General features: G+C 40.6%; 8 protein-coding genes across 12 annotated transcripts; 4 read left to right on the top strand and 4 right to left on the bottom strand.

Moving 5' to 3' along the window:
• Window positions 1-29,798: 29,798 nt before the first annotated feature.
• Window positions 29,799-62,953, top strand: racgap1.2.L (Rac GTPase activating protein 1 L homeolog; the record flags this gene model as incomplete). Its single annotated transcript, NM_001092956.1, is given in 17 exon segments — window positions 29,799-29,820; window positions 30,622-30,707; window positions 34,752-34,954; window positions 36,170-36,300; window positions 36,965-37,043; window positions 37,917-37,970; window positions 38,186-38,266; window positions 46,036-46,165; window positions 52,379-52,491; window positions 57,164-57,334; window positions 57,406-57,501; window positions 57,799-57,997; window positions 58,735-58,840; window positions 59,150-59,282; window positions 60,130-60,223; window positions 61,618-61,693; window positions 62,508-62,953. Coding segments are annotated over 16 exon segments (1,821 nt in total). The 3' UTR covers window positions 62,578-62,953.
• A 1,254-nt stretch (window positions 62,954-64,207) lies between these two features.
• Window positions 64,208-72,916, bottom strand: gmppa.L (GDP-mannose pyrophosphorylase A L homeolog). Of its 2 annotated transcripts, NM_001094127.1 has the most exon segments (14): window positions 64,208-64,648; window positions 65,007-65,175; window positions 65,289-65,381; window positions 65,625-65,671; window positions 65,759-65,856; window positions 65,945-66,076; window positions 67,797-67,811; window positions 67,985-68,115; window positions 68,966-69,025; window positions 69,929-70,121; window positions 70,506-70,609; window positions 70,990-71,087; window positions 72,057-72,109; window positions 72,761-72,849. In NM_001094127.1, coding segments are annotated over 13 exon segments (1,281 nt in total). In that variant the 5' UTR covers window positions 72,097-72,109; window positions 72,761-72,849; the 3' UTR covers window positions 64,208-64,547.
• A 6,187-nt stretch (window positions 72,917-79,103) lies between these two features.
• Window positions 79,104-81,615, top strand: tuba1cl.3.L (tubulin alpha 1c like, gene 3 L homeolog). Its single transcript, XM_041575973.1, has 4 exons — window positions 79,104-79,260; window positions 79,915-80,137; window positions 80,299-80,447; window positions 80,558-81,615. The coding sequence occupies exons 1-4, from the start codon at window positions 79,258-79,260 to the stop codon at window positions 81,539-81,541; spliced, it is 1,359 nt and encodes a 452-aa protein (XP_041431907.1). The 5' UTR covers window positions 79,104-79,257; the 3' UTR covers window positions 81,542-81,615.
• A 4,915-nt stretch (window positions 81,616-86,530) lies between these two features.
• Window positions 86,531-91,873, bottom strand: tuba1al.L (tubulin alpha 1a like L homeolog). The gene is made up of 4 exons (XM_018235706.2): window positions 91,245-91,873; window positions 89,766-89,988; window positions 88,858-89,006; window positions 86,531-88,698 (listed from the first exon to the last, which is right to left on the bottom strand). Exons 1-4 carry the CDS (start codon window positions 91,353-91,355, stop codon window positions 87,730-87,732), a joined length of 1,452 nt encoding a protein of 483 aa, XP_018091195.1. The 5' UTR covers window positions 91,356-91,873; the 3' UTR covers window positions 86,531-87,729.
• Window positions 91,874-94,177: 2,304 nt separating this feature from the next.
• On the bottom strand, window positions 94,178-228,821 carry LOC108701290 (striated muscle preferentially expressed protein kinase-like). 4 transcript variants are annotated; one of them, XM_041575971.1, is made up of 43 exons: window positions 190,784-191,056; window positions 172,792-172,834; window positions 168,298-168,327; window positions 167,787-167,876; window positions 164,748-164,883; window positions 161,080-162,503; window positions 160,401-160,544; window positions 159,306-159,488; window positions 154,510-154,679; window positions 153,132-153,220; window positions 152,422-152,597; window positions 138,983-139,243; window positions 137,750-137,908; window positions 134,877-135,066; window positions 132,438-132,667; window positions 131,454-131,573; window positions 131,032-131,136; window positions 130,471-130,677; window positions 129,741-129,864; window positions 129,273-129,445; window positions 128,870-128,982; window positions 128,207-128,375; window positions 125,610-125,703; window positions 124,560-124,760; window positions 123,596-123,656; window positions 123,230-123,307; window positions 122,862-123,034; window positions 121,470-121,496; window positions 120,248-120,400; window positions 119,593-119,635; window positions 119,390-119,458; window positions 115,702-118,564; window positions 115,351-115,491; window positions 106,809-106,925; window positions 105,574-105,741; window positions 104,184-104,306; window positions 103,531-103,692; window positions 101,925-103,125; window positions 100,912-101,151; window positions 100,388-100,611; window positions 98,984-99,059; window positions 97,209-97,358; window positions 94,178-96,697 (listed from the first exon to the last, which is right to left on the bottom strand). In XM_041575971.1, exons 1-43 carry the CDS (start codon window positions 190,814-190,816, stop codon window positions 96,484-96,486), a joined length of 10,947 nt encoding a protein of 3,648 aa, XP_041431905.1. In that variant the 5' UTR covers window positions 190,817-191,056; the 3' UTR covers window positions 94,178-96,483. The 4 variants fall into 4 exon arrangements, with proteins under 4 accessions (XP_041431905.1, XP_041431902.1, XP_041431903.1 ...); XM_041575968.1 differs by lacking the exons at window positions 168,298-168,327; window positions 172,792-172,834; window positions 190,784-191,056 and adding an exon at window positions 227,927-228,821 and having other exon boundaries at window positions 164,571-164,883; XM_041575969.1 differs by lacking the exons at window positions 168,298-168,327; window positions 172,792-172,834; window positions 190,784-191,056 and adding an exon at window positions 227,927-228,821.
• LOC121397893 (tubulin alpha-1D chain-like) lies at window positions 108,886-113,647 on the top strand. Its single transcript, XM_041575974.1, has 4 exons — window positions 108,886-109,041; window positions 109,894-110,116; window positions 112,200-112,348; window positions 112,559-113,647. Exons 1-4 carry the CDS (start codon window positions 109,039-109,041, stop codon window positions 113,540-113,542), a joined length of 1,359 nt encoding a protein of 452 aa, XP_041431908.1. The 5' UTR covers window positions 108,886-109,038; the 3' UTR covers window positions 113,543-113,647.
• An 8,399-nt stretch (window positions 228,822-237,220) lies between the features above and the next one.
• On the bottom strand, window positions 237,221-246,118 carry des.1.L (desmin, gene 1 L homeolog). The gene is given in 9 exon segments (NM_001093564.1): window positions 237,221-238,264; window positions 239,458-239,540; window positions 239,630-239,673; window positions 240,061-240,281; window positions 240,415-240,540; window positions 240,671-240,832; window positions 240,998-241,093; window positions 241,220-241,280; window positions 245,537-246,118. Coding segments are annotated over 9 exon segments (1,377 nt in total). The 5' UTR covers window positions 246,079-246,118; the 3' UTR covers window positions 237,221-238,222.
• Window positions 246,119-265,737: 19,619 nt separating this feature from the next.
• Window positions 265,738-282,623, top strand: dnpep.L (aspartyl aminopeptidase L homeolog; the record flags this gene model as incomplete). Its single annotated transcript, NM_001092056.1, is given in 15 exon segments — window positions 265,738-265,762; window positions 266,775-266,865; window positions 268,637-268,725; window positions 269,247-269,360; window positions 269,487-269,612; window positions 269,992-270,116; window positions 270,253-270,349; window positions 271,166-271,273; window positions 272,796-272,873; window positions 275,458-275,541; window positions 276,614-276,774; window positions 276,874-276,913; window positions 279,622-279,723; window positions 280,407-280,574; window positions 282,437-282,623. Coding segments are annotated over 15 exon segments (1,440 nt in total). The 3' UTR covers window positions 282,488-282,623.
• Between the last annotated feature and the right edge of the window lie 5,735 nt (window positions 282,624-288,358).

Genomic DNA, 288,358 nt, shown 5'->3' with positions numbered 1-288,358 from the left:
GCCAAAACAACTGTGGTTGCTTGTGCTTCAAGAATATTGCATGGGCCACTGGAAGAGACATAGAAGGACAAGCTCCTGTCAAAGGTTGGGGACAAAGTGCAATGCCTCACTGATGGAAGGTCAAGCTGTCTGCCCCTAAGTTGCTTTTGCTAAAAAGGGCTTTTTGATTAAAGGGGGTTGCCCTTCTAAGCTACCCAGGCATCTACTTCAGGCCAGTGGTTCCTCATCTAGCACCGTACCTACACCTTGCCCATACTTTGCCCATACCTTGCCCATATCATGCCCATAGCTTGCCTTTGCATCAACTTCTGTCTTTTTTCCCAATAGAGAACCCTTTTTGGGGTTTGCCTAGCATCAGCCTGCAGTTGACCTTTGCAAATTGATTAATGAGGACAATGTTCTGTACCAAGCTTTTAAAAAAAGGATTTGAGAATCTGATTAGCGAAGGCTGATTACTTGTTAATGTAGCCTGAGGAAAATGCAGCTTTGGCGCTTTACCAAACCCTACACATCTGTGACCATGCTCCAAAGAGCAGACAGGTCATCTTGGGGCATGGGGGGAGCGATTCTGCCAAATCGAAAGTAGTGGTCACTCTTGAATACAGCATGCAGAACATGGCACTGATGAACCAGCAAGGTAGGGGTGAAGCTAGCCTGCCTGTGATGGAAGGAGGGGCCTTGCTGAAAAACAACATGGCGGTTGGAAGCTTCCTTTGTAAATCATTAAAGGAAGACAGGGTTCTGTAGATATCTTGGAAAAAAGCATTTGAGAAGCTGATTAGCGAAGGCAGCTTTGGCGCTTTACTAAACTGTAAATATTGGTTACTCATTAAAGTGGACCTGTCATCCAGACACAAAAATCTGTATAATAAAAGTCCTTTTCAAATTAAACATGAAATCCAATTTCTAATTTTTATTAAAGCATTCATAGCTACTGTAAGCTCATTTAAAAATCTCAGCTGTCAATCAAATATTGTCTGCCCCTCCTCTATGCCATGGGCATAGAGGCGGGGCAGACAATTACTTTCACTTTCCATTCAGCACTTCCTAGATGTCACTGCTCTCTCTTCATTCCCCCGTTCTCTTTACCATTTAATTGTGTAACCAGGGCATGGGGATGGACATCGGGTCCCCCATTCTGGTGCACAAACAAGATTCTGAGATGATACAAGGCTTTCCTTAAAAACAGTGTCCACAAAATGGCTGCTACCTGCTTGCTATCATTTTGCATTCCCAGACTGAAGGAAACAATATTCAAATAATTTATATAGTGTAATTAAAGTTAATTTTGCTTGATCATTTTGCTTGACCATGTGATAAAATAGGATTTTGAATAATTTTTTTGGGTGACGGGTCCCCTTTAATGTAGCCAGTAGAAAAGACAACTTTCGCCAAAGTGTACCCCCTGGGGCTCGAGCACCGGGCTCTTTGGGGGAACAAAACAAGCAGTTTGCTGCATGCACCATAAAACAGCCACGTTAGGATGCTGGTTTTGCCGACTCCAAAGTAGCAGTCGCTCTTGAATGCAGCCTGAAGAAAATGCCACCAACGAGCCTGGATAGAAGAGATGGTTCTGTACAGGCATAAAGAACCCGGATAGATCTGGGAAATCACCCAACTCAGGACTCCATGGGCAGACAAGAGACGTTAAGCCACTGTGCCACAGTGCCTAATCCTGCAGGGAGCAGCTCCAGATGACCGTAATAACCGGTTGTCCCCTTGTGTCTCTGCATTGACTGGCAATGCTGGATGTCCAACTTCTGCCTAATAGAGTCAATCTGAACCCAACGAGACGTGTTTTGATGCTGGTTTTGCCGACTCCAAAAATTTTACTTTATCTTAATACATCAAAATAGGGAAACAACAGCAAGGGGGGGCTCACTCAGATATAGTTTGCGGTATCAGTATTCACCCTCAATTCAACCTTTATAGGCCATTTCAATGGGGTATTAACTGTACATATTCTACAGGGGATTACACTATTTAGCTAGTCAAGCCTACAGTATCTTGTGCCACAACAATACACGCGAAACGTGGGCAACATTAGGGGTTCCTGCCCCAAATTCTGGTTGGACATCCCCTCTTCCCTAGCATGAATCCAAGAAACTAAAACATATATGTGATTTAAATCACATTGGAATAACTAAAACATTGCCAATCTGTCTTTACCCCAGGCTAGGGTTACCATCTTGCCCCTTTAAAGTAGGACGTTTATTAAATATACATGCTGCAAGTTGGATGCATGGATCAATGATTTGTTTGCAGTCATGCATCCAACTTGCAGTTTGAGTGTCCTACTTTAAAGGAGTGATATGGTAACCCTATCCCAGGCAGAGTTGGACTGAACAGTCAGAGTACCCAGTGAGCCCCAGCCAAGGACAATTCCTAATAAATGAATAAATGTAACCTATAAACATACAATAACTCTAAGATATAGCAACTTCAACATCTGCGTCTTCAATGTCAGGTTTTTTGATGCGTCTAAGGAGGCCCAGTCTAACCCCTGGCATCCAAGTGACTGTAAACCAGTGTGGTCTAAAATCACATGGGACTAGTCAGAACATTTTCATTCTCTCAGCCATCGGCACATACTTATCCAGTAGAACCCTTCTTCTATGCTTTAATACTGGAGTACATGCTCTTCTGGGATGATTACTCCACTACATAATTACGTTCATATTGGCTAGCCTAAATCTATAAGTGAAAGCATAAGCACATGTAACCATAAAAAGGCGCAATATTGAACTGTGTTTTATTCCCTGCGTTATCTCGTTTCTCTTTAACTATACTGACATACAATTAGTTCAACCTCATTAAAGTCATGCATTCCAATTAAGCAGTTATTAGAACTCAGCACAACAGCTGGTAAAAAATGACTGCTGCTTTGCTGATCTCTTTCAGGTGAAGCTAGTTGTGCATTAAATTCGTTTTACGGTAAGTACTCACTGCAAACCGTATACAGTCCTACAGGGCAGTTTCATCAATGTCTGCAAATCTGGCACGTAACCGGTGTATAAATGGAATGGAATGCTGGGAATCTAAAAGAAAATAAACAACAATTACATTTTTATTGATGAATTTTGTTGTAGTTTTACTTCTCCTGTTTGACAATGGCGAGCAAGCATGATAAATGGCCCTTTTAGTCACTGTCTGTGATACTGCTCTTTAAATTATTACCATCTAATAGCAAATTAAAGCAAAACCAGTTACCTGGGCTTATACATAGATAATATTTTCTAACGTTCATTTATTGTTATTAGTCTGCAAGACTGAACAGAGCAGAGAGCTGAATACCTCTCTCTACAATACTATTTGGCTGCTCTAGTACTAAGCTATGGCTTGATTCTATTAGCTGTGACAAGAAAGGTACTACATTATACCACAATAAATATTATTGCAGGAGGGAAGACTGAATGGAAAGAGCTAATTGAGCAAAGCCAAAAGCTGTTAAAGCTAATCTGCCGTAAAGACATCCTTCTCCCTCCTGGAAGGAATGACATTTTACTGGAATACCAACGGGAGACTCGTATTAGGCATCAAAAGAGGGGCCCTTACACAGTCGCATCTTATCTCTATAGTATGCAGATTACACGAGTGAAAGAAAATGGGACTATATTTATTCCCAAACTTTATCCTTAAACTGCATGAAGGATTGGGGATTACATTTTATGTAGATAAACATCCACATTGTCCCTGATTTGGGTGCCTTGATTAGAAGCCTTATTGGTCGTTTGCTGTTTCAAGCAGAGATTGATGGCATTTTTATTAGAAGTGAGGTGAAGGCCATGAAAAAAAAAAAAACGTCAGACATATTTTTTGTATCTTCTGGGGTGACTTAAGGCACTGGTGCACCCATCCTATCCCACTCACTGTAAAATAATTTTACCAGTACCCTAGATAAGTTATACTAAAGCCGCAGAGCAATTTGGCAACAGTTTACATAAAGTGGGACATTTGTTATTAGGCATACTTAAGGGCCAACCAGATTATATTATATTATATGAAGATATTGTACAAAAATGTCTCTGGAGCCCTTGCACAGACCGGGAGCCCCAAATCTCTTGGAAGACCACCTCTGCCAGCAGGAGACAGTCCTGCTGTAGTTTTGTGTGTAAGGCATATCCAGAAAAGTTTGTTGGTATAAACAGCACATCTAAGTTAGTTCTAGACTTTTTTAGTTCATGGTTCCCTTGAAGGTCTAACCTTTAGTTAGTGACCCCATAGCCTATAACAAGTTAAAGATATAGGATACTATTGGTATATCAGCCATATTTTCAAGGTAGCAAATACATATTATCCCCAAACTTAAACCAAACTAGCGTTCAAGTTGAGTAATTCTTGCTACTGCGGTCACCTCTACTTGATGAATACATCTCCTGTTTCTTGCTGCTGGTCACTTTCTAATAATATTAAAAGAAAGCTCTGTACCCATCATTCTCTCCCAAATAGGAATTACTGCTCTTGAACCCATCAGCACTTAGTACTACACCTTGCAAAATAGTACTATCCTTTGGGTGATAAATGCATGGGAACAAAAGGGACAAAAGTTTAGCATCATCTAGCTTTCTTGTGCTTGTGCCCTTAATTAACTCTAATAATTTTCATTTGATCCACAACTAGCTCAGTTACCTAAGGAAATAATAATTAATGAGATATTTAGTCAGACTTTCAGTGCACAGGTTCCTGATGGAGTGATTGATGGAGTGGTTGGGAAGGGGTACCCATGGGGTGGACAGTGTTTTAAATGTGGTGGTAAAGGGCAGTGCTTTAACTGCATCTAGGATGCCTTGAGATTTGGAACAAAATTAAAAAATATGACCAGAACATGCATTGATTAATCATTTTTCTGTGTGCAACAATTGTGGCCATATTAGTTGTAGTTCTATAATAATTTAATTAGCCTTGGTCTTCTCTTACCCTTGTATTTTAACAGAGCTATTCTACAGGAAGGCAATCCAAACTTCCATGTAGTTTTAGCATGTGCTGTCCTGGCCCTTTAAAGTGGATCTTATGCCTTGAATAATATGTGTTGCTTTATTAAAAGCCACAGCTGGGGAGGATCTGCCTGTAGTGGTCAAGGGACACTTGTGCCAAAACAAACAGGGAGGTGCCAGCCTTTATTGTGCATACATTGACTTATCCTTTTTCTAAAAGTATATATGTGCCTACAAACCTGTTTTTGAAACTGTCTGTTGGGAATGTGCTCTGATCAGTCTTCTTTCTGTGTGCAGGTGTGTTTGTATAATGTTTGTACATGTAGATTTGGAATGAAACACTCTGACATCCCCTAGGTATCACTGAATTAAATTCCCAGAATCCTCATCCATGCTCTCCATAATTATTTGTATTCTTCATGCACTTGTGTCACAGCTGCTTATTGTGAGCTCAATTCAAGTAATTATAAATTACATTTCTCCCCACATATTAAATGTTAATACCGTTGAAGTGTGTGTTATGGTTGTGTGAATCCAGCTGTACAGCACCTGTGCTCCTATACTTTAGTACAGAAGGGCATCATTATAGTCTTCTATGAGGTCTCTCATCTAGTAAAGAAAGGTTTGGCATCTTGTTGCCCCCCAGATTCACCCAGCATCTCCTGACAGCCTTCAGCTTGTTTCTAAACCTTACAATACATAGTAAAAACTGCTCACCTTTAACCTTGTTATCAAACACATTCTTACAAATGTAATGGTCTGTCTCTGGTTCAGGGGCACAGATATGTGCTTAGATTTGATTTTGTGTCATTGATGAGAATGGCAGAGGTTGCCATCAAGTGTTCAGAAAATGAAATGCTCAATAATGAGAACATAACTGGCTGCATTTTAAAAGGATTAAGTCCTGTGTAATTCTTATCCTTTGCAGCTTCCCTGGTTCATCCGATAAGACTTTTGTTGGGCATATTTTTATTATTATCAGTTTGTACACTAAACACATCAAACAGAACTGAGAAGAGATATGTCTGGAGAAGCTCCCTACATCTGTAAATTAAGCTTTAGTCATTCTGTCCGGTAGTCATGTACAGGTCAGGAAAAACTCAACCCTCAACCGACCCTAATCCGCACCTGAACCTCACTCGCAAAATGCTGCCATTGTAGGACCTGCATCCCACCCATACTTGCAACATCTCGCTTTGTACGCTACTTCTGTGTGCACCTCTGGTAGGGAATCTTATATCTTAAATCTTATATCATCTAAATTCAAGAAAAACATTCATGTAAAGTGCCCAGAAGAGCAAACAAAGAATAATTTACTAATGCAACAGAAAGTAGTACAGTCATGCTAAAATAGATGCAAATATTGAGCAGAATGGCCTTTCAGGATACCAGAGAACCTCTTGGTGGGCCCTGGCAGATCTCACTGTATGACAAATCCCATCAGCTGTCTTACCATTACCTGAATGATGCCATCATTGCTTTATTGGTAAAGGAAGGTGTGGTGTTTATACAAATGGCCTGTAGATGTCACTGTGCCCAGACTTATACTGTGCATACTCTACTCATCCTTGGCTACCCAAAACATAACAAATTGCAGCCTGCACCTTTTCTTCCAAACCCTGGTTGGTGAGCCTACCATACCTTTTTACTGCTTGGATCCGTATGTTTGAAAATTACATTATTGCTGCTGACCAAGGGGAGATTTCTGCTGCTTGAAAGCGTGCTTTACTTATTCACTGCCTGGGAGCAGAGGGACAGCGTATATTATATACTTTACCATTAAATGATGATACTTATGAAACTGCTCTTACTGCTATAAAGAACTTTTTTGTGCCAAGAGTAACTGTGGTTGCTGAAAGATATAAAATCTGCCAACGTGGACAGCGTAATGGCGAATCCACAGAACAATTTGTAGCAGCTTTGAGAGAGCTGGTGACTTTGGGAATCTAACAGATGAAATGCTAAGAGACCAATTAGTGGAAAAAACAAACTCACCTCGCATTAGAGAGAGACTGCTCCTAAAGCAGGATTTAACCCTTGCAAAGGCTATTACAGTTGCTAGCCAAATTGAAACAGCAATGCCGCAAATGCACAAAACTTTGCTAAGATCTGCCGTAGTTCTGCTAAAGATGTTCATGAAGTCACTAAAAAAAGCTGGTACATTTATTCCAGACAAGTTTATATGCACTGTCAGTGTCAGTACTGCTTCTGCTGACAAAGGACACCCCATTAACCTGATGCTTGATACAGGTTCAGTTGTTTCTATACTACCAAAGGATATTTTCTTGAAATACTTTGCAAAAGATCCGCTTGTTGCACCTGCCTGAAACTGGTCAGTTACTTAAAGGATCCAATCCCTGTGCTTGGTTGCTTGCCAGCGACTGTACAATTTGAATCAAATACTGCAAAATGTGACTTTTACATTAGGGTACTGCTATACTTGGAAGGGATTAAACCCACAATTAGTTGACAGACAGTCTCATTACTACAGCATTAGTGCCTGCCACACAGTCAGTGTCTAAAATTTCAACACAAAGCAACACTCACTGGGCTGTGCAAAAAACTTTGTACACAAAGTTAAGTTGAGACCAGATGTAAAACCAGTACCATTTCCTATAGACTGCAGATTTGCTATAACCTTGATAGACTATTATAGTAAATGGCCTGAAATTGCATTTGTTTCTCATATAACATCAGCTACAGTAATAACATTTCTACAGTCTTCAGCAAAGGTTATCCAAAGGAGTTAATATAATGGACCACGGTTTGTCTCATCTGAGTTTGAATCCTTTCTGGGAGGGAGGAATATTGTGCATAGGAAATCTTCAGTGTATTACCCACAAGCAAATGGAGAAATCGAGTGATTCTAAAGAAGTCGGAAAGAAGCACTACAGACAGCAAATCTTACAGGGAAATCTTGGAAAGTATTTACAACAGAGTTCCTACACAACAGAGCAACGTGCCATGCAACAACCCAATCATCTCCAGCTGAATTATTACATGCCAGACAGATGAGCACTAAGTTACATATTGCAGATATCAAACTTCCCCAAAATACTGTGCCTACAAAATCACCTACTGCTGACATTGTGAAACGTCAACAAGCCAAAGGCAAGGCTAATACTTTCAGCCTGGATCTTTAAACAGAATTAAGAAACCAGGAATACTGAAACAAGGACAATCTAAATTTACTACACCACTTGAAGTGATACGCCAGCGAGGACCGTACACATATGAACTGTCTGATGGACGCATATGGAATGCAAGTCGTCTTGCTCCTGTTAGATATGACTTTGGAGAAGCTCCATTTGATGAAGGACATTTTCCTACTCCTGATGTCAACTGCAATAGGCCTGAAGAAAGTTAACCTATGAGGCGTACTGAGAGAATCAGAAAACTACCTGCATGGACCAAGGACTTTGTGATGTGAAGAATGTATAATATTGTTTTAAAATGCATACTGTTTAATTGTAGCTGTTTATTATAGTTGTCCAAATGCTTTCCTACTATAGGGGGAATATGTAGTGTTTATACAAATGGCCTGTAGATGTCACTGTGCCCAGACATATACTGTGCATACTTCCTGACAGCTTAAAAGTGAAAGTGAAAGTTACTGTTGTGTAATGCCTGTGTGAGCCTGCTAATAAAGCACTGTTATACTCTCCTCATCCTCGGCTACCCAAAACATAACAGAAGGCACAAAGGCCAATGGTTATTTGCAGACAACTGTACACAGTGTGCAAAGTGCAAATAAAGGGGCAATATAGGCTTTTTCTGCACTTTTCACACAGCGTTTGGATTTGCAAATGAGTCCTATAGAGTAATAGAGAGGTCCGTACAAAAAGTTGAAAGGAAGGACAGTTTATTAGCTCAACCCTTTCTTGTCAGCCATCAGGCCCAAACTGGCAATCTATGGGTTGGCTGCTGTAAGATGCCATAGACAGTCACTATTTAGTGGGCCTATGGGGGACTGTTTGGGCCTTTATGTACTTGAAATGCCAAAGCCTATTTTGATTCTCAGTTGAAACCTGTCAGTCAATGTACATGCCATTAGTGAAATGCAATACATTATGACAGTTAACAAAGTGCAGTTAAAATATGCATAGAAATATAGATATTTTTGGAAGCACCTTGCACCTAAAGAGCTCAAGGGATAACTAGGTACCAGAAGTTCTGTCCTCCAGCTTCCCTCTAATACCTTCCTCTCTGCATTTTGAAAGCAATTAAAATAGATGTCTCCTGTCCCCTTTCACAAAGTGAATATGTTACTGTATCACGTCTTTGCCATTACATATAATTACTTGCAATAAAATGGGCAGGTTCAGTTTTATTAATACATCTATATATAATCTACCCTGTGCACAGAAACACTGCTGAATTGATGGCAAGGATGGCATTTTTTACTGTTATATTACCACAGGATCCTGCAGACCAATACATTATGTTATATTCTCTTCTTGTGATATAAAGAGTTAATGCATAAATTCTCTAAGCAAGATAGAAGGGTACAGAGCACTCATTACATTGAAAGAAGGGCATAATGGGGTCAACATGCTGGTAAAGCAGATCCAGATACCCAGCTGGCAACCAGAGGGCAATAATATTCTTTTATGATGTGATTTTAAAATACCTTAATTCAGCCATTTGTAAAGTGACCTTTATAAAGTGTTAAGAACAGGGCACAATACTCAGATCATGCTGTATGTTTTCCCACGGATTGGCATAATGTCAGTGAAAATCATGTAAATGTAAAATAAACAGAGCCTCTGCTAATAAAATAATGTTCAGTATACAGTATAGCAAATATGTAAAAAATAATAGGGAAATGCTATTGCGGGAGAAGACTTCCAGGCATACAGATCCCACCAGCCGATCTGGTGCGGCACCTGGAGGCTCATAATTCAAGGGGCTTCCCCCCCCCTTAAAGTGTGAGCCCCCAGGTAACAGGAGAAATGTAAAATTGATGGAGCTGACATGGATGTACAGTTTATGATCCATGGTATTTAAAGGGTTAAAAATAGCACTACATAATATAAATTCTGAGAGTGGCTGTCTCTGGCCACATGCTAATGACTCTTTAATGCACTGGGCAGCAGCTCTGTGTCTCACTGATTCATGGAGATGTCTTAAAGGAACTGTAACATTCCTCCCTAGAATTTGTTTGGACCATGCCCCCCCCCAAGTTGACCGAGTTTGCTTGGGCAGAGCAATCTTGATTCATACAGTGAGAGTAGCTCCCAAATGGGCCCATAACAATTTTGGAAGATAGCTCCCCAAATAAGTCAATTCTGGGAAATAAACAGGGGGTCTGCTGAGGCCCAGTAGTGTGAGACGCTGGCAATGCAATTGGGGCCTTAATGCAGGCTGAGTGAGACTTCTCAGAGAGCCCAACAGATATTAATCACACTAGAGTAGCAGAGGCACATGTAATGTTAATTTTGTATACATTCAAAAAGCCTCACAAAGCAAGCGCTACAGAGCAACACGGTGGTAAAATAGGGGGGATATGATATATGGTATGTTTGCCATGCTGCTAAGGCATGAGTAATAATTCTGGAGACTTAACCACACAGACAATGGCACGCTTCTTAAATGGTTGAGATTCCCCAGATACCCAATGAAGTTGCTCAACTCCTAGAACAAGATATTACTATGGATTTAGTGATGTCAGCTATTGCTGCTCAGTCACTGGGAAAATCACCTGGCCTGGAAGGCATCCCCTCCAACTGGTACAAACAATATGTGACAATGTGTTAGTACCTGCTTCCTTTTATGAAGTGCATATTGTTTAAATTCCCAAAGAGGGCAAGCCCCAATATAGAGGTGAATGCTCAGCTGTGACATGAAATTCTTTTATACAATTTTAGCCACTAGACTGCTATGGGGCACCTAATTAATGCAGCTAAACTCGACAGGAGATTTTGACCAGATTTTGTAGGTCAGATTTTATCTGATCTTTCTACGCAACATCACAAGATTTATAGAATCCTTTGAGATCTGATCCCCCTTTAACTAGAATGTAAAGTTGGATGAGATCAAATCAGCTGGTGTCATTTGCCAATGCATTTACATTCGACAGTCAATGTATTTCAATGGAAAAGAAGTCAGTCAGGCACCATCAGATTTTATCCCATCAGATAAAGAAGTAGCATGCCAATTTTGCATCAGTCATTTCGCAACATCAGCCTCATTATGTTTTGACCCATGGAATTACATCCAACTTGTAGGATGTGACCTGTTGATATGAAACCATCCTACAAAATATTCCGTGTAGCTTAGCCCTAAGGGTGCAGCAACTCAGGCCACCTGGTGAAAGTCACCTTTGGGAAATTCTGAGTAAATATGGCGTTGACCCAGTTATTGATTCTTGATGCAACTTCAATATGTGTCCCCGGAAGACAGAATCCAAGTAGGAGGATCGGCATCATCTACCTTTTCACAGAGGCACTAGGCAGGGATGTCCTCCTGAGAACCTTGATTGAACGAGCAACAGCCACCTCCCAGTTTCCCCCTTCTCCATACTGTATTTTCTCTCTCTCCTACCCTTTATTATATAAAGCTCAATTATGACCACAAGTGCAGTCATTGTGTGAAAATTTCCATTAATTAAGGGTACTTGTGCCTAGAGGTGCTCCTTACACTTCTGCATTGCTGGTTTCTTCATCCTAAAAATCTACTCAAGTGTCTGCACCTAAAGAATTGTGCTTAAAGGGGTTGATGCTTAAAGGGGTTGTTCACCTTCCAAACACTTTTTTCAGGTCAGTTGTTTTCAGATTGTTCGCCAGAAATAAAGAGATCTTTCAATTACTTTCCATCTTTTATTTCTTAATGTTTTTCCATAATTGAAGTTTAAAGTTTAATGTTTAAAAAAAAGTTAAATGTTTTTGTTGTTTTAGTTTGGCAGCTCAGTAATCCAGGTGCAGATTCTGAACTGTACCAATTTGTTATATTAATTGATACATTTCTCAGCAGCATCTGTGGGATTTTAGCAACTATTGAATCGATTCTAAGAGCTGCCTTTGATGAAACTCAGGGATTGTGGCCAGCAGAGTAGTGATGTGCAGGTCGAACCTAACCAGCCGCTCTGCACCCGCATGTGACCCTATCTCCGCCGGAAGTGGAAGCGGCACAAATTCACTGTGTGTGTGTGTCGGCCCGCACATCACTACAGCAGAGCCAAATATAAGAAATGTATCAACTAATGTATCAATTTAGAACAGTGTACAGAGTTGTTGACCCCCCAAGCTGCTTCAGAAAGACATAAAAAGGTGAAAAATCGAATTTAATACTTCAATATCAGCAAAAAAATCACAAATAAAAAATAGAAGGTAATTCAGAAAAGTTTTTATTTCTGGCGAACTATCTGAAACCAACTGAACTGAAAAAAATGTTGGAAGCTGAACAACCCCTTAAATTGCAGAACTGACGCCAACCCTCCCCACTATAAAAATATTAGTTGCAACTGCACCTGAGTCACGGCATTTAGTTAATTTTGATGCTCTGGACTCAATTGCATTGCCACCTCGCAGTGGAATTAAGTTGGGGAAACTCTGGATTCTGGGTAAAAAACATGGCACTTCCCACATTGCCCTTGTCGTCACAATGAACCCTTATCTGTTTTCTCTGAGAGGGACACACCCCGATATATCTTCACTAAAAGTGGATCTCAGATTTCTGAAGGCATGGCACCTCTGTACTAGAAAGTAGGGGTGAAACCCGTGACCCTAGAGCTACCACAGTTTTACTGAACCAACAACTGGCTGAGACTGCTGGGTGTTAAAGTAAAATTCCAGCTATTTTTTCACTTTAATGTTTCAGTCTGTAAACTCTGCAGATTACATTCATTTTTTTATGAAGCATTTAGACTTGGCAATGACGCATGCGATCCTTAGGGGTAATTCAGAAACATGCCAGTGGCTCTCTGATAAAATTAGGTTACCCGCCGCTGATTTGTATAAACTGTGCTTGCATGCCATTATAGAGGCAGTCAGAGTAAGCCACGAGACAGCAGAAGTAGCATACAAGCCCTGGGGAGTGCTGTGCTTACAGCAGCCTGTGTATGCCAAGGGGAAAATGATGGCAGGTTGGTGGGCACTTAGCTGTAGTAAAGGAAAGGACAGATCCCTGAAATGGCCAAATCATATTTCCTTAATTATTTCTCTGCCACGGGATATTTGCAGACTCTGTGCTTTTCTCATATTATGGGAAGACTACAGTGCCTAGATAAGGAGAGATTTTTGTACCCATTGTTGGCAGTGTGTATCTTGTAAATATGCCAGTGCTGGAGTTCTCACTCCTCATTGCCAGCAAAAGGGTGCAGGTTTAGTGGGGCATGCCATTGGCCAAAAGTAGATTTGGTCTGTGGTTTTGCCTCTATTCCTTGATATTAAGAAGGGAAATGTGATATAAAAAAGGGGGGCCCAAAGAGGCCCTAGAAACCAGTTTTGAAGTAGTTAAGTCCTGCAAAATATTGTTAATGTTAAATTTATCTCCTTATTTTGTAAGAAAGTGCTGGATGCCAATGAAGTAGTCAACCTGCAGCCCTCGATACTGTTAAATTAATTTAAGTTAAAGTACAATTAAGGGAAGCAAAGTCCCTCAGAAGTCCGGGAATGGTCAGCCCAGACTAGGATACCTGGGCCTGCCTGCCACAGGACTGGTGGCAGTTAGTTAGTGGGAAGGGCAGGAGAAGGGCCTGTTGGGATTTTTCTCAGTACTCCGGTGGGCCAGCTGTAACTACAACTCTTATCATCCCCCTGACAGTGTTTGTCAACAATTGCTGGAAGCTGCAGCTTAGACATCGCTGACATTGTATTGAAGTATATCTAGCATAGTATAATATGTCTTTTTTTTTGTATCTTCTACAGTTTGACTCCGGATTGTTTTTTCTTTGCATTTTATAGATTATAAACTCTTCAGAGCTGGGACCTCATCCCAACTGCGTCTTAAACTCTTAGCACTTTACTTTTACTATTACACCATGGTGCTGATTTTTCAACTTGAATGTAGTCAATGGGAGTTGTCCTAGGGAAATGTGATTTTTTTTTTCAGTTTGAGTTTTTCAAGTTTTTTAATTTTTAAATTTTTTCAAGAGTTGATAGACTGAAATTAATAAGTAGTATGCACTCACTGAATTCTGTTTTTTTTCAGGTTTCTATTCAATCAAGTTACTTATTTTTTTTCATGAATAAGTATACGTTCAAATTTGGTAGGTTTTCAACTTTATTTCAATTTAATAAATAACTTTAAAATTCACAAATTCACAATAATTTTGATATAAATGGCTTGTAATTCACTGTGTATATATACTATACAAAACATTGTGTTCAGTACACAATTCTCTCCCTACCAAATCGAATGTGAAATCTGCGCAATTCTTGCATTTAAGCACAAGCCTCAAATAGAGGAATATGACTTTAACTTTAAAAAAACACAGATTTTCTTTGGTTGAAAAAAATGCAGTATAATTGTGCATTTAATCATGCCTAGAACGGTATTTACACCTACGTTTCCATTTTCTTTCATCTCTTTGTGTCTTATCTGATAATTATTGTTCTGTCACAGGATCATTTTAAACTAATTATGCCGCTATTGTGAGGCAAACAAAACAACCAAAGGAAACCACTATAACTAGAAGTGATTTACAATCATATAGTGCAGCCGAAAAACAATCACAAAGGAGATTAAGATTTAAAGTCATTTTGAAATATTTGTGTGCCGTTTTGTAAAGATATTAACAACACAAAAAAAGAAAGTAAAATATTAACATATTCCTGACAGTAATAGGTGAGTGACCTGCTGTGTATTTAAAGAGTCCTGTTATGGTAGATATGCTTGGACCAACACAGGGACTATGCAATTAACTGGCTCATAGGCAGTACACTTGGATATTGTCCAGTAAGGCTTGTTATGGGTACTGTCACACATCAGCAATCTGTTTATTTAGCCTGGGGTTGGAATAACATAAACTGAATATGGGTGACACTTCAAAGTCATCAGATCAAAACAGGTTTCCATTTTCTCACTGGTGACATCACCCCTGTTTTCCAAGCCCTCCATTGATGTATGTCCTGCCCTGTCCTGGTCCCCTAGTGATTGCTGTGACCCAACTATCCATAATGGTTGTGGCTGGGTTAGCAGTGGGAGGGCTAGGAATGCCAGGAGTCCACAAATTGTTCTCATCAGTGCTGTCCAACTTCTGTAGTACCTAGGGCTGGAATTTTTCTGCCCTGCATGGAGGGCTGATAATGGAAGTCAGTGTTGACCGCTCCTTGTTTTTAAACCACACCCACTTTACCACAAGAACATTTAAGTCCATGTCCACATTAGTGGTGGTAGCACAGCAAAAAAACAAATGGTTGGTGCTCACTGCAGGGATATCACTCATACGTGAAACATTTAAGTCATATTAAAACATACCGTTTAATCCATATGCCTCATCCTCTGCTGTGAATAACACAGCCCCCAACCCCAGCACATGATTTAACACCCTAGGGGCCCCTAAAAACAATTTCCAAATGCTAACAAACCCCAGAACAAACTCTACCAGGCTCATGTCCCACAGGTAGCATAGGGCAGGTAGAGTATGGTACACAAAGAAAGCATAGGGCAGGCAGAGTACGGCACACACAGGCAGAGTAGGGAAGGCAGAGTACAGCACATACAGGGAGCATAGGGCAGGTAGAAAATATATAATAAAGTGTCCAGGAACTCTGTAGTCCACTCCCTCAGCAGGTTGTAGTTGTTCGCTCTTCTTCAGATGCAACAGCGAATGTATTTTGTATATGAACCAGTGCTAAAAAGCTTGGGGATAGACAGAGGAATAAAGTAATAGTATATCGTGTAGTCATTTTTTTTCTATAATACACCCTTCTGTGGGATCATGCTTATTAAAAGCAGTGCTCTTTTCCTTCACCTGCAGGGTCAATTTGCCCTTTAACCAATTGTTTAAAACATAGTGACAACTCCTGGTTTTGGTTTGAGATTGGATACTCACAAACGTTCAAAAATCTGTAAAAGCTGATAATCTTGCTCCACAATTGCAGACACCACTAGTTCTGGAATAATAAATAAGCTTCTGGGCCACTGAGTGGTCATAAAAAAAAACCTCAGCTACACAGCACAGGCGCTTGCCATGCACAAGCAGGAAGAAGCACCATAGGGAAGGCAGAGTATTGCACACACAGGGAGCATAGGGCAGGCAGAGTATGGTACATACAGGGAGCATAGGGCAGGCAGAGTATGGTACATACAGGGAGTATTAGGAAGGCAGAATAGAGCAGGAGACAGGAACACCTATTGAGACCACTCTAAGATGAATAGTTTATACTGTGCTACAAACAGTAACACAATGCTGGTGCCCCTCCAGCAGTTTGTATGAGGTGTGAACAGGTGAACAATGTGGGCACTTTAAATCTGGGTCTGAGATGTGAACAGTACAGGGCTTTAGGGGTATGAACAATAAAGATATTACAGGTGTGAACAATGCAGTAGGGTGTGAACCATGCAGGAGTTTGCAGTCTGAATTTGAGGCAGAAATAATGCAGGGACCAGCTAATCTCAGTTCTGATACCTTTTAAGGGTAGGGCTACTAGGATGTTTTTGGCACGATTCGACGTGCTGCAACAAATGCCGGCGTCAAATCGCATGCAACGGAAATAAGGTAAGTGAATGCATTGTTGGATGAAGTTGCGTTTGAATCCAACAGTCATCTCGCCTCAGATCAATGCTGTGACTTCATTCGACATTTCTATCTCTAACCTTATTTCCATCGCAGCGTTTTGTCGCAAGTGCGTCAGATCGCGCCGAAAACGTCCATGTAGTCCTACCCTAAAGCTTACACAAAGGAAGGAGCCACAGCAGGCAGACTTTCATGTGGGGGCAACACAAGGGAGGTTGCAGGCCAGATGTGGCCAGCATATGATACACAAAACAAAGGTTTTGTATGATTCTATCAGTAAATGGAAACATGATACAATGTTTTTTTTTCTTACCCAGTTCCTAAATGCTTTCCTTGAATTACAGATAATCCTGCTGTGCTCTGCTGGTGAGAGGCATTTTATCTTCTTTCCACAAACATCACCATAACCTCATTTTATTGTACAAAAATGTCCTTGATCGTAACCGTATAAAATAGCAGCTTCATGTGCTGTTTTAGTGGCCAATGAAATTAGTTTTTGCAGGATGAAGCATCCCACTTACAGCTGCTTTTTCTTCAATCTGCTAAACATTGTCTGAAGCAAGAACCACAGCTACTGATGTCGAATATGTATCCTAAAGAACATACACTATATAGTGGAAAGTAAAATGTAATCTCTTCAAAATAATGGCATCATTTGAAAATGATTTTGTAACGTTACATAGTGGCCCATTTTATTCCACGTACTTAAAAATCTTTTGACCCTTGTCTCCTCTTGTATCACTTACCAGTTTTATTTCTTTATGTTTAATGTAGATGCTTATCTATTGTACAGAGCTGTGGAATATGTTTGGCGCTTTATAAATAATTGTAATTATTATTATCAATAATAATAAATAAAATCCCTGTTTATTATTGTAGCTTAGACTAGACAAAACTCAAGATGGCTGTATGCTAACAAATGCACTCATTTGGAAAGGTTATTTTTTACCACTCATGTGTTGGGCCATATTGGGATGATCCAATTATTTGGCCCCTAGCCAACAAATGGATAATAATACAGGCCTATGCAAACCTGTCAGCAGAGGACTGCTTCAATATAACAATGTTTGGAAGTTATATAAAGGAATCCTGGGAAAGAAAACTAGGGGCATATTTCTAAATGTTCCTTCTGGGAATCCTGCAGGATTAAAGGAGAAGGAAAGGTTAACACTAAGTAAGCCTTATCAGAAAGGTCCACCTAAATATACCAGTAAACCCTCAAAATAGTGCTGCTCTGAATCCTCTTTCAAAAGAAACACAGTATTTCTTTCCTTCTATTGTGTACACATGGGCTTCTGTATCAGACTTCCTGACTTCAGTTTAACCCTCTTTGCCCCAGGCGTGAGCATGCTCAGTTTGCTCCTCTTCCCCTCCCCCTCCCTTCTCTGCTGTAATCTGAGCCCAGAGCTATAAGTGAGCAGGGAGAGACTCAGGCAGGAAGTGATGTCACACCAAGTTAATACTGCAGCTTCTATTCTAAACAAACAGAGAGAGCTTCTAGAGCTGTTTACTCAGGTATGGTAAAATATTCTACAGAATAAATATAGCATTCTAGCTTGCACTATTGCAGCTAATCTATTGGCAATAAAATGCCTCCGTATCTTTCCTACTCCTTTATATATACAAAGATTTATTAAAGTTTGGTCTGTGAATCTTACACTGCTTCCAGACATTCAGGGGGTGATTTACTAAAACGTTTCCAATATTTTACCAGAAACAAACTCGACCTTACTCCCATCCACAAATTTGGCTTATTTACAAGTAATTAAACATTAAAAAAAATCAGATAAAAAAAAACTCGAAAAAGACACGTTTTTATGAATACCTCAATTTTGTTGAGTTAATAGGCTTAAAAACTTATAATTTATAGAGTTTTCAAACAAAGCCAGTGTCAAACACCCTAAAACACCTGAAAATCATTTCAAATTGTTAAAGGGATCTCAGCCATTGACTTTTACATGAATTTGACAGGTTTTGGCTGGAGTATTTTTGGATTTGGCATAATAAATCTCAAAAAAATTGAGTTTTTTATCTCTAAGAATTATTTTTTTTGTGAAAAAAGCTTGAATTTTTAGAGAAAACAAAAACTCGACCTTTAATAAATAGACCTATTCAAAGTTTGATTAAACTGATCCAGGTGGCCAATGAAATTGTATGACATAGGCATGCATGTTCCAGACAATAAATGTTTACCAATTGGTTCTTAAATCATAATTTATGTGAAGCTGTGTAACCCTTCCTCCAACCTACATTTAGGTCCCATTTGAGTGATAAGACTGCTGTGTATCAGTGTTATACTGAAACCATATCTAATCTAATATTACTAGATTTATTGATAGGCATTAGGAACACCAAAAGTTTCAGATCAACCAACATATGGAACAGTTCTGCGGATTTCAACAAAGCAGCCCAACACTTTCCCAATTGTAGGCCAAAATATTTGACTCACTGTAGAGTCCTGTAACAGATTTAGCTAAAGCTGGCCATAGACGCAAAGATCTGATCGTACGAATCGAGGATTCGTACGATTTTCGGAACGTGTGTTGAGAGTCCCGACATTTTTCGTCCGGCGGAGATCGGTCATTTGGTCGATCGGACAGGTTAGAAAATTTCTGTCTGCTGCCGATAATATCTCTGCGTCTATTGCCGATCGTACGATTTTCAGTGGGAGACTGTCACTAGCTTTGGTTGGACATAGATATCGTATGATTGCTGTCAGGGGCAGAACATTGCTGATCTGTTCTTTAACTAATCTGACTGGTAAGACTTTGATCTGAATGGTTAGTGGCGGGTCGGGAGATGGGAAAGTCCGATCGTACGATGATTCGTACGATCGGATCTTTGCATCTATGGCCAGCTTTACAGCTCAAGTTGAGTTGCTGGTAGATCTGTGGACCACCCTGGATCCATATGGTAAAGTGTTTTGCTCTAACACCAGTACCTCTTCCTCTATTCCGCATTAGGGGTAAATTTATCAAAGAGTGAAGTTCCGCCACTAGAGTGAAATTCCCCAGCTCTCAATTCATTTCTATGGGATTTTGAAAGGTGTATTTATCAATGGGTGAAAGTGAAAGTTCACCCTTTGATAAATACGCCTATAAAAATCCCATAGAAATGAATGGAGAGTGGCGGAATTTCACTCTAGTGGCGGAACTTCACTCTAGTGGCGGAACTTCACTATTAACTTCACTCTTTGATAAATATACCTCTTAGCCTGTTTCCTGTTAAAAACATATAAATGGGTTGTAAGATGGGCACAAACAGGCAAACTGTCAATAATTTATTTGTGGGTTTAGGCACAGCTAGAGAGCAACAGGTGAGAGACAGGTGCACGGCTTTGAATCAGGTCTCCATGATTTAAGGGACTTTTCATTTCTGTGAACAAGCATTAATTAATGTCTTATTTTTGTTAAAACTTTTATACATGGACATTTTATCAGCAACAAGAAGAAAATGACAAACACGGACTGTTCCTAGAGTGACATGGAAATACTCAGCCTTATAATCCAGCGACATAAAACATATTGATTCTGCAGCTTATTTTAAAATAATGTAGAGTAGGCATCTTTGTAAGTAAAGCAGCACTATTCCTATAGATAAGATCCACAGGATGATTATTATGGATATATGCACAAGAAAGGAAAGGGGTCAAATATTGGAAATGCAAGGATCAAAGACAACCCTCAAGGTGAGGCCAAAGGGAGGTAGTGGGAATGAATACAAAAACACCTTGACATGAGAAAGAAAGTTTTTTTTTTACGACTTATTCCCACAAATCAAACCTCCTCCTCCTCTCTCTCTAGTGCTGCCATGCTGACCCTGCATGAGTCATGTATGTTACCTGTAATTCCCAGTGGTATATATACAGCATATACAACTCATCTTAGTTCCTGCTAAACACCATGGGGGTCCTGATTAAGTTGGAAACACATTCTGGACATGGTAATAAATCAGAAATTGTAAATGAGGAGACAAGTGCAATATTTACTCAGAGCATGTTCTCTCACCTTTCCTGTCAAACACTCGTCACCTTCCTGTCATGTCTCCTGCAGGAACTCACACTGTTGCCATTTTCTGAAACCTGCATACCCATAGCATGTAAAACCAATGTATAATTCAGCTGCAGCATGCCAGCATATTTAGGGCTTGCCACCATCTCAGTGTCTTGGAATGAAGTTGTCATTTAAAAGGTCAAAATTAAAAGTTTTTATATTCCTTGTTTTCTACAAGTTACAACTCATTTTAGAGCGATTCACCTGGTGTTTGCCCCCTGCCAGTCACATTTGCCCATGTTTCCATCTATTTCGCTTGAATTAATTTTAACCACACGATTGAAAAGGACTACAAATCTAAGCTCAGAAACCTTACCTAAAAAAATCATCTTAGAAACAGGCCGAGCATGATGCCTTCAGCCTTGTACAGGTATGGGATCCATTACCCAGAAACCTATTATCAAGAAAGCTCAGAATTACAGAAAGGCCATTTCCCATAGACTCCATTTTATCAAAAATCCGAAATTTTAAAAATGCTTTCCCTTTTCTTAGAAATAATAAAGCAGTCCCTTGTACTTAGATATAATCAGCCCTTATTGGAGGCAAAGCCATCATATTGGCTTTATTTAATGTTTACATGATTTTCTAGTAGACTACAGGTATGAAAATCCAATTACGGAAAAATCTGTTATCCAGGAAAACCCCAGGTCCCAAGCATTCTGGAAAACAGGTCCCATACCTGAACTTTAATATGGTTATCGAACTCTTGGTGACTAATAAGTGGGTACTTTATTTATGAAAATACACAAATTTTAGTATACTATAGAAGATCCTTTTCTTAGCAACTTTGCAATTGGTCTTCATTATTTATTTTTTATAGTATTTTTTAATTATTTTCCTTTCTCGTCTGCCTCTTTCCAAATGACGGTCATTGATCCACACAGTCAAAACAGTATTAATCTGTGAGGCTACAATACCATTATTTCTTTGTATTCTTCCTATTTAGACATTCTCCTATTCATAATTGGAGTCTCAAACCACTGCTTGGTTTCTAGGGAAAATAAGACCCTAAGCAACCAGATAGCTGCTGAAATACCACACTGGAGAGCTGCTGAACAAAAATCTAAACTGAAAAAATACAAAAAATAAAGAATTAAGACCAATGCAATTGCAAGTACCAGTGTCTACCTTATACTTTTATACAGGCCAGGAATGGATTCTGGCAAATACCAGAAGGGCTGCTTCTATATATCGTTAGATTTTACAGGGTCCAATTTATTCACTATATATTGCAATATACCAATACATTTCCAGTGGCCAAGGAATTAAACTAGGTTGAAGTGTAATCTACTACTAGTTAAGTTCTCCAACTCATCAAAACTTTCACTCTTCCTTACATTGCCAGTTGCCAACTCCTCTACTCTATAGTTTACCATTTAAATGCACGTATTCAAACTAAATTGTCTGTGCCTCGCGTATGCTTTACTAAGCTGTCTTAAGCCATTAGCAACAACAAAAAACTAAAAATGGTCGCACCCTGAATGAGATTGTGATTTGTAAGTGTGAAAGACTACAGGCCAAAGCCCACCTGTAACTCGCCTGGAAATTACACTGATTGGAACAGGCGCTGCGCTCACTGATAGGACCCCACAATCACGTGGCCAGTTCACTTGTCGGCAGGTTGTTATTCAATCCAAGTCATTAGCAGGTCATGTAATTTTGGGGTTTTGGGCTTCCTCCGTGGAGCATTGTGGGAGAGTTGCGGTGATGATTAGGTGAGAGGAAAAGTGAGAGAAGGGGAGTATTCATCCATCGGTTTGTACCAAAAAGAGAGGAACTGCTAAGAAGAGTTAACAAGGTTGTACAGTCTGTATTATAATGATTGTGAAATAGATTGTATATATAGTTGGAAAATGGTGAAAGAGAAAATTCACGACTTATTTGATTGTGATTAATACATGATCACTTCAATCCATAAATAAATTCATTATGTGAAAACCAAAACTCAGAGTCATAATTGTGTCCCATGGGAGTCAATTGATAATTATAAATTATTAAAGTGCAAGGGTGCATAAAGTGCTAACTGTACATAAAGCAGTTCACATTCCACTAGTATGTCAAAATAAATTACCCATTAAAACATAACATTTAGGGGCACATTTACAAAGCTCGAGTGAAGGATTCGAATGAAAAAAACGTAGAATTTCGAAGTTTTTTTGGCTACTTCAACCATCGAATTGGCTACTTCGACCTTCGACTTCGAATCAAACGATTCAAACTAAAAATCGTTCGACTATTCGACCATTCGATAGTCAAAGTACTGTCTCTTTAAAAAAACTTTGACTACCTACTTCGCCACCTAAAACCTACCGAGCACCAATGTTAGGCTATGGGGAAGGTCCCTATAAGCTTTCTAAGCTTTTTTTGATTGAAGGAAAATCCTTCGATCGAACCATTTGCGGTAAATCCTTCGCCTTCGATATTCGAAGTCGAAGGATTTTACATCGAGGGTTGAATATTGAGGGTTAATTAACCCTCGATATTTGACAAATGGTAAATGGGCCTCCCCATTTCTCTTTTAAAAACAAGAGGGAATTGATAAATTTAAAAACAATTAAAAAATGGGATGTATCACGATCTGGTGTCACGATTATAGGGATTGCAGTATATAAAAAATTGTAGTACTGGTCCCACCTAGATCTCACATTGTATGCCTTCTAGTACTTAGGGGCAGATCATCGAAATTAAATCATTCGACTTCGAATATCGAAGTCGAAGGATTTAGTGCAAATAGTTCGATCGAACGAAAAATCGTTCGATCGAACGATTAAATCCTTTGAATCGTTTGATTCGAAGGATTTTAATCCATCGATCGACCGATTTTAGCCTATGGGGACCTTCCCCATAGGCTAACATTGACTTCGGTAGCTTTTAGGAGGCGAACTAGGGGGTCGAAGTTTTTTGTTAAAGAGACAGTACTTCGACTATCGAATGGTCGAATAGTCGAACGATTTTTAGTTCGAAGGTCGAAGTCGATGGTTGAAGTAGCCAAAAAAAACATTTGAAATTCTAAGTTTTTTTCCTCTATTCCTTCACTCGAGCTAATTAAATGGGCCCCTTAGTGTGAAGTGTGGTGGGGGTCAGGAGGGTATATATGGCAAAGTGGGTTTGGGTAATTACTGCTATAAGTGGGAAAGGAGGACAGACCAACACTTGGTAAACTGGACCTAAGTGCGTCACTACAGACATGAAATCCAATATGGTGTGTATAAAAGAAGTTAACTGACACTTTGTCCTCTCAGAGGCACCTGAAGTAGATTGGCCTATTCCCTGTCACTATAAATGCAACACCAATAATTGGAGACAAACGGTTACCCACAAAGTAAGTCTATATTGGCGTGATCACATTACCTAGGGTCTGTCCGGCGTTACCTCTATTAGATAGAAAAAGTTTTTGCCACTATTCCGCCACCCTCTGAAGTACTATCACCCCCACCAATTCAATAAAAAATAACTTGCAGTAGAGCAAACGACTGACACGTGTTTCGCCTGTGAAGGCTTTCTCAAAGCTCTTCTTAACTCTTCTTAGCAGTTCCTCTCTTTTTGGTACAAACCGATTGTTTATCTTAAGAGTTGTCAGCAAGTCTATAGTTAATGAGTGGACTTCCTAATAGTGGCGGCAGGTGGTTAGAAGGTGCGGAAAAACAAACGAATCATAATGAGAATTCATCCATATTGTGGCCCATGTGAGGTGATAGATATGTGTGGGGCACGCACGCGAAATACTACACGCTGCTGAAGTACCAATACCCCTTTGTCTGAGGGCATGGGGCAGCAATACACTTTCAATTGGGCCCAATATTGAATTGGGACTCTGTCCCTTCCAAACGTTCTTTGTCTCATTACTGGTTCTGTAATATATATATATATAATGTGGTGGACAAATGAAGGTTAAACTATTTATTTATTGGTCACATTTTACATTCTAAATTAATAATTCAATTACTATCCATGGAATTTTCCTCTAGGAACTTGTCTAGTTTCATCCTGTCTGTAATGTATTTGCCTTAACTGCAGTTTTCCTCCAGTTTCTCCTGGGGTGATGAGAGCTGAGCTGCTGCTGTACCAGTTCTGTAGCTGATGTGGGTCCTGTCGGCATATAGTGTTTGTGCCACAAGACTGCCGCCATATCACTATGCTAAGTACTGCCCCTAAAGCTTTTCTTGTCCAGAGGGGCATACTGAATAAAGTGCATTCTTCAGACACTAAACCCCTTCAGTTCAGGGAAAATTATGTACAGTACTTCCATTAGTATTCACATGTGGAGCTTATTACACTATACATTCAGTAATATTTGAAAGGACTGATCCAAAAGTAAAACGTTTTCTCATGCAAAACGGGAGTCACATTCTAACGTGTTTGTACGGCCTGTAATTACTAGGGATGTAGCGAACAGTTCGCCTGCGAACTTGTTCGCGCGAACTTCGACCATTCGCGTCCGCCTAATGTTCGCGAACGCTTGGGAACGTTCGCAATTTGAGTTCGCGACCATTCGACCGCTAAAATCGAACGATTTCCATTCGTTCGAACGATTTCCATTCGTTCGAACGATTAAAATCCCTCGACCGTTCGATTCGAATGAAAATCCTTCGATCGAACGATGAAAATCCTTCAAACGTTCGAATCGAACGAAAAATCCTTCGAACGTTCGAATCGAACGATTTTGCGGGTGTTCGAAGCTCGCGAACGGTTCGCGAACCGTTCGCATTTTTTGCCGGTGTTCGCGAACGGCGTTCGCGAACACCAAAACGGCGGTTCGCTACATCCCTAGTAATTACACAATCAAGAAACAATGAAAAAAAATAAAAACACAGTTTACATTTATAATTATTTATTTTAGTTGTTAGGGAAAGAGTTAAAAGTTTCAACCTTGCTAAAAGAAAAACCTCTATGTAGTTGTGCTCATTGCCAGCTCTCAGTAGTTTGATCCCTTGACAATCCAGAGAAACCATATTTTTATGCAAATGGATCCAAGGTTTAACATGCACCTCAGTGTATTTTTCAAATGTTGTTGTAATAATCATTCAGCTTTTAAATGGTAGCTACACCATAAACTCTTTAAGCAAGATGTAAACTATTAATAAATATGTATATCTATAAAATATAAAACATGTATTTAAAAGCCACAGGACTCCATTGCCAATTTGCTAGTATTTATTTAAGTCCCCAAAACGGTGAGGTGTGGGAAGTTATTTGGCTGTTTCCTCATTAACACTCACACAGTTTAACCCCTACACCAGAAATGATTATGTGTTTTCTGATATAATGTACATGTTCTAAACTGTAGTTCTCTGACCTATATAAAAATGCTTGGCCTGCAGCTTTGTGCCTTTATATGGTCACAGAACACTAAAATGACATATGTCACCTCAGAGTTCACTACCTTGTAAAAAATCAAAAACAAATACATAACACCCAGCCTGCATCCTTCTCTGATGCAGTCTGGTCAAATAACTCCTCAGTGATTTTTAATATCCTTATAATTTACAGTAGAAGTTACATTATCTCTCTGAGTGCTACTCCGAGTTCCCTGTGTAAGATCATGCAGCCTTGTGCCTTTATATGGTCACAGAACTCCTCCGTAACTGCTAATATCCTTATAATTTACAGTAGGGGGTACATTATCCCTTATAATACACGAGTGATACTCAGAGTTCTCTGTATTACTTAGCCTACATCTCGTGCCTTTAAATGGTCACAGAACCCCTCAGTGACTTCTAATATCCTTATAATTTACTGTGGGGGTGTGCATTTTCCTTCTATATATGTGTGCATATACGTATGTATGCACAATGGTTTTTAAATGTGTTTGCCACTTTACAGCCAGTAAAAGCCAAAGCAATCAACAGTTTCTGTCCCGTAGTGTTTTCCATAGTGTTTGACTACTCCAATTTAGTCTTCAACCTCCGTGCCGAAATTGCATATTGGCTCCCACAGTGGAATGTGCAATCTGTTCAGCTTTTATGAGTGAATGAGATGTAAGTGAGAGGCCAGCGCTGCAGAGAGCTCAACCGTGCTGTGATGGGAACTGAGTTATGGGGCACTTCCTGGAAAATTTACAATGGTGGTTATTTTTAATAGGTCTTGAAAATGGGAAAACTGTAGGCACGGTAAAAGAAAAGTAGGGGCAATAGAGAAAACCTGTCACTATTAAAAATATATATTATAAGCATACATATATTTGTTTATTTTTAGCCATAAATTCAACCTTGGACTTTCACAAGCTTTGCTAATCCCTGTGAATTGTTGCCTTTACTTCCAGTATTTTGGGATGATCTGAACAAGGCAGTAAATTATTGGCTGCAACTGATAAAAGGGAGCCGAGAGTTATTGTTCCCTATAACTTATACGTAGGCAGTGTAGCAAAGTTTAAACCTGTAAAACTGCAGGAGTGTTTTATCCCTCCAGGTACATTTTATAGGGCACAATAGTGTCAAAGAGCTACAATGCTTTTACACCATCGAATTAAAATACTTCGAATATCGAATTCGAACTTTTTTTCATCGAATTTGGCTATTCTGCGGTCAAAGTAAAATCGAACTATCGAACGATTAAATCCTTCAAATCTATTTCATCGTACGATTGAACGATTTTTACTTCGACTTCAAAAACTTCGAAAAATGCTGCAGACAGTACTTCGATTATCGAATGGTTGAATATTCGAACTATTTTTACTTTGAATCAAAGTCGAAGTAAATTCGAAGTCGTAGTATCCTATTCGATGGTCGAAGTATCCAAAAATTACTTCGAATTTCGAATTTTTTTCCCTCTAATTCACTTCGACCCTTGATAAATCTGTCCCCTATTGTTTCATTCTTGACATGGGGACTCCTCAATTGACCCTTCGCCTTCAGCCTTCCCATTGAACCCCCCCACTGAACCCCATTGTTGCATACTGTAATATAACAACAGGAGCCAGAAATGGTGCAAAATGGCCACAGCATTTATTAACATTTAATCAAATAAATAGGACCTTGCCAGCCTCACCCCAAGGCAAAATTCAAAGCCAGAATCCCATCAGGGGTCGCTACTATTCTCTGCCGCTCCTCACTTGAGATCAGCACTATGTCATTATATCCACCACTGAGTATTAGGCTGCCTCTACCTACAGAGAGGATGGCCCCAAACTCTGCTACGAGCAGGAGCTGCATCTTCCACCATGAGAGAAGTTCAGCAGCCCTGCTGTCACCTAGCAAAAGCAGTAGGAGCGTCTGTATCAATCAACCCACTGTGCAGTCACAGGAGAGAAGCTCCTTTTTCCCTCTTCTAAATTTACCTGTGCAGTGCTCTGGCAAGGTCCTACAGCTGCTGTGACACATAAAAACTTAAATTGTATTATTATATATCCACTGTTTTGATCCAGAAGAAGGCAAAAAACCCAGCCTGTAACCAGTGCCAATTATGCCTCAATAGGGAAAAAAATCCTTCCTGACCCCACTGGCGATCGGAAGCATTCCCTGGATCAAGGGTTTGACAATTATTTAACACGAATAATAACATGCAAACTCTCTCATGTTTATACTGTATAACAGTACCGAAACCACAATATAACAGTACATGCAGGAATACATCCACGTTTGCTTATGAATATATAATATAAGAACATAAAGGACATAAACACCTGACATGTCACAAAATATGAAAAAACCCCAGTCTGGCTTTTCCCTGCCTTAACTCATTACTTCTCATCCAATCACAGCTACATCTGATTCTGCCAATCTTTAAATATAAACCAGTGTAATCTGCTGGTCATTCAGATCCCTTGTCATTTAGCCCCTGCGTTTATAGCTCCAGGGCTTTCCTGTCTGACCATGGTCAACTAGGGCTGCCACCTGGCTGGTATTTTACCGGCCTGGCCGGTAAAAACCATGGTTGATCCTAATGTTATTAATAAGGAAAAAAGATAAATATATAGGAAGGGGGTATTTTTTTCCAGAAAAGTTGGCAACCCTAGGTGTGACCAGATTATTAATTTGGATGAAGGGGAAACAATACAATATGCCTGCAGAGAGATTTATCTGCAGAGAGATTTACCTTCACAGAGAGCAATTCAGCAGGAGCAGCCCTCTTAGTTTGTTTATACATTGTATAGAAAGAGACCATACAACTGTGACAGCATATATATTCCCCTGTACTAAGCACAATTCAGCAGGAGCAGCCCCATGAGTTTGCTAGTAGCCTGTAGAGATATGTATGTACCCTTTAGGGTTAACACAAGTACAGACTAGTTATTCCATCCTTAAAAATGCTTAGTTTGCTGGATCTAAGGTTTCATTATCTTTTTCTTGGCATCGGTGAAAGCTGCTCCACTGCCCTGTGCAGCAGCAACCTCCTGCCAATTTACATTAACCCCCTCCTGGTGTTCTAAGAATAGACCATGTAGTCTACAGGGTGCCAGTTCCTACTGCCTGGTTTAATCATCACTGCAGTTACATTTCCCAGCCTGGCTTTGTACTTAGATGAGGGGGAATATGCAGCCCTCCGCTCTTTGATGTATGTATTTCCATACCAATAAAAGCTCATTCATTGGCAAGGAGGGTGTGTGGCGCCAAGGAGAAAAGAATATACTTCCTACCAGTCAGGTTCACCTGTGCTTTCTCCATTCACTAGTTGGCAGCAATGGAGTGGTTGTAGGTATGTTTGGCCAACAGCTAATCAGTAGTGGTCTACATATCTCTACAGACTACTGTAACCTATGGATAAATCCTTATCTTTTTTAATGTATACTGCCTTCCTATAACAAAGCTGTAATAGGAATCTGTCACCTTACTGATACTCAGATGGTTGGGAAGGTATGGCCTAAATTGTCAAAGCTCCCTGTATATATCTGGGCACATGTAAGTTCAGTAGCCAGGCAGATTTTCAGTGCAAACTTTTGTGCTTTTTTTTAAGCAAATGCAGAAATCAATGTATGTGCAAAGAAGTAGTATACCCTTTCACCAGCAGAACAGCAGTAACCCTGCAAGCACACACCAGAGCTCCAACACAACCTCTCTCAAAGGTTAAACACAGACTCACAATGATTTCAGTCTGCAGCCTTTTATAGCTTCCAGACTGATCTATGCTGACACCATGTGATCAGCATATACCCTATAAATATTCATTAAGAGAGGCCGCCCACCCCTTTAGTATGTGGCTTCTCTAAGAGCTCTAGGTAAGTGCTTCATGAAACTTTGTACAATCAATTGCACTATTATATATAAAAGTAAAGCTTTCCATGCACACTCTTGTTTATTAACATGTAGCAAACACAGCTTTCAATATACAATTGTTTTAGCACCATTAACATATACTGTGAGCACAGCTAAGCCACATGCTTCAAACAAAGTAGGCCTCAGTTTGTTAGCCAAAACTAGTTTACACCTAAACAAGGTATTTACATAAATTATACACATAGTTATTTACATAGTTTACTGGGCAGCAAAGTTAATTTTTAATTACTGTCCGTTTAAGACCCTCTGCCTGATAATGGAATGAAAGGAGAAAGAGATGCCAGAAAACTATTAAATATGCAACTAGAAACAAGCAGCATAGGACAGCGATGATGGGGCAGGAAGCTGAAGGGGAGGCCACGGTCCAAACTGAGCTGTAGTGCCAACAGAGAGAGAGAGAGAGCCTGATAAACGGAATGAGAACAGCCCTGGGGCAGACAGTGCAGATCTCAGAGCTTCATGTATGGGTAAACCCTGAGAGTAACTTTTACTCAGGGTGGGTTGTTTTTGTTGGGATTAATAGAAATAGGGTCAGGTTTAGACCCAAATAAGGTCCCATGCACTGCAGAAGGCACAAAAAATATTCAGTTTGCAAACTTGGGCCCTCTTGTTACATTAAAACTCCTAGTGTCCCATAGTGTTTCTTTCTGGAGGAAATTGATTCAATTTAGCCTAGTTGGACAGAGCTCGAGAGCTGAGGAATTGTCCACTTATGGGGTATTTTGTGTAATTCTCCATTACAGAATGGGTGACACACGGAAGAAAGTTTTGCAGTCCTACCTGGACCGAATCTTAAAGTTTATAGAGTTTAATGTCTCTGCGGAAGATGGTATGTATGCCTCATTTATTTTTAACTAGAATAATCATTTCTCTTGCAGGTGTCTGTGGGACACATTGAAAATGAAGTATAGCTTCTACCACCAGCAGGCAGGACAATTAAGGAAGAAAAATACTCCTTTCTACTGCTATACCCCTCACTACATTTTTTTTTGTCCTCAAGTAGACCAGATAGAGTTACTCAGTTACTTCAGCCAGCATATATCTGACAACAGGGGCTGACCCAGAGAACTCCCTATAGGAGCATCTCTATGGTGGCTTTCCCATTTAGTGGGATTGCTAGTGCTGGGACTGTTAAATCTCAAAGGAGGAAGCCAGTCAGAAGCTGCACAACACTATTGCTGATATGGAAGGTACACCTAATTATTTTTTCATTTAAGGTACTTTCCTCCACCAACCTAGGCTGCCTCCCTGGCACAAGGTTCCTCCAAATACCCACTTAGTATGCACATTGTGTCTTATCTAACTGCTGGATGAATGTCCTCTTCTTGGCAAACTGACTTGCGCTGTGGCTTGGGCGGATCCCCCGATCTACCGATTTGCATACATCATCTTGTCACCAGCAGTAATTTGAATTTGGTGTCTGAACTAGGATGAACAAAAATTAGTCCCTTTTTCTCATGCACAACTGCAATTCACTACATGCCATCCACTTTCTATAGGCTTCCCTAAGCTAGCAGTATGCTTAGACAAGTTAAGTAGACTGGACCAAAGGATTTCTGACCCTCGGACCACTTGGAAGCTCCTTGTACCGCTGTCTTCTGTGGATAGCCATGATTTTGCATGCCCTCAGACATCCATGCTCTGGGAAGATCAATCTCTTAGTGAGGGATACATTTCTTCCAACCCTGCTGAAGAATGAGAGGACTTACCAAATTCTTTCTCTGAAGCAGTGGACACATTGATGTCTAAGCATTTAAGAACTGGGCAATTAAGGCCTAGAATCGACTCCTGAGTCATAACAATTAATGTTCAGGTGTCTGAAAAAGTCACAACCCATCCTTCCATCTCATGCCCAGGAAGATAACCTTATTCAGTACCACAACAGCGGCAGCGCTGGAAAACCTTCACGAAAGGGTCATTGCACCAGGGTATTTACTCCAACCAGTGCATTGTCCCATGTTGGACCTCAAGCAGCTCAATATCATCTTCTATTCAATTTAAATTTTTCAATTGTTCTATCATCACAGCCATGAATTCGGATGAGTTCCTGTTGGCATTGTATGTCCTTCATTTTCCTTGTCTTTCCTCCCCAGCAAAGATTCTTGTGATTGCCTACAAAGGTGTCTCGATCAATCCTTATCTGGACAACCTTCTCAAGGCAACCCACCCTTCCTTCAGCCAAGATTCAGCTCCCCGTGATCATGGCCACCCTGTCCAGTCTAGGATGGACAATTTACGATGAAAATTCTCAACTTATGTCCCTAGCATTATATGCCATTGCTTGGTATACCATCAGAGTTCAGCAGGTGTTTCTCCCTTCAACTCCCTCAAACATGTCATCCTGTAGTCCAGTTCACCATACTGGTTCTAGGCTTTGTGGTGGTTCCATCTACCCATTTCCATCTCTGTGATCTTCAGTGGAACATTTTAGATGAGTAGAACTATTCGTCTTATCTCTAGTCCACCACCTAAGGATCAAATCGACCTTGTTGTGGTGGCTCAGTTTCATACATCGAACCAGGGGCAGGTCCCTAATGGAGCCACAATGTACTTGCTGACCACTGATGCTAGTCTTCAGGGCTGGGGGCAGTCCTTGGCAACAGCGACAATGTAGCACAAGGAAGGTTTCCCCCAGAGGACAATATTCATCTGATCATATACTGTAAATATAAGCGGTATGTCTAGAGCAATCAAGTCGACAATGCCACCACAGTGGCACACCTCAGCCATCAAGGGGGAGCCCAAAGTCTGCAAGTCCTTAGGGATGTCAGTCAAATCCCAACCTGAGCAGAATCAATTAATGTCCAACTGTCCATCTGTATTCCCAGCCTTGAAAACTGTCAGGCGATTATCTCAGCTGCCAACAACTCAATAAGAGGGAATGGTCTCTAAAGCCAGAGGTTTGCAAGGGAATCCCAAATGTGGGGTCTACCAGACGTAGACCTCACTCCTCCCGATAAAACCAACAAAGTGTCACAGTTCATCTGCCACATTTATTCTGTTGCTTCTGATACCCAGGGAAATCAAGCTGATTGAAACCTAACATTGCTCTGTGATTCTGGAAGTTGCGCAGTGGTCTTGGAAAGGTCGGTTCACCAATCTGGTGACCCTCAGCAAAGCATGTCCCTTGCCCCTTCCAAAGGTCCCAGACCATCTTTCCCTGGAACCAATTTGGCACCAAATATCCTGTCTTCAATTTTACGGAATAGCTGTCAAGGCACAAGTTCTCCATCATAAAGGATTTTCTTTAAAGGCGATCAGTGATGTCCACTAAAAAGCCAGTATTTTCCAGGACTTCTCATTGGGGTCTGGAAGGTGTATTCTTGGTGTACCCTTTGTACCCTTTCCTACTCAGGAAGTAGTGAGGTGTATATATAGCAGCAGGAAGGAGGAGATTACTTTTTGTTCCTTCAGTGACTTGCCTCCTGTTGTGGATGCTATTCCCCATCGTCCCTGTGTCCCAAAGTCATCTTAAAGGGCAAGTCAACCCCAAAATAAGAATTTTCCTGATAAAAGAGAACATAGTTGTAAGCAACTTTCCTCTATACATTTATTTTAAAAAAAATCAAAGCTTTTAAAGTAATTTGTAAAAACAATTGCTATTGAAACTAGCATTTGGTTAACTCCTGGTTGTTATTTTTTAAACAATTTTGCAAAAGTCTTAGTTCCCCACAGACAGGGCTGTTAATCAGATGGCTTGTCTTATAGTGTTAAAACAGACTGAATTTATTGCACCAGCTTAAAGTTTCAGCTACTCAATAACAGCAATGATTCAGAACATCAAACTTGTCACAGGGGGTCACCATCTTGGAAACTGTCTGCGACACTCACAAGCTCAGTGGGCTTGTCGCAAATTATCAAGCAGAAAATGAGGTTGGCCTGTAATATAAGATGATTCTACAGGGCTGTTTATTAAATTCTGATACTAGTTGCACTGGTGTCTGTGCTGTAGAGTAGTAATTTTTTGTATTAATTATTAGTCTTATATTGTGACATTTATATTCTGTGCATACTGTATATTTTGAGTTGGTCCCTAAGCTTAATAACTGATAGCAGCACAGAGCATGTGCAGTGAATCCACAGCAAAGAAGATGGGGAGCTACTAGGGCATCTTTGGAGGCACAGATCTTCCTTGCTAAAGGGCTGTGGTTGCCTTGGGCTGGTACAGAAGCCCAAAATGTAATGCACAGCATTTCTAGCTACTTCTTTAGTTAAGCTTTAGTTCTCCTTTAAGGTGAGTAACACAAATTCTCCTTTTTCATGGCTGTACACCTCCCAATATTGGCAAACATTTTAGGTTATGACCTCCATCTGCTCTAGCCACATCCAGACACACATTTGGTCCACCTTAAACCCACTCACTTTCTAGTAAGTCCTGCCTTATTTGTGGTTTGCAGCTCAAATTTAGTGTATAGGAAGAGAAGGGGGATAGCAAATATAGGAAGGCGAGATTGCAGTAGATTATTACCCAAGATACAGGCCTGTCCAGTACAGTGGTGATGAGAGTTTCATACTACCATAATTCAGACAGTCCTACTCTTGCCTAAGGCCTAGCGATGGGTGAATTTGGGCCGTTTCGCTTTGCCGAAAAATTCTTGAATGTCCTGCAAAATTCGCGAAACGGTGAAAAATTCACCGAATGGCGACATTGTCTCGTTTTTGACAACGGCATCCGTTGGTTTGGACGCCAGTGCACATTCGCTGGCAAAAATGCGCCTGCGTCCAAAGAAACTGCAATTTCGCGAATCGCGTGAATTCACAGCGAATTCGCGACTGGCAAATAAATTCGCCCATCACTACTAAGGCCCTCTAAATACTAAAGATGGTCCTGAGTTTGAGAAGGTTTTCTTTGGGCCCATACTTTCTACTTCAGAATTTATCCAGGTGGCCAGAAGTTTTGAGACTTCAAGGAAGAGATGGCAGCATGTGGAGCAAGAGCTACGGGATAAACGCGAGACTTTAGTGAAATGTGAGATTGAGCGTTCAGCTCTCCAAGTTAAACTCAAACATGCCCGTAACCAGGTCGACGTGGAGATGAAAAAACGCCAGAAAGCTGAAACCAAACTGGAGAAAGCGGTAACTTCCTTACATGAGCTGTTAATTTTATTTTATATACTAAGCATCAGCCTGAGCTTCAGTACTAATAGGATTTTACTTTTTTTTAGCATAGTATTTGCCAAAAATAGTTGTAGGAGCTGTACAACATATATATCTATATCTATATCTCTATATCTATATCTATATCTATATCTATATCTATATATATATTACACAAATATATATATATAGGCTTGAGCACACACTTAGAAAAACTTATACCTGGGTGCAAAACAGGAAGATTTATATAGTAATAGAATGCTGATGCACTCCAGGATTTTTGCTTACTTTATTTTATCAAATAAAGTAAGCAAATTTTAAAGAAAAATCCTGGTGTGCATCAGCATTCTATTACTATATATATATATATATATATATATATATATATATATATATATATATATATATATATATATATATATATATATATATATATATATATATATATATTACACACACAGATATATATCAAATCCACAGTTGTAAGCAGCGCACACCGGAGTTTAAAAATTTGTTTATTTATCAAAAGATTAAAACCATAGGCGCAAGGATTGACATTTCGGTCAGGATCTAAGACCGTTATCAAGATCCAGAATCACATCCAGGATCTTGATAACGGTCTTAGATCCTGACCGAAACGTTGATCCTTGCGCCTATGGTTTTAATCTTTTGATAAATAAAGAAACAAATTTTTTAAACTCCGGTGTGCGCTGCTTACAACTGTGGATTTGATGTATGAGAAGCGCTGCTGCAGCACCCGGTCGCACTCACAGGTCTTAGAAGTGTTTAAATGTCGCGATTGTCCACTGAATAAAGACATTTAAACACTTCTAAGACCTGTGAGTGCGATCTCCATTTCCAGCTTTATATTCAAACTTCAACAAGGACTGCACCCAGGCATAATTGATGACATTTTCGTGAGTGTCGGTTTTTGCTCTTCACTGTACTATATATATATATATATATATATATATATATATATATATATATATATATATATATATATATATATATATATATATGTATACACACACGCGAGCAAAGAAATATATGCGTGTGTATATAAGTAAGTAAATGATATATTGTGTTTCAAAAGCTCAGGTAAATGACAGCAGCCCAGAATATAAACTGTGAATAGCAGACAAGATGGCAAACGGAGGCCATAATCAACTAGAACTTTTCTTTCTCTTGTAGGAACGGCAGATACAGCTGATTGGGGACTTGTTAAAAACTGATGGGCAGACGGCTGTGCCTCTCAGTGACTCAGTGCTGGCTTACTTTGGTGGAAGCCGAGTCAGTACTGTACCACAAGCAGCCGGGAAGAGGTTTGAACTGATCTTTTTACTAGAGGAAACAGCAGCTCAGCCTTCCTTTCCCCTTTTGTTTTTTTGTTATAATTCCACTAAAATGATATAAGAAAAGTTGAAAAAAACAAAAGCTAGAGTTTACCTATCCCAATATTTTTTCACCCACGGGAGTTGCCCTGGTTATGGATAGAGGGGCAATACTGCCTCTGGCAGCAGCGTGTTCAGGCACAGTTTTGCCTAGGGCTGTTGCCAGCTGTGGTGTTTTGAGGTGTACAGCCATATTGGGACACACATGTCTTTCATCATATACATGGCCATACATCTGGCCAGCTTGCTGAATGTGTCAACTTTCTTTACCATTTTTGCCACCTCATCTCTGGGAGATTCCAGAGGGCATCAACTATATTTATTGACACTATTCACTTGACAGATTTAACGCAACCTGATTTATACCTGATAGACGTGTTGAGTAAAATTGGCTTTGGTTGTTATTTACCCGTGTAAGACAGCTCACAGGAAGCATACCCCAGCATTATGACTAATCTTAATCTCTATGTTGAGTTTAATCACCCTCTGTTAATTTCCATATTTTTTCCTGCTGCCCTTATTTCTGCACTATGCTAAGTGTCTCATCAGCTTGGTGCTGATTTAAAGGTTATTCATTGTTTGTTTCTTTTATAAGTAGCAGGTTGTCTGTGGTGGATGAATCGTGCACATCCTTCTTGTCTGACATCAGTTACGACCACACAGAGGATGATCTGGTGAGGTGTCCTTATAGCTAGCCAGGCTGTAACACCATGGCTGCCCCTATGCTAAGTGTCTGTGTGTGAGGGGGATCCCAAGTGTATCTTTATTCTATAAACCCTATGTGTGTGTGTGTGTTAATCAGCATTTTGCTTTTAAGTCCACACTTCATTTTTCTTTGAACTCAGCCCTCAGGCAACATGCGGCTTTTCCACAACTTCACTCCCTCTCTCTCCAACCCTCCTCTGCCCTCTCACATAGACCGGGAGCTCCTGGGTCCTTGTAAAACTGTTTTTCCCTCTTACCAGCACTGTGCCCTTGCTCCCTTCACTCTTCTGACAACTGGTTTATATTTATTAATAAAATAAAACCACAAAATCTCATTCCATCCAATTTAAATGCTAATTTCTGTCCCTTTCGGTGTAACCGGGAGCCTTTCGCTGAGCGTTCAGCCGAGAAAGGTCCCTGTGGGGAGTCTTCTCCCCCCTCCACCCTCTTTAGCTCTCCCTCCCTGCTCACATACAGTGCTCCTGAGAATACATCCTGTTTGTAATTTGCTTTCCTTAATGCTTTTGAACCATCCAAAGCAGCCTGTGGTGTCTCCGAGAGGCAGCATTAATATTTAGCCAGTGAGATGTCTCTGCAGCCAGGCACACATTATTTTAAAGGTTGGGTCACATGCTTGGGTCATCTTCATTTTCTAATGTTTCATCCAGAGAGAGTGTCCTCTGTACCCCGAAAAGCTCACAGCCCACAATGGTGCCTTGCCAAGCTACCCAGCTGCCTTTGTACTTGACATGCAGTGTTTAAGCTTCTAATGTTTATTTCTCTGTTATGATTGAATCAGCCAACATTTAGGTGCTACTGAACTGTGTAATATTTTGTCTTAGGATCTGGATGAGTTGGGAGGAAAGCCAGTCAAGTTAAAAGCCCGGGAGAGAAGGGTAAGTGTGGGCAAAGAGGGAATATTAATCGGCATAGATGCATTTAAAGAGATAATATATTCTCTTCCCATGTTCATAACTGTACACAATATACCTTGCGTTGTAAAGGGGAACGATATGGCAGCTCTAATGCTTATGTGTAAATGCAGACGTTTTACCTTACACGAATGTGAAATGAATCATTTGCCTCACAAGTATCTTAATCTCCCACTTAGCGCTCATCTCTGGCGCCACTGATTGCACCTCTATTGAAAAGGCCACGTCCAAGTGAAGCCGCTGCCATAGTCGCCGAGAATGTGAGTCTGTACATTTGTTCCATTTGTTGGAGTACATGATATGGTCACATTTATATAGTAGACATATAAAGATATTGGAGGTTACGGAGGAAGTATGTGATCATATAAAGGCACAAGGCTACAGGCTGAGTTATACAGGGAACTCTGAGTATCACTCATGTACCCCCTACTGTAAATGATAAGGATATTAGGAGTCACTGAGGGTCTCTGTGGCCATATAAAGGTATGAGGCTTACAGGCTGAGTTATACAGGGGACTCAAGGGGTTAATTGATTCCCGAAAAGCGTCAGGTGTACAATACCAGCAGCTTGCTGCAATAAACCTGCTTTTAATCTGGAGTGCCGTCCATTTCATGATTTGAACTGAGTATTACTCATGTAATGAGGGATACTGTACCCCTACTGTAAATTCTAAGGATATTAGCAGCCACTGAGGGGTTCTTTGGCCATATAAAGGCACAAGGCTGCAGGTTGAGTTATACAGGGAACTCGGAGGATCACTTATTTATTATAAAAATAATGTACCCGTACTGTAATTTATAAGGATATTAGAAGTCACTAAAGTGTTTTTTGACCATATAAAGGCACAAGGCTGCTGGCTAAATGCCCTCATACCAGGCAGATCAGGCATAACTGATTTCTTAGATCACTATAAATTCTAGAACGGGAATGTTAACCTTTTTTAATGTTAAGGCTTTACCCATATATGATGGCAGAAATTAAGTTGACTGGAACCTCAGAAATCAGTTGGGGAAATGACATTGCAGAAGTAGCAGAAGATTAACATTTCGAATAGTCCTGCTATAAATTATCAAAAGTTTCATTAGTATAAATGTCTTCTTGTGTATTATAGAGGAAATGTTATGCTCTGTGTAGGTACATTATTTTTCTTCCCTGCGATTATCCGCTACTACTAATAGAAAATGCCTAATAAGTTATTTGAAATACTGTAATATACTGATGTATATTCAGTTAACCAGCTGGTTAGTTATGAACAACTGACGCTCATATAAACCTTGGTCCACCCAAGCTGCAGATATATTATCCAGACCATGATATTTGGCATAGTTTAAATCATTGCCATTTTTATTAGAGGTAGTTCACCTTTCAAATGGGTATATGTTACATAATGTAACCTTTCAATTTATCTGAATTTAAGGTTTTTTTAAAATAATTTTTTGCTCCTTTTCGGTCCCCTTCCAGCTTTTAAATGCTGCCACTGTCTCTGCCAGCCAAAAACTATTGCTCTGTGAGACTACAATTTTTTTCTTCTTGCTACTTTTTTTTCTATTAAGACTGTCTCCTATTCATATTTACGTCTCTCATTCAAATGACTGCCTGATTGGTCAGGCAAATTGGACCCTAGCAACCAGAGAAGTGCTGAGCAAAGAGCTAAATAATTTAAAAAAAAACACACACAAAAAATTAGAACTGAAAATTGTCCAAGTCATTCTAAAGTTCATTCTAAAGTTCATACAGAGGCGAACGACCTGTATACATGTTTGGTCAACATAACTTGAGTGATTGGACTAGAGAAATGTAGAAGATTTATAACATTTTCACAGGTAAATGGTGAAGGGAAGAGATTTTTAAAAGGTCAGTGTTGGTACATCTAAGGTTCACCTTTGGTGAAATGTCTGGGCCAAGCGGTAGGAACTGCATTCTGGGATAGTCTTTGAATGCTCCAAAGCTGCTTTCTAATATAAACTGTCTGCCCGTGATAAAATCTATATTCTACTACAAGCTGAGCCACAACAGATGCTGAACTGTCAGAATAATATTCACTACTGTGTGACTAGTAACACCGAGCTGTAGCTGCATGTGCATAAACAGCTGCCTGTCTTGTAGGACTCAGGACTACAGTAGGTGTATGTGTTCCAGAACAGTATTCATCAAGCACATCTCACTCTAACAGCAGCAAAGCCATATGACCATTGTTTTTATCCAGGCTATAATATGATGGTGAGAGCATGGGTGAGTAATGTTTCCCCCATGTCTCCCCAGGACCTTTGGCATACCTCTCAACATTTTGGAAATGTTTTGACCACGCCCATTTTTGTGGGCACACCACCTAATTACCGTGTTCATTTTATGAAAGTTTGAACACTGTGGTTTTTGTGTTCTTAGTTTTGCTAAGGAAGGTGAATTGCCCTTTAAGTTGTGAGTCTCCCAAGTTCTCCCAAGAGACCTGCTTATCTTAAATTATTACAGTTGCTTCTTTGCTTATCTTAAATTGTTACAAAAGTATCGAAGTTCACCTGCTGAGTGTTTTGGGCTCGCTGCTGAAAGTTAAATAGGTTTTAGAAACGTTGTATCTTTTTCTGGCTCTTCAGTGCAGGAGATCAAAGAGAAAGTCTGGACGTTTTCAGTAACAATCTGAGAGATGCAAAATTTGCAAGTGTTATATAACTAAAGAGTAAAGGATTAAAGTGATACTGACACTAAAAATTTACTTTTCAAAATATTAATCTACATTAAAAGCTACCTATAGGTCATGTTGATCATTTTTTGTTCTGCTTTTGTAAGTAATTATTACTTTAAAGTTCATAAACCTGACTGTTTTGCCAACCTGACTGTCTCATCTCAGTCTGTCAGTTAGTCAGGGCCAGAATTAGGGGAAGGCAGAGTAGGCACGTGCCTAGGGCGCAAAGCTGGGGGGGCACCAGGCACGTACCTGCTCTGTCGCCTATCCCATGTCCGGTCCCGTCTCTCCCCGACCGATGCAGGAATTTCAGTGCATAAATGCGCTTCTGCTCATGCGTGCGTCAAGTGTAGTTTTGCGCAATCGAGCGTGCTATCAGCCGGCACAGCTCTGGTTAGAGTTTCTAATGCTAACCTACTGCTGTGGAAATATGGCAGCCCCCTCATAGAGAAAGATAAGAAAGGTAATGTAAAAGCATCTGGCAAATACGTTTACGGCAAAAATATAAATAGCATTCAAAGATAATGTAATGGGAAATGTAACAGCATGGAGTGAACACCTTTGTGTCAAAATAGTATGTAAAAACAATGTTATGATAGATGAAAAGGTTTATTTTCTGAATCCATATCTCTTTATGGATATACAATAAATATCTTTCAGATTTTAAGATAACTGTTTTTTTTTGTGGGCAGTTAATAAGCAGCAAGAGAAATAGACATATTTCAAAATGCCATACACTCCCTTTCAAGTGAGCATAGCAGTTGCCTGCTGGAATTTGGATTGGCGGAACATATTCAAGGGATAACTGCTCTGTACATTTCATTTAGCTAGATAAAGCAGTGATTGGTGCATAGCTGCAGCTGTACCATATATTGCAGTTACAGACATAAAGCACTAGGTGACTGGTACATTTCAATCTGCCAGATAGAGATTGTGACTTTCATAAATGTGTAATAAGATGTACATAGAGCCTTCTGTGTGACAGACATCTTTTGTGCAGCCTTACTGGTGCGTGAAGCTCACCTAGAAAACCCAGTATATTTTGTTTTAGATTTTTGTATTATACACTATCTAGTTCAGTGATCCCCAACCTATGGCTCACGAGCAACATGTTGCTCTCAGTGGCTTCAAAGCAGATACTGTACTTATTTTTGAATTTCAGACTTAGAGGCAACTTTTGGTTGCACAAAAAAGCAGTTGTACTGCAAACAGATCCTCCTGTAGGCTGGCAGTTCACCAAATAGCCAATCACAGCCCTTATTTGGCACCTATAGAACTTTTTTTGCATGCTTGCGTTGCTCCCCAACTCTCTTTATACAGTGTCGGACTGGGACACCAGGGGCCCAACCAAAAACCTTAGACCAGGGGTCCACTCTCATTACTAATATTCATCTCCTCAATCAACCTCTATTCTCCCAGTTTGTTTTCTTTACATACTATAATCTATTATTCCCTCTATTTAGTCTTTGTTCTCATAGAAATAGGGAATGGCCATGAAATAAGTCAAAAGTTTAGCAGCATGAGGGCTCACTGATACCTGGGCCCACCAGGATTTTTCCTGGTATCCCTGTGGGCCAGTCCGACACTGTCTTCATATTTGAATGTGGCTCGGGTGAAAACGTTTGTGGACCTCTGTCTAGTTCTCTAAAGTAGGCTCAATAATTTTTTTGTTGTAAAAAAAAAAGTAGTAACCGTTTAATGTTGAATTTAATGAAGGCTGAATGGAGCTCCCCAGTCAGCTCAGTTGGACCTTTTATAGAGGTACTGTACTGTCCCTACTATAACAGAGACTGTGCTGAAATTGAAGCAGGAGTGGCTGCCTTGCACATCACAGAACAAACATAAGTAGGAAGGCAGAGTGCAGGATGACCCATTTTGCAGTGGCATAATAGACTCTGGGAAGGGACTGTGGCTGTTGGATAGCAGGTATAGTAGGGAGAGATGGTGCCTATAGTAGCAGTGGGATAATGGACTTTGGGAAGGGACTATGGCTGTTGGATAGCAGATATTGTAGTGAGAGATGGTGCCTTTAGTAGCAGTGGGATAATAGATTCTGGGAGGGGACTTTCAGTTGTGTGTTGGTCATGGTCACAACAATAGGGCAGTTGGGTGATGGTACTTCAGTAATATTTGGAGGGGTATAAGTAGCCCATTTCAAAGTTTTCGTGTGTATTGCTGATACAAATTAAATGAAAATATGTGATATAGATGCTGCATTTCTTTCTACCTGGACTGAAAAGGATTGTCTTGGACTTGTCACTGTTATACTTGGCATTGAAACTGATTTTGTGCTCTTAAAGACAAGGTTATTACACATCAGACTTGTACATTTATTAATGCTATACCTGTCGTTTATCAACTGGAGAAATATAGATTCATGCCCATGTCCCCAAGAAGAGTACCCCAGATATTGGCTATTTCAAGCACTTATTCCAGTAATGTTAGGTACACGAATATTATCAGTTTGAGCATAATAAACAGATGCCAGAACTTGATCTGTATGCTGGAGAGATGCTGCTATCTGCTGGCCAGTACTATAAATGCTCCAGGGAGTGTATAAGCAGATTTAAATTTATTCTGTGCCCAACACATCTGGAGTTCATTACACATACAGTAAATGATATTATATGACACATGCCCCAATGTGCAGTGGCAAAGACACCTATTTGTCTCAATTTGAAGCTGTGCCTAAGTTCATGCCCTTCATGCTCTCCCTCACCTTTACTTAATCAGACACCCCATAGGTAGAATCCTGTGAAATAAACCAAATCTTTTTATTTTTTTTTATTTTTTTTAAATAGTTTTCATTGCTTTTTCAACAAAATTAATCAATAAACAATAAGAAAGAAAGATTAATATAAGGCATTAATATAAAATTGATGGGGATTCATACAGTCTCCTCTTTGTCTGTTAATTGCAGAATTTATGTTGGTATAGTCCATGTCCTGCCTGGCATATTAGGGTGCACACATAGTGATCAGTGTAATTTGCAGAATTTTAAGGAACACTCCTTAGAGTCCGATGAGTCCAACCAGGGATGAAACAAAATCCTTTTTAATACACACGTATCAATTACCCGAAAAAAGGATTTCCACAAATAAGCTTTGCAGGCTGCTTTTTTTTATTTTGTTTTCTTTTCAATACTCTGGGCAGGTTTGGAGGCTTGATCCTGGCACACAAACTGGTGATTTGGTTTTCCCTTTGTTTGGGTTGTTATGGACAAGTGGAGGCAAATTTGTCTAGTGCCTAAACCTTTATCACCCTACCTATAGTGATTGAAATAATATTCCCTATATACATTCATTACACTTTTTCAATAGCTTTTGTTGTATTTGTAAATGTAATTGCTATTAAAAGCAATATCTGACTTGTATATGTTCTCTGGACTGCTGGTTCTGACTCCTGAAACAGCGTAGTAGAAGCCAGCTACTTTTAATGTGTAATTAATCTATATTGGAATGTTGCCTAAAATTACATTTACTTTCTTAATGCAATTTGGCTTTACGGGAGGATATAAATCCATGTACAAAGCTGATCTTGTGTTTTTCTTTCTCCCACTTGTGACCTCTATTGGCCGTAGACCTGAATAGCTGGCCATCAGACCTTTCCACATGTGTGGACAAATTTGTGCTCTTATTACTTAGATCTGTGGAAGGTTAGTCCATAACAAATACACCCTGACTCGCATCCTCCACCTCTAGCACAGGAAGCCTTTCAGCTTGTGGAGCTGCGACTTGCATGTCACCGTCTATTGGCAAGCCTGGATAACGTGGAGGGGCCTGTAATCCCCTATTACAGGTCAGTAAGCTCAGGTTCAGTGAGATAAAAGGATTTTGCCGGTATCATGCAACTTGTCATTGGCGGTGATTGGTTTTTTCATCAAACATTTCAGTGCTCGGCTTGCTTACATGTTGCGCCAGTGAACAGATACAAAGAGTATGAAAGGCGAAGTATGATCCAAGACTTCAAAGTGCTGCTGGGTGTGAGAGTGATTAAAAAGAGCTAGAGCCGGGGATTGCTGCTCAGATCAATAAGAAATATGTTTCTGTAGTAGAAAGATGATGCACTTATGTAAAATGCAACTAAAACAAAAGGTCAGATGCAGGGAGGTAGAAATTGCCATTAATTTATTGATGCTGAATCTGGTGTACAGGCAACTCCATTCACTTTAGAAAGGGGTGTGGTTGTGTGAGCCACATACTTTAATTAAAGCAACTGTAATCTCTCCCCCAGGGGTGCACCAGCTCAGGGTACCACTGCGTGTTGGTACTTTGGGGTTGAGTACTAGTGGCTTCCTTGGATGAAATTCCTTTCTGGAAAGTATTTTGCTTCCAAACAGTGAAACTGTTTCCGCCATTCCATAATACATCCATGCTGCGTTGGTACCCATTAGGGCTCATCCTCTCATTGTGACCTTGTTTTTATTGAGGCTTAATAATGTAACCGTTCCATAAAAAGTCCAGAAGTCCTGAATAATTATACTTTATGTATAAATGTTGAAATTATATATGAAATAACGTGTTGGAAAAACAAAATTAAATCAAAGAGAGAAAAAAAAAGTCAAGAAGTGAGTTCTATATTATTTAGTAATGTGCAGTCTACTAGGCACTCTTCCACCTTGGGCAATTCATAAATTTGCATCAAACGAGCAGCGATGCTCACTAGTCTGGGACATCCACGTCTGTTTTCCTGGTCTGTAGAATGAAATGTGGGTAGATGCCCCCTGAGCAAGGCAAAGCAGTAGTGTTTACCTAATGGCACACTAGTTGTAGCTTCTCTATCTACCAATGTGCTCTCATCTACTAATGCCATGTCTCTGCACTGACAGGCACAGAGTCGCCTTTTTGCAGCATGGAAATGTGAAAAGTGCATTTTCATACCGATATCCGCTCTATGTGCCATGTCAAACAGAGACATGGCAGAGAGGATGGAAGCACAACAGTTTCTCTCTGCAGGCGGAGAAGCCAAGGCACAGACCAGTGTGTCATTAACCTTAGGGCATCTACCCCCACTGCCAGCTTTGGTTTCTGCTCTGTAAAGCATAACTGCATTGGCACAGCATGTAACCATTGGGCCAGTTATCCCAATGGTTACATACTCCTAGTGAAAGTGAGAAGTTACACACTGATAAATGAAGTTCCATTTGGTTGCTTTCTGAGAAATGGGCCATATGTACATAGGAATGTGCTCTAGATCAAAATGAACTGTAGGTTATCATGAAGAGAATGTGCATATTACTGCAACTTTAAACAGCGTGTAATATGCTTTTTACAGTGTTATTATGTAATAAGCATATGATTGACTTATAACAAAGGGTGCAATTATGTAACTGTGTCTCTTGTTTACAGGTAAGGGAAACAGTTATATCAAATACCACTGTGCTGGTCACAGATGCAGGTCCCATCCATGCCATTTCCACTGTGGAGGCTGTTCCCCGTCGGAGATCACGCAAAAGCCGTGCGATTTCTTCTCTCCAAGGTAATCCCTGCCCAAGGATGCACCGTGCTCCTAATTTGTTCTGTTATGATATTGGAAGGTCTTGTCCCCTTTAAAGGGCTTTAAAAGTTTAATAAAGCAGCAGTACCATCCCCAGGTCAGACATTCCTGTCTGAACATCCTATTATATGATGGCAGAAGGGAGTGTGTGTGCCCTAGATGTTTAAAGGGAATTTGTCATGATTTTTATAGTGTAGTTTTAATTACAGTGTACTTTGCAATCAATTCATTCTACCATTTAAAATGTTATTTCTGAACCAACAAATGCATTTGTTTTTAGTTGTAATATTGGTTTGAAGGCAACCATCTCAGTGCATTGTGCCTGATTCTGTGCTTTCAGAAAGAGCCAGCACTTCACAATGCAATTGTTTTCAGATAAGCTATTGTTTCTCCTTCTTGATGTAATGGCCAAACGTTGTTTTACTATTAAGTGCTATTCTCATATCCATCACATGGGAGCTTTTTTAGCAATATCAGAGAGGGAGCTGTTATCTTTACCTTCACATTGTTCAGCTGATGAGCTACTGGGGGGAAAGGGATGGGATGACATTACTTGCAGTGCAGCAGTAAAGAGTGACTGAAGTTTATCAGAGCACAAGTTACATGGCCGAGGGCACCTGGGAAACTGAGAGCATGTCTAGCCCCAAGTCAAATCTCAAATTTAAAATTTAATCTGCTTGGTCTTTTGAAAAACTGATTTAAATTCAGGATTCTGCTGGAGTAGCTCTATTAACTGATAAAATTTTGTAAGACACATTCTTGATACAGAATCACTTTAAGGGTCATTGTATGACATAATGGAAAGGGGGTGTGGTCATGCTAATATAGAATGAATAAGGCACATGGGGTCATATTTGATCTACCCTTAAAACAGCAGTTAGGAATTGCACCAGTATGGAAGGGCTATGGCAGGAAATGTCCCACATCTTAAGGTGGCCATAGACATAACAAGTATGATCTTTCTTAGAAAAGATCTTTTCAAGAAAGGTTGTTTGTTTCAATACACATGTGTAGAGCTGAATTGTCAGATATACAGGTAGAAACAATGGATTCTACCTGTATCTGACGATTCAGCACTAAAACAATGACTGATGTTTGGGAGCCTACGAAGGCACCCGATCAAAAGCTGACCAATATCCGTCTTCTGCCGGCTCTTTTCCCGCCATACATGCACCGAATATCATATGAAAATATGTTTGTATGAAATTATCTGTGCATCTATGGCCACCTTTAGAACCCTTACAATAAAGACACATTGCTGTACTGATGTTAATCTGTTAATCTCCTTGCTAGTCCCACAGCACTATAATTGCCTTATTCTTTTACATGCACTACTAACTACATAGTGACATAGTAAGTTAGGTTGAAAAGTGCAACCTTTTATAACTATATATACAGTAACCTGCATAACTGCTAATTGATCCAGAGGAAGGCACAGCAATTTGCCTCAGAGGGGGAATAAATTAAATCCCGACTCCAATATGACCAGTACCTGGATTATGTTGTATTTAGAACTATTTTTAATAACCCTGTATTTCCTCACTTGCTAAAAAGCTATCAAACCCTTCATGAAGCTATCTAATGTATCAGCCTGTACAACTGATTGAGGGAGAGAATTCTACAACTTCACAGCTCTCACTATAAAATGTGAGAACCTTCTTTCTTCTAACTGGAATAGATGCACTTGTTTCCTGGAAGGACCTACTGGTAAATAAAGCATTACAGAGATTATATTATTCCCTTATATATTTGTACATGATTATTATATCACCCCTTATAGGGGAAGGAAACCTCGTCGGCGCTAACCCCCCTCCCCCCTCCCGTGTATTGCCCCCCCTCCCTCCTCCCCCCTGGCCTACCCCTGCTGCTGGGCAAATGCCCCTAACTTGTTACTTACCCTTCTGTGCAGGTCCAGTCCAGGGAGTTCACAGGCGACATCTTCTTCCACGCGATCTTCTTCCTCCTTTGACCGGTGTTTTGGCGCATGCGCAGTAGGAGCATTTCGCCGGTACGGCGCCAAGAGTCACGCGCATGCGCAGTAGATCGTACCGGCGAAACGATCCTACTGCGCATGCGCCGGTCAAAGGAGGAAGAAGATCGCGTGGAAGAAGATGTTGCCTGTGAACTCCCTGGACTGGACCTGCGCAGAAGGGTAAGTAACAAGTTAGGGGCATTTGCCCAGCGGGAGGGGTAGGCCAGGGGGGAGGAGGGAGGGGGGCAATACACGGGAGGGGGGTGGGGGGTTAGCGCCGAGGAGGTTTCCTTCCCCTTTAAGCGCCTCTTCATCTTAAACAACCCCTGCTTGGCCCGTCTTTCTTCATACCTGAGACTTTCCATACTGTTTAACAACTTAGTTGTCCTTCTCTGGACCCTCTCCAATTCAATAATATCTCATTTGAGAACCGGAGACCAAAACTGTACATCGTATACAAGGTGGGTCATTACCAACGCTACAGTGGAAGAATGACCCTCTCCTCCCACAAATCTATGCACCTTTTAATACAGCTCAAGACCTTGTTTGACCTTGCAGCTGCTGATTGACATTGACAGCCAATTTTATTTATCTACAAGGACTCCAAGGTCCTTTTCCATTATGAATTTGCAGAGTACAGTCCCATTAAAGTCATAAGTGGCTTGCATATTTTTACATCTCAGGTGCATGACTTTACATTTATCAACATTGAGTATCATCTATCATCTGCCACTTAGATGCCCAGCTTGCCAATTTGAGAGGATCCTGCTGCAATTATGCCACATCCTGGATAGAATCAATTGGGCTGCATAGTTTTGTGTCATCTGCAAACACTGATACAATACTTACAATACCCTCCCCTAAGTTATTAATGTTCCATTAACAACCACCCGCTGTACCCGATCCTGTAGCCAGTTTCCTATCCATGTGCAAACAACTTCACTAAGACAACAGACTTTCTTTAGAAAGCAGTGGTTTGTGGGGCACTGTATGAAACGCTTCAACAAAATCCAAATAGATCCCATTTACTGCTCCCCCAGCTGTCCAGCATCTTACTTACCTCATCATTAAAAGTAATCAAATTTTGCTGACATTACCTATCCTTCATAAAGCCATGCTGATCACTGCTCTTTTAATGCTTAATGCCATTCCCTGGGACATAATTTTGAATGTGATCCCTTAACAAACCTTCAAATATTTTGCCCACCACAGTTGTCAAACTTACTGGCCTGTAATTGCCAAACTGAGATCGTAATCCTTTTATAAGTATGGGAATTACATCATTTTTTTTCCAATCCATAGGTACCATATCAGATGAGAGTCTGAGAAAATCAGAAATAGAGGCCGGTTTAAAACTGAACTAAGCTCTGTCTCAGTACATGAGTGTATTCCATCAAGCCATGGTGCCTTGTTCAAATTAGTTTTGAGTAATTTTTGAGTGAGTTATGCTACTGCACTTAGCTGAGATTTCTTAGAAACACAACCACCTCCCCCTCCAAATTAGCACTTCCATATTGGGGTTGCTGGGCACTAGGATGTGTAGGACAGACTTTGCATGTTATCATTATACAGGGATCCCCCTTTGGTTTTGTAGAGTAGCTCCCTGCCTGCATTTTATTTAAGGCTGATATGAGGGGGGTCAGCATGGGATAATAAGATGTCCAGGCTGCATTCGCTAAACCGCATACAATGAATTCTGTGGTGGCTTTGGAGGTGACAGTGGCTGGAACTGCATATGAACCAAAACAACATATTTTGGAAATCCATTATTTTCCCCTTTTTTTTTTTTTAAGAACTAGATGAGGGGCATTTTGTTTGGGATTTAATTCCCCTTTCACATCTTTCAAGTTAACAGAAGATCAAGTGTTCCAACCTCCCCAGTCTCAATCTGCAGGGCAGCCGCACGGCGCAAGGTAGTAGTTTTAATATATGGAGCAGTCAGAATGGGTTATTAAGCGTGTCCCTGACTAAGCCGACAAGTGAACCCTAAACTAAAAAACCAAAGATCTAATTTAGTCATGGAAACAGCATTAGCCTGGGGGGTTGCTGCTACCTTCTCGTTGGGAGGAGTGCAGTTTTGCAGACAAGCTCCTGGAAATAGGGTGATGACTACATAAGTCTGGAACAGAGCTGCAAGGCCGTTCATGCAGAAAGCCAGTCGCCTGCTTCTTTGAAATGTCAGCTGTTCTTTAAAAAGTAATGGAATGAAATAAAAAGGAAAGCTGTGTTCTGCGTGTAGATTTATGTGATCTGTGATCAGACGCAGGGTGCTCTTGAATATTAACAGTTAAGGGCCTGATGATTCAGTTCCAATAGGTAAAAAATAACTAAAATTGTCCCTAAAGACACCCAGCTGCCTCATTTATCTGAGGGTCCGTTGCTCTTGTATAAAGATAACCATAAAGCAGGGCAGGATTGCTGCTTACAATGGGGATCGGATACAGACTGTGACAGAATACTCTGTTATACAGATAGCTAAAATCTCAGCCATAAAGCAGGGCAGGACTGCTGCTTACAATGGTTATCAGATAGGATCTGTGTCTCTGTGACAGAATGCTCTGTTCTACAGATAGGTATAATATCAGCCATAAAGTAGGACAGGACTGCTGCTTACAATGGGTATCAGATATGTTATGTTTTGGGTAGCCGAGGATGAGTAGGGTATAACAGTGCTTTATTAGCAGGCTCATGCAGGCATTACACAACAGTAACTTTCACTTTCACTTTTAAGCTGTCAGGAAGTATGCACAGTATAAGTCTGGGCACAGTGACATCTACAGGCCATTTGTATTAACACCACAAGATAGAATCTGTGTCACTGTGACAGAATTCTGTGTTATACAGATAGCTAGAATCTCAGCCATAAAGCAGGTCAGGACTGCTGCTTACAATGGGTATCAGATAGGATCTGTGTCACTGTGACAGAATGCTCTCTTATACAGATAGCTAGAATCTCAGCCATAAAGCAGGACAGGACTGCTGCATACAATGGGTATCAGATAGGATCTGTGTCACTGTGACAGATTATTATAAAGATAGGTGGAATCTCGGCCATAAAGCACGGCAGGATTCTTTTTAGAGAGACTGTTTTTTCCCTTTGCAAGAGCTTGTGTTTTATTCTATTTTTTTTTTCAAATGCACATTTGTTTAGTTCCATTCTCTGATGAAGAAGCAGTATATTGTTGTTTGGTCCCATTGCACACAGCATATATACTCGACCAGTTGACAAGAAATGCAGATAAATAAGACTCACTGAGCAGAATAAGCTTTGCCAATATGTTTTACTGGACATTTATAGAAAAATACAATGGATGTGATTCTTTTTTTAGAGACAGAAGATATTTCATGCCTTATGAAGTTCAAACCTTTGTTTAGGGGGAACAGCTCCATTTTTATTTATGGCACACTGTTCATATGCTGATGGATCTACAACCTCAGTACCCAGATCAAATCTATCGACGGTTTTTAAATCCAGTCTGGCAGATCGAGTTTTGATTTCTAAGTGATCGAAGGGCCATAAGGAACACATAAGGTTATTAATAGCTCTGCTCTTTTTCTGCCTGGAGAGTCTGTTGCAAGAAACCTCTTAGGATTCCATGATTAGGCCCCTGGCTCAAGTGCCTTTCAGTTGAAGGGGGAACGTGCTTCTCTGTTTAAATTGTTCTGCGGCTCTGCCCAGACCCATGTAACGACAGGGTTACATTGCAACAGTCTGCTCCATCTTCTATTGTTGGAATGTGCTAAGTGCCTTTCCTGTTTCAGTGCAGACTCTTGTAGGTTGAATCATAGCTTGTTCTATGTTTTTGAAGGGGATGTAAACCCCAAAATAAAATATTGCCCAATGAAAGAAAATATAAATGAAAGCAACTTCCCAATATACATTCATTCCACATTTTCACTGGTTATAAAGTTTTATCTGTAAATGCAATTTCTGTTGGCCGCAAGGAAGCAAAGTGTAGTCACAGTTCCCTTTTCACTTCGTGCTCCTCCAGTCATTCGCTCATCAGCCCAAACAACTGACACAATAGAAAGGTGTCCATACACCTGTAATGCCCCTCTCACAGTAGCAGTTCTGCTCACTGGCTGGATATACAGCATACCATAAAGGTCTCACCATGTACTGGTGCCAGGTTATCATCCCACCATTCCCAAAACATAAGGACCTGTTGGTATTATTATTAAGCAGATTGTAATGCTGTTATTTTGTCCTGTGTTTGATTTAGATCACACTTCAGTGTTACCCCAAATTAATGAGGATGAAAAAGAGATGGAACCAGAGATGGTTCCAAACCACCCGCCAAAGCCAACCAGGACGCATGTATACTTATCCAGAACGGTGAGAAATATAAAGAATGGTTGGAAAATGTGCTATTTTGTTCAGGGCTGTGGAGTCAGTACATAAACCCTTAGACTCCGACTCAATTTATGGTATCTAAAACTCCTCTTTTTAAAGAAACAGTAACACCAAAAACTGAAAGTGTATCAAAGTAATTAAAATATAATGTACTGTTGCTCTGCACTGGCAAAAGCTGTGTGTTTGCTTTAGAAAGACTACTAAAGTTTATATAAATAAGCAGCTGTGGCCATGGGGGCAGTCATTAAGCTGTAAAAAAGGAGAAAATACACAGGTTACATAGCACATAACAGTCAAGCCCTGTCTAATGTTCAGTGTGTGCTAACAGTATATTATATGTTAATTACTATAAAATGCTTAAATGTTTCTGTTCCTTTAATGTACTAATGTATTTTCCATGTAAAGAAGTTAAATACACGGCATACAAGGAATTTTATCACTGCCAAAACTCAAACATTTAAACCACATCCTTTGGTAATTCTAAAGCGAAATCAAAGTTAAGGTGGCCATAGATGTAACAATTATGATCTTTCTTGGAAAAAATCTTTCCAAGAAAGATCGTTCATTTCAATACACACGTGTAGAGCTGAATCATCAGATATGCATGTAGAAACAACAGAATTCTACCTGTTTCTGACTATTTAACACTTACAATGGATGATGTTTGGGTGCCTTCAAAGGCACCCGATCAAAATTTTCCGTTCAGCCCATTCGACAGCCAACCAATATCCAAGTCTTCTGCCGATATTGTTCGGCACTTTTCTCACCATACTGTACATGCACCGAATATCGTACGAAAATTAGTTTTGTATGACATTCTGTGCGTCTATGGTCACCTCTAAACCAAAAACAATTCGAAAACCTAAAACAACTTGAATATTAATTGAACCTGCTTATAGCTCCAAAATTAACTAAAGTATTGTTCTTAGAAACAGAATTGCTTTTGCCATTTCCTCCTTCATAAAAGTTCTTAAATCTGATTTGATTGTTTTCATTGCTTGTATTTAAAGTTATTATTAGGAGTCTGTACATTTTTGGCAAAATCCAACTCCAGATACATTCAGTCCCCAGTAACATATGAGATAGGGTCTGTAGGTTGATTTTATATGTAAGTTGAAACATATATATTTACTAATTAAATGCAACAAGACAGATGTTTGTCTTAACATAGTATTTATTTTTACCTTTCTGTGCATATGTATTTTTAACTTTCTGTGCTCTGCAGTAGACAACACACACCAGAGGGGATTGGGGCAGGTGGTTTATTAAAGCTAAATACTAATAAAGGTCTAGCAAGCCATAGTTTGTTACTGTCATAAGTATGAGTTGTCGAGGACGCCCTGTCCCCAAAATAGCTTCCAACTCCACTACTCTGACTTTGTTTTATGCTGGCCACAAGGGTTACATTATCATTTGTATTTAACATTAGCCTTTCCCCAGCACTTACCCAGCTACAAAGCTCTGTGTTTTTCCTGGTACTTTTCTTCCCATGGTCAGGCAAGAAGCTAGGCCCTATATGCAGTCTTTCGGAATAAGCCTTCTTATTATTTAAGGCAGCCATACATAAGCCAATATTGTATAGTATCGAGGAGATTGGCTCACATGTCAAATGACAGGTACTGTATGAGAGGCCCCACACATTTCTGTTAGTTCACTCTGACGGTCTCAATGATTGACACATCAGGAAGTAAAGAGGAGCTGCAGATCTCTCCACCTCCTCAGCTGCCATTGCATTCACTGGCCAGCCCAGTGCATCAGCAGATGAAAATTTAAAGCTAGGGCCAGACAGAGCCGAAATCATCCTGCTGAAATCTGCAGACCGATTTCAGCCCCTACCATGAGCGGTATCTGCCTTCTTCATTCGTGTCCAGAACCATTGTGTTGGCTCTGGCGCAAACACACTCGGCAGATTCCAGCGAAAACATGCAGTGTTCGTACCAGAGCCGACACAATGGTTCTAGAAGTGAAGGAAAATACCACCCATGGAAGGGGCTGAAATTAAGCCTGTAGATTTCAGCAGGCTGATTTCATCCATCCCCGCCCCCATCTGGCCCTAGCCTAAAACCTCCAGCAAACAGATATCTGTGAATTGGACTCATCCAGACAGCAAACTGTACTGAAAATCAACGGTAAGTGTATGTCCAGCTTTTATTTATTTACCCTTGTAACTTGAGTAAAGAAAAGTAGCCACTTTGGGTCACTAGAGTCACTCATAAAGCTTGTATTAAATCTTTCACAAATACAGCTGATTTTAGATACCACTCCCATTTACCCCAAAAAGGCTTTCTAGAGGTTACATTCAGTCATTCTACTACCTGACAGGTTCCCCAGTATACAGTGAAGAGATTGCTTACATTGTTGTGTTTCTCTGACAGGTCTGTGGGACACCGGAACAGGTTATCGCATCCACTACTAGAAGGCAGAACACTATAGAAAAAAAAAACTCTTCCCCTGATGCTATACCCCTGCGCTGGGTGCCAAGATGATCAGTTTTTCAGTGTCCTCAAGGAGACAGGACCTCCTAACCAACTGTGTTGAATTTCTGTGGCCAGCTCACCACTGGTACTAGGGGTTGACCCAGACTCTCCACTGCGGAGTTACTCTTTTGTTGCTTCCCCCTCTGTGGGACATGCAATGCTGGTGTTAATTCATCTCTGGGAGCAAACCATGTAGCCATATCCTGTTACCCCACATAGGGGTTCAGAGGTCTGTCCAGCCTTCACATGCTGCTTTTACCACCAGCATTTCCCTGGTGTTTGACTTCCTCACTAACCTACCTCCCTCTGTCCATATAAACTAAGAGGGCCCAATATTACGAGCGGATACTACTGAGGGACAGTGCATTTAGGCGGTAGCGCTTATTATCATAAGACAGGTCTTCCATCTATTCCTTCCCACTTGCCTATGTCAGTCCCTTCTGGTGTGCACTTGCAGCTTACTGAGCACTTCCACTCGACTTGCCATCCAGATAAGCCACACCTTCAACAGACACTCTTGCACAGCTTAAGGCACACATTCTACACTCACACATCCGCTCTCCATCCTGAACAGAGTACGCTCCGCTCTTCATCATGAACAAAACAATAGGCTCCCCTCCTGTGACCCACTCTCCATCCTGCATTCAGTGTTACAGTACGTGGGGCAACATTCTGAGGGGCTGGAACTAAGACTGCAGATTTTACTGCATCAATAAAGGAGGTAATTGGGAGTGTTAGCCCACCTTAAGGTTTTACCATGGCTGAGGGTAATCCAGAAGGGCCTTTCTCTAGACCAACCCCTCAACAATCCAAAGTAAAATAATAAGCCTGCACCAAATGCTGCAAACACCTACCCACAGGCCGCAAAGTCCCCTTGTGCTCTTCTTGCACTAACCAGCCTGCAGAGACTCCTTCCCCAGCCCAGGACTCCTCTGCTTCCCTTTCATTTGACCCTCAGGGTGGGGATCCTTCTCCTGCAGCCACAAATGCTCCTGCCCTGTACATCCACCCAGGGTTCCCCTGAATGTGCTTTGCATTTGTCCACAGGCATCCCAAAGTTTGCAGCATTCTTATAAAAGCTACTTATAAAAGAAACTTGACCAGGGCACAGAAGGCCATGGCCTGCAAGAGACCAGTGCCCCCTCCCTCAGAGGCCAATTCTCCTGTGGCCTCTTACACCTGGGATGATCAATCTCTAAGCGAAGGGGAGATATTCTCAGACCATTCCTATTAAGGCGAAGACTTAAACAAGTCTTCCTCTGAGGCACTTGATACTCTTGTGTATTGACCTGAAAGACTTTGAGCCAAAATCCGATTTATCCCACTCTTGCCTCTGCATACAGATAGGGTGGTTCTCCGCACTGTAATGTCATGACTTCCAAAGATTGTATCAGAGTTTCTTCTCAATTAGGACATTACTATCCCAACCTTCTTCTCTCATCTCTGTACTCCTACAAAGGTATCTATTCATTCTCTTGACCTGGTAGAAATTCTACCTGGACCACACTAAGGACATTTGGGCTTCCTCATCTATCTTCATTTTGCAAACAGGTCCTCACAAGGGATCTCCAGCCTCCAAGGTTACCCTCTCTAGGTGGATTAAGGAGGCAATTCTCAGGGCATATGTGGCCAAAAGTAAGACGCAACAGGGCACATTCCACTAGGGAATCAGCACGTCCTGGGCTTTCTGGAACCGGGCCTCAGCGGAGAAAATCTGTAGAGCAGCCACTTGGTCCTCAATCAATTATTTCACAAAACTCTCTACCAATTGGAGGTCTTTGCAGCAGATGACGCCCACTTTGGAAGAAAAGTACTGCAGGCTACAGTCATTTAACTGGTTTTGCTTTCTCCCTCTTTGCATATCTGGGGCACAACTTTGGCATGTTCCTGTGTCCCACAGACCTACCAGAGAAAAGGGGATTTAATGATTAAATCCCCTTCTCTCTGGGGTCTGTGGGACACTGGACCTCCCTCCTTGGACTACTGAATTAACTCCTTATGTATATAGTTACATGTTTGAGTTCTACTGTTCACGTCGTAGGGGGGACCAGTCCCTTTTTTCTACAGGGTACTGCCTCCTAGTAGTGGATGCTATGAGCCGTAGTTTCTGTGTCCCACAGACCCCAGAGAGAAATGGCTTTAACCGTGAGTATCACTTAATCCCCTTTTCCCTGCAGATGATCCGAGCAGAGGTCTGCATGGTTTGTGGACAGAAGGTCCGTTTTGGCAAGATGTGTCTGAAGTGCAAAGATTGCCGTATCCTAATACACCCTGAGTGCAAGGATTTCTGCCCCAAAGTGTGCTCCTCTACCTTCCCATCTCAAAGCACAATCCTCAAAAATGGACCGGTAATTACCTTTTTGTGTCTTGTACTCCAGGTCTCTGTCCTGGGACCTCACACACTCTCTTCTCTATACAGGGAGTTTTGGCTGATTTCGCTCCTGCTATGCCTCCCAGAGTTCCCAGTCTGGTGATTCAGTGTGTGAATGAAATTGAAAAGAGAGGCTTAAGAGAGGTGAGCACCACCCTCAAATGTCATTGGTTTTCATTGATGTACAGCAGTCCTGTGGAATGAAAGTATCTCCCCCTGGCCAATCCATGGTACCTGGCATGGGCAGGGCTATGCCTAGTCATGGGGGAAGTTACTTTTATTTCACAGGCCTGCTGTATTCTTGGCCTATGCAGAGCCATTCCTATATCAGACTTGCCGCTAGCACATGATATAACTCTTGAATATGGATAATCCTTGTTTTATGTCTTACTCTCCACAACCACCACTGCATGGCAAATTATCACCCCTTATGATTTTTAGCGGGGAATTTACAGAATTCCGGGTTGTGATCGCTTAGTCAAGGAACTGAGACCGAAGCTTCTGCAGGGAAAGATCAAAGCCCAGCATCTTGCCAAGGAGGACATTCATACTGTGTGTGGTGCTCTAAAAGAATTCTTCCGGACCTTGCAGGAGCCCCTACTTACCTATTCACTGCATGCAACTTTCCTGGATGCTGCTGGTATGGGGAGAGGAGTTGGTGCAAAAGTATAGAGAGAATAATATTGTTGTCTTCAAAAGCCAATAGGGCTCATTCACAGACGCAGTGGACAACATGCAATTTTCCCTACAACGCGTTGCGTCTAAACAGATTTGTGCAATTGCATCCAATGCAATGCCTGAATTGCGCTTGCAATGACGTTTGAATTCTGGGGGAAAAGGTGCACTGTGGGGGAAAAAAATAACAACATTACAATTACATACAAAAATGCACTTTGTTCACTGCATCTGGGTAAGTGAGTGAACCATACTGTTTTATCTGTTTATGATTTTGAGTTTTATCGATTATTAGTTGCAGTACCACTTCTCACCAATACTGGCCAATAGCCAGTTTTTGTTGCAGGGCTGCAATAGAACAAAGTCAACATTTGACTAGTGCTGCAGATGTTTGAACAAATGATCTCCCAGAAACAACATCCCCCTAGTTTTAATTAGTGGGAGTTGGATCTGGAGTATATTCCATAAATGACTCACACCAGCCCTTACACACTATGGAAGTAGTTAGTCTATTCTTGTGCTTTTTATAGCTTGTCTTGGTTTTATAAAAGGATCTCAAAATATCTGCAGCCTGTGAATATGATGGTTTGAGAAGGGATAATTGCGCAGAACAAGTAATGAATTGGTTCAATTTAGTAAATGCTGCTTAGAAACAATCAATGGCTTCTCAAATGGTTTATATTCCTCTTTATCCCCTGCCAGACATTCTTGATGAATGTGACGGAAGAGCTGAGACTTGTCAGGCTGTGCATGATCTGCCTGCTCCTAACAGAGACACTCTTGCCTTCCTCATCTTGCACCTCTACAGGTACAGTATCAAGCAGCACCAAATTTGGCCTCAGAGGTACCTCTTATATATCTGTATTGCACTGCCAATTGTCTTAGCCTGGTCTGCTACTTGCATTTGAGATCCTACTGAGAGGCAGTGGTAGGAACAATATGTCATGCTAGTTCACAGAAAAATGTTATAGGGTAAATGGTGCATGTATGACATGGGGACAAACCAGCAATAGCTAGTTAAAAAAATCCTGTTGAGGTCCTGTCCACAGATGGGTCTGCATAGGTCCTCGGGCCATACGATTGTATCATGCTTTAAATGATCACCTTTTTCTGCCAGAGTAATGCAGAGCTCAGAGTGTAAAATGGACAAGACTAATCTAGCTCGGATCTTTGGGCCCACACTGGTTGGATATTCTGCGCCTAATCCAAGCCCTCTGATGATCATGCAGGATACCCCTAGGCAAGCTAAGGTAAAGTAATATCTTTCTTCCAGTAATAAACCATTCCCTATAAAAAAATTTTTGCTCAAGACAGGTTTAAATGAGAACAAAACAAGGTAAAAGTTACACGCTGTACAATTCACATTGTCAATACACAGAATGTCCTACAATAGATTCTTGCAATACAGTACTGTGCTTACATAGCAGGGTTTGCGGTGGATATTACATATACTTGATGACACATTTTCTGTTAGGAACTAAGTTTGTTAGTGTCCAGCCATTTTTGCCAATGTTTCCAACTTTTCTGGAGGTGTCCTTTTCTAGTTTTATTTTCTCTGTTAACCGCTGCTATAACCACAATGTTGAGCATACATAATGCTGGTAGGCTAGGTCATTGTTACCCCTATCTAGTACCATGTGTAACAATCGTACTTAGCAGTTCTTTGTGTCATGTGCCAGGTACAGTGCATTTAAAATACCGTAGATAGCCTTGAAACAGAGCAATGATTCACATGCTCCTTGGTATCAACACTGAGTTATAGGGCTCTTACTGACGAGCGGTTGAAGCTGCGATCCCCTGCGTTCTGTTTTTCTGCGTTCAGCCACAGGGGAGCGCAGGAATAGACGCATTTAGCTTTTTTCAATGGGGCTGTACTCACACAGGCGCGTGTAGGCGCCGAACGCAGGTTGAGACGCAACATGCTGCATTTTTCCTGCGTTCAGCAGTACAGCCCCATTGAGAAAAGCTAAATGCATCTATTCCTGCGCTCCCCTTCGGCTGAACGCAGAAAAACGGAACGCAGGGGAGTGCAGCTTCAACCGCTCGTCAGTAAGAGCCCTAAGTGGACTTTTCCCTGCCTTTCTTTTAATCCCACAGGTGATGTCGCTGCTGCTCTCTATTCCTGGTCGATTCTGGAATCAGTTTCTCTTTACTAATCAAGAAAACAAGGACTCGGCAAAACTGGACCAGGGTGAGAACCCTAGATACAGATAAGAGGTTGCCACCTGCAGGAATACACAACAGCACAGAATCCCAGTCATAATACTGAACAGTGATGTGTAAGGACAGGACTGGGGGACATTGCCTTTTAATAGTCTCTAAAACGAGACTCCAGGGGGAAGTAAAACACATCCCTCAGCCAAAGGCCAAGCATTGTGTGGGTTGGTTCAAATTAGCATTTTAGTATGTTGTAGAATTGCTTATTCTAAACAACTTTCTTTCAAATGGGGGTTACTAAAAAGCAAATGCTCTAAGTCTATAGGCACACAAGTTGAAGGCTCTTGCTGTTGTCAGCCTGCACATTTTTGCAGGCTGAGAGAAGCAGATCTGCTCAGTGCCCCCAGATTAATTTGAATCTGATCAGCCTGTGTGCACTCAATCACAGTGGAGCTGAAGCTGTGATGCCTCCTTTCACATATTTGGCCTGACCTCAGCTTCACATCCATTGTGTGAGAGTGCACACAGGCTGATCAGATTCAAAATAATTTGGCAGGGAGCATATCTGTTTTTCTTAGCCTGCAAACATACACAGACTGACAGCAGTGGGAGCCTTCAGCCTGTGTGCCCATAGCCTCAGGCTACATAATTATTGCTACTTTTTATTACTCATCTTTCTATTCAGGCCCTCTCCTATTAATATTCCAGTCTCTTATTCAAATCAATACATGGTTGCTAGGATGGCTGTGTAAATTCGACCCTAGCAACCAGATTGTTGAAATTGCAAACTGGAAAGTTGCTGAATAAACAGCTGAAAAAACTTAAACTACAAATAATAAAAAATGAAAACCAATTGCAAATTGTCCCAGAATATCACACGATACAGAATATATATACCCAACTTGTAAGTTATCTGCAGAGACTAGATTAGTATTTAGCATGCTGGGAAATCTATGAGGTGAAACTCTTAATACTCAGCACTTGAGCTTAAAGTCATCGACTGTGGAAAGCTATCGGTATGTCAGTGTCTTTATTTTAAGCGCTAGAGCCAAAATTACACAGAGCATTTGCTCCACTGCTCTGTCTGTATATTTGTAGGCAGGCGAGAGAAGTGGTTCCACTCTTCCTCAGCTTTGTGTAGCTGCACTGACAGGCACACCCTCGGCCTGAGTGGAGATCAGCCCAAAAAACACAAAAGCGGATCTTCATTCTGTTCTGCTACACGAATCTGTGGAAGACAGCACATCTGCTTCTCTCCCCCTGCCAAAAAAACAAACGCAGGCAGAGGGCAGCAAAGCCAATGCTCAGACCTCCTGCCTATTGAATTTACTTAGATGCCATCTAAGATCCTCTATACACATGTTTAAAGAGAGAGTACTGTGTATGGTTTTCCTCCAGTTTGATTTAATTTTGCACCTCCCTTTGCAGAACGGCTCTTTCATCCTTTGACTTCTCCGGAAATAAACTCTGCATCCTCTAGCCTTCTAAAAACCACTCCATGCTTGTAAGTACCCTTTGGTTTCCAGCAGGGTTTGGAATTTACACCTACACTTAAAGGAGAACTAAACCTAAAAATGAATATGGCTAGAAATGCCAAATTTTTTATATTACTGAACCAGCCTAAGTTTAGGGCCAGACAACTGTAAATTTCGGCCTGGGTTCTCCACAGGCCTAGATTCCGCTCACCCGCTGCTTCTCCGCTCTTGCTCTGCCTGCACCCGGAAGCATTATATCCTCCTGGGTGCAGGCAGATGTGGTGGATTTCGGTGCTGAAACGTGATGTTGCATTTAGCACCAAAATCCTCCCACAGTTCAGAAGACAAGGGGAGCAGCAGGGAGAATCCACAATTATATGCATCCTCAGTGCTCAGTGTGCTTTGAGCAGCTGTTGAGAAGCCAAGCCTTGGGGTTATTGCAAATCATCAAAGAGAAAATTAGGTTTGCCTGTTATATAGGTTGATGCTACAGGGCTGATCAATTTTTTTTATTGTGCTGGTTTATGAGCTGTCATATACCAAGATGGGGGTTCTACAGGGGCATATTTGGAGGCACAGATCTTTAATGCTAAAGAGATATGGTTGCCTTGGGTTGGTACAGAAGCCCAAAACATAATGTACAATATTTCTGCTCTACTTTAGTTAATCTTTAGTTCCCCTTTAAGCCACCTATACACATACCAATATTTTTGGTAGCGATATGGTGGCCTGATATATCCAATGGCATGGTTATCAGTCGGTTCATTATATAATGACAATATTGATTGGACATCTTTACTGTCGTATGCCTGATTCACTAATATCATCTTCTTCTCTGAGCAGAGCACAGTCCGCAAGTAAGAGTGATCTGCCCAAAAAAGCTGGACGGTTCTTTACATCACCAAATGCCTAAGGAACATACCATGCTGAATTCACTGTGCACTGAATGCTAAAATGAACATGTGAGAAGAAAAAAGTATATTCCCCATAAAGATTATCAGAAAACTGAAGCACAAGGGAAGAGGTTAAAGTTCAAATATGCACTATACTTCTATTTGCTCTGCTATATGCAGTTGGTCCCATACGTTCCTATTAGGAAAGATTGTACACATTCAGTAACTATACAGCAACTTTTACCAGCTCAGTGTTCAGACTCCAGACTACCATGGGTATAATAGCCTGAGAGATGTGCTGCTACTGATTTACACTCATCTATCTTCATTAATGGGGAACTGAGCAATTATATTTATCACTGGGTGCTGCACTTAAATATTTATATATAAAAAAAATAATAATGTGGTCTGAATGCCTGTCCTGTTGCTTCATTGTGTGTTTTCTTCATAGGGATTGTTAGATGGCCGTATGAGGACATAGAGCTATACCTACATACACATATGTATGATTATGGATAAAACTTGTACTCATACTTTAGTGCAGTGGGACAATATATATAGAATACCTGCTCATTCAGTTCAATAGCAATCACCTTTACTTGCAGGTACACTTATGACAGTGGCGTAACTAGCATACAGCAGCTTTCCAAGGAAAGAGGGTGGCTCGCAGTGGGCCTTCCCCTCAAAGATTTTTTTGTGGGGGCCTCTCTACATCATGCCACTGACTCGTGGATCAGGAGAAAAGTCACTTTAATGCATTTCTGTGACCTGTCACTCACCGGAGGGAACGTGGAGTCAGGCAACAAAACACCCCAAATTTCCCCTATAATGCATTCACTATTTGCATTGTTACCAGCATGTGTATTTGGCCCATTTAATACCAACACATGGTTATTGTTGCCTCTGAGTATATTTTTGAGATATATCCCCAAATATAATTGAATACATGGGAATCAGAGAATCTTGATTCCTTTTGTGATGTTTAACTTTAAAATGCAGAATATTTGCAGAATAATCCTCCGAGTTGTTGCTCTTTAGCACCCTTGTTACTCTATGGCACGCAAGGCCATTATGTGCCTATTGGCAGTTTTCCACCTTTAGTCAGTCTCCAGAACATTTCCCCTTGAAATTCTTTGCCATGTTCCCTATTCCACTGATGGTGTACCTTTCTTCCTGATGAGGCACGTGGGTGCTGAACCCTATGACCATTGTTTCTAAGCCACTCTCAATAAGGAAATCTCAGTAGATGAACTCCTTTATTGGCTCAGCATGACTGCTCTTAGACATAATTGGGACACAAGCTTTCAAGGCTTCGAGTAGCTCCGTAGTCTACGGCTGTGCTGCGGCGGGAAGTCTACTTGCTATGGATTAACAGGTCAGAAAAAGGCCCTGGCAACTTCTATTTTAATAAGCCGTTTGAGATCCGCTCACATGGATGAGATACTTTGAGATGTAAGTATATTCTTTTCATCTGATTTTAGTACAAGGAAAATAGAACAGAATTATATATATATATATATATATATATATATATATATATATATATATACACATACAATTTATCTACCTGGAGCACTCCTTGTAAATGTCCAAATGCCTAGGTGCAGGATATATAATAAATACAAAAAGAACAGACAAACCGCACTCTTATCAAGTGAAAAAGGTTTGTGATGTTTATTACAACGTTTCGGCTCCTAACTCAAGCCGTCCTCAGGGAGTCTTGCCTTCTAGTCACTTTTATTTATCTAAAATATAGGTAATTTGTACAGAGTGACTGGTGCCTATCCCACAATGCCAATAAGTTTGTATTGCCAGCCAGCCTAGCAACCAATGATGTAACAGATCCTTCCTTTACTCCCCCAGCATTGTTACTAAATGCATCAGAGGCTTCTGGGGTGGGACATGTCCTGCTTTCAGCTTGGGAATACTATATATATATATATATATATATATACACCGCAAATAGAAAATCCTATAGCTGCTCTGCCCACTACAGAATAATCTGATTTTTGAAGCTTCTGCTCAGCTCTTTGTGTGGGAGGACAATGGAGTTTAATATCACAACTTCTGCAGGAATGGATACATTACAACCTGAAAAGAAAGAAATCAACAAATCAAAATGGGATTGTAGGTGTGTCTGTGAACACAGTGCATAGTCTCTATTCTCTTATCTTATTTCATGACCCTCTGACCATGCAAGTACATTACTGCTTGTCATTGGCAATTGTGAGCTTCAGTTAAGAGAAGGGATCACCAGTAAGTTCCCTAGAAGGCCAGTGTAACTGCAAACAAAATTCTAGGGCTGTTTAGCAGAAGCTATACTGTCCAGATCAGGGGACACCCATGACTGCTAAAGTTGCTGTTTGAGCAGAGACTCATGCAACCATACTTGTTCAACAAAACTTGTTGTTCATAGTGAGGAAGGAAAGAATAAAGCTATTGCCCATACCTAAAATTGTGATAGAAGGAGTAAGCTTTCCCTCCCTGAACAGGGTCTCACTGTCAATTTTGGAATATGGGTCGTTTGGATTGGGGTCACTGGGTGTTCCTTCAACGCGTGCCCAGCGCCCAACCATGCTATCCCAGCCAACAATAGTGTTTAGCACACAGCTGTGGTCCTGTGGGGAAAGCAGAGGAACATTACCACCGATACAAATCGAAAGGGCGCTGTGTGCAGCCCGAGATGCCTGTCAGAAACCATTCTGGGTCGCTGCTCAATTTACATCATTACCTGCAGCACTGCTCCATGCAAGATAATGGATTCTCTGATTCGCACTCCAGCCCCAACAGTCACCCCCATACCGACTGATACATTAGGGCCCAACTGCAAAAACAAGGCAAGGTCACATTTGCTGGCCACAGTAGTGTCCCTCTAGCAATAGACTTTACAATGCCAGGCTCCATTAGTGCAATGGAAAGAACTTAACTAGATTTCCACACAGGTCCAAAACCCACTCCCATCCCTGATACTAGAGCACCCAAAGAACAAGTTATGCAACCTGCCCTAATTTCACAAAGTGAATGTTGGCAAGATGGTGCCTAACCAGTAATGTTGATATTTACTCACCACTGCAGAGGGATCCACGTTAGCTGTAGGATGGATATATACGTTACCTGAGCAAAACACAAAAAAAACACATTACTTCTACTATACTAGGACAAGGTTTTATTTGACTCCTAGAACAAATGCCAGGGCTTTACCTCTGATAGTTGGACCCCCCTCTTTTGTACTAGCCAGCCGCTCAGGATGGGTTGTGCTATACTGGCTCAAGTAGAGACGACTGGCATAAATTGCTGAACTGTAGAGAAAATGAAAATATAGTAGAAACATATCTTGGGTCTCTCCCAATGGAGCTCCCTGCAACCAACTGATCTCTTCATGCTCACCCTGCTGATTTAATTTGGCTCCAGCAACCTTCTGTTTTGTAAACATAGAGCTTTCCGTGTCCAGCGAGGGTGGTAAACACGTCCTGCTCAAGGCGAATAACCTCTGTGCGTTGCCAGCTTGAGTTCTCCTCACTGTGAGTGAAGAAAAACAGTTCTAAATCTTTACTGCTATGAAAAGACCCGGCAACATGGAAAACTCACGTCGTCGGCAACCTTAGGCCAGATCTACAATTTCCAGCATCTCTCCATCACATAAATTGAAGAAGAGATCCTGGGAGTTGTTACATCCCGAGAACAGAGGATTGTACTAGTGGGTGTGAGGAAAGAGCAGAGGTAGGAAATAAGTGTTCTACCAGGGCAAAGGTTCCATTCTATAAAGATAATTGGGAAAGCAGAAAATGGGCCAATGTTTTAATCCAAGTGGATTTAAACTTTCATAATGAGAGCTGGAATCTTATAATGTCTTCCCATTATTCCTGTTACAGTACATGGCCTTTACTTTTAGGTTAAAGAGATACTAACAAGTGCTGTTACTTGTTCATTACATACATGGTGTGGTTTTTTTATAGGCTATGGCCTGTCTGAAAAAAACGCAACACCTGCGTCTCTTATCTGCATTCCCCTGCCATAGAACAGACCAGGTTAGATTCTGACCTAAGAAGCCTTAGGAGACAATCTGCTCTACAATACTGTAGGTAATTTAAAGGAAGGTGATAATTGATGAAGGGCCTCACTAATGACTGGCACATTTGAAGCAACAATTTCTAAGGATTTTCACAGAGCAGTTTCTCAGTTTCTCCACCGAGGGGCATCATGCACACTCTGTAAAAAGGAAAGTTCATAATCTCGTAGATGAGGTGCAAAGAGATCTTTAATTTCTATTATGTTTTCTAATTACTGGTTTTGACTGCCAAAATAATGTAGTGGAAGCCAGCTTCCTTCCAAACAAGACTTTAGTTCCCACAATGCTGTGCATGCTTCTTTAAAGGTAAGTTAATCAGCTGGCTTCTGCAGCTTTGTATCTTGTTACATTGTGTGCCAGTAAAATGTATTTGGGCAGTTTTTGTGTCAGATTATTTATGCCCCAGACTGCTACTTACCCCCCAACCCCCACAGACCCTGGGGCTCATTTATCAACACTGGGCAAATAAGCTAATCGCTGATTGGTTGCTATAGGTAACTATCCATGGGCAAATTTGCACAGTGTTGATAAATGAGACCCTGTATGTTATTTTGTGAGTTGCAACGCCATATACTGAATCACACCCAATAGTTAGTGCATAAAGGAAAAATTAGTTTCTTTTGCATTTATTTTCCCTTAAATTGCTTATTGAGCATATAAAACAACCCCTCTGTGCATATTAAAATATATGTGCAGCTCCAGCACAACTCAGTGGGGTCCCCAAGAGCAAACACAAACTCTGGTTGGGTGTTTGTTACTGTAGGTACCAAACTATTTAGTTGCCATACTGCATGTATTTGCTTAGCCTCTATTCATTGACAATCACACTAAATGGTTCTGTTCAATTGCCAGCTGTGAAGCTTGCCTATGGCCTCATGCTCACTCGCTATTCTGATATGATTTTAGTTATATCCACTGGTTCTCACATCCACTGAGTTGCATTGCAGGTGCGTGTACAGTAAGAATGTGTCAGCTCCATCATGCATAGACAGTATATACAACAGAAGTTTTGTGCACACAATAATATATGAAAAAAACTGAATATAATCCCTATTAATGGCTATTTAGTTGCAAAGCTCAAAACTGCATTTACTATAATGCCCCTGCCACCAAGCTCACATCTAGGTGCTGTTGTGCCCATGCCATGTGCCAGTATCACACAGCACTCACCTGATGCAGGAAAACCTGGACCCAGCATGCAGGAGCAGGAAGAGGTACAAAGGGACATAGAAGCGGAGGAAAGAAAGAAAAAGCATGAATGAAAAAAAAAAGTATGATGGAAAGAATGTGGCAGAGCTGGGGGGGAAGGAGAATGAGGAAGAAGTAAAAGGGACAGAGTTTGCGGGGGGGTTACTCACAGCTGCAGCTCCAGCTGGTTGCGCTGGAAAACCTCTGCAATGTGCTGGAAGATGGATGGTGAGAAGAGGTAGATCCCGCAGTTTATGATGTCACTAACGAAGGTGCCAGGCTTTTCTACGTAATGCAGAACCTAAGGGGATAAATGCACAGTACATATGACTAATCCAACCTGACCCACCCTAGGCTTAAAGGACATGTAAACCCTCAAAAGGTTTAAGATTAAAGGATGTTTTTGTTAACAGCTGGAAATAAATGTAGAGTGTTGTGATGTTGCTTTGCTCAGAACTGACCAGAGATACATCAGATGATTCTTCTCAGCTCATTAATTTTCTGAGAAACATCACAAGACTATTCTTTTCGTGTTCTACAGACTGTGCAGTTAACAAATGAACAGCAGGTGTTTCAATTTTTCATTAGCTTTGTAGTTTACATTTCCTTTAACTATCTTAAGTCTACAAATAAAGTTCTGCTTTGCACAAACAGCTACCATTATACAGGCCAACCCACAGTGAAAGAAGATGCAGACAAAACACTTTTTGGGGGCTTTGAGAAAGATGCCAGGCACACTACAGAGCAACCCAATAAAAATGACACATTGTGAGAGGTGGCTGAAAATATGGGGGACTGAAAGGAAATGGGAAGGAAAAAAGGAAAAAGATGTTAGAGCTCCCACACCGAGGGATGTATAAATGGTGGAGTTGAAGTATGAAAGGAGAGAAGAAATAAACTGGAATATGGAAAGTTATGGGGAGGCAAGAAAAGGAACAGTGAAGGTGGAATCTGAAATTTCAACTAAATGTAACCCATGTCATTAAAGGAATAATCATCAACTCTGGGCATTTTCGGACCTTATCTTATGTTAACCATTTAGAGGGAGGATCTTTAGTTAAAAACATCCAGGACTGAATCATTATGCCCACAATGACATGGAGTAAAGTGACAGTGGAGGCAACAACTTAGGAGGCTAATGCTTTCCTTACCTCCTGTGTATCCCCATTGGACACGATGCAGCCATAATTCAGTGACTGTGTGCGATTGGCCTGTGAAAATAATAAGCATTAAATATACTGCTCCCATATACAATATAGTCACCCTTTTTTTGTAATCCACTAGCACATGTATATAATATATTAACAAGCCAACCTGGAGCTGGATTTTTTTAGCCTACCTGTGTGATGATATTAACTGAGTGAGGTGATTGTCTCCTGACAATGGAGCCTAGCCAGCTTTAGGGTTACTTTCTGTCTAGTAATGTATTGGTTGGACGGCGCACTCCAGGGCCACTTAGTACAGAATCGCTCGTTTCCACATCAGTGTTACCCGAGTCTCTGAACAGTGACACCTCAAACGCGTCAGACCTCATGGCGCTGTGTAAATTAGTGTACCAAGATGTTTAAATAAAGGAAATGTGTTTTAAACGCTGATGTGGAAACAAGCGATTCTGTACTAAGAGGGCTCTGGAGTGGGCCGTCCAACCAATACATTACAAGCTGTGGATACGTTTTCCTTGGTGACGGACTCAGGGCGGCAGCACCTGGGTCACAGCACATCCTGGGTAAGATCTTTTGTTGAACTTGATGTGAGGGGAGTTTGCACCGCTCCAAATTTATAGCGTGAGGTCCGAGGCATTGGGCACCCGGGCCATAAATTCTGAACGGTGAGCGAGTGCCAAATCTATTTACATACCAGGAATTGTGGCCATAAATTGTGAGCGGAGAAATTCCTATTATACCGCTAGGATTTGTGTTTATTTTACTTTCTGTCTAGAACAGGTTTGGGCAACCTTCCAGATGATTATGATAGCCAAAGGTTGTTGTAAAGGTTGATGTTAGGAGAAGCAACATCCATATCATCTCATGTTTATCACTACTTTATTAATCATGAAACTGCAGGGTCTTTGCATCAGCTCAATACAGTAATAGTAAGTTTTTAAGACCACTTACTGTGGTTCCTAAGATTACATAGCTTTGTGAGCCTCCATGTTGCTTATGGAAGTCCAGCATGGGGACAAGAGGGAACTCAGAGCAGACATCTGCATTCATGACGAAAAAAGCCTGTGGCCCACCAGAGAGAATCTGATCCCGGAAGTGGTAAATCCCCCCTCCTGTGCCAAGGGCAGAATACTCCTGTAGGTACCTACAAAAGAAGGAAAATGTATTTCAGTATCAAATCACAAACTCAATCCACCCGTATGAACAGGCAATACATCCTTTTCTCAGGAGAATTCACTTTCAGACTGTAGGCAGTCGGCTAAAATAAACAGCAGGTGGTGAGGTTGTTTCAAACTCATTATATAAGAGCTGCAAAACCTGCAAATATCTTGAAAACTAGAAAACATTATGTAAATTGCAAAAGTGCTTAGAAGAGTGCTCTGGCCAATTTTGCATTCATTTTGAGAGTTTTTTCTTTTAAGCAGCAGATAACTATGGGTAGCAGAAGATAAATACAGGTTGGGATGTAAGAGGTACAATGTCAGTATATACGTACCTACAATTTGCTATACTCTCAAATATTGCTCACCTGATGGCCACTTTGAATTCCTGCTGTGCTTTGAGGAGGAAGCTGCTCAGAGCCTCATTTGGCTGATAGAATCCAATCAATAAAATCTCCTTTAGATTGGGAACCTGGAAAGTATATCATAGCAATCATTTTCCTTGCTTATGGGCATTGCTGTTTATTCACTGCAATGCATAGCCCTAATCTGCAATGAACAGCCAGGTGACCCCCTTATTGGCCGTGCTAATGAATGCTTCACCCCCCGATTCTCGATGGCTAATGATTAAATGTTCTGTACAGTTCCAGAATGTATGTAATACACAAGGATAAAAGTTATGAGCCTCTAGTTAGTCACTGGCTCTCACTGGTTACACTCCACAGACATATGATCTACATCAGATTGTTACCTAGTCACCTTCATGTATGTAATGCCATGTTATCCTATCAGAGGCCCCTTAGAGATAGATTAGCAAGTTATATACACCGCCAATCGGAACCTTGGTTTTACCTTGCTGCAGGCTTCAATGTGATGCTGGACCATAGGCACCCCTGCAACTGGAAATAGAGGCTTTGGGACCTCAAAGGACAAAGGGCGAAACCTGGTACCTAGGACACGGATATAATACATCAGGTAAAATTGGTGTATTTATAGACTTGTGTTGGGAAATACTCCAGTACTTCACTCTTAGCAATGGAATAACCCTAAAGTCATGACACAAAATCAGTAATGCAGGTACATCTCCCATGATTCCCTATGCAACATAAATAAGTTCCCTCTTAGAAGCCACACAGTATTTTACTAAGTACTTATGAAGTGACTGTGGCACAATTAATCTGCAGGGTGGAAAGGCATTGACTAAACATGGTGATTCAAGGGACTTTGGAAAATCTACAAGAGCTGATTTGCTAACACAAATGTATAATAACTGCACCAGTGTGGCTACCAATCATCAAAAAAGTAGGAAAGTTTAACAAAGAAGTAGGGTAGAAATGCAGCATAATATGTTTCGAGATTCTGTATCAGCCCAAGGGAACCAAAACCCTTTTAGCAGTAAAGATCTGTAAATTCAAATATGCCCCTGTATCTCCCCATCTGCTTTTCTGCTGATTTCCAGTACATGCTCTGGCTTACGGACAGTTACTTCAGCTAAGGGACTGACTCACAATATACATTATATATATAAATTAGAAATGTCACACTACAAGGCTAATTAGTAATTATGTTAGATTCCCATTACATAGCAGCTCAGTAACCAGTGCAATGTGCCCAAGAATGCTATAATCAGAAATGCCGCATCAGCTTCTATTTTATGTGAACCTTAGACTACCCCTAAAGATGGGGAGCTCCACTGCACAACTTTGAAGGTACGGATCATTACGGTTATAGAAATTCTCAAACTTTAGACTTGTGCTGTAAGATCAGTATATAAAATACAGCATTTCTACCCCATATTTTTATTTTAAGGGTTTACTTCTCCTTTAATACTGTGTCTTTGGTTCTCTCTCTCGCAGATCCCAATTCTTCTATCCAACAGTCCCGGTATTATTCTGAGGGAAGAGCTCTCCAGTACTCACCCTTTTGAGGCCCGCCAATCAGAATGACCGCTTTCAGCATCTCTGTAGGGATTCTAAAAGAGAAATAATAGTGATTGCTAAACATACAGGCTATGGAGATCCCAATCATTTCCCCTTTTAATTCCACCTTGTACCGGCAATCCTGCTACTTAACTAGACTCCATAACACATCAATGTCTGTAGCAATCACAGTCTATGGAGCAGTCCATTATTCATATTTAGAAACAAGATACTGTATTCCCATCCATTAAACACACCCACTACAGGGCTCATTCCAATTAAACATACCTTATACTGGGATACCCTAATACAGTAAACATCAAAGCCCTTCTTATACACACACAGTAAGCAGTGATCACTTGCCATTAACCCTTTATAGACTATAGGCCAGAATATAAATGTATTGATGAGTGATTCCATGGACAGCTGATATAAGATGATGTGAAAGCTAGAGATACAATAAACACAGGTTGCTGGACTGCAGTGACTGCAAACTGATATAAAAAGCACTTCTAGCTGGGGCCTCCCAGAATATGGTAACCTTACCGTATAAAGGATACCCTTTATAAACACACACTCAGTAAGCTTCCTACAGAGCAGCTGAATTTTGAGGAAAACCTATGACACACATAGTAAACAAAGGCCATATTCCCATGAAATACCCCCACTCCCCCCAATACAGACAGTGTCAGCACATCACTCACATTTTCGAAAGTCACAGAATTGTACGTGCCAGTAATTCACTAATCTGCGCCTCTCCCTGCCCCACTTCCGTGTTAGTGTCTTCCACTACCTGTCATCAGGCGCAGGGAATGCCGGGAAGTACTCTCAGAGCGTATGTTTCAGTTTACGATTGGCCAGATCGTACCACGTGCCCGCCACGTTCGGGCTGGCTGCGTGGTACCATGGTAACGGAACAATTGCATAGGTAGTTATAGAAATAGCGAGGGCAATAGACATACAGGTAGATTGAATGAATATTTCAGTTTGTCAGTTTCCACTGAAGCTCCCTGTACTGTAAGGGGTCGTGTGTCGAAATTGTGATAGACTTTTGATATATAAATACTAAGACGTATTCTCAGACAATGTAAAGATTGTGGGTGCTGTGGCTGAAGGGAGGGTGCTGCTTGTGCTGATGTGGCCTGGGAGTGTCTCTGTAAATTATACAGAATGCGAGGACAGGGAGTGTGACTAGGTGTGGGCTGTGGGTGTGTGCAGTGTTGGACTGGGACACCAGGGGCCCACCAAAAAACCTTAGACCAGGGGCCCACTCTCAGTACTATTATTCTTCCTCTCCTCGCTCAACCTCTATTCTCCTAGTCTCTTTTCTTTACATACTATTAACTATTATTCCATCTAATTAGCCTCTTTGTTCTCATAGAAATAGGGAATGGCCATGAAATAAGCCAAATGTTTAGCAGCATGAGGGCCTACTGACACCTGGGCCCACCTGGAGTTTTCCTGGTATCCCGATGGGCCAGTCCGACACTGGGTGTGTGTACAGGTTGCCAGTAACTAACGCTAGTGATTGGAAGTGAATGAATGCAAGTGAATTTGTAACAGTAATGGGCTGTAGACTAACATGGTATTACAACTCTCAGCGTCCCACAGCAGCATTACTTATGTACAGCAGCACTGTACAGCAGGACACTACATCAGTAGCGATCCTAGAGGGGGGTGGGCCCTGGTGCGTAGGGTTGCCACCCGGCCGTTATTTTACCGGCCTAGCCGGTAAAATACCTGCCAAGGCCGGGGCCGCTATTACAAATTTACCGGCAATGTAGCTGCCGGTAAATTTGTAATACGATTAAAAGGAGCCCTCGGCCTGCCCCCAATCCCCTGGAACTTACCTTTTCTTTTACTTCTTCTAGCGTCCGTGGCGTCCGTAGTGTGGCCCCGCCCCTTTTGACGTCACGACCCGCCCCTTTGTGTCCCCGCCCCCCAGCAGCCGGTAAAAGATTTTTAAAAAGGTGGCAACCCTAATGGTGCGTGACGCGCATCTGGGCCCCGCCCCCCTCCGTACGGACACTCACACCCCCTGCTCCCCCGGTAGTTCCGCCACTGAACTACATTAACAGAACAAACAGGGGTTGTTACAATAATAGATACAAATACAATAATTAATACAAAGTACAGTTACAATAACAAGTGTCAAAGAGACAAGACGATGGAAGTCCCTGGCCCATGTGGCCTATAATCTAAAAGGGAGGCTAATTTACAGGCACAAATAGGAGGATATCAAGTACTGTTGGTTACAGTGGGTGACAGTTTCCAGATCAGGTGTTGTGCAAGTGCTCCAAGAGGTAGTCTTTGGGGGGAATTCACAAAAGTGTCGGTAAAATAAGTAAACCAGAAGTGGCGGTCGACAAATTTGTAAAATGTCGTATGAACGGCAAATTCACAAAGGCAGATGTTACCATCTCTGAATGTCTCGTAAGTCTGTCAATTTTCTAAAATGTCGTATATCTTTTCATCGTACAAACGACATTTACCAAGACTTTTCAAAAGACAATTTGACAGACATTTTCGTTTTGGAGAGCCTAAAGTGTCTGAAAAATTGTCGGTAAAAAAAATGAGTTTACAAGTAATTCTTAAAAATGTCGGGAAAAGTGGCGCCGAAAAAACCACGCCCACTTTTAACGACACTAATTCAAAAGTGTCGTACATGTCGGAAAATTGGCGGAGAAATGCTCTGTGAATTTGTCGGCTGTTGCTACGACACTTTCTACGACATTTTAAAGACATTTTTTCGTTCCCGACACTTTTGTGAATTCCCCCCTTTGAGTTTAGTTCTGAAGAGACTGACGGAGGATTCCAGGGGAATTTAGGGATTGCATTCCCAATATAAGGCTTTCAAAACGTCTCGACCTGCTCTTAAAGGAAAACTATACCCCCCAAACAATGTAGGTCTCTATAAAAAGATATTGCATTAAACAACTCATATGTAAAATCCTGCTTCATGTAAACAAACCATTTTCATAATAATATACTTTTCTAGTAGTATGTGCCATTGGGTAATCATAAATAGAAAATTGCCATTTTAAAAAATGAGGGTCACCCCCTGGGATCCTAGGATTCATGGTGCACACAAACAAAAGATACATGTTAAGTCACATGAGCCAATTAACAGACCAAGTTCTGTCTTTTGCTTCCGCACTTCCTCCTGTTACAGTTAGGGGGGAATTCACAAAAGTGTCGGGAACGAAAAAATGTCTTTAAAATGTCGTAGAAAGTGTCGTAGCAACAGCCGACAAATTCACAGAGCATTTCTCCGCCAATTTTCCGACATGTACGACACTTTTGAATTAGTGTCGTTAAAAGTGGGCGTGGTTTTTTCGGCGCCACTTTTCCCGACATTTTTAAGAATTACTTGTAAACTCATTTTTTTTACCGACAATTTTTCAGACACTTTAGGCTCTCCAAAACGAAAATGTCTGTCAAATTGTCTTTTGAAAAGTCTTGGTAAATGTCGTTTGTACGATGAAAAGATATACGACATTTTAGAAAATTGACAGACTTACGAGACATTCAGAGATGGTAACATCTGCCTTTGTGAATTTGCCGTTCATACGACATTTTACAAATTTGTCGACCGCCACTTCTGGTTTACTTATTTTACCGACACTTTTGTGAATTCCCCCCTTAGAGTTGTAATATTTCTGGTCAGGTGATCTCTGAGACATCACAGAGACCATCACAAAATGGTGGCTCAAGGCAAGAGATGTAAAAGGGCAATATTTACTTAAATATATATTCCAGTTTGGTAAGATTCTTTAATATGCCACTTAATATGATATGAACTATCTGTTGCTTAAGTGTTCATTTTGGGGGTATAGTTTTCCTTTAACCCTAACCCGACTCATCAAGACCCATTACCCATCCCGGTCTGCGATTCCATGGTTCCTTATATACCGGTGGTGAACATCTATATATAGACACATAGTATAATTCATTAATAGAAGGGTTGTAGTTCCCCACTGAAATGCTGGGGTGCTTGCCTTCATTCTATTGTATTTGAAATGTAGGAAGCAGAAAGACAGAAATGTTTAAAGGAAAACTATATCCCCCAAACAATGTAGGTCTCTATAAAAAAGATATTGCATAAAACAGCTCATATGCAAAACCCTGCTTCATGTAAATAATCCATTTTCAAAATAATATACTTTTTTAGTAGTATGTGCCATTGGGTAATCCTAAATAGAAAATTGCCATTTTAAAAAATGAGGGTCACCCCCTGGGATCCTAGGATTCATGGTGCACACAAACAAAAGATACATGTTAAGTCACATGAGCCAATTAACAGACCAAGTTCTGTCTTTTGCTTCCGCACTTCCTCCTGTTACAGTTAGAGCTGTAGTATTTCTGGTCAGGTGATCTCTGAGGCAGCACACAGACTATCATGAAATGGGGGTTCAAGGCAAGATATGTAAAAGGACAATATTTACTTAAAAATATACAGTATACCAGTTTGGTCAGATTCTTTAATATGCCACTTCATTTGATATGTTGCTTAAGTATTCATTTTGGGGTATAGTTTTCCTAATGTGGGAAACAGCAGTAGTAGTGGGGGGTGTTGTTACCCAAAAATGTGCATCCCCTTGTGTCATTACAATTAGGTGTGTTTTGTAATGGAAATTATTTTTTTAACTGGGAGAATAGTATCTTCCAAAATTAGCAAATTAATTGTAGAGTCACCCCAAACTAATTTACATGCAGGTCACATGGGAGGCCTTTGTGTTGTTGCTGAACCAGATTTAAGGGGACATTTACATTTGGAGAATATTCATTATGGTGTCCTTAATGCTTTAATATGCACAAAGAACAGAACCTGACTGAGCCTGCAGCAGTGTTGCTAACTTAATGTTTTCGCAAAACCTTTCCTTGCCCACTATATGTAAGAGGAAAATATCACAATATTTGAGTTTTGGGAGCCCAATCCTAGTCAATTTCTCAGAAATAACATGGCTGACATGAGACCACTCCTGAGCCAAGAATCTACGCAGGAGGAACATTCCTGAACTAGTAGCCTTGTTTACTAACAGAGGAGCTGGTAACCCATAGCAACCAGTTAACAGTCTTGTTCCGTCTACTGAAAATGAGACAATGAAAGCAAATGATTGATTGGTTGTTAGGGGCTACCATGTTCTAACAATTGACATCTACGTTGTTAGTAAATTAACCCAAATCTCTAATGAACATCATGGCTGATCAGAATATTTCCAGTAGAAACAGTCCAGTCCTACAGCTTTTTGCCCAGCTTGGTTACAAGCTGGGCGATGGGAGCTGTGGGGTTGGGTTCCATGGTGGAAATGAAATAGGACATTCCTGGAGTGAAGCTCACTACTGTAAGACCCCATTGGTTTAATTTGATACAGGGCAATGCGCAAAACCAGAATGTCAGTTTGCAGTTGATGCCCATGTAGCTATGGCATTCAATATCAGCCCCACATACATAGATAGTGCCCCAGTATTTCCCTTAAACCTCTTAGTGTATGAAGCCCTGTACCCCATGTTTTCTGTCAGATCAGACCTTGCATTAGCAATGGGCAAGACAGAAGTAGAGTCTGCCAGTGTCAATTGTGCCCTATGGAAGGGCACATGCAACTCCATCCCAACTCACTTTCTGCCTCCACCACCCATCCAGCCCCGTACTGTAGCTCCAGCGCCAGCACATAATGGACAATTGGTTAGAAAAGGCGGCAGAAAAAGGCAGGATCCTAGCATTGGGCCAATCTGATGGTTTCAGAACCTCTGCTGTAAACTGTGCCATTGCACATATACATTAATGGATGCATACAAAAAAATGTCAGTGGACGCACAATTTTGTGCTTGTTCAGCTCACCCATTGCTCTGTAAGAATTTTTTAAAAATGCATGCAGTCTGGAGGAACTTAGAGGGTCTATTGAGTACAGCACAGATGTTAGAGTGGAGTGACTGAGGGCATTATAAGATAAAACTTAAAGTAGTAGTACTCTACTACTATTAAACTATTAATTCTAAGCATTATTGGCCAGCAACCAGAATGCTGTATAATTATGGCAGAGACATGCTCAGATTAGTGGAGATTAGTTGCCCGGCGACAAATCTCTTCTTGTTTGGGGCAACTAATCTTCCGAAACTGCCTTCCCGCCAGCTAGAATAAATAGCCGGTGGGATGACACTCGAAGCCTTTCGCTTTCTGAAGTCTCCTCGTGAGGCAACTTCGAGCGATTTTGGGAAAACAAAGCTGTATGGAAGAATGGGCCCTTTATTGGAAGAATGGGCGCTTTATCATAAATTGCACCAGAACCCGTAGGCCTGTATCTGAGCCCCTGCAGGGCTGTAACTATAGCGGATGTATATCCTTTGACTCATGGGGGCCCAGCCTGTATAGGAGATCTAGGGGCACTGACTGATAAACAATATATGTTTATGAAGGATATTGGATTCGTTTAGATTTATTTTACTATAGGGCCCAGTAACTTCCAGTTACATAACTGGGACAATACACTGTCTGGACAAATAAGAGCCTAGAGACCCTGTACTTTCCAGTTGGGCAAAGGTGAGCATTATGTGCCAAGTTAATCACACACTGGTGCACAGCTACAGGCAGTAAGTCACCAAAGATAAATGAGCCCTATTTCTAGTTTATAGCAGATCCTCAGAACCATGTTCTGCTTCTAAGATCCTGCTTTGTGCAACTGTAATACCAGGACATTTCTAGGGAAAGCGAGAGAATCAGAGCCAGGAACTGGACCTGGGAATAAAGGGCCACTGGCAACAATATTGCCTGCACGATTAAATTCAGAATTAATGTACAAAATAATATTCTGTTTTTTAATAGTGCCTCATACTTCACATATTTCCCTCCTTTCTCTGCCATTTCCCCACCGATTTCCCTGCTTTTCCCTCCCAGCTCTTCTTGCTTGCCCCCTCTTCATATTTTGTTGTGCCTCTCAGCTCCCTGCCCCGCGGGGTCCCATTGTCCCTGGATACAGTTGTGTTGTCCCGAGTGGATTGTGTTACACTGGGAAGGCTTTGTGTTATGGAGACGGGGGAAGTGACAGTTTTACTGCCCCAGGCTCCCTCCTCTTCCACCTCCCTCCGGTTACTAAGGACTCTCTGACTCCTATAAAATAGGGCACAGGGAAGGCAGGTGAGATCAGAACTCCAATATCCGATAACATAACTTACCGGAACTAGGAGACTACCTGCCAACAACATGGTGAGTGTGGGACTGGGCCTCTCCGATATTTGAGGATATTACTGCCAGTTAGGGATAATGTGTTTTCATACAGTATAACTGACAACTAGAAACAACTCTGGTACCTGTTGTTATGTATCTATTCTGTGCACTGCCACTCTGACTGGAATCTAATAGGGCAGAAAGATAAAAATATAGGAAGAACCCTAGGCAAACGTTCGTTAATTCTTTTACATTACCCCATTCCATGTTCAGATTTATACAAGAGCACTATCTTGGAAGTTGGGCCAGGTGTGTAGATGACTTTGTTTTCCAGGCTGTCTAATCTATGCCCCTTCTTGTGTCAATGAAGAACTGTCTCCAGCCTCCTTTCTTCATATAAAGTTGAAATAGACTGTAGATGTAACAGAAATCACTGTATATTCGACCACATGTTATCCATCCTTCCGTTATGCATACATATGTGTGACCAGTAGTAGGTTACTAATCCCTGGTTACTCCTAATGTACACACTGTGGATTATTTCTTTTTGTCTGTTTTCCTACTTTCAACTAGAATGCAAGCTCTTTGGGAAATGATTACTTTGTTATTCTTCTTTAATGCCCTTTATTCAGTTTCAATCCAGGTTGCATCCAACTGTTCTTACCCTTATCTCCTTTTTATTTCCTACCACAGAGGGAATGCATCTCAGTCCACGTGGGACAGGCAGGAGTGCAGATTGGCAATGCATGCTGGGAGTTGTACTGCCTGGAACATGGGATCCAACCAGACGGTCAGATGCCCAGTGACAAAACCATTGGTGGAGGAGATGATTCCTTCAACACCTTCTTCAGTGAGACAGGAGCAGGGAAGCATGTCCCCCGTGCTGTGTTTGTGGACCTGGAGCCAACTGTGATTGGTGAGTTGAATTATAGTGTTTTATGGTAGATGCTTTATTTCAGCATTTTTTTGCATAACAAGCTTCCAGATAATAGATCCCTTAGCCGTACTGCAAGCTCTTTGTATTCGCAATACCCTTCTGAGTGTTACATTCTGATCAATATAAATTTTGCCCTACAGATGAGGTTCGGACCGGTACCTACCGCCAGCTCTTCCACCCTGAGCAACTCATCACAGGCAAGGAAGATGCTGCCAATAACTATGCCCGTGGTCATTACACCATTGGAAAGGAGATCATTGACCTGGTGCTGGACAGAATCCGCAAGCTGGTAAGTAAGAGATCTGATTGGTCAGGAAACAGGCTACCACATGCCCACCAGATTTAAATTATTTTAAGTTTCATAGTTTAGCCTAACACTGGTTTTGTTTCAATTCCAAGGCTGACCAGTGCACAGGACTCCAGGGTTTCCTCATCTTCCACAGCTTCGGGGGTGGTACTGGCTCTGGATTCACCTCCCTGCTGATGGAACGTCTCTCTGTTGACTATGGCAAGAAGTCCAAGCTAGAATTCTCTATCTATCCAGCACCTCAAATCTCCACTGCTGTGGTGGAACCCTACAACGCTATCCTCACCACCCACACAACCCTGGAACATTCTGACTGTGCCTTCATGGTGGATAATGAAGCCATTTATGACATCTGCAGAAGGAACCTTGACATTGAACGTCCAACCTACACCAACCTGAACCGTCTGATTGGCCAGATTGTGTCCTCTATTACAGCTTCCCTCAGATTTGATGGAGCACTAAATGTGGACCTGACAGAATTCCAAACCAACTTGGTACCCTACCCCCGTATCCATTTCCCATTGGCCACTTATGCCCCTGTTATCTCTGCAGAGAAAGCTTATCATGAGCAGCTCTCTGTAGCTGAGATCACCAATGCTTGCTTTGAGCCAGCCAATCAGATGGTGAAATGTGACCCCCGTCATGGTAAATACATGGCCTGTTGTCTGCTGTACCGTGGTGATGTGGTGCCCAAAGATGTCAATGCTGCTATTGCCACAGTAAAAACCAAGCGCACCATCCAGTTTGTTGACTGGTGCCCAACTGGTTTTAAGGTTGGTATCAACTACCAGCCACCAACTGTGGTTCCTGGTGGGGATCTGGCCAAAGTTCAGCGTGCTGTGTGCATGTTAAGTAACACCACCGCCATTGCTGAAGCCTGGGCTCGCCTGGATCACAAGTTTGACCTTATGTATGCCAAGCGTGCCTTTGTGCACTGGTATGTAGGGGAGGGAATGGAGGAAGGGGAGTTCTCTGAGGCCCGTGAAGATATGGCTGCCCTGGAGAAGGATTATGAGGAGGTTGGTACTGACAGTGTGGAGGGAGAGGGAGAAGGAGAAGAGGGAGAAGAGTATTAAAAGCTTCTTCTAATTAAAAATAAATTATCATATTAATGAGAAAAAAATATCTTTAATAAATTAATAATTTCAAACTTTGTGTTTAACAGTTTTTACTTAACTTTTTTCAAGAGGTACAGAAGAGAAAATGGGGGGGCACAGTACATACAGTATTACTTGCATTACCTATACAGATGTAGCATCCTACACCATGTCAGATTGCTCACAGTGTTCCACTAAACAATAATTAAATAGGTCAGCCAGGCAAATCCTATTAGTAACTTCCCTCAGAGTATATATATCTTATCATATTTGCCAGGGCATCCTCTGGCTTGCTAAATTAGTTGGATTAGTGGGAGGTTTTGTGGGCAAAGGGCAAACCACCTCCATCTAGTGGGGGGGTTTCTCCCCCATCCATGCTAGGATCAGTGCCTTCCTTTCATAGAATAGCAATGACCTCTTTTGGCATTAGTAGGCACAAGTTCCTCAATTATGCCCAGTACGTAAACCTGCAGTGAGAGGACTTTTGGAAAAGTGACTTTATCTTGGATAAAATTACTTATATATGACCAAATCATATGTATAAATATGGAACTACTTTCCTTGCACTATGACCAAGATGCAGTGGGCCACATATAAGCAGTGGAGCGTCTTAAACTATTGAGATTGGGAAAGAGGTGATGGAATTGTAGAGATCAAATTGACATATCATTTGGTGATTAACTTTTTGTGTTTGGGCAACATCAGGGTTACTTCAAAAGCAGTCTGGGAACTGGCTGGTTGGGTTGTATCGAATTGGGTAAGGAAGGCTTGTTGTAGTTGTAGATAGACTATATGGGGGATTGGACTCCCTGGGTTGTCCCTAAACAGTTGGTCTCTAGTAATAAGTCGCCCCTCAGGGACTGCATTCCCCAGTGATTTGAGTACTACCCTGGGCCATCTCATATAAGCAAGCAGTTGGTGGAAATGTGGAAGGTACCACAGTGGTAGAGCTAGGGACATAAGTGGGGGGACACAACTTAAAGAGCTTAAGTGTGGAGTTCCACACCATGTGTTGCGTTACTAAAATGAGGTGGTTGGTGCCCAAATCAGCCCTTTTCCTGTAAGGAGTATATTTTAGTGATTCCACTGAGCCAGCCAGGGTTGCCTGTAGTTGAAAGTTAAGGTTATTGTGATCTGGGTTGAACCACCAGGCAATATAGTACAGTTGTGCTGCTAGGAAATATACATAGATGTCAGGGAACCCAAGTCCTCCCTCCTCAACTGGGACCTTCAACTTGGCCCTGGCAAATCTGGGGTGTTTCGATTGATGCCTGAGATCCCTCAGTCTGCACAAACACTGATTGGTGAGTTGTGAAGCACATACAGGTATTTAGGCAGACATATCTTCAATAGGTTAATTCTCCCCAAACTGTCAGGGGACAGTTTCTGAACTATATTATCAATGATTGGTTTGCACGTTAAAGGTGATGTAATGGTTAATATCTCTTGCTATCATGATACCCAGATATTTAAAGGGGTCCATCCAGGCCAGTAGGGTTTGTGGGAAAGCACTCTGGTCAATGTTTTCATCTATGAGGGAAGATTTATTTTTCCCAATTAATCATAAGCCCTGAGTATTCCCCAAAGTTATCTACTAGTTTAAGCACTTCTTGCAATGATGGGATAGGTACAGGACATTATCATCAGCATAGATGGAGTTGCATTCCTCTACCCTGCCTAGCTGTAGCCCCTTAATGTTTGTAGAGGATCAGATTAGTATCAATAGTGGTTTCATTGCTATCGCGAAAAGGAGTGGGGACAAGGGGCAGCCCTGTCAAGTTCCCTGTTGTAGCAATATGGGGTGGAAGAGATTTTCATTGACCCGTACTCTTGCTTCTGGTACCTGGTACAGTAAGAGTACCCACTTGAAGAAATCCTTGCCTAATTCAAACCTATGTAGAACCTGCCAGAGGTAGACCCACTCTACCAAGTCAAAGGCCTTTGCTGCATCACAAACGACACAATCACTCTGGTGCCTTTGTTATTATGTGTAATCTCCAACAGACCGCAGCACACTGACACGCTGTTTCAGTAAACTTTCTTTGTGATTTATTGGCTCCCCTGACCTTCCCCGCCCCCACTGATCACTATTTAACACAAAGTAACGAGTGTAACCACATGCTTGATAAAGAGTCCTGTGTGACTCGAAACGTCGCATTATTTTGTCTACTGCAAATGAGCCAATAAATCACAAAGAAAGTTTACTGAAACAGCGTGTCAGTGTGCTGCGGTCTGTTGGAGATTTCATATGACTGAAACCCATGGCAGAGTGGGAATTTGGCTGCTATGCACCTGGTCCTAAAAGGGAAAAGAAACAGAGGTGAGCGCTTCATACTTGTTTGTTATTATGTGTAGCAAAGAGGTTGGTGTAGAGCCTTTCGGATATTGATTGCCATGGACCTGTCAGGCATGAATCCAGACTGGTCAGCATGTATTATTTCGGTAATGCCTAGTTTAAGTTTATTTGCTAGAGCTTTGGCCAGTATTTTGGCATCCACACTCAGCAGTGATATTGGACAGTAGAAGGCTGTCTTTGCCCTCTTTGTAAATTAGTACTATAGTGGGCTCTTTGAAGGATGCTTGGATGGTGTTACTTTCTACCGCCTTCAGTATGGTCTGGTGCAGGTGTGGAGCCAACTCTTTTGCATACTTTCTATACAGGGCTGGATTTACATAGTGGGCACCCCTAGGCCCACTGCCGTTCGTCGCCCCTGTCCCCTCCCCTTTATTCATGAAAATTTTCATCATCTGGACTGGAGCAATGGGGATTGTCGCACGGGAAATTTAAAAAATGATTGTATGCAGTGTTTTTGAACCAATGTGGGTGTGGTTGGGCAGCATGCCACCCCCCTAAAATCCTGCCTCCCTAGGCCCGGGCCTAGGTGGCCTTTCCACAAATCCAGGCCTGTTTCTATACCATTCTGGAGGGTAGCCATCCATGCCTGGTGCTTTGTTGGAGAGCAGCTATTCAATGGCATAGAGTATCTCCTCCTCTGTTAAGGGAATATTCAGGGCTTGCTGCAGTGCTATTGGGATATTATCAAGATATTCTTGGAGTTAGGCTTTTGTGCAGTTGGTGTATGTGGAGTACTGTTGCTGGTAAAAGTCAACAAAGACTTTGGCAATGTTCTTGGGGTCTGTTACTATGTCCCTGGTGCAAACATTGTCTTTAGAAAATTTTGTTTCTCTTTCATTAAATCCTGCTATTACCAAAGTGCCAACAGGGCCCCATGTTTAATGTTTCTGCATGTAATCTTTTGTAAAAATAAGGAGGGTCTTCGCTTACTTTGTGTTTAAAGGAACAGTAACACCAAAAAATGTAAGTGTTTTAAAGTAATGAAAATATCATGTAGTGTTGCCCTGTGCTGGTAAAACTGTTCTGTTTGCTTCAGAAACACTACTATAGTTCATATAAAAAAGCTGCTGTGTAGCAATGGCGGAAATTGAAAAACGGCTATATGGCACAGGTTAAATAATGGATAATAGATAACACCAGTAGACAGACAGAGCTTATCTGCTATCTGCTGTGTAACTTGAGCTTTTTCTCCTTTGAATGGCTGCCCCCATTGCTACACAGCAGCTTATTTATATAAACTATAGTAGTGTTTCTGAAGCAAACACATCAGTTTTACCAGTGCAGGGCAACACTTCATTATATTTTCATTACTTTAAAACACTTTTATTTTTTGACGTTACTGTTCCTTTAATTACCTATATAAGTAATTTGTACAAAATTGGGGGGTTGTGGAAGCACTCATAAGGCTAAATCAAAGTATATTTAAGTATAATGGAAGTGCTACTTACAATGCACTTCCCTGGGCCCCTGTCTCATAAGCAATTCAGTATAAATGCAAGTGCATGTGTTTACAAAAACAGGGGTTTTTTAGTTACAAAGTTATGATCATAAAGTTGAAAAGCCACAAATCTTGTTATGAGCTAAGGGTGTTCAGCCCAAAGGCCAGTTAGAGTGCGATTTGGGGTGAGTGGTTATTTGTGCCCTGGGTACCCCTGAAACTATAGCAGGGTGACTGTTACCCCAGCTTATCTATATATCTGTAACCTTGTTATGAATTCAGGGGCCCAGACAGAAGGCCAGTTAGTTTGAAATGTGAGTACTTGTTTGTTCCCAGGTACCCCTGAAACTATTGCAGCATGACTGTTACCCCAATATTTCTATATATCTGTAGCCTTGTTATGGGCTAAGGGGGCCCAGCCTGAAGGCCGGTTAGGGTGAGATTTGAGATGAGTCCTGATTTGTACCCTGAATACCCCTGGAACTATAGCCAGGTGATTGTTATCACAATGTTTCTGTATATACAGTATGTATCCTTGTTATGAGCTAGGGCTTAACTTATGTTTATTGGTTATCCCTGTTCTGTAGTTGGTTGTTCCCATTAGAGATGCACCGAATCCACTATTTGGGATTCGGCCGAATCCCCGAATCCTTCGTGAAAGATTCGGCCGAATACTGAACTGAATCCGAACCCTAATTTGCATATGTAAATTAGGGGTAGGAAAGGAAAAAGTGGAAAAAATCCTTCTTTTGTGATGAAAAGTCATGTTATTTTTCCTACCCGCCCCTAATTTACATATGCAAATTAGGATTCGGTTCGGCCAGGCACAAGGATTCGGCCGAATCTGAATCCTGCTGAAAAAGGCCGAATCCTGGCCGAATCCCGTACCGAATCCTGGATTCAGTGCATCCCTAGTTCCCATAACTGTGACTGTTTGGGAGGTCATTATAACAGTACAAATAATGTTCAATGGAAGGCAGAGCCAGTAACACATTCATAGAAGCTAGGGAAAACAAGAAAGAGGAAACTAGTTATACATTATCTCGTATTGTTTCTGTAGGGTGAATAAAATTGACAACTACAAAACAAAATATAATGGCCCTTTCTAGTTTGCTAGTTCCCCTCCAAACCCTCCCACATGAACTTCACCCAGGAAAAACACCACAAAGTTTTGTTCTTTTTGCCCCCATAAAAAATGTAGACATTCACAGAAAATGTTTATTATTTCAAGTCAACAGGACAGGAATATATATTGTTAATGCTTTTAAAGGACCTGTAACATCAAAAAATGAAATTGTTTTAAAGTAATAAAAATATAATGTAGTGTTGGCCTGCACTAGTAAAACTGGTGTGTTTGCTTCAGAATACTTACTATTGTTTATATAAATAAGCTGCTGTGTAGCCATGGGGGCAGCCATTCAAAGGAGAAAAGGCTCAGGTTACACAGCAGATAGCAGATAAGCTCTGTAGAACATAATTTTATCTGTTATCCATTATTTATCCTGTGCCATATAGCCGTTTTTCAATTTCCGCCATTGCTACTCAGCAGCTTGTTTATATGGACTATAGTAGTGTTTCTGAAACAAACACATCAGTTTTACCAGCACAGGGCAACACTACATGATATTTTCATTACTTTAAAACACTTTCAGTTTTTGGTGTTACTGTTCCTTTAACATACATACACTGCACATCCTGAAATTGATTAGTATTGCCTTTCAGTTCCACACTTTATTATATGCCAAGTCAGCCATTATTGGTTCTAATTCAGTCAAACTGAACCTATTGTATTTTACTTATTGTGGGTCATGACTTTGTTCAGCAACAGGCTGCCTGTCCACAGAGGTCTAGGAAACCCTGATTCACTAGGATGGCAATATGTTGCACCGCCAGATATCCTGGTGCAGAATCTATAAAGTTTACTTTGCATGTGCAAGTCGACACCTGGGAAAGGTAGGCAAGATGGTGGTACAGTGCTTTGTTTTCCCCAAGGTCTATACAATTTTTACTCGTATAATAAATATCTGCTTTAAATTTTTTTTAATTTTCAACATTAGAGAAGAGTCACTTGGTGCAGTACTGGTCAGTTTTAAGCACTACGACATCACAAGACCTTCTTTTTGTTAGTAACTTAATGTTGAAATGATTGTCTTCCAGTCCAGACTGTTTCCAGTCAGTTGAAATACACAGCAAAAAACAAATAATATCTTGAAAGCTAAAAAAAAATTATGTATATTGCAAATATGTAATTTCTTGTAGGTAGGAAAACTAACTTTACCCCCATGCCATGTCTAATACAACAAGAAAAGAACATAAATCAGGGTTGTTAGCCACAAACTACAGTATGAATATTATTGCATTGTAATTACTAAATTAGATTTCTTCTCCATCCTCCTCCACATATTCACTAGCAATTTCATCATAATCCTTCTCCAGGGCAGCCATATCCTCACGGGCCTCAGAGAACTCCCCTTCCTCCATTCCCTCCCCTACATACCAGTGCACAAAGGCACGCTTGGCATACATGAGATCAAACTTGTGATCCAGACGAGCCCAGGCCTCAGCAATGGCAGTGGTGTTGCTCATCATGCACACAGCACGCTGCACCTTGGCCAGATCCCCACCAGGAACCACAGTTGGTGGCTGGTAATTGATACCAACCTTAAAACCAGTTGGACACCAGTCCACAAACTGGATGGTGCGTCTGGATTTAATGCTTGCAATGGCAACATTGACATCTTTGGGCACCACATCACCACGGTAGAGCAGACAACAAGCCATGTATTTACCATTATGGGGGTTACATTTTACCATCTGGTTGGCAGGCTCAAAGCAAGCACTTGTTATCTCGGCTATGGAAAGCTTCTCATGGTAAGCTCTCTCAGCAGAGATAACCGGAGCATAGGAAACCACAGGGAAATGGATACGAGGGAAAGGCACCAAATTAGTTCGGAATTCTGCCAGGTCCACATTCAGAGCTCCATCAAATCTGAGGGAAGCTGTGATTGATGACACAATCTGGCCAATCAGACGGTTCAGGTTTGTGTGAGTTGGACGTTCAATGTCCAGGTTCCTTTGACATATGTCATAAATGGCTTCATTGTCTACCAGGAAGGCACATTCAGAATGATCCAGGGTTGCATGGGTGGTAAGAACAGAATTATAGGGCTCTACCACAGCTGTAGACATTTTTGGAGATGGATAGATGGAAAATTCCAGCTTGGACTTTCTTCCATAGTCAGCAGAGAGACATTCCATTAGCAGGGAGGTGAATCCAGAGCCAGTGCCACCCCCGAAACTGTGGAAGATGAGGAAACCTTGCAATGCTGTGCATTGATCTACCTAAGAGAAGACACAATTCATAGTCAAAAAATTCAGTCACAACCTCTGAAAACCTCTACTTTACAGGTAATAGTCACCTATTTATAACTATGCCACAGTGGGCCCTTTTTATGCTCTGGAAACATATGGCCAGGTCACAATAAGTGACATAGGACTTACCATCTTGCGGATTCTTTCCAGCACAAGGTCAACAATCTCCCTCCCAATAGTGTAACGACCACGTGCGTAGTTATTGGCAGCGTCTTCCATGCCTGTTATGAGTTGCTCAGGGTGGAACAGTTTTTGGTAAGCCCCTTTCCTTACCTCATCTGTAAGGAAAATGTTATCTTTTTCAAATAGCAACAATTAGAACTCCAGGGGTGAAGCTAAATTTGGTGCAACTGGTGTAGGTGTTGTGGGGCTGAGAAGGGACCTCTGCAAGTTTTAAAACTAAAACATTTTAGGATTTTTCTGTGAGTTTAAAGAAAATGAAGTCTAGATAACATTCCTGCTCAATGAGCCACCATTGACTGTACAGAAACAATTAAGGCCAGCCGTTTATCACCCTTACCCAAACCTGTTACAAAAGATCTAAAATATTAACCAATAGGTCATTCTTTATGTTTTACCCATGCTCCTAAGTTTTTAGGCTCAGGAGTACTAATAACAGGGGCAAACTGGCAAGGGCTTGGGTTATTACCAGGGATTTTCCTTAGACCCCCAGTGAAAAGAACATGCATACAGGAATCCAAAGGAAGTTGCCACCTTACCTGAAAAAAGAATAACAACCCACTTCATTTGAATATTATATAGTAGGACCATTTATGCATCACACAGTTATGCCCAGGCATTCCTGGCCACCAGAAAACCTACCCACTTTGTGCTAATCACCACCCATTTGCAGTCAATGATTTGAGAGCATTGGGAGATATAAGATAACAGCCTTAGTTTATCATTTCTATACCTTCCCTGTAAATAACATTGCCATTCTATAAGTTTTGTTGGTTGGGCTAATAAAACACCATAGAGATGGAAACTCTGGTGGTGCCCCAACACTTTTCACCAATTTGATCAAGACTTTTACTCACCTATGACAGTTGGCTCCAGATCCACAAATACTGCGTGGGGTACATATTTCCCCCCACTGGTCTCACTGAAGAAGGTGCTGAAAGATTCATTCCCTTTGCTGATGATTTCATCACTGATTAATCGCCCGTCTGGTTGGATCCCATGTTCCAGGCAGTAAAGCTCCCAGCATGCATTGCCAATCTGCACGCCTGCCTGCCCCACGTGCAATGAAATGACCTCCCTCTGTAGCAGGAAATGATAAGTTATCTGTGTGGCTCAATTTCAGAATAAATTTGGATTTAAAGTTGTTTGTGCCTTTAACAGTAAGCATGTTATTTTCTCCTGAGAAATCAACCTTGAGCAGTCCCATGAATCTGAACTAGAATGTCCAGTTGTATCAAAATAAAGTGTTAGTGGATATGGTCTTTGATGAAAGGGTATAACCCTAATGTAATATTAACCAAGGATAAATGCAAGGGATGCACCAACTCCCAAACCAAGGCCAAATCCTACTACAGAGGGGCTAAAAAGAACCACACATGCAGCAAATGTATTTAATATCACATGATTTAAAGGGTTCAGATTTGTTTTGGCCAGACAATTGGATTTGGCTGAATTCCAATCCTGTTGAAAATGGCTTTGATTTGGCCAAATCCGATATTCAATGCATCCCTTAAAAATGCACAAAAATGCATCTCAATCTAGCTCAGAACAGCATAAATGATATACAGAGTACATGCAACTCAGTGGAGTAAGTGCAGTAAGCACTAATAATGCCATGATGATTGGGCATCTCAGGTCCTTGCCAGGCCTTGTACATAATACAAGATGGTAACAGTAGTGAGTGATAGTTAGAGTAAGGCAATATGGTAACAGTAGGACAAGATAGAGACAATTGGACAATATGTGGAAAGTAGGACAAGATGGAGATCGTAGAACAAGATGGAGACAGTAAGACAAGATGCAGGCCTGGACTGGCAATCTGTGGGTTCTGGCAAATGCCAGAGGGGCTGCTGTAAGATGCCATAGACACTGACACTGTTTATTGGGCTGGTGGGGGCTGTTTGGGCCTGTGTACCTTAAATGTCAGGGCCTATTTTGATTCTCAGTCCAGACCTCACAAGATGGTAACAGTAGTGTGGAATAGTGACAGTATGACGGTGACAATAGGGCAAGGGGGGGTGCAGGGCAAGATGGCAACAGCAGGGCAAGATGTAGAGAGTAGGACAAGATGGCGATAATAGAGCAACATGGAGACAGTAGGCCTAGATGACGAGAGTAAAGTCTGTTTTGTCTGAGGTCATCATCACTTCACAACTAAAAAAAGTCCCTGACTGTACCACAGTTGCTATAAAAGAAATATTAAAAAAATAAGACAAGCAGGAGGAAGCCTATGATAATTACTTGAAATAGTCCCTTTATCTGGCTGTGAGTGAATGTCGGTAAATGTAGTTTAGAATCCTTACAATAAATAGACAGAATGAAATGAGGTTCCTTACGTGGGATGAGGCTGATGCCATTGAAGAGGAAGCTGATGCCTGATACAGAGATATAGCCTTGCAACGAGATGCCCAGTGTAGGAATGGCCCCAGGACAATAATACAAAGCATTTATGTGGTACAGCTTGATACAAAGTTTCCACTTCCAATGTCACATCAACTGCAAAAAATGCTGCTTTATGGGCATGGACAAAATACATCTCATTCAGGGCTAAACATTTTAGATTTGTTAACCCTAAAACAGACAGTGCCCCTTCAAGGTACAGTGAGATCTTGCCTCAGAAGCTATATACTAGGGGAAACAGAAAAACTCTCCTGATAATACTCAGAGCTGGGTTTCTGCACCACTAAAACAAGATTTACAGATATGGTCTGGCTGGATGATATAGGTAATTTCTGAGTGGTTGCCAGATGCTCAATATTAAGCTGGTACTACAGGAGAAGACCCACTTATTTGGAGACGTCACCATGTGGGGGCCAAGTCAGCCTGTATGTCAATGATTGAATCACATGCAGAATCTAGGCAGATCCATCACCTGTGGATTGCAAATATGACCCTTTTATTTGGCCACACAATGCCCAATGAACTCTGGAGGTAACCACTTGGGCATTAGCAATATTAACACTCCTCACTGGGACCTCTGGCTGCCCATTTTACTAGTCTCTGGGAAACTCTCATGGTCAGAAGATCACTGTGCATCCATAGTTATTGAGCTCCCCATGCAGGGATACATCTTCTTTTTCCAGCATCTGTGCAACGAGCTATAAAAAGACAAAAGTGCATGAAGCGCTTTGCTCCTCTTCTTCTGCAATAAAACGGAGACTGACAAAGGTCTATCCTTCTCTCCTACTGCAATAAAAAGTGTTGTCCTCCTTTCCTTTTGGTGCCTGACTCTGCAGGTATCAATTGGACAGGCCAGTCTTAAACACTTGGGATCTAGTTTAAGTCCTCCCACCAAAGAATTCCACCTGTCATTTAAACCTTACTAACAGGAAACTCTCTTGGTCAGATGATCACTGTGCACCCCTAGTTATTAAAGGGATTCTGTTGTGATTTTTATGATGTAGTTTTTATTTCTAAATTACAGTGTTGACACTGCAAATAATCCACTCTACAATATAAAATTTCATTCTTGAACCAGCAAGTGTATTTTTTTCAGTTCTAATATTGGTGTGTAGGCAGCCATCTCAGGTCATTTTGCCTGATCATGTGCTTTCAGAAAGAGCAAGCACTTTAGGATGGAACTGCTTTCTGGCAGGCTGTTGTTTTGCCTACTCAATGTAACTGAATGTGTTGCATGGGACCTGGATTTTATTACTGAGTGCTGTTCTTATATCTACCAGGCAGCTGTTAACTTGTGTTAGGGAGCTGCTATCTGTTTTCCTTCCCATTGTTCTGTTGTTAGACTGCTGGAGGGGGGAGGGAGGGGTGATATCACTCCAACTTGCAGTACAGCAGTAAAGAGTGACTGAAGTTTATCAGAGCACAAGTCACATGACTGGGCAGCTGGAAAACTGATAATATGTCTAGCCCCATGTCAGATTTCAAAATTAAATATAAAAACATCTGTTTTCTCTTTTGAGAAATGGATTTCAGTGCAGAATTCTGCTGGAGCAGCACTATTAACTGATTTTGTTTTCCCCATGACAGTATCCCTTTAAGTTAGCTCACTGTGCAGGGAAACAAATCTCCTTTTGCCAGCATCTGTGCACTAGATCAGTCAAATATATACAATGTATGGAATGCATGAACAAGGAGAAGGAGCATGATGGGAGTCAGCCTTTACATAACTACAACTGTCAGCATTATTGTGCATGCATTCTGGGAAATGTAGTTCTGCCACAGCTACATTCTGCTTTAGCAGTGTCAATATGCTTCCTTATGAACAGATAATATGGGAATATGAAGTTTTTGTGTGTCAGAAAGATAGAAGTTGTGTATCTGACCTTGCACTGTATCACACACTGTCAGTAGGTTATTGTGTTGTAATACTGTAATGACACTTTGCCGTTATAAACAGAAGGCATCTCACATTCTGTTCAGTAATTAACTCATGACGCTAAACTATACAGAGTATAAAAAAGGGGGGAGGGTCTGGTTTTGGAGAATAGTTTTGTGGCGTGGAATTACAATAATAAATTTGCAAGGTTGCCAGACAAGCAGTTTGTTTTCTGATTTGTCCAAGACTTATCAACATGTCATGGAATAAACAATAGGAATCAGATCTATCTTTGGAATCCATTCACAGACCAAGCTTTGTATAGATACTTATAGTGACCAGACAGTAGCTTAACTTACCTTTTCAGCTGGTGCTTTGTTTGCATACAAGCATGCCATTGGTCACACTGATTGCAAGGGCATATTGTTTTATTTGAATGCAGTTTTTTTATTGAAATAAAGAGGCAGATACAGAGGCTGATGACTAAAATCATGTGGTGATTGATGAAAAGGGCAGGTAGGGATTGTTATAATTAAAATATCATCTTAGATTAATGGATATGTGAGAGAGACCAGAAGAAGATGAAGGACCAATGCAGAGACTGATGCAACTGGATTGGAAAGACAGAAGTGGATTAAATGCTCTCCTTCTCTTCTTCTGCAATAAAATGGATCCTGACCAAAATTCTAGCCTTCTCACCTACTGTAATAAAATAAAGCCTGTTTAAAGCCCTATCCTTTTCTTCTATTGCAATATATTAGAGCATGATCAAAGTCCTATCCTTCTCTTCTACTGCAATATAAAAGCCTGATCAAAATTCTATCCTTTTTTTCTTCTACTGCGATAAATTAGAGCATTTCCAAAGTTTTATCCTTTTCTACTGCAATAAAATAGAGCATGATCAAAGTTCTATCCTTCTTTTCTACTACAATAAAATGGAGCATGATCATAGTTATATCATTCTCTTCTACTACAATAAAATATTGGCTGATCAAAGTTCTATCCCTTTATTCTACTGCAATAAATTAGAGTCTAAACAATAATATATCATACATACACCTGATTTAGAATTATTGCTTACATTTACAGTACCACAAAATCTTTCTGAAATAGTTTTATTTTCAAGTCATGATGTGATTTCACTCTCAGTTACATCCCTTGGTGATACCCAAAGTCCATACAGAAATACTATTGTTTTTTTTTTAAATATAAGAATTATACTCATGAGTATAACTGTAACACTGCAAATTGCTAGTTCTGTATATGTGAGCCATGATATTTTCTACAATGGGAATTGTTGTGTTGTAGCAAACACCCAGGTTAGTTTAAGAAAAGAGAGAGGAACAATCTGGATCTGTTTATGGGGTCGTGCGTCTTTTTTAATTTTATTTGTAGGTTTTTCCACACCAAAAATAAAAGGGGGGGGGGAGACATACACAAAGAAAGCAACACAAAAGTGAATAAATAAAAGAAAATCTACACAGAATGAAAGAATAAATAAACCACTCAGGAGCAGCATAGGGGAGAGACCCCCCCACCAAATGTACAAAGTCAGAGAGGGAAGCTTTCAAGTAAGTTTGATCCCCCCTCCGGAGCTGATTCATTTAGCCCTTTCACCCCTGGATCTGCAGGGCCTCCTACTCTCCAGTGGGTACATCTTGTTTCAACTCTTAGTACCTGGCATAACAGTGCCCAACACAATGTGCTGGCCAATAATATTTCCCATTACCATACACCTTTACCCATATTATTCCCTGCTGGAATAGCATCGTCTATTACGCTGTCTTAAAAGCACCCCAACATACATCTGCTCTTTCTCAATAATACATCTTTGCTACTTAGTCTTTCTCTCCCTTTACTGTGATCGTCACTGCTGTGTACAGAGGAAATAATCTCATTATCTGGTGAGAGCAGCTTGGGATTTCACAGTCTATTTCTACATGTTCATCGTATGTACTTTATTTCGGTTTCACCTCTGCATTGCAAAAGGTGCCATATAAGCCATGCTTTCTCAGGTGCCACATAACTCTCAAATGCCACAAATTAAGCAAAGAAACAGAAAGCACTGGAGACAGTGGAAAGCAACAGTCACTCTCCTAAGCTCCACTGTGTATTTACCTTTACTGTCACTGTGTGTGACACGATTTGTGCCATTTGCTGTGTCAGCCTTTGCTATTTAGTAGAATTGCAGCTCTGAATTCCAAGTTGATGCACAACTTGACTCCAAAGCTCAGCTCATCCCTTTTGTTACAAGCTCCATACAATAACATTCAGGATCTTAAAATCTTAGTTATTCTGTAGATCCACTATTAAACACAATATTTTTGGAGCTTAGATAATCAAGTTCTTCTCTAGTACCTCTTATCCTTAAAGTGCCAATAGGAGACATCGGTACAGCTCAGGTTTCCTCTAGACCCCAAAGGATCAGAAATAAGGTGCTTAGGCTGATATGCCAACACTTTGTATTAAGTATTCAAAGTTATTATGAGACCATACCCAGGCCAGTAGGAATAATCTCAGGTAGGAATGAACATGGCTGTTATGAAACCATTCCTGAGCCAATATTTCAGGTAGGAACAACATGGCTGATATGAGACATTATTTCATATACCGTAGGAAGACATGGCCTTCAAGAAACCATTCCTGAGCTAATTTCTCAAGTAGAACTAAACGTAACATGACTGCCCTGACCATTCATTATGTGTTAATCAACCTAGGGAAGTTTTATTAGCTTAAATACAAAAGAAAAACACCTTAGTTAAACTTTGCCCACCTAAAATTTGTTAAGACCACTTGCTGTGTTTCCTTCAGGATGCCAGAAGGTTTCTGGGAAATTAGCTTTTGTGTACACCAGGGGGTTTATAATAAAAAAAACAAGATCATGGTTGCTCAGAGAAACCTCTGCAGTCCATAGTGGAACCTTAGGTTACATCTGACTGAGATCAAAGGTGAATAAATTTTAAGCAGTTGCCAGCTTTTCTTAGCTCTGGCAGTTGGGAGTTTGTCACATGCATCATGCACCCCATTTTCAAGTGTTTCCTCCCCCTCAGTCTTGTTAGACTTCTCTGCTGCTGTCATTGAGGTATATTGGCCTAATATTCTTTTTTTTAGGCTTCTCTGGGATTCTTTGTCCCAGTAGATTGTAAGGGACCCTTTCTGTATATAGACAGGGTATGATTTGTATCTCCTTCTCTGACCAGTCCGCCTTCCCTGAGACCCCTGAGGGTCCTCCATGATCCAGTGGAATGCTCCTATGGCTTCTTGGCCAACTTATTTTTTGTAAAGTCTGCTCTTAATAATCACTGAGTGACAGGAGCTGAGGGCTGGCTTCCATGGTATGAGCGAAGAAGAACTTTGTGCTTAGTGGCTGTGTCTGCTCGTCTCCTCTGTTGCTCCACGAGGAACTCTTTGAGTTTGTTAGTGGTGAAAGTAAGGGTTTGACGTCTGAGCTTCATTAGGTAGGCATCCTGGAGCCAAGGATTTGAAAAACATTCCTTGAGTGATGGCCGGCTCCTGAGAAAAATAAAAAACACTATTTAGGGTTTATAGGAACACCCAGCTGGGAACTGTAAACTGCAGTGTAAACAATGACTCTCAACAATCTAATGCTGTACGTAAAATTAGCCTCTTTGTATTAGGGAAATCAGGGAGATCAATTTATGCCCCGGATAGATCAATAGATCGATAGATAATTGAATATATAGTTGTATATCATGTACAGTATATTAAGGTTATCACTACATGAATTTGAATGCACAAATTGCATGCAATATTTAACTAAGTGGTGCAGTTACAAATAGCTAGTAGACTGAGAAAAACTATATGCTGATTGGCTATTTCTGGCAAGCACACTTGTGTAATTTAGTATGTGTTAGTAAAAGAGCCCATATAAGTCCTTACTAGTCAAATACAGGACCAAGACCATCAATATTAGAACTTGGTACCAATCTTGACTCGGAGATTAGTGGCATTCCAGCAGTGCATAATAATAAACAGCTTAAAGTAGTCATACAGAGCTACTCACCAAGGATATATTGTTAGGATCTTGCGAATGAAAAGGGAAGCACTTTGGGAGGCGTTCGAATACAACTTAAAAATATCAAATCGGCCTGACAAAATCCTGTTCTCAGTTTCTACAGGGTCCAGCTCATAGAATGGAGATCGTCCACTCAGCCTGCACCGTGGGAAATAAAGAATGGAGAATTGTGGGAAAGAAGTAGGGTAAAATGAAACTAAAGGAAAGCACAGGGAGAGATAACTGGAGACAATCCCATGCACAGGATACACAGAAAAAGGGCATCAGGGAGATGTTTGTTGAGATACTTTGCCATGTTCTGGTAAAAGCTTGTGCAACTTGCAGCCTCCAAATTTTGGTGAACTATAATTCCAAGAAGCAATGCTGAGAGATACAATTCAACAACATATCGAGGGCTGCAGCGTTCACATCTCTAGTCTAGTGCAACAACTACCTTCATTTATTTGATCACAGTTTTCCAGCATCAGCAGTTACAGGAATTGCTCCCAAAGGCTCATTCTTGTGTTCTACAATACCATAAACTCAATCCAATAAAATTCATACAAGACTGAAGGGCTCATTCACCAACCGTTGATTATTTTTATTTTTATTGTTTTTTTTTTTATTTTACAGTTTATTTTTTAGAGCAAGATTTTGGACAGCTAATAGTGCTCCCTGCTGTTGCAGAGAAGGGCTTACAACTATCTATCAAGCAGTTAAAAACATGTCGCTAAATTTATAGGTCTGGGCAGTGCAAGTATTCCAGGGCCTTATATATATATATATATCAATATTGGTCCTGGGACTAATAAACTAATAAACTAGTTTGAGAGTTTTACTTTGAAAGCAGCTAGTAAGTTGCAGGTAAAACGTATTCGTCCCTTTTATAAAATGTATAATTAAACCATAGAATTCTTAATGAATCAGATGAAAATTGAGCATAGGACTGGCCAGATATGGGATGACTTTGACGTAGTTGGCCAGCTTAAATATATTGCAATATATGGACAAACAATCCCTGTTTTGTTTAAAGGGTAAGGCATTTTTCAGTAGCAGTATGCACAAAATGTCTCTGTCTTAAATATATTGATAATGGGTTGAGTGCAGAGGAATCTTGTATTTGTCTATATGTATTTTGTGGTCACACCCTCATTGCACCCCCGCCTAATGTTTTTAAAAACTAGTGGTGAGCACAACTTTCCCTTGTTTGTTATAGTTCTACAAGAGCAGTGACCAGCTCTATGTTGTAGCTCCCACCCCCTCCAACTATAGTCAGGTGATCCCACTGGTGTCTAATAAAAGGGCAGCCAAGTTTGAGAGTTTTACTTTGAAAGCAGCAAGTAAGTTGCAGGTAAAACGTATTCGTCCCTTTTATAAAATGTATAATTAAACCATAGAATTCTTAATGAATCAGATGAAAATTGAGCATAGGACTGGCCAGATATGGGATGACTTTGACGTAGTTGGCCAGCTTAAATATATTGCAATATATGGACAAACAATCCCTGTTTTGTTTAAAGGGTAAGGCATTTTCAGTAGCAGTATGCACAAAATGTCTCTGTCTTAAATATATTGATAATGGGTTGAGTGCAGAGGAATCTTGTATTTGTCCTGGGACTAAGCCATTCTGGATATATATATATATATATATATATATATATATATATATATATATATATATATATATATATATATATATATATATATTGTAATATTATAATAAATATAATAGATTTTCTTTTTAATCCAAAAATAAATTAGGAAAAGTGATTACAAAAACTTACATGAGGTAAGTCAGCACTCCCACACCCCAGATATCAGCTGCTGGACCTACTGCGTCACCTTTAAGCATCTCAGGAGCTGCATGTGAAAGGCACAGGGTCAGAAAGTTGTGTTAAACAACAATAAATGCACAAGAACGAAAGGCAAAAAAAATGAATGTGTAAATGAGGAAGAGTTAAGCTTGCATATATGAATAGATTGGATCAGCCTGATTTTGCAGTGACCATTAGGTGGGCACATCCAGGCAAACAAGTGGAACGTTGTCACGTTTGAACCTTTTAAGACCACTAATATGGTCCTCGTCTGATCAGATTTTCAAACCTGCTGAATGGATATCTGGACGGTTTTCAGCCATTTCAGGAAGGCTTTGCAAGGGCCTCTAACACTAGTTAATACGTTTCCAACTCACTATTGAGGGGCTGAGACAGCAGGTACCATCAGCCTGTGTAGGGCCAGCTTTTCAGGCTGTAAATAGTCTGTAATAATAGAGTGACATTTTTGCACAGCCATACAAGAGGCCACACATTAAGAGCTTTGGCACATGTGGCATTTAGATCACTGTTATGTGTGAAAGGGATAGAAAAAATCTTCCATCGACTGCAAATCACTTCCCAGTTGCAGAAGTGCCCTGCAAATATTGATTCACAAATGTAAAATGTAAGGATCTGTGACAGGTACTGATAAGCAGAATACCAAGTGGTCACATTTTGAAATGCCCCTTACCTTGTGCAATCAGGAGAATGCAAGGCACTAGGGAGCCCTGTACTTACCACATCATTTTGCCAGTGTTTTTTATCGAGTTTAGCAGCTGCCATAAAATGGCTAGGCGCAAATCTTTAGTGCATGGGGCTTTGAAGCCCTTAAGTGTATAGCCCATAGTGCTTAAAGTTGCGATCTCCCTTTGTAAATGAGGCCTCATGTTTGCTATTGCCCTAGTGAGGTGTCTGTTTGAGCATACTTATAATTACAAATTTGTGCTTTGGATAGGTAACAGGATCTTTTGTGGCTGTATTATGAAAAGTTTCATAGAACCCAACCACACAACACTACCTAGTAATTCCTACCAATCAGCCTCTTGGCTCTGTACCAGTGATGATAGACATTAATGCAGCAGATGCATTCTTCTCACCTGCAGTTTGTTGCTACATAACTTAAATTATAGGCTGCTAATTTCCTTGATCAACAGTTAGTTTTAACATTAAAAAAGTACCCTGCACAATATAATAGATGTATGTTTTTAAATAATTGTTGGGGCTACAAATAATCCCCAATAATGCAAATAAAAATCCCCTAATTACACAGCAGACTAGGGAACTTTCACAAAACTATAGGGAAGCTACATAACATATAGATAAACACGCTGGATAAAAGATTTATAGCACAAAACAGGTACATGTATTACGCACACATATATTCCAGAGTTCCCGCGCGTTTGCCAAGAGGTCGCAGGACCAATGGAGTAAAGTTCTGGGCGCTTCCCAAATCAATGATCTTGACAGTGTTCATATAGGAGACAATGACGTTCTCGGGTTTAATATCGAGGTGCAAAACCTTTTGTTCATGCAGATACTCCAATCCCTGAAGGATCTGCAGAAGGTAATTGACGACGTCGTCTTCAGAATAACGGAACCTGCAGAAACAATAAAAAATATGATCACAAGGTATTAAGAAGTGAAATAGATCTAACAGAAAACCAGAAATTTGCTCTAAGAAAATGTAACCAAAAGCAACAATGGGTGCACAAAACTCATATCTTTCTCTCACAGGACCCTGAAGATGTTGGCCACCAGCAAGAGCTCTAAATGCAGGACTACTGAACAAACCCCAATCTGCAAATTTGGCTGACACAACCTTCCTTCTGTTGGCTGTTCCTTTCTGTGACTCCAAACTATGGCCCTTGCACCATTAATGAACTGAAAAAATAGCTCACCTTTCAACTAGGCAGTAGAGCAGTTCCCGTCCTGTGCAGTTTTCAGAAATCAGCACAAGGTAGCGAGGGGTTATATAGGCTTCGTGAAGACTCAGGATCCGTTGATGGTGCAGACCCTTGAGGACCTCATACTCTTGCAGCACATTTTGCTTGTTTTCTGGTTCATACGATATGATCTTTGCCATAAAGTGCTTACCTGTTGCATTCTCCTTACACTCTCGTATCACTCCAAACCGCCCCCTGTGGTAAGAAGCATACAAGGTATAGGGGCAAAGGGAAAGGTTTCTATCTAAAATAGTCACTGCCTAACATACTTTATGCCTATATTGATATTCTATGCACTAGTTCAGTAGACCATTTGTAATTCAAGTGGCTACTGACCATGGTTAGCATGATGTCCTTCTATAACCCTTTTTCCTATACTTGTGTCACTGCTAACTGAAGTGGAAAATTTGAAACATAGACCAACAAGCAATTCATGGGTCATCATTTCTGTGCAAGCCCCAACTGGGTGGTGACCTATGTCTGGCTTCATCCTCTAGAAATAAAAAGAGGTCACTTCAGACAAGACCAAATTACTTTTCCATCTGTCTTTCCCAAACCCAGTTGTAACAACAGTGATTCCCAACAAACACAAATGTAATTCTTTGTATTTGGACTAACTATGCCCCCCATTTCATTTGTTTAGCCTTTCTCTCTGGCATATAGGGAAAGGAGTGGAGTTCTACAATTCCTGAATGGAGTACACAATTCCCTTCTCTTGCAGTGTCCCCAATGACAACTACTTATGCCTATCCCAAACTGCAGTTGAGAGATATGGGTAGCAACAGTAGGCAAGATTAAGAAAGTTGCTCTAAATGGAAGTATAGGTATCTGGTGGCAAGGAAAGGGCCTCCAGTTATTTCATCATTCCCATGGGTAGAGTTTTGACAGTGTAGCTCCACATGATAAAATGTATTCATATTATTGTATATCTCTGGATTGACTGATAAATCTGTTGTCCCAACACTCACCTTGCTTTCTCATCCAAGAAAGTGTATGGTTTTTGGGGTACCCCTTGTCGGAGGGTGGTGCTTTCTCTTCCTGAGGGTGTGACTCTTCCTCCAGGTGTATATCGTGTGTCCTTCCCAGGGGTGACACTTTTCACTAGCACTCGTGTAGGGACAGTTTGGGCAGTGGGGGTAAGTGGGATAAGTGGGGTGGTGGGGGTAAGTGGGGTAGGTGGGGTGGTGGGGGTAAGTGGGGTAGGTGGGCTGGTGGAGGTAAGAGGAGTAGGTGGGGTGTTGGGTGTAAGTGGGGTAGATGGAGTGGTGGACTCAGCAGGGGTAGAAGGTGTAGGCACCGGCATTGATATAAAGGAAGTGACCATATAAGCTGGGGATGTAGGTGTTAAGGGTTTGGTTACTGGGCTTGTATGAGGAGAAGGAAAAGATATTGTTTTGGAAGTGGGCAGGGTTGCCGATTTAAAAGGGGGAATGTGCAGCATAATTGGAACAGAGGGGGACTTGGCAGATGGTTTTGGAGCTGCTAACTGTGATGGCATCCTTGGTTCAGTAGAGAGACTTTGTGTAAGACTTGATGGTTCCTCAGTTTTTGAAGTAGTTGGGATAGGTGTTTTGACCTGGGCAACAGTGGGGACAATAGCAATTTTTTGGGTTTTCTCTGTTGGCACAGACTGAGTTTTGGGTGATTGTACATGTGACACTTGTAATGGTTTAGCTGTTGGCTCTGGAATAGGTTTTACTTGCTGCGAAGTAGTAGAGGAGGGGACCCTTAAATGAGACACTGAAGAACCTGATGTCATAGACACAGTTACTGTGGAAACATGAGAACATACGGCAGGAGGAGCCACAGTAGATGGAACCCTGTTCATGGGAAGAATTTGGGGAGTGATATCAGCTCTGAGCGTAGTGGCAATGACAGGCATGTGCATGGTTGGGGGAGTGGATAGTATTCCTCTGTGTTTCCGTGGAGGAGTTGCAGGTGGAGGTACTTTAGGGAGAGGCTGAGCTGGAGAAATGGTTGCAGTTGTAGTAATAACAGATGAGGAAACTGCAAGAGCAGATCCGCAAGATGGAGGTAATTTTGGGGTAGAGACAACAGGGGGAGAAACAGTTGGGATAGTAGGGGTCCGGAGAGTCATTGGAACAGTAGGGGACACTGCAGGGCCCACTGGCCCTGCTCTCTGGACTGAGGGTGTTATTGGTTTATGATCTAGAGAAAAGGGGAAAAAGAGCCTTTTTAGACTGGCAATGTCTCTGTTTAACTCTTAGTGTGAAAGCCCTGGTACTTTTCAGAGGGATCAGTAGGTTACATCAACATAACATCAAATTGTGGTACTACAGAAAGTGGTCGAAAGTGGTATTACCATTAACAATCTATAAACGTATTTTTCAATTGTTCTAAGCAGTACTCAAATTGCCCAGCACTAAACCCCACTGACATTCAGTACTGAGGGATGCAGGGGTTGCTGAACTAAAACTCTCATAATTCTGTTGTATAGCTTGGCTATGCCTGTGTTTGATTAAAGGACATATTACCTTTTCATTTCAACAATATGCCTCCTACCAGTTGACTATATTGACTATATTAAAGCCAAACTTTTAATTCCCTATTTACCTTCATCATCTATGAGAATAGTCTTGGAAACACTGCTGTAGGGTCCCTGTCCCGCTTTGTTGACACAAGCGACGCGGAAGCTGACATTGCCTGGCTGGAGCTCAGTCACATTGCAGTAACAGTCTGTGATTCCAGAACTTATTACTTTCCACTCTCCTTCACCTGAGACAAAAATGAAATGTTACAAAAAAAGTTTCACCTTTTCCCCTTTTTTAATGTTTCCAAAGATGTTCACTGGGGTTCAATTCTGGTGGCTAGACTATGTATTGTGAGCTCCTTTGACATTGTTATATACAGCTACAAACTTTCAATATTCTCGGAATAGTGACCATAACTCTTGGAGGACCACAGTACTAGTATTAATACTTTCCAGTAGTAGTTATTCAATGACCAACTCGATTGACACTGTTTCTATGGAGCGCACACCATCTCTATTATTTATGCATCATCACAGAACATGAACAAGAAGCTCAGATGAAAGTGCTAAAACATTTGATTGCTGTTATTCCTAAATAAGGTATGAACTGAGTACCACTGCAGATTTTATTTATTAATGAAATGGTGATAGACTTTTGACACCTACTGTATATAAGCACAGCAATCTTAGTGGATTCACTGGCAGGCATGTGTGTTTGCAGTCTCAATTCACTTACCATTTATTTGTCTCTCCAGGATGTAGGTGCAAGGAGAGCTGTGCTCATGGGCCTTCCATAGAACCAGTACTGTGTTTTTATACTTCTGAGGGACCTCTGGGGTCCCAGGAGGATCAGGTATTCCTGGAACAAAGGGAGGCACATTGGATGAACCAATTGTGTGGGAAGAAATTTTAGGAGCCATTTAAGACCCCAGGGGGGTGCAACAGCACTAAGAGGCTCAAGAGGACGTCCTTTGGTGTTCATTCCGGAAGCACTTGCACCCCCTGCCTGCTATGATCTGCACTGAGCACTGGATGAAATATCTGGTGCTCAGTGAAGAGTGCAGTGTCAGGAGGTGCAGCTAGCCCAATAGGCCATTTACAATGCCTTGCACACTGTGCAAATGTAAAAAAGGAAGCAACTGGGCTTTTCTGCACTTTGCCAACGGCTTGGGGCACTGTGCAAATAGCTGAGGGCCTTTAAACTCGATTTCAGACCCCTGAGACCTGCTGAGTATGCCTTGAGTCAAATGCTGTCTACATTAAGGCAGCACTCATTGCAAGAGAGGCGGGGGGAGGCATTTATGCTCCTCCTAAATCATCATTCAGATGGGCATAGTACAGAGTGACATGTGATTCAGCCTGCATCTGGGCCCTGTACTTACCACCTGCCCTAAGGTAAGCCGGGGTACGCCTCCTGAGCAAGCCCTGGGATGCTTGGTAAACGAGTACTAATGGGTGTGCTCTTGTCCTTTTAGCAGGTGTTAAGGACAGAACCCCTTACCTCTCCTTCTGTACCTTGTACCTCTTTATGCCTAACACAAGCAGAATTTCATTCAGGGAACAGTCCGCAGGTCACTACACTCAAAACAGAGCTATTTGCACAATGCCCCACACAGTGGACAAAATGCTAAAAATGGTCAATTGTGGGAACTTTTTATGTGGGAACTAAGAAGTCAGTACAGCTGTAATTAAACTAAGACATGTTAATAAGTTAATATAAAGTAAAGTAGACTGGCGCTGCAAAATAAAGTGTTATGTTCTAGTTTGAACAAATAAGACCCTAGACCAGTAATTTTAGAACATTTTGGATTAACCTCTCTTGGTGGACCAAAAGCAAATAAGGATTTACCCTAGATCTCCCCATACTTGGCCTTCAGGCTGTGCTTTCAAGAGCCTCTGGGAGATCAAATTAGCATTCTTAGTCTCACCCAAACTGGGCTCCCCATGAGTGACCAGTCCCTGAGCTTGAGGACAACTACCCATGTTTATTTAATAAAAAACATAAAACCTGTGTGTGGGATGGAACTGTTAAGGCACAATAACCAAATAATAATGCTGCAGGTTTTATTTGCACAGTGGTGAATATGCCCTAGAGTTTATAAACAAATATAAAAGACAATACATACTTGCCACAGACACTGTGCAGGAGCTAGCTACAGAACCCAGGGCATTTGCTGCCACACATTCATACAGACCAGCTTCTCTCTGCCCAGCCACAGGTATGATGAGCTGCTGTCTGCCATCAGGGCAGGATTTTATATGCATCTTTTCTGCTCCTTCCAAGAACATCTTATCTAATAACACAGACCACAGATACATTAGCACTACATAGCTGGAAGTATAAGAAATTAAAACACATAATTAAAAATACTCTGGGGGTAATGAAATAAAGGGAGAATAGTTTGATGCAAGTCTAGCAATCCATAACAAATAGCACTTACTATTCAACTTTGGAAAGCAGGCATCTGGTTGGTTGCTATTGGTTACTACATCTAGTGCAAGCATTTCGTAATTAGCACAACAAAGCCCAAGTTCTGGAGCAAAGTCAGTTATTTTGGAAGTAGGTGCCGTTTTTGGTAGAGAAGTTGGTATCAGTCTGCACACTGACATTTGTGCCAAAATAAGTGCAGTGCCTCTGAAGGCTTTTTGCCCAAATGTGAGAAATGATTAAATTAAAAGCCTAGAGGGGGAATGTAATAACATTTGCAAAGAGCATAACTTCGCCAATAAAAATTTGCCTGTTGCAACGTAATATTTATCCTTAGGCTTTCATTGCATTGCAAATCTTAATTGCACATTGCACACCTTTAACACCTGATCTGTAGTTTTGTTAAATATTTTGTTGCAAAAACGGTTTGCAATAGTGAAAGCAATTTGGTCACACATTTTGCGAGGAAATCATTGAGGTCGTTACTCAGTCTAAAATGGCGCAAACTTTGGTCGCTAACGTTCACAAGTGTCGTTGCAAACGTTTTTTTGTGCTAACGAAGCACTTTACATTCACCCTTAGGCCTTTTGTCCAAAAGTATGAAAGGTAAAGATATGAACCTTGGTCTTTTTTGTCCAAATGATAGTAAATGCTGAACATCTACTGTGTGACATTTCAGACTCCATCCATTTGCATGCGATAACACATGGCAAAAAACACACCTAGCTATAAGGTGCAGGATACTCATAAAAATAACATATTTATGATAGGGCTGTTTCTGTATTTATCCCTTCCCCTGTACCCACAGGTAACAGTGAGTACAATGCCCAGAGTGTAGCAGAATGATGTATATTGCATGATTAACTCCTCCAAATCTGTAATGGGGACAAGAAACCAATCCAGGCCTTAAATAATTCACTCTATGCTCCTTACCTTTCTTCCACAGGATACGGGGGGAAGGGCTGCCAGCAGGTAAGCAGGACAGTGTCACCGGCTCTCCTTCTAGCACCACAATGTCCTTTAACTTGATATGGAAGACTGGGGGGAAGTCTGAAACAAGCCACAGAGATTATTCTTAATATGAGCAATCTCCAAATCCCTTAATAATCTACCTAAAGTATGAATGGATAAACCTGCTACCCTCCTGATGCAGGACCTTTTCCAGTGATTGTATCACATGTGGGGCCTGTACAAAGTCACTGGCTGCCATTCACATCTACAGCCTCAGCTGATGGAATCTTCTGCCAGCCACCAATTGGGCCCATACAAGAGCCAACAACCATCCAGTATGTTCAAGGGTTGAATCAGCAGCCCACATCTACCCAAGTATGGAAACCTCTAGTTTGTGCAAGCCTGTTCTCCTGTACAACACATACAACACATTCATCTTACCTTAAAGGGGCTGTTCGTCTTTAAATTAACTTTTAGTAAGTGAGCAAGAAAGTGATATTCTGAGACAATGTGTGAATGGTTTTCATTTTTTTATTATTTGTGGCTTTTGAGTTATTGAGCTTTTTATTCAGCAGCTCTCCAGTTTGCAATTTAAGCAATATGGTTGCTAGGATCTAAATTACCCTAGCAGCCATGCATTGATTTGAATAAGAGACTGGAATATGAATAGGAGAGGGACTGAATAGAAAGATGAGTAATAAAACATAGCAATTACAATACGTGTAGCCTTACAGAGCATTTGTTTTTTAGATGGGGTCAGTGAATTAGCTATTCTATAACATACTAAACTTACAGTAAAGGTGAACCACCCAGTGCCGGGTAATTCCAGCTCGGCGCCCCAGGCAACCTGGCAGACACACCGTGTTCTGCGGCTGTGCGTAAAGGAGGACGTGCATGCATCTCTCAGTAATGGACTAGGTGTAAGCTGCTTATGAGGTACGTGCCTGGCACCCCCAAACTTTGCACCCTAGGCACGTGCCTCTTCTGCCTACCCCTAGTTCTGGCTCTGGAGCCACCCCTATAAGTTCATGGTACACTTTAAATTACATATACCACTGTTTTCTAACAGATGTTGCTGTACTACAGTTCCTAGTATTTTTCAACATATAATCAAGCATTCAGGCATGCTTGGAGTTGTAAGTTAATGACATTAAATAAATGATGATGATGATGATGATGATGATGACATCTGAGTCACTGGGTAAAGTAAGAGGCAATCTAGGATACATAGCATAGCTTGGCCCACTGCATCTCAGTGAGTATCATGAGCCGCCCACAAAATTTATGTCTGTGCCTCATTCCTAAATCTGAAATTGTCCTGAGAATAAATGTCTGCAACTCTTTCCTAAAACTGAAGTCCAAATCTGTGCCAACTACTACCTGTACATGGAGTTACCTGTAGTTACGCACATTGTTCACTGTGTACATGACTACTAAAATGTACATGGCATATGTTAGAGTAGAATTGAAAAGGTATGATATTGTATCTGCATAGGAATGTATTTCAGCTAAGGCTAGCCCAGTATGGGTGCATGTCATTAAACATCTGTGCGGATCTGTATAAGGGGAGCTTGGCTATATGCTGTGTAAGGAGTCAAGTAACCCAGTAATTACTATGATGTGCTTTATGTTCTCAGTCTTAGCACAGAACATTGGAATAAAGACAATTTTCGGCTGGTCCAATGTTATCTGAAATGCGCAGTAAAGCAGGTGCTAGATAGAACATAGGCAACTGGAACTACTTCCCATTAGAAAGTTCATAAATCTCATAAATATAATGTGTGATATCACACTAATGTGCAATGAAACACTTACACTTATTACATTGAATAAAAAATAATATAGGGATTATAACTATCATGTATTTTTCCATGTATCTTCTTTTCTCTCTCTTTACTATTTCCCTCTGAATTCCCTTTCTTTCCCTCCTTGTTTGCCTTTATTTTCATTCTACCCAGGGGGGTCCCATTGTCCCTGGATACAGTTGTGTTGTGCTGAGTGGATTGTGTTACACATAGGGAACGCTTTGTGTTATGGAGACAGTGGGGAAGTGACAGTTGTACTGCCCCAGGCTCCCTCCTCTTCCTCCTCCCTCTGGTTACTAAGGACTCTCTGACTCCTATAAAATAGGGCACAGGGAAGGCAGGTGAGATCAGAACTCCAATATCCGAGCACATAACTAATCGGAACTAGGAGACTATCTGCCAACAACATGGTGAGTGTGGGACTGGGGTTCTCTGCAAATAAGGACAATATGCCTACTATATTGTGTTCTGCCAATCTGTGCCATTTCTGCTGTGTATTTGCCATATATTATGTATCTATTCTGTGCATATCTGCCATCTGTTCTGTGTTCTGTCAGCCTGTGCTGTCTATGCTGTGTGTATAACTGATATATATTCTGATGCTGCTAGTCTGTGTCATCAGTTCTGTGTGCTGTCAGTTTCTTTCATTTGTTTTCTGCGTATTATATATTTTGTTACTGGACTGTGTCATCTGTCTTTTGTGCACCTGCCATGTATGTTGTTTGCTGCCAATCTGCCTGTACTATGTGTAAACACAAACCCCCATATGTATTAAATGGCACTAAGTTTGCCCAGGAGCAGAAACAAATAAGATGTTTGATTTTAAACAGGTGACCAGTAAATTCTACCTGCTGATTGGTTGCTATGGGTTACTGCTCCTGGGCAAACGTAGTGCCTTTTATTGCATAACCCCCTGAGTATTTTCTGTGCTGATAGACTTTGCCAATTGATCCATATGTACCGCTATATTACCCTGTGGTCATGTCTGCCTGAGCCATCTGTTCCCTATTCACCTGACACATTTTGTGTGGGAGTCTCAGTCTTTTGCTCTTTGCTTACCTGCTACATATTCTGCATGCTTCCAGTGTGGCCCACCTGTAGTTATGGCCATATATTCTGTGTGCCATCTATCTTGTGTGATTCCAGTCTGTGCCACACTATGGATTGCTCCTGGTCTGATCTGCAAATCTCTTCTCTATATATTATGATCACACTGTTGTACCAGCTCTTGACGTTTTTCTCCCTGTGATTTTCCACCACAGAGGGAATGTATCTCAGTACATGTGGGGCAGGCCGGAGTGCAAATTGGCAATGCATGCTGGGAGTTATATTGTCTGGAACATGGGATCCAACCAGACGGTCAGATGCCCAGCGACAAAACCATTGGTGGAGGAGATGATTCCTTCAACACCTTCTTCAGTGAGACAGGAGCTGGGAAGCATGTCCCTCGTGCTGTGTTTGTTGACCTGGAGCCAACTGTGATTGGTAAGTACTAAAGTTGCCTTGTGCCTTAAAGGAGAACTAAACCCTAAAAATTAACATGGCTAAAAATGCCATTTTTATATAGTGAACTTATTGCATCAGCCTAAAGTTTCAGCTTCTCAATAGCAGCAATGATCCAGGACTTCAAATTTGTCACAGGGGGTCACCATCTTGGAAAGTGTCTGTGACACTCACATGCTCAGTGGGCTCTGAGCAGCTGTTGATAAGCAAATTATCAACAGACAATGAGGTTGGCCTGTAATATAAGCTGATGCTACAGGGCTGATTATTAAATTCTGATGCTAGTTACATAGTTACATAGTTACATAGTTAAATTGGGTTGAAAAAAGACAAAGTCCATCAAGTTCAACCCCTCCAAATGAAAACCCAGCATCCATACACACACCCCTCCCTACTTTCACATAAATTCTATATACCCATATATATACTAACTATAGAGCTTAGTATCACAATAGCCTTTGATATCCAAAAAATCATTCAAGTCATTCTTAAAGGCATTAACTGAATCAGCATCACAACATCACCCGGCAGTGCATTCCACAACCTCACTGTCCTGACTGTGAAGAACCACCTACGTTGCTTCAAATGAAAGTTCTTTTCTTCTAGTCTAAAGGGGTGGTCTCTGCTACGGTGATCCACTTTATGGGTAAAAAGGTCCCCTGCTATTTGTCTATAATGTCCTCTGATGTACTTGTAAAGTGTAATCATGTCCCCTCGCAAGCGCCTTTTTTCTAGAGAAAACAACCCCAACCTTGACAGTCTACCCTCATAATTTAAGTCTTCCATCCCTCTAACCAATTTAGTTGCACGTCTCTGCACTCTCTCCAGCTCATTTATATCCCTCTTAAGGACTAGAGTCCAAAACTGAACTGCATACTCCAGATGAGGCCTTACCAGGGACCTATAAAGAGGCATAATTATGTTTTCATCCCTTGAGTTAATGCCCTTTTTTATGCAAGACAGAACTTTATTTGCTTTAGTAGTCACAGAATGACACTGCCCAGAATTAGACAACTTGTTATCTACAAAAACCCCTAAATACTTCTCATTTAAGGAAACTCCCAACACTCTGCCATTTAGTGTATAACTTGCACTGGTTTATGTGCTGCCATGTAGTAATTATCTGTATTAATTATTAATCAGCTTATATTGTGGCATTTATGTTCTCTATATATATCATTATGTTATGAGTCTGTCCCTAAGCTCAGTAAGTGACATCAGCACAGAGCATGTGCAGTGAATCAGCAGAAAAGAAGATGGGGAGCTACTGGGGCATCTTTGGAGACACATATCTTTACTGCTAAAGGGCTGTGGTTGTCTTGAGCTGGTACAGAAGCACAAAACATAATGTACAACATTTCTAGCCTACTTCTTTAGTTAGGCTTTAGTTCTCCTTTAAGTGTCTGACAATATATAATACACAAAAGCCATGAATATCTTGTAAATTATATCCTTATAAACGGTGAGTTCTGATGTCATCAGTTATAAATGGTGAGTTCTGATGTCATTTCTGTTACATAACTCACTGAAACTTGTGTATTATAATAAATAAAGTACCCCCAGTTGCAAAATATGAGGATATTAGAAGTTACCTCGGAGTTCCATGACCTGTATAAAAACACACGCCTTTTGGCCTCGTGTTTTTATATTTTACAAGGGGGGTACTTTATTCACTATATAAACTACCTACTACAGTTTTGTGCAGCTGAGCCTTAGTGTCCTACTAAATCAACACCTAATTTACTCTCTGTGGTTACTGGTCTTTGTGTGGTTTCTAGTAGCCCATAGAAACCAATCAGCAGGAAGTATTTATGTAAATAAAACCTTTATGTCTTAGGCATGTACTAAGTAGATAGTAGTACAGTATGTCTTAAGGCAGCAGAGGTGTATCCAAAGCTGAATTAAAATATTAAATGGAATGCCTTAGGCCTATACCTGAGAATGGAAATTCTAGAGAAAAACAGATGTAATTTCTCAAGAAACATTACATGATAGATATGAGCTGCTAGCACCTCTTTTAAGTGTTTTGTTGTATATTCTGACCAATATTAACTTTGCCCTACAGATGAGGTTCGGACAGGTACCTACCGCCAGCTTTTCCACCCTGAGCAACTCATCACAGGCAAAGAAGATGCTGCCAATAACTACGCCCGTGGTCATTACACCATCGGCAAGGAGATAATTGACTTGGTGCTGGACAGAATCCGCAAACTGGTAAGTTTATTGAGATGACTGGCAATGAAACAGGCTACTATAGTCTGACCAGTTCTTTACAAAGCAATTTTTTAACTTCTTACTATTACTAGTACAGTATATTTATTCTCATGTTGTTAAACAGAACAGCTAATTTCCTAACAATATTAGTATCTTATATATGATACATATTTTTCATATTTATAATGAACTTTTTATCTTGTTTCTAAGGCTGATCAGTGCACTGGACTCCAGGGCTTCCTCATCTTTCACAGCTTTGGAGGCGGTACTGGCTCTGGATTCACCTCCCTTCTGATGGAACGTCTCTCTGTTGACTATGGCAAGAAGTCCAAGCTGGAATTCTCTATCTATCCAGCCCCTCAAATCTCTACAGCTGTGGTGGAACCCTACAACGCTATCCTCACCACCCACACAACCCTGGAACATTCTGACTGTGCCTTTATGGTGGATAATGAAGCCATTTATGACATCTGCAGAAGGAACCTTGACATTGAACGTCCAACCTACACCAACCTGAACCGTCTGATTGGCCAGATTGTTTCATCTATCACAGCTTCCCTCAGATTTGATGGAGCTCTGAATGTGGACCTGACAGAATTCCAAACCAACTTGGTACCCTACCCCCGTATCCATTTCCCTCTGGCCACCTATGCCCCTGTTATCTCTGCAGAGAAAGCTTATCATGAGCAGCTCTCTGTATCTGAGATCACAAATGCTTGCTTTGAGCCAGCCAATCAGTTGGTGAAATGCGACCCCCGTCATGGTAAATACATGGCCTGTTGCCTGTTGTACCGTGGTGATGTGGTGCCCAAAGATGTCAATGCTGCTATTGCCACAGTAAAAACCAAGCGCACCATCCAGTTTGTTGACTGGTGCCCAACTGGTTTTAAGGTTGGTATTAACTACCAGCCACCAACTGTGGTTCCTGGTGGGGATCTGGCAAAAGTTCAGCGTGCTGTGTGCATGTTAAGTAACACCACCGCCATTGCTGAGGCCTGGGCTCGCCTGGATCACAAGTTTGACCTTATGTATGCCAAGCGTGCCTTTGTGCACTGGTATGTAGGGGAGGGAATGGAGGAAGGGGAGTTCTCTGAGGCCCGTGAAGATATGGCTGCCCTGGAGAAGGATTATGAGGAGGTTGGTACTGACAGTGTGGAGGGAGAGGGAGAAGGAGAAGAGGGAGAAGAGTACTAAAAGTATGCCTAAAGTAATTCAGACATTACTGTGTGAGATGAATATGTGTGTAGACAATGACAGATATCAGCTTTAAAAAAATATTAATAAAAGTTATACAACACATCTATCTGTTTCTTATTGCAACAATTTGTCACTGATTTCTGCGTATGTTATACCAAGGAGACCATACTTTAAGGGTAGGGACACACTGGGCGATTTGGGGAGATTTAGTCGCCTGGCGACTAATCGCCGCGACTTTCCACGACCAATCTTCCCCGAATGCCTCCCCTCACTCTGCGCCTGGATAAAATGAAAAATCGCCTGCGCTAATCACACGCGGCGATTTGTTTTCCGAAGTCGCCCGAAGTTTCCTCGTGAGGCAACTTCGGGCGATTTCGGAAAACGAATCGCCGTGTGTGATTAGCGCCGGCGACTTTTCATTTTATCCAGGCGCAGAGTGAGGGGAGGCATTCGGGGAGAAAAGTCGCTGCGATTAGTCGCCAGGCGACTAAATCTCCCCAAATCGCCCAGTGTGTCCCTACCCTAATAGCTCTTCAACACTTCTATGGATCTAGTATTAAACTTGTTCTCAAACAGGTCCATCCTGTGTGTATCACAGCTGCTCAGAACTTAGTGCAGACAGTAGCATGTATTTGTTCTAATTTCTGTTCATCTTGAAAACCAAAAAAAATATCCAGAGGTCAGTGCTAACAGTGCTGTGACTTTACTTCTACTGTTTGTGACATCTAAAATGTTTGTACCTGAATAAATCTGCTACATATGTAAGATACTTGACCATATATGGTCTTTAATTTACAATTCCTAAATAATGCAATCATTTACAACATTTGTACATGGTTCATGAAGGATAATATTAAACTCAGTTTTTATTTCAGGAGGGGGGAGGATCCCTGAAGCAGCTCACCTAGTTCCCTAAACAAAATAAACCAACTCGCACTGGAAGCAAACACATACACAAGGGGGAACCAAAGGTACAGATTACAAATTTGACTAGTAATTAGGGCTGCTACTTTGTACTAGTGCAGTAACTGGAGATGGGTAGTGATCTAGTCTGGTAAAAGCTACAATATTTTTTAGACTATAGTATGCACTTCCGTTAAGGAAAACAAAAGTGTTAGAAAACAAAATAAAATCTGACAAAGTAGCTGTTTTAGGGTAAGAACTAAAGCAAAATCAGTAGCCAATCTATTGGAGTTAAAGGACAAGCAGATCATTTTATATAAATCTATGTTGAATAAAGCCTATATAAAGGATTCTGAAAATATATTCTTTCTTAAAGCCTTATTTTAACAGAAGGTATTCATATCAAAAGCCAAAAATTAAAGGTTTTAACTCTCATCCAAAGAATCATTGGTAGAGACATGGGAAGTATGACTTTTGGCTAAGTGTATCTCTTCTCACCCTAATCTCTCTGGTTCTTCCATTTGGTTACTCTCTCAAGTCCTACTCCTCAGAAGCCTGATGAGATCCAAGAAGACTGAAACAGGTTGTCTGTAAGTGGGCTGATGGTTCTGAATCAGATGGGACTGTATGTGCTAGTATCCAGTGCTTCTGGATGAATAGTTGGCCACATGCACATAAATGAGTAATCTGCATGTCTCATGCTGTGATTACTTGAGTGAAAATTAAAAATTCTCATTTTGAGATGTAAGGGAATACTATTTGAGTTGTATTAGGAAAGATTTTGGTTATAAGACTTTTACTCCATTTATTACATAGTTGAGGGGCTTTTTGTCTCCTTTTAGCCAAACTCAATCATTTCATAATCCTCCCCCCACAAGTAATGGTTCCTTTACAAAGCATACCTGATTCATGGCGAATGTATTGTCGGCCAACTATACTGCCCGCCTCATTCATCATACTAGCGGGGATACTTGGCTGTGATGTCATCTTCTCCTTTTTGCTGCGTGACAGGCCCCAACGATCCCATCTTGAGCGCCTATCATCTGTAAAGGAAAGGGGTAATATTAGCTGTCACGATAACGGAGCAGATCTGGTCTTCCTACTTATACATAGTAAATCCCATTTGTTTTTAAAATAGGGGATGTTACAGCATGCAGCAAGTTTATTGTGGGGGAAGAGGAGCTCAAACATACTTATAGCCAGAGCCATTTATACAGTATATCCTGAATAATATATTAATTGTCTGAACTCACCCTTGACTACCATTTCAGACTTGATGCTGAGACCAGATTCAATAGACTCTGTCGATGGAGCTGAAACCTGGGAAGCAAGTTGGTTTTGGGGTATTCCTAGTTTCCTTAAGTTCTCTCCTTCTGAGTTGGATCTCCTGAGTAAAGACATTAATGGAGAGCTTTTGTCTGTACGTCCTTCTTTCTTCTCTGTTCTCTCTTCATCCCTTCTGTCATCTGATTGGCTCCTTAGTTTCAAAGAAAGTCGATCCATGGTATTGCCTATTTTCTTTCTCATGGCCAACACTGGTGATTGACTACTCTTTTTCTGGTCCTTTAGATGTTTATCTGTGATGGTTTCTATTGAGCCTGTTTCAGAGTTTAGGCTCTCTGTGTCCTTCTTGTCTTTGGAACTTCCTCTACCTATTGACCACGATAGTCGTCTACCAGTACCTTCTACTTCTTCTGCTGGTTTTTGCTTCCTTTCAGTTGGCGGAGTTCTCTTAAATTTCAAAGAAAGCTTTCTCATAAAACTTGAATCCCTCTCAGCATCTGGCAGATCTTGCACTGATCTTGATCTTTCATGCAGTCCAAGAGCTGCAGGAACAAGGAACTCTAATGGGACACCTACAGGGCTTGGCCTGTACATTTCTTCTTCCCGGGATGCATGGGCTGCAGCTAAATTCTTTTCCTCTGACCAGGTTCTGGTAAGCTTTTTCAAACCTCGGGTAAGAGAATTTTCACGGTTCCTCTTGAACTTAGCTTCAAAGATTTCTTCTGAATCAATGTTGCTGATAAATGGAACATTCTCTGTGCTGGAAGATCTGGTGGTGTTAATTAACTTTGGTGCTTCTGATGGCTCTTCCTTGCCTTCTTTCTTCGACACTTGTGATATTATTTGAGCCTTTGCAGAAGACTGATTCTCCTTAGAGGATAACGGAATTTCCTGAAATACTAGTTGAGCTTTTAATGGGGTCTTTGAAATTTCTTCGGGAATACTAGCTGTTTCTTGTTCCTGAGGCGTTTGAAGAGTTTGAATCATAGCAGCATAAGGTGACTGTATAGTTGTTGTCTTATTTACTGGCTGGATAGCTGGAGAAGATGTTTTTTCTTTAACTGATAGATGTGGAATTGATACATCTTTTTTAGGCACTGCATCTGCAATCTGTACTTGTGCAGTCGAAGGCTTTAGCACTTCAGAGACTGGCACAGTCAATGGTAATGGAACAGCAGCTTGTGGTAACAAATGTTCTTTATTTTTATCTTGCAGGTCTGTTGTTTCAATGTTTGATATGGATTCTTTGTCCTTAATAGCCATTGGTGAAGAGTACCCCTCTTTCGATTTAGGCATATCATTTGCCAGTGCTGGAGATGGTAAAGGTTCAGTTGGCACAGTTAGAGAATGCTTAGAAGGCAAAGGTAAGGGTGGTGGCTTTGTTGGCACTGTTTCAATTGATGAAATAGTAGCTGGCAAGTTCATATCACTAGGTGTTTTTCCATGTGTCTTATCTGTTTGAATACTTGGTAACTCTGTTTTAGATGCCATTTCATCCAATGGTGGAGTCACTCTTGGAAGAACAATTACCAAGTCTTTTAAGGAATTTGATGCTTTCTCCGTATGAAGAGGTGTGGTGCCTTTCCCAGCCTCTTTATCACTCTGAGTTTGGGACTCCCCATTTTCCACCTTTGATTGCTGTGCTTCTGGGGTTAGAGATTTGGGAATCATCTCACGTGGTGTTTCAGGACGAGATTCTAAACGTGACTGGTCTGTCAATGCTGAAAGAGAAGGAGACTCTTTAAGACGCTGTGCCTCCAACTGGGCAAGAGGTATTTCCAGGGGTGCCCCTGATCTGCGATGCATAACCAGTGGCTCTGTGTCACTGTGAGAAAAGGAACTGGTTTTCCTCAAGACTCTTTCTTCTGTTGTTTCTCTACCAGGAGCAGCCTCACTGGAAGCAGCTCGAGTTAGTTTGATGGCAGGAATAGGGCTTAGAGAAGATTTATCACTCCTGGGGGAACGCTTTTTGTCTACAGAAAGTGTTTCTATGAGTGGGCCTCTAAGACCACTGAGTTTTCCATCTGCTGAACCTCCTCTCAACAGTCTCTGCCTCATCATTTCTAACCGCTGAGCATATTCTTCATCAGCTGATCCAAACCTTTTTCGTAGTGTGCCTCGATCGTCTAATCTACCTGGGCTCCTGCTTCGGGTTGGTAGCTCCATTGAGGCAGCTTTTATCATTCCCTTATCTGGTCGATTTCTCTCTTCATCTCCATCTGTTGTGGATAAATTGAGCAAAAGAGCACTATCTGCAGAGCTTCCCCTCCTCAGCTCCCCTCTACGAGCTGTTATTAGTTCACCATCAGGAACATCAGAAGATTCCAAGCTGGATCCTTTCTTCAGAGGTCTCCGTGGATGCTCCTGTCTTTTTTTAGTTTCAGAAATTTCCTCATCAGAGGAAGAACCAACTTCAGCTTCATCAGACCTATTCCTGGTAAGGGATCCCTTGGCATGCTTGGACAATGGACTTGCTTGGACTGTTGCTTCTTTGTGTGGAACTCCTTGATCTTTAAATGTGCTGCTAATTTCCATAGCCTGACTTCCTTCTTCTTCATCTTCTCTACAACTGTCATTGTCCTGGGGCTGAGATGGCTGTTCCTCATCTGTTGGGATCTCATTCAAGGACATACGTGATCCAGAGAACTGGACCTGGAGAGGCATAGGGACAAAGGGAAGCTCTTCCAGGTCATCAGAATCAGAAGAGGATGACAACCCAGATGACTCCTTGGAATTTTTCGGTATAGCAATGGACATGTGATTGCTTTTATCTTGAAGCAGCTCTGGAATGGTTCTCATCACCATTTTGGACTTATAACTGATAAGTGAGCGCTGAGAAACCAAACACAAGACATTTATTTTGTTAAAGGGATTCTGTCATGATTTTTATGATGTAGTTTTTTAAATTAAGTTAATATAATGTTTAAGTTAATGTAATTTTTAAATTACACTGTTTACACTGCAAATAATTCACTTTACAATGTAAAGTTTCATTCCTGAACCAGCAAGTGTATTTTTTTATTTGTAATATTAGTGTGTAGGCAGCCATCTTGGGACATTTTGCCTGGTCATGTGCTTTCAGAAAAAGCCAGCAATTTAGGGTGGAACTGCTTTCTGGCAGGCTGCTGTTTCTCCTACTCAATGTAATCGAAGGTGTCACAGTGGGACCTGGATTTTACAATTGAATGCTGTTCTAAGATCTACCAGGGAGCTGTTATCTTGTGTTAGGGAGCTGCTTTCTGGTTACCTTCTGGTTCTGCTGATGGGCTGCTGAGGGGGGGGGAGGGAGAGGGATGATAAAAAGACTGAAGGGCTGCATGAAAGGTGGGTTATATTTCCGCTCTAAAGCCTTAATATTTCCTGTAATACAAAATATTTTCATTCCACTCATTATCTAAATAAATTGGTAATTACTACTGAATATACATTTTTTGCTATTTAGGTACATCCCAACGGCCCATGTGAATACAGTGCTGCCTATTGCAGGTGGTGCTGTATTCACCTCCTTCTGTGGGCAGGGTGCAAAGTGCACATGGCAGCTTGCATTTGTTTTTTGCACTTTGCATCCTGTCCTACCGCATCCTGTTTACAGGTGCTATCTTGTTTGCTTTTCACTACAAAAGATGATGCGCCATTTCACAGCTCAATTTGACTTACCTGCCATTTGCGGCGAGACTGGAAGAGCTTCAGATGGTCTGTGCTGATACTTCTCCCTTTTGCTAAAGTCTGAAAGAAGATTAAGGATATTAACGTTAATATGTACATTAAAAATGCCCTAATCCACAACCTTCAAAATTGAAGCAAGCTGTATTAATCTGTAATATGGTATGAGCTACAACAGCAAGTCATGACAAACTCACTTTGAACCATGGGTGCTCCAAACTCTCTTCAGCATTGGGCCGCCTGCAGTAATAAGGTCAATGTTAGTAAGAATATTAACAAGCAAAAATGTATGTGTATATATATAGTGTGTGTGTATATATATATATATATATATATATATATATATATATATATATATATATATATATATATATATATATATAGTGATTCAGTCACAAAAAAGAGCATTTGTTACCCACTGCTTGAAACTATGCCAACTATTGTTTATTTTACAAATGTCTGCCCATTGGACAGTTTACAGTATCTATGGGAAGAAAGAATAGTTTCTACAGTTTTTCCTGTACATAATAATCTCCCCTTGATTTACTGTGTCTGAGAGTGTAGTCAATACAAATCTGGAAGGAGGAAATCATTATTTGTCCTTGCGCTGCATGCAAAAAACAAGTTCAACATAAAAGGTCAATATCATTTGTTGAATTGGAAAGGAGCTATTACAAACCTAGTTTAAGTCCTGTGGGGAAAAAAGTTAATAAACGCTGTACTCAGCAAAGCTCAACATTTTTCCTTGCAGTGGGAGGGAGAGTGGGGCTAAATTATTTTCTGCAACCTATTTAGCTATGAAATATGAAATAATCTTAATTGTTTCACTGTGTGTGCAGAGCTTTTACTCACAGATTCTCATTGCCCAAGACTTTGATTAGGAAACCACGAGCTTCTCGTGTAAGACCAACAAACATCTTCTCTTCAAAGGCCACAGTGTAACCCCGGATATTCATCAAAGTGGTGTAGTCATTCTCCCCAACAAAGGGAGACACTCCTGTAAGGCTAATAAAGATAACAGCAATAAAAGTAAATGGTTTCATTTGTTGATACTTTGTTATAAACGTCTTGTAAAAATCCATGTACAAATCACATTATCTGACATGTTAAAAAGCCTGCACTCTAGTTTGGGGAAACACAATTTTTTTTTTTAAAATCCCTCCTCCCAAAAGCTAAGCCAACCAAGAAGGGGCTTCAGATGTGGTCGACCATGTTGAGACACTAAGCAAAGTGTCATACCTCTCGATTGTTATACACATGATATGATACATGTGACATTACACACATACACAAAAGGCCACGGCTGACAGGGATATTTGTTTGTTGTTTACTTCCGAGGCAACTTCGGAAAAACGGAGCGATAAGTAGGTTTTGCCGCAGGCTATTTCAATAATTGCCAGCGCAGAAGTATTTTTGGGAGATTTGACGCCAGCAGTAGCTCAAATTACCCTAATGGGCTCATTAGGGTGTCACTACCCGAATTACAGAATTACATTTTCTTTCAAAATGCAAAAAAGTTTCTGATTGGAGTTCCCCTTCATGTAAGCCTTCCCATGGAAAAAATTCCCCATTGTTTTGCCAACAACTATTGACATAAATATTTCTTAGGCATAAAAAGTAGTGATGGGCGAATTTGGGGCGTTTCGCTTTGCTGAAAAATTCGCGAAACGGCGAAAAATTCACAAAATGACGCTGGCGTCCATTTTTTTTGACGCCGGCGAATTTTCACTGGAGAATTTCCGCAGCGGTTACCCGAATTTAATCTCCGGCAGTGAATCACGGGAATTTGCCGCAAATTCACGCCTGGCGAAGAAATTCGCCCATCACTAATAAAAAGTTCTTAATGCAAAATGATCAGAATTATTGCCATCTAATTGGTCTAATTCCTAAGTGCTCCAGCCATTTAATTCAAAAATCCAAACTACTGCTCTGAGACCATTTTTTTGTAAAACATTAACTTAATTCTAAAGGATTCCCCCTAGGGCCACACCAATATGTGTAGTAACACTGATGTGCTAAACTATATTCAATGTGATATCCAATGGAAAAGTATAATATAAATTAAAAGTCGTACCATAAATATGCCAGGACTCCAACCGGCCTGTGGAAAAGAAGTAATTGGATTAAACAAAAGTGACTACATACTGTGATTATGGACATCAGTCCCAATACCCTTCCATCTATTATCAAAAGCATTTCTTATAAAAAATGTTATCTGAATAATATTTTTTGATTAGTGCCTGAAGACAAAATGCAGTGTTAGAAATACAGACATTTTTTGGAAAAAGCAGTCTAGCTTTTTTTAACATTAAAGTCATTTTGTAATACTTGAGAATTGTTATATACTGGTAGTCATGGCCACTGACAGGGGGTAGAGAGGGACTGTTGTCCTGGGCTTGGTGTAATCTTCATCCAAATTGGAGCCTGGTCATATGTTACTTTATTAAAACTTATGATGGGCAAACTCCACTGATACTTATTAAGCTAACTTATTAACACATTAAAGTAATTAATGGAACTATTTATATTAACATTATTTATATTAACATAGACTAAAATCAACTGTTAATATGGGGATTTATTTATTGAATTATATGAATATCTCCTATATGAACTTTTCAGCAGTGGAATGACTAGTTATTAGGCCCTATGGCAAGATCAATGGGCCCCCAGCAGTTGCAGGGCCTGTTTCCTTTACAGTTATACCCCAAATATTCAGTAAAAGGATTTGTAAGTGTGTATCATAGTAACCCCCACATCCATTAAGGTCAAACTTTGTTTTCTAGCAAAACCTACTTAACTGTTAGCTGATCATTTGTGTAGTGCATACAAGAGGGCTGGCCTAAATCTTTGCTACTTTGCCTGTTTTCATGGGGAACGTGTATAAATAAATAACTCTTATGACACCCTGCTGTCACTGTATCTACTGTCAAAAAGGTGTGGCTTTCCTGCCATTTTTTGGGCAATTTAAAAAAACATATGTTGAAATCACTCGACGTCCCATTGTCTATACTGGTCGTGCTAAATCGACATCCTTATAAAATGCTCTTAGAACTAGCTGCAGGAAAGTCCACACCTTAAAAAATTCTGATTAGATTTTCTGGGTTGGCTACCATGTAGCAAACCATTCAAAGACTGCAAAGCAATTTTCTAATGCCAGGGCCAGACTATGACGACTCTCAACCTGTGTTTCTCAGCAGGCCAAGAATCTGCTGCCCCCCCCCCCCGATCTGCGGCTCCTGCTCTGCCTGCACTTGGAAGCATTGTTTCCATTTTGCATATCGAACCAAAATCTGCCCGCAGTTGAAAAGTCAAGGGGAGCAGCAGGGCAGCAGATTCTCCACCTGTGGATACTCCACATTGCTATACATTGTCTGGCCCTAGCCTAAGTACACCTTTTTTATAAATAGATAGATAAATGATAGATAGATTTTATCATCAGATAAATTATAGTTAAAGTTATTACCATATATCAGTTACTGTAGAAATTGGCATCTGGTTTACAATTTCGGGTGCCACAAATTCTGGGGTTCCATATTTGCAGTACTGAGGATCCCCCGGGGTGAGTTCCTGTGCATTCCCAAAGTCACAAATTCGAATCTGTTCACTAGTTGTATCGGCCATCAGTATGTTCTCTGGCTGCACAAAGAGACCAGTGTTAATAGCGCACTAGACTATATCAACCCATAACAAACAATCAGACAATCAGACAGTATCTTCCAAAAGTAATGGCTTTGGGGGTAAGGGGCACTGGTCATTTATTTTTGGTACACCTATATCACCAAACGTATTACTGTATCACCTCACAGAAAGAAAGGCTGTCAGTGAGCTCACCTTTATGTCCAGATGCAGAATGTTTTTATGGTGCAAATAATCTAATCCATCTAGGATTTGGCGTATAAATGAGCGAATCTGTAATAAAAATATTATACTTTGTAACTCACGGAACAGAAATACATTGGCTTTGCCATGTCATATTACAAGTAAACGTGAGATTGGATTAAACGGCAGTGCAATCAGCAGGAAAGTAAATGAATCTCATTACATTAAAAGGTCTAGAAACACCTACACAAGTCTGTGTTCACCATATATCATACAGAATTAGAAAGACTTTAGAGGGCATTTGCTATCCTTCTTATTGCAGAATACTAGGAACCTGTTATTGCATTACAGATACTGGATAGTGGTTAATGCACTCACCTCTGATTCACTCACTGTAAGTTTTCTGGTCAATCTTTCTAGAAGCTCCTCTTGAGAACAGCTGCTGAGGGTCAAGGAAAATCAGTTGTCCAGAGGGCCATAACTATAGGAAAGAGGGCCGGGAGATAGAGGAAGCCTAATAGAACAACAACTGATAGTATACTTCAATATATGTTTGTGAAAAATGTCATATTCCCAAAGTTTAGGCAAAAGAATTTGCTATGGGACCCAGTAATGTCTAGCTATACCCATAACTACAGTGGAAGTAGTTAATCTTATGGCTATGGAGTCCAGGAGATAAAGGGGTCCAGTGGGACAGTAGTTTTAATATATGAAAAACAGAAAGAAATCGCCAGCTCTCAGTCTATCCTACACTGTGGAATTGACCAGCTGCTATAAGTCGTATTCCTAAAGTTTAGGGGGGGGGCCCTAAAATTACTTTGTTGCGATAGTCAGGCAGTGTGGTTGAAATCGGTCAATCAGCCCAACCAAGTCTGGACATGTATGGCCAACTTAAGCTTACTTACGTCTTTTACTCAAATTCCAAGCAGCAGTGGAAGACTAATGTCACACGATGTGTTTTGTTCTGGTGGAAAAATTATGGTGGAGAAAATGCTGGTGCTGTCGTAACAGGCATCAATGAGATCTGCCTTTCCCTGTGAACATGGACAGATTTTGGCCAAATAAAGACCATGTGTGCATTTTCTGGCCAAACTTCACCCCTATGCACAGTGACAGGTGGATCGCATTCATACCTGTTTCTACAGACATAGGGGAGCATCATGTGGGATCAGGATTGTATTGTGTCACATTAACCTAAAATACGTTTATGAAAAATTCAGATATCTTGTGGGAAAGTTGCCCAAGAGCTCATTATAGTGACAACTGCTAGCTCTATGGGATGTCTGCCTTCCAAAGCAATTCTATTCCTTGGTGTGACTAGCAGTGACCTTTTTGTGGATACAGTTCCATGACAATGACTAGAGCATTTCTTTTCTCAAATGCATCATAGAAGTAGACAATCCTTTCGTGTCTGAGCTTCGACAGTATGTCCCGCTCCCTCCGTGCACTCTCCCTTGTTGCCCCGCGGAATGGCATGAATTTGGCAGAAAAATCTCGCCCGCTGCTCTTTTCTATCACGTGCCGAACATAGGAAAAGGCCCCTCTGCCAAAAGAGAAGGATTATATCAGTTACCGCAACCAAAGTCACATGCTCCTCACTAATATATTCACAACTACATTTACATTAAAGTATTTATACTCTATTTTTAAAGGGGATGTTTGCCTTTAAATATCTTGTAGCCAGGGAGGTGGAGGGTATGAGGAAGCCCTTGGTCTAAGTTCATCAGGGTTTTATATGTTTTTTGAGTCTGTGTACATTACCTACTAGGCCTAAACTTTTACAAAGCTATTATTTATTCCAAATTTGGAAAGTTGCAGAACAGAAAAGTAAGAAAATAAGTCAAATATTATGCAAAACATCAAAAAGAGAACAACTAAGAATGATCATGGTGTGTTATTATCAATGATGGGTAAACTAATACTCTCCATTTGTTGCTGAGCTACAGTTACATGATCCTTTCAGCCCTCACAATAAAGGAAACATACTAAACTAAAGATGTCCATACATGGCTAATCTGACTAATCACACACGTGGCCAAAAATATGGAGAGTGTATGAAGGGGCTAAACATTGTACAGCCTTCTTTCTAATGTGCAAACAGCATGAATGATTATAAAAGGTAATCTTCCTCATCTGCCAATGCATCATGCGTTGTACAATAGAGTGCATTGATAGATGAAAATGTCACATCTGTCTGTTTCCGAAACTGACTGATAACCATATTACATAGATATTGGTCAGTATCATGATTTGTGCAATATTATTGGTATGTGCATGGCCAGCTTAACACACAACACCCACAATCTGAGTCACTGGTTCAAATAAATTCTACTCTTCCCTAGTTCACTGGGCTTTATAATATATGTATTCTGGTTGTAAAGAAATTTCTTACCTGCCAATTTCTTTGTGGATGTTGTAGAAATCAACCAGTCTACGAGCTTTTAGTATATCTATTTCCTGCATTGCAGATCCTGCCCTTGATTCATCTGTGAAGAGAAAAGATTAACCACAGTCTGTCTTGCTTCCTATTCCCCATATCTTTAGCATTATCAGCTTAAAATGGGAAAGGATTCCCCGGTCACAATTACATTTTTTAACACAGTGCCATAAACTGTGGGGGATATTTACTAAACCTCAAATTTATCTGGTTGGCATTTTGGGGCAAAGACTAGAATTTTTCGTGGAAAAAAACTTTTTAGAAATTTATTATACCCTGATGTTGCAAAAAGCCGAATTCAAAAATCCGCCATCTATGACCTGTCGAGGTCCTGTATAAGTCATCGAGACAGGCACCAAACTCAATTTGAAGTTATTGTGGTTTGCACTGGGTTTAGCCCAAAAATCTGAAACATTTTTGTTTTGAGGCAAAAAACTCCAAAAAATCAAGCAATTTGGGAAAAAAGCCAGAAAATTTCATACAATCCGCATTGCCCCTCAATTTTACTGTTTTTTTTCATGATCCAAATGAGTAGAGTTTTTATTAAGAAATGAGCTAAAGGGATACTGTCATGGGAAAACAAGCTTTTTCAAAACACATCAGTTAATAGTGCTGCTCCAGCAGAATTCTGCACTGAAATCCATTTCTCAAAAGAGCAAACAGATTTTTTTATATTCAATTTTGAAACCTGACATGGGGCTAGACATATTGTCAATTTCCCAGTTGCCCCCAGTCATGTGACTTGTGCTCTGATAAACTTCAATCACTCTTTACTGCTGTACTGCAAGTTGGAGTGATATCACCCCCTCCCTTTTCCCCTCAGCAGCCTAACAACAGAACAATAGAAAGGTAACAAGATAACAGCTCCCTAACACAAGATAACAGCTGCCTGGAAGATCTAAGAACAGCACTTAATAGTAAAAGCCAAGTCCCACTGAGACGGATTCAGTTACATTAAGAAGGAGACATAACAGCCTGCCAGAAAGTAGTTCCATCCTCAAGTGCAGGCACAAGTCACATGACTGGGGCAGCTGGGAAACTGACAATATGTCTAGCCCCATGTCAGATTTCAAAATTAAATATGAAAAAAATCTGTTTGCTCTTTTGAGAAATGGATTTCAGTGCAGAATTCTGCTAGGACAGCACTATTAACTGTGGTGTTTTGGAAAAAACATGTTTTCCCATTACAGTATCCCTTTAAATTGGGCATGATGTTTTTTTTACTAAAATATGAGATAAATTTGGATTTTAGTAAGTAACCCCCTTTAAGTTTCTCTACAACTGTAACATACACTGTAACATAAATACTGACACTGAAACATATGTAACATACATACTGACACACTAACTGATACTGTAACAAATGCTGACACTAACATATACTGTAACATATATACTGACACTGTAAAATATACTGTAACATACATACTGACACTATAACATACATGCTGGATACTGTAACTTTCTCTGCAACTGTAACATATGCCACAACATACTTTATACTGTAACTTACTCAGACACTGTAACATATATTGTAACATACTCAAAACCGTTGCTAAATCTGTAACATATTGTACACTGTTGGATTCGCTGACACTAGCGCAAACAAAAGCTGTATAACCTTAGTGGTTGGATATTTTTTATTAAGCCTTTCTTCGAGATCCAACATTTGATTAGGATCCCATTTAGACTTCAGATCTCTAGAAACATCCCTACATCTGTATATATTGGCCACACTACCAGGAATATTCTGGAAAGCAACTCAGCTCTTAACCTTACTCATCTTTAAGTGCCATGACAGCAAACAGAAAATTTCTACAAATCTAATCCTAGAGGTGGCCATACATGGGCAGATCCACTGGTTTGGAGAGGTCACCAAACAAGCGGATCTTGCGCTAATACACCCGCCTTGAGTGGGCGATATCGGGTTAATCTGATCATGGGCCATAGGGTCCAGTGATCAGATCACAACTCCAGGAATGCTGGCGGTTGGTGCAAGGACCACATCTTTGAACCGATGTGGTCCTCAATCCGATGTCAATTTGAAACCTGCCCGATCGACATCTGCCTGATTTTCTGCCAGAAATTGGTTGGGGGAGCCCGTTGGAGGGCTCCATACACTGGCCAATAAGCTGCCGACTTTGTCTGTCAGAAGCTTTTAATGGCCTGTGAATGGCCACCTTAAGGCATTCATTTTTGGGGCAATCTCCGTTTCATGTAGCTACACTCTGGCCAACGTGGTGTCTTTCAGTGAAGCTAAAGACATGAGAGGATCATTAACATGGCAACACATTCTGATTCTACACACACATATACAATGTATTGTATGTATTGTATGTAATATTTTCATGCATCATATCATAGATTGTAGCACTCTCTTACAATGCATCTTTGACACTGTAACATACAATATAAAACATACATTATAAAACTGATTGAAACTGCAACATAAACTATATATTTTTTTCCAACATTCTAACATTCACTGAATTTCTGCAGAAGTACATATTTGTTTATACATGTGTTTATATGCAGATCATGGTGTCCCTTACCTGGGCACACTTGCAGCTCTGCCTTGCAGGAAATTTCCCCTGAAAGGTTACGTGCTGTGCAGGTATACACTCCAGAGTCACCAGGTGCCGTGTTTAAGATCACCAGAGAGCACTCGGTATCATCATATACAAAGCTGAAGTGACCACTCTCTGCCAAAAGTACTCCATCCTGAATAAACAGAGTCAGCATTTAGGCAATGAAAGATAACATCCCTCCAAAGCCAACAAGACAGTTACCTATATGGCAATAAGGTTACATGTGTATGGCATTTTCATGGTGATATAACTCAGCCTCTAAACACAACGCATAAGCAGCATAGTGTGAGGAAAAAATTCTAAAGCACACATTTGCATATATCGATTTATGCACTGATGAAATGAATCTTCAGCCATATAGGGGCTTTATTAATCCAGTATTAAGGGTGGTGAAAAATATATTTTAAGAGTGGGCTAAAAGCTCAGATAAGAGTGCATACTGAAGATGATTAACTATATTGTACCCCTATATTAAGTTATTCATTACCAAGACTACCCAATTTTTCTTCATAATATTGATGTGTCATAGGACAAATGTAAATTTTGAGTGTCCTGTATATTTTGGGCAAATCCATTAAGACACCCTGAAAGCTTGTCTGTTTATCTGCGGGGGCTCGGTAGACCTACTTTGTACCACATGATGTCTGGAATAGGCTTCCCTTCAACAACTACCACAAAGCGAGCTGTTTCACCAACACCGATCTCTATGTCTTCCATGATAGATTCAAAGCGGGGAGCCTCTGCGGAAGAAGAAGATAATAAAATTATGCTTCTATAGTGTATAGTAACTGTATAGTAATCTCATGCATACCTACAACATTGGGAAACCAAAACTTTATTAAATAAATGGGATATCCCTGGCCCTCCAGATGCTTCTGATCTACAGCTAGCAACATCAAATCAATAGCCCTCCTTGTTGAAGCGATTCTGGACATTGTACTATAATATTTGGAGGGCTGCTGATCCAACATGACTGATTTACAATTCACCTGTGGAAAACCATCACACAGATACATCCAGGCAGATTTACCTGCTAGCTCAATAGAAATGGTAGAGCTATCTGATCCATAGCGGTTTGTAGCCACAAATGTCAGCTGTCCTAAGTCAGACTTCCTTGGGCTGAAGAATGTGAGTGAGTGCTGGTCGTCATCTGGCATGCTCAGCTCATACACACCCTCAACATTGTTTAGAACAGTGTCTATTCTAAGATGAAAAACAGTAAGTATTATTATATTATGCAAATTGCTGGAAACTTTGATTTTTCTGGAAAACGTTTATATAGAAGTATGATTGACCAGTTGACTTAACTGCTTCTTAACCAGTAGGAATACAAAATATGTATAAATCTCATTTTCTTACAAGCAAAGCTTAGGATTTAATTGTAGGTGACCAGTGATAGATAATGAAGATATTCCTAAAGAAAATAACAAAATCTGTATATACCACAATGTACATTACTCCATTTACAAAGAAGGAAATTATCTCCATGTGTTTCTACCTTTGCCAAATGATTCTGGCATGCACGTGGTTCAGTGTCACGGTTATGCAGAGAGGCTGATTTTCCACCATATACAAGATTTCGGGACGATCCAGTATAGAAGGCATCTCCTCCAGGTAGGGACCTATGGCAGCACAACAGAACTGTCACATTACATAACTAGGGCATATTGCCAAGTTTCTATTACATGGTGGTTCAGCAATTTTATAATTATGATGTAGACCAGGTGTGCCCAAAAGGTAGATCGGGATCTACCAGTAGACCTTCAGCTGGTGATCAGTAGATCTCAAGTCAACAAACAGCTTGTCTAAATCACCTTCCTATTTCATGCTTTTCATTCATATATTGATGTTATGTTACTTAAGAAATAGTTGTTTGTTAAATATAGCAATATACATTTTCCCATAAATCAATATTTAAGTAATATTTTCCATGGAACAGAATGGAAAAAAATTATTTTATGGATGTAGATCATAATAGGACAACATCACTAAAAGTAGGCCTTGCGAAATTCCGTGTATGTTGTGTTCTGTCAATCAACATGGAAAATATATTAATATAATAAAAACAAAGGGGTTGGAGGCAGAGTTGGAGGTACCATAAATTGAGGAGTCAAAGTCAAAAGATTTATGTACCACTCCACAGCCCTTGGTGCAAGGGTAACTAATACCAACAACTGGGATGCAAGACCAAACAGTTTGAGGTACCACAAGGGTGAATATATTCTTACCTCTATCCAGGAGACAAACAGTATCACTAGGAGGAGAAGGTTTACTGTGAGAAGTTGGGGTGTTTGTGGTCACACGGAAAAGGTACTGATGTTCCTTGGTCAGAGCTTTTACACAATAAGAAGTGTCCTTTAGGTTGGTGGCGATGACTGTCCATTGGGGAGACCCCACTGCCTGCTGCTGTATTGAGTATGTAATCTGAGCCAGATCTGAGGTCAAAAAATGATACATATCACCACAGGTCATCTGTATCCAAATACACTGACACACACCTAAGTAAGCACACACACTCATATATATATATATATATATATATATATATATATATATATATATATATATATATGTAAACACAGATCATCTGTTTACATACATCCAGATTCTGATGCAAACACATAGAGGTGCACAGATCAATAACATTGCAAGGGATCTATCTATCTATCTATCTATCTATCATCTATCTGTCTGTCTGTCTGTCTGTCTATCTGTCTATCTATCTATCTATCTATCTATAAACGAATGCTTGTCTATCAATCAAGACACAGGATCTAGCAGTGATGTACCTATGGCTGGATCCAATCTTTTTGGTGGCTTCCATCTAAGATTTACAATTCTCCCAGTTACAGAGGTAATGATGGGAGGACCATCAGGAGGAGTGGGTACCAAATCTGCAATGAAAGAGGAGTTGTTGGAGTTAAGAAATACAATATGAAGGACAATGATACGGATCAACCATGATTTGGGATTTCTGCTGATTAACTATGATCAATAAAATAGAAGCTTTCCTTTGTATAGGTGGCCAGTTCATTTATAGTGGGGGAAATTAAGTTTTCAAGAAAAGATATCAATGAGAGGTCATTTATGCACATAGCATGCATTCAGAATATGCATTTACATTCAGAATTATATTGACTCAGACCAGGAAGCATTGTGTGTTCTGGATTCTGCAGCACTCACAATTAACTTATAGGCCTCTATCTCTTACCAGTGACATATAGGTGAGCATAACATGCTGCTTTCCCAACTTTGTTTGAGATGACACTTTTGTACACTCCAGCATGAGAATGATTAACAGATGGGAAAACCAGGCGGTGGATGTCTTTATCTGCAGCACAAAAGACACAAAACAATAATTATTATAAGGAGCACCTGACCTGATGTGAAGAATGCACCAGCAACCTTATTAAGCTTTTTACCAGACACGGGCAACCTATGGAGCACCAAATTCTACGCTAATGCAAGACAGCGATCTTAGTGGCAACTCCTCTGATTGCTCTAGGGGGGTGCTGGAAATAGTACCAAAACATTCTTCAGTACTCCATATTCTAATTTATAGCCATGTGGTACCTTACAGTATATGCCAATCCCATTCCATTTTCACATATGGGTTTATATCCCATCATGAACATCAGGAAAACATACGAAAAAAGGGTTACTGCAGGAAAAGAGCCAAAGAAGAATGGAAAGGAACCAGTCAAATTTCAGTTTAAAAGAATGTAATTTTATATTGAATACTGTACTGGTTAAACTGAGCTCAGAAGAAGAGGTTAGGAGAGAAAATAGGAACAGACAGCTATAGAAGAGTTTCTATGTAAACCAGCAATGCCTTCATTTCATGGGCTACTAGACATGTGTGTTTAGTAATCTGAGCTGAAAAGAACTGAGCATGTGCAATAGCCAACAGCCAAAGTAAATTCCTGAGTTAGGGGGCCAAGTGGGTTACAGGAGGAGAAGGAATCCTAAGTGATTAAGGGGGATGATTCAGCCTTACTATGAACTATTAACCTTTTAACAACCAGAGTGGTGGGTATTTAAAGATTTAAAGAGGCTGTTTACTAATTACATTTTTTGTGCAGGGTTTACATAGCCTTTAAAATATAATTAAAACCTATATTCATCTACAGGTAATTATAACATTTTTAGAAATGTAGGAATAAATTTGACATTGGAGAAAAAAATAGTTCCTTACATTGAGTCATTCTGCGATCATCAGAGCTCTGGATTTTCTGACCATTGTGATACCAGGTGATGGCAGGGTACGGCAGCCCGGTTACCTGACACTCAAGTTGCACCTCCCGAAATTCTACCACATCAATGTCCTGCAGAGGCCTCAGGAAATCTGGCATCATCACACCCTCTACCTCACACTCCTGCATCTCTGGTTCCTCTGGAATGGATGGCATCTTCTCCAGCTTGGAGCTATCAAGGAGATCAGATACAGTAAGATAACAATCCACTCTATTGTACTGACGCTCAGGACAATGCACAGATTGGTAACATTAGCCATAGCCAAGCACTGGAAAGCATGCATTATAAGGGTATTATATTTCCTAGATTTTATTGCTTGAACTTAAATAATACATTTGAATATGGCAAGTAAAGTGATGCTTTTGTGTACTGTGCAATGATCACTCTAAGCTGTTTGCTTGTGTGCATGAACACAAGTTTCATTCTAGCAACTACAACAAATTTTAGCTCATTAAGAAAAGTGTAAATAGGCATATAAAATAATACTCATCACTGCATTAGATTCAAAGCTGCTACAAGTGTTTTCAAACAAACACCAACTACATATGTACAAATGGTACAGTGTCAGACTGGCATGGTGATGGCCAGGAAACCTTAAAGGGATACTGTCATGGGAAAAAAAATGTTTTCAAATGAATCAGTTAATAGTGCTGCTCCAGCAGAATTCTGCACTGAAATCCATTTCTCAAAAGAGCAAACATAATTTTTTATATTCAATTTTGAAATCTGACATGGGGCTAGACATATTGTCAATTTCCCAGCTGCCCAAAGTCATGTGACTTGTCCTCTGATAAACTTCAATCACTATTTACTGCTGTACTGCAAGTTGGAGTGATATCACCCCCTCCCTTTCACTACCAGCAGCCAAACAAAATAACAATGGGAAGGTAACCAGATAGCAGCTCCCTAACACAAGATAACAGCTGCCTGGTAGATCTAAGAACAACACTCAATAGTAAAAACCCATGTCCCATTGAGATGGATTCAGTTACATTGAGAAGGAAAAACAGCAGCCTGCCAGAAAGCTTTTCTCTCCTAAAGTGCAGGCAAAAGTCACATGACCAGGGGCAGCTGGGAAATTGACAAAATGTCTAGCCCCATGTCAGATTTCAAAATTGAATATATAAAAATCTGTTTGCTCTTTTGAGAAATGGATTTCAGTGCAAAATTCTGCTGGAGTGGCTCTATTAACTGATGCGTTTTGAAAAAAACATGTTTTCTGATGACAGGATCCCTTTAAGATGTCATGGGGGTGCTTGATGTCCTACTTGTACTGGGCCCCAGAGTGCCAGTAGGATTTCTCATGGTGACTATGTTCAAGAGAACACCATGCTGAGAATGGATGGAAGAAAAATCTTTGAAAGTCCTGAAGTGGTCTACAGTAAGGAAGGAGAGCCATGGAACCAGGTCAAATAGCTGGGATGAGGGCCCAGTGAAGCCCGTGCTCACTATGAGATATCCAGGTCTCCTGGAGGTCATGCCTATCCAATTCAGCAAGACCGGCATACTACTAATAAAAACTTACTAAAAACCATTACTAATACTAGTGATAATTCCAGGTTATAATTCTGGCATAACTCAGCCCTGTTCTCTAGGGTAAGGCAGGCAGTTATGGGCAGTCGCTGTGTATGGGCAGTCTTTACATAATGACTGGGGCTGATTTATGAACACTTGGACAAATCTGTACTTGGGCAGTAACCCATAGCAACCAGTCAGTGTTTAGTTTTTTTTTTCAGCCAGCTGCAGATAGAACAATAAAAGCAAACATTTGATTGGCTGCCATAGTTCACTCCTCATGGGCAAAGTTTCCCAGTGAGTGTCTTCTAAAACACTGATGACAAATAGTAAGGTACGTTAATGTACAGTACAATATTCTGAAGCTACTTTGCCTAGTGATAATAGCAACACCATGTTGAAAATACCCTGTAGAGCATTTAATAGATATCACTATTCTTTTGTGAAAGACATCATGTAATATACAGTAAATCATGTAAGGACTTGAAAGATTTAAGCAAGGAAATGGGCTAGGAATTGCTCTATATAAGATAAAGTGGAACTGCCATTGTGATTAATAATAATATACTAATTGTATTGTTTATTATAAGCTCCTACATCCAAACTTGTTATTTATTTTTTGTACTTATTTATTTTTGCTGCAAACAACTCACTAACTAAGAATTATAGCAGGGGCAATTGGCTGTTCAGATTAGGGTAGATGTGTCATAGCTCTATTCCTTGATATGTAAAGCCCAGCTGACATTTTGTAACCAAATTGATTTAAACATTCAATTATGAGCTTTTTTTAAAAAGTAAGTATAAAAAGTATAAAAACCAGTGAATCAGCTACTGCAGGCTGCCATTGATTGCAGGCCATTCTTACATGTGAGATGCTGTAGCAGAACGAGGTTCCTCCACGTAGAGTTCTGCAGAGCACTCGGCCTCTCCATGATGGTTATGGGCAGTCGCTGTGTATTGACCCTCATCCTCATTTGCCACATGTGGTATCAGTAGGGTGTGATGTCCGCCCTCTCGAACAATATAGATGTTCTCACTCTCTTCTATTGGCTGTCCTGTAATAACACATTAGGCACCACTCATCTTTGATTTTGCAGTTGTGCATTAGCCCTAGATAGGATCTCTGATGTGGCATTAGTTGAAAAAAACAAATGCTTTGTAAATGCTACAAATTTATTGTTATTACTACTTTTTATTACTGCTCCTTCTATTCAGGCAGTAATAGGTGAATTTGCAAACTGCAGCTATAATCTATAGTAACTCAAAAACACCAAATAAAAAATGAAAACCAGTTGAAGATCGTCTCAGAATATCACTCTCTGCAAAAGGTTAATAACACCTAATTCCTATAATCTTGCTTATTACAGTTGATAAACTAAGTAAGATCTGATACCTAGTACAATTTTTACCAACTGGGCCGCTACAAGAACTGGCCAGTTGTAACCAAAACAGTAACGCATATAAGCACAGGTTATGTTGCCTCAGGAAAGGAAATACAAAACAGATATGCAGGACATAGATTGCCCTTAGCCCTGTAACCACCAAGGACATTGTGAGGGATTCTAGCTACATATTTTTGGAAATAGGGGTAACAAGAGGTACTTAATCAGCAGCCAATTTCTTGATTATGTGAAGGACAGGGTAGGAAGACTTATGACTGGATAATTTTTGGAAGTTAGTTGGTGTAAGTGCCAGGAAGATTACTGAGGGTGGGAGGTCTGAGGTTAGGAAATTCAGGTTAAGAAAGCTGCAATTCTTTAAATGGAAGGCCCATGCGACCTATTGTTCTTGGGGCTAGGTGTTGCTGACTGCCAGTGGGAGGGTGTGGCGGTCTATCTAATTGGTTGCAGGGCCGGAACTAGGGGTAGGCAGAAGAGGCAGCTGCCTAGGGCTCAACAATTGAGGGGTGCTGACTAGACTCTACTACTCGCCAGACTTAACTTTCGCTTACGCGAGCATCATTTGGTGTTCATTTGGTGTTCAGTCTGGTTATTTAATTAGTAGGATTCATTGGTAAATTGGAAATATTTGTGTTGCAGTGACAACAACAGCATAGAAAATCTAGGGGTCAGGTGATACTGTCAAGGGAGACAACGTTCTACCCATTGGGGCTCATTTATAAACAGTGGGCAAATTTGCACCTGGGCAGTAACCCACGCCCACGACAACCAATCAAATGATTGCTTTCAGTGCTCAACCTGCAGCTGGCTGAAAAACAGCTGATCACTGATTGGTTGCTATGGGTTACTGCCCAGGTGCAAATTTGCCCAGTGTTTATAAATGAGCCCCAGAGAGTTTTAAAATGAGGGATTACTAGCCTCTGCGCAAACTCCATCAGAAGCAGAGGGGCAGGGCGTGACTCTGAAGAACTCTGAAGAACCCATGCAAGCTGGTAAGAAAAGCAGCCAATCGGTAGTGACCTCTAGGGTTGATGGAAAAGTCATTGGTCGACATTTTATGGCAGTTAGCCTGCTGCACATATTGTGAGGTGATTCAGCTTTTATAACTGTTATTGTCAAAGGCTAAGAGGGGCAGGGTCAGACTGGGCCGGAGGGACACCGGGAAAAAGCCAAAAGGGCCCTGGCTCTTGTGAGCCCCGGCGGCCCAAATCCGGACCTACATCAGCAATATGAAAGCTTCTTAACATTGCATGTGTTCGCGCATGCGTACAAACGGGGTGGGGTTTTAGTTCTCTGGGACTTAGAGAGACACAGGTAAATGATAAGGGTACTTTGAAAAGGAACACTTTTAAGATTTTAAAAGACCTGAGAGTGCGGATCTTATGTGAAGGATTTAATTGTGACGATGCTGCACCCAGGCAAGCTTATCTTTCGAGAGTGCCAGCTCTTAAGTGAACTATATATATATATATATATATATATATATTTTTTTTTTTTTTTTTATGTAGTTGCTATTGGCAACACAGTGTTATATTTGACAAATAATTCTCCTAAGTATATTTTTCACAACTCGTAAAACATGTTTGATTTAGGTTAAATATTCAGCCTTATGCCTTTAGCATTTGATTTTAGCAATTAAGTAGTATAATTTGGTAATTTGTTTATAAACACAAACAGTGACTGAGACCTTCTTTTTGGAGATTTCCTGGTACCTAAGGAAACCATTTCACAAATACAGGTTTGAAGCAAAGCTTATTGACTTGCTGATGCTTCAATGATGCTACAGTAAACACACAGAGCTATGATTCACTAAAGGTGGCCATACACGGGGAGATAATAGCTGCTGACAGACCAAGTCGGCAGCTTATTGGACCGTGTATGGGGCCCTCCATCGGGCTTCCCTGATCGATATGTGTCCAAATGTCGGCCAGATATCGATTGGTAGGGCTACAAATCGTAGCAATTGTTCGTTGATGCAGTCCCACAATCCGACTGCCCGTACTACTTGCATTATTAGGGCCCATGATCAGATCAGTCCGATATTGCCCACCTCAAGGTGGGCATACCGGAGGGTAAAATTAGCTCATTTGGCAACATCGCCAAATGAGCGGATCTCTCTGTGTATGGCCACCTTAAGAGTAAAAGATGTTGTTTACCTAAGAATGAACTTTAAGTATGATGAGACAATACTATTCTGAGACAGAATTTGCAGCTGGTCTTAATTTTTTATTATTTGCAATTGCATTATGTAACTTTTTTTTTCAGTGACTCCGCAATCAAAATGCCCCTTTTACCATGTAAGATTTTAATGTTACAGTTTATTGATAGAATTTCTTACCAAAATGAGTCCATGTGACAACAGGGGGCGGGGTGCCACTGATTTTACAATCGAGGCGCGCTGTGCGTCCCTCTATGACATCTCGATCTGACAACTTGCGAGTGAAGAGAGGAGCCAGCGATGGGTGCACAGTTAGCATAGCACTGCATGTCAACTCATCTGCCATGTTTGAAAAGAAGGGAAGAAGAAATGGATAAAAGCAGTAGACAATATTCACTTAAGGTACCATAGAAAGCCAGGTAGTAATGGGGAGGAGGTGCATATAAAGTCATTTTAAATTAATTTTTTTAATTTTCAAGGTATTTTCTATTGCTATGAGCATTTTGCTCCTGCCTATCCTGCATTTTAAATGCATATAGTATACTTCAGAGAGAAAGGCACACAATGGCATCATTTAAGTAAGAATGGAAAAATAGTTGTAGTGGAGTAACAAATGTTTCCTATGGACTAACTATTCCTATTCCCTTCTGCTTTGGCTGCTAGCTAGCCATAATTCATGCATACAGGAACTTCATTCAGAGAGTGAAAAGGAAGGCAGAAGTGTTATCCAAGGTATTCATTGGAAAATAACTGTAGCAGAGTAAATTATGTAGAGTAAGATGATCAGTGTCAGACTGGCCCACCAGGATAGCAGGAAAACTCCCAGTGGGCCCAGGTGTCAGTTGGCCCTCATGCTGTTAAACATTAACATTTCATGGCCATTCCCTATTTCTATGAAAACAAAGAGGCTAAATAGATGGAATAATAGGTTATAGTATGTATAGAAAAGAGACTAGGAGAATAGAGGTTGAGTGAGGAGAGGAAGAATAATTGTACTGAGAGTGGGCCCCTGGTCTAAGGTTTTTGGATGTTCCAGTCCGACACCGAGGCTGATCCATTTCATTCTGCCATTGTCCACCACCTCTTATTTATTTATTTAAAATTTATGCAGGATCCTGCCTGGAAGAGGAAAAGGCAAGCAAAATCTTTCTTCAATTAATTATTGAAATTAACGATTGAAGGATTTCTCCAGACCTATGTGAGTGGTAAAATCACTGTTCTAAAAATTCCCAAGAGCAGGTTATTTGAGTATTTAGCCATAGTCAACATGTCCCTCAAGATGTTGACAAACTTCACCTCCCAACATCTCACCAAAGGTGTTTTGGTGGGTTTCTTGGAGTTTAGTTTGGCAACATCCAGAGTTTGCCATGAAATGAAAGATAATGCATGGTGGAGAAATGTAAGGGTAGTTACCTCTTGCAGTGCTTAGTTTGCAGGTGTAGACTCCACTGTCATCTTCATGGACTGAATTTAGGAGCAGCACACACTGCTTTCCGTTGAAACGCATCTTACAGTCTAGCAGTGCCGGCTGGAGCAACTTTCCACGGACCATCCAATCCACGTCCATATCAGCGGGGCCCGACACCATGCATTCAAATACTGCTGCCTCCCCAGCGCACACACTCACATCCTGCAAGGGGGTCAGAACCTCCAAGCTGGTACTGCCCGTGGGCGCTGCTCCCACACAACATCAAAGCATAACAGGACAGCACAAAGTGACAACACAGTGACCAACAGAAAAGACAACACAGAAAGAGGGAAGAGAAATGTTACACCCAGAGATGAGAAGAAGAATGGGTTATGGTAAAAGTGATACAGAAAGTGGAACATTTGTCACAACATTGAGATCTTCTCTGACACTTAGAAAATAGACATTACAGAACTCTCAATGTTTCAGAAAATGTACATAGAACATGGCGATTAGGGATGCACCAAATCCATCATTTTTTTCAAATCTTTTTGCTAAATTCAAATATGGACTTATCCTTGTTGTTCAGCCAAACCAAGTCAGACTTAGGTCTCATGCCAGTTAGATTTGGGTATTCAGAAGACATGGAGCATTCTGTAGTCAGCTGAATGCAGAAATGATGGATTCTGTGCATCCCTTATAGTCAAATAAAGCAGAACATACAGACATCAAATGGGAATTGATCCAACTTCATATTAGTTGGTAACTATTCCTTTTGTAGTTGATTAGAAATATGGGATCTGCCTTTTCTGTAAGATGCTTTACATAAAAGTCATTGCATGTCAGATATTGGTTATTTATTCCTGTAGCCTGTCTCCGAAGAAGCTCAGGTTTTAAATGCAATTTCAGCGTGTTCTGAAAATGATAGACCCCTTATTTATCAGTTGGAAGTGTGTATAATAAACCATATTGCAAATTTCTGTAGCATGCTAGATATCCATACAATTACTATTGCCATACTTTCAAGGAAAAATAAAACTAATAGAAATTATAATGATGGTAGAAGTTGTGTTCTAGATTTATCTATGAAGAAATCATAAACCATTTCTAAGGTTTAAGGCTTTGTGCAACCTACCTGCACCTAGATGAGTATGTTTTTGGGGAAATTAATTTAATGTAGACCTTTCATATACAACTGTTATACTTTATATGTTTCAGTGATATTTAAAACATTAATATGTAGAATTTCAAATGACTCTTTTCAGCTTTAAACTGACACATTAATTACTGAACTAACTGAATGACCATCCCTATTTTTGTGAGACGATGCTTCATGTATATAGGCAGTATACAGTTAACAGGGCCAAACCATCATCCCCAAAATGATCTATCCATGTGTAGCCAGACTTTATTTGCCTAACTAATTGGTCTGCATAAGAATTGTTACGTGTGTCACCAACAAATTTAGAGTAGTGGCCAGTAGCGGTAAACCTTGGGTCAACAACTGAATTGCATAGGGGAGCTATACAGACCCATCAAGAAAGAGCTACATCCTTGACCTGATGCCCAAGAGGATTTTCAAGCCTTCTTATTTGATATCTGGTCAATCCCTGACCAGTTATAATTTTAGGCCCATATATGGGCTAATCATGTGCATCCTCGGACAGTAGTGATGTGCGGGCAGGTTTGGGTCCACAATCTCCGGACTCGGATTAAGCTCTTCATTCCACTCTCTCCACCTGAGACCTTACACTGCTGGCCTCTGGAGGTGGCAGCCTTTATTTATAGCCCCACCCCTTTTTTGCCATCAGAGATGGGCGGTAAGGTACAGGTTGGGAGGGATTGGATTTGGGTTGGATTCTATTTTTCTCAACCCACACATCACTATTGGATAGAGGTGTGTGAGTCGCCAAGTAGTATTGACATTTAATACATATTACAGTAGAGTACAGTACAGCCTCCTGCAAAACTTCCTGCGAAGATCGCTTGTTTCTCCTAAATTAAGATCATCACAAGGAATATATCATTTAAGTGCAGAAATCTGAACATTCAACTCACTTAATCAACCACATGTCATGAGAAAAATATTGAATGCCTCTTCACAGATCACACTAAATGATAAAACTAAATAAGGACTAGATTCTGGACTTTGTGAGACCTTATTTCATGTTATTGTTCAGACCTCAAAAGGAAAAGAGCACTGGATCATTATCTCCCTCATAACATGGGGTTGGTTGATGTCTCTGGGGATGAGAGCTTGTATTTTCCATTTGCTTTATTTATATACATGATCAAATGAATGAGACTCCAGAGACTTGTACAGAGAGAGAGAGAGAGAGAGAGACCTGCCACTGAATACAGATCACTGCACATGTACAAACTGACTTGAAATTCCACAGACAACACTATAACAATTTTAAACATGAATTTCAAAGTGGGAGAGCACCCCCAGCTGTAAACAGAGCAACAACTCAGTCTGATAATTCTCTTTATCTCAAGACATAATCAGGGTTCATAATGAATAACTCATAGCAGAGTGACATCTTTCCAAGATATACACTTTAATCCACAAAGTGCAGGTTAAACCAAAAACAACTTTCCGTGCTGGCACATAAATGGTTAATGTTCTGGCAACAGCCAATTTAGGAGAATAATCCAGTTCTGTGCATTATGTGCATAGAACGTACTGCAATGCAAAACAAAAACAAAAAAAAACAACCCTTTGTACCAAATATTTGGGTTTGGCAGGAAATTTGCATCAAAGGGGGCATTTGAAACAAAGCAACTTTTTTTTCGTGCAAACCTTTTGTTCTTTGTTGGAAGGTGATGCAAATATGAACCGATTACACTGAGCCCTGAACTGATTAGCCATCCAAATTGGTTCCAACGAAATGTAAGCACTGAATAGAGACAAGTTATTCTTTGCAGCAGTTTTATAGAACTGTTACTTGCATAACACACTATGGGGCCGATTCACTAAAGGTCGAAAAAGTGAGTGTTATTTAAAGCATGCCTCAGAATTTATATCACTTCTTATAATTTTTTGAATTAACGATTGATTCACTAAAAGTTCACTTGTCTAACTTAAGAAGCGATATTTTTACGTTCATTTTAGTTGAATTGTGTGCGTTATTTTATAGCATGCGATATTTTGTGTGATATTTTAAGGCCTTTGATATTGTCACACGTTATTAGTGCAATTTATAGCAGCTAAGACATTCGGGATGCTGCTGCCAGAGTAGAAGTCTCTTTTTACAATATTCTAGTCATTCCTTTCCCTGGGAAATGTAATATAATTCAATGACACAAAACATAGTGCATTCTGGATCTGCCCAAGGTATCATGAAAAATGTGTGGCTATAGGTAAGGCTCCAGTTCCTCATAGGTCTTTAATTGCTGCCCTACAGCTCCTCACTACATCTTCCTCTATTAATTCATCTGACGTTGTTTAGTAATGCCTACTCCTGGGAGCTGTTACATTTCACACTTATCGCACAGTTTTACGCTTTTATCGCTTATAAGATGTTAGTGAATAATGCGCTAGGATTAATTCTATAAGTATCTCAATGCGATTAGAATAATGCTGTGCAGAAATGTAGAATTAACGCTTGCGACATGTCTAATAGCGCATGCTAAAATGCATTGATATATTTTTCCTTAAATAACGCGTCTTAAATAACGCACAAAACTCTGAGTTAAGGAACAACGACATTTTGTGAATCTGCCCCTATATATAGACAGTGAGCAGCACAGTTAAAATGAGGAAAGTACATGAGGAAAGAATCAAACACACAACTGTTCAAAATCAGGATTTATTGGGACTACAAAAAAAATAGATTTATTTCAAACAAAGTCTGTTCTATTGTAATTGTTAAAGGACGGGGTTTGTTCTGCAAGTGAGGCACAGAGTAGGAAATATAAGCTATAACTACCCTTATCCTACACTCTCTGGGCTGTTCTTGTTCGAACACAGGGCAACAGATAATTGAAATGCAGATGATTAAAGCCCTCTTTGGCAGCCCATGTGTTAATTCTTTAAGTCATAAAACCATTGTTCTAGATATGATACAACTAGAAACAATGTTTCCCTGTATTATAGGTCTGAGTCATAAACATGTGCAAAAAGAAAATGTTAGAACTCTATATTCCCTGTAACTATTGATGCATAGATCATTCATTGCATTGCTATGAACAGTCAACCATACGTCTCCTCTGCTGGACTTGTTGCTTCATCTGGCTCCAATGGCCACTGAAAGCTCTAATGAGAAAAGATCTAGCCGCTGGCCAGTTAAGGTCTATTCAAGTCTTTATACTGAGTGGTAATTTATTGCAGCGTTGTATTATCAAAGTTCAATATGTCTGTATACCATCACCCAGCCCTAGAATATTAGCTGATCTATTATGTCATACATTATACATAGGAAAAGAGTAGTCATTGAGAGGGTACCATGGTTAAATACAATATTTGTTTCAATTTTTGTCACTACATCTCTGCTCACTGTATGAAAATGTCCTATAATTCTGTGTAATTGTATTCCCTACTGATTGTGCTTAGGTTCAATAGCCTCTGCAATAAAGTACAGAGCCCCTCAGCCCAGCCTACATAAGAAGAGCAAATGAAGTCAATTTAGAGCGACAAAGGGTTGGTGCGATCAGGTCACTGTAGGGCAAGCAAATCAATATATAGTTTTGTATTGTATCAGATATTTCAGCCAAATAGTTCTAAATTCTATTCTTACTGATAATACATCAGTCAGAGAAAAGTGGTCGGTAATGGTATTCACCATGCATAACAGCACCAGAAAAAAAGTTATTTTTTTTTAATATAGCCTGTACAGAGCAGTAGGAGAACTAAACCCTAAAAATGAAATGCCATATTTTATATACTAAAGGTTCAGCATCTCTATACTAATAATGATCCAGGCCTTTACATTTCTCCCATCAGGAGTCTCCCATCTTGGATTTTATTAGGAGTGTCTGCGACACACACATGCTCAGTATGCTTTGAGCAGCTGTTGAGAAGCAGATTAGGGGTCGTCACAAATCATCAAGCAGAAAATTAGGTTTGCCTGCTACAGGGCTGATTATTAAATTCTGATGCTAATTGTGCTGGATTCTGAGCTGCCATGTTTCTTCTTCAAGTGAGGCACAGAGTAAGAAATATAAGCTACAGTATAACTACCCTTCTCCTACACTCTCTGGGCTGTTATTGTTTGAACACTGGCCTTTTACATCTTGCGCAACAGATATTTGAAATGCAGATGTTTAAAGCCCTCTTTGGCAGCCCATGTGTTAATTCTTTAAGTCATAAAGCCATTGTTCTAGATATGATATAACTAGAAACAATGTTTCCCTGTATTATAGGTCTGAGACAGAAAATGTTAGAACTCTATATTCCCTGTAACTATTGATGTATAGATCATTCATTGCATTGCTATGAACAGTCAACCATACGTCTCCTCTGCTGGACTTGTTGCTTCATCTGGCTCCAGTGGCCACTGAAAGCTCTAATGAGAAAAGATTTAGCCGCTAGCCAGTTAAGGTCTAATCAAGTCTTTATACTGATTGGCAAATTATTTACTAATCAGCCTTATATTGTCAAATGTAAATGATATATATGCAGTATATTTTGCATCAGTCTCAGTAACTGACAGCAGCACAGAGCATGTGCAGTGAATATTTAGAAAAAAAGATGGGGGTGTACATGGACACAGATCTCCACTGCTAAAGGGATGTCATTGCCTTAAGGGTATTTCGCCTTATAAAACTTTTTGTTAATTGTTTTGAATAGTACACCAGAAATAAGTGGGGTCACTGTAGCACCTTACACTTATTGACACTTTTCTTTGCACCATGCCTTAGAATAAGTTGTAAATAATAAACAACAAAAATCTATTTAAAAAAAAGTCATAAGGGGTAGTTTCTGAAACAGAAAGCAATGTGCAAAGTGCAAAAAAACCCAGCAATCCTTCCTTCTGCACACTGCCTTATGCTCCTCTGGAATTGCCACAGGTCTCTAGTTCTCTAGCACTTGTTCACAGAAGAAGCAAATTACCACTATCATTTATGGTGTATTATTTGAAAACAACTGAACTAGAAAAAAAGGCCTATACTGTGAACTAACCCTTTTAGCCAAACTGCCAAATTAAGCCTCATTTTTATAACCCAGGCTACTTTGATGGGCTTGGATGATTTCTTGGACAAGTATAATATCCAAGTCTATAGTAATTCTAAAATCTACAATTAGTATACTGTAGATATTGGTATATACTGTATATTTAATGTGAGTGTATAGATAGGTCAGTATGTATGTGAGTATGTATATGTGCTGGGTTTCATTTGGAGGGGTTGAACCATCCTGATGGACTTTTTTAATGGTCTGTTTCAACAACCCAACATAACTATGTAACTAAATGATTTTTTAACAATTATTGATTAAAGAATACATCCATTAGGGGTTGTTTGCTCTCTGCTTGTTGTTTGATGTTTTAGCAACTTTTAACAAAGGCCCCAGTCAGTCCATAAAAATGTTATAATGGCTTCCACACAATGTAATAACAATAATATGTTGACATTTGTTTCACTGCCTGAATGCTAAGTGGGTTACAACTGATCTAAGCAGTTAATTTGTACATGGATTGTACATCTTTCCTTTTTACCTGTAGGGTTACACAGAAATCTAACATATCAGAGATCTGCTCTACAACATTGTTAAAGTAGCAGTAATAGCAAAAAGTTCAAGTGTTTAAAAGGAATGACAATAAATGTACTGTTGCTCTGCACTGGTAAAACGGGTGTGCTTGCTTCAAAAACAATACTATAGTTTATATAAACAGGCTGCTGAGTAGCCATGGGGGCAGCCATTCAAGCACAGGATACACAGTTAATAACAGATAAGTACTGAAGAATCCTGCAGAGCTTATCTGTTATCTGCTGTGTCTCTTTCTTCTTTTTCAGCTTTGACTGGCTGCCCCCATGGATACACAGCAGTTTTGTTGATATAAACTTTTGTAGACTTTGTGAAGAAAATATACCAGTTTTGCCAGTGCATGGCAAAACTACATTATATTGTCATTATTTTAAAACACTTTCAGTTTTTGGTGTTACTGTTCCTTTAAAGTAGCTCTCATTAAATTGGGATTTCATCTCTTTTCTAAAACGATATAGCAGTGAGAATGGCTCACTGCTTATTCTCCAAGAATTTTTCTTTATATTTTGACATTTCTTGGTCGGTTTTTGCTGAATGGCAAATTTGCATGGTTTGTGTCTCAACACGTTTACAGTCCTGGCAGACAGTAACTTTATAATAATTCCATCCAATCCAGCAAAAATAAGCATAAGGGTACTGTACTTAATTAGTCTACACAGATAACAAGACCTTCATTAAATTTAACAGCTGCATTAAATTCCTAAACTTTTTTAATGTGTCTGGAATCCTTTCTGTTAAAAACAGAAACAAATTTAACAGATTGAAACTTGAAGTGGTCCTCCATCCGAAAAAAAAATCGTTGTTTGCAAATATAATGCAATTCTGAATAATTTTCCAACATACATTAATTACACATTTTTAGTGACAAATGTATTTGTAATTATAATTGTGATTGAAAACTGTGTCTGTCTGTCCAGTCTGTTCTCTTAAAACAAGAGTCTGGTCTCCTCTAAGGCTTTAAGGCTAATGGCCCAAAAGCCAGACACTGCTTTCAATATCAATTACATTTACAACATACAAAAAGAACCATTTATAATTTATGTATATTGGAAATTTGCTGAAAATTATATTTTCTTTCATTATGTTGAAAATTATTTAAAAACATGTGTTGATGATTTCCCAAACATAATATGAGATCTCAGGTTGGGCCTTTATATCTTTATATAAATTATTATTATATCTTATCTGTTTTATTTCTTAATTGAAGGCTGGGGCAGTGTATGTAACTAGGTTGCTTACTGTGACCCTCTCTGAGGTAGCTAGCTTGGGCTGAGATCTGGAAAGGTGTTACATCAGTCTGAAAGGCATTTCTAATCATGGGTGCTTACCAAAGGGACTGGGGAGAGTATTGCTGGTTTGCTTGCTGCCACATGTAGATTATAGTGAATCAAGCCTTTTATGTGCTGATTTGTGACACACAGTGGAGATGTCTGTACTCAACTGTGTCTGTGCATTGATGCACTTAAATATATTTGTTAGGATGGTGTAGGAATGAGAATCTGTTCCCTGTAGGAATAGAAAGGAATTGGAGCACTCCCAGCATTCTATGTGCAACAGTGCAATATACAGTAATTAAGGGGCAGATTTATCAAGGGTCGAAGTGAAAATTCAAAGTAAAAAGAATCGATTTTCAAACTATTTTTGTGTACTTCGAATAGGCCAAAATTAGTTTTGAATTTGAAAAAAATTAGACTATTCGAATATCGAAATTGATCATGTACTGCTTCTTTAAAACTTTGACTTCGACCACTCCCCATTTGAAACCTGCCGAATTGCTGTTTTAGCCTAGAGGAGACCTTCTAGAACCTATTTGGAGTGATTTGGTGGACTTTTAAAAATGTAATTTTTTTGTGGCAAATACTTTGATTCGAATTCGATCGAATTCGCTAAAATTTCGATTCAAACTATTCGAATACAGCCTATTCACCCGTAGTTAAAAAGTTTGATTTTTTTTTAAATAAGTTTCGGTCTTTTTTTATTCGAATTTCGAAGTTATGGAAGTTCAAAAAAATTCCCATTACTTCGAAATTTGACCCTTAATAAATCTGCCCCTTGGTGTACTATAATCACCATTGGTGCTACTCACTGATATATGGTCCTGGTCTCCAACTGAAGCAACAAGGAGGAAGCTAAGTACATACAGTATACTGCCAAAAGTCTACATGTATTTATTTAGCAAGTAACCCTGTGCTACCACTATTTCTTTTCATATTGCTTCAGTCTGTTTCCAGTTCCACCCCTATACATGTACACACATACCAGAGCTATAATAGTCTTTTTTAATCTCCTATTACAAGAGTCAGTTATAACAACACTGTTGGTAAGCTTATAGACCATATTGCATTGTACTGAGATAAGTGGAGTTACCCTGTTATCTGAGCCGTCAGTCTCATCACTACATTTATACAATGTGGGAGACCATCTGATGCCTGGCACAGGTGTATACCAGAAGGGGTTTCAGGAGTAGTATATCAATTTAATGCAGTCTATCAGTGGTCTCAAATGGTGCGCATCAGTGACATAAGGAGACTACTTCCGTACGTTCTTTGTTCCATTATTTGCAAGAGGAGGCATCTCTTGCTCTTATGTTTCTCTTCCCTGGTTCAGACAGGCCAGGGCTGCTGTTTCTCCTTTCGGCACAGTCCATTTTCTCGGACAGCTGGATGGCTCCTGTATTAGTTTGTTAGTGACAGGAGATTATCTGACTCCCCCTGTATACAGACAGAAACTGCAGTCAGGGTGCGTGCGAGCTGGCCATTCAAAGCACAAGCCAAAAGCTGTCATTGCATGCATTATACAGATGGAAACCAAAGCAATGAATAGCAGTACAATAATGAAGTTACTGGTCTTGTGGACCATATCATAATGATAAAAGGCAACCAAATCCCCTCAAAGGAAAAAACTGCCAGTGTATTCAGTGATATTGATAATGAAGATATCTAACAAATCTGCTGTTCAGTGGGGAGCAAATGTGGCTAGTTAAGAGAACAGGATAAAGCCCTCAAAATCAGGAGGGAAACCTAAGCTCAAATATTCTAAATATCCTGTAACTCCTATACCCTGTACCATGGGGTCTGTATGTATGCGTTTTAATATGGCGTTTTGAATAAATGGTATCATTTTAGAAATAATCTTAGTTACAGGATATTTTATAATATTTTAATTAACATATTTATCTTTGAAGCTCCCATTTTTGCATTTGTGTCCCAATCCTATTCCTTTACATTTTTCTCCGGGAATGTATAATTTTCCATTATGCCTTACAATGGCAAATCAAACACTCTGGGCAAGCACGGGGGCATGGCTAGAAAGCTAGGAGACACAGGTACAGAGAGGGTAAACACATATATTGATAATAAGGGCCACTATACCTCATATGTTTTGATAGCATTGTGACAGTAATATTGGTTTATAATTTTTTTGAATCTTACATTATAAGCAATGAAAAATTGCTGACAGATCATGTGAGCTGTTACGCCATTTCCCCTTTTCTGATATTCATATTGGCTTATAATTAAATAGGAGGGCTATAGGAAATGATAAGGAAGACTATGACCAACCAGCTTTAGGGACAAAGGTGCTTAGAACAAACTACTGAATAACTGCAAGCTCAGCTAGTAATTCTTTTAGAGAAGTAAAAAATTATAGTGGCCCTTCAAGCACACTGGCACATTTTTCTCATGTTTTAGTTGCCTTTTAAGAATGTAGCATTTCCATATTTTATTAGTCATAATTAGATATATTAACATGCTAAACATAAAAATGGCAAATTACAGAAAATTGCGGCACATGCAAGAAGCTTGAGTGTTACAAACTTTCGGTGGAGTAAAAAGTAAGATACATTTCTTTAAAGTTTAAATGTTACATTTCATCATACAAAAGGTCTGGCCAAAATGAAACCTTCATTATAAAGTGACAATGAAAAAGCTTTTAATATCTTTCAAAAGGGTTAAATATCTAACAAAACAAATTACAATCTGATACCTGGCAACATTCTAAGTGCATTCATAATGGATTCTGAATACTCTTTACTGTGTACTCATAAAGAAACATATATACACGTTACTAGTAGGACCTTCCCTTTAGAACTCTTTAAAAACAGTACAGTAGTACATTCCCTCTTTGGATTTAAAGTGTATATATATATATATTTACAGTATATTCCATGTGTGAAAAACACAAAAGAGATATATGAAATCTAATCCTTAGTCTGTAATGAAACATCCCCTCTCCCTGTTGGATATGTCTTCTAGAGTGAAGATAAGCCTTACATTTAAATTATAAAATGTTGGCCACTCTCTCCAATGGTATTCCTAATCTGTTTTACAATGCTCTCATGCAGCAGGTTACTGTTTGGAGATAGTGCCATGCAAAGACCAGAAAGAGCATATCTTCAGGGAGAGGCAGCATGCAACCATAATGTTAGGAAGATTGTTATGTCTGAGTGGCCAGGTCCACTATCCAAGAATCATGGAGTATACCGAAAATAATATCTAAAGAAATCATTCTTCTCTGGGACCTACAGTATATACAGACACCAGCATCTTATATGTTGCAAATACATCTGATTCCTTAGATTAGGGGGCATACAAATAGGGACAGCTACCCTGGGCCCTACACACACTGGGGCTAAGCAGCGCAGAAGCTCTATTTAAGAAGAATGGTGAATAGCAAGGACAAGATGGCAGCAGTAAGTCAAGGTACCATTTTATCTCACTGTTAATCAATCTGGACCTTTTTAGTTTTTGAAGTACAACTACCAGCACATTCAAGTAGGTTTAAGCAGGGGTTACTGATAATATGGAAAGTGTAACTCCTTATAAATAACAGTACCCTGAAAAGTCGCTTTTACTGTTGGCCCCACCACAACATGGATCTGCCTTAGTATAAATCGGTCCATTATGAGTCAAGTAGACGGTATAACAGATATGCCATTATCTAAGTCAAAGCACACTAAAGTGGTTATATTTTCTATATACTTTTGTAAAATGTTAATCCGTTATCCGGAAACCCTTTATCCAGAAAGCTCAATTCACTTTAAAAAACTCACATTTTTAGAAACGATTTCCTTTTTCTCATTAATAATAAAACAGCACCTTGTACTTGATCCTAACAAGTGATGGGACAAATTGTGGAAATTCACCACAAATACGTGCCTGGCGAATTTATTTGCCCATCACTAATCCTAACTTAGAAATAAATACTCCTTATTGTGGTAAAACAATCCTATTGGGTTTATTTATAGTTTAGCTGATTTTTTTGCAGACTTAATATATGAAGATCCAAATTACAGAAAGATCCCTTATCTGGAAACCCCCAGATCCTGAGCATTCTGGATAACAGGTCCCCCACTTGTGTGTATATATATCAAAATGTGGTCTAAAACCAAAACATTGCAACTTACATCTATTAAGTTACACAAAAGATACATTTTCTACACTAAATGGTTCTGTTTTTGTCAACTTTTTTTAGTAGTGTTTATTCAAGTATTGTTGCTGGGTTTTCTTGACTAAAAAATAATAGGCTGAAACTTGTCATGGTCTATTCAAACCTATGGGTACCTGAACATGTAATTTAATTGAACTCTATGCTATAGTAATTAAGCCATAACCATCACATAAATGTTTTTAAAATTGCCATGCCTCAGAGCTGTAGAACAAAACATAAAATAAATCAAGAAGTGCAACAAGTGAAAAATCATACCAAACACTTTTAGAAAATTGCTGTCTACATCATTTGTATATCGGAAAATTAACCTGTTGTTAAATGGTAGTTCATAATAAACTTATCTTTCTACCACAAAAATAGGCAGGTCCCGGTAGGATCATAATATGCGATAATATGAGATATACTCCACAAATTAAACCTGTGAATTAAATCTAAAGACAAAACAACAAGGGGGTTATTTCCTAAAATCCAAATTTATCTCATGTTTTATTTTAAAAAAAACCATGACCAAACTCCTATGCTCAATTTAACCCCTTTTTTATTAATAAAATAACCCAAATTAATCGGATTGAGGAAAAACTCGTTAAAATTGAGCGAAAACCTGAACCGCTCAAATTTTTTGGCCTTTTTCCCTGAATCACTCAATTTTTTAGAGTTTTTGCCTGAAAAAGTCGGATTTTCGGGCTAAACCCAGCGCAGACCATGATAACTTCAAATCGAGATAGGTGCATCTCCCATTGACTGATACAGGACCTCGAAAGGTCTGAGATGGCAGATTTTCCGATTCTGGCTTTCGGGGTATAATCATTTTTTTTCCACAAAAATTTTAGTTTTTGCCCAAAAAAGCCTAACCAGATAAAAAAGATGGTTTAGTAAATAACCCCCTAAATATCTGGCTGACACTAACTGAACCATAAAGATAATGTACTTTTGAACAGCTGTGTTTTTTGTGGCACATTCTCAGGGAGATCCAAAACCAAGGAAAGAAAGAAGGACCACTTAACTAACCAGACTAGCTACTAGAGCTTGGTGCCAATAAATGAGATAGTATACAAAGTAATTCGCTTTGATTAATCTAAAGATGTTAGAATAGCAAAATTATTTTAGCAGTTACCCCTTTTATATCTACAAAGAACTGTAGTTAACATGTTTATTGAGCTCTAGCATCCATTCACCAATTAGATGCTGAAGGGTCATCGTAATTTATACATTTCCATCCATTTCTTTACCATACAATGGCAAAGCACTTCATATATATATTACGTTGCCATGTGAACATCCACTTACCTAGAACCTCTATCTTGGCTTCACATTGCTTTGTCCCATACTCATTTATTGCTTTGCAGGTGTAGAATCCAGAATCTCGTTTCTCAGCCCCTGCAATGTGTAGTGAGACCATCCCCCAAGCACCTTCTGATATGCGATACCTTCCACCAGTCCTCACCTGCTGCTTGTTCTTCAACCTAGAACAAAAATGGAATGGCAGTTAGGAACAAGATCTTAGGAGAAGGTAGGAACAAAAAAAAACAAAAAACTGCAATAAAAAAAGCTAACAAACAGTATTTCTTACTTTATAGTATGGGCCACATAGCTATTGTATTGTAGGACGTCTGCCAAGTTTGTAGGAGATGAAAACACATTATTTTTGAGAGGGAGGGTGCTAGATTTGTCTATGTGTTCCATTTGTCCACAATACCACAATTCTGGAAGACATCTTGATAAAATGTATATATTCTATATATTTCATTTTCATTGTGTTTTCATTTTCTTTACAATGTTGATTGCTACATCTTATGTCCATTCAGCTGCACACTTATTGGTCAGGTGCTAAGTAAACCAAACACATTTGTTGATTTACTGGTAACTTCAAGGCCTTTTTGGACTGGAATGTCCTGGTGGCCATAGAACTAAGCTGGTGACCATCTCAGTCAATGAAAAGACAGAAAAAATACTTGAAACGGGAGCAGGCACCCACAAAGTTGTGTGTGATCACTCACCAGTTGATAATAGGTTTGGGTTCACCTTCCACCTGAACACTGAGAACAATTTCTTGACCTTCAAACCCTCTCTGGTCCAAAAGAGTCACCTAGAGATAGTCAAATGAGTGCAAAAGGGTTAATACAACAATAATTATATGAACAAAAATAGCTTTTTCTGGTCTAGATCACCAGTTAACACTTGCAAGCTGCCTTAGAGTTGATTGAGTATAAAGGAAGATTGGGCTGTTTGGTGTCAGAATATGCTTTTTACCTTGGGGTATCAACCAGCCTTGAACTGTTTTCCCTAGTCTCTCACTTTTTCTAAACTAACATCTGTGTGACCAGCTTTAAGTTCACGGGTGATCTTTAGGAGGAAGAGTTTTAAGGCAAGTAAAGTCTAAAACAGAATGAGGCTAGAAATGCTGCATTTTGTATACTAAACATAAACATGAACTTACTGCACCACAAGCCTAATCAAACAAATGATTTATGCTTTCAAAGTTGGTCACAGGGGGTCACGATCTTGTAACTTTGTTAAACCTCTTTGCAAGACCAAGACTGTGCACATGCTCAGTGTGCTCTGGGCTGCTTAGGGATCATCAAAAATTATCAAAACAGCACAAGTCAAATAATATCTGGCAGAAGCCAATACAGCAAGACTGATTAATAATCAGAAGAGGCAGAATGCACTGGGTAATGTGTTGTCATGTAATCTAATGTGGATGTTAAAGTTTTTGTATTGTTTTATACAAACTTTCTCCAACTCTGCAGAATCAGTGGCTGCAGCAAAATAATCCTCCAAATAGAATCCCAGTTCGGAGGGATCTTTGTCCCTGCAGCTGGAGTTGGAAACAGTAAAAGGGATGTAAAGGCAAAACTAAAATACAATACAAATCATTACACAGTGTGTGACTGCTCTACAGGGAAACAAACAAAGCTGCTTGAGTTCTGCATGGCTGGGAAGTAAGGTGGCGGCTCCCCCTGCTGTATGATTGTTTCCCCGCAGAGCAGTTAAGGACCGTCTGACAATTCCTATCCACAGCAGTAAATGAAGGGAGAATTTCACTGCATACAGTAAGGTAACTAATAACAAAAATGGTACATTTTTTAATTAAAGTATGTTGGAGATAGGTTTCTTTTTCATTAAAGTAAGTAAAAATGGGATTTTATTTGTTTGCCTTTACATGCCCTTTAAGGACACTAATATTAATTATAATAGTCTTAAATATATCTTATAATAATGTTATATATCTTTTCAGTGATTTCCTTCCTGCACTTGCCCATATGTTGTAACAAAAGAAAAAAATATCACATTATAATGAATAATAAGTTAGTAAGTGCTTTCTTTTATAAAGGAATAGCATCAAATACATTTTATATTCAAAAAAGTTCTCACCTTGAAAGTGGGAGGAGCTTTGAATGCGGGTCCTTTTCCAGCCATCTTATGCTGGGGTGTAGTAGGCTCACTTAGATCTTCCTGGGGGCTGAGATACTCTTCATCCGATGTTATGGGGCTCAGCAGATCACGAGGTGTCCCCCGATGTGCAGGCGACTCTTTGGTAGGTGCTGCAAAGACAGACACTATTTATTGGCCTGGTGGGGGGATGTTTGGGCCACTTAGTGGGCTACTTGCGCCTCTGTATACCTGAAATGCCAAGGCCTAATTTGATTTGCACATGTTGGTGAGTGTTAACCAGATGGTACATCAAATAGACAATTGCAAGTATATATATATATATATATATATATATATATATATATATATATATATATATATATATATATATATATATATATATATATATATATACAAAAGAGTCTTGAAAAAACCGCACTCACAGGACTTGTAAAGGTGAAAAAAAGAAAAGTTTTATTCAGTGGCGTAACTAGATATGACTGGGCCCCACAGCAAATTATTTTTCAGGCCCCGAAAATGTTTAGAGGTTGACTTGTTTCTCCAATATTTATTGAAATTGTATATGAATTAGGGCCTCATGGGGCCCCTATACCTCCTGGGCCCCCCTGCAGCCGCAGGGTCTGCTTCCTCTATAGTTACGCCCCTGGTTTTATTAATAAAACTTTTCTTTTCTTCCTTTCTTCTTTTCTTCTTCTTTTTTTCACCTTTACAAGTCCTGTGAGTACGGTTTTTTCAAGACTCTTTTGTATATACTATCTGTAACCTGCACCCAGGCAGTCGACCTTGATTGTATGAGTGCTCCAGCCTGATGAGAATTATATATATATATATATATATATATATATATATATATATATATATATATATATATATTCCTAAATATATATATAGAATTTATATTCCTAAATATATATATATATATATATATATTTATATAATTTATATATGTATAGTTTCTCTCCTGATTTTGGGTTTGATTTTGACAGAGGCACTGTATGCATTGTGCTTGTATATCCCTTTGTTTGGGAGAGTTTCCGCTACGTGCACCCACAGTCCAAAAACATAGCAGGTTAATTGGTTTCCAGTTAACATTTTCCCAAGTGTATGTGTGTGGGTACTGGCAGTAGTGAAATTAGACTGCAAGCTCCACTGGTACTGAAATGTAGAATGAAATATTCACTTTAAAGTGCTTGCCTGTGCTGTGTAAATGATATAATATAAAGCTAAATCATGTTGTTGCAATGCACCTTTCAAATTACAACTCTTGAGTTAGTCGAGTATTTCACCCATAAATGCATTTCGATTTTTACTAAGCACATTGTAATGTGGCACAACTTGTTGTTGAGCAGGTTTTTGCATATGTCCCCATCAAGTACTTCAAAAAAAGAAAAAGGCTGATTGGGTGTGAAAATTGAGAAACACAACCACAGGGTGTTAGGATCCAATGAAATAAGAGGCCTGGTAGAAACAGCACCACTCTTTCTATTGTCCATCTGGTGTTTGTGATACTGCTACCTATGGACACATTTCACTACGCATAGATATATTTAGCACCTTTGCACGCAGAAAGTTAAACCTGTGTATAAACCCATCTGCACCTGTGCCACATTTTCGAGCACTGACATTTGTGCACTCTTCAATGTCCTTTGTACATGAGCTCAGTATGGGTAGGATACATGTGCAGCAAAGATCCATAACCACATTTTATATATGAGCTACAAAAAAAAGATTATAATTGAATCATAATTTGACCACCATCTTTTATGGAGGTTGTAACTAAATCAATCAGTTGTGACCCACAAATTTGCATGCGGAAGCACAGTCAAACAACCACCAATGCCTTAAAGGGCTTGGTGCCAGACACCCACCCTCCTCCCCCCATGCTTAGCAGTGGCATCATTCCCTACTGCCAAAAAAAGACTGTGTGGAATTTCTTCTAGGAGCAAATGGAGAAACACTGACACAATATTACAGAAGCACGGAGCAACAACTCACCCAAACAGAGCTACAGACCCTCAGAATCATTCTGACTATCTAGAACTTCAGGCTGAAATCAGGGAAAATCTAATCTTAGAGATATAGAAAGAGAGGAAGAGACCGGAATGTAAAAGAAGAGGAAAGGGGTAAAAGTGCAAAGAAAGAAATCATGGATAGAGAAAGATAGAGGAGAGGTTTTAGGGAGGAGAAAGGAAAGTAAAGGCAGAGAAAAGGATGCACATTAAAAGTAAAAAACATAGAAGGAAAAGAGGGAAGGAGAAGGGTGGAGAGACTGTGCATGACGAGGTCACCTCGAGTACAATTCGTTGCTGTATTTAGACTTTCACCCTTCTCACTCCCTCCCACTTAGTCCAAAACAGCAGGGAGAGAGTGAAACAGAGGACAGAAAGGAACATGGGAATGAGAATGACAAAGCATAGCAGTAGCTGAGGGGGAAGCTCCAACCATTCCTATGCCAGGTTGCTTTATGTATTGCCAGTACCTGGAATCATAACAAATATTATTCTCAGAGAGAAGTTTTCTTCTGGTACTTTGCTGCACATGAATTATAACTTAAATAAACGCATGAATAAAGTGTGAAATACATGGTGGCTTGCACCTTTTTTTTGCACTTTGGAAAAAAAATCGAAAACTCTCAAAGCATATTTACATAAGAATTTATTTACTAACGCTCATATAGTGTACTTATGGTATGGAAGTGTAATGTGCAAAGTGTCCAATGTGCAAAACGTGTAATTTGCTTTTGAGGCAAATTGAACGCAATTGTGCTGACATTCTTTTTAGGATGCCATCATTTTCAGCACAATTGCATCCAATTTGCATCAAAGCTCAAAGCAAATTGCACATGTTTTGTACATCGGACACTTTGCACATTACACTTGCATAAGTATATGAGCCCTCTAGTAAAAAAAAGCTCCTATGTAAATGTGCTTTGAGAGTTTCCGATTTTTTTTTTTGAAGTGCAAAAAAAAAAACAGGTGTCAGCCACCATTATCCTCAGCATTAAAATCAGATCTGTGCCCCTGTTCTCTATTTGCACATGATCTGACATTGTCCGAAGCGGAAACCCTGGCGCTACCAAAAGTAGTATGATTGGTGCATTTACTTGTTAATGGCAGTACAAGAAGCAGTTTTGGACACAAGTACAAAGATGTCAATTTGTGCAATAATTGGCAATTTTACAACAACCTCAACTGAACCCTTCCAATTATTATCAAAATTCAGGTGAAAATGCTGTTTGCATTTTTGTATTAAAGCAATACTGACACTAAAAAACTACTTTTTAAAATATAAATGTACATTTAAAGTTACCAATAGATCATGCAAATGTCTATCAGTAATAAATCATCAACAAAACTGGCATAAGAGCAAATAAAAGGATTACAATCAGATGACATCATATAAATATAAATTACATCATCTTAATTTTTCAACTCCCGCCAACCCGTATATTATGTGGCAAGTACAGGAGCAAATGTTGCAACATGGTAAAGCTGAAATTTTGTTAGTAGTACATAAGTGATTTTATGATTGGCCTCAACTTAAATTATGCTGTAAAATGCCACGTCATTGACTACATAATATACATGGCCATTTTCCTGACAAATTACTAATAGTTGGAGGTAAAAATCGGATCCTGATAATGGTTTATCTAGGTAGCCAACACCAGCTACAAGTGGTCTACCCAAAGGGGGTTTGAGGTTTGTGTACAATGGCAAATGATGAAAAATGGCTTCTGAATCATAACTGTAAGCATCCAATTCTCACAAATTAAATAGAATCTCCATAAGAGGCGCTGCGCCAACTCGCCTCATTACCACTCCTGGTAACTTTAAGAGCCAGTTTTCAAACTCTTCTAGCGCAGAGAGGTCAATTTTGCTTCTCTGCACTACCACCCTGGACACCCCAGACCTCTCTGGACCCGCTCTGTCACCAAAAAAGGTGAGCATGGAGGAGGGGGCAGCAGCCGCAAGCTTCTTCAGACAGCAAAGGGGCTAGAATCACTCCTGATCTCCACATTTTATAAGCAGGTGCCACCTTAACCAAAATAAAGTGTAATGGTTACTGTGCCACTCAAACATCCAAGATTTTGGGGATTTGGAACCGAGTCAGCTTTAGCTACTTGTAAAATATATTCAAAAAATATATATTCAGTTACACAATGAAATTAATTGCTTGAATACAGGTATGTAGTTCATGTGGTTTATTGGACAGACTTCTAGGACCCTTACAGAACACATAAAGGAAAATATTTTAGATATCCGATCTAGAAATTAAACCAATGCAGTTAGATATTTCTCCATAGATTCAGGTTGTGATATATTGTTTTAACGATATCTGTTATGGAGTGAATCACCTAGAGGTGTTGACATATCACAAATACTAGCAGAAAATAAATTAGATTAATATTTTATTACATTTGAGATTTCCCACTGGTTTGAACTCAGAGTTTGATGTAGTGTGTTATTAATGAATATATTTTTGTATCCTTTGTTCTAATTGGTTGTTTAGCCTGTCCATGTTTCAGCAGTATTTTGCCGATGATGAATTGGCACCTAACACTTGAAACTTTGTATGGACAAGTTTTCTCAATAACATTCTAATCATTTCTTTTACTTTGACTTGTTGTGCGATTTCTTACATTGTGTCAGTGCACTTATGCATAAATTCTAGCTGATGGTTCAGTGCATGGAACTTATCTCAGCATTTTTTTCTGGTGAGCTTCTACTTATTCTTTGGTATTTTTTTCTTTATATTATATGAACTTTAATTATTACCTGGTTTTACTGTGAGGGCCCCACAGCTGCTGGCTTCCCCAACTTCATTCCGTGCAGTCACTGTATAAATACCAGAGTCTGAGGGCAGTGCCCAGCGCAGTGACAATGTGTGTCTCTCACCCTCTGCTCGGATTTGATGGGTCGGACTGTTTTTCAGCAAAGTGTTATCCTTCCTCCAAAACACTTGGGGCAAAGGAAGTAAAATAAATTGAAGTCAGTAAATGAGGTTACTTGTATGAATAAAAACAGGCCAATACATTTTACCGAGTGTTTCCAGAGAAATAAACTGAATGTAGGTTTTACTTGCAGATAGGATTTATTTTTCCCTATATTAGAGACTGGCAACCAGTACAGTTGTTGGTAAAATACAGTACAACTTCTAGCATCTTCTTTGCACCAGACACTGGTATAAAACATAATTCAGCTGTAGACATTGAATTCTTTACTACATAATTACTTGTTCAAATCAAAAACTGGAAACTCCGCAAACTAGTACAATATATAGAAATTACCCTTTCCAGGTAAATTGGCTAGTATCCTTATTGTGTATCTGGCGAGACATTTGTTCTGATCTTATGTGTATGTATACAATCCCTGCCATAAAGCAAGACAGGACCAGGTCCGCTCCTGCCATGAGGCAAGGTAAGTTACCAGGGGCGGCAAAAAGTCTCATAAAGTACTCCTTATAAAAAGGTATGTCAAAATGGAAATAAACTCAGGCACCTTTGCAGAGGCGACCTTTCTCCCTCTCTTAGAAAGTGATTCTAAGCTATCACCGCCAACAGTAAATATTCTAATACAGTGTCTAATTCCTTCTGTTCTCCTCCAAATGTTGAGTAGGAGGCAAAGATTGATTCTGGCAAAGAAGCCAGAAGGGTTGTATGGTTTCTTTTGCTTTGATCTATATTAATAATCCATGTTAAATTTCCCTCCTTGATGCCAAATAGGAGTGCTGGATTTGGTGCATTCTTATGCTAATTGTCTGGAAGAGTTTCATAGATATGTAAAGGTGGGAAAATCATCTTGCTAGTAAGCAGAGGGCACATGTTGATTTGATTTTCTTAGCTGAAGGATAAAAGTACATTAAGCTCTTACCTTCTGGAGTTGGGTTTCCAGATATAATGCATTTTAGTAACACTTCGGTGCCAGCATTTACTAGTGCACTTTGTAGCGGAATCTCAAACACTGGAGCCTCTACAGGATCCTCTCCCGCTGATACATATGAATCATCTGATGACTCTATGACGGCAGAAATGAATAGTGGGTGTAAAGATAAGATAAGTAGTTCCAAATAAAAAAAACAGGCAATCAGAAGCAACAATAATCCTATTAAAATATATTAAATATGTTGCTAAAGAAGAAGATGAAGTCTTAATTCTACATTTACAGTTTTCTGTAATTGGCGCCATTTTTTCGTGGCCCCGCAGGTAAAGTATTTGGACCTGGATTTTACACTGTCCTGAAATTTTTTTCCGGTCCCCTGAAGAATGTAAAATCGAGGCTTGACTTTATTTTTAAATGATGAAGTGCTTTCTTTAATATTATTATTAATAAGTACTTGTACAGATGGAGCAAACAGCATATAAACTCACAGCAAATGTACCTGTATAAAAATTAGAGGAGGGAGTGCACAAAACAGTGAACATTGTGCAGGATAAGTGGCATCACAGTTGCTATTAGTAGTTTAAGTATGAAAAACTAGGATGTGTCCATTTTTGACACATAATCACATTCTCATAATTGTATATATGCCCTCTCAGAAATGAAGTCTTACCTTCTGGTGACAAAGGCCTGCTTCGACGACTCTTTCCTTTGCTTCTGCTGCTTTTGTTGCTTTTGCTGCTGGTGTGTGTATCACTGTGCTTTTTGGCCTGTCCCCCACCCTTACCCTGTGGTGTTTGGCTGTTATTATCTACTACAGGGAGAGCCCAGGGTAGATACTTCTTCTCTTCACTTACAGATTCCTTTTCTTTAACAACTCCTCTCTGAGCTATCTCTGGGGCTGCTGGAGTATGTGTGCTGGGTGGTGGAGGCACACTTCTAACATCAGGAACTCTCTTCAGCTGCGTGTCACTGACTATCTCTTTTTGGGATTGTGCGGGGAGAGTCATAGCTTTAAATATTTGAGGGGGAACAGTTTTTGGTGCAATGATTTTTCCTGTAAGGTGTGATTGTGGTTTCAGATTTGTTTCTGAGTGCCTCAACCTGTCCTGATAAACTGCAGAACCATTTGGTGATTTCTCTGGTGGTGTAGGGGGTTGGCTTGTAAAACCCAGAGGTTCTTTAATTTCTGATATTTGGTTGACGGTGGCAAAGCTTCTGACTAGTGGTTTCCTTGCTGGCTGCTTTTCTTCTGTTTCAGAAGGCTTTGGAGTTGTTGACACTTTGGTAAGCTTAGGGTCCACAGGAGCAGGCTGGGCAGCTAGGGATCTTTGGGGTGATGGTGATCTTCGAGATAGATCCTGTGATGAACGAACTAGCTGTTGCTGGGACACAGTTCTTTTGATACGAGTCAGCTCTTGTGAGAAGCGGGTCTCAATGTCACTAATTCGTCCATAGAGAGCTCCCCTGTCATCCAGTGAGGTAGTCTTATGTCTCAGAGATGGGTACCTTAAAGTAAACCCACCTATTTCTGATCTTACACCGTCTCTTAAATCATCCCTTAGTTCTTCATTTGAGGAACCTAGACCAGCACCAAGCCCCTCAGCCCCAGGCTGATCAAAGGATCGTGCCTTACGGAGAGGCAACCATGAGGTCACTGAAAAGGGACTGTCAGTCTGGTCCAGACTTTTTCTTCTCTCTTCAAGACACCTAAGCTTTTCAAAGATTTTAGAGCCTGAGCGGACAAGTTTTGGGGATGCCCTAAGGATAGACACCCGCCCTGATGTTTCACTTAGTGGAGTTACAGGACGAGAATCTTGACCACTGGCCTGAGAGCCAACAGAGGACTTTGGCCTCCTAATCTTCTCTTCTACCTCCTCAGTCACTGTGTCCTGGTACTGGTTGGGCATTGTTGTTTTCTTTCTAGGTGTAACAGGGGTAGAGGGTCCACGGCCTGCAGGAATGATAGCTGGACGCTGGCCAATGCGTGGAGAGGGTGGTGTTATGATAGGGGGCCTAGGATTCACAAAGTTTCGTGGGGAGTCTGTTACAGACCCATTGATGCTACCTCTCCGCAGACCCCCTTCTGGTAAGAAGCTGCAGACAAAGTAAAAGAAGTAGAACAGTTTTTAAATAATCCCAATATACTAGAACGTGCAAGTGATCTTCACTGTGTATTTAGTGAGAGTAGGTGTGTGTAATAAGATTAAATTAATTTATGGGTTTTTTGTGTTTCATGTATATGAAAATTTATGGAAGATATTTTTTACTTCCTTTGTGTACCTGAGATTGTTTGATTACTTCATTTCATTGTAAGGTCAAAACTACTTTTCTTACTGCAACTGATAGATGATGTTCACCTTTATAATTAAAAGCTTATGAATGTCATATTTTCGAAAGTGGCACAATCAAAATCTATACATATACAGACATAAGCCTTGTGTACTGTCTATTTTCTGTGCTGGCCAGACAGATGGCAATTCAAGCAAAGATGTACAACGCTTGTAAGAATATAGCTCAGTACACATTAAAATCAATATTTTCTCTGCATTGCTACACCGGATGGCTAAAGAAACAGACAAAAACTTAAGGGGAATATAAAGGCACTTGTGCATAGGCATAACAATGCAATTCTAGCAGAATGTTTCAGCTATGTGACACTAAAAGGTTGAACTGATGGACATATGCCCTTTTATCAAGTAAATACTTTATGTAGGCATTATGTTGCCATAATCTGTGTAGATATGAAGGAGAAATAAATGCTAGCTGGCTGATTTACTAACACTGGTACTGATTTGCACCCATGCATTTACCCATAGCAACCAGTCATATGTCTGATTTTGTAATGTGCAATAGACTTGCTTGATTGATTGGTTGCTGTTGATGCATGGAATCCATGTAGTTTGTTTGTTCTGGCTTTGTATTGTATGGTATAGCTCAGCAAGTCATATAAAGATGTCATCGTTTTTCATCAATGGTGTTATACTATTGATAAACAATGTAATTGTAATGAATTTTCAAAGGAAGGGACAAATAATGCATTATGGGTAATCTTCTGACAGGGATGATGCACATGGGACTGGGGTGCTGGCTGATGCTGGAAGGTTAGATTCCAAACTCGGGGGGGGGGATATGGATCAGGAAAATTCAATCAACAGCCAAATTCCAGCACCCTACAGCAGCATTGTTTATAATACATTAATAAATTACATAGGAATCACTAGAAAGAGACAGCAACAAAGGTATAAGTAGGAAATGGAGACTTTGTATAAAAAAAAAGAAGCAAAACGTGCAGGTGCAACAAGTAGGAGCAGAGGAGAGTGCAAAGGGGTCAGCCTTAAAATATGAACTAAAATGAATGCTGAGTTTTGCAGCAAAATAAAATGAAGTGATAATGATAGCTGGAGCGGATGCCACCAATCCCAGATTTTGCAAAAGGCATCACACCAGGTAATGAATGTCTATTCTTATGTTTGCTACAGATGTATAAATGTTTGTCCAAACAGTTACCTGTCTGTAGTGTACTGACTATAGGACTGCTCCCAATAGTGGTGCTATAAACATTAGAAGGGGCACACCAAAGGCAAATTAATGTGTCACTTGAGGGTGACTGTTACCCCAGTGTTTCTATATATCTGTAACCTTGTTATGAGCTATGGGAGCTCAGCCTGAAGGCCACTTAGGCCGCTAGGAGGTTTTATTAGATCAATCATTAATCAGCTGACTTTTTAGCTTTAAAAAGTATAATAACCTTACTTGGAAATGATACTAGCCTCTCTGAGTAGGATGCTTGAAAATCACACTAGTCTCTCTGAGTAGGGTGCTTGGAAATAATATTAGTCTCTCTGATTAGGGTGCTGTCACCCTAGTTTCCTTAAGCTTAAGTCAGTTGACTATACTTGATATAGACTGAAAAGTGTACAGTATATTAGAATAAGTATTTTTTCTCATAGTTTTCTATCTAATGTGTGAATGTTGAATAAATCCAGCCTCTCTAGATATTGAGAATGAGCAGTTCTGGGTTTGGTGGTTTTTCTACTGTCCAGCTGAAAAGAAGATGGAAGATGAAGATGCCAAAATAAAATTGTTGGCGGATGGATCTTGAGATGGCCGAGCTGGTAATGATGCTTTGAGATGGCATTCCAGCTGCTCAGGGTTACTTACACCCGGATGGCACAAGATCTGCCTCGGTACAGGCTGAAGGCGCTGCTATACAGATCACTGAACCCAGAAAGGCTGACCTCTGAACCCCAGACACTGCCTGGGAACTCGTTGCTGGAAGCTGGAATGAGGGGCTCCACCCCTAGGTGGCGAGCCCCTCCACCCTGAGTGAAGCCTTGCCTTGCATTCCTCGTGTCCCTTTCTAATACCGTCTGTTGGCTGCCTGACCAATCAGAGAGCTCATCTGTTTGTGAGAGTGCAGTCAGCGTGCTGGGAGTGGTGTGCAAGGATCTAGCCAGCAGTGTATCTGAATCCCCTAGGAGAAAGGGAAAAGTTTTAGAGAAGAGCACAAATCTTATCTCAATAAATAATCATATTTACACCCAACACATTACCTCTGCCTGGGTAGGCCTTTTAAAAAGACGGGAAGAGATTTTTGGCACAGGCAGAACAAATAAGCTGCTGAACTTTTCTGACCCACTTAACATGACAGAGTATAATGCAGAACTGTGTAAAAATGGAATTGTAGAGGGTAATTATGCAACGACAGTCCAACAAGTATCTCTGTGACCATCCCGTCTTTCCTGTATAGACTGTACCTGAATGTGTTAGCCAGAATATAACCGATTATAATCGATTATAACCGTTATTGGTGCTTAATATGGGAAGACATAGTAATCATACAGTGCAGGACAATGACTGGGACATTCTGATTAGGAAAGCACAGAAAGAGAGACCTGACATTTAACTTCTCATTTGAGTGTGTTATGTACATTAAATTATTAATAATGCATTGTAAGATTGCTACTGAGCAGACTAATCAATGCTGATGGTAACCAGATGGGCCTACAGTTAATGCCCCTGTAATGTGCCCCGACAACATTTGATGATTGCTGTGCAGTATGTAGTGTTTCACCATAGCAGCATAATGCTTTCACTTGATGGTTATTGATTGCTATGAAATATTTGGCAATGTAAATCAGTTAAACTACTGTAAATGGTTATAGCACAGTAATGTGTAAAAAATGTGTATGGCATGGTGATGTTCCCCTTTCCAGCCTTTTGGGTAGTGACAGTCAGTGCCCCACAGTCCCATCATACTATTACCCTCTATCTGGAAGTCTTAGCAGCAGCAGTAGAGCAGCTAACACAGGAAAGGTTGCGAGAGACTATGGGGTATATTTAGTGAAGTACAGTCCACTAGAGTTTCTCTCCATTCATTTCTATGGGATTTTTAAAAGATTATTTGCCAATGAGTGAAAGTGAAAGTTCATCCTTTGATAAATACGCCTTTTAAGGAGAATTCAACTGTAAAGTAAAAAAAAAATCCTTCCCCCCTACCCTACATAAACCCCCTTCCCTCCTCCCTGCCAGCCTAGCTGCTACCCTGAGCAAACAGAAACAGAAAACTGCTCCAACTGCGCCTGCGCCGATACAGAACTTACTTCCTGAAGATTACCGAAGAGAAAAACGATGGCTGCCGTGAACTCCACTGGACAGAATTTGCACCAAGGTGTAAGTAAAAATATAGAGGCATTTGCCTGAGGTAGCAGCTAGGCTGGGGGGGAGGGAGGGAGGGGGATCTATGTAGGGTAGGGGGGTAGAGGTTTTTTTTACTTTACGGTTGAATTCTCCTTTAAAAATTCCATAAAAATTCATGGAAAGTGGCCAAATTTCAGTGGACTGTGGTAATCTCTAACTTCACTCATTGATAAATATACCCCAAGGAGTAAGTCTAATAGAAACCACTCATATAGGATATAGGGTATTGCTTTGCTGTCCTAGTGTGCCTTCTTTGCTGTCCTAGTGTGACTACTATGCCAAGCTAGCTGCAAGCACTTTGCATGCTCAATTTCTTCTATTCTGAATGCTTAGTGCTTAAGTAGGCCCTGTATTCTATCACTTAACTGGCACATCAGCCCACTGAAACTTGTCTGACTGGATTATTAAGAGGTGTCCAAGTGAATGTGAATCTACAGAATCTGCAGAAGTACATGTTTTATAAAGCTGTATGAATTTGTTATTAATAGTTATTTTTATTATGTGATGTTATTACTCTGTAATGCAGAGTATTACAGTCTGGGTACCCATGGGTACTTGATTTTTACCCAAAAAAGCAGGTAACCAGTGGGTTGCAGGTTGGACTTTCAGGTGTAGGTATATGTGTGGGTCTGTGGGTCACGTTGTAGGTCTCATAATTAGTTTTTGTGGTTTAAAGGTGGTCAGCGGGTCAGGTTGTGGGTAAGGCAGTTGCAGGTTGGTTGGGTAGTGGGTCCGAGCAGGTAAATATGTGGGTTGCAGGTCTGTGATAGTGGGTCTGAAACTACATAGTACTCTGTAGTAAGCCCATTCTGATGGCATAATGGCTAGCCATACCAAGCTAATGCTCTGTAACTCTCTGTAACCGACCACTTCTTTTTGCCTACCTTTGTTCAATTGAATGCTTGGTCTATAATTAAACTCCTGATTAAAGACCCTAATTTCCTTAATAAAACAAATATTGTTAAACCCAAGAATTCTTTTTTTATAAATCCTATAGAATAAAATGCCTCAGCAAACCGAAGCAGTAGCTATAAAGCATGAGGAGTACGGGGACACATAACCTTGGGTTAAAAAGCAGCTACACTACTCCATCTTACCTGCGGTTATAAACTGGGATGCCTCAGCAACATTAAAATGCTTTATACTGCATGTCCTATCTTTAAAGGCAGATGCTCATCAAATATACATGCTGCAGGCTGTTCCAGTGGAATCCTGCCAAATGCATTGCTTTATAAAGAAGCTACACTAAACCTTTTGCTGCTTCAGGGGTGCAGTGTGTAGTTCTGCAATGCATCACAGACTTCTGTGGCAAGGGATAGGAGGTAACGCTATAGTTGCTCCCATGCCTCCAATCAACTCTTTTTTTCCTAATCCCGCTCCTCTGTCCACTTATATATACCCCAGACCTTCCATTTGGAGTTTAATGCCCTTCAAACTGTCTTTTGTAACTCTGTGGTGAAATTGTATTTTAATGATGAGTCTTGGTTCCAATCACTTCATCCATATAAAATAAAGCCTTAAATGGTGGTCGTATTCAGGCCAATGCACATGTATTAAACAGATAAACTCCCTTTCAGAATTAGCCGTTAGCAAATTCATCGTGGTTAATGGATCCGGCCCTTGTTTTCCAGAAGTACTCTTTGGAGCCCAATTCCTTATATGCCGATCTATGCTCACCTGAAGGGGTACCCAGAGGTGTATTGTTGGGTGCCCGAATCGTGCGTTGTAATTGGGGGCCCCCGGCATCTTCTTCCCCTGGTTCAGAGTCTGAAAGAAAAATCAAATAATTTTTCAGAACATAAGCAATTTACTTTTAATTATGTGTCTGAAATTAAAGTTTATGTCAATATTATTTCATCACTGAATGCAATTCATAATATTCAGACCAAAATAACATCAAGACTATAAACCCCAATAAAAGCCACAGAATGACAAATGTGTAATACCCACCTTCATTAAACCATTATGCTTATCATGGATTATGCATACATCTTATAGTTTGATGTCAGCCCCAGACAAAATATTTTATTAGCTTATTATCATCATATGACAGTAGAGAATGAAATGACATTATTAGTAACCAGGAATGGAATTTTGACATGGCTGAACAGAAACACTAATCTCCTGTCGTGGAGATAGCGTAAACATTGTTACTACTTAGGCAAAGAAAACGGGTTGGTGTTCCTACCGTAACTGTGTTTCCTGCAGGAGCGGAATACTTCGCTTCCATAGGGGCAGCGAGAGAGAGATATCACAAACTGTTAGTAACAGCACAAGCAAAAAATCAGCTCAGTAACAAAAAAAAACTTTTCTACAGCATGCAAGCACCAGAGGGCAGTGTAACACTTGTTTTTGAATGGAAAAATGTTTAATAATATGATAAAGGATGTGAAATAAGCACTTCTGTTTCTGTCTCCGGGTCAGGAGGTCTCTGAAACCATTATTTGCACAACTGTACAGGCAATAGTCAATTAAATATTTAGATGACTTAGAATTAAGAATGTTGCTGAAAGTTATCATTCTATAAATAAAAATAATCCTACATAGATTAAGGGGTTATTTATCAAAATCCAAATTTTTTAATTTCTTAAATGAAAAAGTCCAACCAAATTAGAATCCATGATTTACCTTTATTTATCAAAAAAAAAAAAACACGGATCAATAAAAACCACAACTTTTTTGGGTTGTCACCCAAAAACCAGAACTTTTTCGGATTGCAAAAGATTCGAACTTTTTGTGAAATCGGAGGAAAGGCCCAAAATGTTCATAGGAAACCCAGCACAGACAATAATCTCTTGAAATTGCAAATAGGACCTCTGCCATTGACTTCTATAGTACCTCGACAGGTTAAAATGGAGAATTTTTGGATTCCGACATTTTGCATACATTTTGTTCACTAAATATTCCGATTTTATAGTAAAAAAAACCTCGAATTTGTAGAATTTTAAGCATTCAGACTTTCATAAATAACCCCAAAAATGTCTATAATAAATAATGTTGTAACAGAGAGTAAAATCTTTAAAATTTCTTAAAAGCTTAAAAGCTTAAATAAATGAAATATTACAACTGCTTAGAAATAGGCCCTCAGTGTACCAATATACAAAAAAAACTACTGGGTGACACCAGAGCCCTTGAATACTTTGTTAAAGATGAAGCTGTGAAGAAACAGAGTAGTATATACAAATAAGCAATAAATGTAAGCCAAATGGGGCTAAAGCAGGTTGGCCCAGGTTGTAGTCCAAATGCAAAATATATTAAAGGAGAAGGAAAGGCTTGGTGGACTTGGGGGTGCCAAATTTTAGGCTCACCTGCTCACTGAGGCAACTTTGGGTGACTATTGAAAACTCGTGTGCTTTAGCGCAGACGACTTTTCATTGTAGCCTATGGGAAAACACGCTGAGGCAGTTTGGGGAGAATGTCGCTCAGAAGACGAGGCGATTAGTCGCCAGCCGACTGTGGCGACTGTGGCCTTACCCTTAAGGTAACATTTTAACATTTTCGAATGTTAAAAGTATGCCTTTAAAAGTTCCATAACCACCACAAATTAGATTAGTTTAAAAGAACCCAACCCCCACCCCTGCTTCAGTTTACAGCTAGGAGCCTTTTGTGCTCCAAAAAGGTTATGCTGTTCAGTGAACATACTAAATGCGCACACAGTTATTGCAGAATGGAAATTACTCTGTGTATCCATGACAATGGTAGGTGCACAGTGCCCTGTGTCTAAAATTTCTCATCTTTCTGAAATGCTTATTATGAATAATAAGGGTCTGTGATTTCTGCTGAACAACACAAAGCGGCATGGAAAAACAGATGAAATTTGACAATTACACAATCCATATCGGCAATTATTGGCACAATTACATCTTACAGTTTATTTATTTTCCATGGAATAGGGAAACCAGTGTTTTTAATCTTTTTTTTGTATTTGATCATTTATATTGATATAAGTATGTTATAGATCATCCATTCTAAGCAACTTTTTAATTGTCTGTCTATATTATTTTAAATTGTTATTATTATTATTATTATTATTATTATTATTATTATTATTATTATTATTATTATGTAGTGTTTGAAATATTAGCTATCCTTATCAGACTATTTTCAAGCCGGCAACTGAAAATAATATGCACATTTACATCAAGGACAACCATACTTATTTGCTTATGGCCAATACAGAGAGATACCATTAACCTGTGCTTCAGGAAAATATTATATTATAGTAGACCTTTTAAAAATCCTATATAACAAGACAAAACAATAGAGACAGACCAAACCATATACATTAGAATGTTTTTTTTCATGTACTAATCATTGCATGAAATGGTAAATATCTCCAGAACATTTGCTTGCCAAGTATATTCGAAGAGAAGTGATAAACTCAGTCAGACATGGTAATGTACGACCTTATGCCATTATGAATTTATTTTTTAAGTTATATGTTTCCAGTTATAACGGATATGTTTCATTGCCATTTCAATTTTAAAAGATTACAGATGACCAAACCATGTCGACTCAGTTTTATTCTTATATTGGTTTGATTCTTTACTGCAAAACTTTAGATAGAAAATATGAGGAAGTTAAGTAACACACAACAAATCCTCTGGTATGGGACTGTGGGATATCAGATAGTTGGGAAAGATGGTGCCTATAGTAGCAGTGGGATAATAGTCTCTGGGAAGGGACTGTGACTGTGGGATAGCAGGTATAGTAGGGAGAGATGGTGTCTATAGTAACAGTGAGGATAATAGTCTCTAGGAAGGGACTGTGGCTGTGAGATAGCAGGTATAGTAGGGAGAGATGGTGCCTATAGTAGCAGTGGATAGTAGTCTCTGGGAAGGGACTGTGACTGTGGGATAGCAGGTATAGTAGGGAGAGATGGTGTCTATAGTAGCAGTGAGGATAATAGTCTCTGGGAAGGGACTGTGGCTGTGGGATAGCAGGTATAGTAGGGAGAGATGGTGTCTATAGTAGCAGTGAGGATAATAGTCTCTGGGAAGGGACTGTGACTGTGGGATAGCAGGTATAGTAGGGAGAGATGGTGCCTATAGTAGCAGTGGGGATAATAGTCTCTGGAAAGGGACTGTGAGTGTGGGATAGCAGGTATAGTAGGGCGAGATGGTGCCTATAGTAGCAGTGGGGATAATAGCCTCTGGGAAGGGACTGTGGCTGTGAGATAGCAGGTATAGTAGGGTGAGATGGTGCCTATAGTAGCAGTGGGGATAATAGCCTCTGGGAAGGGACTGTGGCTGTGAGATAGCAGGTATAGTAGGGAGAGATGGTGCCTATAGTAGCAGTGGGGATAATAGCCTCTGGGAAGGGACTGTGGCTGTGAGATAGCAGGTATAGTAGGGTGAGATGGTGCCTATAGTAGCAGTGGGATAAAAGTCTCTGGGAAGGGACTGTGGCTGAGGGATAGCAGGTATAGTAGGGAGAGATGGTGTCTATAGTAGCAGTGGGATAATAGTCTCTGGGAAGGGACTGTGGCTGTGGGATAACAGGTATAGTAGGGAGAGATGGTGCATAAAGTAGCAGTGGGGATAATTGCATCTGGGAAGGGACTGTGGCTGTTATAGTATGGAGAGTTTTTGCCTAGGTATTCATTATACCCCACTGTACCAGTGGTACCAAATTTGCAGACCATTGATGGGTCTTGAAATACAGCTTCAACCAAACATGTTAGTCAAACAAACTGATTGCAGTTACTTGTCGTTCATCAGGAGCTGATGGATGATGAAATGGACAGTCCTGATTTGTATAATAAATAAGGCCCCAGCAGGTCTCTGGGCCTCACCAAGAGCAAAATCATGCCATGAGTTATCTAACTATAAATATCTTGTACACATGTACTTACAATAAGTGCAGCTGTTCTGAGGGTAAGAGATTGTTCTTGCCTACCAATCTCTGACCTTGATTCCCATCATCGCTTTAAATGTCTGTTAGAATTGCGCAGGTTCATGAGTCATTGCTGCACTGCTGAGAGTTTATTTTACTACTGTGCAGAACATCCTAAAATTCATTTACTTGAACTCCCCTCTTAAAAAACATTTGGAAGAGCATCTTTTAATCATTAAAGATATTGGTCCAAATGAAGGTGTAAAATTTTGTACTATAATAGTTTTTTTAAGAATTTTTAATAGGCTTGCGGCATAGGTTTGTGATCACAATCACAATTCCAGCACTTTTTACAAGATTTTAATTAGTCTTGTTTGAAGTGTTTGAACGAATTGATTCGTCATATGACTTTAAAGCTCAAGGTGACTGAAAGCAACAAAATTTTAACACATAAAAATTATAGTTCAGATTAGGGCTCACATTTTAAGGGTTTGGCACAAGAATTGTGGTGCTAATGAATTTAGCATTATCTTATTAGCATGCAATACATCTTGCACTCAATACAAAATCCAAAAGGTTGGATGACACTGATATTGAGGAAGAATAACTTGTTTTTTGCCATACTTGAATAAAAATATTTTATTTAACAAAATCAGCTTTACCTATAAAGTACCTTTATTTTCTCAATGCCCATGATGGCAATACTGGGCACTAATAGATTATGTCAATGGAGATTTAATGAGCCCCTCCTGTACCAATTGAAAAAATAAAAAGCCATAGGTTTATATGTTTGTAGGGAAAGGTATGGTTAGGTGGAGGGTGGGATGGTGATGATAAAGCAACGCACCATGAGTAAAGCGTCCGAAGACCCTCCGAGGGTGTCCCGATTTCTAAGAAGGAGAGAAAGAAGCATCTGGGTTAATGGCCTAAAACTAGTGGAAGTTTGTACCAGTCAATCTTCAGTCAGCCCCGTGTACACAGAACACATAAGTTTATGTTAGTAAGAGAATTTCAATGCATCAATTAGTAATGATCCCAGTAGGAATTCCTGTTCCATTACCATGACAACAGCCACTGACCCTGTCACTTTTAGTAAAGGTCTTTATAATAATGTGCACGAAAAAAAAAATGCTGACCCTCTGGAACACACGTATGAGATGGTCTGTAGACTTTATTGCTTACCCTACAGAAATTATATTGTAATATATATCAAAACTATAGCACATTTCTTTTTTCTGCTTACTGGCACATGGTACTCGGGATGCAGCTAGACAACTGCCTGCTATACATATAGATTTATATCCATAAGATTTTTGGGTTGAAGTCGTGTTTGTGGTTCAACATTTGCTCAAGTACCCAGTCTTATATAGGAATCTGTGCACCCCATTTTGGAAAATGTGAGGATATTTGAAATCACCGAGTATTTTCAGGTCAACCTAAATGTATTATAAGGGATAATTTACCCCCTACTGTAAATTATTAACATATTGTTAGTCCCCGAGGGTTCTTTGACTATATTAAGACACAAAGCTTGAGCAGAGTAGCATTATACAAGTCACCGAGGGGTTCTGTGACCATTTAAAGGCACAAGGATCCAGGCTGAGTTATACAGGAAACTTTTTGAGTATCACTCATGTATTGTAAGGGATAAATTATAAGGATATTAGTAGTCCCTGAGGGTTCTCTGACACTATTAAGGCACACAGCTTGAGCAGAGTAGCATTCTACAAGTAATGGAACTTTTAATATCCTCATATTCAAAAATATGTTTTATTTTTTCCAGCACTGTTTACATTTGATGACTTCATTAGGCAACATTTATACAGTAATTATAGAATTTAATGCATATTCATGGCTCTTGTGTGTTATAATATTATAAACACCCACTTTATTCTATTTTCACAAGTAGCTAGAACATGCAGTGTCATGAATTCTACCCTACATTTTAAAATATAAGAATAGAACTGTTACATTCATTTCAGATAGGTATTTGCTGTATATCCTGTATGTACAACAGTATGTCAAGGTTGTTGCCTTAAATCCAGTGCAGTTTATACCATCTATAGGGACTTGCATAGAGAAATATGAAGGGTCAGGTCCCCTTCTGTTTGGAAATACCCTGTAGTGCAGAAAAATTCATATATACATAGTCAATATATGCATGAATCAGTACATATATATTGACCAAACATTTACTGGTTATCAATAACATATAGTAAGGAAACTTTCAACTTAACCTAGTGGAGCCCTCAACTGCAATGCTACTGAGTTTATTACCTACAGTAGGTGAGACCTAGTGACATTTTAATATTCAGTTAAGATTTTGGATTGTGCTACATAAATATTTTGCTTGAATTTGAGCACTGATTTTCTTGGGAAGCAGCAAGGTGAAAGTCTGTTCTGTACCATGACAGATTTCTTCATCACACTCCTGTGGCAAAGAGACGGCAGATGAGTAAATGTCACACGAGGGGATCAAAATAAGGTGTGAAATCATCAGGACACTATGGCACAGCAGACTTTACCCACTACAGATGTAGGTGATGCAAAACTTAAATACATTAATTTTTTTGTTTACTGTGGCAATGAACACCAGTTGGTCAAGTAAGGACAATATAATTAGGAGGGATGGGATGTCAACTGAAGGCAAATACATTAGAGTGGCTATAGCCAGTCTGGAGCCTTCATGAAGCAACATTTAGGAATGCAGGAAATATAGCAGTGTTTCTTAACTGTTTGCTCAAGGGACCCAAATTATGCCAATGACTCTGGTTCATGACCTAAAAATCGTTTAGACACTGTCATGCATTTTAATTACTAGGAGAAAATGTTATTAAAGGGAATCATGGGGACCCACTCTAAACAGCATGTTTGGGTCCTGACTAGTTAAGATTAAGAACCCTTGCTTTATACTGCATGTGTATGTATGTAAACATACAGGAGAAAACATTTGTAAGTTGATTGTGCACCAACATAGGGCACAGTTGGATCATGGGTCCTAGCAATGTTGACGGTACTTTGTCTAGTGGCTAGACCATTGTGGTGCAGCTGAAGTTAATAAGGCTTGCATTTTCCCCAGAAGCAATAGGCTATTGACGTCCTTCTGTATTATAAGACATCATTCAGTTGGTATAAACAGCCTTTAATGAGTTTTTATTGGGAGTGATGTGAGTTGTAAAGCTATAATAGTTATACCTGTTGAAGCATAACTATTGTATTGGAGGTGTGGAGCAAATTGTCCTGGTGATTGCACCAGCACTTTTCCTAAATTAGAGGTTATTTTGACACAGTCTAATAAAGAGGTGGTAAAACACATCAATTTAAGGGGAACACCTTAGATTAACTGCTTATTATAGGCCCCACCCACACCAGTCTGTTCATAAGTGTTTTATGTTATAACTATATCAGTGAAGGCAAAACAACTGGATGCGAGAAACATCTATAAGCTACTAATTAGAGGAACCACCCCTTTACCCATGATTCTTTTTGTATGAGCCAGTGCCATATGTGTTTGCTGAATCGGTGAAGGCAAAACACATATAAGGAGCACCCATATAACTCATTCATATGCTTGTAGAAATGTCATAGAGATATACTGTATGAAAGACTTGGGTGCAGAGATTTATGGTTGATAATTGGTGTATTACAGCAGCACATTTTGCAGGACTTCTACCATGATATAAGGTAATACAGTAATTTGCTATGCCAGGAATGTCTAACTCAAGGCCCAACCGTTGTAGTGAATGGGCACTCAGCAGTGGCCAAAGGAATCCTCGTATATGCTGTCAATCCACTGGTCCTAAGCATTATGTTTATGTAAATATTGAACTTATTTGGTAAATTGTCATCTGTTTTTAGCAAGGGAAGTGATGCTTTCCCTTAGCTTATAGAGGTTCTAAAAAAATAAGATGCAATGTAAATGTTGGGGAATGTATGTACTCAGCAGCATTGCACCTTTAGGATAAGTGCAGAATGTACTGTGATGTATCCACTCTGTGACCCCTCTCACTGTCTGATTCCTGCTTGGCTGCCAGCCTGTCTCTTGGAACCAAAGAAATCAGATGATTACTTGCCTGATGATTTCAATCAACCTCCCTTTTAAACAGGCAGCAATTCCATATCACAGCCAATCTCCCATCTCAAAGAATCTGTTAATATTGGATAATAAACCTTTCCTTATATGTCTGTATGCCCTATAGATCAGTCCCTAACTGGATCTTCTTTACAAGTCACAATTCCCATGAAGCAAAGGAACACTCTCAAAGTCTACCCGGGCTCCAATTCAACATTGTTTTCTTTAGGACTACAGAATTAGTCTGGCATGTTGCAGGGCAGAAAGCACACAATGCCTGGAGACGTTTCATATCAGCCTTGAGCTAAAATAAAACATTTGTTTAAACTAAAACATTTGTCCCAAACTAGGGGTATTTTCTTTTACCAGGAATCCAATGCAGCAATTCATTTAAAGTGTTAATAGTTAATCATTTTAAAATGAAGTTAAGCCCTCAGAAATGAGACATTTCATAGCACTTTATTAAATAGAAAACGACCATATTTATCAAAGGTTCAAGAGAAAGCTTATCACAAAATTTAGCAATAAATTACACCACAAACCTATTTATAATTTAATTGTGCAATGATATTGTTGTCTAAAGGTTGCCATAGACGCACAGATAATATTTTACTTAACAAATTTTTCTACAATATTCGGTGCGTGTATGGTGGGAGACAAGCTGACCGATATCAGCAGAAGACTTGGATATTGATCAGTTGCTCGATTGAGCCAGACAAAAATTTTTGATCGAGCCCATTTGAAGGCACCAGGGCATCGGCTATTGTAAGTGCTGAATCATCAGATACACGTAGAATTCTATTGTTTCTACCTGTATATGTGATGATTCAGATATCCTCTACACGTGTGTAGTGAAAGATCTTTTCCAGGAAAGGTCATATATGGCCACCTTAAGGGCCTGATTTACTAACATTTGCAAAAACTGGGCAATTTAATATTATTTAGAACAATGTTTTTTCTGGGTTAAAATGCACAAAAACATACAATGACTGTCTATAGTGTGTGTGAATGTGGTGGGGTTATTAGATTGTAAGCTCCACTGTGCAGTAACTGATGAATAAAGATCACCTCCCTAACTTGCCCCTGTTTTTTGCAATTTCACCCTGCCCCATGCATGATAAATGACCCCTATATTCTCTGTAACAAACTACAGATTCTGTTTTTGCTCTACAGATTAAAAATAATTAAAGTTTTGGTGACTTCTCAAATCAATATATTTATTCAGTGCTGGAAAATATCCCATAATATAAAACTCATCATAGAATATTATACTTTAATCACCTCTTAGCAGGTAAACACTTGTAGGTGATAAAACACCATTTTAAAAATGCTTCAGTAAATTGCAGGAAAACTCTCAGTTGCAAGGAATTTATACAATTAAGTCTGCTCTATATGCATATTATGTTTCGTTGCATACAAGGAATTCATGTTTTGATGATACGTTTACGGGCTGTTTCTGCATTCTCCAAAGAACTATATCATCTTCTCTACTTAATTCTTAATTCTTTACTGCAACAAGCAACAAATCTTCATATCCCAATGAATCTAACAAAGGGTTAAACCCATTAAGCAATATAAAAGAAAAGATCTGGCCATCATCTACTAGTAAATCAGTTAATTGCAAGCCGTATTTGCAATACATCATAATCAGGCAGCCTAGTCAATATTCTTCTTTATATCATCACCTCTACTCAACATGACATGATAGCATGACCATCAGTATTAACTCGTTTGTTTAGTGCTTCATCCATTGTCTACTTCCATGAGTTTTTGTGTGCTACTGAAGCGCAGCACTGCTGCAAAAGGACCCCTACATCTGAACTTGAAAATGAAAAATTGCTATATTTTAGAGCCATGCAAATTAGTTCTGCAGGGTGAATTTCTGGGCAATATCATGATAGGAGCTCTGGGGAGGTTACCAAATTCTGGAATTCTGTAACGCAATCTCCAAAATCCTGGAAAACACTGCTTATAGCATGCAGTGTGTATTAGCACTCTGCCATAACTAGGTTTGGGGACGTTTGCACCTATTAGAAGTGAATAATTGACCTGCTATATGGATACAGTTGGACAGCACTGTTTTAAAGCACTCCCACCAAACTGTGCAAATGACCCAACTGGTTTTCATTGTACAGACTTGATTACAAAACTAGAATAGGGGTGAGCGATTGTCAGAGAATGACATGGGGGAGCAAGGGACAGAGGAGATAGCAATGAAGCAACTGGATAGATTGGGTGACTTGCAGACTAGGAGGAAGGGGAGAGGATAGGACTGAGCAGATGGAGGCATGAAGATATTGGTGCCAGGCCAAGGAGTATTGTCTTGAGCACCAATACTACTTGGCTCAGCTCTAGCTTACAGTAGGGTCATGGCTGAACAGACCAGGGAAGGAACATCGAGATAAGCAAATAAGTGGACATAGCAGGTAGGTTTCAGTATAGGGACTCAGAAGAGTGCTCTAGCAGATCTCTGTACATGGAATAATTAAACAACGAATTATTTTAGGTTTATGTAACTTGGTACTTCTCCTTATATTCCTTAATGATTTATTTAAAAGATTCTTCAACCGAGCATTTTTTTCATGGTGCGACAAACTGACTCATTCTTTCACTCTCTGAGAAATTGCTAGATCAGTTTACACCAGGGGAAGATTGTTAGGTTGGGGGAGCATGACACAATATAACTAACTGACTCATGCTGTATGAGTCAACTTGTAATGGGCAACTTCATTCCAATCAGTGAGTCATACAGGCAAATGGCCCCAATTGGTTATGCCAGTGAAACAAAAACAGTTTATTTTAGTAAAGACTTAGATATCATCATGTTACAGAGAAATTAATTGTGAAACAATAATTTCAATGATGTATGTTTGGATTAGATTCACAATTACCATAAGTGATCATGCAACGATTCTGCCCTGAACTTCCCCTTTAGGGTTGAGTAGAATAATTTGGCAGTTTTGGGACTCTTGCTACCACCATCATAGTTAAAATACAGCATCTCCAGCAATATACATTTATGAGTGATAGGGGAAGAGAAGCTGCTGGGGTTTTAAGGATAAGGTCAAACACAGGGGCAGAGGGTTACTGCTTTCATGTCAGCCACAGAAACAGGGATTGGGAGTAATAGTGGAACGTTAGAAAACAATGAAGATTACTGCTTTCCTTTCCCCTACATTAAGGAGCACTATTATATGGAATAGAGACATGCGGTCTGCTCTGCTTTCATTTACCATACAGCATGGATTCTTAAAGGGGAACTTCACCAATGTTTTTAGACTAATGAAAAAAAGGTAATTCTAAGCAACTTTCCAATATTCATGCAAAGCTATTTGTAAATGTAATTGCTATTTAACACAGTACCTGTCTATCTCTTAAAATTCCTTGCTCTCTTTTCCTAGACTACTCAAACCGTTGCAACATTGTTTAGGAACTCAGCTAAACGTTAGCCAAAACTCCAAGTCCCACAATGCCTTGCATGCTCTATAATTAATCCAACTGAGAAGGAAAATAACAGAAGTATGAACTGAAGTATTGATGGGAGGATAGTTCATATGATGCATGGTTTGTGTAGTCTGAGAAACTTGAAAATCATGACTATGTTCAATGAATATACATACTAAAAAGTGACTTAAAGTTACATTTTCTTTCATTACAGAAAGCAATAAAGTCACCTTTGGGTAGTTAAAATGGGTTCCCCATGCAGGTAACGCTGCATTCCCATGATCAGTTTTAGAACACTGAAGTGTTTTTCTACACTAGAGGGGTTGTAAGTGCAATGTACAAAGAGCAATTGTGACCACAGGTTACCATGTTTTTTAACCTATAATGCTAATTTTCCAGTATAATTGCGGGTGATTAGGGGAAAATGTGCCTGACGTGCATTTGTGCTTGCATTTTGAGCCAAACTGGATACATGTGCATTGAAAAATGTTGGTGATGTAATTTCTGGTACACAGGGTCAAAATGAGGTCTGGACCTGATTCTGTAGTCTGCTGCACCTTCCCTTTATTGCTCAAACTGCACATCAATACTAAGTTGGCATAAATAGTATGGAACTTGTACCTGCAGTTGAAGGGTTGGGAAACATGGGTGCCACTGTCTGCACAACACCGGTGTGTGATTTGTACTGTGCAAGCATTTGTGCCTTCCTGGCATAGTGCTATAGAAATAACACAACATGCATTTGCACTGTGTTTGACCTGAAGGTTCCCTGATAAACACCTCTGTATTACAAGGGACATAAGGTTGAGCACTCAGCACTTTCTGATTCTAGCTGTTAACCTCAGAGATGAGGGTGCATATGATATGAGTGTTAGGCTTTCTGGGAAGTATAGACACTATGTGCCAAGTGCAGTGTGGAATATCGGCTTTCTAAGATGCCAAGTAAAGCTGCCATGAGTTGGGCACAGCTGTGTGAATGAAGCAAAATGGGAAGCAGCACATAATTCTGAACAACAGTGAGCAATAAATACTGTGTACATCTACACTTGAGGAGGCTAAATGAGCAGGTTCATCAATTGATTATTTATGAAGCTTGATTTAGGACACGCTGCGTTTTCATCCGACAGTCGGATACATGTTGTTTGTGTCTGGAACTTCATGTTTGGTTCCATTCTCTTCTACACAGTCGCATGTGTGTCGGACAACAGTGCACAGTGGAGTTCAGCCCTTAAGCCTTCCATATTACAGAGGTTCTCAATCTGTTCACCTGAGGGTTAAATGTTTATCGACTGGGCAAAACATTTGTTGGAGGCCAGCCTGCTTTAGGAATCCTTGGGCCTACAACCGGGAGGCCGTTGGATCTTAAAGGGAATGTCAAACCAAAAAATAATTGTTTGCCTAATAAAAGAAAACATAATTCTAAGCAATTTTGCAATATATATTCATAACAAATTTTCAATGTTTTTTAAGTTACAGTAGAACCCATTTTACATCCCCTGATTTTAAGTTTTCCCTCATTTGACATTGTTATTTTGTTTTCCCACCTATATATTATGCATAATACTTTTCCCTGATTTTTCATTTTCCTGAATTTTACACCATTTTTTTTCTAGTCCCCTGAAAAACGTAAAATGGGGGTTCTACTGTATTTGTATATGTATTGCTATTGAAAGCAGTGTTTGTCTGTCCCTTTCTATTCTCTGTCCTGGTGGCTCAGACTGTTGATACAATGTAAGCTGATTAACAGACCTGTCTTTGCTGGGGAACTAAGACTTTTGCAACATTGTTTAAGGGCTGAAATACACAGTGCACCCAGGCCCGGATTTGTGGAAAGGTCACCTAGGCCCAGGCCTAGGGCGGCAGGATTTTAGGGGAGCGGCACGTTGCCCAACCACACCCATATTGGTTCAAAAACACTGGGGATGCACCGAAGATACAATCATTTTGTACATTTCCAGTGCCAAATCCACATTGCTCAGGTCCCGATTATGAAAATTTGCATGAATACGGGGGGGGGCACGGGAGACGAACGACAGTGGGCCTAGGGTCGCCCGCTATGTAAATCCACCCCTGGGTGCGCCTTCTTCAGAGGCAGTTCATGCGCCGAGACTGATGCGCCGAATATAATGTAAGTAATAGAAATGTCGGACCTACAAGCTGCGCGCATCCGACACGACTGACGGATGAAGAAGCAACTGTTCGCATGTTCGTGTCAGATGCAGGCAGCTTGTAGGTCCCACATTTCTCTTACTCACATTATATTCGGTGCATCCGTCTCGTCGCATGCGCTTCCTCTCATCGCGTCAGATCTGAAGAAGGCGCACCGTGTATTTCAGCCCTAAAAAGTAAAAACCAGGCATTAAGCAAATGCTGCTTTCAATAGCGATTGTTTTTACAAATAACTTTACATACCTCCCAACATTTTGGAAGTAAAAAGAGGGACAAAAACATTTTTCCCGCATGTAGCGCAGCAATTTTTTGACCACACCCCTTTCTGTGACCACACCCCCTAATTACCATGTTTGTTTTACAAAATTTGGCAGGTTATGAAAGTTTGAAAATATTTCTCCTCATCTAAACTGTGTTTTTGTGTCTCAAAATTGTTACAAAGTTTTGCACCTGTTACCTGTTCTGGGCTCTCTGCTAAAAGCCAATTAAGTGAGAAACTTTGTTTCTTTTTCTGGCTGTTCACTGCAGAGAAAAGAGGGACTTTCCAGTACAAATGAGGGACTGCGGGTTGAGCTGTCAAAAGAGGGACTGTCCCTCCGAAAAAGGGACAGTTGGGAGGTATGACTTTAAAAGCACTGAAAATAGAGATCTTGCTCTCGGGTTAATTTGCATATGGTGGGAAATTTAAAGTTGTATGGACTTTTTTATGTTATATGTTGCAGCAAATACTTTACATTTACACTTTGTCCAGGGAACCTTAATAAAGACAATAGAGTTGTTATAATGCCCTACACATGAGCCCACTGTAAGTTAATGTTCCTTATGTTAGAAAATGTATGGAAAAAAACGGTTACCAAAAAAAAACATTTTTAAGGACTTTTGCAGCCTATCACTCTGAAAGAAGGAAAAGTCGCCAGATTAAGGAAGATCTATGTACTCCATTGCACTTCGTCTGGTCTGAGCTGGCGAAGGCAAGTCTGGCGAAAGAAGTAACGTTTAGTGAAAAACGGATTCTAGTGAATTTGCGGAGTAACGTCCATTCGCCAGAGCGAATAGAGCGCAAATGAGCACTAGCACCTATCTCTTTTGCTAGTAAATTGGCGATGTCCCTGCGGACGGTTACGCTAGCGAATTGATGATAGCATTGGCCGCTTCACCATTTAGTAAATCTGCCCCATAGGGTTGTCTGAAACAAGGCATGTCAACAGCCAGATAAATCATACCATTGGCTTAGTTACAGTATATGGCTGGCAAGGCAAAAAAAATAAATTGAAAAAACATTACTTTGTATACAAAAGCGAAAAAACTTAGAAATACAAATTGCATCAGATCATCAGGCAGACAATGAAACTGCACTCTGTTCCAAAAACATCACCTCAATTTCTGCTACCTTTAAAGGTACAGTATAAATAGGGATTTATTCTATTTTCCTTTAAATATTTAAAGGTTATTCTGTACATGGAGCCTCATTTATCATATTTGTGTTTATTCATATTACTGGGAGCAACCATATTTGCTCTGACAAGGTAATCTCATCTACATACTTAAATAAAACACTGTCCTCTAGGGGTAACATTATTAGCCAACATGATGGAGTGGCTGCTTGACCAAACAATAACTTTTGAACAAAAACAACTCTCTTTCATGGAATGTTGCGTCCTAAGTCCAAAACAGGTCCATAACACATTAATGTTGAACGTGGGTTCACTGTGAAGGAGACTGTGAACTGTCACATAACTCACAGTCCTGCACTGAGTTGTTGGAACCTGACAACATCAAATCACCATCTCCGACAAGCAGTAAAGGGTGCCCAGTTTGTTTCTACCATAGTAAACTAATTTGACCAACTTCCCCTTAAAATCACATATTTGTCACAGTTTCTCCTAATGTTTTAAGAGATTGTGAGTGCAGGGTGGCTAAGTAGAAAGTGGGCGTGGGTTTGGCACAAAAGAACACTTAGATGAAGCTGAGCATCTTTTTGGCACATCACATATTCAGCAGATGTGGGATCTAGACATGTCCCATAGGATCTTATATGTAACACTCACAAATGACATGCTGCCATCCATATTTGTTCATTCTCTTACATGTCCGGGAGCACAGTGTCTGAACATGTATTCCAGTGGGATTTCATATTTCACAACAGCTTGTAAAGCAATGCATAGACATGCTAGAGCTATAAAACTAAAGGATAATAATAGTGTGCTGTCATTGTTGAAATAAATGGCTACTGAATACTGGTTGCATTTAACATTTAAGCCCTGAATTGCTTAATAGGTGAAAAGAGGGAAACGATGCATTAAAAACCATGGCAATAAATCATGCATTATATGTACATTTATATAGACAGATAATGTATGGGTTTGAATCAGGCATTTCCATCATGTACACCTTCTCTACTCAACCTTTAACATATGTTTTATTCATTTCAAAAGTCTCTTTCTATGATTGTGATCTACCCTTTTATCATTCTTTCCAAAGCTAAGGGCACAGTCACGCGTGGTTTAAAGTCCTCTATTCGCCCCCTTTGTTTTGTAGGCAACCGGCAAGAAGCAGATCTACTCTCATCCTTAGCTGCATGTAGCTTTACTGGCAGGCACAGCATTGGCCTAAGCATACCTCCCAACTGTCCCTTTTTTTCGCGGGACAGTCCCGATTTTGGCAGCTCAACCCGCAGTCCCAGATTGTTACTGAAATGTCTCTTTGATCTCCTGCACTGAACAGCCAGAAAAAGATACAACGTTTCTAACTTAATTGGCATTTGGCAGAGAACCCAGAATAGAGGCAGTTGCACTTGGATACATTTGTAACAATTTTATATAAGCAAAGAAGCAATTGTAACAATTTAAGATACGCAGGTCTCTTGGGACTTGCTGCTTAAAGGGCAATTCACCTTCATTAGCAAAACTGTAATAACACATAAAAACCGCAGAAATGTGTTCAAACTTTCATAACCTGCCAAATTTTGTAAAATGGTAATTAGAGGGTGTAAAAACGAGATTTTGACAAAATTTCGACGCGCTCCACCAAATCTTTTTGTCCCACTGTCTATTTCCAAAATGTTGGGAGGTATGGCCTAAATGCAGCTACACAGAGCAGAGATCAGCCTGAAAAAACATGAAAGCATGCAGGAGGAGAGCAGTGGACCCTACAACACATGTGAATGTGCCGTAATCTTTTAGACAAAATGCTGTCCAATTTTATTCTAAGGATTAAAGCACTGCATATCTGGTTGGTGCTATATAAATAAATGATGATGATGAAATTATGATGATCATGGTCTGTGCTGCTAATATAACAAATTTTAAATAACAGCACTCCCCTCTGTTTTTTTTGTTGGCTGGGCACTGCTGGTAGAGAAATAAAGAGGTGGTTCACCTTTACATTAACTTTTAGAATGTAATAGAATGGCTAATTCTAAGCAACTTTTTAATTGGTTTTCATTATTTTTTATAGTTTTTGAATTATATGCCTTCTTCTTCTGACTCTTTCTGGTGTTTAAATGGGCCTCACTGACCCCATCTAAAAAAACAAATGCTCTGTAAGGCTACAAATATATTGTTATTGCTCCTTTGTATTACTCATCTTATTCAGGCCCTCTCCAATTTATATTTCAGTCTCTTATTCAAATCAATCAGTAGTTGCTAGGGTAATTTTGACCCTAGCAACCAGATTGCTAAAATTGCAAACTGGAAAGCTGCTGAATAAAAAGCTAAATTATTCAAAAAAACTAAATAATATAAAATTAAAACCAATTGCAAATTGTCTCAGAATATCAATTTCTACATCATACTAAAAGCTATTTTAAAGGTGAACTACCCCTTAAACGTACTGACAAAAGAAAAGTCTTATGATCTTTCTATGCTTAGAGCTGACCAGAGAAATATTAGATGACTCTTCTCTGCTCACTAACTTTACTTTCTAAGCAATGCAGCATCACAAGACTAGCAGCAGGTGGCACTGCAGTCTCACATTCATTATATTAGAAGTAAAACAACTGCTAATGTCTTGAAAACTAGAATAAATGTCAGTTGTGAAAGTTTTCAAAAGAGCACCATGTTTGTTTTGAGGGTTTACATACTAACATTGTTCATTTAAGGAATGGAATGGTTCCATTGCTACTTTGCAGACAGTAAGGATGTTTTCCCTGGAGACAATTATAGATGGGTCATTTTTACCTTTTGTTGAATTAGAGATAGATATGTGTTTTTCAGTCTTAACTGCTCTTTAATTATGTAATGGCATTTGATTAATTTCATTATTATGCCCAAGGTCAAAGCAATCACATTATTGTCATGAAATGTCATCTCTCTCTCTGGTTTGTAACGTGTCAGTGTTATAGGGCATCTATGTTTCTAAGAAACAAGTCAGATGTTATGAGTGTGTAGTAAAAAACTCTGAATATACACGATGCATGTTAAATATGTCCTCTAAGGGGATAACATATCCACTTTCAACTCTCGGGAAACAGGTTGGGTTTGTCTTCCATACATATAATCTTTAACATTGATAAAAGAAAAAGGTGAATACAAAAAGATAAAAAGAAAAGGTGCTCATGATGGGAATGTCTGATTCAAACCCATACACATCTGTTTTTATTTGTATTTAATGTTTTTATAATGCATGGTTTGAATTGTTAAAATGTTACTTGTTGCGGATGCATTGGTTTTCTTTCTGACTGTATTTTGTATTTGTTATTAATGTTATCAAATTCAATAATGGGCAGCTTTGAACTGGGTGAGTGGGGCAGCTGTGATTGGGTGAAAGGGGGAGCACTCACAACATCCATGGGGAGTTGTGGGGCCAATGCCCACTACGTTTTTATCCAGTCTCCTACAGGCCTAGACCTTGTTAAGAGCAGATCATTTCTGAAATAAACCTATTGAAGTTATAGTCCAAAAAGTCTGTATGTCTCAAGCTAGGTTTGAAGCACTGTTCTACTCCATTAGAAATTCTTGAACACAGGAGATAATAGTCCTTATTTAGACTTTTACAGAGTACCATGGCTGAAGGTGTTCCAGAACCAGAGATTTTCAGAGCGTCTTTCCATTAACGCTTCCCTGCTGTATAATAGGCCTTCAGAGTATTATTCTGTTTGTTAATTTCTTCTGCCTTTTGAAGTGGATCCTGTCTATAAACTGCACTGCACAGTAAGCCTTAATGCCCTACTTCCAATGGAACTATCTTACATTATTATATACCTGGCACTAGATATGAGATTTTAGATAAAGATGCACATTTGGCTGCATGGGACTATTTTAGGCTTTACTTGTTATTTTCCTGTAAAATGTATTGCAAAATAAAATGGTAAACCTTACATGTATTTATATTTTTATTCGTATCAATGGTAGCTGCATAGTGTAATGTTCCATTAACTGGGGAATTTGAAAATGTACATGCAAATTAGGCCTCGCTGGGGAAGATTCTTAATATGTTTTGTCATGTTGATGCTGGGCCATGTGTGATGGCTGCTTATCTGTACCTGCTGCTATGGAGCACTAACAGGTTCTCTGTCCGGCAGAGTTTATACATAATTCCCATTATGTTTCAACCACAGACTCATTTATTTCTTATGACAGATTTCCTGGAAGGGTAAATGAACCTTTCCGCAGCCGTATGTTTCATAAAGGAAAAGAAGATGATCACTTTCAGCATGATCCAAGCAGAGACCACACTAATGTAGCCTGAGAGCATTTAAAGGAGACATAAGCCCTTTTTCTATGGATGGCACGTGTTCCGTTTATTTATCCTTCAAATAATTTTTAGTGTGCAAAATGTTTCCAGTCCAAGTGGTCTTCATTTTTAATAGTTTACTTCCATATATTCGCCTGTTGTGAATATGGAAAATGGTCAAATTCTGAAAATATCAGCAAATATTTCAGTGAGTTAGGGAAGTTCAAGAGAGGAAAAACTATGCTAGCAATACCTGCTGTGGTGCTGTATTTGCTTACAGTTATCCATCTCTGTGATATCGGCATATCTGGGAACTGGAGCTGAGATCTTGACAATATTAATTCTTAGAGTACAAAATACCTTCAACATAATGTGGCACTTTACCATTCGTTTGGATGTACTCGGCTATAACTGAGTTCCCAGGCTTCTCGCACACCCAATAAAGAGACATAATTAAAAAATCTCCCAATTTAAATACTAATCAGTTATTACTGATTTGCTCCATTGGCTTTCTTATACACGTTGCTCCAATCTAAGAGGTTGTTTGCAGTTGATCCCTGGAGAATTAGACTCTGAATGAAGTCTCAAGATTATTACATCTCTAACAATATTGTGGGGACAATTGTTATTCAGTGCAAAAACAATGGAGAAAATAGGGCTGCTCATTTATAATAAATTATCTATAGACTAAACATTATATATATAATAGTAATAATATATAATAATAGTGCTGATAGCAAAGGCCCCACTTTAAAGCTGGCATATGTCATGTATTTTGTTTCCAAACACACCATAGTATCAAAAATAGGACAGTAAATATATATTTACTCTAAATCTCACTCTAACTGAGCTTCAAGCTGGGTTTTTAGGTGTTTCTAAGAAAGCAAGTAGCCATTTTATCCAATTCTCATCCAAACCTGCCTTCAGGTTAAGCACCAAGGGCAAAGGACATCCCCAACAATTGAGAACTGCTGCTCTAGGTATTGGCTACAAAGTGCCAAAGATAACTAAACTTCCTGCCAAACTACCATACAATTCCAAACCAAACCAATGTCAACCAATATTATACTCTAAGCCCAGCCACTACCATACAATTGTAATTGCAAATTGCTACCCTAGAGTTATTGTGATACAATAAATGGTTACCTGGACAAGGGGGGGGGGCACTATCAGTATTTGTAGATGCAGTAAAATGCTACTGTATTATTTTCAGAGAAGATACTGCTTGAATTAAACAAATGAAAGATAAAAGTGCTAACTAGCGATGGGCTAGAATTTGTCCCGTTTCGCTTCGCCATGAATTTCGCAAATTTTGTGAAACATCGATTTTGACGCCGGCGATAGTTCCCCTGCAAATTCGCTGCGAATTTGCGCCTGGCAAATAAATTCGCCCATCACTAGTGCTAACTACTGAAACAATGGCAACATCACTGGGTTTGTTAATGGGTATAAAATGTCTCTTGCCTGGTATAAAACAGATGCCATTAATGCCACATCCATGCAGGTTTTCCTACTTACATATAATAACTGACGTGCAAATAGCGATTGTACAAATTCTTGCCCATGGGTCACATACATGTATGCAGCCAGTGGCGGATTAATGAGATTTGGGGCCCCAATGCTACATCCACAGGCCCCCCTTCTAGGCTACTGCTAGGTCCAGATGTGTGCAGATCCAGACATGTGCTCCTAAGCTCTTAAATGAAGGCATGAGCCACTGCAAAAGGTGGCAAGGTACACTGAGGGCAAAAAAACTTGGCAAGTTGCACCTTTACTTTGCTCTTGGACCTCCTCCTAAAACTCTTTGCTTATGTGTGCATGGTGGTCTGGGTGTAGAAAGGGGGAAAAAATAACACAGATTCGAAAAGCAACACTGGATGTTACCTTTAGTAAGGCTGTTACTTCTTACCATACTTGGATTATCTAGCAGAGATGCCTCTTGTATGTACAGATCTGTAAAGTGTCACACAATTAGTGCAACAGTCACACATATAAACCTGTCCTTGCTTTCACTCTCGTTAGGAAGGCAGAAAGTAATTGATTATCAGGTAACTTGACTCATCAGGTTTCTAGATCAGGGGTTTGGAAACCTCCAAACTGTTGCAGAGCCATGTTTCCTACTTTTCCCCAGACCCAAGAATTTTATGGGGGATAGAAGTAGTGTCAGTTCAGTGATTGTACAGTGCTCTCCTTAATGTCTCTCATTATGCTATATACAGTATGCCCAACATTTTCCCATTCTAGTACAAGTTGAGGACAGTACTTATACAAATGTATTGGGTTTAGAAAGAGAGGTTCCAACTAACTGGATCTATGGCCAGTGCCCAACAATATGTTAAAACAGGCCTGAGTCTAGTCAGACCCAAGTGTTTCTCGGCTACTGGATTCCTAGTGTGTAGTCATTTGGACTTCCCATGGAGAGGCAAAGTCTGATATAAATACCTAATTGGAGGTACAGCCATGTTTATTATTGGTCACACTTTGGCGAGCTACAACACTTATTAAATTCCGATACTTTAACTTGCTTTTTATAGTTTCCAGTACCTAGTGTTTCATCTTTTTTGCCAGTCACTACAGTCATTCAACACTTTGCAGTTCCAATTCCAACCTTACCACATGACTACACCTAATACCTCTTAGGCCTCTTCTGTATCCATTACAACAATGTTTTAACTGTTCTTTTCTGCCTGCCTTGGTTTAGAACTTTTTAAGTACTGCAAATAACCCTTTAGCTTTTTAATTGTCCCTTGAAAAGTTATATTCTTTACTCTCTCACAGAGGCAACGTGGCAAGTCTTCCCACAAGTCATTACAGTCCAGGAATAATACATAGTTAGCCTTGAGGGGGGTTTGTGAAATAATCCTGATTTGAAAGGTGTATGACGTATATCCACCAAATGCAGACATATAATGTATGTGGAAAGCATTTGGAAAGACTTTTAAAGGGGCACTGGGAATAACTTTGGGTTGGGTTCCTAAGATCAGTTTTAAGTCATTTGATTAAATTGGGTAATAATTTATTTTCAAGAAGATTACTGATTGGATGGTATTTTCAATAAAATAATGGTGTTGCTATGGTAATTGTGAAAGTGTGTAATAGTGTATCATTTTGTGTTTAAATGGAGTTTGGTGTAGTGTTGAAGCCAGCTATTTGTGTAGTTCTATGAGTTATTTGGAGGTTATGTTCATGAAGGTGCACCCTGGCATTATAGATAGATAGAGAGAGAGAGAGAGAGAGAGAGAGAGAGAGAGAGAGAGAGAGGATGGTAGAGGATGAAGTATGTTAATAGAATGGAAGTTCTACTAGGATCAGAATTGAGTAGGGCTGTGCGTTCCACATGGGTACCCTCTTATGGTTACAGATAATCTCAATCTGAATTGGTTTGGCCATACAGTGCCCTCCTGTCACATGCCAGGTCTATTATTTCTCTGTCAGTCCCCTCCTCTATCCATCCTCCCACCCCTCTCTCCTCCTCTCTCACCTGGGAGCGTCTTTTCATCCAACTCTTCTTCATGTCTAGGAATGGGGGAGAAGGGCAGCGAGGAGCCCCCCAGGCAGGGCTTAGCTTGGCTGCTGATGCAGGCGTCTCACAATCCACCTCCGGTTCCAAAGGTATGCCCACAAATGGATGGAGAAATAGAAGGCGGATGCCTGTTTCCAAGCAATCGGTTGAAAAGATGTCAAATCTCAGTAGCCACTAATTGTGTTCCTGCCGCTCCCAAACCCAGAGCCAAGTCAGGAATACAATGCTTTGAGAGCCAGGGGGAGGGATGGGGGATGGAGAGAGAGAAGGGGAGGGAGTAAGCAAGGGAGGAGAGACTGCAAGAAGTGTGTGGCTTAGATACAGGTTTGTGTGTTTGCTTTTCATTTCATTGGGCATTCAAGAACAGTTTTTGTTATGGCTCTAAAAAGCCTTTTTTTGCGGTAAAGTCTATATACTTAGTATACTTAGCATCTCCCCAACATCTCCACTGTCTTTTGCTTAGTTATGGGTCTCATCTATGCAAAGCTGTCAGTACCCTAAGAGCAGCATTAAAACTGGACATTTGTGTGAACAGGTGCATTTTACTATATTGTTGGGACTTTATAAACCTAAAGGGTTATTTGGCAATGCCAATGCAAGGATTAAAGTGGTCCTGTTTTTTAAAATTATGTCATAATTCCAGCTTTATTTTTTCTTATTATTGTTTATTTTGCAAAGTTCATTTTTCACAGTAAGGCAAAGATGCAGTCCAAAGCAAACTCTCTTTTTTAGGTATCAAACATAATGATCTGCTTTGCACACATGTAAGGTGGTCGTTGTAGTCGAGCACCAGCCAGAGGTCTGCACTTAAACTTTATAAAAGCAGGACTGGCCACTTTAATCCAGGGATAGAAAACCTGTGGCACTTAAGAAGTGGAGAAGTACAGCTTCTTTTGGTGGAGAATTCTGGCGGCTGCACTTGAACAATAGATGTAGTTTTATTGTTTGCTTGTATCTATTTATATGTATACAGTGCAGGGAATTTCCAAACAGCCTGATTTTGAACAGTGCCATTTTTAGACATTTTAGTGCCTCATACAAATATTACAGCCCAGTAGCTGGTAAGAAAGATAAAAATGTGTTGCTGTGCCCCCTACAGCAATCCCAGATCTTGCTTTGATGGTGGCCTTGCTTAAGATAGACCCAAACCATAAAGCTGCAAGGGGATTGTGCTTGGGGAAGGGTGGGTGATTTTATTGGGCTGAACTGAGATGGAGGCCAGGTGGGCCTCAATTGCTCTGACTTGATTTTCAAATTATGGGGGGTAAGGTAATGTTACTCATGAAAGTTCCATAGATGTCTATGGCTTTAGTTGCCTTTTTGAGACATTAGATCTGATTTCCTATGTGAGCAGTGTTTCCTACTGAACTCTCATACAAAGCATAGATCTGCATGAGGCTTTAGACAAAGAGTGAATAATGATAGAAGCTGAAAATCATTATGCTGTTGTTATTAAGCCATAATCGAGGACAGATGGTGGCGCTTAGGGAAATGGCACAAAATTAACTCTTAACTGAGGGATATTGCACCCCTGACCAAACACTGTCCTAACCTGTAATGATGGAGAGCTGAACCTTGTGTTCTGATTGTCTTCTATCTCATGTCGATTAATATATGTATTAACTTGTTTCCAAGGCTTCAGAAATGCAAGGTGCCTAACTGCCTGTACATGCCTATTATTTTTATCACGTATTTCTAAAATGCCGCCATAGTTCAAAGGTCCTGTACAATAGATGGCTGTATACATTGAACATGCAGATTATATTCCATACATTCTGTTCCACAATACATGAGGTAAATAGGGCACTGCTCAGTAGAGCTTACAATCTAAAAGAAAACTGCTTATATAACTATAAGGGGTTGTTCATCTTTGTGTTAACTTATAGGATGGTGTAGAGGGATATATCAGACAAATCGCAATTGGTTTAATTTTTATTATTTGATGTTTTTGAGTTATTTAGCTTTAGTTTCAGCAATCTGGTTGCTGAGGTCCAAATTACCCAAGCAACCATGCATTAATTTCAATAAGAGACTGGAATATTTTTAGGAAAGGGACTGAATAGAAAGACGAGTATTAAAAAGTACCAATAATAATACAATTGTAGCTTTACAGAGCATTTGTTTTTAGATGGGTCAGTGACCCCCGTTTGAAAGCTGGAAAGAGTCAGAAGAAGAATACAAATAATTAAAAAAAAAAAACTATAGACATTTTGAAGTTGCTCATTCTATAATATACTAAAAGTTAACACAAAGGTGAACCACTCTTTATTCTCCATACAGAAACTTTTTTTCAGCCCAGTTCAGTGGTTTTCAGATTGTTCATCAAAAAATAAATACTTTTCTCAAATGTTTTACATGTTTTATTTCTTACTGTTTTTCCAAAAGTTGAATGTTCGTGTCTCTGGTGTTTGAGTCTGGCAGCTCAGTAATTCAGGCGCAGACTCTAAACTGTTACAATTTTGCAACATTTAGTTGATACATTTCTTAGCAGCATCTCTGGAATATTAGCAACTATTGTATCAATTCTAACATCTGTCTTGAAAATTTAGGGATTCTGCTCAGCAGGGACAAAGATAAGAAATGTATTAACTAAATGTATCAATTTAGAACATTTTACAGGGTCCCCCTCCCCCCCTCCCAGAGCTGCTTTAGAATAACAATCACAAATAGAAAATTGAAAAAAGTCTTTATTTCTGGTAAACTATCTGAAAACAACTAAACTGAGAAACATGTTGGAAGGTGAACAACCCTTTTAAGTGAAATGAGGCTCCCAAATTCTCCAACTGCGTTTTGACGCTCATTTTAATGGGATTGTATAGTATTTAGCTGTGCCAAGTTCTGAAAATGCTATTTTGTAAATGCTGTAAACTAGCATCAGCGTGTTCTTGAGTTTAAATACTCAGTAACTTTTACAGTATGTGAGCTAAGGACGCCCTGAGAAAAGGCTACACCTTGTAGGTCATCACAATCCTGACCTACTATACCTGCTATACTGCCCTGTTCCTGCTTGCAACTGTCATTTGATGAGCTTCAATGTGTGCATGGCCTTGGGAGATGGCCTATATGGATAGCTTTGACTCCTTGTGAATCAGTAATTGGCATTGCTGACTTCATATTAACTTGTAGTACTGTAGACATCTCTAGCACAATTTCATTGTTAAACTAGTAGATAATTACGAATGGCTACTCAGTAGGAAACATGAAAGGTGCATCAGGGAGAATGCCCTACTCCTTGACTTCTTAGCATACACTGGATCTACCGGTGTGCCCTTGTGTGCAAGAAAACTCTTCCACTTTGACAAAACTTCCCATTTGAAATAACCTTTAGCTGTTATGTGCTACTCCCCCCCCCCCCATCTACGATGTACTCACTATAAAGCTGGCAATATACTTTTGAACTCAGAAAATTCCATCCCTTTCAGATCTGACCCTTCTGGGTCTCCATCTCGCTCTCCATCCTTCCAACCCCTGACACTAGGCCTCCTCCCTTTCTTATCTATCAAACACAGCTGTCAATACTGCTATTGATTTCCAGTCAGATGCCCAGAGTGTTCATGTCCCTTGGGTGTTAAGTGAATGGACCAAGCAAAACTCTTGCTGTCTGACCATTAATTAGCACTGGAGTCAGCGTCTCACTAGTCTTGTCTCACACTGCAGTCATTTGCTTTACCCTTATTATTAAGTGCACAATAAATGAGGGTTGTGTTAATTATCAAGTGCTTATCACAAGCATCCATTACTTCCCCCTTCTGCAAGCAAGCTATTAACAATTTCCATTCCATTCCATTTCATAACTGCAAGTCAGATTGAAAAATATAAGACTTCCATCAAGTGCACTCCCAGATTGGAAACTACTTGAGCCTCTTTCTGTAGGAAGGCAACTATGGCAAACATATGGCTTGCTTATAGCAGACATTAGGTGCAGGTCTCCCTTGTGCTGCAGATTCTGGAAAATGCCAGAATGGCTGCTGGAAAATGCTATAGACGGTCCCTATTTATTACTCCTGTTGAAGGCTGCTTTGGCCTCTATGTGCTTGAAACACAAGGGCATATTTTGAATCCCAGTCTGTTAGAGCTCCACTGGCTCATTATATTTATCAGGGACTTACAGCATTAATCAAAGAAATTGTTGGGTTAAGGATTCAGTATCGGACTTGACCTGGAAAAAACCTGGTGGGCCCCGGTCTTAACGGGCCCTTTCAACCCTGGTTCACTCCCCGCCCGGCCTCTCTCATGATGACAGGAGGAATGTTCTGGAGATGGAAGGTAAATGTATGGGGCATGGGGGGGCACAGGAAAAGGGCCCCTGAAGTCAGCCCCGGATTGCCCTGGATGCCCCAGTCTGACCTTTTTAAAAATCACTGTAAAACAATGATCTTTCATTCACAGTTTGAGAGTGCTGGGAATTATAGTCCACTGCCACCTGCTCAACTGCTATTTCCTAGTTATCATACGGGCCTGGAAATCATCATATTAAAAAATGTGATGAGACTATTCAAACTCATTAGCATTCTTTCAGTGATCCTTCAGACAGTTGTACAAACTTGATTGATAATAAGAAATAAAACAACACAAGCTAATGAAGATAATATAAATACTCTATCCTGCATATTATCTCATTTAGGCCTGCTCTGGGCTTTTTTTAATCAAAGCTTATTTATCAATTAATTTTCATTTAGCTGTGATTAATATATCCGTTTAAGAATGGCTGTTTACTTAATGTGCCTCTCTGTTGTTATGAAGATGGTTGTTTTCACAGCAAGTACCTGGCTTCACCATATGCGGGGCTATTGCTCTTTATCCTAGATGAATTAAATAGAGGATTGTCATTCCCACTCCACACCTGGCCTGAGTTTCCTGATATACCTGTGCTATTCTCTAAGTGTCCTTACATACGGACATCTATGGAAATGCATGCAGAGTGCATTATATTTTTGTTGTCTCTAATTACATCAAATTCCTTAAAATGCAACATTTTGTTTTGCTGTGCTAAAAAGCAAAAATTCAGGCAAAATAAAATCCTCATTCACTTGCATTCCAACCTGCCTCTCAGGGGCAACACTTCATGGCATGCATTTTTTCAGACCCCCTACCCTCAGTGACCCTAATTCTATGTTACCCCTCTCACTTGTCCTTACCAGGCCCCCTATTCCACCCAGAAGTGACAACACTGCTGTATCTATAAGGGCCCTTAGGGGCTTCTGTACCATAGTAACCAATGACATGTTTGCTTTCTGACTGCTACTGGGTTAGACTAGTAAAAACTTGTTGCAGTTTCAACACAAGGCATACTTTGAACAAATTATTACCTAACCCAATAAATACTGATTTCTCCTCTTTGCACATTTTATAATTATATGAAGGCTTAAAGGCCCTAGGGCAAAATTTGCAACAGTGCCACTGTCCCCCATTCCTCTGCTAGTCCTCCAGGGCTTGTTGGGCATCAGTGGATTATGGCAGCAACACCGCAGGTCTAACATCAGGTGAGCAGGACCTGCTCCCCTGATATTTACTCCATTAATCATCACAATTTATACTACAAAATACAAAACAATTGGCCTTAATTCTATTAGCACCTTTGGATGAAGTTATCATTCAGAGCAATGATGGGAGCTCCCATTAATACAAACACATAAATATGCAGATAAACGCCTGGACAGACTGATCCTTGCACTTTCTTATTCAAATACTGTGAAAGTAAAACCAACTTATATTCAAGTATAAATGTTAAATAAAGGTGCCGAAACAGCCCTACTCCTGAGAGCAGCAGGAGCTGAAGAGAAGAGATCCACGCATACAAATTGTCCTGCCAAACCATCTATTTATACTCATATTAAGCAACGGTGTACTCAACCCCCACACACATCCTTCAGCCAAATTCTGCATTACTGAGGGAGACAGGTACATCACATATTAAAGGCTAAATCTGCCCAGTTTATTGAAATGCATGGGGAACTGTGTATCGCTGGCTTGCGGAGGATTCTGGGAGTTGTAATTGAGGATCTTGGACAGATATGCCGCTTGCTATATTCTCAGTTTTTCGGCTGAGTTGGATTGTACCAATTATTTTCCTTGCAAAGTAGGCAAAACAAATATAGAATGTGTCCAACTGCTTTTCTTTAAGGGCGTCTCTCAGGCAGCTGAGACGGCACATTAACTGAGCTTGCGCTTCTCTCGCTGTATGTACTCTATAAGGTGCTGTGTTACACCATGACTAATAGCAGAGACCCTCCAGCTTGTATTGAACTGCAGCTCCATTGGGAGAGGACCATATTACACCAATTTTGTCCTTATCTGACAGTTTTTTTTACTGCCAGATATTGCTTGGGCAGGACATCAGGAGGGGTCCATACAGAGACCAGCAAGCTACAACTTGGACTGGAGGGGCCAAGATGACAGCTTTTTATCAACCCCTGCATGTCCACCTTTACAATGTGTGCGAAAGAAATGGATAACAAACTGTATCTCTTCTGAAGAGAAAATATTTATCAAAGTTAGAAGATGCTAGGAGCCTACTACATATTTTTAAAGGGATTTAAATATTCATATTGTGTTGTCTTGTATCCCCTTTAACCCTATCCCATATGGAGGAGCCCACTCAATGCCTGGCAACCATTTAGACAAGACATACAATGATTCAAGATGCTGCTAAACAGCTTCTGTTACATTGGCACGTTGCTCTCTGAATCCAATCTGGCTGGAAATTGCATTTATTCTGCTGTTACTGAAGCCCATTGATTGTGTACATATATAAGGCAATAACAGGGTCTCCATATCATTAAAGAAGAGGAGCATTGACAGTGCTAAGAAGGGATAGGCAGAAACATTTAGGGGATTGATGGTGCAGGAAAGAGATTGGCAATAGGTAGGTGTGTCATGACAGGGCATGAGGTCAGGATAAAGCATGATATTAGCAAAGTGGAGGCCACTCTTGCCAGTGAATAAATTTGGGGTGGGTGAGGAGGGTCCTAGGAACTTGGGTTATCTTGCCATAGCTTGCAGAGAAATGCTTGACAGGAGTGAGGAGAGGGGCCACAGCGTTTGGAGCACCAGTGTCTATGGTGGGTAGTAATCTCCTCAGACGTGTCCCAGGAGGGTGCCATTTATGTTTTGCTTGCTCTCACTTGCTTATCTAATCTAAAACTCTGACGTAACAGGCGGCCACATAGTGGTTTTATTGAGATTGTAGACATGTAATAATGTGTCACGTTATTGGTTCATTGTTACATTATTACTGTTAATACATTTGCTTGCACCTTGGTAAATAGATAACTACCTAATGTCGCAGAAGTCTCCTGGTCTTTTCAACGAGATGGCTTCTGCTTCCTTGTCTCAGGAGTCTGAATCAGGATGGCGGAGCATATAAACAGTAAGATAGCTTTCAGTAGCAATGAAATTTCCAGAGGTCATTCCTCACACTTTAAGGAATGTTTAAGTGCCAGGAGAGAGCAATTATTTCATTTTTATGTAGTCTATATTCACCAAGGACGTGCCCTGCTTGTTCTTGCCATGAGTGCTAGTGTTTTTCATGCAGCTTACAATCTAAAGTACACTATGGGCAGTTAACTTGTGTTTATGGAGTTTGGAAGAACACCCACACAATGAGAACAACACCCAGGCTGGAATTAAACCTAGGACCTGACAGCAATAACAACCACTGTGCCACCATGCTGCTTATTATATTGTGCCATACACATCAGAGATGCAACCCTGCTGCTGTTGAATTTTCAGCAGAGATCGGTTTGATGCTTTGCCCTTGTGGTTACCATTTACTCTTACACTCCAGTCCCTACTGTCCAATAGCCACACCCTGCAGTGTCTGCCAGTATCACCACTCAGTGAGTTGTAACAGTCTGGCCGGTGTGTGCCTTTAAATGTAATGCTGCATGCAGCCTGCTGACTCTGGGAAAGAGCATCCGTCTCACGTCATTCCCAGCTGTCTCTGTCCTTTCAAACCTTGCACCCCCACCAGTCCAGCACTCTGCCTTCTATCTATGCCACTCTTCATTTCATGCCTTCTCTGCCTCCTCTCTTCAGCTTGTCATTTCTGCAAATTCCTTCTTAATGCAGAACATTTTTGGTCTTTCCCACTCACCAAGAGATCCATTTGCCTTTCTTATTTACACTACCTTTTTTTACATTTCTTACTTCTCTCCTTGTTCTCTCTTTGGGGCAAATCCACTAAGATTTGTAGTTGTGCCAGGCGTAACTTCGCCGCACTTCGCCACACTTCGCCAGGCGTAGTTTTGCCAGCGCTCCGCAAATTCACTAAAATCCGTAGTTGCGCTCAGGAGTAGCGTAAGGTTGCGAAGTTGCGCTAGTGTTGATTCGCTAAGCGAAGCGAAGTTACGCTAGCGATGGTTAATTTGCATACGGCGCCAAATACAAATTTCAATGGAGGAATATGTAGCAGCACTACAAATGCCTGGGAAACCTTCAAAACATCAAATAAAATTTTTATTTTGCCCTACACATGTGCCCACTGTCTAGGTAAGTTGCCATGAGTTAGGAAATGTAGGGGGGAAGGAGGGGAGCCCCAAAAAAAATTTCGATCTTTTTCAGCCTATCACCCATAATATAGAAAAAACGCCAGCGTTTTTTGGGACTTAGAAAAAAATTTAACTTTTATCGAAGCAATCCCTATCTACTCCATTGCGCTTCGCCTGGTCTGAGGTGGCGAAGGAAGTCTAGCGTAAAAGGTAGCGTTCAGTACACTGCGCGCGTTAGTGAATTTGTGTACTAACGTCCGTTGCGCAAATTCGGGCGTAAGGGTGCGAAGTAACACTAGCGAATTTACGCCAGCGTTTGTTAGTGAATTTGCGATGTAACGAAAATGCCCAACGCTAGCGAATTGACGCTAGCGTTAGGCGCTTCGGCGCTTAATGAATTTGCCCCTATATCTTTTTGTCATTTTCTTAATTTTAATTCCCTGTACAGGTGAGTTTGATGGGAGTGCAGGCCACAGTTCACAATGGAGCCCTGTACATACTATCGCCTATCGCCCATTGCCCTAAGGACAGGGGTCATTTGCTGAGATAACAGACACAAGCGCAAGAGCATTAATTGTAAATGACCTCCAAGCCTGATGGGAATACTCATTTGCATTATGCACCAGCTCAATTGCACCTGTCTATACACATGCAACTAATGCTCCAATAGCTAAGCGAGAAAAAAATGACCCACAGTCTAGGAACCAGTAGCAGCAAATCAGCAGTTATTTGTAATTGTTCTAGCGCAAATGCTAACTGTTTGCTACAGGCTACTATACAGACATTGCCCCAATTAAAAAAAATGTTCAGATAAGCAGTGGATTCATTATGAAAAATAATAGCCTAAGTTTGTTATTGTCCATTGTCAATAGAATTCTATCATATGAGCCAGGTCTGGGCAATTTCTGGAAATCTGGTGCTTGTAGCTTCTAAGATTTCTCTTGGCTCCTAACCTCCTGGGATATATTATTTGATGATCATCACTTTAAATTATATTTTTCAGCATCTTGTTTCTAATGTCATACAGGGCAGCTATTAAAATGAACTTATTTCTGTGGCGATAAATCGGTTCTCACTTCCCTTTAAGACCCTATCTCTCTGCCTCTGCCCAACTTCCTTCTCTCGCTTCATCTTCCATCTGCCACACTTCCCTTGTCTCTTTCTTCTGCCTTAAAGAAATGTAAACTTGCTTAAAGTGACCTTTTTGCATTTTATATTTTATTTTATTTTTTCTTCAAGATATAAGTAATTTTTTCACTGCTGTTTACGTTTCTCCAGACTGAGGTTCTTGGGCCCACCAGAGACTCAGGTCCCACTCACAAAATACTGTATAGATGTTATATAGACCTATCATGGGGATAAGAGTGGTTTGTCTTTGGCTAGAGTCCACATAATGTAGGTCTTGGCCCACCAGAAGATCCTCTGGCTGGATAGTCCCTGTCTGCCTCTCTCAATCTCTCTTCTGCCCAACATTTCCTTGTGTATCAAATCTTGCTCTTCCTTTCTCAGCTTCACTCTTCCTTATCTCCTTCCTCGTGTGCTCATGTTGTAGTATCCTTAGCTCTCTCTCTCTCTCTCTCTCTCTCTCTCTCTCTCTCTCTCAACGACTGACTCATATTTAGATTTGTCCCTCTCACTGTAACAATTCCATTACATTCCAAGCTTTCTAACTCCTACCTCTTGTTCTTTTTTCCTTGTTACATTGTAGCCTATGTTCCATTGCCCTTTAATAAATATATTTACACAGCTTGGACCCAGGAGAGGGATCAGACTGTTGGCAATCTGCTACCTATGGAAGAGCACAAAGCTTGTGTGTCGTCTTTAAGGGAGGTAATGCCTTAACACAAGCTGTGAAATGTGATAACGAGAGATTCTCCCAGACATCCTCGCGTCCACCAGCCCCAAGGCTCAGCGTGACTCAGTATCTACGTTCTTTCTCTCTCATCATGTGCATCAATGCATTATCCCCTCTCAGAGACGGAGAAGCGGAGCACATCTGTCAGTTTCTATGGCAACCCAAACTGTTCTCGTCATCTGCGCCCTTGAAAAAAGTCAGAAAAAAGGGAAGGTTGCAAACGACAAGTCCCTGGGAATCCCCAAATATTTCTCTGTTTGTCTGTGCAACCAGCCATAGACTTTGGTACAACATATCAATGGGGCTTTCTGGGGGGACACTACCCGACGTTGAGTTTTTTTCTACCAGGAAAGAAAAAAAAAATCTCTATGCAAATAAGGACTTGTGTTAGGCAAACACTTTAGGGGCTAAAACAACATTGACCTTATTTTTGGATCAAAAAAAACTAAACTTGCTCTTGATAAAACTTGCAAAAGAAAATACTTTATATACAAGGCAATATCATGGGAAACTGGTTGAAATGGCAAATGCTAGGCCCTCATTATGAAACTATGGGCTAAATTGAAGTGCAGTTGCTAATAGCAACTAGCAGCCTTCTCTATTTAGAAACTGAATGCAAAGCGCTGATTGGTATATATATATATATATATATATTAGTATAAAGGTTCCTTTTTCTGCATCTTACAAATAACTTCCAAAAAGCGTTACATTGCATTCACTTTTATTTTGTAGGGACAAAAAACAAACTGCCAGATACAAATGTGTATTAGCCAGAAGTGAGAATTAAAATGTAATGGGTGGCCATCACATCATATGACTTGTACATCAAATCAATATATCTGCCATGAGGGAGCACACAAGGAAATACAGGTCAAGAACTCTGCAGTAATACAGGCTGGCTGCAATGTTGTGAGATTAAAGGAGGCATAATTGGGAGGATTTAGTTTCCCTTTTACTAAATTTAACTTGTCCAGAACAATCCATGTTGCATTGAATTCATATGGACTCTAAGGGGCATATATAGAATGCTGTTTTGATTTAATATGACTGCATCTTTTAATTATGTAGCACCATTCAATTTCCTAGTACTGAATAACTTGATATGCAGTTCAGACTTAGTATCCATACAAACTGATAGAACATAGGAAGCCTATCACATTCACATTATGTTGTGACAGTGCATAGAAAATATATCACACCTACATTTTATTGTGACAGAGCATGGGAAGCTTTTAACACCCACATTTCATTGTGACGGTACATTAGAAAAGTATCACACTCACATTAAGTTGTGACTGTGCACATACACGCATAGGAACTATAAATTTGCATTTGATCTCCCACAAATGTAAATGTTCTAGAGCAGAATTATATTTAGCCGTACAATGTAGTCGTTCTCTGCAGGGATGTCAACTAACCCTGTTCCATTGGTGAGATAATGATCCACTCCGGGTATTTATGAGACCTTATTAACATTTAGAGTGAAGAGGAATCCAGGACTGGATCAATATCATCCTAATGCCTTGGTTCACCTTGCAACTCACCACCCTTTTTTTGCAGGGGTCTTGAAAAAAAAATAAAAAGCATGTAACGAATAAATAAAAACATGGCAGTAACTGACAAATGATAAAATAAGCCTTTTCCCTGTAACTGGAACCCTGATTGGTCTTCTTGGTGGGCACTATTATGTCTGTACAGAGGTCCCCATGTCTCCTTGCTTGGTACAATGTACATCAGGTAATGATGAAGGAAGAGGGTTGCTTAGCAATGTAGTCTTTCTAGTTTATTGGCTGTAAAATCCCTAAAAGCATCTCTTGGCAGTGTTTGGGGGGATTGCAGTGCCACCCGCTGGATAGAGTGCAAATCCACATTCCATGATTCAGATGAGCTTCACACCTTAGAGCAGTGCTTGTTTCCACCACTCTGTTCTCCGAGTTTATTTACACAGTCTGTTTGATAGTGATATGTACCATTCATTAGCCAGAACTGGTCGATTGCCATTCCCGTGGGGTTTAGTAGTGGGCTAATCCAAATAGGCTCATCATTTATAAAGAGTTAATTTACCCTTTGAGACAAATTAATTTTATTATTTTGACCCAGTAAAACTGGAAAAAGGAAGAGGGAGCACTGAAATGATAAAACCTGTGATTGGAGACAACAAAGATATTCCAGACCAATAACAGACCTTAGAAATGAGTCATTCTGTGACGACACACAGAAATGTATGTGCATTCTGGGCATTGTTACTCATTGCCCCCAATTTCCAAGGGCAGACCCATTTTTGGAATATTTGACCTACGGGAATTCATTGTCCTTGGTAATAGCTGAGGTTTTTAATTGCACAGGAGAATTTTAGCTTTCCCATTACCATATAGCAATTATCAGTGCCTGGTCTTGCTTTATAATCTAAGGGGGGTACTACACAATATGAGCTATATGAGGGATGGGGTTGTGCTCATTCCCATTGCAGTTGCAGTTGTGCCTGTGGGTTCAAAATGTTTATTTCAGCTTTCCAGTTACTCTTTATTTTAATAGCACAATGTTGACTACAGCAGATGCATGTACTTTACATCTAGCATCCCCTGATGCCTCCATGCAATGGATGGCAATCTATTTACAAGCATCTAATGAGCCAGCAGTCCAACAAGTGAGGAATGATACAACCTCATCAGTTTTAAAGAGCAGGTGAGAAGGGTAGGCAGTTTCCTAGCTACCTAGGAGACCAGTCCATATTAAAAGTAAATTCATTCTGGCCATGTCTACATTTTCAATGATATTTAATTATGATCTAATGAATATTCTGGCATGCATAACTATGAACCCCCCCCCCCCCCAGTACCTGTTGTGCAAGGTCAACTTTGAATTTGTGTCTACCAGAGACTCCAACAACCTGTGCCACTCTCACAGCAATCAGCTTTAGGTAGCGCCAAAGGGCATACGTTTTTATATATGCCCACAGTAGTACTTTTTACTTTACTACAGGAACCACATCAACACTGTGTTAAAGGTATTCTGTCATGATTTTTGAGGTCTCATTTTTATTACTAAATTACACTAGAAATAATCGATTGTATTTAACGAACGATCGATCTCGGATCGTTCGTTGCCGCACGACTATATCCGTACTATATCCGCACGTCTATGGTCAGCTTAACTTGCAGAGCAGCAGTAAAGAAACAAACAGCATGTCTAGCCCCATGTCAGATTTCAAAATTAAATATAAAAAAAAAAATGTGATTGCCTTTTTGAAAAATGGATTTCAGTGCAACTGTTTTGAAAAAAAGCATGGACAGAATCCAAAGGTATCCTTTGTTGGTTTTGTTTATTCCTTTCTTTATGATTCTGTTTATATTTGGAAAATTCACTTCATTTGATTTGAAGAACAAGAGTGCAATTCTATCCTGAAAGTAAATACAATGGTATGATGCTTGAATCAATCAAATCATTTCATGGCTCAGTGAGCAACTGGGGAAAACATATCCTTTCCCTTGGGGGATAACTTACTAGATCACCACATCCTTCACAGTTATCAAGAAACACTGCCCACATATATATCCATATTTTTCTTATCTTGTCTGAACAAACATATATTGGCTTTTATTATTAGGGATGTAGCGAACCGCCGATAATGTGTTCGCGAACGCCGTTCGCGAACACCGGCAAAAAATGCGAACAGTTCGCGAACAGTTCGCGAACTTCGAACATCCGAAAATCGTTCGATTCGAACGATCGAAGGATTTTAATCGTTCGATCGAACGATTTTCGTTCGAATCGAACGAAAATCGTTCGATTTTAGCGACCGAATGGTCGAATGGTCGAACGATTTTGACGCGAACGCCTATTGGCGAACGTCGCGCGACGTTCGCGAACTTGCGGCGGACGCGAACAGCCGATGTTCGCGCGAACAAGTTCGCCGCAGAACAGTCCGCGACATCCCTATTTATTATCACTTTAGCAATTGACTTTTATTATTTTTTATTAATTTTTACACTGCTGATATAACAAAAGCACACCTGCTGTTCAGCCTTGCGGAGGGTTGGGTAACAAAAGCAAATGCTTAATTTACTGAAGCATCTCATGGCATTTCCCTGCTCAGTTTTATTGCTCCTGTCCCAGTAGAATTATGCAGGACTGAATTAGGTTTGCTCATTTGAGCACTTTTACATTAAGTTATATTATGGGGTATGTGTCCCCTTTAATAAAAATTGGAAGTGGATACAGGTGTGTGTGTGTGTTACATGCTATGTGCATTTTAGACTTTTTCAGTTCATGTCCCCCTTTGAGTAGTTGGTCAGTGCCCCTTAGCTCAAATAAGGTTACAGATCAGAAAAGTTGCCAGAACAGAAAGTTGAAACAATTTAAATACTTTAAATACTCTCACCTCTGGGATGTTATTTTTTATGGGGACCACAAAAAATGGTGTAAAGTCTGGGAAAATGTATAATTTAGTTAAATGCATCACGCATCATAAATTGATGGAACCACAAAAAAATGCTGTAAAATGAAAGTAAATTTAAAACCAGGGTACATAAAATTGAGGTTCTGCTGTAAAATTGCCCCTTCATATAAAACAAATAATTGAATTAACGTGAGCAGTGGTAGGGAATGGCCAGGCCAGTCTGTCTGCAGGTATAGTACAAGAGATCTATTCCAGCAATACATTTGTTGGCTTTTATTTCAATTTCCAATTGCCCAGAGGGTGATTAAATATCACTGTGTTTAGTGGACGCCATGCAGCTCTCTCTGCTCTTACTGCTCTTGCACAGTACGTGTTGTGTTTGCTAAGGTGCTGCCGCTCCTGTACTGTGTGTTCCACATTTATCTGCACAGAATGGCATTAGTGTCAGTGGGTTTTTACCCCTTTGTAAAAGAAATGGAACACTGGAATATTTCTGTAAATGTATCCATCAACAATTTTCCTCTGTATGTTAAATTGATAAATATATTCATAAAATTGTTTTATATAGTGGCACTGTTATAACAGCAAGGGAGATATTTTTTTTGGAATACTAACGCTGATTTGACTAATGGGTTTGAACCAAGTGATATAACAATAGAGAAGACAACTCAGCAGTTGGTGGTCCCAGAGTAGGGAGGTCACAATGGGGGTACTTACTGATGCATCATTTCACTGAATATACACGTGGAGAGCTGATCATCTTGCTCAGGTTTTGGGGTGGGGGAAATGGTGTGGGGGTGCCTGGATGTAAAGTTAAACAATACACATTCATTCAATTTTCCATGGTTATATTGCTTAGTTCAGAATTTTTTATTAGCATACCACAGGTATTAGAATACCACTTCAGTCCCACAGATGCTAATCATTTTGTACAAGTGCAAAAAGAGCAGACATGCTGCTAAATCCACGTCAGAGGGTTACGGGTATTTACCTTGTAGCAGGTTTTGGGGACAGCTGCCTGTACTTGTATTAATGATCTAACTATAGATCTGTTATGTGCTAAAAGGCACATTAACCAAATGGTGATCCTAAACAAAAACTTAAACTAGAAAAGAAAACATTGGCCATCTGCAGGTGATAAAGGAACAGTAACACCAGAAATTTTAAGTGTTTTATAGTAATGGAAATACAGTATCATGTAATGTTGCCCTGCACTGGTAAAACTGATCTGTTTGCTTTAGAAACACTACTATAGTTCATCCCTATACTACAGTTCATCCCGGTGGGCCAGTCCGACACTGCATGTAGCCATTGTGATGCATGCAGAAAAGTCAGTGATATTCTTGTTAAGCAATTCCAAAACCTTGCACTGCTTTGATGTAGTATGAGTAACCTTTAATGCTTCAGATGTTGTCGACATACAGTTTTTAGCATTCCACTACAATTGCCCATCAATCACTTGTTGAGAGTTGCCTTGGTGAAGTTTCCTTGCAGAGATTAGGGTCAGTTTCAATGCACAGTAACTTCAAGCTTTATCCAAACACTCTAATAATTATAATCCTCTGAGAAATATTACCCCCCCTTCCCCCAACACCAAAATTCCACTCCTGTGGACAATATTATACAGTATATTGCTTGCAAGTAATAACACCCCAAAGTACTGTGTGAAAGTCATGGGAAATACTAATTTCTGGGCTTAGTGGGTTTTCATTTGCTAATAGCACACAATTTCATCCAACATGGCAGCAAATGGTTAACCAACCCTCTATATACAAGATTGTGATTAGTCTATCAGCACTGGAGAAGGTAATAACACTCCTGTAATTCCAGCAGCGCTTCAGAGAAAGCTATATAGAGAAGGTGAAAATGTCTTTGACTTACTGATTTAGAAGGTGAATCACCACCACCACTTATAAGCTGGAAAAGTAATTAATGACATTGCACAGGTATGGGATCTATTATCCAGAATGATTGGGACATGAATGTTTTGCAGACTATTTTTTTTTCTAAAAAAATACAAATATTACATAAAAACTGACTGTTTTGCCACTAATATGGATTTATGCAGCTTAGTTACCATCCACTACAAGCTACTGCTTTATTAGGTTATTTGAATTACTCCTGCCCCTAACCATTTGATCTACTTCATTGTCATTCCATATTTCTGTATGGGAACAAAAATGTGAAATAGATAGAGTGATAGATTCATTGTATGTACGTTTATATGAGAATAAAGAGGTTTGCTTGAAGAGAGGAGAGAAAATAGTTTGAAGAGTAGGCATATGGTCTTGCCTTTATATGGTAACAGTGGCTTCTAATGTCCTTATAATTTACAGTAGTTATCTCTTATAATACATGAGTGATAGAGTTCCCTGTATAACTCAGCTTCGTGCCTCATGCCTTCTAATAAAGTAAAAAGTACTCCCTATTGTAAAATATAAGGATATTATAAGTTACCAGGGAGTTCCATAACCATATAAAAGCACAAGGCCGAAAGTCAAGTGTTTTTCTACAGGTCATGGAACTTTGAGGTGACTTCTAATATCCTCATATTTTGCAACAGGGGGTACTTTACTTTATTTATTATAATACACAAGTTTCAATGAATCATGTGACATAAATGACATCACTAAGCTGCGATTATAACTGATGACATCACTAAGCACGATTTATAAAGATTTAATTTACAGGATATTCATGGCTCTTGTGTATTATGTCCTAATAATTTACAGTAGGGGGTACATTATCTCTTATAATAAATGAGTGATATTCAGAGTTCCCTGTATAACTCAGCCTGCAGCCTTGTTCCTAAATATGGTGACAGAACCCTCAGTGACTTCTAATATCCTTGTAATTTACAGTAGGGGGTACATTATCTCTTATAATACATAAGTGATAACTCAGCCTGCAAATGAACAACGAAAATTAAAGCTGCACAGTCCTATAGTAAAATATTTGGTAAATATATATTCATCGGATGAGTAACAAAACCTCTCTCACCCTATAACAAACGTGACCTGGGTGTAAAAACCCCAGGTCCAACACTTGAGCGTAGAATACAAAATGAAGTCACTTGTGGAAAATGGGAAAAACACTCATCCGACGTATCAATAACTCAGCCTACAGCCTTGTGCCTTTATATGGTCACAGAACTTCTCAGTGACTTCCCTTATAAAAGATGAGTGATTTCTATGGCGTAAGTAGCAACAGTATGTGCATCTTGGCTCCCGTCACTCCTCCTCCCCCAGAACTGAGCGCCAGCGCTCTGAGCATGTGCGCCTAAAAAAAATCCCTCTGTCTAACAGCCTGTGATATCACTTATTGCGCCTCCCACTGGACCCCAAGGGGATGCAGGCCCGGTTGTAATTGCATCCCTGGTAGTTACCCCACTGAGTGATTCCTAAGGGCACATTTACTTACGTGCAAATTTTCGCTTCTGAAGTCTCCTCCAAACTATGTTTGTGCAACTATGACGAACGTTATTTTGTGACAAATACACGTATTCATCAAACTGTGCAAAAGAAAGTTAACGTACTTTCGTCAGCGATGATTCGTTGGTGCAAAAATATCATACATTTTCTCTAGCATTCCTTCCTGAGAAACTTCTTTAATTTACGCTTATGTCAATTTAAATTCAGTTGATATATAAAGGTCATATGTACAGTGTGTATTTATTAGTGATATTGGTGAAATTGCTGGAAGTGGCCACTTTTTATTAAAAATTTCCAAGGAAGCAAAATGAAGACAGAGATCCTCTATTGTCCTAGGCCATGAGCCCACACAAATAAATGTGGCATGAGTTTCAAATGTTAAAAAATAAGATATTTTTAACAGTTACAATTTATTAACATAATCCCACTTTAAATAGGAAAAAAACTCCAGCTTTTTGACTTTATGACTTTTTTGGAATACAGGATATGATGTCACTGAAATAATAATGTTGAGGATGTAGCTTCATTGTATTAATTCACCAGTCAGAACCTGGCGAAATAGATTTTGGTGAAAAGGGTAACAAATTGAAATTTTCCCAAATTGATAAATTAGTAGATTTACGATCGTTCATCTGAAAAGTCGCCTGGTGAAACAGAACAAAAGTTCTCAACAAGGTAATTCACTAGCAAAGTGTGTTGCTCGTCTTTTAAAAAATGGGCAAGGTTGCTGTGAATTTTCTTTTTATCGAAAATTTGTCTGAAATACACAATCGCTTTTTAGTAAATATGCCCCCTAGAGTTCCTGTATAACTATCTAACTTCCTAAGGGTACATAATTTAAGAGGGTGAGGGTGCACCCCTTGGCCATAGACATAAAGATGCAGTCATACGAATCCTTGATTTGTACTATTTTCCTTGGGGAGTGTGCCAACATTTTTCTTGCCATGGCGATAGGTCGTTTAGTCAAATTTAGAAATTTTTTGTTGGCTAATGAAAATATATCTGCATGTATTGCCTATCTGACGATATCAATTGGTGACTGTCACTACTATTTATCGGACATAACTTTCGTACCATTGCTGTCAGTGACAGAACATCTCCTGATTTGTTTTTGTACTAGTTTATTTAATCTAAATGGTTAGTGCTAGGTCGGGAGATTGCCCCAGTTCGATACTAAGGGCTCTTACACGCGGGCATTTTTTCGTGCGCTCCCCTGCGTTGCACTTTCTTCCATTCAGCGCAGGAGTAGACACAGTCAATTACATGCAAAAGACGCATGTTAGGGCCGAACACAGATGGGACGCAGCATGTTGCATTCCACCTGCGTTTGGCACTTACATGCATCTGTGTGAGTACAGCCACAATAATTGAGTGTGTCTACTCATGTGCTCCCCTGCGGCTGAACGGAAGAAAGCGCAACGCAGTGGAGCGCATGAAAAGATGCCTTAAGATACCTGAGCACAAAATTACACAAGTTAGGATTGTGCAACCTTGTATACATGCTTGTAGTATCCCTGCAGCTGTTGCTTAAAAAAATCCCCCCTGACTCCTCCAGACAACCTCAGCAAATAATACAATATATTACAATTATTACACAATATCAAATTTCCTTTGTACTTTATGCACCAGCTCCAGGAATCCCCACCCAGAGCTGGGCCTTGATGTTCGCCAATAAAACCAAGAAATGCATCCGTAGGGTAAAACAACCACTATAAGTTAATAGTTTGTCACTGTACTTTCTATTCTGTTATGGGGTTTTTTTTTACCTGCAGACAAGCCTGGTCAGTGGTGAAGAGATTTTCTACAAGAATTCATTTTTGTGTGAAAATGATACAAAACACTTCTCATTGACGCACTCACCGTTACAATTAAAATTTCAATTATTAAGTATGGCATGGAAAGGAAGTAAGATAAAGTAAAATCCTATATAGAAGACAATGCTCTCACTTTACAGAAAACATGCCATGCCAGGCAGTTATTATTTTATCATCTAATGAATGGGAGAAGTAATTCTGTTCCTGAAATTCATGATGTGATATTTGCTAGTACTGTATGTATATGGTGAGCTGCTTAGTACTTTCACAGCTAAATGGCATTCTCCAGTGATTTTAGGTTTCCTTGTCCTGAGTTATTCAGGCAGAATTGTGCTTAATACAGGGACATACCCATGCTGGTATATTCATTTTATTGTACCTACACAGGCTATGAGGGCTATTTCTGTAAATTAGTGCTCACTAAATACAAATACCAATCATGGTATAGTCATATGGTATCTCACTGCACATTATTAATAAATATCACCTTGAGCATGTGCAAAAATGACCCAACTCCAAATGGCATAAAGCTGCTTCATGAAATGATAACTGCCCTCTCACTGAGAATAGCAGCTACATTTACTGATAGTTAAGTTACAGGAATGTTCTAGAAGAATCCTGATGTATAAGGACTCGTGGCAACTTCCCCACTTAAGCACATTGCATGAAGTCCTGTCTATACTCGCTCCCCCAAACACACCCAGTAGCATTTCCACACCAGACAGATGTCATTGAAGAGTCAATGCAATGTAAACTGTCACTTATAAATGCCTGCACATGCATGTCATGGGAAGAATTGTACAATATATACATATATTATACCTGGGAGCATTCAATATTAGCTCATCTTGAAACTGCCAGGTTTGATGTTTAAGTGCAGACTGCTGGAAGCTCAGTAATAACCACAAAATTGCACTTGTGATATTAACCTCATGTATCACTGCCCTCAGTTAAAGCGCACTAAGGAAAAGTGAACTCCTTAGGGCCCTTGCACTTATCTGCGTCATCTGTGGCAATGGTTCTTGCAGTTCAAACTGCCATATGCAGGCATAGAGTTTCATGGCACCTCACTTCTTTGGGCACAAAATAAAAGTTGGGGGCTTCCTATGAAATGTCAACCTACTGCCCCCAGCCAGCCTCTCATGAATACAGGAGTATTTATAAGGGCACATATGGCTCATTTATGAATGGTGAGGCCGGGTGCAGAAAATAAAAAAAATTGCACTAACCACCATGTTTTTAGATTTGTATCCGGTTGGACAATAAGCTCCCACAGGCAAAAGACTTTGGAGAAGGTTCAGTAATACCACAGGGTCATTGGCTGCATAGTCACAAAAACAATTAATTTAGAAAGCTCACCATTCAATATTCACTTTAGCATGTCTCTCTTAATGTTCAGTCTGAGTAATAAATTGAGTAATTAAATGCACCAAAGTACAGGCACCATTATCTATTAAACCAAACATGGTATATACTGAGCATAGGCCCCTCTCCAGTGCAGCACTAAGCTAAGAATAACCCTCATGTAAATATTTGAAATATATATCAGCACAAATGTAACGCTCGCACACAATACCAGGAAATCTAACATATGTGTGACTTCATATAGTCTGTACACCACACACTTTGTGTCCTTGGGAGAGCAAAATTGGCACTTTGTTGCTGCACATATTTATGCTCCTCTACACACAAATCCATGGGTTTTGTCCCAATTAAATGTTATTTACTTGGGTCTGCAGCAGCTGTCTGATGTGATCCCCTCTCTCCACACTAAAGCCTTGGTTACAGCCCTGGAGAGGAGAAAAGCTGTATAAGTATCTGTTGCTCAGAGCCTTCAAGATGCTTTCGCAGCTGAGTGAAGATAAGCGAGGCCGGTGACTAGGAGCTATATTTAGTTTGTGTAGTGTGCTAAGGGGGTGGAGGTTATTAGTAACATAAAACCTTGTTGCCTTGTCAGATTCTGAGGGGCTGACACATTCCAGATCGAAAAATAAACCGAGTAAGAAATCAGAGAGGCACATACATGGGAAAGTGGCCACCGAGTACGGTCGGCAGGAAGAGCTACAGAACTCTGGGGACACAAAGATTGTCGTTATCCTCCCATTTCACTCTTTTTCAAAGCTGTGCAAGTGTGCGTATGCACAACATTTGTGACACAAGGATAAACTAAACATAGTGTGGTCAGACATAACATAAAATAGTTTGCAATGTACCATGCACTATAATGTACTTGCCTTGATACTCAGACCATACAGTGCCACATTTTGCACATTGGTTTTAATGGATCATTTAAGCTCAATGTTTCAGTGGTGAAAAGACACAAGGAAATTTGATAACTGTTCAAAAATCTGTGGGAGAAACACATATAGGCCTTCATAGTTCATAACAAATTTACAAATGTATAGAAACATTGAGGCAACTGTCACCTTGCTATAGTTCCAGGGGTACCCATGGCAAAAATAAGCACTCACCCCAAATCTCACCCTACCTGTCCTTCTGGCTCATAACAAGGTTACAGATAAACAGTATAGAAACACTGGGGTAACAGTCACCCTGCTATAGTTCCAGGGGTACCCAGGGCACAAATAGGCACTCACCCCAAATCTCACCCATATGGGCCTTCAGGCTGGGCCCCATTTGCTCAAAACCAGGTTAAAGATAAATAGAAACATTGGGGTCACCCTGCTGTAATTCTAGGGGTACCCAGGGAACCAAGAAGCACTTCCCCCATATGTCACACTAACTGGCCTTTTGGCTTGCCCCCCTTGGCTCATAACAAGGTTATAGATATATACAGAAACATTGAGGTAACAATCACCCTGCTGTAGTTCCAGGACACAAATAAGCAGCCTTCAGGCTGGGCCCCCTTAGCTCATAACAAGGTTACATATATATAGAAACATTGGGGTAACAGTCACCCTGCTATAGTTCCAGGGGTATCCATGGCAGAAAATAAGCACTCACCCCAAATCCCGCAAAAAATATGTAATTAAAAATGTATTTCATTATTCAGTCAGTCTGTGACACTTTTGATCACCACTTTTAGGGAGAACCATTGAGATCTAGAAATCTTCTTTCACCTGAAGTCACTTTGAGTTAATTTGAAGCGTTATGTCTTTTCAAGTCTCTAATGTCTCTCATTAGTCACTGAAGCATGCAGGTGGGGGGCTTCCTTCCCCATCCTTGGGTCCTCTTATGGTGTTGTGGGAACAACAGGCAAATGCCTTTTCTGCCATAATTTTAAAATGCCAACTCTTAATTCACCTTTAAATATTTTAATTTGACAAAGTGTAAATGATAGTCTTTGCATAAATAGGATTCCAGTTTTAGTAATCACTCACTTGGTGTTGCTTGCATTATTTTACCCTTTTGTTTTATCAATGATTTGGTTCTCTTAATATGTTTCATGATAAATAACTAAACAGCGCAAGATTGTAGCCATCTTTCGTAATCACACAAGCGTTGATCTATTGGGATTGTTCTTGGCTTATTCAATGATATTGATTCAATTTAACTCACTTTCTTTGTTTCCGAAGCTGAAATTGATTCCCAAGCGGAACTTGCTGGGTGACAAATACCTACACAAATCCTCTGTTCCTTCGTGCTGAGATGGGTGAGATTGTTTATCTCTGCCCTGGAATCTGTTTCACACAAAGGATTTGCAGAGGTAACAATGATGGCATTCATCGCTTTAAGGGTTTCTAAACGTCTGAACCTTTTTAATGTAGAGGTGTTAAATGTTTATTAACATACAGAAATTACAACATGTCTAGTAACCAATATGGTAGTACATGCTGGTCAAATGTTCAAAAGCAAATATGTTTTTTAGTGCTATGGGTTGGACCTGGAGTTGTGCCATGGCCCAGCTCCAACAGCAAAATGGAAAGAAACAGAAGTAAAGTGGTGTTTGGACTCCTGCAAGAGGCAACCCATTATGAGTGAACCGATGCCTGTGTAACCCTTCCAATGGTTTCTAGTTAGTGACATCCTCTTTATATTCGCATATAACTAGCCACAGGTCTTTCATTTCTCTTCTGCTGGAGAATATCTGTATACGGGATCTTGTAAATATTATCACTGAATACAGAGGCGGACAACCCTACTTACAAAAGTGTCAGCAAAAAAGTGGTGGAAGGCTTCAAACTTGAAGCTCAGCCCCTGGGATGGAGCCAGATCTAAAGCCCTTCATGTTTAAGGCCTCCCTAGAGACCAAACACACAGTATCTAATTAAAGATCACAGCTCTTTTTTCCAAGCCACCAGACACAATCTTTTGCCAGAGATGTCATGGCTTGGCCATCTGCCCAGCTTTTTGCCCTCTAGCAGTGTAAAGAGAAGAAAACACCTCCATAAGTGACGCATCTATTGGTCAGCGAGAGGGAGTTAAGCAGCAGGAGATGTGAAAATTCAAAAGGTTCAGCTTGTAGGAGGCAATTCAGAGCTATGTCTGTAGGGTATGTTGAGCACTTCAAATTGAGAATTGGGCTCCATTTATTAAGGGGAAAATAGCCTTCAAAATTTTGTAGCATTGTATCCAATAAAGACGTTTAAAATAGGAAGTGGTCAAGTACAGATTCTGAAAACTTTATGTTGTACTTACTGGCCAAAGAGATGCTTAAACATCAATGCCAGACACATGAAAAACTGGTGTTCCTCAGTTTATTTCTATTTTTAGAATTAAAAAAAAAGTATATAAATACTAGTGGGGGTCATTGCTGTATATAAATACTAGTGGGGGTCATTGCTGTGCTAAATAAAACCTTTCAGGGCTTGCTTTGTATACATAAATAATAAATAAATGAACCCCCAACCACGGTGAATAGACAAAATACTGTAGGGTGCCACTGATTGTTAGTTACTCCCTGGATACAAGCATGGATCCATACTTGTCCATGTCCCTAACCCAACTAGCAACACCTTATTCTCATCAAACATAGCCACATAACCTAAACACTCTCTCAGTCTCTCCCATTGCCACAGGTCCTCTGTGTGGACTCCTTCCTATACCCCACTAATGACAGCGCTGCATTTGTGCTGTTCCTCTATAAATACCAAATGTGGGGATGCCATTCTCCACACATGCTAAATAAGGGCCAGTACTACTGTGTTGTTCAGATACAGTGGAGGTCTTGCTGGGCATGTGATCATAAAGAATCATGGGGGAGTCTTGCTCACAGATTACATGTCAAATGCGAAAGCAGATAATGTTTGTTCACCTGTTTCTGACACATAAATGCAATTCATGAGGCAAGAAATGTCTAGGGTGTGAGAGCTAGCAGGCTATGGATGGGACTGTAGTGAAATTAGAGCAAGATTAACTGATAGATACGAAATATACCAAATCTAGGGTTCTTGGCATGCATTTATGGACAATATTTCAGTGCATTGCCCAGAACACCCTGTAGAAGAGCATGCATGTATATGGTGAAACCATGTTTTTGTTTTGTCACCTGTCTTTATTAGGGATGTCGCGGACTGTTCGCCGGCGAACTTGTTCGCGCGAACATCGACTGTTCGCGCTCGCCAAATGTTCGCGAACGTCGCGCGACGTTCGCCATTTTGGGTTCGCCTTAGCTGGCGCTTTTTTTTGACCTCTCACCCCAGACCAGCAGATACATGGCAGCCAATCAGGAAGCTCTCCCTCCTGGACCACCCCCACACCCCCTGGACCACTCCCCTTCCATATATAAACTGAAGCCCTGCAGCGTTTTTTCATTCTGCCTGTGTGTGCTTGGAAGAGCTAGTGTAGGGAGAGAGCTGTTAGTGATTTGAGGGACAGTTGATAGTAAGTTTGCTGGCTAGTAATCTACTTGATACTGCTCTGTATTGGAGGGACAGAACTCTGCAGGGATTTGAGGGACATTTTAGGTTAGGTAGCTTTGCTGGCTAGTAATCTACCTTCTACTGCAGTGCTCTGTATGTAGCTGCTGTGGGCACTGATCTCTTCTGATCTCATCTGCTGACTGCTGTAATAACCCAATAGTCCTTGTAAGGACTGCTTTTATTTTCTTTTTTGTTTTTTTACTTTGCTACTATAAGAGCCCAGTGCTATTAGTCTAGCTGTGTTGGGGAGTGGGACTGGTGTGCTACTGTGCTGCTCCTAGTAGTTCAGCAACACCAACCCGAGTAATTTTTTTTTTTTAATATACATATATTTTTTTTTTTTTTTACTTACAGTGCTGTTTGCTGTTCTTCATAGTAGTGCACCAATAGTAGTGCACTTGCAGGCATTATTTGCCCAGTGTGTTCTTCAAACAACTGCCATCTAGCTGTGTGAGCTTTTTCACATTCTGTCTAAATATCAATAATAATACCGTCTCCAGAACCACCACCCGAGTGACGTTTTTCAAGCAGCAATAATATATTCCGTATCCACTGCTGTATACGTTGCCCTTGCAGGCATTGTTTGCCCAGTGTGTTCTTCAAACAACTGCCATCTAGCTGTGTGAGCTTTTTCACATTCTGTCTAAATATCAATAATAATACCGTCTCCAGAAACACCACCCGAGTGACGTTTTTCAAGCAGCAATAATATATTCCGTATCCACTGCTGTAGTAGTGTATACGTTGACCTTGTAGGCATTGTTTGCCCAGTGTGTTCTTCAAACAACTGCCATCTAGCTGTGTGAGCTTTTTCACATTCTGTCTAAATATCAATAATAATACCGTCTCCAGAACCACCACCCGAGTGACGTTTTTCAAGCAGCAATAATATATTCCGTATCCACTGCTGTAGTAGTGTATATGTTGACCTTGCAGGCATTGTTTCAATTTGTTTGCCCAGTGTGTTCTTCAAACAACTGCCATCTAGCTGTGTGAGCTTTTTCACATTCTGTCTAAATATCAATAATAATACCGTCTCCAGAACCACCACCCGAGTGACGTTTTTCAAGCAGCAATAATATATTCCGTATCCACTGCTGTAGTAGTGTATATGTTGACCTTGTAGGCATTGTTTGCCCAGTGTGTTCTTCAAACAACTGCCATCTAGCTGTGTGAGCTTTTTCACATTCTGTCTAAATATCAATAATAATACCGTCTCCAGAACCACCACCCGAGTGACGTTTTTCAAGCAGCAATAATATATTCCGTATCCACTGCTGTAGTAGTGTATACGTTGACCTTGCAGGCATTGTTTCAATTTGTTTGCCCAGTGTGTTCTTCAAACAACTGTCCAGTGTTATATTTACCGCACCCTCACCTTGTCCACTTTCCTGCACTGGTGGTGCTGGTTCACCGCAGGCCCGGCAAGGCCCCTCAACAAATTGCAGTATAATCACGGCTCCGCACACACTTCATAATCAGCAGGTTATTTATTGTTATTTTCACCACACATCAACGTTTCGGGGGGTTTTCACCACCCTTCATCAGGATGAAGGGTGGTGAAAACCCCCCGAAACGTTGATGTGTGGTGAAAATAACAATAAATAACCTGCTGATTATGAAGTGTGTGCGGAGCCGTGATTATACTGCAATTTCTTCAAACAACTGCCATCTAGCTGTGTGAGCTTTTTCGCATTCTGTCTAAATATCAATAATAATACCGTCTCCAGAAACACCACCTGAGTTGTTGTTGTTGTTTTAAAAATAATGCCAGGCAAAGGCAGGCCGCCACGCAGAGGCACTAGGGGCTGTGCTGCTATGCTATCCTGTGGCCCTAGGAAATTGCCCAGTTTTAAAAAGGCAATGACCCTGAACTCCCAAAATGCTGAAGAGGTAGTTGACTGGCTTACACAGCACACCCCATCCTCTACCGTTTCTAACTTTACCACAACATCCTCATCCTCCACTGCTATGGGCACCCCCACGTAACACTTCCTCCACCACCGGCGCCCCTTCTTCACTGGAGTCAGAGGAGTTATTTTCACATGAGTTTCTTGAACTGAGTGATGCGCAACCATTATTGGCAGAAGAAGATGAAGGAGATGAGGACGTTACACCAGATTTAATTCTGGCAGAGAACACAACAGAGATGGACATAATGAGTGATGAGGAGGTCCCCGCTGCTGCTTCCTTCTGTGAGCTGTTAGAAGAAATTGATGCATCTGAGGAGAATGATGATGAGGAGATTGATGTTTTGTGGGTGCCCAGTAGAAGAGAGCAAGAGGAGGATAGTTCAGATGGAGAGACGGAGAGTCAGAGAGGCAGGAGGAGAATAAGACTTAGAAGAAGCAGGGAGGACAGCTCGCAGGGAACAGTAGGGCAACAGCGTGTATCGGCACCTGTGGTCAGCCGGCCAACGCACCCGCCATTGCCGCCAACGCCGCCAACTTCTACTGTTACCGCCAGATTGCCAGCTTCAAAAAGGTCAGCAGTGTGGGATTTTTTTAATGTGTGTGCCTCTGACAAAAGCGTTGTAATTTGCAATGAGTGCAGTCAGAAACTGAGTCTTGGGAAGCCCAACAGCCACATAGGTACAACTTCTATGCGAAGGCACATGAACGGCAAGCACAAAGCACTTTGGGAGCAACACCTCAAAGGCAACAGACAAACTAAAAGCCACCCTCCTTCTGGTCCAGCATCTTACTGCTCTACCTCTGCTGTCCTTGACCCGTCTGAACCACCCTCCACTCCGCCTTCCACCTTGACCACCAGTTCCCATTCCCAGTCATCTGCCCCCAGCCAAGTTTCTGTGAGGGCCATGTTTGAGCGTAAGAAGCCAATGTCTGCGAGTCACCCCCTTGCCTGGAGTCTGACAGCTGGCTTGTCTGCACTCTTAGCCCGCCAGCTTTTACCATACCAGCTGGTGGACTCTGAGGCCTTCCGCAAATTTGTAGCAATTGGGACACCGCAGTGGAAGGTACCCAGCTGCAATTTTTTTTCAAAAAAGGGAATACCACACCTGTACCACCATGTGCAGAGCCAAGTCACCGCATCTCTGTCACTTAGTGTTGGGCCAAAGGTCCATATGACTACTGACGCATGGTCCTCCAAGCATGGTCAGGGCAGGTATGTCACCTACACTGCCCACTGGGTGAACTTGGTAATGGCTGGGAAGCAGGGAATGTGTGGCTCAACAACAACAGTGGAGTTGGTGTCACCGCCACGGATTGCACGCGGTTCTGCCACCACCTCTACTCCTCCTTCGCTCTCTACCTCGTCTTCTTCCTCTTCTTCCTCCTCTGCTGCTGGGTCCTCCTCCTCCACACCTGTGCACCCCCAGCTCCCCCTAGGCTATTCGACGTGCCAGGTACGCCGTTGTCATGCTGTCTTGGGGATGACGTGCCTGGAAGGCAGAAACCATACCGGATCTGTACTCCTGTCATCTCTGCAGTCACAGGCCGATCGGTGGCTGACCCCACACCAACTGAAGATCGGAAAAGTGGTGTGTGACAACGGAAGCAATCTGTTGGCAGCACTGAGACTGGGCAATTTAACACATGTGCCCTGCATGGCACATGTTCTGAATTTAATAGTCCAACGTTTTGTCTCGAAGTACCCAGGATTCCAGGACGTTCTCAGGCAGTCCAGGAAGGTGTCGGCCCATTTCAGACGTTCCTACACAGCCATGGCACGCCTTGCTGACATTCAGCAGCGGTACAACATGCCAGTCAGGCGTTTAATTTGCGACAGCCAGACTCGCTGGAATTCAACGCTCCTCATGTTGGAACGTCTGCTGCAACAACAAAGAGCCGTCAATGAATACCTGTTTGAACTGGGTGGTAGGACTGGATCTGCAGAGCTGGGGATTTTTTTCCCACGTTACTGGGTGCTTATGCGCGATGCCTGCAGGCTCATGCGCCCTTTTGAAGAGGTTACAAACATGGTCAGTCGCACCGAAGGCACCATCAGCGACCTAATACCCTTTGCTTTCTTCCTGGAGCGTGCCGTGCGACGAGTGACAGATGAGGCTGTAGACCAGCGTGACGAGGAGCAGGAAGCGCACGATTTCTGGTCGGAATCACCAGAACGAGCCCAGGCACCTGCTGCAACGCAGGGAGAGGTGTCAGAAGTGGAGTCAGAGGAGGAAGGTGGCTTTGTGGAGGAGGAGGACCAACAGGAGCAGGCTTCCCAGGGGGCTTGTGGTGACCTTTTGGGGACCCCTGGTCTTGTACGTGGCTGGGGGGAGGAGACCGTTGATGATGTAGTCCTTGATAACGAGGAAGCGGAGATGGATACCTCTGCATCCAACCTTGTGAAAATGGGGTCTTTCATGCTGTCATGCCTGTTGAAGGACCCCCGTATCAAGAGGCTTAAGGAGAAGGACCTGTACTGGGTCGCAACGCTACTAGACCCTCGGTACAAGCATAAAGTGGCAGAAATGTTACCAACGTACCACAAGTCCGAAAGGATGCTGCATTTACAAACCAGCCTGCAAAACATGTTGTACAATGCTTTTAAGGGTGATGTCACTTCAGGAACTCATCAACATTCCAGGGCAGAGGTGCCAGTAATCCTGCCACGAGCGCACCTGCAAGGACAAAGCACTTTGGCCACTCTGTAAAGTCAGACATGCAAATGTTTTTCAGTCCAAGGCAGCGCCAGAACCCTTCTGGATCCACCCTCAAAGAACGCCTCGACCGGCAGGTAGCGGACTACCTGGCATTAACTGCAGATATCGACACTCTGAGGAGCGATGAACCCCTGGACTACTGGGTGCGCAGGCTTGATCTGTGGCCAGAGCTGTCACAATTTGCCATGAACCTCTTGTCTTGCCCCGCCTCAAGTGTCCTCTCAGAAAGAACCTTCAGTGCAGCAGGAGGGATTGTAACTGAGAAGAGAACTCGCCTAGGTCACAAAAGTGTGGATTACCTGACCTTTATTAAAATGAACGAGGCGTGGATCTCGGAGGGTTACTGCACGCCGGAAGACTTGTTCTGACTCCCCATGCAGCTGTCCTTCTCTGCACGCCTCATGACTCCACACACAGCTGTCCTTTAGCGTCCTCCTCCCTCCGCCACCGTTACAAACTAGGGTGCAAACCCTACTGGTTTCATTTGAATCCAGGTAAATCCTGAGTTTTTCTGGCCTCTGTGCTTCAGTGGCTGCAACCAAAAAAATTCATATTTTCAGCATTTATATGGCATATTTTTTCTGGCCTCTGTGCTTCAGTGGCTGCGACAAATTTTTTTTTATATTTTCAGCATTTATATGGCATATTTTTTCTGGCCTCTGTGCTGCAGTGGCTGCGACAAAAAAAAATGAATATTTTCAGCATTTATATGGCATAATTTTCTGGCCTCTGTGCTTCAGTGGCTGCGACAAAAAAAAAAGAATATTTTCAGCATTTATATGGCATATTTTTTCTGGCCTCTGTGCTTCAGTGGCTGCGACAAAAAAAATGACTATTTTCAGCATTTATATGGCATATTTTTTCTGGCCTCTGTGCTTCAGTGGCTGCGACCAAAAAAATGACTATTTTCAACATTTATATGGCATATTTTTTCTGGCCTCTGTGCTTCAGTGGCTGCGACAAAAAAAATGACTATTTTTAGCATTTATATGGCATATTTTTTCTGGCCTCTGTGCTTCAGTGGCTGCGACCAAAAAAAATTCATATTTTCAGCATTTATATGGCATATTTTTTCTGGCCTCTGTGCTTCAGTGGCTGCGACAAAAAAATGACTATTTTTAGCATTTATATGGCATATTTTTTCTGGCCTCTGTGCTTCAGTGGCTGCGACCAAAAAAAATTCATATTTTCAGCATTTATATGGCATATTTTTTCTGGCCTCTGTGCTTCAGTGGCTGCGACAAATTTTTTTTATATTTTTAGCATTTATATGGCATATTTTTTCTGGCCTCTGTGCTTCAGTGGTTGCGACAAAAAAAAATTATATTTTTAGCATTCATATGGCATATTTTTTCTGGCCTCTGTGCTTCAGTGGCTGCGACAAAAAAAAATTCATATTTTCAGCATTTATATGGCATATTTTTTCTGGCCTCTGTGCTTCAGTGGTTGCGACAAAAAAAATGACTATTTTTAGCATTTATATGGCATATTTTTTCTGGCCTCTGTGCTTCAGTGGCTGCGACCCAAAAAAATTCATATTTTCAGCATTTATATGGCATATTTTTTCTGGCCTCTGTGCTTCAGTGGCTGCGACAAAAAAAAATTATATTTTTAGCATTCATATGGCATATTTTTTCTGGCCTCTGTGCTTCAGTGGCTGCGACAAAAAAAAATTATATTTTTAGCATTCATATGGCATATTTTTCTGGCCTCTGTGCTTCAGTGGCTGCGACAAAAAAAAATTATATTTTTAGCATTCATATGGCATATTTTTTCTGGCCTCTGTGCTTCAGTGGCTGCGACAAAAAAAATTTATATTTTTAGCATTCATATGGCATATTTTTTCTGGCCTCTGTGCTTCAGTGGCTGCGACAAAAAAAAATTATATTTTTAGCATTCATATGGCATATTTTTTCTGGCCTCTGTGCTTCAGTGGCTCGACAAAAAAAACATAATTTTTCAAGAAAGTACACATGCCTAATTTTTCAGGGTTCTGCAACAGTGGCAAAATCGCATCTTTTATGGTCACCGCAGGTGATCAATAAAGTAGACCAAAACTGGGCCCACACTGCAGAATCAGTGTTTTTTGGTTCACTTCACTGTACATTGAATTACCTCTGCCTGACCGTGCACGTGCGCACAAGCACGGTGACTGCTAAACACACCACTACAGAAATATTGCCACCAACAGGACGAACATCCTGGAGGTGACAAGCTCAACTAGTAATTAACAACTATTATTTGCTCACTTGACAGTATCATTCATTAAAGCTCTTTGCGTTTTTTTGCGTTGCAGTAAGCGCCGCGTTTCGTCGTGAACAGGCTGTAACCTTTACACGACTTGATTGGCATGTAGACGCCGGACGTTTTAAAGCAGTTTATTACACATGTTTAGAAATGTAGTGTGATTTCTGCCCTTTACAGCACAAAACGCAGCGCTGTGTCAACAATGTATTTTTCAGATACATTTTTGCCCTTGATCCCCCTCTGGCATGCCACTGTCCAGGTCGTTGCACCCTTTAAACAACTTTAAAATCATTTTTCTGGCCAGAAATGTCTTTTTTAGCTTTTAAAATTCGCCTTCCCATTGAAGTCTATGGGGTTCGCGACGTTCGCGAACCGTTCGCATTTTTGACGCAAGTTCGCGAATATGTTCGCGAACTTTTTTTCCGACGTTCGCTACATCCCTAGTCTTTATAAAGCTATGATATAAGAGCTGGCATTGATGTTGGGGATAATAGTTCAGAGTTGAACTGGGATGAAGACTTGGATTATCCCACAGCTGTTAGGGGCATATAAGGCCATATTACCTACAAATCTTTGCTAGCATTTTTGTAATGTACAGTGTGCATACCAACATTACTTCCTTCAGAGCAACATGACACATCTTGCAGTCAGCGCACATCTCCTGCAGCCTCTCATCCTAATGTTATACATCGCACAGCCTGTCTGGCACACTGATCAGACTCTTCTTAATTATGAATAACTGGCAAAGTAGTGATCCAGCCTTGGCTCTCTATACATTTTTTAGCTCATTCCTGCCACTGTCCAGAAACACAAAAACAAGGAAGATTTAACCCTGTAGATCAAATTATCTAAAGTACTGACACAAGCAATTTCAGGATTCAATCTTTTACTCGATGGAAGTAAACACATTGCCTAGCTTCACATGCTAACGTGGCCACCACTACTTGGTTAAGGCTAATGTGCATAAGTGCAGGCACAGGTATCACTTGTATGTGCTGTTATGTGTGCCAAAATGAAGTTAACTTTTAGTATGTTATACAATGGCCAATTCTTAGTAACTTTTCAATTCACTATTTTTCGTAGTTTTTGAATTATTTGCCTTTTGCTTCCGACTCTTTGAAAGCTTTAAAACGGGGGGTCATTGATCCTATGTAAAAAAAACAAAACAAATGCTCTGTAAGGCATTTGTTATTTCTACTTTTAATTACTTATCTTTCTATTCAGACCCTCTCCTGTTAATATTCCCATCTCTTATTGAAAGTTTCTAGGGTAATTGGGGCCTTAACAACCAGATTGATGAAATTGCAAATTGGAGAGCTGCTGAATAAAATAACTCAAAAACTACAAATAAAAATGAAAAACAACTGCACATTGTCTTAGAATATCACACTCTACATCATATTAAACAGCCCCTTTAATGAATTGTGACATGATTCCAAGCAAACTTTTCTGTAGCTCATGTTTCTCTAGGCAAGTTAATCGATATTTCCCTTAAAGTAGAAGGAACGCTACTAAAGCAGTTTATTGCCAATAGATTAGCCACAATAGTACAAGCTATAAAACTATATTTATTTTGCAGAATTCTTTACCGTACTTGAGTAAACAGCTCTTGAAGTGTTCTCTGTTTGTTTGGGAAAGCAACTGCCATATTGGCTTGGTGTGACATCACTTCCTGCCTTAGTTTCTCCCTGCTTGCTCATAGCTCTGGGCTCAGATTACAGCAGGAAGGGGGAGAGGAGCAGACTGAGCATGCTCAAGGCCATGCCCTGGAGGTTTAAGATGAAAACAGGAAGTCTGATACAGAAGCCCATGTGTACACAATAGAAGGAAAGAAATGTGGTGTTTCTTTTGACAGAGGACTCAGAGCAGCATTTCTTTGAGTGTTTACTGGTGTATTTATATAGACCTTTCTAATAAAGCTTGATTAATTTTAGCCTTTCCTTCTCCTTTATAGTGATGCTGACACTAAAAAACTTATTTTTAAAATATGAATGTACCATAAAAGTTAGAAAAGCTAGAATCTCAGCCATAAAGCAGGGCATGAGTGCTGCTTACAATGAGTATCAGATAGGACCTGTGCCCCTGGGACAGAATGCTATATCATAAAGCTCTGTACAAGTATAGAATCCGTTATCGAGAAAGTTCCAAATTATGGGAAAGCCATCTCCCATATACTCTATTTTAATCAAATAATTCAAAAATTTTAAACTGATTTCCTTTTTCTCTATAGTAATAAAACAGTAACTTGTACTTGATCCAAACTAGATATAATCAATCATAATTTGAGATAAAAAAATCTAGTTGGGTTAACTTAATGTTTAAATGTTTTTTTTAGTAGACTTAAGGTATGGAGATCCAAATTATGGAAAAACTGCAGGTCCATTCTGGATAACAGGTCGCGTACTTGTTCATTATTGTATAACTCTGTGGTGTTATATAAATAAAATATCATAAATTCAGCCAGGTTCGTTGAGTTTCTGGACTAGCAATTACTTAGATTATGTCAGTATGAGAGGCACCCCAAATGCCCTACAATTACATACTGATCTTATTTCAGGGGTTAGGGGGACCATAATGGCAAAGCTTCATAGCCAATCCAAGATGCTCACTGTTGATACAAATTGTGGCATTAACCATCAAACAGCTTTATCTGTGTGTGGGAGTTATTTTAGGAGTACTGGTATCTGCCTTTACTCCATCCTACTGATTTCCCATGTATTGAAACGTGTATATCTAAGGTCGGTCAGGAGAGTGCCCTATCAGCAGCAGTGTAACTATATAGCGCACAGTGGGGAAATTCTAGGAGATTTCATGATTCTCTATTAGGTATAGTGCACTGTAGGTTTAGGAAATGTTATATGCCTGACAATCTATGTCTAAATGCCAATGCCTCGTGTTTTCAATACCATCCATGTCAAAGATCTGTGTGCCAGGAGTAAATGGCATTATTCTCCTTTATATCATATATTGTATAGTGCAGGAAAGCTGACCACACCAGTAATTCAGGAAGATGGTAACCGCACAGCACTTTAGTTTTAGATATGTATGTAATTGTCGGTCTGTTTAAAGTTACTGTACATACCATTGTACATACCAATGGGTGTTATTGTGAGACACTGCAGTACAGTGTGTTCAGCTGTGACAAATGAAGTGAAAGCAGGATCTATGAGTTAAATCGGGTGTTGACTGCAAAAAAGCAACATGTGTGTCTATATATATATATATATATATATATAAATGTCCAGTTAGTACCCGCACTCTTTCCTTTACAATTTCGTGGGTGCAGCGGTCAAAATAAAAATATATAGCCTTCAGGAAGGACCAGCACTCCACTTGTTCAGGTGATCAAAAAATCTTTTATTTCACATCAAGCGTGTATCCAACGTTTCGGCCCACATTGGGGCCTTTGATAAAGGCCCCAATGTGGGCCGAAACGTTGGATACACGCTTGATGTGAAATAAAAGATTTTTTGATCACCTGAACAAGTGGAGTGCTGGTCCTTCCTGAAGGCTATATATATATATATATATATATATATATATATATATATGTATATATATATATATATATATATATATATATATATATATATAATTGGTTTCAAAGCCTTGCACAAAGTAGGTTCATTTACAACAGCTTTGTTGTTTAGTGCCGTTTACATCCATTATGCCAACCATTAGAAATAGCTATTAGTATCTTATATTTATTTTAACATATGACATCTACAAATGACCAGACCCCCATACAAATAGAATTGACATGTTGCCTACCAAATACTGAGGAAAAAAATCTGTTTCTCTTTCAATCTCAGCCTCATTTATATCACCAGTTGCCATTCAAACTAGTCCATTAGGTACTACCACAATGGATATTTAACAAAATCAATAAAATATAAATGCAAAAATAAACTCAGGTAATAACCTAAACCCCTTTAAGAGGACATCCATACCCCCATTGCAATGATCAGCCTGTGGCACATTCTGGCATCTTATGCCTGATTTGCTGCTTACAGTTTTAAGCCCAATCCTTGGTGGCCATAATTGGACAACTGAGCGCATTCCATTTTATTCAATTAGTTGGGTTCCATTTATTATTTGTCCCTCAGACAACAGATGATTGACATATGGTCTCATATGCACAAAACAAAATTTGGGTGAAATGAATCCAGTGACAATGACTCCCAGACAATACAGCTCACAGAATTATATCAACACAACCTAGGAGTTATATTTCAAACACAAGCTGAAAACATAATGCAGGATGGTCACCACCATAAATTAGTAAAGGGCTATGAGACCTTTGACTGGCCATTTGTACTTTACCACATTTCAAAAAGTTTTGAAGAATGCTAGATTCATTGCCCATGCTGTGATATTACTCTACTATGGCCAACTGCCCAAAACTTATAATTACCTTCTAATTCAATGATTGCCAGCACAGCAGAGGTAATAGCCTCCCCCAGGGGATTCTGGGCCACACACGTGTACACTCCAGCGTCTTCCACCTGGCTGTCCCTGATGCATAGAGTCCCATATTCCTCTCCTCCAGGTTGGATGGGTTCCTGGTTCTTGTACCAGTTTAGGGTTGGCAGTGGGTGCCCTGCCACTGCCACCTTTAGGCAAATGTCACAGCCTGTGCCTATAGCAGCATTTTTCAGCTTCCGGACAAACTGAGGGGGAGAGGGCTGCCCAGCTTCAGCCATTAACTTGGGATGTTTTGGGGGAATACCTGGGCTTGGTGGAGACCTAAATTTTTGAGTTGGTGAGATAGGGGCTTCTTCTTCATTTCGGGCTAGGTTCTTCCTCCCATGGGCACGGTGCATGGTCACTTCTTTGTTAAAACTGATGCTTGAGGGGATGATAATTAAACCTGCAATTACCTCCTCGTTCAGTGTTGTCTTCCCTGCAAAGAGCAGCCAGTGGCAGAGTTGTGTCCCAGCAGATGTCCTGGTCTGATGAATATGTGTTATGTGCGGGGAATGCAAGATGGGAACCCAAGCACTTCACCTGTTTCTTGCTATTCTCTGCACAGGGAGAGATTATGAAGAGGAGGCAGTTCCTGACAAAGTGGCACTGGTGAGAGTGGGCATTACAGCTTGTGTTACAGATGGTGACACTCTTTACTACATAAAGTTCAGCGCCTGCGCATTCAATTTCTCCCCTCGTTCTTCTAACCTGTATTCAGGTAGCTTTAATTCTTCTTCAGGTCTTGCATGGTAAGAGACCATGGACATCCCCAGATCTTCTCCCTTTCCCCTTCAAAGTCTCTCCTGCAAAAGAGACCCTGTCGTCCCTCTGAGCTCTCAAATTAGCCCCCACCGTTCCTAATGACCCCCCCCCTTCTCTAGTGCTCCAAAAGTAGCACTGACAGCTGCCTCCCCTCTTGATATGTGACATAACTTGGCTTCAGCATTTTACTCCCCCCATCCTTCCCTCACCCCTCTGAACACTGGCCACCCCCAGCTATCATCTCCTTGTGCAAAGAATAGTAACGAGGCAGGAACTTGCCATATTCAGCAGGGGTGAGCTGAGACAGACAGGTTGAGGGGATGGGCAACAAAAGGTAGGGGGAAAGGGTCACGTCACTTTGCTACAGACTGAAACATTTCATCATACATGGGTTCCTCCATTAAGTATGCATAACCCTGAGAAACAATTTCCCCATCATTGAACTCCAAGATATGTTAAATAAACTAATTTGAAAACATAAAATAAGTCAAACTTTCAAGCTCTATTGTCCAAGAAAGCATAAGCTCAAAATTTGATTTAGGTTCTGAATAATAAGTCCATTGTAATTTTTAGCGAAATTTCTCCTTTTGTTTTTCATAAGCAGAAAATAAAAGAAAATGAATACCGAGCAACACAATCTTCACTTATAACTGACTTGTTCCCTGGGAAACTGGATTAAAGCTTGGAAGAAAAAACTGGTGCAAATCGTATGCCCTGCCTTGTTTTGTCCTGCCTAAAAATACCCAAAATAAAATGCCCCCAATTGTTGATGGAATTGAGTGCAAGAGTATTTCTGAAAAAATATGGAGAAGAATTGTGTCATCAGTTTGGAATTGGAATCAACATTATATTTTATAGAATCATAGGGAGTCATTTCATATGTACTGGCCTTGAGCTGCTGTCATAATACAAGTCTGATTAGTAATGAATTCACATGCACGTTACATGGCAGATTAGGGGAATTGATCATAATCTGTCCTGTAGCATTAACTATGAACGATGTAACCTCACTTTCTGCTAATGGTTTGATGATTTCCCACAAATCATCTAAGCTTAGCTTCTTAGAAGCAGCAGCCCAGAGTACACTGGACATGTGCATTGCCAGTGACATGCAAAAGATGGCAGGTTCATTTGTACAACTTTGAAGCAGGGCCATTCCTGCCATGAGGCAAGGTGAGAATCTTGCCTCAGGTGAAAGTGAGCAGCCATTTACTAGGGATGGCAAAAAGCCACCTCTGGTAACTTTAAGGGCTCTTACTGACGAGCGGTTGAAGCTGTGGTTGAATAGACGCATTTAGCTTTTTTTAATGGGGCTGTACTCACACAGGCACGTGTAGGCGCTGAACGCAGGAAAAATGCAGCATGTTGCGTCTCAACCTGCGTTCGGCGCCTACACACGCCTGTGTGAGTACAGCCCCATTGAAAAAAGCTAAATGTGTCTATTCCTGCGCTCCCCTGCTGCTGAACGCAGAAAAACGGAACGCAGGGGACCGCAGCTTCAACTGTCACTTAGGGCTCTTACACACGAGCGTTTCCCTGCATCAAATTTTCTTCTGGTCAGCCGCAGGGGAGCGCAAGAGTAGACGCATTTAGCTTTTTCAAATGGGGCTGTACTCACACAGGAGCGTGTAGGCGGCGAACGCAGGAAAAATGCAGCATGTTGCATCTCAACCTGCGTTCGGCGCCTACACACGCCTGTGTGAGTACAGCCCCATTGAAAAAAGCTTAATGCGTCTATTCCTGCGCTCCCCTGCGGCTAAACGCAGAAAAACGGAACGCAGGGGAGCACAGCTTCAACCGCTCGTCAGTAAGAGCCCTTAGGGCTCTTACACACGAGCGTTTCCCTGCGTCAAGTTTTCTTCTGGTCAGCTGCAGGAGAGCGCAGGAGTAGACGCACTGAATTATTGTCAATGTGGCTCTACTCACACAGACGCATGTATGCACTGAACGCAGGTAAAATGCAACATGCTGCATCCCAGCCTGCGTTTGGTGCTTGTCTGTGTGAGTACAGCCCCAATGACAATAATTCAGTGCAACTACTCGCTCCAATGCTAAAGTTGTAAGTGGGATAGTGGGGCCGCATTGGGGCTGCTTCCTTAGGTGACAGGGGCCCCAGAATTGGTGCTGCTTTGAAGGTCTGGATCATTAATGTTATAGGGCTGCTGAACCTCTGGGCTGGTACAGTAAGTTCAGTATATATAATAAAGCCTAAACAAGAATCGAGATAGAAATGCTGTATTTCTACTTTAATTTGTTCTCCAAATTCATAAAAGTGGTGCCTGAAACAACGTAATGCTGCAGTGCAGTCCATACCTCCCAAACACTCCAAATTTTGACAGCTCAACTGGCAGTCCCAGATCGTTACTGAAATGTTTTAGATCTCCTTCACTGAACAGCCAGAAAAAGATACAAAGTTTCTAACTCAATTGGCTTTTGGCAGAGACCTCAGAATATATCAGGTGCATTTCCAAACCTTTGTAACAATTTAAGATAAGCAAAGAATTAATTGTAACCATTTAAGATGAGCAGGTCTCTGTAACTGTGACTTACAGCTTAAAGGGCAACTTCACCTTCATTAGCAAAATTAACAACACGTAAAAACCACAGAAATGTGTTCAAACTTTCATAACCTGCCACATTTTGTAAAATTAACATGGTAATTAGGGGGTGGTCACAAGAATGGGCTTGGAGAAAAAAATTCACTGTGCTACGTGTGGCAAATCTTTTTGTCCCTCTTTCTATTTCCAAAATGTTGGGAGGTATGATACAAGAAAGCCTTAATCACAAAACTGGAGTTTGGCTTCTGTATTTCATGTTTTTTAAGCTCTTTTTACTCCTCCTTAAAAAGTTCATACTCTTATAATCTCCATAGAATGTGAATGTGTGGTTTATAGGGATGGGCGAATTTTTTCGCCTTGTTTCGCCGCGAAAATGACGCCCATTGACTTGTATGATTCCCATAGACTTTAACGGGCATCAGCGACATTTCGCCAGAGCTGAATTTTTGGTGAAACTAAACTGGTCAAATTCGCCCATCCCTAGTGGCTTATTCTAAAATCATTGCAGACTGCAAGCATGTATTCAAATAGATTGATATTAGGCAGCCATGATTTGGCTTTATTATATATGTCTGTAAGGGCTCTTACACATGAGCGTTTTTGCCTGCGCATTTTTGCCTGCGCATTTAATTATTTCAAATGGGGCTGTACTCACACAGGCGCATGATGGTGCCGAACGCAGGAAAAATGCAGCATATTGCGTCTCAACCTGCGTTCGGCGCCTACATGCGCCTGTGTGAGTAGAGCCCCATTTGAAATAATTAAATGCGTCTATTCCTGCGCTCCCCTGCGGCTGAACGCCGAAAAACGGAACGCAGGGGAGCGCAGGCAAAAACGCTCATGTGTAAGAGCCCTATGACTGCAGTTGTACAAGAGCCCTGCACGGCAGAATCCATCAAGCCCATGGAGCTCAGCTGTTGAGCCTTTTGCTGATTCTTGGTGCAGCTGAGGCTGAGACCTGTCGGGTCAGTATTGTTTACTCAGATGATGTGCGCCCCCCCCCCCCCCACAGAGCTGATCAGTAGAAAAAACAGCAGCCCACCAAACTAATTCATGCAGTTCCAATATTTCAGGTTTGGTGTTTGCCTCAACCCGCAGTATCCCAGGGGTTCCTTATGGGTTTAAAAAAAATCATAAAATGATTATTATGTTGAAAGTTATTTCATACATCTCAGGGATTTCCATGTCAGTTTGGGGCTCTCATCCTTCTTTATTGCCAAGGGCTTCTCACCGTTAACTCCATCCCTACTATCTTTGTAAATTTGATTAGCGTGTTGCAGTTTTAGCCCTTAAGGGCTCTTACACATGAGCGTTTTTACCTGCGCTCCCCTGCGTTCCGTTTTTCGGCGTTCAGCCGCAGGGGAGCGCAGGAATAGACGCATTTAATTATTTCAAATGGGGCTGTACTCACACAGGCGCATGTAGGCGCCGAACGCAGGTTGAGACGCAACATGCTGCATTTTTCCTGCGTTCGGCGCCTACATGCGCCTGTGTGAGTACAGCCCCATTTGAAATAATTAAATGTGTCTATTCCTGCGCTCCCCTGCGGCTGAATGCCGAAAAACGGAACGCAGGGGAGCGCAGGTAAAAACGCTCATGTGTAAGAGCCCTAATGGAGGCATATTGTAAGCATTGGGCTGCTGCACATTCCCCTGCTCTAACCAGGCTCCTCAGTACAGCCCTGCTCTCCTCTATCTCATCTGATAGTTATGGTGGCCACCTGCCAACCCTACTGTGCAACTCTGCATTTTAAGGTGAGGTATACAGGAACAGGGCCATTTTGAGAAGTTGGGTTAGGGCAGTTGTGCAGGGACCCTATGCCTACAGAATGGTTTGAATTCCCTTAGATTGTAAACTCTTTTGAGCAGGACTCTCTTTAGCTCCTGCATTTATAATCTGTGTGTTTGATGTATACAAACCTTCTGTTGTACAGAGCTGCTGAATATGTTAGTTCTTTATAAATACAAAATAATGAAAACACCTTGGGCAAATTATATTACAGTTCCATTACTGGGCTCACACCCCTAGCACCTCTTGGATAGCCAATAAATTTGCCTTCATAAATCATAAATCAGCCAGTCAATTATTCTACCTGTATTGAAAAATCTAATCTGATTTGTGGCTATGGGTCATATAACACAAATATCTGTGGTTTCATATTCAAGGGCTGTTATAAATGGGTAGGCATTTACAAATGCATGCTGTGAGCAGAAAAAAATCATATATTTCATTTATATTAACACAAAGTGCATTTTTGTGTATTGAGTTTAAAACTCGACTATTGTATACATGTCAAGTGCAATAAAATGCAGCATGTTTCACCTATAAAAACACAATGAAACGCAAATGCGGTAAAAGGCGACTGGGTAGATTCTAATAAATATCAATTAGCTGATGCGTTTAGGTGCGCTCAAATACACCTTAAACGCACAAACAAAAAGCCAATGTGTAAGAGTCCTAGCACCGTCCTGAGTGGCTTCATTTTTCTTGCTTATAGTGAGCATGGCTGTCTGCTTGATCCCTTAGTACCCTGGCCATAGGTTTTCTGTGTAGCTTTAATTGTGCCACAGCCCCCTCTCCTGGTAATTTATTATATATACTGGCAATACTTTTCAAGTGGAATACCTGGTTGTTAAGGTCAACTGAACCTAGCAGACGATGCAGACTATGCAATGTATAGGAAAGAGCCCATGCATAAAAAAAGAGGCTGGCAGGTGTGGATGGCCGTTTTGACCAGACAGTGAGAGGTAGAAATAAAACTTTTTTTTTTCCTATTTTTAGTAGAATAAAAAATTATTCTGAAAACACGAAAAATCAACAGTAATTTGGCCTGGGGCCCCCAGCATCAGTAGGGACCCCAAGAAGAAAATATTATTTTCCCAAGGGACCTGTTATCTTATATTGTTACAATTACTTATTTGCTTATCTTGAAATTGTTACAAAAGTATCTTATTTGCTGTTATGGCTGTTCTGGGCTCTCTGCCAAAAGCCCATTTAGTTAGAAACAATGTTTCTTTTTCTGGCTGTTCAGTGCAGAGAAAAACTGGACTTTCCAGTACAAATGAGGGACTGCGGGTTGAGCTGCCAAATGAGGGACTGTCCCTCTAAAAACGGGACAGTTGGGAGGTATGTTTAGTCAGCAAAAGGGTTTATAGTATTCCTGCATGATAGGGAAATTCCTCTTTTCATTCTTTTTTATTTAAATTAAAGTCACTTGTACAGTACAGTGTTTGGCAGCTTCTCTATGGACTTGTAGTGCCCTGCTCTTACCGTTCTTACTCTGTAGGGCAACAGAGCTAAAGCATAGGTAATTATTTGGCACCTGGGTTCCCTGAAATGGTTCAGATGATTCAAGAGAAGACTGTCACTCTATGATTCTAGTTTGAGACTATTTCTGGTTAACAAGCCAGCAAAGTATATGATTATTGAACTTGGGAAAGCTAAACTGGGACACTGTTCTCTAGTTGGGGTTACTGGACAGATAGCCGAAAGCTTATTCCTAAAAAAACCTAAGAGGCATATTTTGTAGAAGAAGAGCTGTGACCTTGTAGATAAGTATTTGATTTCTCATAGGAGAAGATGATCTAATTGCTTCCATGCACTTGTTCTGCTATGCGAGTAGTCAGCCAAGCAGGAAGAGCTATAAACAGATATTGCCACACAGAGGGGTACTATATAATATCATTATATTTATAGTTTAGGAATAAGAAATTATCCTTAATATTTGTTGTATTTCCATGTTGATTAAAAGGACAAGGGAAACCATGCATCTATCACACTTCCCCAGCAGAGGGCTCTTTTTCTACCAAACTGAACTCCCTGATACGCTGCTTGATGTCCTTGCCAATCATGTGCAGTTGAAGTCAGGAACAGATCAGTTTCAATTGTACATGTTCCTGGCAAACAAGGACCAGGGAAACAATATGGGTAAACAGACAATATTGGGGAGCATGGGTGGTTCAGTCCAAAAGAGGACATCATACTGTATAGCTTTGTTATCCTTTAAAGCAACCTGCACCCTGTTTTCTCCCTGGGCATCTTTTCTCTACTAAATGTAGATTGAGCTAGTCTGGAAGCCTGGCACAGAGTGCTGTGTTATTGCAGAAGCTGCTACCCGATCCGTGTAGGAATAAAGGTCACGTAGGTGGTAGAATGACAGCCAGAGGGTATTTGCTTAGGCAAATAAATCAAAGCATTTGTTACTGGGCAGGTTGTGCATACATATTTAAAGGGCCATAGGTACCAGTCTCAGGAGGATTCTTATGGTTACACTGGGACTGCATAGTTTTTATGAGCCGACGGCGCTTCTCCCTTTCCTGGAATCGTTTCTTTAGCAGCCCAGGGGGCTAAGCTGTAAATGTGGCACAGCCATGGAATCAGAGTCCAGACATACACAGCTTATTTACAGAGAGAAATTTAATTCTGGGTATCTCCAAAACAAATACTAACCCACCCAACCCCTCTGACATACACCATATAGGGCAGCCCCTTGTTTAGACTTTTACAGCCTCTTCTGGAAATTGTTTATTGCTGATTATTGGAAAACATTTGCCATGCAGTGATGTCATCCCCCACCGGAAATACTGTAGAATAACATCATCCTGCTGTCACCTTCAAATCAAAACATTTGAGATAAGCAGAACAGAGAAACATTTACTTGAAAATTATCAATCTATACAGCATTTAAGGAGAACTCCAGCCAAAAACGGTATTTTGCCTAATGAAAATGTAATTCTAAGCAACTTCACAATATACATTCATTCCTTATGCTCACTGGGTTTAAAGTAATGTGTAAATATCATTGCTATTGACAGCAATATCTGTCCTTTGCCGAGTCGTTTTTTCTATCTGTCCTTTGTGTACTCGGTTTGCCAGATTATAGAAACAGTATCATACCGTTTTCTGCGGGACAGTCCCAATTTTGACAGCTCAGCCTGCAGTCCCAGGTTTCTTACTGACATGTTCCCTGCACTGACTCGAGAAAAATATATAACGTTTCTGAAACTTAATTAAAATAAGATGCGTTTTGGCAGAGAGCCCAGCAACTGCACTTAGATACATTTGTAAACATTTAAGATAAGCAAATAAATAATTGTAACTATTGAAGATAAGCAATTCTCTTGGGAGAACTGAGTCTAGCAGCTTAAAGGGCAATTCATTTTCATTAGCAAAACTGCCATAACACAGAAAACATTACATAAAACTCCCAGTACTGTGTTTAAACTTTCATAACCTGCCAAATTTTGTTAAATGTACATGTTAATTAGGGGGTGTGGCCATAAAATGGGCATGGTCAAAAAGTTTGGTTTTGGCCCTCTTTTCCTTTTTCAAATGTTATGAGGTATGTAGGGGCTATTTCTGCCAAGTTTGCAGTAGTTGTTGTGCAAAAACAAAAGCTTATTGTTTATAGGTACATGCATCCTTGCACTTCCAAATATTTGCATTCCTGTTACAAACTGAGTGCAGAGCACCTATGAATGCAGATGAACCCTGCAGCTACCACCACCAAAGTTCTCACAGGGGCCTATGTATGAATTCACTGGCAATGTATTTGCCGGTATAGTTGAAGCACCCTATAAATCCCTCCTTTACCTGATCCTCTCCTCTGAAAGTTTACCCTATCCATAGCCAGCTCTCCTCCAACCAAGACTCCAATTACTACAATCCCTTGCATAATTTGTACAAGGCATTGTGCTAATTGGAGTCCTGGCTGGAGGAGAGCTGATTTCCAACTGAGTAAGGAATGGGAAAGGACAGACATACACTGCTTTCAATAGTAATTACAATTCCTTTCATTAGGCAATGAAAATGTCATTTTTCAAGATCTCCTTTTTCTAGACCTTTTTGGGTATGAACACAATGCTCGTTGTTATATCCAGAAGTTACCGTTTTGTACATAAAAAAGAAGCAGTGAGGCCAGCTCGTATCTTAACAGGTTTATTAACGTAAACATTTTCTACTTATCCTTCCTTTCAATTACTTTGTGTCTTTGTGTGTGTATAGAGTCCTACCTATTCACTATAAATGTTTGTGAAAATAAAAAAAAGCCCCTAGAGCGAATCATTTAATAGACAGTTTATGGATTCCAGGTGGAACCGGACTTCTGACTTAGATATTAAAAATAGAAATTCTGATATATCATATACACTGCTGTATCCCCCACAAGGCTATGCATTTAATGGTATTGTGCTGGTAGACTCTTGCAAGGTTAATGATCCATAGCCTTAGTTCCTACCCCTTATAAGTTATAATATATCTACCTTTCTTCCAATAATATCCAATAAAAGACAAAACAAAGTTCTATGCATGATCCCGAGCTTCAGATACATAACCAAACCATTTGTCTCACATTAGAACCATCCTTGTTTGTTTTCTATTTATTAGCATTATTCCTCTTATCATGTTTATTTTTGACCTGCCTTTCCACTTATTTTTTTGTCTTGTGCCGCTGTTCCTGAAATTATCAGCGCTAACTTCCATAAGCTTCAGAAAACCCTCTAATATATTAATGAAGGATTTGCTATATTACCTGGGCAATGTATGTGTTGCAGGGAAGGATACAGTGTAACTGCACATTTCATACTATAAGATCTTATATTGCACTTTTCATTTTCATATCTAAGCAAATTAATGGGGACTGCAAGGCTTTGCATGGGTCACTGTGACTTTATTACTGGTTTCTCTGTATTACTTCTGAGACATCTCCAACATGGATACCTCTAAGCAGGAGAGCTCACAATACTGAGCAGCTCCTATATGAGCTCTGGTACAGGGGTCCTTAGACAGAAGGGAAGCTCAGGGGCGAGTGATAGGTGAAAGGTAATGTGGTAAAGGTACAGCATGAGATGCCATTTGTCCAGCAGGCTGTGCACTGTGCGTGTTCTCCTGTTGCATGCCCACGGTTAGGGAGACATGATGGCAGTTTACATAATCTCCTGGTGCTGCTGGGAAGCCTCACTCACAACCTGTAAAGAGAATGGATTTAGTCAAGAATGGCAGACCCACCAGTAGCTTGCTGTTTGTTTAGTGTTTTCCTATTTAAATGAATGGAAAGTGATGATGGTCAGGTAGCATGCAAAAATGCCACTTGTGACATCACCCTAATCGCAAGGGCACACGGAGCGTAGGCTCCACTGCTCACTGCACTTGGGTAAGCAAACAAACCCTTATAACAAACGTTATTAACTGATGAGAAACCCATTTTCATATTGGATTGACTTGTATTTACTATACTTAAATAAAGTAAAATGGTTGTTGCAAGGTGAGATTCCTTATGGACATCTTACTGCAGAGACTGCTCTAAAACTGCACGTGCCAAGTCCATCCATATCTCACTGGCTCCGGGAAGCAGCTGCTCTTTACTTTTAGAAACATTTTTACAGCAGCTGCCTTGCTCTTTTCTCCCTCCCTCTGTGAATGGTGCGTGTATGTGTGATTCTGACCTGCATGTGTATGAATATGTGTTTGGGAATCCGCTAAAGAAAGCTGCAGAGTTCAGCAAACACTATAAAAAGCTGCATGAGAAAATGTAACTGAGCTGCAGATGAGTAACATGGCCAATGTTCCAAATAAAAAGCTCAGCACAAATTCAGAGGGGACAATGTAGCATAGTCTTTTGCCTGTCTAGTTAGGGGGGCTTATTTTTTTTAGGTGCCACAAGCCAGCACATGGCTGTCCCTACTTAAAGCTTTAAGGTCAAGTTATTAAATAATACTCTCAACTGGACACTTAATTGAAGTTAATTGAAATTCTTCTTCAAAACACCATACCAAAAGTCTAACCTTGTTTCTTTTCTATTGTGTGCAAGGTTGGAGGGGCAGAGAGGCATTTTGGCTAAATAACCTGTTATAGGCACGACCTATTAAATGAATGTCCCATAGCTGTGCCACCTGAGCACTAAGAGATTGGTTGTGCTTAGTTTATTTGAGTTCTGTGGGTTGTGTACCTATATACTCTTTGGTGAAATCACATAATCTCCCATTAGATTGCAACCTTTTTGGGGAAATACATCAGCAGTACTGCAACATGAAGTTGGTAGTGCTATAGCAAGATGGCACTAGACTAACCAGAGACAAGATGATATCGATTGACAGGGTGTGTTACACATAGTTAAGGCATACAGTCTGCCATTGAAGTGCACCTTCAGGTCAAGACTTACCTCACCATCCCGGGTCTCAATTGTTTTGATCATGACTGTTTTCTTTGTGTGAACTTCTGAAGACCTCTGTTCCGGGCTGGTTTCTGTCAAAGAGAAGAAGAGACGGTAATTCCACTGGACATCAGTTGATTTATTTGCATTGCTAATGTGTGAGCAGGATTAATGGACTCACCTCTGAAACTGAGTGCAGAATAGGTTTGGATGGGAAGAGTGATCCTGTGGAAAAACACAGATATCTCTTAGGAATTTAAGAAAAATATCTTTCTTGCTTTCAAGATCTGTGAGATCTGTGATATGCTATCACATATTTAGAGAAGCCAATTTGCTGCACCCTGGATCATCAGAAGTCAACAAACCATAAAGAATCATCACCAGTTATTCCAACAACCTTGAGTGTCAGTTGATCCCCATCCCTTTAGGTTTGTTACAGATCACTGACCTCGCCTAGAGCAAAATGTACAATATTATGTTATGTAAGGATTGCTAGACATTTATCGGGGATGTCACAGCTGAACTCCTCCAAATGTTGCAAGTAATAGTATCCATTCAATAGCTGAAAGCAACATTCCTGCATTTCCAGGGGCCCCGGGTGTCCTCTCTTACCTGCTCTCCTCGCCCTCTAGCAGTTTACGGTATGTGGCAATTTCCACATCCAGTGCCATCTTGACGTTCAGGAGATCCTGATACTCGCGGAGATGCCTTGCCATTTCATCCTTCATATTACGGATCTCTTCCTCTAAACGTCCAATGTTGTCCTGGTACCCAGCAGCTTCCCCAGAAAACCTTTCCTCTTGGTCCCTCATCTGTCGCAACAGGGAGTCATTCTGCAAGCAGAAAAAACAAAATCATATTGAGGGCCAAACAATGAGGAGACAATGCAGCTCACAAATCCATATTTGTGTCTACGTTAACAAACATACTGGTGATAATTAAAAAATAAATACAGCTACCACTTACTGTTCCCTTAAGTGCATCAATCTCGCAGGTGTAGGACTGAATTTGGTGGCGGTACTCCATCATTTCTTGCTTGGACTGGCGCAGGGCATCGTTGTTCTTCTGTGCTGCCTGGTTGAGGTCACTGACCTGCAGTTGAGAATTTAAATGTTATTAACGTGCAGTCACATTCATGGGTGGATGTTAATAAAGGCTCAGGTAGGCTAAGTCGACTCTCAAGCAAGGGTCACTTTTGCCTATTGGCAGAGTGCCAATCTACCTTGGACTTGTACCACTCCTCAGCTTCAGAAACATTCTTGGCGGCGATGGTCTCATACTGAGCCCGGATATCTCTGAGTGCTGCTGTCAGGTCTGGTTTGGAAACATCTATCTCCACTTGCACCTGTTGCTCTTGTAACTGTGCCTGCAGTTCCCGGATTTCCTGTAGAGACACAAGTGTTTCATGCTGGCCACTCAGAACATGTCATCAGAACACCCACTCCTAAATTAAACACACCCAGGGCTATCAAACATAAAGAACATTTGGTGTGAGTCTAACCTTTAGAAATGATGACCCATTGGTGACACTGGTCTAACACTGACTTACCTCCTCGTGAATCTTTTTCAGGAATGCAATTTCCTCCTGCAAAGACTCGATGCGTCTCTCTAGGTCTATACGGGCCAGAGTGGCTGCATCAACATCCTGAGAGGGAAGAAGGGGCAAAAAAGACAATAAACTGGAAAATCCACAAAGAACATGAGGATCAGTATATATTGGCACTGCTCACAGGGACATAGATAGGGACATAGATCACAGTGAAGATCTTACCGATCTGAAAGCAGCGAGATTGTTCTCTGCATCTTCCTTCAACTGTATCTCCTCCTGCAATCTGAGGAACGAAAGGGAAATATATTTTCATAAACAGCTGAAAACCCTATTGGATGAGATAACTCAGATCTATGTCATATATATTATCCATATAAACCTAGCAACATAATCATTATGATCAGAAATTATATTTATATAAAGTTACACAAGCAAATGTACTATGATGTGCATGACTGGGCTTCAATCATTGAAATGTTATGAATGCAGTACAACCACAACAGTGTTGCCAACAATCTAGCCTTTATTTATTTAGTGCTGGCCTATTCCGTAGAATTTTAAAGAGTATGCATCATTCACCCTGGTTACTGGCGCTTATAATCTAATGTCCCTATCACACACAATTTTTTTCAGAGCCCATATTGTAGTGACAGAACAGTGCTCCCAATGAGCCAGGCCAGCCCAGTGTCATCATTAACATCGGGTGTGTGGTATCTGGACTTTCTTTGGACTTCCTCTTGATATTTGTTTACCTGTTTACCCTGTGTGTCCACTGCCTAGGAACTCGCTGAATGGCACGCCTCCCAAACATCCCAGCAGGTAAGTGCTGCAACTCTAAATACTGTATATGTAGCTACCTGCTGATTCCTACTAACTGACTTGTAAATGAGTCTCCTGAGGGTCACAGGTCTGCTAAGCTCTGAGCTGTACACATTACTGATACATTACATTAGTGTAAGGACTGATATTAAGAGATATACGATAAGTGCAGCATTGGGGTGGGGGGGGTGAAAAAGAGAAATGACAGGACAACCTGGCGCTCTCCTATTATGGAAATAGCACTATCTCCCTCTAGGAATGAAGATGAGCTCATCCATGAGAAGCATTCCCTGGCTCTCCATATAGGGAGCAAAGAAAGGAGGGGCTTTCACTTTCCAGGGTCTTCTGTTTTATATCTTCCTATCAGGGAGGAACTGTTCAGTCACTGCTTGGCTGGGGCCCCCACACAGAGGAATTGGGATGGGTCCCTTCTGTTTAAATCAGCTGTCACTTCTGTCTGAGGCTGATCCTTCACTCCCAAGGCATGAGCAGAAACTGCCTGTGATCAGTAACTTTCCCAGAGTCACAGTCAGTCTCATTACTTATTAACCCTTTACATTCTAACTTCCCCACAATTCCTGTCTTATTCCTTATTAACCCTTTCCCTAAATGTACTACTATAATATTTTCAGTCTTATTCTTTCTTAACCCCTTCTATCCTTACATCCTCTCAGCCTAAATTAGTCTTAATCATAATAAACTCCTTTGCTTCTGTTTCCCAGAATCCCTGTCAGCAAATCATTAACCTTGTCTCTTGTCACCTACTTATCTTCCCGAATCGCCCAGTGTGCCCCTACCCTTAATATCCCAGTTGTATTCCTTATCAACCCCTTCCATTGCATTCCCATCTAGATGTATTCCTCATTAACCCTGTCCTTCTCCAATTGTTTCTCTTTTGCCTTTTGATTCAACAACTCACAAACACAGTTAGTTAGGTTTCTTTTTAACATCTTCCTACCCACAATAAAAATAAGCATTGTTTCTTATTAGCAGTTTTCTTCTCATTAACCACTTCCACCTCACAATCCCAGACAGTTATGTACATCATTAATCTCTTCTCACAATAGAAGGCAGTCTTTTTCTTCATTAACCCCTTCCCTCTCACAATTCTAGTCAGCCTTATTCCTAATTAACTTTTTACCTTCTCACATTTACTCCGTGTCTAATATCCTGTTTTATTCCTATTTAACCCCTAACGTCTAATAACACAATTCAAGTATAACATGTTATTCATCATAAACCCCTTCCTATCTAATGCTCAATCCCAGTCTGATTTATTGTTCATTAGCCCCTCCATTCTCTCACTCACCTAGTCCTAATCTGTATTGTTTTTTATTCATACTCTATAGATCCCTTCAGTTTCCATTGTCACATGAAAATCACTGAAAATGATACAAAATGATTGCTCCCAATATATATTTTAGCTCCAGTATGAGGATAAAGAATGTGGACACTTGTCCATGCTGTGTGCCCTTGAGATGTAGAAGTGAATAGTAAAGTCCTGCAAAGTAACAGGCTGTGCAGTCTGATAAAAATAGTCTGTACTTAAGCAGGAATGCACAGCTGTCATTACTGACATTTCAGCAGCAACACTGATTGTTATGCTTGAGAGACAGCTGTTTGATCTCTGTACCCTCTATACAGGGGTCTGGCACGCTGTGTGTATAGTGTATGGAGGGGTCTGTTTTAAATTATACAGTGGGGTTTGTGCTACACTTTGGAAGGCTGGATTGGGCACAAATGTATATAATAGAAAATTGTAGCCATTATCTGACTCGAAAACACTTGGAATTGCACCAGGTACCAAGGGCCATAACGAGGCATGCCTGGATAAACTTTATTCAAAGCTTTGTAGTATTTTAGGGACTGATGGGTATATGGGATGCTTGCAAACCTGTCCAGAGCAATGCACAGAGCATGACCTAAAAGCCACACAGGGTATTGCACACAGGGTGGGCTACAGTCAGGTCATGGTGCTCTGTGTGTACCCACGGGGGGTAGCTAAAAGTCACATGGAACTGTACACAGAGGGTGATATCAGCTAAGTTCTGCACAATAAGCCTATAATCTTTGCAGGAAGTAAACTTAAACGGCTAGTATGTTATCTTTTCAGTCTACTTATTATGTTAGCTTTACATAAACTATTTTATAAGTTACATGCTTACAAATGTTGCTCTTTGAAAGTATATTTCATATAAGGCATAGTATTATGATTTCCGGCTGTTTGTGACTCATTGATTCATACTGGCTGTTTTATACAACTAAATAATAAAAGAATCCGAATTTTGCTTTCATTTGTCTTTGTTTAACTGACTGATCATGGCTATTTGCAAAGTTTGGGGAAATGATAGGGTGTGCTTAATGTTGCGGGGTTATTTTCTCCCCTGTTTTGGAACCTCTTGCTGCCAAGCACTAATCTTTGCATCTGACAGCGAATGGCAAGGAGGTGGGGCAATTTTTGTCCCACCTCCACACGCACTCCCCCTTAGTAGTATTCCATTCATTAAGGAGCAACCATGGATGCAAATTGTAGTGGAGCCCAGGCCCAGAATGGCAATCTGTGGGTTCTGGCAAATGCCAGAGGGGCTGCTATAAGGTCCCATAGAAAGTCACTATTTAGTGGGCTGTTGGGGGCTGTTTGGGCCTCTGTGTGGGTGTCTGGGCCTCTGTGTACCTGAAATGCCAGGGCCTATTTTAATTCTCAGTCCGGACCTGGTGGAGCCTCTGTTCTTAAGTACAGGCCTCCCTTGCACAGGAGAACACAGTCAGTGCCATTCTCCTGAGATGCAACTAGCAGAAGGGTGCTGTGCTGTCTAGTATAGAATCTGTGCCTGGCACCAATAATTTATCCCAAAAATCTTATATTGGAACAAGGCTATAGTTAAAGTGGGATCGTCTGAGTATAAGGCTTCAGGTTAGACGTGGCCCTTTAAGGGTTTTTTGTGACCTCCAGGTCTGCACAAGGGTTTTATAAACCTCTTTATTTTATATCATTATGGATTCCTTGGGCAGGCTGAGGTCCACATAAAAATTTTGGAATTCCCTATTCGACACAGTTGGCCTGATCTTAAAATGTAAAACAATGAATTAAGAACTGTTGAGTCCATTGTTTCAACAATTCCTTAGATCGGTGCTGCAAACTTCCACTCAGAGCCCACTTCAGTAGGCAGGGCAGTGGTCACAGTTATGCCCAACAGTGTAGACTGGATGATTAATGACTCCCATGTAACTCCCCACTGCATTTATAGAAAGCACAAAGTTATACAGAGGATCCCATGCACTGCCGGGTTAATGACATTGAACTGTTTGTCACATTCCTTCGAGTTAGTCCCTTATATGGAGAATTCAGGGAATTGTGGAGGGGGAGCAGAATGTTTTTTTCCCCTTTCTCTCAAACAGGATATTGAGATAAATTGTGAGCAATAGAATAAGAGTAATAAAAAGTAAAACTCAGTGTGATATGCCTAGTAGTTAATTCAAGTCTATTAGGGACCCGGGTTCCAAACAAAAATGCACAATAATACAACTTTGAGGATTTGGGAGAGGTGAAAATTGGAAATGATTAAATGATCAATGGTGGGTTTAACTTCCCTGTCCCTCAACACACTCAGTTACTTTTCATTTGAACCCACACCCATCTAAACCCATAAAGCAGTTTCTTGTGCCTCCACTTGCTCCCTTTCATTGCTTGTGTTTTACATTCTGTGTTATTTGTCTTACCTTTGTTTAAGTCTGTGTAGGTCGTCTACCAGGTTGTCCCTTTCTACCTCCACTCGTGCCCTCTGATTGGTCACAAGGTCCACTTGACGGCGCAGCTCCCTCATCTCTTCCTCATACAGCTCGTTCACCCTGGTTGGCTCCTTTCCCTTTAGTTTGTTGACTTCAGTCACAAGGATCTGGTTCTGTTGCTCAAGGTACCGAACCTTCTCAATATAGTTTACAAACCTGTCGTTCAGCTCCTGCAGCTCCACCTTTTCATTGGTTCGGGTATGCAAGAACTCCTGGTTCATTGCATCTGCAAGACTGAAGTCCAAAACATCTGCTCCATAGCTGCTTCTCACTGGGGCGACCCTTGTTGCCCTAAAACTGGAGAGGCTTGGGGCAGCTGCAGATCGGGAAACTTGGTATACTCTAGAAGACATTGAATTAGCGGAGGCTCCCTTAGACCCAAAGGAGGACCTGGTGCTGAATGATGGGGATCCCCCTCCAAAAGTGCGGCGGTAGGAGGAAACCCTCTGGCTGCTTGAGTAGGACTGGCTCATGGTTGCTGCTGGGAGCCTGGGTGTTGGCTCAGGTGGGATGAAGAGGCAAGAAGTTTGTGGTAAAAATGACAGGACCAAGAGCCTTCGCCTCTGCTATTTATATGTCTGATGGAATATCCCATCACTCCCCCCCTCTTTTTGGCCCACCTATTTGAATGACTTCCAGCCCTGCCTTACCCCTCACAGCACAGTCTCAGTATAGATCCCAATTGTCTCAACAGCTGCTATGTGTCTCAGAGACAGGGGAGGAGGGGGTGGGAGGCAGAAGACTGAAAGATAGTTTGGAGATACAATAAAATTAGTGTGGGGGTACAAACAAACAATGAATGAAACTCCAATTTTAAGCAACTTATTCTAATACACGTTGTCAATGATTTTAAAGTTATGCTTAAAGAGGTGGTTCACCTTTAAAGTAACTTTTAGTATGTTATCGAATGCCCAATTCTGAGCAACTTTTCAGTTTGTCTTCATTATTTATTTTATATAGTTTTTTAGTTTATTTGCCATTTTCTTTGGATTCTTCTCAGCTTTCAAATGCTCTGTATAGCTACATATTTATTGCTATTGCTACTTTTTATTACTCCTCTTTCTAGTCATGCCCTCTCCTATTTATATTCCAGTCTCTTATACAAATCAGTCCATGGTTGCTAGGCTAATTTGGACCCTAGCAACTCGATTGCTGAAACTGCAAATTGGAGAGCTGCTGAATAAAAAGCTAAAAGATTTAGAAGCCACAAGTAGTACCAATAGTAAATTACAGTATTACAGTTTCTCTAATGAAGGTGAATTGCCCTTTAAGCTGTGAGTCTAACTTTCCCCAAGGGACCTGTTATCTTATATTGTTACAATTACTTATTTGCTTATGTAGATATTGTTACAAAATTATCTTATATTCTGCTGTGGCTGTTTTGGGCCAAAAGCCATTTAAGTTAGAAACTTTGTTTATTTTTCTGGCTGTACAGTGCAGAAAAAAATGGGACTTTCCAGTACAAACGAGGGACTGCAGGTTGAGCTGTCAAAATAGAGACTGTCCTTCTAAAAAAAGGACAGTTGGGAGGTATGGAAACGACAAACTATGACTCAATATCTTCATATTTTGGAGTAGGTGGAGTGTTTAATGTATTGTTGGGTTGTCTGAAAGTTCTTGGAGAGCAGGTCTGGACTGGAATTCAAAATAGGCCCTGGCATTTTAGTTACAAAGAGGCCTAAATAGACCCCCACAAACCCTATAAACAGTGAATGTCTATGGCATCTTACAGCAGCACCTCTGGCATTTGCCACAATCCATGGTTTGCCAGTCTGGGCCTGTTATAAAGTGAGCATGGAGCACTTAATTCTATGCAGTCAGAGGGCTTCCTTGCCACAAAGTTACACCCCAGCCACTTCATAGCAAGCCTTTTGTTGAGATTAACCAAATTTCTTCTGCTCCCAAGTGCCCTTTGCAGAAACATAGGATGGGGTCCTTAATAGTACACTCTGACTTCCAAAATGACCATACTTATGGAGTGAGTGTTTGCATTTTCCATTTATGCATTTCAATGCACAACACAACAAGGGGCACATTTACTTAGCTCATGTGAAGGATTTGAATGCAAAAAACTTTGAATTGCGATGTGTTTTTTTGGCTACTTCGACCATCGAATTGGCTACTTCGACTACGAATTCAACTCAAAATTGTTTGACTATTCGACCATTCGATAGTCGAAGTACTGTCTCTTTAAAAAAAAACTTCGACCTCCTACTTCATACCGAACCTCAATGTTGGCCTATGGGGAAGGTCCCCATAGGCTTTCTAAGCTTTTTTTGATCAAAGGAATTTCGTTCGATCGATGGATTAAAATCCTTCGAATTGTTTGATTCTATGGATTAAATCGTTCGAACGATTTTTCCTTTGATCGTTTGATTGAACGAATTGCGGTAAATCCTTCAACTTCGATATTCAAAGTTGAAGGATTTAACTTCGACAGTCGAATATCGAGGGTTAATTAACCCTTGATATTCGACCCTAAGTAAATGTGCCCCCAAGTGTTAATTGTTCTCATTCTGCCCTGTGGAACTGCTCCCCGTGGAACAGGCTCCAGTGCTGACCACAGATGATCTTGGTCTGAATCTCTTTTTCAGAGTGTGTTCAGCATTTGTGTCCACTCCTAGTATGGGCACAGACCACAGACATGAGTGAATGTCATAAATGCAGCAACACGGAATGCACAACGCAATTTGAAATACCCATCAGCATATACATTAATAAGTCCCCCTCTTGGCAGCGGGCAGGGAAAAAGTCAGGAAGCCACTATGATCACATCCCAGTCCAGGTCCGTACTGAGAATTAAAATAGGCTCTGGCATTTCAGGTACACAGAGGCCCAATCAGCCCACAAAGAGGCCCAAACAGCCCCCACCAGCCCACTGAATACTGACTTTCTATGGCATTTGCCAGAACCCACAGATTGCCAGTCCGGGCCTGTCCCAGTCATATTAAAATGGAAGGTGTGAGGAGAACATCCCCAAAGTGCTCTATTGGATATGGGGCCACATAATGCCCATGTTACTGATCCTGTGACACAAATGATCAGGGCTGCCATCAAGGTGGGGCGAGGGGCAACTGCCAAATTTTTTTATGTAATTACTTTAAACATAAAAATGTATGTAAAACAAAAACGTTGTTATGTTACTTATGTAACTAATGTATCAATGAGAAGGCAGAACAGTGTGACAGGGGCAGACAGGTGTGTAGAATTTAAATTTAGGGCAGAGTCCACTGACCCCCCAGTGAGCTGACTGACCTATTAGCACATTAATTAATCAATGGAACTATTTATAGAAACTTCTTATTATAGAATAACAACTTCTTTCTATAAGGGTATCTGTCTTTTTACTAAATAATATGAGTGTCTCCTACGTGAACTGTTCAGAAATGGAATGACTAGTTATTGGGTCTCTCAGCAAGATCATTGGGCCCCTAATCTTTGGGAACACAACATTTTACATATAAGAGGGCATTTATAGTAACTGGTTCCCCAGCAGTTGCAGGGTATGCTTTCTGCTATAGTTACACCTCTGCTTTTCAGACAAACGATGTGTGAGTTTGTATCATAGTAACTGTGGTTAAAAAACCCCACATCCATCAAGTTCAACCTTTTGTACTAGCAAAACCTACCTATCTGCCTGCTGATCTTTACTCTACCACATAGGAGGGGTGCATGGCCAAAAATGTTGGTACTACTCCCTTGTGTTCATGAGGGGGATGGGCAAATTTAGGATTTCTAATGGTGGCTCTGCACATGCTGAATCATTGCTAGGTATATTAAGCCCTCTTACTCCAGCCAGTATCACTGAAGTCCTGGGCTGAATGACTCACTGCATTTATTTCAGTACGGCCTTCCCACCATTTTGTCCAGTCATTAGGCTGAAAAAAATAGAATATCCCTATACTATCCCTACATTTGTATTAACAGGCCTTGAATGAGAGCAGCGTCCAAATATATCCATTAGCCCCCACAGATGTCATTTGGAATTGAAAGACCTTATTGCTTTGAGTTGTCTTCCTGGATAGGCCAATATCCAGGGATATACTGTGTATATATAATTTTTATTTATATTAAATTTTAAATAGAGAGAGGTAACAGTTGGTAACAGTGTTGAACTTTATGGACAGTTGTCTTTTCTCAACTCCTAACTATGCAGCTGTGTCGCTGGCATGTAAATAAAGGAGAATAATATGCTTATTTTATAGTTAAGGGGGTTATTTAATTAGTGAGACAGAAGTCAGCTGCTGAGGGAGAGAACATGCCTGGAGGAGGGGGAGAAGAGACAGAGATAAACATAGTAGAAAAGGGGTTATAATGAAGAGGAGAGCAGTTGGCATGAGATGTCAGCTTTACCTTGCCATGATTTACTGGCACCAGGACAAAAAATAACCTGGCATGACACATGGCTTGCTTTATGGCTACAGGCTGCCCTGGGCCTGTCTTTCTGTAGGGGTCAGAGATGTCATATCAGACACAAGATGAAAGGGAATAACCTTTCAGACAATTGGTTGATGACCACAGTTTTGGTGGGGAAAACACTTTACAATTAAATACTGATATAGGTGAATGCTGATCATACCCTCATTGTCTGCCCAATGCACCAAATGTAATTATTTACAGGAGGACAGGAGGTTCATCTTTCTGCATATTTATATAAAATTCAATTAAATTCATATATTATATGAATTAACTTTTAGTATGTTATAGAATGGTTAATTTTAAGCAACCTTTTCATTGGCCTTCATTTTTTCTTTTTTTATAGTTTTTGAATTACTTGCCTTCTTCTTCTGGCTCTTCCCAGCTTTCAAATGAGGGTCACTGTATATTGGTATATTGTTATTGCTACTAGTTATTATTCATCTTTCTATTCAGGCCCTCTCCTGTTCATATTCCAATTTCTTATTCAAATCAATGCATGGTTGCTAAAGTAATTAGGACCCTAGCAACCAGATTACTGAATTTGCAAACTGGAGAGCTGCTGAATAAAAAGCCAAATAACTCAAAAACCACAAATAATAAAAAAATTAAAACCAGTTGATAATTGTCTCAGAATATCACTCTCTGCATCATACTAAAAGATAATTGAAAGGTGAACAACCCTTTTTTTTGGATTTTGTCTGGTTTTTTATTCAAGTTATTTGTTTTTTACTTTTTAACAACAAATAGCATATAAAACAATTAAGGGAGGGTTAGTCCAGCAAATTATACAGTAATATAGCTTGAACAACCCTATTACCTGATAAGAATGGAGCTTCCATACTGATTATGAAGGTTTTAATTCATTCAGGTCACTAAGTACAGTCCAGTTGCTCACTACTAGATATTGTATTCCATACTAGTTCTTCCATACTTCTCTTTGAAAGAATGACTCATCCATATATGCTGGTGAAATTGTGACAACCAGTGGTGGGCAAATTTTTCTTAAACCAGTTCTTAACTACGTCTTTCTCAAACGGTCTATGAATTTACTCATAGCCCTGTGACTTCCCAGTGCGTGTGACATGCCCACATGATGGATGGGTGACGGCTATGGGAGATGCAGGGTACTCCAAGAACTGCCAGTGATTCACAGATTACAGATCAACTGGCAGTGAAAAGCTAGCCCTACTTACTTTCTCTATAAATGCGCTGCTAAATCCTATCTATGCTGGCAGGGCACCAGAACCCTGTAGGAAAATAAAGTCACCACACACTGAATGGTTTTGCTGTAGTGGTTCCCACTATGGTAGAATGTGGGACTGTGTGGGTGATAGAGAGAGAGGGATTGTCAGAAAGGAACTATGCCTTAACACCCCCACCTGCCTACACCTGTACTGCCCAACCAGGCAATGGATGCCCCCCCCCCCACACACACACACATACAGTACGTAAGACATAAGAAGAATATATTTTGCAGTTGGGGTCCAAGAAAGTCATGTTAAGCCACCAAATCAGCATCTTATTGGCCTGTGAATGGAGCCAAAAGGATGGCCAGCCAATCCATGGTCAGATATCCATTGGGTATGTTTGAAAATTGTGTCTAATTAGGACAGGTATAGTGCTTTCTCAGTTGGAGTACTGTACATAGGTTTCTGGTATCAGAGGTGCTGCTTGGGCAATGTATGTATGTTGGGCTTTCTATGCCATTAGTTCTACTCCCTGCACATGAGAGGCAGGTATGGGCAAAGGGGAGTGGCTATACACCTGCAGCCTCGGGGGCAAAATGCAAAGAGTCACCCCGGTCTGTTTTGAACAGCACAATTTGTACGACGTCGACCAGTGGTGAAACTGGGTACAATGGGCAAAGATCCATTTTTTCAATGGCTAGCTTTAGGGTCCCATCTGATCTGGTTCTGGCCGAGATATACATATGGAGCAATGCTAATACAGCTTTCCTTGCAGATGTAGTTTAGATAAATTCTTCTTATGTCTTACGTACTGTATGTGTCAGAAGAGAACAGCTATAATAAATATAAAGCAGATCCAAGCAGCGCTGGTATATACACTCCTGTAAATCCCCTTCATGCCTGGAGATGGGGGGGTCACAGCCAGTGGGGAGGATAATATGGCTTTACATGGGCAGGAATTTAATGCTGGGAAGCTTGTGTCTGAGTTATGGGGGAGAGGAAATAGATTTACAGGGAACAGAATATACATTATAGGTCATCATTATAGCACGCCAGGGAACTTAGATAGTCTTCTAGAACCTTCTACCTACTAATAACCCCTTCTGTAAGATGCACTAAACCTTATATTAAGAGGTGAATGTATCATTGTTTTCTTATGGTACACTCCTCGACCCAAGAAAAGGTTTTTGATGGTGGTCGTGGCTTAGCTCACAGTTTGAGCCTGGCCTAAAAGTGGCCATATTTCAAATAAAGGAATGGGTGCGGCTCACCAAAAGTCTTTGTTCGTTTAATTCCACGGGTTATCCTGTGTTCGATATCCCAAATCAATGTATCAATAATGCAGTTGGTTGTGGAACAAACCCAAGGCAGCAAGTTGACTGCAATACTCTTTATTGGGAGGTAGAGTTAAACAACATGTTTCGGGCGGAGCCCTTTGTCAAGTGTCACACTTGACAAAGGGCTCCGCCCGAAACATGTTGTGTAACTCTACCTCCCAATAAAGAGTATTGTAGTCAACTTGCTGCCTTGGGTTTGTTCCACAACCAACTGCATTATTGATAAAAGTGGCCATACACAGGCTGATAAAAGCTGCAGACAGGGTCAGACTGGCCCGTGGACTGAGAAATTGCCCAGCATATGGAGCACTTCAATGGGCATCCCCAACTGATATCTGGCTGAAAATCAGCCAGATGTTGGCCTGGCAGGTTTAAAAATCCCATCGGATCAAGGTCCCCATCAGTTCATTGTTGCTGTCATTGCTCCAACCACCTGTATTCCTGGCATTGTGATCTCATTGTTGGCAGCACCAGATCAGCCCAATATCACCCACTCAAGTTTGGCATATGGGGGGGAATCTGCTTATTTGGAGAGGTTGCCATGTATGACCACCTTAAGCCTTTTGTTTTTCAAGCATACCCTGCTAACTATGCTAATATTACTATTTCTCTATACTGAGCACAATTCAGCAGGAACAACCCCTAAGCTGTTAATATCATGTATAGAGAGAGACCATAAAACTATGACAGCATAGGCATGAGGCACGTTGAGAACCTTTAGGAGCTGAATTTCCTGTATATAACTGAAAATTTGTCTCTTCTAGTGCTTTCCCCTGTTCGATCCACCTTTTATTCCCTCACGTGTTGCTTTTTTCCAGTTCATTTTCTATGTGGTCTCTCCAAATACAGACATTGAGCTCATATGCCCCCCCCTCTACTTGCCCCCACCCCGTGCTTGTACCATGTTGGCAGAGATCCCAGAGAGTCATGATAGTGAGCCCAGCAACCTTAAACAAACAAACAAACAGAAAGAGGCGTCGGGAATGTTCTAATGCACGGTTCAGGCAGCAATACTTTCTATTAGTGGGGTCTCTTTAAATAGCCTTATAGCTAGATTATTAAATTGGTTGTTACTAAACTGCAAGTTCAAGCATACTCCAATAGCAAGCTGCTAGAGTGGTGGGAGTGGCAGCAGCACCCCAACATAGTGGTTCTAAATCTTATGTGTGTCTTTAGTGTGCTTACAAATGAAGATTGTGGGGCAAACGCAACCCAACCCATATCTTCTAAAGAATAGATTCTGTAGTCTGCCACTAGGTGGAGCATACAGTGACGCTCAGCTATAATCCATAGAAAATAAGGCACCGATGAGGCACTCAGTTGATTGTGAATCAGTGCTCAAACTCATACATGTGTGCTCCTGTGTGTGAGCTACTGAACCAGCCAGTGCATATGTGCATCCTTCTGAACAAACACCATGATAGTCATGCATGGTGCCAAGTCACTTCTGGTATAGTCTGGATGTGCTTACCTCCCCTCATGCCCAACCTGAAATCTGTTTTACTGCACCACTTCCCCAAGCCTCTTCTGGCCGACTAATAGACTGCTTGGATTCAAATCCTTCCCAGTACTCCTGCTTTGACCTTTTTCTGGACCTCACATCTTGCTGCCTGCACTGACCCCTTTTTGTCCTTCCTCTTTAATATAAATTTAGGCATTTGCTGCCTGGCCTGACCCTTGGCCTGGACCTTTACCTCACCTACTGCTGTTACGGCAGTTTGATGTCCTAAGTAGGGTAGGACATCTGTAGCTTCCTCTGCAGAAAGACTGGAGCCCCAAAAGGGCACTGGCTGTGCCTGTTAAAGGAACAGTTCAGTGTACAAATAAAAACTGGGTAAATACTGTAGATAGGCTGTTTCAGTGGAAACCAAGAGAGCTGCAAAGCAGGAAGTAGTGTTCTGGCTATTATGTTAGACATCCAGTCACTCCAGCCTTTATACATTACATTTTTGGCTAACTAACTATATTAGAAACAGGTTTTATTTTGCACAGCCTATCTATTTACCCAGTTTTTATTTTTACCCTGAACCAGGGGCGTAACTATAGAGGAAGTAGACCATGAGGTTGCTGGGGGGCCCAGGAGTGTAGGGGGCCCAGTGAGATCCTAATTAATTAGCAATTTTAATATATATTGGTAAAATAGGCCAACTTATAAATATTTTAGGGTCCTAAATTGAATTTGCTATGGGGCCCAGTAACAACTAGTTACGCCACTGCCCTGAACAATTCCTTTAAGCTCACATTCCTCACCATAGAAGATGGACCAACAGCTGAAGTCTTATCTGCATCTGAATCTTGCTAGGATGATAGACCATTCCCTCCACTGCTTTACATAGCTCATTGTCTCATACACTGTACTGTATATCTCTAAATGCTCCTTACCAGATTAGAATCCCCAGTGAGTTTCCTTGTCCTTTGAAGGGGTGGTTCACCTTTAGGGTAGGGGCACACAGGCTGATTCGGGGATTCACCTCTTCTTCTGAGCGACAATCTCCCCGAACTGCCTTCTCCCTGCCTTCCCCCTGCTAAAATGAAAAATTGACTATGGCAATGTACTCATGGCACTACAATTTCCGAAGTCGCCCGAAGATTCCTCGTGAGGCAACTTCGGGTGACTTTGGAAAATGAAGCGCCGTGAGTGCCTTGCCGCAGGCGATTTCGAATTCTACCAGGTGGAAGATGTTTGGGGAGATTGTCGCCCCAAAGAAGAGGCGATTGGTCGTCAAGTGACTAAATCTCCCCGAATCTCCAGATGTGCCCTTACCCTTAAGTTAACTTTTAGTATGTTATAGAATGGCCAATTCTAAGCAACTTTTCAATTGGTCTTCATTGTATATTTATTTTTATAGCTTCATAATTTGCATTTTCTTCTGCCTTTTTTCAGCTTTCAAACGAGCGCCGCTGGTCCCATTTAAATTATTATTTTAATTGCTGTATCTCCCATTTACCTTCTAGTTTGTCATTCAAAGCAATGCATGGTTTCTAGTGTCGTTGGGACCCTAGTTACCAGATAACAGCTGACACAAAGTACGAAGAAAAAAAATAAAGTCCAATTGCAAATTTTCTTAAAATCTCATTGTCATGCTGAAATATCGAACGCTCATTCTGGGCCATCAGTATGCTAATTAGATATTGGTGTGACAAGCACATTCCTGTTATCTCTCCTGGGGCTGGGGGTTGGTATCTTTAGGAGATTTAGCAGTTGCTCACACTGCCACTTGTATGAAACAAGTGGCAGTTGCCTGAATGAAAAGATATAATTAGTAATGCTTTGTTTTTCTTGGGCTGATGTCACACAGGGCAGAAGGAGGCCACTCATCAGACCCCATGTGAGACTGTATCACAGGAATGTAATCCACTTGTCATTGAACACATGGCGTAGATTCAAGATTGAATTAAATGTAAAAGGGGTTTCAATACAAGGGGCAAGGACTCCCTAATTCTGTATGCTACTTCTGTACTATGTTGTCTGGATGATAGGCCCTTGATGTTAAGAAGGGCCAAACTCTACCCCAGCTGTAGTGGTATTGTGGGTATTAATTGGGAATTATGTCCAAATGCTGAACTGTTTGACTTTGCATACAATACGATGTTAAACTGAGGGATATTATGGGCTGGGACGCGACTGCACTCGGCTACGACTGTGCATCCTCGGTTGTGCGCGGTTACGCACATGCGTCCCTAGCAGGCGCGTCCCTGGTTGCGCGTGGTTACGCACGGGCGTACTTGGTTGCGCACTGCTGCGGAGGGGGCCGAAGTGGCTGGCCGGGTTTCCTACAGCGCCCGGCTTATTGCTCTGTGCAGTAATAGTGGCATTATTTATATACACAGAAGCATTTCATTACAACAAGGAAACATCATTATGCCAAAGTAGGCACATGGCAGTAGTACAGCGCTGTAATAAACAGACTATTGGCAGAGCACCACTTACCAGGGTACCTGTTTGGCTTATCTGTAATTATTCTGCTTCTATTTAGCATTATGCTCTGCAATGTTAATAATGTGCTGTTCCTGGAGTACAGAAAGTCTTGCAGGCAGGGGGGTAGCTATAGATAAGGACAGCACTACAGCTGCTGTAGGGCCCAGGAGGTATATGGGGCCCAGTGGACCACTGACTGAGAAATAGTTTAAATTTGTATTTATAAAAAAAATGTCTTTTTCCGAAAACACAAGGGCACTATAAGTAACTCTTCAATGGTATATATATTGGTTCAATGCTGGCAAGTTCTGGCAGTCAAATCTAGCGATTCTAGGGGGAAAATGCAACATTCTGCTTCCAATAATTGCATCTAACCCTTTGAGCTGGCTTTGATACCAGCCCATGTAGCATTGCCCTCTACTGTTTCTGCAGCAAAATGTACACACAGACGACAGCAGCCGCAGAACTGGACTTGCTCCCAATAACTTAGGGCTAAGAATAGATCTGTACATCCTTTATTCACTATTATTTACACAAACCTTTTAATCTTTGGTGATGAGTGCATGTGTCCCGTTTTGCTTCACTAAAAACTTTTTGTAACGGATAGGTTGTCGCAAAACATTTTTTTAGAAAACTACATTACAATCTATGGTCGCTTTTTTTGTGGCACCTTGTTTTTGCTTTCAAGTCTTGTTGACTGTGTTGGGCAAATCTGCTGTGTTTTTCTTTGTGTCAAAATTCACAAACTGATGTTTAAATGTTTGGAATTGTATTGGAGTCAATGGGAGGGCAAAACCACATGCATTTTTCAATCAGTTTACTGCTACACATGCCCTACATTGTTTGATAACCTCCTATCCACAGTCCACTATGCTACAATTGCTTTTTCAATAGAAAAAAGGGATCCTGTGTTTCTTAAGAGAGTCTGGGATTTTTAATATATATAATATATGTATGATATATTACTGGTCGACTGGTAATGGTATCTACTACTAAACTTAGTAACTCTGTTGCTGTTTAAGCAAAAAGTACCATCTATAGTTTATATATTACTGCTAGCTTACAAACACAGGCACAACTATATTAAATCTGACCACAAACAGATAATATCTGTGTGTTTGTATCCCACATTAGGGTAGGACTCCCGACTCGCTGCGACAAAACGCATGCAACAAAAATAAGGTAAGTAATAGAATTGTCGCATGGTGTCGCAGCGTTGATCCGACGCGACACGACTGTCGGATGCTGCGTGCTGCGTTATAACACAATAGCAGTATAGACAAGACTGAATCTGCAAGATGAAACATTAACACCCAGAAGGAAACAACTGCAAATAATAATAAAAATGCTATACCTGGTTGACCCAGGCCCCTCACTAACTGGGGTTTTGGATATGTTTTCCACATTTACTGTGTATGCGGGCCTTCGGATCAACTGGTCCATATTGGTTATCTTCCCTCTGGATATAGATGTCGACCCAAATTTAGCAACTGATGCAAGGTTACCATGGGTTACGTCCTTTCAATACCTTGGGATAAATATTCATCTAGTCTAGACCCTAGTCAGTTCATCCCTCGTAATATTACCCCCATAACTACGCAACTTACTACAGCAATGAGAGCCTGGAATACGTTACCTCTCACCCTTTGGGGCAGAATAAATATCATCAAAATTATTTTCCTACCGAAGTATTTATATATATTCCATAACTCACCAGTAATTATTGCCAAAGGGGTAACTGATACCATACAAGCATTAATTAGACCCTTCATGTGGAATAATAAAGTAGCAAGAGTAGCGGCACGCACTCTGATAGCTCCATATGACAAAGGCGGTCTGGGGCTCCCAGACCTCTATGCATACTATCTAGCAGCACAGTTGACCTACATCAACTGGTGGTTAATACAAGAGCTAGAAAATCCGAATTAAATATTGCAGGCCAGGTGAGTGGGATCTCTAGAAGCTCTGAAAAATTACGATTTTAGGAGGGCAAGTAATTATCCGCAATTTCCACCCTGTATGAAAGCTCCATACATGGCATGGTTAACCATGCAAAAACTGATGAAGCTTAAGCCCCCCATCAGGTCACTGATGCTTCTTTTATGGAATAATTCACATCTGCAGCAATTCCTAGGCACAGAGGTCACACGATATTGGACCGCCAAATAAACAAAATAGCTTGCCGACTTGGTAGTAGGCACTAAATTCATAGACATGGTAACCCATGTCAAAATAGGGTAGTCCACGTTGCTGATGTATAGATACTTCCAGTTGTGTCATATATTTATAGCTCAGTTTGGGCAAGCAGATATTTTAATGGATGAACATCCAACTCAGGAAGGAGGATACCTCTAAAATGACATCGACCTTATATGCTTGTATTATGGCGATGGATCCAAATTCTTTCTCAACAACAACATGGCAGAGAGACATTCCTGGGCTAAATGAGGAAAAGTGGAATGAAGTGACAGACAATCTCTACAAATTTCGGATTTGCGCCAGAGACAAACTGATTCAACACAAATTTATACTGAGAACATATCTCACCCCTAATAGACTGTACCGCATGGGGAAACTTCACTCCCCAATTAGCAAAAGATGCGGAGAACAGGACGGGTCATATTGGCATACAGTATGGTGTGGGCATGCCCTATCACTTACCAATACTGGAAAGAGGTTACCAAATATATGGTGGAAATGCTAGATCTCCCTCTGATCCTTTACCCTGAGGTATGCTTACTGGGCGTATTAGATGACATATTACCTACAAACAGATCAAGGGTGTTAGTGAGGTCACTCCTATATTATGGCAAAAATATAACAATCATGAGGTGAATGGGTAGACTATGTGAATCGGATACTTCCATTAATAAAGCTAACATACGAGGCCCGGGGGTTGCCCGGATAAATTTGGCAATATACGGAACCCCTGGTTGGATGTACATTTACTTCAGTTACCTTGATATAGCCATAACAAATATATTGTCATTACTGTCGATGGAATGTGAATACTATTGTGTAATCTGGATATCACTGTCCCCTTTACCCCCCCTTTTTTCTTCTCCCTGTTAACAGAAAACAATAAAAATATTTACTATAAAAAAAAAATAGAAAAAAACAATAATTCCTTGAAACATTGCACTGGAGAAAATCAAAGAGGAAATAAAAATGTTTTTGTATGTGTGCCCTTAAAACGTAAAGTCTTAATTCCCACCAAGAGTTGTCTTTGCATTGTTACTGTGCTTGGGCTGCTGACCTAGATTCTACCCTGCAAACAGATTCTGCCTGAACAACTGTAATTGCAAAATAATATGAACTGACACATTAACTGCAAGTCTGAGCGCTCCCTTTCCCTACTGTACTCACAGCCTTCTGCCAACAGCATGGCATTTCTCACACAGACCCTAGCCTTTAGCTTTGCTAGTTACTCTATGATATTCTTATATTTCTTATAATGCACAAGAGCCATGAATATCCTATAAATGTTATCCTTATAAACAGTGTGTTGTGATCATTTATAATTGGTGCTTAGTCATTTGTGTTACATGACTCACTGAAGTTTGTGTATTTTAACAAATAATATGCCCCCTGTTGTAAACTATAAGAATATAAGAAGTAACCTTGGGGTTCCATAAAAGCACTGTATAAAAAGCACTCAGGTTTCAGTCTCATTTCTTTATATAGTAATTGAACTCCTAACTGACTTCTAATAGCCTTATAATTTACCGTAGGGGGTACATTATCCCTTACAATACATAAGTGATACACAGGGTTCGCCTTTTATGGTCACAGAACCCCTCAGTAACTTCTAATATCTTTATAATTTCTAGAAGGTACCTGCCATTATCCTTGTTAAATTTAAAAAAACGCACAACGCCCCAAAATGCCCCACAGAATACCACTGTTATATCTATGGGAACCCCAAAGGCAGCATTCCACTTTGTGTTCCATGAACTGGAAATTCCCCTAGGCAGTTGGTGCACTCGTACATGGTGGGAATATGCACAGAGACAGGGATTAGGGCGTATGCATGCAGGGGGGGTAGCAGTGGGTAGGGAAGGTCTCCTTTCCTCATTCTAAGCACCTAACCAACCATGATTAGTCTCTGCACCTGCATGGCAAAGGCGGGAGCCCCAGGCACAACGGGAACAAAGCAGATATAAGGGTGCCAGACGATTGATGTGTCCCTAGAAGTGTTCTCCATATTGTTCATTAACACAAGATAAACAGAAGAATACATTTCAAGGTTTAAAGCAAAAACTTCTTCAATATACACCAGTTCAGGCCTTACTTCTACCATATTGTACCCTGTTGACACTGTATAGTGTAACTCTCCAGAGACGGACACAGACTTATAAGTCTCACTGAGTTGCAAACAACTGTTGCCAACATACATTGCAGCTTGATATAGGGCAACTTTAAGTAACGTCAGCTCCAGTATCTTGATACTTTGTGTAAACTGGGATGTCACTCAGTTAATTAATTAATTGCTTGCCTAAATGTGGCTCCTCCCTTGACAATTTCTTATTCTGTTGTGACATTTACATATTACTCATTAAAATCAAGCGCTTTCCCATCTCTGATCTGTTGAGGGAACACACATTACTTCTCCTGCATGCATCTTATTAACAGCTGTCAGTAGAAGCAGCAATGGGCACCCACATGGCAAATGGAAATAGCAATAGGGATTCTATGTTTATTCAAAGATCTGATATTGCAAATATGTCATATTTACTTTACTTGTGGAGGTTAATTTACAGAGATATATTTACAAAGATATAATAACAATGTATCAGACTAACTTAAAGGGGAAGTCATAAAACCTGGGGCCATTTGTTTTAACCCTAATAACAATGCCACATGTGGTAACTGAAGTGTCATCCCTCTGTACTCGCCAGATACACAGTTTAGATCCTTTTTACTTTCCTCTGTCTTGTTTTCTGCCTGACCATGGAGAAGAAAGCAGACCAGGAGCAGGAACAATGTAGAATAAGAATTCTAAACAAGGATAATTTCTGTTGGAAGACTAGATTCATTCACCCTGGGGAAGGGCCTAGTTGGGCTAATACAAACCTTCAAACTATTATACATTTTAGAAAGTCAAAATATCTTGCCAATCTCTGTAGTCTTAAGTGCATACACCCTAGCAGTAGCTGCAGTAGAGCCAGGGCAACACAATTTTAATAATGAGACCACCACTTCCTCCCCTTAATTACAGCTCATAGCTCAGTGTCACCCAACTCATATCTGAGTAATAAGCCAAATGTATCTGATCTCCAGTAACGGGGCAGAAGAATCTGACAGGCCAAGTGTGCTCCACCCTGAGAGTTTTAAGTGCTGATTGATGGTGAACAGTGGCTGTTGGTTATAATTGAATGTGAGAGGTAATGGAATGCTCAACCTTACTTTCCCACTGCCGGGTCTATGTGCTCTATGTTCCTTCAGCAGTCTATTAACATATAAGGGGGTTCACTGACTGCTAATAAAATTGCCATTTGTCTGCGTATTCACCTGTGGTCCAACAGACATAACCCGCAGTTGCTCCAGAACTGTGCTCCATCTGTTAAACTGACTCTATAAATATAGTATAATAGGGCTATTAATGCATTTGCCCTGTAGATGCTGTTGCTCATTGTATATAAGGCATCTGAGTTCTTACTACTGTTCACACTGGGTGCCATATGTTGCCTCTCTCTTAGCAAGGGTGGGCTACACTAGAAGATTTCATTGCATGAAAAAGTTATGTATTATCTATTTTAGAGGTCTCCCAGTTGAATAAAATGGAATATTCCACAAAATATTCCACATGGCTGCCAAGACTCTTACAATATCATGGGTTTTCCAAAGATGTCCCTGAAGCGTACAGGTGTTTGGTTGGACCTGATGGTAATAAGGCTACACCTAGAAACAGACAACTAATGCTTATCTGTATCTCTATAGGGCACTGGTATTAACACACTAAATAAACCTCTATTCACTCTGAATGATGGATCTGTGCCAAGTGGTTTATTCACACTCTCTGTACATACTGGGTGCCACCCTTTATACATTAGTTATATGCTTAGCGTAATTGTCCAGTACTGCTTGCCTCAGCTTGTTTTGTCCCTAGCTGCACCCCTCTAATCCTTGACAGCCCCCTCCTTTTTGGTGAGCATATCCCTCCACCCAGCATGAAGCACCCATTTACCCATGCATGCATGCACACATATACACACTGACACAATCTGCCAACCGCACACACTCTGCACAGACTAGAAGAGAGGCTAGTGTCAAGTGAAGATGGCAGCAAGTGCAAGCATTAAGCAGCACCGTTTGGGCAAGAGGGGCTGGGAGGAGTGCGCCTACCCTGATCTACAGGTACAACATGGGCTTGCTATCAGGCACCTTTATCTGCTATAGTTCAACTTTCTGTCTATTAACTAATATATAATCTGGTATTAGAAACTAGAGCTATCTATCTTTAGGCGATCCATGTGAGGTGAATGACCCTGGAGCCCCTGCATAGTGAGTCACCATTTAATTATCTCTTAACTGTGTAGGTAGGACAGCAGTGTATATAGTATAGTAGCACTGGGGATAATTGCCTCTGGGAAGGGACTGTGGCTGAGGGATAGCAGGTATAGTTGGGAGAGATGGTGCCTATAGTAACAGTGGGATAATAGTCTCTGGGAAGGGACTGTGGCCAGGTTCGGAATGTGGGGCCCGGGGCCCACCGGGGCTGCTGCCCCAGGGCCCCCTTCAGGCTCCCTCTGCTGCATCGGCTCCCTGTGCTGCGTGTACACACACACACACGCAATGTTTTTGCCGCAACCGCTCAACAAAGGGAGGTCGCAGCATTAAGAAGCATCTGAATAAAGGATACAGGTGCGGATCTGGGCTGGCGGGGCACACAAGAGCCGGGGGCCCAGTCCAACCCTGACTGTGGCTGAGGAATACCGGCAGTGCCGGGCCATGCTGGGCAGGCGCCCTAGGCAGGCCCGACAGTCGTGGCACCTATTTAGTGTGCGCGTGCGCAGAAGCGCACAAAGCGCAAAACTACATAGAGTCGGGCAGAGAAGGGAACCGGACTTAGGGTAGGCGACAGAGGAGGTTCGTGCCTGGCGCCCTCCCAGCTTTGCGCCCTAGGCACCTGCCTACTCTGCCTTCCCCTAGTTCCGGCCCTGAATACCGGGTATAGTAGGGAGAGATGGTGCCTATAGTAGCAATGGGATAATAGTCTCTGGGAAGGGACTGTGGCTGTTGGATAGCAGGTAGAGTAGGGAGAGATGGTGCCTATAGTAGCAGTGGGATAATAGCCTCTGGGAGGGAATTGTGGTTGTAGGATAGGAGGTATAGAAGGTAGCTATGGCATTAGGACTGTAGCAGCAGATGCCACAGCCCTCCAACAAAGTATTTCTAGGGCCCACAGCAAATGATGGAATTGTGGGATCATGCCACTCTGCCACTAACGCAACATAGCCAGGAGGGTGTGTTCCCCCTGTTGTTATGAGACTGATCACAAGGGGTCTGTGCAATGTGGTGAGCCAAAACAAATGTCTCCTATGAAGATTTTTAAAAGCATAGAATGTGCTCACCCTAGGGAGAAAAGTGAGGTGCCAATTCTATAGGAATCAGCAATTAAATGATCCCAAATCCTTAATAAATTTAGAAAAAGGTATTGCACACTCCAAAACCATTTAGAAAAAATGTATTAATAAATATTAGTGGCCTTTTTCAACGAGTTACCCCTCAGATTTCACATCAGGACTCCAGTGTCGCAGTGTAGTACTGACTTCATGCAAACATACCCAGTTGGGTGTCCAGGCCCACTGGGGCTGTAAACCCTGTCACAAAACTTGCCAAAAGCCTACACCTCCCCTGACCCCCCAATGCACTGCATACCTCTAAATGTAGCTGCCTTGCCACTGCGATCAGGCGTGGGGGAGGAGCACCGAAAGTCCAGGATCAGAGCAGGGAGCAGGCCTGGGTCACCGGGGCCCACCGGGTTTTATCCCAGTGTCCCGCCAGCTCAGTCCAACTCTGCTGCAGAGTTTAGCAACAGCCAAGTCCTGGGGAAACAGAGATCCTGTGTGGTTCAACAAATATTTTTTTCTGGCTACAGGGTGGCATCAACTAAGTTTTTCTCTGGAAAGAGGTGTTTGGTGGGTATAGGGTTGCCACCTTTTCTAGAAAAAAATACCGGCCTTCCTATATATTTATCTTTTTCCACTATTAATAACATTGGGATCAGCCATCATTTTTCCGGTCAGGTGGCAACCCTAGGTGGGTACCAGCTTTCAAACCAACGCCAGCCTTCTTCAGTCATCTCTTTTACTTATTAGTAACTTTGGCACCTGGCAGTAGTTATATTGGCCAAACAGACAATAATTCCCTAAAAACAATTACTCCATAATGAAAAACCCCCTTGAAACTGGTAACTATGGGATTCTTTTCCATGCTTTCCTAACTAATAGAAAAGAAACTCTGGGAGGTGTAGTCCACAACATCTGTAATGAAGCTAGTATCTAGTAAATGTAAATGGCATAGAAAGTAGTAGATATTTACATCATTCTGTTCTCTGTTTCGGACTGTAGCAATGTCCATTCTCTTCCAGGTCTGTTAATCAGCTGACTACATCATTTTTAGTAGGATGCGCTGAATACAGGATTCGGTTTGGGTTTCAGCCAGAAATTGGCCTTTCTCAGCAGGATTCAGATTCAGCCAAATCAAATCCGAATCCTAATTTGCATATATGCAGATTAGAGATGGGAAGGGAAATCACACAACTTTTTATCACAAATCAAGGAACCAAAGAATGTTTTTTCCACTTTATCTCTTCCCGTCCCTAATTTGCTTATGCAAATTAGGATTTGGCTCGGTATTCGGCTGAATCTTTCCTGACGGATTCTGGAATTTGACCGAAACCCAAATAGTGGATTTGGTGTATCCCTAATTTTAAGAGTCAGAACCAACAGTGAAGAAACTATAAACAACCAGACTCTCCATTCAATAGCTATTAGCTTTTCACACAAATATAAAAGAAGTGGGAATGAAGAACGAATATCTATTGGTAACTTGCTGAGCATTCCTTTCACTTTCGTTAGTTCTTGGGTGGAGTTCCCCTCTAAAGTTGATGTGCATTGCAGCCTCCCAGCCTCTAGAGGGCCCCCAAGTACCGGTAAATCAGTAGCCGGCAGCGCGTGCCTTTCCTTTGACTGGAAAGTCAGTGCAAGAGACTGTGCTTGTACATAGGAAGTGGGGAATCAGCTGACAGACAGACAGACAGACAGACAGCTAGCTGATCAGTAGAATGCAGGTGAGTGAATGTTGCAACCATGTCACGTGTCCCTGCTTCTCTGGGCAGGAAGTGGGGAGCTGCTCTATCCAGATAAACAGTGACACCCTTCCTCCCTGGCAGTGGTACAGCTAATACTCAGTCATTAGTGCAATTAGCAGTGCACAGATAGGCATGCATAATATATTACAGAAGGAGTGTCACATATTGAGTAGCCCTTATGTATAAGGAATGCCCTTTTATTAGTGGTATCCTTTGCATGTATGTAATATGCTGTTGTGGCGCACAGAAGACAGAATGAGCTATGTAATATGATAGCTACTGGCTAAGGAATAATGCAAAAATGATGTGCTGCAGCTATAGGGCACAATTCTCTCAAAAATACAAAGTGGGTACACACTATGGGCAGTGGGGCACAGTGGGCTGTATATTGCAATATCATAGGTTAAAAAGACACACATCCTTGGTACTGCTCCCATTACTTTTATCAAGTTGGTGGGAGCAATGTGAAGGTATTGGGAGTTATGGTGCACAGTGGGCTAACATTCAGGTGGGAGCTGTAGGCCACTGGGGGCTATCTAATGCAGTCAGGGGACATTATGGGCTAAGGGGGAACAGTAGGAGGTTTATTGAATTCCAGTTAGTTGTAGGCTATGGGACACAGGGTAATGCAGTTGGGTATATAGAGAACAACGGGGTATGGTGGACCACGTAATGCCCTTGTGGGAAACAGTTTGGGCAGTTTTGGGGAAATTGTATAATTGCATAGTGGGCTGTGCAATGCATTGTGTTGGGATAGTGGACTATGGGGGATAAACTCTTTTCCCATTTAATTTACTGTGATTGCAAGTTTGTATCTTATCAGCAGTTGTATAAATAAGTCCTTTGGATGCTGATTGGGAAAGGTAGGTAGGTAGATCTGCGTGTTTGTGTCTATGATCATTTTCTGCTGAGCACTAATCATTCCTGTGTGTGTTTGCATGCCGGATTGCCTGACTGAGACATTTATATCTTCCCTTCTCTGGTGATACAGGCAGCCGTAATGAAAGGGACACGGGACACGGCACAAGCTGCAGCCAAAGAGTTCATAAAGTTCCTGAATCGAGGCGTCTCTCCTTATCACGGTAAGGGAACATCACTTTTCATAGACTTCCTGTTTCCATTGTTATTTAACATCTGTGCCAAGTGCAACTGCCAACTAACCCTACCACGTTCACTTCCATGTTTATTGTGAGAATGGTTCTGGCACAAAGCACATTGAGCTGGGAATGTAGCCTAGAGCCAAATGTGTAAATAAAGTCTGCTCCATCTATAATCAGTTGACTACGATAAATGGACGGTCCAGATTCTGGGGACAAGGGTGGCTGCCTTAGCCAAATATGCACAAAGCCAGTCTGTGTATAAAAGGTAAGTAATGCATTGTATGCAGTCATGTAGTAGATATAGTAGAGTGCAGTACGTGATTGCTGAATGGCTAATCTAAAAGTGGATTTATGATGAGGTAGGGACCAAGGGTTTGTGGGAATGGCCTCTAGACTCTGGCCGGCCCTGCTCTCTGCCCTTACCTGCTGCTGCTATACGAGTTCTTTTACCATGAAACCTGTATAAGCGATAAGGAATGTGCCTGTTTATACACCCCCCCCCAAATGTGGTACTGTAAATGCCTTATGTATCAAACTTAAAGCCTTATAAATATCACTATAACATTCACCTTTATTTACTCCATATAAAAATGTTTTCTATACATCATAAAGTGACATAACAAGTTTTGCTGACCCAAGAGTAATAATAAAACCTTAAAGGACTTGTCAACCCAAAAAAATATTTTTGCCTAATAAAAGAAAACATAATTCTAAGCAACTTGTATTGCTTTTGAAAGCAGAGTTTGTCTGTCCCTTTCTGTTATCTGCCCTGGTGGCTCTGGCTTTTGATACAATGTAACATAAGCCAAAGGATTGACAGACCTGTCTAACTGAAGGAGACTGGCTTTTGCAACATTGTTTAAAAGTAACAACCAGGAGTTTAAGGTCCTCATACACGGGCAGATATAAGCAGCCGACAGATTAAGTCAGCAATTTACTGGGCAGTGTATGGGGCCCTTCCACAGCTGTCCTTGATCGATATTTGGCCTAAAGTCGGGCAGATGTATATCGGGCAGTTTTAAAACCCCATAGGATCGAGGACTGTATTGGTTTGTTGATGCGGTCCTCGATCCGACCACCCGTATCCTCCTTGTTGTGATCCAATCATTGGGCCCTAGGGTGCACGATCGGATCAGCCCAATATCGCTCTCCTCAAGGTGATATCGGGGAGAGATCTGCTCATTTGCCGACTTTGCCAAACAAGTAGATCTCTGTGTGTGGCCATCTTTAAGCAAATGCTGCTTTCAATAGCAATGACATTTACAAATGACTTTTAAAGCACTAATCATTTTTAATAAATTCATATTTAAAAGTTGCTTTTGTGTTATGTTTTATTAGGCAAAAAAATAATTTCTTGTGTTGATATGCCCTTTAAGGAAAATAATCTGTTTGCAAACATTTAATAAAAACTGCCTTAGCTTGATGGGGCCCCTTTGGCATATATATTAGCTCCTGAGGAAGTGACGGGTTGTCACGAAACGCGTTGAGCATATGGCCCAGGGGATTACAAGGGCATGCTGTCTGTTGATTGTTTTAACATGATGAAATAAAAATCAAAGTTTTTAATCGATTTTTGGCCATCTTGGTGCTCCATCTATGCATGAATTGGACGTTGCCCCTTTGGCATATATGTCACAAGTCTGACCCCTAATGCACTAAGGTATTTGTCTGTATAAAGTGCTTTGCTATTCGTTTTCCATTTGCCCAGCAGAGGCAGTAACCAATGGTTCTTAATGTGACTACTCTATTACAGTGGTTGAGGAGTGTAAGTCTCGTCTTGTACAGGCTGGATTCTTGGAGCTGAAGGAAACAGAACACTGGGAAATTAAACCCAACCACAAGGTAAAAGACATCACAGTCACCTTCCTTTTCTGTATATTTGTATTTATATTGACCTGGAGCTGCCACACTGTTGTATGCACAGAACTTTTCCTTAATCTATGCGCAACTGCATGGGTTAGATCTTCCATATTTGTGGCAGTTATTAGATTAAAGGGGTGGTTCACCTTTTAACTTTTCAATTGGTCTTAATTTTTTTACAGTTTTTGAATTATTTGCCTTCTTCTTCTGATTCTTTCAATGTTTCAAATAGGAGTCACTGACCCCATCTAAAAACAAATGCTCTGTAAGGCTACACATTTATTATTGCTGCTAACTAAAAAGTTGAATAACTCAAAAACTGCAAATAATAAAAAAATAAAACTATTGCAAATTGTCTCAAGATACCCCTCTCTACATCATACAAAAAGTACATATTAAGGTGAACAGTCCATTTAATATAAATTTACATTTCTGAAATTGTAGCTTTCTCCTAAATATAAATGCTAGTGTGGTTCTACTAAACATAATCTTTTCATATATAGTACTTTGTGACCCGAAATTACTCCACGTTAGTGGCATTTGCAGTGGGAGGCCATTACCAGCAGGGGAATGGATTCACCATGATTGGAGCTCATACAGACAGCCCATGTCTAAGGGTAAGGACTATCTCTACCTATAGAGTCTTGTTTGCTGTTTATTCTTCCCAGTGTCAATCATCTGCCCCATTGTTCTGGCTTTTCTCTATTATATATTTCCCTACATCCTTTCGTGGGTTGTTTTAGGTTAAACGCCGTTCCCGCCGGGGCCAAACCGGGTACTTACAGGTTGGTGTTGAGTGCTATGGAGGAGGAATCTGGAGCACATGGTTTGATCGGGATCTGACTGTAGCTGGGAGAGTGATCCTAAAGGTAATATACTGAGTAATACAACATTCTCCCCATTCATTTTGAGATTCCAGGGCTTTCCTTTATGGAAGTAGCCATTTGTTTTGCCTTATTTCTGGGAAGGGATAAGGCCAAACAAATGGAGTGGGCTAAAAGTATTCCAGTTGGGAGCTGCTAGCAAACGATCTACTTTGTGTTAAATTGTAGCTTCCAGCTGAAGGCTGACCCAGACATGCCCTCACCTCCACTGCCACTTAGTCGATACTTCCAGCTTGGAATGGTTTGTGGGCTAAGAAAGTTGCACTAGTTAAGCTGTGAAAAAATACGATCCATTGCAGTTTATTACAGAGCAAAGGCATGGAAAAGTCTAAATACACCTCCCCTGTGTGTTACTCTATCTCAGGACGGGCACCATCTGCAGCACCGCCTGGTACATATAGATCGTCCAATTCTGAGAATCCCACATCTGGCCATTCACCTCCAGAGGACTGTAAATGAAAGCTTTGGTCCCAACACTGAACAGCAGCTGTAAGTGGCAATGGAACTGATCTGTACAGTCAATAGATATCTGATATCAATAGCACCTTCTGTGCTTGTAAGGGTTCCAGGACACCATGAAATGGAACTTCACACCATTGTCTCTCTTCTCTTCCATGTTTTGCAGGGTACCTATTCTTGCAACTTCAGTACAGGAATGTCTGGAAAAGGAGACTCTAGATTCTGGAATCTCTTGTACTTCTGCTTCAGGAAGCAACACCCTGGTAAGGTCAAGGCTGTGGCCCTTATATCACCACATGTCTCCTTTAGGCAGCATATTTCATGTATATCCTTATGGGAAGTGGTGACTGGTGGATAAAGGCATTTGGATCTTTTTGACAGAAGCAGCAATGGTCATAGGTCTTTAGCATAAGAAAAGGCATGTAGGCAGGCACACAGTTCGCACCAGGTCTAGTAACTGATGGCAACCTTTTAGCACAGTACAGAAATGGAGTGCTACTGCCAGTATTACCTGTTTGGTATCAGGTGCCTCTAGGTGTATGGCCCTAAAAACTGCCAAGGGCCCAAAATCAGTATCCACAAACAAAATACCAATGGCCCGAAACGTTGCCATTATTATTAGCTAAATAAATAAACCCAAAACTGGTTTCACAAGCATCGGATGTGCCATTGGTGCTTTGTTCGTGAGCAACCTTTTAGCAGACCCTGTAACAAGGGGGTGCAGAAAGTGCTACAAATTATGCCCCCGGCCCCTTCCCTCCAGCTTGCAACCATTCATTCTGTCATTTGTTGCTTGTGGGCATGGGAGGGAAGGTGACGTGAAGGTGCCTGGAGGCCCAGGAAACTGATGTTACGTGAATGTATCAGATGCTTCCAGCCATGTCATCAGTAAATGTTAAATTCTGATTGGTTGCAATGGGTTGTTAGACCTGGGGCAGAATTCGCATCCTTTCTTACATTACCACATAATTGCAGTGAGTAAATGTGTGGGATATTTTACTATGCTGTAACAGGATTACATTGTACATTATCATACAATGGAGTTATTTGTTTATGTGACTTAACTTTACGCCCTGCAGACTGAGAGGCATCACCCTGTGCTTCTTACACTCCTGTGCGACAAACTAGGAGTAAAACCTGAGCAAATACTGGAGATGGAGCTCTGTCTGACTGACACCCAACCTGCGGTAAGACAAACCCACAAACTGCCTTCTGTGACATGTGAACTGCAGTGAAACAAATGACAAATTCCACTACTTGCTTGAGTACAGGGCTCTTAAGGCATAGAGCCAAACAATTGGATAACTCCATTTTACACTTCAATTACTACTCCCCTGCAAGATTACATAGGGTTTTCCCTAACAAATCCTCAGCCTGTCCACGATGCCATCAACTTTCTGCGACCTTCATTCACATGATTTGGGAGTGCCCTATAACTCTACGGTTTTGGAGGGATGTGGTGAGATGCCTCAGTGATTATTTAGACCTACCACAGGTGCTGTCCCTTGAGGCGTGCTTACTGGGTGCTGTAGCCGAGCTAGTTCCCCGCAGTCACACCAGAATTATGTATAGAACCTTACTATTCTATGCAAGAAAGGTCATTGTTATGCACTGGATCCAACCCCAACCCCCTACACTTAAACAGTGGTCCAATCTGGTTAATTATATGCTTCCATTAATAAAACTGACCTACGAAGCCAGAGGGCTTCCTGACAAGTTTGAGAAGGTTTGGGGTCAGTGGGTGGATGTCTTTCCCATATCACCAATTGAGTGAGGTTTTCCAGGCCTTTGTTCTGTGTACTGACATGGTTCCACTGTCTGTGTGAAGTTGGTAGGATATGTTATATGTATATTTGTGTACTTGTAATGCTGCACTGATTTGATGTATAGCCAAGTGTTAAATAAAAACTTTAAAAAAAAAAAACAATTGGATAACTCCAAAGGTGGGCATATCGGGGAAAGATCCTCTCATTTGGCACCCTAGTAAAACAAGAGGATCTTTCAGTTCATGGCCATTTTTTTTCTCTGTACTTCCAATTACTAGACTGCTCTCGTTCCAATGGGTGACAAGGGGTGTTTCCCATTACTTTAATGTCTTTTGGCCAATAGTTGAATGGTCAGCCTACTTTACATGACAATAGAGGTTAAAATAATAAGACTGGGCCAGGCTGGAGGAAAAAATTCAAACCTCTGTACTAGGGAATAGACTTTGGTTTCACAGTAGGAGGTTGCTAATATGGCTTATGAATATGGAATCAAATACTCCTATTATCTCTCCACAATGTTCTGTAGTTTCCAAAATAATATGCATGCATTATTATAGGCCGGCATTTATGGTTATATAGATATATGCATACTGTATATACATTCATATATGATCTCTCACGGCCTGCATGGATTCTCAGGGACTAAGGGCATGGACACACATGGGTTTTTACAATGCAGTTCGCACCAAGGTTTTTACAAAAAGCCGTCCGACGCGGAAATATGCTAATCGGTTACAAGCTTAGGCAATGGCACACTAGGCTAGCATATTTGCGTGGCAGTCAGCTTTTTTAAATAACCGTTCCATTACCGCAGCGGAAAAACGCATGTGTGATCATGCCCTTACTGTTCTGTAAACTAGATTGGGAAATTCATCCAATAGCAATCTTGTTTTGCTATTGTCCTAGTAGCCAGGGCTGATAAGTGTGTTGTTTTTATTGCCAGACCCTTGGAGGTGTCTATGAAGAGTTCATTTTTGGGCCCCGTTTGGATAATCTGCACAGCTGTTACTGTGCTCTGCAGGTGAGACACTTTAGTTCCCATTTTTAGAAAAATCTATGTTTTTTGCTATTACTTGCACTAAGAAAGAAAAGGAAGGCTTTTTCACTTTCTAACTTCCTGGTACTGCCGAGTCACTGTTTGGAGAGATGTAGTTAATTAAACAAATTTGTATTTAGCATATAAGAACTCTGTTTAATGAGCTGCCCCACACTTGACACATGTCTAACACAGGCTGCAGGGAGGGGATTGTTTATAGAGACCTCATGAATAAAGTATCCTGTATTATGGGTCTATTCTGTCCTTGGAGGAAATCCATATTTGCCGCATTATAGTCCATTAAATATGCAGTGTTTATTCCCAACATTCCAGGTCATTTGGGCCTAATGTATTTGCATCAAATACATCAAATTTGACAGTGTTGCACTTGCACTTTGATACAAATCACGCTCCGTTGCCCTCAGACATTTCTAAGCCTATTTGGCATAATTTCCAGCATGAGAGTGACTTGTACCCTATTCTTTTGGCGCATCTGAGAAGGAAAGAAGTTGCATCAATTGCAGCTGTACAAGAATCGCGTGTTGATGCAAATACTTTTAATGAATTGGATTTTTTGAGCACCTGACACTGGGGCCTGCAGCTGTGGTGTTTTCAGTAAATGACCCCTAGGATCTTTACACACACCAGTGCAGTTCTTTATATGATCACAGTGGGGCTCTGCTGATACAGAAAATTGTAAGTCACTGCTAAACTGTGCATTACAGAACTGCAACTCTCCACGACCATATCTCAATCCCAGGTCATCTGCCTGTAGTATCTAATAAAGATCATTAGATTTAACAAGTAAGAGAAGAGTGTTGGAGGTATTGTATGTGCCACAGCTAATTGCCCATAGCTACTTATTTTACATTTCTAGGATTAGAGATCCTGTTCTTTACTGTAGGGATGCACCAAATCCACTATTTTGGATTCAGCCGAACCCTCGAATCTTTTGCGAAAGAGGGCCGAATACCGAACCGAATCTGAATCCTGATTTGCATATGCAAATTAGGGGTGGCAAGGGGAAACAATTTTTACTTCCTTGTTTTGTGACAAAAAGTCACGCGTTTTCCCTCCCCGCCCCTAATTTACATATGCAAATTAGGATTTGGATTTGGTTCGGCCGGGAAGAAGGATTCGGCCGAATCCTGCTGAAAAAGGCCGAATCCCGAACCGAATCCTGCATTCGGTGCATCGCTACTTTACTGACAAGCTCTAATGTGCAATATCTGCTAACTAATCTGTAGGTGGGATCGGATCCCTCAGGTAGATTTATATCAGCATGTACAGGACATTATTAGTCAACCTTGTATATTTTTGAAAGTTATTTCTGGGTGAATGAGCTGGGTAGCTATTGCCTATCTGCAACTATAGCCATGCCCTACTAATAAAAAAAGGTTTTAATTCCTATGTGTCACTGCCTTTCTTTGGGCTAAGGACAGTGGCACGCAGGTTTTGGACATTATACCCACATACATACACCATACATACATGATGTAACCCGTGTATCGTCTCTTATCTGCTGCTTCTATTGGGCGCCCTATGGACTCTATTTGGACCGCCCAGCAAATCCCACACTGGGCTGAAGTTAAATATCAGGACATGTTGGTATTTCACAGGAGTGCTCTCTAAAGGGATGGGAATAAGCAAACTCGTGTTTGCTGTTTAATATTCTTGTTTGAATAACAATGCAGCTCAGATATTTTGGAAGTAAAAGTCAGATATGCACAAATGCACCATGGCTGCTCCTTCCTGATGGGCACAGTAACTTTTAAAGAGTTTGGGGAGGGGGTCTTCATTTATTTGGCCCACCACAGTAATGAGAACTTAGCAAAAGCGTCTGGCTGAGAATGATGGATGTTGCAGTCCTACAACATCTGTATCGCTGCGGGCACTTTGGCAAAGCGTAGCTGTCAATCATTTTTTAGTCCTCAGATGAAACATCTGTAGCTTGGCAGAATGGAACTTTATGGAGTGGAACTGAGATTGACAGCTTAGCTTCATAGAGATCTGCAGCCCTGGCAGGATTTCACTTGAAAGCAAGAAATTGTTTGGGGCAACCCAAGGAAGGCATTAAAATGGGGAATTATTTCTGTTTAAAGGGTCACTTAAAGCCCATTGGGTGCTTCAAACCACCCCAAAAGAAGTGTGTGCTCTGTTCTGCTTGACCATAGGAAGTAGAGCAACTCAGGAAGTACAGAGACTTAGATCTCTGCTTCTGGGTAAGTACTGGGGTGTGGGGGACTTGATTCACTTACCCTCAGCATATCTAAACCTTTGGCCCTGCTGCAGCTTTTAAACTACAACTTCCAGTCTTGGAATATTCTGAGAATTGTAGTTAAATGTTGTTTGGTTGCAGGTCAGACATCCCTGGTCTGGATATGTCTGTGGGCAGTACTATATCTGGCATATGGCCATCATAAGTAAGTAATTTGATTTGTCTACAAAGAGAGACCTATTTATTAAATGCCCACCTTAGCCAATTCTGCCACCTGCACTACTTTGATCTCTTTGAACATCATTCACCCCCTCTTTTTCACACCACTTGTTAAATTACTGTCTCCCTTAGGCTCTGCTGGGTTCCTGTGAATCTCCAAGCTCTCTCGCCAGTGACCCCAATGTCAGAATGATCACCTTGTATGACAATGAAGAGGTAAGCCACTCTCTGGAGGAGGAACAGACATGTTGCCTGCAGGGGTAAAGCTCTGGTAGCAGCCTCCATGGGGACGAGACAGTTGCACAGACGCAGGTGTTGGATGATGTGACACAGACATACGTCTAGTGGCTCATAGTAAATGACTCATCGAACCCAGAAAAGAAATAGGAAAGCAGACAGATACAGCAGACTGATGTCTTACACCAGGAATCTACATAAGTCACATTGCTGCATTGTGTATCTCGAAGCTGAATACAGACACAACTATCTCTGATCTTAAAATAGCAGCACTGCTGATCATGAACATACCACATGCAGATATAGAAGTTATGGGTTAATTCTACTTCAGATAGAATCACATGAACCATGAAATGCCATTGCTGCCTTCAAGTGTTTCCTCTTGTTAAACTGAATCATAGAGCAGCACTCCCTTGTATCAAAACCATCACTTACTATCTGCTGAGCTAATGGAGTAGGCTGAAGTTCTGAACTCTGTAAGTGGATATAGGCACAATGGAAAAAGATCAGCCTAGTAAATTCCAAATAAATTAATGTAATCCATCACATCCATCAGCGTGTTCCCTCAACAGCATTTAAAGTGATCTCAGTGCTGCAGAGCAGTGTAGACCCTAACAACAGTGAATCTATATATGTGTCAAATATATATGTTTGTAATAAATACAGTCTTAAGGGTTTGCCAGATTCATTTTAATTACAAAATTTTTCTTCCAATGAACCCACTTTGTTTATGCACCAGCAGCCACACACTCCATGTGAATGAGAAACCACAATGGTCTACAGTCACCAGATATCTACAGTGACCAACTGTATGCCCATGCACCCATTGTGGCCTTCCAAGAGATTATTATGACCCCTAAACTTCTCAAGTACTCAACTGTCCTCATCGGAAGCTGTAAACTTCTCCAACCCCCCCCAAAAAAAGTAGTCCATCCATCTTTGGCAGAGCATATGCAAATCTAGTGGTTTATGTGAAGGCATTTAAATTGCTATAAACTTGTATTCTGTACACGCATATTTTATATGATGTTTATTGCATTTTGTCTTACAGGTGGGCTCTGGGAGTGCCCAAGGGGCCGAGTCTTTGCTGACAGAGTTGATTCTGCGCCGTATATCCTGCACACCCCGAAATCTTACTGCCTTTGAAGAGTCTGTACCCAAGTCATTTATGATCAGCGCTGATATGGCTCACGCCGTGCATCCCAACTACATGTAAATCCTGAAGGGTTCTGTACACATGCTAGGCGGGTAGAGTAGTGCTTGTTACTTGGTGCCAATGATTCTGTGCTGATTAATCTATTTGTTCTACAGGGATAAACATGAAGAGAATCACAGGCCCCTCTTCCATAAGGTGGGACTGATTTCTCCCTAATGTGCAGTATATTCTCTCTCCCTGTCTTTTCTTGAATGTGTTTTTGGGCTTACCCAGAATTTTGCCATCTGTCTGACTACACAATGTTAAGTGTATATTTCCAGGGTCATATTTCAAGTGGGGACACTATTGATACAGACTCTTATTGTCCCTTTTCACCCTTTCATTACCTGCTGTCCCACTATAGCAGGTACAAGAGGGGGGTTGTGGGTGCACTCCTAAGGCCATATAAAAAAAAATATATAAATACAATAATCCCCTGTCTAAAAAAAGAAAAACAGGGTTTTTTGTTACAAAGTTATGATCATAAAATTGGTAAGCCGCCATACCAAGTCAAGGTAAACCCCATACGGCGGTCCCTAACCTGTTTACCTGCGATCAAAATTTAAAACCTTGGTTTCAATCTGGACTAGATCCTCCCCCGCCACCTGCATATGCGGCTTTTGAAGGGGAGACTGCCCAGACCAACGCCCATTTAAAAAAAAAAAAAAAAAATGTGAATGTGAAGAGACTTTAATGAAGGAAAAGTAAAGTTGTATATATAAGTGCACACTTGTGTGTGTATGTGTGTGAGTATAGATTTAGAGGGAGATGAAAAAGGAAAAGCTAAATGTGGAGTGTAATAGGTGTAATGTGTGTGGGTCTGTGCAAGTGTTACCTAGTGATAAGTGCAGCAAATATAATGAGTGTCTCACAGGCGTTGGTAATAAAAAGGCCAAAGCCTCCCCAGCCGCTAGCATTTGTGGCTTTTAAGGGAGAGAAAATGCCCAAACCAAGGATTAATAAAAAGCAACAAGGACATAGGGCCACCGTTAATTTAAAGGGGTGGGTATGAGGGTGCACTAACCACATGAAGCTTAGCCACAGCTTCCGGCTACATTTCAGGTACAAGAGGGGGGTTGTGGGTGCACTCCTAAGGCCATATAAAAAAAAATATATAAATACAATAATCCCCTGTCTAAAAAAAGAAAAACAGGGTTTTTTGTTACAAAGTTATGATCATAAAATTGGTAAGCCGCCATACCACGTCAAGGTAAACCCCATACGGCGGTCCCTAACCTGTTTACCTGCGATCAAAATTTAAAACCTTGGTTTCAATCTGGACTAGATCCTCCCCCGCCACCTGCATATGCGGCTTTTGAAGGGGAGACTGCCCAGACCAACGCCTGTACTTATACTTATACTCACACACATACACACACAAGTGTGCACTTATATAAACAACTTTACTTTTCCTTCATTCTAGTCTCTTCACATTCACATTTTTTTTAAAAGGGCGTTGGTCTGGGCAGTCTCCCCTTTAAAAGCCGCATATGCAGGTGGCGGGGGAGGATCTAGTCCAGATTGAAACCAAGGTTTTAAATTTTGATCGCAGGTAAACAGGTTAGGGACCGCCGTATGGGGTTTACCTTGACGTGGTATGGCGGCTTACCAATTTTATGATCATAACTTTGTAACAAAAAACCCTGTTTTTCTTTTTTTAGACAGGGGATTATTGTATTTATATATTTTTTTATATGGCCTTAGGAGTGCACCCACAACCCCCCTCTTGTCCCACTATAACAGGCACTTTTATTCAAGCATTGCCAGGGCTCCATAAATCTATATTTAGTACTATTCAGTATGACACGAGGCTCCATATTTTCATATGGTCCCACAGTACCTTTTTAGACACTCTGGGGGTAATTTAAAAATGTGTGCAGCGCATTTTTATTTGCAAATGGTTGTATTGCCCATGTTTTTTCTTGAAAGCTAAAATATTGTACTGCTGTGCCCGTCTTGGCGGTTTTTGCGAATTTGCATTGCGCGCAAATTTTTCGCAAATGAAATGGGCGTTTGAATGCAAGGTTCTTGTGTGTGAAAAAAGCGTCATTTAAATTCGCAAATTGCAAAATTGTTTTGCGAATATTTTCTCCGCCACCAAAGTTGGGATGTAATTCAAACGCAGTGTGCACATAAACGTTCGCAATCTGCGATATTTGCCATAATTAAAAAAACGTATGGACATGCACAGTGCAAAAAAATATTCACAATTCTGTTTACACAATATAAATAAATATACCACTCTTATCCAGCTTTATAAATGTACCCCTGCGCAGAGCAAAAATATTCTCTGTGTGAACCATTCTGCCCTGTGCAAAGTTTATAAATGAGCCCCTCTGACTACAGACACTGCTCTTCTGTTATACCACTGCTACTGGGGCTGCTTTTCTGCCTGTACATAGTTGTGGTCAGGGCAGTCACCAGGAATCACAGGGCCCCTTACTATTAAGTTAGCAGAGCTCTCCCACCAGGGGCCCCCAAATATTTACCCCTTGGTCACCTGGGCAGAGGGCCCGACTAACGAGCAGAATGTAGTCCCTCCCAATAAAAGAGATACCTGTGCTTGCATGACCATATTCCCTACCCACCCAGTCATGCTTCATCATAATAAATCCTGCCCTTACCCCCTAAAATCCATGTTAGTTTGTGACTAAGAAATCACACTTTTGGGGGCCCCTGACAGTAGCCCTAATTTTGCTATTGGGCTTTAACACACTCTTTCTGTCTATCTATCTCCTGCTCAGGGTACCCATGACAGCCAACCCTGCGAAAATCGCCCCCTTGCCAGTAGCAGCCCTGCATATTGTATATTCTGTTGTATCTATCAAATGCCTCTTGTTTCTGAAAAATGTTTCTTTCCTCAGGGTCCGGTCATCAAAGTGAACAGCAATCAGCGATACGCCTCTACAGCAGTGACTGAGGCTGTGCTAAGAGAGATTGCTGGGCACGTTGGGGTCCCCCTTCAGGTAAATTCTAGATTCCTGTTAGCCTTGCTTTGCTAGTGTTTTTTGTTTATGGTGGGTTGCCTATGAGTCTACATTTATCATAGCAACAGCATCCTGCCCTGAATCCCAGTTTCTGTGGGGTTTATTTATCAAAGGTCGAATTTAAGAACTATGTGAGCTTTTTTATACCTTGAATGAACTCACAACTCGACTGGATTCTAATTTAAGAAAAAAAACGCCAATTGACAAAATTTTCCAAAAAAACCCCTCAAATTGCTTGAATTGATCGAGTGTTGTTGGACTATCATCATGCTGTTATCTTGATAATTTGTTTAGGGATTCTGTAATTTGTAGTCCAGCTGATTATTAGGGACTTATTGACCAGAAAAGCAATGCAAAGTTTCCAGCATTTTGCATGAATATCTGGTCACCAGAGGGCGCAGTTTTGTTAGAGAACTGTTGCTGCTCCTGTTCAGAGAGCCGACACAAAATATTATTCCCCCGGGCAGAATAACTTATAGTAACGTTTTATTGAACATTTTTATGAGGAATAAAAAGCTTATAAAGCCTGCTTATAAAGATCTTGCATTTCCCTTTAAAACGTTTATTGGCTCTAGTTTCTTGTAGACCACTGCATTCATCACCATCATGTTTATGATTTAAATATTGCACTGTGTGGCTCTAAAGTGACTCTTGCTCCCCAGGAATTCATGGTGAGAAATGATGTACCGTGTGGTTCTACCATTGGGCCCATTCTGGCATGTAAGCTGGGCCTGCGAGTGTTGGACCTGGGTTCCCCCCAGCTGGCCATGCACTCGGTGCGGGAGATGTGCTGCACCTCAGGGGTCCTGCAGACCTCCACATTGTTCCAGGTAAAAACAAAACACATTGGTTTGTGTGCAGGTTAGCCATGGTTTTCTCTGTGTGTGGCCATCAATGAGATCTCTGTGCACTCACATACCTCATAGGGTTGCTACAGACCCTCCAGTTGATTGATAAAAATGCACATGGAGGCTCAGTGGTTTTCACAGTTGCCTTTAAGGTTCTTGTTTCAATGCCAGCCTGTGGCCTATCTACAATTGCATGTTCCTCCTATGCCTGTATCCGTTTCCTCCTGGTACTTTGGTTTCCTCCTGCGATCCAAACATACAGGCAGGTTAGTGATATGTATAGATGGCCCTAAATAGAGGCTAATAGCAGAGTGTAGCCCACACAAGCTGGGACCTTGGTGTGGTCCTTATTCTTGCACCCCCTGTGATTTTCGAGACATACAACTACTGATTGATATTTGGCAAATACAGTTCTAACCCTAGGACATTTTCAAGACTATAGAAAATTAGTCTTAAAAGGTTTGCAAAAAGGGCAAGTAACTTGTTTTATTTTGAATTTACTTTGCTGACCTTTAATTTCAAGTCTTAACTCAATATCAAAAAGCAATGTTATAAAATCACATAAATATGTTTTAGTACAAGGGAAATCCATCCATTCCCCCAGCCATGGATTACACAGGTTCACCTTGGATTTACTGGATCTCATTGCCTTTGTGAAACAAATGTTTTATTATAAAAAATATATTTGGCCACCCAAAGATCTTGCAGTGGGATAACGTCTCTCTCTTCAATTTAGAGAATCTCATCAGCTCATACTGAGTTAAATCTCCCCATATTCTCAGCCAGTTGTAGTCATAGACTTTCTATATAACCAAAGGCTGTCTGGGAATACTGGGATATGGTGATAGTGCTACTTCCGGATTACCACAGACTGATTCTTCGATCCATGTGACGGCAAGGAAAGTGCTTTTTACCAGATTATCCCTCCTCATCCTTTGCCCTCAGCAGCGCAAGCAGCTCCATAAACCCTTCCAACTTGGGATATGTCACAAGACCACTTTATTACTGCACTGACATTAATGTGTTTCACATCTCTGTATTTGGTAGCTGAGGGGGAAGTAAAACCAAGGTTGCTCTTTTCTGAATCATGGATAAATATTAGTCAAATTACAAATCCCAGCATCCCAATGACAGTCAAAGGCTGTAAGGGAATTCTGGGAGTTGCAGCCCATCAACTGCTAAAGGCTTGATTCCCCCCCCCCCCCCTCTTTATGTTGCTATGTCATTTCAGATCTTCCTGATTTGTATTCAGCATCTGGGTGCAATTGGCCGTGCTTGTGCTTGGCGAGGCTGCTTGTTTGTGTGTGTACATTTCATTGTCTATTCGTGCGTCCTTTCTGCATTTCTGATTGGATCATGTGTGCTAGTTACTAATTGTGCCTGTGTGCTCTTTCATTTATTGGCTGCTGCCATGGCAGCATACTGTGGCCTTGAAGACAGTGGCTGGTTACCATGGCAACAGCAGACATCAGTAGGTTAGACTAGTGGTTGCTATGGCAATTCCAGGGCTGCACTAATGAGCTATAACACGTACTAGCCTATAGAAGTGCATAATAGTAACTATGGCTACATGAGCCCACCTCCACTATTCTATTCTATTTCTTCTGATGTGACTTATCACTTGGGTATAAACCTACTGCACCCAGCCCTCTGTATCTATCGCCTACGTACGTCACTGACATGCAAACAAGCTTTGTTTTCTTGCTGCTATTCCAAACTATAGAGTCCAAAGTCCTTTTTTTTCTTTAAAGGGAAACTAATCACAAACACTGGGATTTTTTTTTGTGATGAGGCAAAAAAACTAAATTTAAGTAAATAAACTTTTAATTTTGTGTATTTTGCAGGCTTTCTTTGAGCAGTATCCTGTGGTGAACAGCAGCTTGTTGGTAGACTGACACCCCCATTCTAATGGCAGCACTTACACTGAGCCTTCCACCAGTTCAAACTATCCCTGTCACTCGGTGGGTGGAGTTTGTCTCAAGGCATGCAGCACCAGCATCCCTAAAATAAAAACAGTTTTCTTTAATCATGGGTCTTGCGGTACAGTGATTTATTTGCAGGTGAGAGCTAGACATGTGGCCCTCCAGCTGCTGAACTCAGAGTCCCAATATGATCAGCAGATGAGGTTGACACAGGGCTTTGTTTATTGCTTACATTCGGTTTATTATAAATGTAAATAAGTGGGACCCCAGTATTGATAGTGACTAAGGCTGTCTGGCCTTTGAGCTGTTGGTGAGTGCTGAGAGTACTTAATGGGGCAGCTATATAGTGTGTTGTGCTATCATCTTCCTCTGCTATAGCATGATTCACCCACTCTTCCTCAATAAAGCTGCTGATCTTCTATGGGCCCCAGAATTTGTAGACCATATAAACCCCTGGTTTAGATTGTAGTTTAAGTGGGACACCTACACCCCCCTCCCCCAAATAAGATAAAGTGCCAAGGGCTACTCATAGCCACCCTTAAAGGGTACTGCAGGGGGAGGGTCCAAAATGTAAAAAATAAGATTGTGTTGTAAAAGGGGCATGGATGGAGTTTTGGCATAATGGAGTGGCTGTTGATATCGAGCTTTGTGTGCATGCGAGGGGCACTTTTTTCCATTGGGGTCCCATTTTATATGTTGGCAGTGCCCACCACCCAGGGGGCTCAAGTGAGCAGTAAGCTAATAGTTGATCCCCTAGGGAGAGGATCCTGCTAACTTAGTAGTATAGGGCCCCAGAATTGCTGATGGTGGCTCTGTTCTGAAAAGGAGTAATTGCCAGACATGTTCAGTAAAAGCCTCCCAAAGACCCATTTTTTATCAGGGCCTCCCTTATCTTATAGTAAGGATAAAGATGTAGGAAAATATCATTGTATCAGTCATGCACCCAGCCCTGGACTGGCAATCTAGATTATGGAAAGAAAAAGCCAGGAGCCAGAGGGGCTGCTCTAAGATGTAAATTTACTGAGACTCAATATAAGACATCATTTCAAGTACACAGAGCCCCCCACAGCTCCAGTAAATTGACATCTCATAGCAGCCCTTCTGGCTCCTGGCTTTTTCCATAATCTAGATCACCAGGGCTGGGTGCATGACTGACATATGCAAATTAGGGACGGGAGGGAAATGCGTGATTTTTGTCGGAAAACAAGGAAGTAAAAAATGGCTTTCCCTTCCCACCCCTAATTTGCATACGCAAATTAGGATTCGGATTCAGTTCGGTATTCGGCCAAATCTTTCACAAAGAATTCAGGGGTTCAGCCGAATCCAAAATAGTGGATTCGATGCATCCCTAGTTCCCTTATTGGATAAAAGTATGTATGATACATCCTGCTTTATACTTAGCACATAAATGCTCTATAAATGTCATTAACGCCCACTAAACTTGTATTCATAAGAGCCCTATGCCTAGTAGCCACTAGCAGCATATGAGTTAGACACCCACTGCATCTGTCTCTGCAGGCCCACAGCTACTCTCATTACCTCCTGCCCCATTTCTGCTTATTAACATGGATGGAACGTCATCCAATACCAGGGAATTATACCCACCGGGTCGGCTGTCGTAACTGCTCCAGCTTCAGCTCCGTCACAGATCCGTTTGCCGCTCTCACTCTTTGGCAGCCAGTCTAATTCTGTTCCACCATCAATCAAGCCTTTGATATCTGAGAATTTCCTATGAACCTGCCTGTCACATCTTTCAGTTAAACACAAAACATGTCCAGCCTTTGTCATTCATGGGGCTACTGGCAGCAGCAGCAGATTATTCTTATTTGTGCACAAGAAATGCATAATAACTCTGCTTTGTGGATTATACAATGTTGTGGCTCCTGCCTGGACTGAGATTAAAAAAGAATCTCAATTCAAGTACACCCAGGCCCAAACAACCCATAATATAAAGTGCAGGCCTGTAGCTTGAAGCAGCTTTTTTTGACATGATTGCCAGCCTGTTGTAGTAGCCTTGTCCTTTTGTGCCTGTGACTGCAGGATGATTAAAGGTGTAAATTCATGGTTTACAACTACTTGTAATTGTTTTACTTCTATCAATAAGATTAATACTGGCTCTCATTGGGTGCTGCTCCTTGTCTACTCAGCCCAGAAACTTGGAGGAATAAGATAGTGTTAGTGCAGCAGAAGGGAGTTGGAAATTGCACCTTCAAGGTGGCCATAGATGCAAAGATCCACTCGTTTGGCGATGTTGCCAAACGAGCGGATCTTTCCCCGATATGCCATTAACAGGCATGGCTATATCGGGGGTAATCTGATTGTTCGACCGTATGGCCGAATAATCCGATTACGATGTGCCATGAGCTCCGGCGGGATCGGTCGGGTCAAAATCAAACCTGACCAAACGACCGATCTCCGCCGGACGAAAGATGTCGGCACATGCCACACACGATCAGAAAATCATACAAATCCTCGATTTGTACGATCGGATCTGTGTGTCTATGGCCACCTTTAGGCAATTGCCTCTTCTTTCAACCATACCCAGACTGGCAATCTCTTGATTCTTGCAAATAGCAGACAAGCTTCTGTAAAATGGCATAGGCAGTGACTATTTATTTGTGCTTGTTGGGCCTCTGTGTACTTGAAATACCAGGCACTGATTTGCATTCTAGCCTGGACCTTCTGCCAACCCCTAGTTCCAGCCCTGAGTCCAGGGCCAGAACTAGGGGAAAGCTGAAGAGACACATGCCTAGGGTGCAACGATGGGGAGAACTAGTACCCTAAACACATACCTCATCTACATTCTCTAACTCTGGTCTGTGCATTGGATCAGCAGTTGAGGCGAGTGTGGTGCCAGGGGGATAGGAGAAAGAAGTCGCTGAGGGGAATGAGTGGGCACCAGGTAGGAGAGAGGAGGAGTCTGGGGGGGGGTTAAGTGGCAAAATGAAAATATTGTTGTCAAATAGGGGGACAATTGTGGGAATTGGGATCAGGGCTCTTGCCTTTACAGCCCTATTGTGTTGGCCCAGCTCTGCCTGAGTCTGCACAAACCAGGGAATTTCTCAGCAACTGTACAAGGGGCCAAATGTATTGTTTCAAATATTTATTTGATTTTCACATAAACAAGAAAAAGCAGTATGACAGCATATATCATGCAGACTGAGAATATGCTGAAATAAGTACAATGGCATGTCAATTTTAAACATTAATAACATATAATAGATAAAAACATAGAAAGACTGATAAAAATTAACTAAACCGGTGGATGTAATGAAAAATTAAAAGAAAATAAAGAAAAAGCCCATTGTTTCAGGAAAGTAAGATTATCCAGTTACCATCCAATTCAGATTTGAAGAAACCTATAAACTTTATCTTTGGTTTTGGAATCTCAGGTCTCAAAATAAGGAGACCATATAAGTTTCTTTAGAACTCCTCCCATTAGATTTTGCTTTTAAAGCATCCTGACAACTACGTTGGTTCATGTAAGAAATGGAATCTGATAACGAGGGGGACTCTTTGTAGCCAATAATTTAAATAAATATTTCTTGGCAGAAGCCAAAAACAATGTTGTCAGTGTCTTTTTTTCATGGGATATAAGTTTTAACTTAGAAGGTAAAGGAAACTCATTGTTCTCTAGATTCAATAAAAAAAGGGGCCAAATGTAGCATGGCAGCTGTTCCCCAACCCCAGTACAGCTACAAAAATCTTTCTGGGGTCCCCAAACTGAAAGTCATAACAAATATTTTGAAAAAAATAAAAAGGAAAAAGAACTCTTATATCACAACAAAAAACAAGATCTCAATAGTTACAATCGGGGGCTGACAACCAGTGTCGGACTGGGACACCAGGCGCCCACACAAAAACCTTAGCCCAGGACCCACTCTCGGTACTATTATTCTTCCTCTCCTCACTCAACCTCTATTCTCCTAGTCTCTTTTCTTTACATACTATAATCAATTATTCCACCTATTTAGCCTATTTTTCTCATAGAAATAGGGAATGACCATGAAATAGGCCAAATGTTGAGCAGCACAAGGGCCCACTGATACCTGGGCCCACCAGTTTTCCTGGTATCCCTGTGGGCCAGTTCGACACTGCTGACAACCGTCAGAAGGTCAGTGCTCAAAAAATTAACAATAGAAAGGTACCCCGTCTATAACAATTAAATTAATATCTAGTGATAGATTAAATCCCTTCCAATAAGATAAGTGATTAATTTAAATTAAAGTGCAGTGCGTGCCTAATCATTTAGTTCATCAACAATTTTAAATAAAAACCAATCACTTCCCAAACCAATTAATTCCCAAGCTAATTCATAAATATAAATATAAAGTGCCAATTAGTGCATATATCCAATGACTGTTGCCCGATTAATAGTGACAATCAGTTCATTGACATGGACCTTTATAGGGGAAGGAAACCATTTCTGCGCAAAACCCCTCCCCCACGTAGGCCCCCCTCCCTCCTCCCCCCAGCCTACCTCTCCCCCCCCTGGGCAAATGCATGTGCTGCCAAATACAGGAAGAAGAGCGTTCGGACGAAGATGGCGCCCATGAACTCGCCAAGAGGGGACCTGCATGGAGGGTTGACTAGCAAGTTAGGGGCATTTGCCGGGGGAGGGGTTTTGCGCCGAAAGGGTTTCCTTCCCCTTTAGGTTAACTCTTAGTATGTTATAGTATGTTAGTATGTTATAGAATGACTAATGCTTTTTTATTATTGTCCACCTTCTGAATCTTTTCGGCTGTCAAATGGGGGGTCACTGACCCCATCTGAAAAAACAAATGGTCTGTAAGGCTACAAATGTATTGTTATTGTTACTTTTTATTACTCATCTTTTTTTACAGGCCACTCCTATTCATATTCCAGTCTCGTAGTCATATCAATGTGTGATTGCTAGGATGATTTAGACCCTAGTAATCAGATTGCTGAAAATTGAAACTGGAGAGCTGCTAAATTAAAAGCCAAATAACTCAAAAGCAACAAATAATAGAAAATGAAAACCAATTGCAAATTGTCTCAGAATATCACTCTCTACATCATACTAAAAGTTAAAGGAAAAGTGTACCCTTCAAACAATGTAGGTAGCACATAAAACAGCTCATATGTAAAACCCTTCATGTTAATAAACCATTTTCACAATAATATACTTTTTTAGTAATATGTGCCATTGGGTAATCATAAATAGAAAATTGCCATTTTAAAAAATAAGGGCCGCTCCTTGTGATCGTACGATTCACTGTGCACACAAACACAAAATCTCTGAGGCAGCACACAGACCATCACGAAATGGTGGTTGAAGGCAAGAGATGTAAAAGGGCAGTTTTTACTTAAATATATATTCCAGTTTGGTAAGATCTGTTGCTTAAGTATTCATTTTGGGGTTATGGGTTTCCTTTAACTCAAAGGTGAACCACCATTTCAAAGGGGTGGTTCACCTTCAAGTTAACTTTTAGTATGTTATAGAAGGGCCAATTCTAAGCAACTTTTCAATTGGTTTTCATTATATATTTCTTATAGTTTTATGCTTATTCACCTTTTTCTTCTGACTCTTTGCAGCTTTCAATGGGTGTCACTGACCCCTTTTAAAAAGCAAATGCTCTGTAAGGCTACACATGTATTGTTATTGACAATTAATATTACTCATCTTTCTGTTCAGGCCTCTCCTATTCATATTCCAGTCTCTTATTTTAAATCAATGCATGGTTGCTAAGGTAATTTGGACCCTAGCTACCAGATTGCGTAAAAAGAAAATTGAAGAGCTGCTGAATAAAAAGCTAAATAACTCAAAAACCTTAAATAATAAAAAATTAAAACCAATAGCAAAATGACTCAGAATATCACTCT

This window comes from Xenopus laevis, chromosome 9_10L, assembly GCF_017654675.1.
Source record: "Xenopus laevis strain J_2021 chromosome 9_10L, Xenopus_laevis_v10.1, whole genome shotgun sequence".
In the NCBI taxonomy this organism is placed as follows: domain Eukaryota; kingdom Metazoa; phylum Chordata; class Amphibia; order Anura; family Pipidae; genus Xenopus; species Xenopus laevis.
The sequence above is the reverse complement of the archived record's forward strand: the minus strand, read 5'-3'. Positions and strand labels throughout refer to the sequence as shown.

Bases quoted from the DNA above. Each gene is read 5' to 3' on its own strand.
- LOC108701290 (XM_041575968.1), bottom strand. From the start codon at position 228,335: ATGCACCGTGCCCATGGGAGGAAGAACCTAGCCCGAAATGAAGAAGAA. The intron at 128,376-128,869 runs GTAGGTCTACCG...CTGTTTATTCAG, and splicing joins CAGACATCATGTGGTACAAA to GATGGAGTACTTTTGGCAGA. The intron at 103,126-103,530 runs GTAAATAGGGAA...CCTTTTCTCTAG, and splicing joins TATTCTCATAGATGATGAAG to ATCATAAACCAATAACACCC.
- gmppa.L (XM_018234489.2), bottom strand. From the start codon at position 72,096: ATGCTGAAAGCGGTCATTCTGATTGGCGGGCCTCAAAAGG. The intron at 71,088-72,056 runs GTGAGTACTGGA...TCCGTGTCCTAG, and splicing joins GATTGGCGGGCCTCAAAAGG to GTACCAGGTTTCGCCCTTTG. The intron at 70,610-70,989 runs GTAAAACCAAGG...TATACTTTCCAG, and splicing joins ACATTGAAGCCTGCAGCAAG to GTTCCCAATCTAAAGGAGAT.
- tuba1al.L (XM_018235706.2), bottom strand. From the start codon at position 91,355: ATGCTTTGTATTATTGTCCTGGGGCCATTCCTACACTGGGCATCTCGT. The intron at 89,989-91,244 runs GTAAGGAACCTC...TTCCTGCTACAG, and splicing joins TGGCATCAGCCTCATCCCAC to AGGGAGGTCATTTCATTGCA. The intron at 89,007-89,765 runs GTGAGTAAAAGT...TTTTCCTTACAG, and splicing joins TCTGGAGCCAACTGTCATAG to ATGAGGTAAGGAAAGGGGCT.
- LOC121397893 (XM_041575974.1), top strand. The intron at 110,117-112,199 runs GTAAGTACTAAA...TTTGCCCTACAG, and splicing joins CCTGGAGCCAACTGTGATTG to ATGAGGTTCGGACAGGTACC. The intron at 112,349-112,558 runs GTAAGTTTATTG...CTTGTTTCTAAG, and splicing joins TGGACAGAATCCGCAAACTG to GCTGATCAGTGCACTGGACT.
- tuba1cl.3.L (XM_041575973.1), top strand. The intron at 80,138-80,298 runs GTGAGTTGAATT...TTTGCCCTACAG, and splicing joins CCTGGAGCCAACTGTGATTG to ATGAGGTTCGGACCGGTACC. The intron at 80,448-80,557 runs GTAAGTAAGAGA...TTCAATTCCAAG, and splicing joins TGGACAGAATCCGCAAGCTG to GCTGACCAGTGCACAGGACT.